A 288,358-nucleotide genomic window follows, 5' to 3' on the forward strand; every position below is an offset into this window, starting at 1 on the left:
AGTCCCGTGCAAAGAAAACTTGCTGAGTTAATGAACTGTGGCTGAGCAGCAAAGAAAATGAGGATAGCATAATGAATGCAGCTAAGGATCTTTGTTCCTCTTTAAGTCACCTCTTTACCCTGAGACCACTCAGACTCATCTAGGTCAAGACCCAGAGAGAGCATACTGCTTCTGTTTAATTAGTATAGGTCAAGCTCATAGTATTTTCTTTTGAACCCGTGGCTCCTCAGGAAAAGATGAGCTGACCACAGTGTAGCCCTCTGGATATGAAATAGAGCATAATTATTTCTGATATTCCAAACATGTGCAACTTCTGCTTTGATTTTACACTTACTTTGTCCTTTTTTTCCACTTAATTTTCTAGTACACTGCACAGCTATGCTAATTTGGCACGGATGCTAAATATAAGGTCAGAGCATCTCACTTTGGTCTTTACTTGATTGCTTATCACCTTTCCTGAATGCCATTTCTATTTACTCTATGCATCTGATCTCATGTCGGCACTGCATCCCCTTGGCAGGCTGGTGTTCTTGTTTTTCTCTCTTTCCAAGCAGCTGTTCAATAATTTCACATGACATAATGTAAATGTATTTTCTATTCATGAGGGAAGAAAGTGAGTCCCTATAATCTCAGACCATCTTCCATCACAGATTTCTTTTATCCGATGATCAGAACAGGTTCTTTGCTTTTTGCTTTTATAATCTCTGTTGTATAAAAGCATTTTGAGGAGAATTATATAAATGTTTACATTTCCCTTTTTTCATCACATGGCTCTTTCCCAATACATTTTACAAGTCATTTCAATATTTATTATAAATCAATGGATCTGTTCCCTGGTTTCTCATTCACTGACACCTGCAAATAATCAGTGAAGATAATTAGACACATGAATAGACATAGTACTACATAAATTAGTTTGGGAGCATTCTTGTATGGGGTAGATTTGTAAAAATTATGTTTGTATGAGTAATGTTTATGTGAGGAAAAAACCCTCCAGGCTCTTAATGTAACTCTTGGTTTGTACAATTGATTTAAAAAAAAAATAGAGTAAAAGTCAAATATTAAGATGCTTTGGCTTCAGCTTTTGGCACACAAAGAAATCTCCCTGGTCCCAAATGGAGAACAGCATTAACCAGCATGCTCTGATTCTGTCTGTACAATTTCTAACATTACTTTGACTTGAGGTTTTAAATACCATATGGCAAATTCATAAACACTCTGAGTGAGCAGGTTTTTCTGAGAAATAATATGAGATTACCACCTACCTGAGACTTAGGGAAATCAAAAAAGACGTGCATTTTCTGGATGTGTGGCTTCTGTTAGTGATTTTTAGAAACTCTGCCAGGAGCTATTTAAGAATTCTTGTGTTGATGCCTGGCAAGTGAGAACCATGCAGAATGTAGGCAATGTACATTTCCTAAAGAAGTAATACATAGTTATAAGGGTAGATTTGATTATTTATTTATCCTTTTCTTTAAGTTAAAAATATACAAACCCATTGAAATAATCATGAGTTGATTGCACTATCTTTAGAGTTATATTTCTGAAAGATAAATATGATATTCTAATATCCCTAATTTAAACCAAATTCCCTACAGTGAAAATTCTAGTCTTTGTTTTGCCATCCAATTTTCTACATTTTGTATTTTTCTTTGTCATAGGCCTTATACTACAAATTAGTAGCTAGTCCCTAATGTGACCATTTATACTGTGGTATCTTTCCTCTTTTCTCAATATGGATCTCTTATTATAATTAAAATCCAGTTAAAAGTGATTACAGCCATGAAATTAGAAGATGCTTGCTTTTTGGAAGAAAAGCTGTGACAAACCTAGACAGTGTATTAAAAAGCAAAGACATCACTTTGCCGACAAACGTCCATATAGTCAAAGCTATTTTTTTTTCCAGTAGTCATATATGGATGTGAGAATTGAACTTTAAAAAAGGCTGAATGCTGAAGAATTGATGCCTTTGAAATGTAATGTTGGAGAAGACTCTTGAGAGTCCCTTGGACAGCAAAGAGATCAAACCAGTCAGTCCTAAAGGAAATCAACCCTGAATATTCATTGGAAGGACTGAAGCTGACGCATCAATACTTTGGCCATCTGATGTGAAGGGCTGACTCATTGGAAAAACTCTGATGCTGGGAAGGATTGAAGGCAAAAGGAGAAGAAGATGGTAGAGGATGAGATGATTAGATAGCATCACCGATTCAATGGACATTAACTTGAGCAAACTCCAGAGATAGCGGAAAACAAGGAAGCCTGGCATGCTGTGGTCCATGCAGTCACAGAGTCAGACATGACTAGGCGACCGAACAACAACAAAAAGAAAACAACTGTTGACATGCCTGTCTCTTATCTACCTCCTCAATGAGTTGTGCAATCAAAGATAGTTAACATCCCATCTCTAAATGCATCTACCAGTGCTTTCAAAAGTTTTGGGCACATAGTAGAATGTCAGTATATGTATGCTTAAGAAAGAGAATACAAGGATGAATTAACAGTATCTATTCTATATTTCATGTGTAAACATTTTATTTCCAGAGTATAGTTTGAAAACACTAAATCTCTTAAATACAATAACTTCTGAGGTCTAAGGTTTTAAGTAAACCCCCAGAAACAGCTAACATTTTTAGACTGCCCTTGCATTGGCAATATCTTTTATGACCTAAAGACAAACCCTTAGATTTTTAACCCAGAGCTAAATTTATTTTAATACACATGACACAAAAGTGAGATATAGTTTTCATATTACAGTGTATATATAAAGCCAAAAAAACTTGAAAGACACAGAGAAGGGTACACATAAAGAGGGATTAAAAAATGTTGGCTAGCTGAGAATGCTAAAACAAAGTATGCTTTATTATACATTTTAAAGCAGTCATTAAAGTTCACAGTGGATGCTCTGAGCCATCAAGTAAAACTTGGTGCACATCCTCCATTTAAGGAGAAAGGAGACAAATACATTATAAAACTGTATCATAATAATGGTTAAGGTAAGCAAAGTCTGCCTGCCTGAATTTTAAATGCATTTCTAGACAATTTGTGTGAAATACTTCATTGTTCTTAAGTTGCCAGAGATGCTGGGAAAATACAAACTGGGAGTTGCAGAAATTACTAACCAGGTATTGCTGGAATATCCTGAAGCACAGATGCTTCTGAACTTTTAGTGGATTCAGGAAGCCACAGGAACTTGGAACTTTTAGTGGATCCAGGAGCAGAATCAAGGCAGAGAGTTTTCTGCTCAGATCTAGTTTTAACTACTGCATGAGCTAATAATGCTCAGTATGGAAAAATCTGAGCTCTGGCCATGATGTGACAGGAAACAAACAAGTGCATGCAGATGGCTCCATCCACAGGGCCTGCAATAAGCCCCATTAACAGTGAGGCAATAGAAATATCTTTATGAATAACTAATGAATAAGCTGAATAACTTGAAATGTGCATTTTTAAATTTCTGGCTGGCTCAGAAGCATTTTGAGGGCAGGATTTATGTATGACTTGTTCAGCATGATATATACCTAATGCCAAGCACAAGACCTTGCACATAGCAGGTTATAAATAATACCTGTTGAGTGAATGGATGAATGTCACACATTGTTTCTAATGTGTAACAATGTGGTTACACATTGTTTTTACCATAAACTTTTATCCTGATTTTGTGTGTGTGTGTGTGTGTGGTGGTTTTTGATGTTGTGAATTGGAAACATGTTGTTCAAAGATAGACATCTTTATTCCTTTTGGACTAATGCAGGGCAAGTATACAGATGAGAAGACATAAGTTTTTAACTTAATTGGAGCTAACATTTGTTTATTTCCATAAGTGATCTTTTCTTTTTTCCTAATAAGGTATTTTTTTTTAAGAAAGTGCCATGTATGTCTTTTTTCACATTTGTATAATAAGACAAATAGCAAAAGGCATATTTAGAGATGTTTACAGGGTTATAGAAGCCAAAATGGCAACGACTGGAGGTAGTAATTTACTCAACTGATGAAGAAGTAATTTATTCCTGGCTTACTATGAAAACAATTACAGAACTTTTGATACATTAGCACTATATTTCCCTAATAAAGAACTTTTTTTTACAGAACCTAACATTTAAAAATCTTTGTTCAGTTTAGTTCAGTTCAGTCGCTCAGTTGTGTCCAACTCTTTGCGACCTCATGAATCGCAGCATATTTATCTTTTGTATTTATGAATTGATTTATTTGTAAGTTTTCTAAGGATGAGGGTTTTGTTGTGCTCATCATTATCTCCAAAGGCTACAGAAGTGCCTGGCACATCAGTTCAGTTCAGTTCAGTTGCTCAGTCGTGTCCGACTCTTTGCAACCCCATGAATAGCAGCACACCAGGCCTCCCTGTCCATCACCAACTCCCGGAGTTCACTCAGACTCACGTCCATTGAGTCAGTGATGCCATCCAGACATCTCTGTCGTCCCCTTCTCCTCCTGCCCCCAATCCCTCCCAGCATCAGAGTCTTTTCGAATGAGTCAACTCTTCCCATGAGGTGGCCAAAGTGCTGGAGTTTCAGCTTTAGCATCATTCCTTCCAAAGAAATCCCAGGGCTGATCTCTTTCAGAATGGACTGGTTGGCTCTCCTTGCAGTCCAAGGGACTCTCAAGAGTCTTCTCCAACACCACAGTTCAAAAGCATCAATTCTTCGGCGCTCAGCCTTCTTCACAGTCCAACTCTCACATCCATACATGACCACAGGAAAAACCATAGCCTTGACTAGACGAACCTTTGTTGGCAAAGTAATGTCTCTGCTTTTGAATATGCTATCTGCTGCTGCTGCTGCTGCTAAGTTGCTTCAGTCGTGTCCGACTCTGTGCGACCCCATAGACAGCAGCCCACCAGGCTCTGCCGTCCCTGGGATTCTCCAGGCAAGAACACTGGAGTGGGTTGCCGTTTACTTCTCCATTGCGTGAAAGTGAAAAGTGAAAGTGAAGTCGCTCAGTCGCGACTGACTCGTGGCGACCCCATGGACTGTAGCCCACCAGGCTCCTCCATCCATGGGATTCTCCAGGCAAGAGTACTGGAGTGGCTTGCCATTGCCTTCTCCAGAATACGCTATCTAGGTTGGTCATAAATTTTCTTCCAAAGAGCAAGCTGTAGCTAGCAAAACTTAGGAAGTAAAAGAAGTGAAAGGAGTCTGGATTGGAAAGAAGGAAGCAAAACTCTTTCTAATCACAGACAACATGATCTTTTAGACTGAAGATCCTAAATCATGCCAAAAACCTGTTAGAGCTAATAAACAAATTCAGGTAGACTGTGGGATATAAGATGGATATAGAAAAAATCAACTGAATTTGCATATGTGTGCAACAAATGAACCAAAAATGAAATTAGGAGAACCATTACAATTGACAGAACATTTCTAACATCATCAAAAAGAATAAAATAAATAAAAATTAATTTAACCAGGTAAATACAAGACTTAGACATTGCAAAATATTGTTGCATGAAATAAAAAGGATATAAATGCATAGACAGACATGCTATATTCTTGGGTAAGGAAAAATATTGTTAAGACGGCAATACTACCCAAAGCAATCTAAAGATGCAATGCAGTCTCTATCAAAATTCCAGTTGTCCTTTATTTTTTGAGAAGTGAACAAGCCAACTTTAAAATTCATTAAAAATTACAAGACAGCATGAATAGTTAAAACAACCTTAGAAAGAACAAAGTTGAAATATTACAACTTCCCAAATTTATTAATTTATAAATTTATATTTTATGTTCGATAGGATAGTATAGTGTCCAATATAACATGCTGCTGCTGCTAAGTCACTTCAGTGGTGTCTGACTCTGTGCAACCCCATAGATGGCAGCCCACCAGGCCCCACCGTCCCTGGGATTCTACAGGCAAGAACACTGGAGTGGGTTGCCATTTCCTTCTCCAATGCATGAAAGTGAAAAGTCAAAGTGAAGTCACCCAGTCGTGTCCGACTCTTAGTGACGCCATGGACTGCAGCCTACCAGGCTCCTCCATCCATGGGATTTTCCAGGCAAGAGTACTGGAGTGGGTTGCCATTGCCTTCTCTGCCAATTAACATAGTTGATTAATAATGTGCTGTAATAAAAAAAAAAAAAAAAAACAGTGTTAGTTTCAGGTTACAGCAAAATGATTCAGCCTGCAATGCAGGAGATGATCCCTGGGTTGGGAAGATCCCCTGGAGAAGGGAAAGGCTACCCACTCCAGTATTCTGGCCTGGAGAATTCCATGGACTGTATAGTCCATGGGGTCACAAAAAGTCAGACAGGTCTGAGCGACTTTCACTTCACTTCATTCTTTTTCAAACTCTTTTTCCCATGTAAATTATTACAGAATATTGAGCAGAGTTCCCTGTGCTATGCAATATGTCCTTGGTTATCTATTTTAAAAATAGTAGTGTGTGCATGTTAATCCCAAATTTCCAATCTATCCCTTCCCCTTCCCTTCCCCCTGGTAACCATAAATTCATTTTCTAAGTCTGTGAGACTTGTTTTTGTTTTATAAATAAGTTCATTTGTGTCTTTTTTGAAGATTCTGCACATAAGGGATATTATATGATATTTGTCTTTCTTTCTCTGACTCACTTCATTTAGTATGATAATCTAAGTGTAAATACAAACATATATATATACACCTCTCTAATTAACCATCAACACACTCATCTTTTTCAGTGACATACCTTGTATAGATAATTGGAAAGAGATTAGTAATTGTATTTATCTTTTAATATAAAATTGATTATATATTAATACTTTAAGAAATTCAAAATTGCATATGGATTTATTCCATATTAGATAATACTTATAAGAACATAATCACTCATGTACCTTTCTGAGAAGTACTGCTCATCTTTTAGATATGGATAAAGATTCCATCTTTATTGTTATAGTATATCAATAATATTTTATTATTAACAATCGTGTGCATAATCTGCATTGAAAATCCTTGTTTTAGAATCATTGTTCATGCAATAATTTGAAAAACATTTATTTAGCATGTAACATGTACAAGCAACTCTGGTGTATAATAGAAATATAAGAAAATTATATGTTTTGAGTGAAGATAAATGACATATTTTTGAAATCTAAATAGCACTGCAGAATGAATTAAAATTTAAATTCTTCCCAGCTCTAATTGTAACATAAAGTCTCCGTAATTAAAATTGTGCTGCTTATACAATGTAAATGTATGCTTCCCCAACATAATACAAAGTGGGTGGTTTTACTACTGCAGACATATTCTCAACAATTTAATACAAACATCTTCACTGAGGGCAAGTGTTGTTTGAAATCCACCTGATAAACATGATATACTTTTTAAAATTATCTAAAAATTCCATACCATTTTCAGCTAAGTCTGAATGGAAAGACAAATAACATATGATATCTCTTATTGATATATGTGGAGAAGGCAATGGCAACCCACTCCAGTACTCTTGCCTGGGAAGTCTCATGGACGGAAGAGCCTGATAGGCTGCAGTCCATGGGGTCGCAAAGAGTAGGACATGACTGAGTGACTTCACTTTCACTTTTCACTTCCATGCATTGGAGAAGGAAATGGCAACCCACTCCAGTGTTCTTGCCTGGAGAATCCCAGGGACGGCAGAGCCTGGTCGGCTGCCGTCTATGAGGTCACACAGAGTCGGACATGACTGAAGCAACTTAGCAGCAGCAGCAGCACTGATATATGACGAATTTAAAATATAACACAAATGTTATTATCTATGAAACAGAAACAGACACAGATATAGAAAGCAGATTTGTGGTTGTCAAGAAAAGGGGAGGGTGCAGGGGAAAGCTGGATTGGGAATTTGGGGTTAGCAGATGCAAACTAGTAAATGCTAAGTTGCTTCAGTCATGTCTGACTCTTTGCAACCCTATGGACAGTAGCCTGCCAGGCTCCTCTGTCCATGGGATTCTCCAAGCAAGAATACTGGAGTGGGTTGTCATTTCCTTCTCCAAACTAGTATATGTAGGATGCATAGACAGTAATGGGCTTCCCTGGTAGCTCGGATGGTAGAGAATCTGCCTGCAATGCAGGAGAACCAGGTTCAATCCCTGGGTCTGGAAGATCCCCTGGAGAAGGACATGGCAACCCACTCCAGTATTCTTGCCTGGAGAATTTCATGGACAGAGAAGCCTGTTAGGCTACAGTCCATGGGGTCACAAAGAGTTGGACATGACTGAGCAACTAACATGCTACAAGCAATAATGGGTAAGTGTGTGTGTGTATGCACCCACACGTCTCAATAACTTTGCTCTATGCCAGAAACTCATATAATATTGTAAATCAAATTTACTTAGATTTTTAAAATTCTACATTCAAAGCATAAAAACCCACCAATAAAATCAGTAGCTATTAAACCATAGTGCACCTTGTATCTGTATATTCTTAAATTTCTAGTACTGATTTAGTTACGTTTAGCATCAAGGAATCAGTTTTGAGTTGTGCTCAATATTTAGACTTCACCCCCACCAAATCATTTTTGAAAGTGAATGGAGAAATCATTTACAAAACGTGGAGTCCTGTAGGACTTCAAAGGTATTTGAAAGTGAAAAGGACTTTGAGAACAGCAGTACAGCAAGTACATGATATGCTGTTCCCTGTGGCTCAGTCATGTACTGGAGAAAGCCTTAAAAGCTGAGGTAAAATGTTTACTGTCTAGAATAGAACACTCTAATATTAAGCCCAATTATCAGCCTCCTTTTGTATTTTCAACCTTGTTGCAAAACTTGTGCAGTGCCAGTCAATATTAATCCTTGGTGGAAACCATGGAATTTGCTGAAAAGTCCCAAGGAATATAAATTTCTTTGAATAGATTGACAAGGCCATATTACATTATGATTTAGAGCCAAATGATTTAAGGCTTTGCATTTTCATGAACTTCTAGTGGTTGACAATGACACACTGAACTGATTGAAGTGCTGTGAGGGAAATAAAAATCATACAGTGCTAGGGGAGGAGTGTTGTCTGTATTAACTATTTCTTGGCTCTTACACTATACTGAAGATTCTGGTCAGCTTTAAAAAAATCAAATGAAAGCTACTGATTTTCTTTTTTTAATTTTAAGCAGCAGCTCTCTTGACAGTGCTGCTACTATAGAAGTTGAAAAAATAGTTTTTCTAGGCTCTTAAAAAAAGTTATGAATATTGCCTAGGGTGGAAACACACCTTTTACATATTTCATATAAATCTTTAAGCAATAAATGAAGAAGATCTACATAATCTCATCTAGTCATTTCCTGTGATAGGTAAGGATTTTTGTGTTATCCCTTCTATGGTTCAATACCAAAATGGGTGACTAGATTTCTTGCTGAGAATGAAAAGATAGATTTTGTACCTTGTCACCCTGTGGCTATCAGTTGACCAAGTATAAAGTAAATTTGGTAGGCATCAAGATGGTAGAGCAGGAAGACTCTCAGCTCATTCCTTCTATAGGTAATCCCAAATTACAATTGCTTACAGAGCAGCTATATCTGAGCACAACCTGAAGAGTAGCAGAAGATTTTCTACAGTTAAAAATAATGAAGGAGATACAATACTATGGCTAGAAGCAACAGAAATGCAGTTTAGTTCTCAGTGTAGGGACTGAGAACTCACAACTGGGAGGGAAATCACAATTGCAGAGATCCTCCCCAAGGACTGAGGGATCCCAGTCACACATCAGAGTCCCCAAGCAGGAGGGGGCCCTGCACTAGGAAGAGTAACCTCCCAAACATGAGCTTTGAGAGTCATCAAGGGTTATGTTGGGATGGACAGGGGGGTGCGGAAAACTGAGATCCTCCCTTTGTTGTTAGGTTGTGTATCTGAATATTCAGTGCCACCTCAACCAATTTTATAGTAATTTTAACTCCAATTAATAAAACTTACCTGAGTGAATTATCTTATTAGAGCTGTACATTAATCATGTTCTAGTTTGATCATTTCTTGGACATTTATTGTTGCTATTCAATTGCTAAGTTGCATTCGACTCTGAGACTCCATGGACTGCAGCACGCCAGACTTCCCTGTTTTTCACTGTCTCCTGGAGTTTGCTCCAACTCACATCCATTGAGTCAGTGATGCCATCTAACCATCTCATAGACTGTCACCCCTTCTCCTCCTGCCCTCAATCTTCCCCAGCATCACGGTCTTTTCCAATGAGTCGTCATGTTTATTAACTATTTATTTTTCTATATAAACCTATTTTTTTCCCCTTAGCAGCTTGGAATATTTGGTTACCATGAAATAAGTCCTACTAGAAGGTCAGTCAGTTCAGTTGCTCAGTCGTGTCCTACTCTTTGCGATCCCATGAATCACAGCACGCCAGGCCTCCCTGTCCATCACCAACTCCTGGAGTTCACTCAAACTCATGTCCATCAAGTCGGTGATGTCATCCAGCCATCTCATCCTCTGTCGTCCCCTTCTCCTCCTGCCCCCAATCCCTCCCAGCATCAGAGTCTTTTCCAATGAGTCAACTCTTCGCATGAGGTGGCCAAAGTACTGGAGTTTCAGCTTTAGCATCATTCCTTCCAAAGAAATCCCAGGACTGATCTCCTTCAGAATGGACAGGTTGGATCTCCTTGCAGTCCAAGGGACTCTCAAGAGTCTTCTCCAACACCACACTTCAAAAGCATCAATTCTTCAGTGCTCAGCCTTCTTCACAGTCCAACTCTCACATCCATACATGACCACTGGAAAAACCATATCCTTGACTAGACGGCCCTTTGTTGGCAAAGCAATGTCTCTGCTTTTGAATATGCTATCTAGGTTGGTCATAACTTTCCTTCCAAGGAGTAAGCGTCTTTTAATTTCATGGCTGCAGTCACCATCTGCAGTGATTTCTACTAGAAGGTAGACTATGTAAAATTTTTCTTTTTTTTTCTTTTTCAAAGTAGAACTTTGGTTATAAGTCATCTTAGATGACAGAAAGGTACTTTGTTGGGCAATCTCTTTTTGGAACATCCTTTTATACTTGCAAATATTCAGAGATTTAAAGCATTTCGGTCAATTCCATTCCTTGTTCTTCTGATTCTCAAATTATCAGTTTTTTCACTCTGGATCCCTTAAAGTTGGCACAAGGATTCTTCTAGTATGACCCAATTAATCTCTAACAGCTTATTTGTTTTCTGTCACAATAAACTATCCCAAGCTCTTGTTCTTTTTCTTATCAAAACCTAGCCATTTTTAGCTGTAAACGGTTTTGCAGTCCACAATGTGACTTTAGAGCCATTAATTAAAAGAAAATATAGTGTTAAAGCAATTGAAATGTTCAGAGCAAGAAATGTGAATTTAGAAGTCATGTTTTTAATATTTCTTGTTCAGTTTTGGCATATAACATAATTACTTTGATTTTACATTTTATTTTTTTCTTTTACTGAAATTACTGATTGTCAGTATCAAAGTATTTATTCTCTCTCACAATGTACAAAATATGACAATTCCTACAAACCTAAAAATTAGAATTTAAAAATGCAGAATGACATTAAAAATTATTGAAGTTTTTTTGTGTGTCTTTATAATGCAGCCTACTAAATATATAATATAGTTTTCTCTCATTTGCAAATTGCACCCTGGTTCAGTTTCTAATTCAATACATAGTTACCTTCATTCATTTTGGGAAATTCTTTTCTGTATAAAGGATTTCTTTATACTTGTATTTTTATCAATTGAATAGTTGTGAAATATTATTTTACTATTTTTAGTTTGTAGTTCTCATAGAATAACTGAGTTTGAACAACTTTTCATGTTTAATATTATTTGTATTTCTTTCAATGAATTTCTACAAATGTCAAATATCTCTTTTTGTATTGGGCTATTATCTCCTGTATTTCTAGCTCTTTTTATTTGGGGATGATTACTTTTTATCTGTGAAATGAATGTAAATATTATTTCCAAGATAGTCATATATTTTTTGATATATCAATATTTCCTGCTTTTGACAATGTAGAAATTTGGATTAAGCTAATCAAGTTAATTTATTTCCTAATGGATTCTGGACTTTGAGACCTAGTTAGAGAGACCATATGCAGTCCAGAGTTTAAAGGAATTAATTTATATTTCGTTTTACTATTTGCACAAATTTATTTATTTTCATTGTGTTGGATATGTGTGGAATTTATCTTGGTTTACAGTATATAGACCAAATTCATATTTTCCCAAATGGTTATCTAGTAATTTCAAAGTTTTTCATGAAGAAGTTCTTTAACTAGTATTAGAGGAGAAGGCGATGGCACCCCACTCCAGTCCTCTTGCCTGGAAAATCCCATGGATGGCGGAGCCTGGTGGGCTGCAGTCTATGGGGTCTTGAAGAGTCAGACACGACTGAACGACTTCATTTTCACTTTTCACTTTCATGAATTGGAGAGGGAAATGGCAACCCACTCCAGTGTTCATGCCTGGAGAATCCCAGGGCCAGCAGAGCCTGGTGGCTGCCATCTATGGGGTCGCACAGAGTCGGACACGACTGAAGCGACGCAGCAGCTGCAGCAGCAGCAGAGGTATATTAACCATGACCTCGATCGGACTCCACACTGCCTATCCAAGTGAGGATGATATACTAGCTGTGGCTTTTGATAGTTGCAATTAAAAATAATTGCCATTTTAGACTCAAATTTCAGAATTACACAAATGAACAGATTTTCAACCATAGCAAATTTTTGACCTACTTCTCTTAGTCCTTAGAAATTGTAGTACATATACACACACATTTAAAATACGTGAATATTTGTAAATGCAAAAATCATTTTCTGAAGATAAAGAAGAAGTAGAATATTTGGCTCATTTTTCCTCCATTTAATACATTTGGGTACGATTTTATTCCTGTAGAAACAGATATATATTTATATTACAATAAACACAAAATAAAACTATTTAAATATAATATATGCACATAAAGAATTTCTAATTTTAAATTATTTTTTGCCTAAAATTCTGGATCTATAAAATGTTTGCTTCATGTGAGAATGACTAAGAATGTTAATATTAGATCAGAATCTCTATCATACATTGGTAAGCCAAAAGTAAATAAGTTTCATTTCCAGAGAAGTATTAATTGAAAATACATTTAAGAAATACATATAGATTAAAAATAAAATGCATACTGGCCACACTTCATTAATTTGGAATTGTATTAAGTTAAACTAACCTTCCTGAAGGACTTTCTGAAAGTCATTTAATTCTTAGTTGTTGTTTAGTGACTAAGTTGTGTCTGACTTTTGCTGCCCCATGGACTGAAGCATGCCAACTCCTCTGTCCTCCACTACTTCCTAGAGTTTGCTCAAATTCACGTTCAAGTTCTTAGGTACCAGTTGCTAAAAATAGAAAGGTAAATCATTTAAAAAGGGTACTTGCATTTTTCAAAATCTTATTGGTGAAGGACTAAGTGGCCTTGATGTCAAGTTATCTTGTTTTAAATTGGTCAATATTATATCTGGTTTTATGGGATAATTATTTTAAAGTTGGTTTTTCAACTTTATTAATTATGGTCTTAGTGAAATAGATCTCAATTGGAATGTAATCAATGGGCATTTTATTGTTAAGGAATTAGCTGAGAGTTATATATATTTTTTTCTTGAGATTTAAGAGAACATGGACAACTTTCCAAAAGAATTAAGAGGAAAGACCAGGCTGGCATGTTACAAGAATTCTATGCTCATTTGTGTACTGGGATTAAAAGCATAAAGTAACATCTGTTTGCAAAATGATGTGTTGGAACGATGCCTCTCTGAATTTTGCAGTCAAGTTCATAGGAAAGTTATTAGTACTAATTCTAAGTTGAGGAACTGATTAAAGGGAAAATTAAAATCTACTTCTAGCATTTGAATAAGTATTCTGATTAAAAATCTAATATCCATAAGAAATTGTGGGATTCATAGTGCATACTTATACAAAAGACCTGATATTTTGTTTTCCCTTATTGTGTAGCTTTAAAAAGTAAATGGAACTCTTTGTTTCCAAATATTAAATAAATAAATGATTTGTATTTTCAGGTGAAGTATAGACCTGTAGGTTCATGAGAGATACAGTTTATCATTTCAAATTTTAGGAAGCAAAATAAAGTCATAGTGCTTCTTTAAAAATCTTGTTTATTATGGTGAATCAAAACACAAATTACTATAAACATTTGCAGAGATTTCTGACTTCAAGGCAATTTGAGGAAATGAGATAAATATGTTCATAACTATTTAATCCATTGCAGAATAAGAGAAAAACAATGGAAATGTGACTGCAAAAATGGAATATTTAATAATTACAGTTGAACATAAAGGATATACTTTTTATTAGGGTTTTTGATGCATAAGTGGGATTTCAAAAGCTGGGTGTGGGTTTGTGAAGAGGGGAAAAGCCTGGGTTCCTACATCAGGCATAAAAAGGACATGTCAGAAAAGGAAGAACATTAGATCCAGCAAAGACATGAATATAGGAAGATTGAGGATATAATTCCAGAGAATTATGCTGCACTTGTTATGACCACAAAACAGAATAAAGAAGAATCTTTTAACCATAAAAATGAGAATTCAGTGGTCTCAAAAGTTGACTTTATTGTTATTATTTTAAATATATAGATCTCAGAGTGCTGTAGTTGGAGTTCTCCTGAGACACACAACTAGGATGTGTATAAATTATAGGCATCCGAACCACACACAGCGTTGGGCAAAAAGTTCGTTCAAGTATATATATGAAGGGAGAGAGATATTTATTTTGTTAAAACATACACAGCATAAAATCTACATTTTTAAGTGTACAATTGAGTGGCATTAGGTACATTCACAATATTGTGTTAACATTACACTATTAAGTTAAATAATAACACTGTTACATATTTTAGATATTATCAACATTTTTTTGAAACCTTTTGGCTATGCTTCCAAGTCTGTTTTTACTTATAAAATTTACTTAGTTATGAGACGTCTTCACATATATTTTAAGAAAAAGCAACACAAAATTTATTTTGAAGTTTGGAATCTAGGATGTCCCATCTCCAAATCTTCTGTGATCTTTGGTGAACCATTTAGACTTTCTGGGTTTGTATTTCCTCATTTGTAAATTGAGAGTAGTAAAATACACAATCCAAAGTACACAATAACAAAATATAATTTTGTTAATATACAACAGGGTGTGTGATCTGTGAGTCCACATAAGGTTCTACAGTTAGAAGGACCCTGCAATTAAATTAATTCCATTTTGAAATTCTTAATAATTTGAATAAGGAATCTTGCATTTTAATTTTGCACTTCCTTCTGCAAATTGTGTAGTTACTTCTTTATGAAAATAGCTATGTTTTTAGGATTAAATGATGTGGGTGAAATCCTTAAGTATATCTTCCTTATTTTATTTACCATATTAAAGTAAATTTTCTAAAGGAAGACATGTAACGATAGAAAAAATCAGAAAAATTCAGTTCCCATATCTCTACTTCTATATACACAGCACTATATTCAGGACTGAAATTGTATCACCTTGATTGGCTACTGAGAAAAGTCAAGCGTTTTGATTTACCAGCTCAAGAGTTTTCCAGGTGTTCTTTTCAGGCAATATCTTTAAACAGCAATATGGTTGTGACAGGTTGGATTATAGCATTTAGCAATTTTCCAGAAGTTCTTAGATTTTACGTGCTTTCTATCTTTAAGAAAGATCTGTACCAAACATCTCAGATATGAAATAAATGTATTTTTATTGCATATTCTGGAGTATGTAATGTCACCCTAACATTGACAGGAAATATATTTTTTCCTAGCAGAAAGCTTGAATAGTCAAGTGATCTCAAACATTGAATACTCTCTCTAGTCATAAACACAGCAAAAGAGACACAAATGGATAGAACAGTCTTTTGGACTCTGTGGGAGAGGGAGTGGGGGATGATTTGGGAGAATGGCATTGAAACATGTATAATATCATATAAGAAATGAATCGCCAGTCCAGGTTTGATGCAGGATACAGGAAGCTTGGGGCTGGTGCACTGGGATGACCCAGAGGGATGGTATGGTGAGGGAGGTGGGAGGGGGGTTCAGGATTGGGAACATGTGTACACCCGTGGCAGATTCATGTTGATGTATGGCAAAACCAATACAATATTGTAAAGTAAAAAAAAAAAAATTAAATCAGGCTGGGAATATATACTTATTGGAAACATATAAAACAAATACATATTCTATATTTTGAAAGTTAGATGAAGGAAAGCTTTTGATAATTTATATCTTAGAATTGGTAATAAAAGAAACAGTACTAAGCTAATGAACTAATGAGTAAAAAATAGATTTTGCATGCCTTACTGAACAGAGAATTATCATGAGTTTCTCCTTATGATATGAAAGCTGCAGATAGTTAATTTCTATTAATACAGAAGGACTTGCCATAATAAACCTATTGTTATAAATTTCACAAACTTCTCCACATTGCTATAGTCACAATGTTTTGAAATAAGTTAGATCTAAGAACATTCAAAAACATGTTTCTACCAACTTACTTTGTCTTCTGATATTTCCACCATTTTGAGCATCTGAAATACAGAATAATCTAATATTATTTATAACAACTCCTCAAATTACCTCCTTCTCCTTAGAAAGCATGTCCTCAAATCACCTTAACCACGATTTTCCAGGTGACAACAGTACTCTTTCATTATATCTATAAAAGTTTATTGCGCACTGCCTATATGCATTATTTCATACTAAATATTAGAAAATAATGCTGTACAATGTAATTATAATCTCTCAGGCAGTTCAAGTCTGTTTTAAGCACAGACAAAATATTTCAAATAATGTCCACAATGTATATCTAACCCCTTGAAGACACTGTACAAAAGCCCATGGTAGATACTATACTTGATCTGAGCCAAATATCAATAATTACTTTAAATGTAAATGGATTAAATTCTCTAACCAAATGACACAGACTGGTTGAGTGGATACAAAAACAAGACCCATATATACGCTGTCCACAAGAAACCCACTTCAGACCTAAAGACACATATAGACTGAAAGTGAGAGGATGGAAAAATATATTCCATGCAAATGGGAAGCAAAAGAAAGCTGGAGTAGCAATCCTCATATCAGACAAAATAGACCTTAAAATAAAGAATGCTACAAGACGTAAGGAAGGACACTATCTAATCATCAAGGGATCAATCCAACAGGAAGACATAACAATTGTAAATATCTATGCATCCAACAACGGAGAAGGCAATGGCACCCCACTCCAGTACTCTTGCCTGGAAAATCCCATGGATAGAGGAGCCTGGTAGGCTGCAGTCCATGGGGTCGCTAAGAGTCTGACACGACTGGGTGACTTCACTTTCACTTCTCACTTTCATGCACTGGAGGAGGAAATGGCAACCCACTCCAGTGTTCTTGCCTGGAGAATCCCAGGGATGGTGGGGCCTGGTGGGCTGCCGTCTATGGGGTTGCACAGAGTCGGACACGACTGAAGCGACTTAGCAGCAGCAGCAGCAGCATGCATCCAACAAAAGAGCACTTCAGTACATAAGACAAACACTAACAGACATAAAAGGAGAAACTGATAGTAACACAACAATAATAGGAGACTTTAACACCCCACTCACACAAATGGGCAGATCATCAAAACAGAAAATTAATAAGGAAACACAAGTCTTAAATGATATATCAGATGAGGTGGATCTCATTGATATTGCCAGACATTCCATCCAAATGCAGAAGAATACACCTTCTTTTCAAGTGCACATGAAACATACTCCAGGATGGACCACATCTTGGGTCACAAGTCAAACCTCAGTAAATTTTAGAAAATTGAAATTGTATTAAGCATCTTTCCTGACCACAATGCTATGAGACTAGATATCCATTACAAAAAAAAAAAAAAAAACAACTGTAAAAAACGCAAACACATGGAGATTAAACAATACATTTCTAAATAACCAATAGGTTACTGAAGAAATTAAAAGAGAAATAAAAAAAATTCTAGACATAAATGACAGTGAAAACACAACTCAAAACCTATGGGATGCAGCAAAAGCAGTTCTAAGAGGGAAGTTTATCACAATACAATCCTATCTCAAGAAACAAGAAAAACATTGAATAGAAAGCCTAACTTTACACCTAAAACAACTGGAAAAAGAAGAAAAAAAAATCCCAAAATTAGCAGAATGAAAGACCTCATAAAGATTAGAGCAGAAATAAATGAAAAAGAAATGAAAGAAAAAATAGTAAAGATTAATAAAACTAAAAGGTGGTTATTTGAGAAGATAAACAAAATTGACAAATCTTCAGCCAGACTTATCAAGAAAAAATAGAGAATGAAATCAACAAAATGAGAAATGAAAAAGGAGAGATTACAACAGATAATGCAGAAATACAAAGGACTATAAGAGACTATTATGAACAACTATATGGCAATAAAATGTATAACCTGGAAGAAATGGACAGATACTTAGAAAAGTTCAATCTTCCAAGACTGAACCAGGAAGAAATAGAAATTATGAACAACCCAATTACAAGCACTGAAATTGAAGCTGTGATCAAAAATCTCCCAAAAACCAAACACCCAGGACCAGAGGGCTTCACAGGAGAATTCTATCAAACATTTACAGAATAGCTAATGCCTATCCTTCTAAAACTCTTTCAAAAAATTGCAGAGGAAAGAACACTTCCAAACTCATTCTATGAGGCCATCATCATCCTGATAGCAAAACCAGACAAAGCCAACACAGAAAAAGAAAACTACAGGTCAATATCACTGATGAACATAGATGCAAAACTCCTCAACAAAATTTTAGCAAACAGAATTCAGCAACACATCAAAAAGCACATACACCATGATCAAATTGGGCTTATTCCAGGGATACAAGGGTTCGTCAATATCCACAAATCAATCAATGTGATACACCATATTAACAAATTGAAGATAAAAATCATATGATCATCTCAATAGATGCAGAAAAAGTCTTTGACAAAATTCAGCACCCATTTATGATTAAAACTCTTTAAAAAATGGGGATAGAAGGAACCTACCTCAACATACTAAAGGCCATATATGATAAGTCTACAGCAAACATTATTCTCAATGGCAAAAAACTGAAAGCATTCCCCCTAAAATAAGGAACAAGACAAGGGTGTCCACTTTCACCACTAGTATTCAACATAGTTTAGAAAGTCTTAGCTACAGCAATCAGAGAAGAATAAGAAATAAAAGGAGTCCAGATTGGAAAAGAAGAAGTAAAGCTCTCAATATTTGCAGATGACATGATACTGTACATAGAAAATCCTAAAGATAGTATCAGACAATTACTAGAACTAATCAGTGAATTTAGCAAAGTTACAGGATACAAAATCAATACACAGAAATCACTTGCATTTCCATACATTAATAATGAAAAATCAGAAAGAGAAATTAAGGAATCAATGCCATTCACCATTGTAACAAAAAGAATAAAATACCTAGGAATAAACTTACCTAAGGAGATAAATACAGATAAATCACAATGGTGTGATCACTGATCTAGAGCCAGACATCCTGGAATGTGAAGTCAAGTGGGCCTTAGAAAGGATCACTACGAACAAAGCTAGTGGAGGTGATGGAATTCCAGTGGAGCTATTTCAAATCCTGAAAGAAGATGCTGTGAAAGTGCTGCACTCAATATGCCAGCAAATTTGGAAAACTCAGCAGTGGCCACAGGACTGGAAAAGACCAGTTTTCATTCCAATTCCAAAGAAAGGCAATGCCAAAGAATGCTCAAACTACCGCACACTTGCACTCATCTCACACGCTAGTAAAGTAATGCTCAAAATTATCCAAGCCAGGCTTCAGCAATATGTGAACCACGAACTTCCTGATGTTCAAGCTGGTTTTAGAAAAGGCAGAGGAACCAGAGATCAAATTGCCAATATCCCCTGGATCATGGAAAAAGCAAGAGAGTTCCAGAAAAACATCTATTTCTGCTTTATTGACTATGCCAAAGCCTTTGACTGTGTGGATCACAATAAACTGGAAAATTCTGAAAGAGATGGGAATACTAGACCACCTGATCTGCCTCTTGAGAAATTTGTATGCAGGTCAGGAAGCAACAGTTAGAACTGGACATGGAACAACAGACTGGTTCCAAATAGGAAAAGGAGTTCGTCAAGGCTGTATATTGTCACCCTGCTTATTTAACTTCTATGCAGGGTACATCATGAGAAACACTGGACTGGAAGAAACACAAGCTGGAATCAAGATTGCCGGGAGAAATATCAATAACCTCATATATGCAGATGATACCACCCTTATGGCAGAAAGTGAAGAGGACTTAGAAAGCCTCTTGATGAAAGTGAAAGTGGAGAGTGAATAAGTTGGCTTAAAGCTCAACATTCAGAAAACAAAGATCATGGCATCTGGTCCCACCACTTTATGGGAAATAGATGGGGAAACAGTGGAAACAGTGTCAGACTTTATTTTTCTGGGCTCCAAAATCACTGCAGATGGTGACTGCAGCCATGAAATGAAAAGACGCTTACTCCTTGGAAGGAAAGTTATGACCAACCTAGATAGCATATTCAAAAGCAGAGACATTACTTTGCTAACCAAGGGTCGTCTAGTCAAGGCTATGGTTTTTCCTGTGGTCATGTATGATGTGAGAGTTGGACTGTGAAGAAGGCTGAGGACCGAAGTATTGATGCCTTTGAACTGTGGTGTTGGAGAAGACTCTTGAGAGTCCCTTGGACTGCAAGGAGATCCAACCAGTCCATTCTGAAGGAGATCAGCCCTGGGATTTCTTTGGAAGGACTGATGCTAAAGCTAAAACTCCAGTACTTTGGCCACCTCATGTGAAGAGTTGACTCATTGGAAAAGACTCTGATGCTGGTAGGGATTTGGGGCAGGAGGAGAAGGAGACGACAGAGGATGAGATGGCTGGATGGCATCACTGACTCGATGGACGTGAGTCTGGGTGAACTCTGGGAGTTGTTGATGGACAGGGAGGCCTGGCATGCTGCGATTCATGGGGTTGCAGAGAGTTGGACACGACTGAGTGACTGAACTAACTGAACTGAAGGAGATAAAAGAACTATACACAGAAAATTATAAGATCCTAATAAAATAAATCAAAGATGACATAAACAGATGAAGAGATATTCCATGTTTCTGGGTAGGAAGAATCAATATTGTGAAAATGACTACACTACCAAGTGCAATCTACAGATTCAATGTGGTCCCTATCAAATTACCAATGGCATTTTTCACAGAACTAGAACAAAAAATTTCACAATTCATATGGAAACAGAAAAGACCCTGAATAGCCAAAGCAGTCTTGAGAAAGAAGAATGGAGTTGGAAGAATCAACCTTCCTGACTTCAGATTATCCTACAAAGCTACAATCATCAAGACAGTATGGTACTGGCACAAAAACAGAAATATAGACCAATGGAACAAGATAGAAAGCCCCCAAATAAACCCATGCACCTATGAGTACCTTATTTTTGACAAAGGAGCCAAGAATAAACAGTGGGGCAAAGACAGCCTCTTCAATAAATGGTGCTGGGAAAACTGGACAGCTACATGTAAAAGAGTGAAATTAGAACACTTCCTAACACATTACACAAAGATAAACTCAAAACAGATTAAAGATCTAAATGTAAGACCAGAAATTATAAAACCCTTGGAGGAAAACATAGGCAGAATGCTCAACGACTTAAATCAAAGCAAGATCCTCTATGACCCACCTCCTAGAGTAATGGAAATAAAGATAAAAGTAAACAAGTGGGACCTGATTGAACTTAAAAACTTTTGCACAGCAAAGGAAACTATAAACAAGGTGAAAAGAGAACCCTCAGAATGGGAGAAAATAATAGCAAATGAAACAACTGACAAAGGATTAATTTCCAAAATATACAAGCAGCTCATACAACTCAATACCAGAAAAACAAACAAGCCAATCAAAAAGTGGGGAAAGGACCTAAACAGACACTTCTCCAAAGAAGACATACAGATGGCTAACAAACACAGGAAAAGATGCACGACATGGCTCATTATTAGAGTAATGCACATCAAAACTACAGTGAGATATCACCTCACATCAGTCAGAATGGCCATCATCAAAAATCTACAAACAATAAATGCTGGAGAGGGTGTGGAGAAAAGGGAACACTCTTGCACTGTTGGTGGGAATGTAAATAGAAACAGCCACTATGGAACACGGTATGGAGATTCCTTAAAAAACTAGGAATAAAATCTCCATATGACCCAGCAATCCCTCTCCTAGGCCTATACCCTGCTGCTGCTGCTGCTTAGTCACTTCAGTCATGTCCGTCTCTGTGCAACCCTATGGACTGTAGCCCTCCAGTCTCCTATGTCCATGGGATTCTCCAGGGAAGAATACTGGAGTGTTGCCATTTCCTTCTCTGGCTTGTACCCTAAGGAAACCAAAATTGAAAGAGACACATGTATCCCATTTTTCATTGCAGCACTATTTACAATAGCTAGAACATGTAAGCAACCTAGATGTCCATTGACAGTTGAATGGATAAAAAAGTTGTGGTACATATATACAATATTATTCAACAATAAAATGGAACGCATTTGAGTCAGTTCTAATGAGGTGGATGAACCTAAAGCATATATACAGAGTGAAGTAAGTCAGAAAGAGAAAGATAAATATCGTATAATAATGCATATGTATGGAATCTAGAAAAATGGTACTAAAGAATTTATTTGCAGGGCAGCAATGGAGAAAGAGACATAAAGAGTAGAGTTATGGACATAGTGCTGATTCATGTTGAGGTTTGACAGAAAACAACAAAATTCTGTAAAGCAGTTATCATTCAATTAAAAAATAAATAAATTAAAAAAAAAAGCCCACGGTAAAATTCCATGTATTCCAAAAACTTTTTGTATCAAATATTAATGCTTTTCCTAATTATTTTGTACATAAATAAGAATATGGATTCACTGGATTTAAGGTTTGATTCAGTCAATAAATATACTTTTTGGTGACTGCTTAAAAATAGAACAGGGTACTGTGAAAAGAAACAAGTACATTATGATACTCTTGGGTCAGTCTCATTTTAAATAGCTTCCCACTGTGATAAAGTCAGTTTATGATAACTACAGTATGACCTAGGCATGTCGTAACTTCTCAAGGTATCTTCATTTCTAAAAGAGTTTAATGGTTGTTGTTAGTCATGTGATCAAAGGAAAATTTCATTGCTTTCCCACAAATTTTACTGATAATACATTCTCCAAGGATATCATTAAGTAGAACTATTCTTTCATTAACCCTGGAACTAATTCTAATCTGTTTCTAGTTCATTATTTTCTCTTGACCTTATTTTCATCATAGACTTGTATTAAAGGAACATACCCTATTTCATTTGTTCAGATATGTTAAAATAGTTTGTTAATAATATATATTGTCTAATATAATCACTATAAATTATAATTATTATACATAGATGTATTAAATTAACTCAATATGCTGCTGCTGCTAAGTCGCTTCAGTCGTGTCTGACTCTGCGACCTCAGAGATGGCAGCCCACCAGGCTCCCCCATCCCTGGGATTCTCCAGCCAAGAACACTGGAGTGGGTTGCCATTTCCTTCTCCAATGCATGTAAATGAAAAGTGAAAGTGAAATCGCTCAGTCTGTCTGACTCCTAGTGACCCCATGGACTGCAGCCTACCAGGCTCCTCTGTCCATGGGACTTCCAGGCAAGAGTACTAGAGTGGGTTGCCATTGTAAACAAACTTAAATTATATATACATTTAAACATAATATATATGTACAAAATTATATGTGTGGGTATATCATACTATTTTCTCAATAAATCATTTTAATAAACTGCCTCCTAAAAATGGTAGATCACACATATTTGAAGTTTTTCTCCAGAAACCTCACTCAAATGTAGAAAAAAAATAAGAATATTACCAACAAAGTAAAACAAAACGAAACAAGAGTGGATAGAAGAATTCAATATTTTAGAACAGGGAAACATTTTAGGTGAATCAGATCAGATCAGTCGCTCAGTAGTGTCCGACTCTTTGCAACCCCATGAATCGCAGCACGCCAGGCCTCCCTGTCCATCAACAACTCCCAGAGTTCACTCAGATTCACGTCCATCGAGTCAGTGATGCCATCCAGCCATCTCATCCTCTGTCGTCCCCTTCTCCTCTTGCCCCCAATCCCTCCCAGCATCAGAGTCTTTTCCAATGAGTCAACTCTTCGCATGAGGTGGCCAAAGTACTGGAGTTTTAGCTTTAGCATCATTCCCTCCAAAGAAATCCCAGGGCTGATCTCCTTCAGAATGGACTGGTTGGATCTCCTTGCAGTCCAAGGGACTCTCAAGAGTCTTCTCCAACACCACAGTTCAAAAGCATCAATTCTTCAGCGCTCAGCCTTCTTCACAGTCCAACTCTCACATCCATACATGACCACAGGAAAAACCATAGCCTTGACTAGACGAACCTTTGTTGGCAAAGTAATGTCTCTGCTTTTGAATATGCTATCTAGGTTGGTCATAACTTTCCTTCCAAGGAGTAAGCGTCTTTTAATTTCATGGATGCTGTGTAGGTGAATAGCAACTAACAAAACAGAGCAGAGCAAAGTGCAGAGTAAGTGACTGGCAAGAGGATTCAAAAGAAAAATCAGGTAATTCACCTTGATGAAACCCCTAGAAACTTTATAGAATATGCCAAGAGTATGGAAGGGCATGATACAAAGGCTGAAAACAGAATAGGTAAAATCTCACTATCCAGAATATGTTCCTATATTTAAATCTTCTACCTCACAAAGGAATAAAGGACAATTTATTTATTGCTTATTCATGAGAAATTTACCCTATTCAGATACATCAGCCATATGGTAATGAAAGAGCAAATATGCAGACTGAGAAAAAAGTCATTAAGTGAAAGTTTATATATTGAATTATGTGAAACCTCAGCTCTATTCTTTCTGCCTGATCCCATAACACTCTTTGCCAAACATATATCCTGTTTTCCTCCTTGCTCCAGCAGAGGTATTGCATGATTCTCTTGTGAAGAAGTAGAATGGCCTCAAAGAATAGTCATCTCTCTAAGAGTTCTACAGTTTTTGGTCTTACATTTAGGCCTTTAATCCATTTTGAGTCTATCTTTGTGTGTAGTGTTAAGAAGTGTTCTAATGTCATTCTCTTGCATGAAGCTGTTCAATTTTCCCAGCACCATTTACTGGATTAGGAAGATCCCCTGGAGAAGGGAATGGCTACCCCCTCCAGTATTCTGGCCTGGAGAATTCCATGGACTGTATAGTCCATGGGGTCACAAAGCATTGGACAAGACTGAGTGACTTTCACTTTCAAACCTACTGAGCTATATATCTGCCAAGATGTATGGGGACAGGAAGGAATGAGGGTCGTAGGCTACTTGCATTACCTATACTTATGATATTTTATGCACCTGTATGTAATCTTTAGGAATTTGGCCTATTAGCATGACAACCTTCTAATTACTGTTTGAGCATAGCCTGCTATTTGATGATTTTAATTGTTGAGGTTCGTGATCTGAAAGGTATATGACTTATCGGGATCCTATGGATTGCCTTTTCTACTGCTGTCACTACCTATTTCTCTATCTCCACAAAGGTCCTCATCCTCAAGGTTATAGGGGAAAATAAATGTGGTACCCCTGTGGCTCAGAAAAGGAGGTTCATTGAAATCCTATTTTGGCCCTACAGCCCTAAACACTGATAATGGGGGAGGCACCTAATCTTGACAATACCGATTTTAAGTCTCTAGAAAAGCAACTTATAAACACAGCAGAAAAGACCACTTTCACTACAAAGCATATCTAGTGTAGACTAAAAAGGAGGGGCAGGAGGAAAGAGAAAGAAACCTGGATAGTGGAGGAGAAAACAAACCACTGAAACTGAAGTGATAATTGAAATCCAAAATTTATTAATATAATTTATATGACAAAAATGGAAGGATGCTTATTGGCTTTTACATCTCTACAATATGACAACAGGTTGTGAATTAACTTTAATGTCTGCTAAAATATACCAACTGGCAAATATCTTGGTCTTAATTAAGATTGTGAATAAATTAATTTTATCTGGGGGTCTCATTTAATTTACAAAAGGGTACCCCTTATACCCTTAGGGGAATTACCAAATATAAAATAGAGAAGAAATAGATTTGCCTTATGTTAACCATAAGAAGTATTATTTTGTCTAAATTTTCAATGATCATAGCATCCATTGTGCTAAAATATCACATAGTGCACATGAATACTCTGACCCAATAAATAATACATTAAAATTAAATAGAGTCTTTACCAATTAAAAATTGGTTTGGTAAAATGGGACCCCATGAATATACCCTCTCTGCTTCAATTAGAATAACTAATGTGACACAATGTAATTAAACCAAGGCACATGAGGACTGAACTGATACAAAACTTGTAGAGAAAGTGTGATTATCCTCACTGCATCTCCATCTGATAGCTCAGTTTAGTCTACTCTTTAACCTACAAAGAAAGAGTACCATCTCCTAGTGGATTATCACCATTTTAATGATGTGGGTCCTGTTGAGGCCTCCTTACCCAATGTTTTTGAAATTTGAAATTACTGATTCCATTCAATCAGGCTTTAGTAATTGCTTTGCTCTTATAGATTTGGCTAATATGCTCTGCTCAGTGTCTGTTTCAGCAGTCTTTCAGTCATAATTTGCCTTAGCTTTTTTGCCAGCTTTACTGAGATCATTTATTGACATGACAAAAAAATCATTTATTGACATGATTTGATACAAGTTTCTGTTGCAAAATTCTTTAACTTCTGGAAGTTCCTAAATATACCTTCGCACACAAATGTTAACTGCATGTAAATTTCTCCAAGATCACAGATATGACACTGCATTGATAAGTTCCTCCTCTGAGGAGTTTCAAGGCTCACACAGAACATAAAAATACAAAGGCGCTCACACACAAAAAAAGTTGTATCATTAACTCACACACGGTGTGAACCTCTGCCATCTCTGTTAAGCTTCTGAAAATCATTTGGTCAGCTGAGGGCCTCTTCATCTCCGACACTGTCCAGAAATTTCTATGACTCTCATAGCACCCACAACATCTTTCAGGTTTTTCTGGGTTCTAGAGGCAGTGTATTCCACCATTATGTTTTCTGGAAGCCATCTATGCTGTTATTTGTAAATGAACCCACCTTGAATGAGACCCTCCAACAAAATGTTCTAGCATCTGTCCAAACTGAAATACAACAGGCACTCCTGATAGTGCTTGAAGGAGTTCCAGATACCCCTTCATTGTAGAGGCATGACCTCTCATGCCTTCTCTAGTCTCTGGACTTTCCATAATGGTCATGATTAGCAAATGGTCTTTGATGCAAGAAACTGTCCACCTTTGTTTCATATTATATGCTGTGCTATTAGGGAGAGCGTTGCTGTCCATAAAGTGGGTTCTCCTGGAAATGGAAGCTCTCATAGACCCTAGGCCTATAACTGCCCGTATCTAGTTGCCTATTATGCCTTGGGTCAGGGAAACAGCACACTGTGATCTCAGCATGGCTATCAAAACCTTCTTGCTACATAATGGAGCCAAACCTGGGCTCCTAGCTGCAGGAGAGGATGGTTTCCCTTATGTTTAGTCCTCTGCCAAATACTGTATTACTGGAGGACTCCTTGGCTAACTCCATGACTCCTTGGGATTTACTGAGTGAGTAGCAAGGGGAACTTATGGATAGTATAGCGCCATCACACGTGATGGAGCTCAGTAGAAAGTTGCTGCTTTTTACTCCTAAGATATCCCTGATAAAGAATGGGACTCCATTCAGCACAAATGGCCAAATGTCAGGCAGTCATCTTAGCAGTGAATGCTCTGGACAACAATAGGCCCCATACGCACAGTTTTACACCTGTGGGGCATTTCAAATAGTCTGGCTGTTGCCTGTAGCCAAATGTAGCAAAATAAATCCTTATCTAAGGTTCTCTGTTTTAGGGCAAAGACACTGGAAATCTCTTGCCTCTCAGACACCCCAAAGATAAATCAAGTCCACACGTGCCTCTGCATATCATAAAGCCATAATACAAGGACAGAGTAAGACACTCCTTATTGTCTTTGGAGTTCCAGACATTACTGATCACGACAAAGCCACTCATTTCACTGCTAAGAAAACACAACGTAGGGCTCAAACACAGAGTTCAGTAGAACGTTCTCCTCCTTTATAGGCTTCAGGTTATAGGTCTCCTACAGCATCATAATGGCTTACACAAGTTCAGATTTAATCATGAAACTAGGCCTATCTAGTCATCAGTTAACACCAGGAGCAAATTGTACTAAGGAATTTCTGACTCCATAATTTAAAGTTTGACTACCTACAGCTTTTCTCTTTCCTCTTCCTATTCTGCCTCACATCTAGGCAAAATGATTAAGTTTAATGTGCCTACTTTTTTGGCACAGCAGGATATTAAAGCCATCAAGCTTCTGCCCATGTGTGGTAACACACCTTGGTTTTGCCCCTTACCTCAATAAAAACCCCAAGCAAGTCTCATCTCCTTAGTCTTTCAAGCCATAAAGGACCTACTTGGGAAGACTTCTCTGATCACCTCAGAAAGCGTCATTATATAAATAATAAACTTTTTCACATACTCTTGGTCTTTGTGTGGCATTCTATGTGTCTCATGCAAACCACATTTGGGTGTTGGCCCATTCTGCCGCTGCAGAGTGGCCCAAATATCTACCAACTATAAACGCATAGTAGTTAAGTCTATGGCATTGATATATGACTTCCCTGGTGGCTCAGAGGGTAAAGCGTCTGCCTACAATGTGGGAGACCCGGGTTCTATCCCTGGGTCAGGAAGATCCTCTGGAGAAGGAAATGGCAACCCACTTCAGTGTTCTTGCCTGGAGAACCCCATGGATGGAGGAGTATGGTGGGCTACAGTCCATGGGATTGCAAAGAGTTGGACACGACTGAGCGACTTCACTTTCTTTTTCACTTTCACCATGTGTCTCATGCAAACCAAATTTGGGTGTTGGTCCATTCTGCTGCTGCGGAGTGGCCCAAATATCTACCAACTATAAACGCATAGTAGTTAAGTCTATGGCATTGATACATAGATAAACACTTAGAGCAAGTGAATAACAGAAGACCTATAAACAGACCCACACATATATGAATACCTAGCAGCTCTGGCACCCCACTCCAGTACTCTTGCCTGGAGAATCCCATGGATGGAGGAGCATGGTGGGCTACAGTCCATGGGGTCTCGAAGAGTTGGACACGACTGAACGACTTCACTTTCACTTTTCACTTTCATGCATTGGAGAAGGAAATGGCAACCCACTCCAGTGTTCTTGCCTGGAGAATCCCAGAGATGGGGGAGCTTGGTGGGCTGCTGTTTATGGGGTCGCACAGAGTCGGACACAACTGAAGCGACTTAGCAGCAGCAGCAGCAGCTTTGAGAGATAGTGGTGCAGAAAAAGATAAGATAAATTTGCAATAAATAGGGTAAATGTATGGAAAAAAGTAAAACTTGCCTCAAACTTCCTATCATAAGTAAAAAGTAAATTCCAAGTAAATTAAAAACCTTAATCGTGAATAGAAAAACTAGAAAGCATTTAGAATATAATGTGGTTGAATAAACATATGAGAAGATGCTTAACTCATTGTAATTAGGTGAATGCAAATTAAAATACAATGAGATGGCATTATAAACCTACCAGTTTGGCAAAGACATAAAAATCTAAGAAAATTAAGTGTTGGCAAAGTTGTGGAACACTGGGTACTTGCATAAACTATTGATTTTACCACATTATTAAATAAGAGCTTGGCAGTAGCTGAAACAATTGAAGATTCACATATTTTATGACCCAGCAATTTTACTCCAAAGTCCTCATATATGCAAAAAGTTATAAAAAGATTATGTATAAAACTTTGTATATCTAAATATATGTATATTTACATAAAATTGTATGTGTATGTTAATATAAGAATGCTCCTATCACTATTTTTATATGGAAAATCTGGAAAAACTGAAATTCTATAAACTAAATGGATAAAGAAATTGTAATATGTTAAAATGTATAGATAACAATTGAAAAGAACAGACTGTAAGTATATCTTTCAGCATGAATAAATCTCTAAACCCTAATTTTGAGCAAAAGAATAAAATATTCAAGTCACAAAAGACAGATACTTTATGATTCCCCTCTGAAAATCTGATAAAATTGAACTATAATCAGTAGCCATACATATATGGGCTTCCCTTTTGGCTTAGATAGTAAAGTATCTGCCTGCAATGCAGGAGACTTGGGTTTGATCCCTGGGTTGGGAAGATCCCCTGGAAAAGGAAATGGCAACCCTCTCCAGTATTCTTGCCTAGACAATTCCACGGACAGAGGAGCCTGACCGGCTACAGTCCATGGGGTTGCAACGAGTGGAACACGACTGAGCGACTAACACACACATACACATATGGATTATAGAACTCAAGAAAATCAAGAAAGTGATCATCACAAAATTTGATGGAATGCTTACCTCAGGGAAGGGGACATCAACGTTTCTGGGGTTCCTGGTGTTGAAAAGAGTATATACAACATGGCTCAGAGTAGGAATTCAATGCACTTTAAGTGAATAAAGTGAACATTTTAAGTGAACTTTCAGACTAGAAAGTTCAAGTGAGAGATGAGTTAAAAAGTGAGAAAAACCATAAAGTAGTGTGTGTGTGTGTGTGTGCGTGTGTGCGTGTGCGTGCACAGTCTCTTCAGTTGTGTCTGACTCTTTTCAACCCACAGACTGTAGTCCACCAGGCTTCTCTGTCCATGGGATTCTCCAGGCAAGAATACTGGAGTGGGTTGTCATGCCCTTCTCCAGGGGATCTTCCTGGCCCAGGGATGGAACCTGCATCTCTTATGTCTCCTGTATTGGCAGGTGGGTTCTTTACCACTAGCGCCACCTGGGAAGCCCAAAGTAATATATGTATTTTAAAAATATTTTTATTTGACTGCATGGTGTGTTAGTTGTGGCATGCGGGGATCTTCGATCTTCACTGAGACATGAGAACTCTTAGTTGCATCCTATGGGATCCCTGACCAGGGATCAAACCTGGGTCCCTTGCACTGGGAGAGTGCAGTCTTAGCCACTGGACTATCAGGGAAGTCCCTAAAGTAATATATAAATATATAAAGTCAGGAAAACAAATTGTGAAAAGATGTTGCAAACCTTGATTTACATTTGTAAAATGATAGCTGTCTTAATATCATAGAGTTCTATGGATTGTATTTACCTGTTAACTATGCTGAACTAAAACTAGGCTAGATAATGTTGCATGGACTGTTGTTAACTGTAGATAAGAGATGATATGATGAAAAAGGATATCCTAAATAATACCAAATTAAAGTTAAAATTAACTGAGTTCATATGAGCTTATTAACCATGGCTAGAGCAAAGATGGCTCAAGGATACAGTCATATTTTAGCAAAGTACATTAATTATGTAAAAGATAATTACTACTTAATTCTTGTCATCCTACCTAGAGGAGAAAAGTAATCTTTGAGTAGGGCAACAAGGAGATTGTCAGGCAAATATTCGCCAATTTATTTCCATAACATCATTTCCTATCAAAACCAGAAAACTCATTTTTTACTGTTTCTTTTGATTGACTAATCAAGACACATGTGTAAATTTGACTTAGTGATTTCAAAATAAAATGTGTATAGAGTCACATTTTAAGCTAGAGAAATACAAATTGTGCTTCAAGTCTGATTGCAAACCTCATTCAAATTATATAGATTATGGCATGTCTTGGCCTTGGTAACTCTTTTCAGGTAGTTTAACATGTTTGTCCCTAACATTTTTATTCTATAATAGGACATCCCTATTGTGGTTTAGACATGATAAATCAACTTTTTTTTTTTCCTTTTCAGTGGTTGGGAAATATACAACTTATTATGCATGATTGGTTCATTTATGGAATGAACCAATTAAAGGAAACACCTTGAATTTGATTGAAAATATAATAAATACATGTAGGAAGTATGTTCTTTGCAAAAAGGTAGAAAAGCATTTTATGGTGGGATGAATACAACATGCTGGCATGCCCTTCTGTGGCATGCTTTTCCTATGCTGGGCTCTTATTCAAATGCCATTTATTCAGAATATATATATATCACATGGTAAATCTAGGATTATATTATAAAACCTCAGCATGTGACCTAGGTGGTGGTGGTTTAGTCGCTAAGTTGTGTCCAACTCTTGTGACCCTTGAACTGTAGCCCTCCAGGCTCCTCTGTCCATCGGATTATTCCCTTTTTATAAGCATATATCTTTAACTGTTTCTTCTTATTTTAATGTCAGTATTTGAAGTGGTAAAGTTCAATTCCAGTTATATGACAACTTTTACATATATTTAAGGAACTAAGTTACATAGACCTGAATTTTCATGCAGAAGTTGAGGCTATATTTTGAATAAAACTCAGCCAAATCAATGGTACAAGTTTGCAGTATAAATCATCCATTATCTTGTCTTTTTCTTCTCCCATAAGTCTCCCTATCAACTCTAATTCTTGGAAGCCCATACTTGGAAACTAAGTACAATCTTAGGCACTAAAAGCTATTAAGGGGAAAAAATGTCTTGTAAGAGTGACAAGGTGATTGGCTACCTTAGGTTCAGATTTGTGTCCATTAGAACCCTATCTCACTCTGCTAGACCCTGTAATCTTGTTTCTAAAATAAACCTAAATATACTCTCAATATATTCAGAATCTTGAAATTTGTATTATCAGATCTACTCTCTGTGGCAGCTTGCAATTTACCCCAGGACAAGAAGTGTTGGAAATCTATTTCATAAAGCATTATTGTAACAAAATATAAAAAGTAACCAATAAATATATAACAAACTGAACACATTCTAGCTATTCCACAAAAAACAAATTTATTAGTAAATGTAAAAAACTTGATGAATAAATCTTTCTCATGCTGCAAATCAGAAATAGACCTGTTTTACATTGGGTTTGCCTTTCCCTTTTATGAACTCTTGGGTTGCATCTACTATAAAATTTGATGGGTTTCAACCTATTCTATATTCATACAACTGATTTGATATAGTTCATAGTTAATTAAATTAGAAAATTTAACTTGAATTTCATAACTAGAAAGACTTGTTTCATGCTTTGATTAATTTTATGCACCCCCAATATTCTTTTAATTATCTATTGCCTTGTTTTGCTTTCTGCTTTGACTTTTAAAAATTTCATTATTTTGGCTTGCTTTCCTAGCAACTGACATCTGGTACTGTCAGTATATCTGGAATCAGCCCAGAAAATGTAGCTGCTAGGAAAAAAAGAAAAAAAAGGAATATTCTCTTTCTTTTGTAAAGGTTAGGTTCTGATCCTTTCCAAAGCTAACAAACCTTTCCACAAGTTCTCTTTTAATGAAGTTCTTTATTGGTGAACATTTAATGAGTCCTCAGGTTCCTTTGAACCTTAAAAAACATTGGTAGAACATACATTTATTAATACTTGTTAAAAAGACATTTAAAATAGTATATATTGTTATACGAAATTTATCCATAGCTGCTAATTTATATTTAATGTTGTTAAACTATGCAAAACTACTATGTCTATCAATAGTATCTGATTTCAAATTCTGTGACTATTGTGATGATAGAAATAGAAAAATAAAAGTCAATTTCTTGTTATAATGACCCATCCATGACAGTTCACTTGCAAATCCAAAGTACTGAAGGAAATGTAGTTCCTTCAAGCCTTTGAGAATAATGCTAATATATATATATATAATTCAGGTATTTAGAATATAAGGGCATCCCTAGTGACACCAGTGGAAGATCCCACCTGCCAGTGCAGGAGGCATAAGAGACATGGGTTCAATAACTGGGTTGGGAAGAACCCCTGGAGGAGGGCATGACAACCCATTGTAGAATTATTGCCTGGAGAATCCCTTGGACAGAGGAGCCTTGTGGACTATGGTCCATAGGGTTGCAAAGAATTAGACATGACTGAAGCAACTTAGCACACACACACTTTAGAAAGCAGGTCTTTAGTTCTGCAAAATAAGCACAGACTCAAGAATTAAACTTGAGAAGCTCTGTAGCTGTCAGGAATTACTTCAGAAATCAGAAAGCATTGCTACAATTTTAAACAGAAAGTCTTTTGATATAAAGAATGATTATAAAATAAATGGAGGAGTGGAAGGAGGCTCTAGATTGGTCTTTCAAGAATACTCAGAAATTTGTGCTACATCTATCAGAGGAAAGTAGAACCAGTATTGGAACAGATTAGTTCAAGAACATCTCACTACAGCTACAATCCAGGTATTAGAAAACTACCACCACCAGGGCTATAGCCTCCTTTTGATACCCACATAGCCATTGACTGTTCTGTAGGAGGCCAAATCCTGCCGTGACCATGACTAAATGCTTTTCTTACCCGTGAAACTGAAGATTGGAACACTATGAAGAAATGAATGTGTCCACAAACCATTTTAGTAGCAGCAATAGATAAAGTTGGAGGAAGTTAACTCCCAATTTATTTTTGCCTTCCAAAGATTTTGTTCCACTATCTAATTAATGGGAACTAATTAGAATCCTGAAGCCTATCTGAAGAGGGTCCCAGAATTGTAGTTCTAAGCTATCTAATCTCAGAATTACCGAAATTCATACTGAAAGAAACTTGAGTAAAGAACTTGAAAAAGACTAAAATGTGTATCTGAGGTTCAAAGAAGACAAACAGTAGCTTCTCGGAGGATCTTGATGTTAAGCTAATTAATACAGATTGCTTGCAACTGCACCTTGCAATTAACCATGATTCATACAAAAACAATTTCCTGGTTATAAAGCTTGCCAATAGTTTAGAAGAGCTTTCCATGTTAGATAGACATTGTGAGGACAAAACAAAGATATGATGTTCAAGTAAACTGGATTAGCCAGCTATTTTAAACAGAACTTATTTTTTTCTGTACTAAAACCTGTGTGTTTTATGTGTGTGCACGCTTAGTCATTCAGTCGTGTCCGACTCTTTGCAACACAACGGGCTGTAGCCCTCCAGGCTTCTCTGTCCATGGGATTCTTCAGGCAAGAGTACTGGAATGGGTTGCCATTTCTTACTCCAGGAGATATTTCCAACCCAGAAATGGAACCCACATCTCCAGCATCTCCTGCTTTGGCAGGCAGATTTTTTACTGCTGAGCCACTGTGTGTGTTGTATACTTGGAATGAAAAAGAGTAAATTAGATTCATTAAACACCAAGTATGTATCAGGAAATGTGGTAGGTGCCTTTTCCTAAGTTATTTCTTAGTCCAGTGAAAAACAAACCAGATTTCTGAAATAACCAAAAGACTTGATTATATTTATTATATGGCAGTTTTTAAAGTTGAAATGTAAAATAGATATTTTAAGTCACAAGTGTGGAAACAAAAATAATTTAGTTAGATGTGGATTTTTTGGGAAATGCTTAGAGAATTAATACTTAACCTCCCTTTTCAATCATCTAGAATTTAGAACCAATTGACAGAAAGAGAAGTTAGGCAAATAGAAATCAAATGTACCTTTATTACCAAAACTGACTTTGTTTTGTTCTGAACACCATGGAGAATACCTGTTGGCCTGGCAGAGGCCTGGTCTGATCGGAGGAGTGTGGGGTTTTCTAGGGAAGCCAACAAGGTACAGGTAGAGGCTGCAGCGGGGTGCTCTGTGACTTTAGGTGTCTGTAGGTAGGATGTGTGGATCCTGATAGAGGAAGAGGATGGGCTGGGATGCCATGAGGGCCAGGACAACTCAGGGAACTGCCTGAGGTATTGCAGCTGCAACCTCTCTTCCCAGAGGAAGCCTGATCTCACGGGATTTCACGAGATTTACCAAGGCTGGCAGGGGAATCTTGGGATGGAGACACTTGGGTCCTGGGTGCCGGAGGTTGCTGTTCTGGACTTATCTCTAAAGAGTGGTGAGGAGGAATGAACTCTGGCTCAAAAGCTACACATAGGAGAGACCCACTGAGGTCAGGAATCATGTTCACCGGTGGGTTTGCTCTTCCTTCCTGATCCACAACTTTGGACCTTAAGGCAGCCATTGAAATGGAAAGATTGAGTGTGATAGCTTGTTGCTAGTGGAAGATGAATCAGCAAACAGAGAAGAACTCAGAGAGATCTCACCAACCAATCAGAAGACCACAGAGAAGTGAATTGAAGGTAAGTTCAGCTGAGAGTTGCTAAATTAAGTGGGATATGTACTGTATGAATAACTGCTTTCATCCATAAATGTGTTAATTAACCATGTAGGAATAGAAGGCTATAGTGCATAGGAAACAGCCAGTAGGACAATACAGGATATGGGTGGATTTTAAATTTTATAGTTTAAACTATCAAATATATGAAAGTTCAAGGATGGGAGAAATCAATGAAAAACAAAAATAATACTGGATTATAATGGAGATAGGTTAGTGACTGCCTACTATGTTAGATGATTTCTGTACCTTATTTCTGTCATTAAAACTAGAGCATTCTTTTTAATTCTCATGATAGCAAGGAAGCTGTTTTTCTATCCTCATTTTTTAGATGAAAAATAAGAACCTGAAATTGTAAATTAATTAGGAGACAACATAAAGTATCAATTAATATCTTGTGTGTAGATTCAGACTGCCCGGATTCACATCCCAGGTTTGTCATGTATATTGAGTCACACTGGAATAGTTAGTTCATCTCTTTAGGCTGTAGTTTCTTCATTTGTACAAGGGGGAATCTATGTGTTTTATAGCTGGAGTGAAAAAAATAAATTGTAACCCTTTATTATAAAGGAAATCATAATCGCAGTATCTATTTCATTAGTTATAAGGATTAAATGATATAACCCGTAGCCCAGTGTCTGGCAGTTAGTAACCTCTCAACACATATTATTATTATTAGTTGCAGAGCTTATTTAATGAATGCATCGAGGCATGGATAGAAGCCAAAATTTGAATCTGCACAACTAGTTACGCCACATTGCTGTTATACAAAGCTGCCTCAGTGTATGCTACATGGTAGATGAGCAGTATACATGTTTATTGAACGTTAAACTCAGGATTAAACTCAGGAGTCACTTGGAACATAAGCTGACCATTCCCTTGCAGTGCCTTTCCATAACGTTGTGAGTACAACTGAAGACAGCATCCACATTAGGGTCCCTTGCTCTGATAAGCTGCAGCCCTCTCTGAGTTGCTCTGTCTGTTGCCTCACATATGAGGACAAAGCAGGCAGAAAGGAATGATGTCTGATTCACAGTAAACCTGTGGACCGTTTTCTTCCATCTGTGTCAGTTTCCATGGAAAAGTGTCTTTTAGAAAACTTAGTTTTATCCAATGGTACATTTTGCACACTTTTGGGGACTTTTTCTAAAATATAAAGCCTTGTTAAGCATGCTTCTCCTTTATCCCTAAGTTTTGCCCCCAGGGCAGGTTTAAATTGCAGCTGTCACATTTACTTCCTTAAGTGCTACAGCTCTATTAATATATCTAGCATACTCATTGCCATACTGCCACAGGCTCAGAGAATTTTGAAGAAAAATGCCAAAGAGATGCCTTCTGCTTAGACAGTGGCCCTTAGACACTGTCACTCTCTGACTTCAACCGTATGTTCTGCCTCTAGCTATTGGTCCTTCTTCAAGACTGATGTCTCAGTGCCTCAAGGTCAATAGCTCTGTTGTATTGAATGAAACCACTGATTTATATTAGAGAAATTATTAATTACTCTAATTATTTTACATTAATGTCTAGTGGAATTAGCTTTCATTCCTCTTTTAATCCCCAAATATGTTTTGAATACCTATCATGTAGAAAATACTGAGTTAGTCTTGGAGTAAGTCATAGATTAATTGAAGACCCTACTTTTGGTCCAATAAAATCACAGTATACCAGTAAAGACTGAGAGAAATGATTTGATACCTTATTTTGCATCATAAGTAGCATGCATGAAATTTTCTCAAGTATTTATTTAGTGCTGGCTTTACTGTGCCTTACTATAAGGAAGGCATTTAATGTAAGAAAAGTATTGAATATTTTCAGCAAATGCCAAGAAGTATTTTTTAAATGTCACAAAGGATAATACTAGAAAGACAAGTTGGTGCCAAGTTATAAAGGACTATTCTAAAGAGATTGCTATAGGAAAAAGAGAATCACCATGAGTTGTTTCAGAAAATTCAAGAAGATAAGATTTTAAAAAATTTCAACAGCAGCAACACTTATCTATCTCTTCATGCATTTACTATTCCATAAATATTGGATGAGTACCTACTAGGTGATGGATATATAACAGTGGATTTAATAGACTTGGCTCTGCTCTTGTAGAATTTAAAATCTGCTGGCAGAGAAGGAAAAAAGTCAAGAAGAAGCAGAAAAATTATATCTTTTCTGAAAGTTGAATATAGTTTTTTTTAGCCCTTTTCAGTCTAATCAAATATTTAGGGGTAATGTTTTAATTTTGAGACCTTGAAATATTATGAGAGTATTTCTTAGTGAAATTCTTCCTGATAGAGGCTAAGAGGTAAGCTTTAAGGGAGTCCAAAGGTTATAAGAAGCTGTTAGTTCTGGTCCTGGTACCTGCTCGTTGGTGTCAGACAGGAGGACATTGACATTTTAGAGTGCTCTGGAAACTGTGACAACTGTCTATTCACCTAGGCTTGGTCAGTTGTAGGTATTAATGAATGACTTACATTATGAAACTTGAGCCCTCCCACCCAGTTGTCTGAGTTAAAATAAAACAATTTTATACTGTGGCTCAGAGGGTAAAGAATCTGCCTGCAATGCAGGAGAACCAGGTTCAATTCCTGGGTCTGGAAGATCCCCTGGAGAAGGAAGTGGCAACCCACTCCAGTATTCCTACCTGGAGAATTTCATGGACAGAGGAGCCTGGTAGGCTAAAGTCCATGGGGTCACAAAGAGTCAGATACAACTAACACTTTCACTTTTTTTCACTTGTTTGCTAGCTCTGGATTTGCATCCTGTTCACTGCTAAGATGGAAGCTGTAGCATGAACTTCAGCACATCTTTAAGATACTGACCCCAAGAAACCAATTCCTTACCAGTTAACTTCTGGGACTTGTTAATAATTATTTTTCCTAAATGATGGTTTGAGTGTGCATTTCCTTCAGTTTGGAAGAATTCCTTAAATGAAATCAATCTCAGCTACCTGAGTCCTCAATTCTACAGAAATTCTCTTTATGTCCCCATCTCACAGATTAGATCCTCTGTATATGAATTCTGCCCTTGGTTATATATACTCATGTGGACTTTGTAATGTGAATTTCTGATCTTGTCCTTGAGGATACACTATTTGTGATTAGGGATCTTTGCAATCTCCATGGGATAATGCTTTCTCCATGTTCCCCTTGATTGCCATTTGAGTTGTAAAGGAATCTGATCACTGAAAAAGTTAAGGATTTGCACTGAGAAGACCAGTAGTTCAGGAAATTTGTAGATTTTTATATCAATCTTTGAGCCTCCTCAAAAATCTGGAGAAAATAATGAACATTTATGGAATAGCATAAGTGCACCATTTACCATATGATTGGCTTGCATTACATGTTTTAATATACCTTAGATTTTTTTGAAAGGCACATAAACAAACATAAAAAAAATAAAATCATCATAGGCATTTGAAGCAACTTCTGAAGGTCATGTATTTCTTTTTGCTTTACCTTTAAATAGTGCATTATTGAAGCCATTAAAAAATATATTTCTTTGAACCACTGCAAGGTCTGATATTTGAATACCAAGTTTAGTAAACTACTTTAAATCAGTGAACATGGGATGTTTTGACCACGATTCTTCTTTGAAATAACTGTACTTGGTTCATTACCAATGGATTTCAATTGACACTGTTTAAAAATTCAATTTTATATAAGAATATATATAATTCATGGAGATTTAATTTTGAAGCGGTTATTTTCTCTGCTCAAGCCTCAAGGTTAAAGCTGCTGTTCCCAAGCAGTCTGATTCAATGAATACTGCTGTGTATAGTGTATGGTACGCAGTAGACCAATAAAAACAATCTGATTGATCTATCTCGTTATGGACTTGATGGCTTCCAAAGCACTAGCTATAAAATAAGCTAACTGGAAAATCAAAGCTTTAGTGACCTCAGAGGACTCTTCATCACACAGTGCAGTTTAAATCATGTTACTTTAAATTTAGATATCACATGCACAACACATTTTATATAACAAACCAGAGAAAACTTGTAAACAGCATTTTATTTTTTACCTTTCCAGGCTAGAACACTTGCACTGGTGAATAGCTTTCCAAGTACCAATCTTCTCTAAATGTTTAAACTTTAGTTTTGGCTGGATTTTCAGACTCTTGAGCCCTCTTTACTAACACCTCTACTCTTCTTTAAATGCCTGTCTCCAAAGAGAACAACTTGCCCACTGCATAGAGGTCTCCCTAGTCAATATATGTGAATGCAAAAATCTCACATTTAATTCCAAAATTCTAACTTGGCAAAATGATTAACAGATTTTTTTTTTTCTATTTGTAACTAAACATCTATAGGCTGGCAGAACAAAGAAAACAGTTTGGTGTGTGAGAGGACTGTAACTAATTGGTTTAATTTCTCAAGAAAGAAATTATTATTGCAACAACAAAAGATAGTTATTAAGGTCTTAGAAAGCTGAGTCCATTTAATCCTACCAAATGAAACTGTTAAATTTGCATTTGCATCATTTCTTAGCATCCCATTTTTAATGTATTCTTTTTCTTCTTCATAACATTCTAACCTTCATTCCCTTCCTCTTATATCCAGTGTCCTAATCGTAGCCTCTAGATATCTAAGAATTGCCTTTGCATCAACAACTAGATTCCCTATGCTCAGTGACTTTTTTCCTTTCTCTTTTTCAATATTCCTCTATTGTGGATCTCATTTTTAAGGATCGCTTTCTCTACAAGATAACCCTGAAACTGGGTTGTAATGAGATAGCAATAAATGATGGTGGTATTCATTAATTATAAAATGGTGGTGGCATTTATTTCATTAATTGATTATTTTAAAATGATGTACAAAGCATCCATTGTTACACACTACACCAGGATATAGACCTGAAAGATTTCCTCCTGTCAAGGAATTCTCGGTGTTAAGGGGAATATAAAACAAGGAAACATGTAAATATATAGCGGTATGGAGAGATCACTGTAATAGAGGGAGAACAGACTGATAAGCCACTAGTGGACACCAACATCAACAAGAGATTTCCTAGAGGTAGACAAAGTGGATTTTGTCAAGTCTTAAGGGATAAATAAGCTCTAGTGAAGTGAAGTCTCTCAGTCATGTCGGACTCTTTGTGACCCCATGGACACCAGGCTCCTCTGTCCATGGGATTTTCTAGGCAAGAGTACTGGAGTGGGTTGCCATTTCCTTCTTCAGGGAACTTCCTGACTCAGGGATCAAACCCAGGTCTCCCACATTGTAGACAGACACTTTACCATCTGAGCCACCAGGGAAGTCTTAAATAAGTTCTAAGTGGGTGACAAAGGCAAGAGAGGTATCACAGTCAAAGGTACCTCATGTAAATGTCATGGAAGATGAGCGTGTGATGCTGGCAAGGGACCTGCAATATATTTAACATAATCTGAGAGTATAGTATGAGAAAGATGTTTGAGAAAAGAGAGCTGAGAAGTTTTCAAAGGATAAGCCATGCAGAGACTTGTATGTTGTAGTAATAAGTTTGAATTTAGTCAGCACTGACTCAGGAGAAGACTCTTGAGAGTCCCTTGGACTGCAAGGAGATCCAACCAGTCCATTCTAAAGGAGATCAGTCCTGGGATTTCTTTGGAAGGAATGATGCTAAAGCTGAAACTCCAGTATTTTGGCCACCTCATGCGAAGAGTTGACTCATTGGAAAAGACTCTGATGCTGGGAGGGATTGGGGGCAGGAGGAGAAGGGGACGGCAGAGGATGAGATGTCTGGATGGCATCACTGACTCGATGGACGTGAGTCTGAGTGAACTCCGGGAGTTCGTGATGGACAGGGAGGCCTGGCGTGCTGCGATTCATGGGGTCGCAAAGAGTTGGCCATGACTGAGTGACTGAACTGAACTGAACTGAACTGACTCTAGAGTCAGATTAAGTTTAAATCCTAGCTTTGCCACTTGCTGGGGTGCTTCCCAGGTGGTGCTGATCATAAAGAATCAGGCTGTCAGTACCGAAGATGCAAAAGATGCAGGTTCAATCCCTAGGTTGGGAAGGTCCCCTGAGAAGAAAAGGGTAACCCACTCTAGCTTTCTTGCCTCAATCCATGGGTCACAAAGAGTCAGACATTACTGAGTACACACATACACACACACATATCACCACTCACTCCGGTGGTGTTACTCAAGTAACACTCAAGTAACTCACTCGGGGCAAGTTACTCAAGCTGTCTGTGCATCAGTTATCATATCTGTGAAGTGGAAGTAGTAATAGAACCTACCTCATAGTCAATATGCTATGCTATGCTTTGCTAAGTCACTTCAGTCGTGTCCAACTCTGTGCGACCCCATAGATGGCAGCCCACCAGGCTCCCCCATCCCTGGGATTCTCCAGGCAAGAACACTGGAGTGGGTTGCCATTTCCTTCAACAATGCATGAAAGTGAAAAGTGAAAGTGAAGTCGCTCAGTCGTGTCCGACTCTTAGCAACCCCATGGATTGCAGCCTAACAGGCTCCTCCTTCCATGGGATTTTCCAAGCAAGAGTACTGGAGTGGGGTGCCATTGCCTTCTCCAATAGTCAATATGAGAAATGGGTTAATATGTATATAGTTCTTATACCCAAAGGGTCCTATATCAATCACTCAATAAATCATCATAACAATTTTTATTACTATTATTAACCATCTTGGCAAAGGAGACATATTGGTGGAACTCCTGCATAGTCAAATATGTCTGAACATGAGTCACTTTTGATCAAATGAGTTTGAAAGTTTATTCTGGCATCTTTAAGCAAAATGGGCTGTATGGGGCAGAGCCAAAACTAGAAATAGGAAAATCACTGGTATTTTCAGTTGAGAGATTATGCAAAGAATGCTTGACCTAATGGTATTATAGTGTGGTGACAGGAAAGAGATGAATAAAAGAGATTTTAATGAGAAAATCTGACACAATATAGTCATTAATTAAATATTTAGAGTAACCATAGCTATCTACAAAGATTCTGACTGGAATGGTGTGATCTATCATTCACTAAAGCAGGGAATGTAGGAAGGGGTGCTGGTCTGAAGGAGAAGATGATGAGCTGAGTCTCTGCAGATATAAAGTGACTGTGAGACTGAGTTTGGAGCTGAGAATAGATCACGGAGAGTCACCAGGAAATACAAGTGTTAGATGAAACCATAGGTATATATGATCAAAGGAATACATGTAGTGCAGGAAGAGTAGAGGGTCTGTGATGCAATGCTTAGAAGGTATCAAAAGATTAGGAAAGTGAAAGTGATGTCGCTCAGTCATGTCCGACTCTTTGTGACCCCATGGACTGTAGCCTGCTGGGCTCCTCTGTCCATGGGATTTTCCAGACAAGAATGCCAGAATGGGTGGCCATTTCCTTCTCCAGGGGATCTTGTTTTTACCATGTTACTCTTTGGGCTTCCCAGGTAACTCAGTGGTGAAGAATTTACCTGCCAACCAGGAGACATGGGTTCAATCCCTGGCTTAGGAAGATCCCCTGGAGAAGGGGATCTTGTTTACCTTGTTTCCACTGGTAAACAAGACAGAGCATGTTCCCACTGGTAAACTGGTAAACTACAGCTGCTAGGAAGTATCTGATGCACAAAATAAGTTAATTGGATATTTTACAAATAAATGAATACATGAAGTAGTGAGAAGGGCAGGCAGTGGTGAGAGGAAAGCCCAGGGAAAAGTTATACTACAGCATTTAGAAGTCTGAAAACAATTGTTTTTATTGAATTTAACAGAAGAGTCACCAATGGCACTGGTAAGAGTAGTTTGAGTAGAATATTAGAAGCAGAATTCAAACACCTAGGCCTGAGAAATGAAAGAAAACAAATGAGTGAAGAAAACAAATTTATTCTTTCCTTTCAAGAAGCAGGACTGCACAGAAAGAAGATAAAGAAATATTTAGAAGAGTAGCTCTTTAAAAGTAAATACAAACAAGCATACAACCCAGAAACAACTTAGAGTGTTAGAGACACCTTCTGAAAGCTATAAGGTCAATGTTTTTGTTTTGCTTTCTTTTTAGTTTGAAACATTTTTGAACTTAAAAGGTTGCAAGAATGTTTCTAAGAACTCCCTTTTCTTGTAAAGACCTCATTCAAGTTTCAGTAATTATACTATTTAGTTTTAAGCAAAAAGATCCAGTCCAGGATCCTGTGTTGTACACAGCTGTCTAGTAATACTAAAATTTTTCACTTTGAAAGAGTTCCTAAGTCTCACATTGACTTTTATGACTTTGATATTTCTAAACATTGCAGTGCAGTCATTTTGTAGGATGTCCTTTAAATTGGTCAATCTGTTTCTTCATGACTAGACCCAGGCAATGTTATTCGGCTGGAATATCACAGAAGTGATGCTGGTTTCTTTCTCATTGTCTTCTACTGAGTGATATGTGACATTCACCGATCTCGTTACTGGAGATTTTAACTTTCATCATTTGATTTTGTAACTGTAAAATCACATTTTATCCAATGTAATCTCATATTTCATTAGTAAATATTTTATGGAGAGGTACTTTGAAATTATACAAAATTCTGTTTCTTATCCAACTTTCACCCACTATTTTGAGTATGTATTGGAATATATTTTTTCAATTATCATTACTGCAGTGGTGGCCAAATGGTGATTTTTCCAATTCCAGCTTTCTTTCTTCATTTGTTAGCTATCATTCTATTGTAAGGAAGAGCTAACTCTGCCTTCCATTTCTTTCTTTCTTTACATCTTGAATTGCTACTTTATTCATTTGATATAAACATCACTGTCATTATTTAACTTGATGCTTAAATTGTCACAGATTTGGACATTGCAGTGTTTTGTTTTTAATATAAAATAATTTTGAACGCTCTTGCGTTTTTGGAAAATAAACCGGTAGAACAGTGATGTTCAATCTTGGCTGTGATCAAATTCACCCAAGGAGCTTTAAAATATCTTAATGTCCAGGCCAAACACCGCACCAACTAAACAAGCATTTTTGGAATTGAAACCCAGCTATAAATATTTTTCAAGCTCTCCAGTGATTCTGATCTGGAATCCAGTTTAAGAACTTGATTAAGATCTGCAACCAAGTTTAAGAACCACTGAAGAGAGAGGGGAAGGGTATGAAATGCAGCAGAGATAAGAGATAAGTGATAAATGACATGTATATGAAGATTAGGGAAAGGAGGCTCTCTAAGGGCATAAGTATAAGAGCAGGATCCAATTTGTTTTCTGTAGGTGAGGAACTAAGAGGCTGAAGAATTTCCTATGTAATAATTCTTTTTGTTTCTGTGAAGAATCAGGTGAATTTGTATGTTGAGATTTAGAGTCAATGGTGATGGAGACCAGAAAGGATTAAAATAGCTGTTGTGAGGAGTTGAAAATATAATGTAACCATGCAACAGGTAGATTCTATTGAGATATTGAAGGTCTTTTCTTGAGGTGGGGAGGGGGGGTGGGTAACTCAAAATTAATGATAATTTCCCTTGAATTTGCATTTAGTCAAGTAGATGCAAAAAGATAAGAGTTTCAAAAACTGAAGGGCTGGGTTGAAATACAGGGGCTAGAATTGACAGAGAAGTTGACTATGCTGCTGCTGCTGCTGTGTTGCCTCAGTCGTGTCCAACTCTGTGCAACCCCATAGATGGCAGCCCACCAGGCTCCCCCGTCCCTGGGATTCTCCAAGCAAGGACACTGGAGTGGGTTGCCATTTCCTTCTCCAATGCATGAAAGTGGAAAGTGAAAGGGAAGTTGCTCAGTCGTGTTTGACTCTTCGCGACCCCATGGACTGCAGCCTACCAGGCTCCTCCACCCATGGGATTTTCCAGGCAAGAGTACTGGAGTGGGGTGCCATTGCCTTGGTCAAAGTGTGGGAATATGAGTAGTATCAGAGACACGAACATCTTCTAAACATCTTTAACAGCAGTGGTTGGATTTTCAGGCTCTGTGGCAGGAATTGTATTTGGGGGCACAAGAGTTATTTTTGGCAATGTTACATCATCTTTCCCTTCAATATATCAAAAGTGGAAAATCGGTGCCTGTTATTCTATTTTGCATATGTTGTGCTCAGGGGCTTGCCATGTTTAGGACACCTGACCATTCTACCTGAGCTTCTACCTGTATAACTTGTGATTTCTTGTTTTTGACACATAAGATTTCTTAGCTTTATCCTTTTATGGTTGCAGCTTGCCCCGACCCTGATTCTTCAGCTTTTGTGCTTCAGTGCCTCTTTGTTTTGTTTCCATCATTATTAGGTAGACCATTCCTGGTAGGTAGACCTCATGAGTAGGCTATTTTAGAGAAACTGTCATACAACAAGTTCTAATTACAATCCATTTGAAAAAAATATTCTGTTCAATTTTCTTTTTTTAAAACAAGCTTTTCAAAAGAAGACTGATTTTTATTTTCTTTGGTAGAAAATAGGCATTTCAGTAAAGCTCTGGGTCACAGTCTGTTATTCATAACCGGGATAAGATTCCAAGTATGAGTACAGCCATCACACTAGAGTTTTAAAATATTTCCTCATGAGTTTTCATTATTTGTGACTGTCATAAAATGATAGCAGTTTCATTGTGGTAAAATAGACTAGTTTTACGGCAAAACCAAGGCCACTTTAAAAAAATTTTTTAACTTGATAAATAGGAATAGACAGTGAATAATTATATATGTAACTAAATAAAGGAAAACAAAATTATTAAGATAAATATTGGGAAAAAAAACTTAAATTCAGCATTGAAGCATGTGATGAAAAAGTAATGCAGTAGTGAAGCCACAATACTGCAGGTTTAATAGAGCTGAAGCAGCAGGTTGCCCCATGTCAAGAATCTAGAGAACACAGCACGCTTAGGCATGATTCAAGTAGGAAGTTCAATGTGATAACCAAGGTACATCAGGGAAGAGTTATAATCAGGGAAACAATTCACAATCAGCAGGAAGACGGTGACCCAAGGAAATTCTGCCAATTTTCCCACAATTATCTGTCAATTCTCCCATCAGTGGGCAGGCAACAATAGCTTTGGGGAAAGAAAAAGGGTTAGATCCTTGTGTGGGGTTACCAAGGCCCTGGACTTAATTTTTTCCTTTAGAGCCTGGAGTACTTGGCAGTTCCAACTGAAAACCATGAAGCTTAGTTAAGATGTGAGCATCAAAGATCTCAAGCATTTCTCAGGAAAGGTGAGACTGAGAGAATTAATTACAAGAGCAGCTATATCTCCCTTGTTAATGCTGTCAGGATTGGTAGTGGTCTTGCATTCATGTGGAGACAAAGTGAAATCAAACTGGCAACTGTTGAGCTGATTTCAGAATTTTAAAAGAAGACTACAGAAAGTAATGAAGCTTTCAAAACAAATCTCTTCTGAGTACATGTTAAGACTTTGCTACCTTCCATGGGACTTCCCTGGTGGTCCAGTGGTTAAGAATCCACCTTCCAATGCACGGGATGTGGGTTCAGTCCCTGACTGGGGCACTCAGGGAACTGAGATCCTACATGCTGGAGGGCAGCTACTGAGCCCAAAAACCACAACCAGAAAGAAGGCCACATATGCAAATAAGACCCAATGCACCAATAAATAAATATATAAAATTTTGCTACCTGCACAAAATCTAAATTATAGATGCCTGACACAACTTACATTTGTATTTCACTAGTATTAATAATTCATGATTGCTGCTTGGAGTTGGTGCTTTGGAGGCACATTTTTAATACAGCAAAGTAAAGAACCCCGTAAGTTTCACTGTTGTATGGGACTGTGTAGTGTGGGAAATGATTAATTGCTCTAGCCTGGAATCAAAGACCCACTTTGCCTCTAATCTTGTCCATATTTTTCACACCTCCTTACCATTACCCTTCTAAACATACATCTACAAACACAGAGCTTTGAAACTAACAAAGGCAAAATATGATGTATTCTAAGTTACTCAGTTTTTAAGTACTTGACTTTCCTATTTTCTACCAATATTTTTAATTATTTAATACTGGGTTTAGTTTTAAAACTTGTTAATAAGATTGACATTTTTTTAGAGATTTTTCTTTCAGTCTTAGCATTTATTTTAGATTAGGAATCCATTTCAAAGAAAACAAGGAAATAGCATCTTCATATTATTTGCCTTGATTGATGTATTATCTTCCAGATTCTGCCTGAAAGTCACAGGATATTTTTTTTTTTTTGAGATTTATGTATTTGTGAGTTTTAGATTTAGATTAAGAAAATCCTATTTTTAATGAAAGCATAACTTACTGAAACACATCTTTTTATCTGAACACACTTCATTGATAAATTGAAATTCTAACTATTGATCTTTATATGTAAATCTTCTGGAGTGAAGTTTTTTTTAAAAAATGCCATTTTTCCATTTTATTTCTATTAGACTCCTTTCTTTGATATTTCATTTGTCAAATATCAGAATCATCTCAGGAAAATTATAATCATCGTTGGTGAATAACCAACTTCAACAGGTTTAGCAATTTTGTTTTCTGGGCCTATCTAGAGTGGTAATTGCAGAGGTTACAGTGTCAGTTAATCTGTAAACAACTTTGTTTTGGAAGTAGGCCATTGAATAGTCAAATATAATCTTATTTTTTATATTGTACTCCAAATACTAAAATCATAACAAGTAACAGTAGGAAATTTTCCCTTACTGGGGGTTTCAGCCACATATAAAAAAAGACTTTGAGGAAATACTTTGCTATGTTGTCTGACTTTTCTGTTTTATAACCCATTAGTTTAGTGAAGTTCAGAGAGATAACTTTATTTCTTTAGACTTTAATCAAGTACATCAACAATTGGCAGGGTAAATTTTTACCTCTTTTCCTGGTGGCTAAGTCAGTAAGAATCTGCCTGCAATGCAAGAGATCCAGGTTTGATCCCTGGGGGTAGGGGGTGGGGGGGACGTGGGGGAATTTCCTGGAGAAGGAAATGGCAACCCACTCCAGTATTCTTGTCTGGAAAATCCCATGAACAGAAGTTCCTCATGGGCTAAGGTCCATGGGGTCACAAGAGTCGGACATGACTTAGTGACTAAACCACCACCACAATGTATCAGATCTTTGAATAACATTCAGTAGCTAACACTAATATCATTTATTATGTGTGAGGTGGTGCTCTAAATGTTTGCTGAATATTAATTCACTTAATCTTCACTAGGTCCCAGTGAAGTATATGTTATTATCTTCATCTTACAATGAAGAAACTAAAGAATAGAGAGGTTAAATAACTTTCCCCTGGTCACAGAACCCAGGCTATTTTACATGAGATTCTATCCATGGGCTACAAATTGAATAGGTTTAACCATCAATGAAAAGCATCAGGCCATATATTGATTCTTTGATGTAAGAGATGCACTTGATTTTGGTTAACTGGCATTAAATTATATGTAACTTGAACACATAACTTTAAAGTGGTGCTTAAATTATTAACTGATATAATCACTCATAGTAGTGCAATATGCACGACTTTCCTCAAGACCTTTTTCTTCTTCTCCCGCTTTCAATTCAGCTAGTGCTGTAAACTGTGCTCCTCATCCCAACTAAAAGCAGATAATAGTGGATTTAAACTCAGCACACAGAGAGAAGGTCTTTATCACGTACCCAAGATTGGTTCCCACAAAGAATAAAATGAACTAACCAGCTTCACAATGATAGGAGTCTTTTGAATAAAGGAAGCAGCATGTACAGCTGTAGCTAATTACAAATTTGGGCTTCACTTTTGTTAACAGCAGACTAATGTTTGCATACAAAGCATTTGTGGTAAATAAATAGCTTTAATAAGTGGGGAAAAAAGACAGTAAGCAATACAATGCCAGGGGTAATTACAGCTATGTTTGCAAAAGCCACAAATGCAGTATATAATTATCTTAATATGAAAAATGGAGATTATCTCATATTTGGAGCTCTTTATTAGGAATAATTCTAACATTTGCATATTCTAGTATTTGAACAGTTGTCTGATTCTGACTTAATTTTCTTGATGTTCTACTTTATATAACACATAGAAATACCAAATAATGCAGCCTCAATGAATAAATCTCTGTTTATGAATAAGATATTTAAAACACACTTGATCAAAGATATATAGCTTTCAGCTTGGTATGATTTACTGATCCAATTAGGCATGGTATAGAAAGGGTAACAAGAGCTCACATAGCTCATCTAAAGTAAGGACACTCACAAACCGTTCCTTCCACTTCTCTCCCCTCCCAAATAAAGATATCAACCCTTTTTATTCTCCATGAAAACAGCAGTGTAGAACTACTGCATCACATTACAAGACTGATAGAAAAGCCAAAACAACAGATACAGGTTCTATGTCACCTGAATTAGACTTTGTCCTGAGAGGCAAATAAGGTTAATACAGAAGATAATTATACATTGACCTTCATGTAACAGTGATTGTAACTGAATTTGACATTCTGGTAAAAGATGGAAAGAAGAAATCATTCATAAAAAGCTTATATTTATCCACACAAAAACCTACACACAAATGTTTAAAGTAGCTTTATTCATAACTGCCAAATTTGGAAGCAAGCAAACTATCTCTCAAGAGGTGAATGAAGAAAGAAATTCTGGTACATCCTTACACTGGAAAGTTGTTCAACAATAAAAAGAAATAAGCTATCTTGTGATGAAAAGATCTGGAGGAACCTTAAATGCATACTACCAGGTCAAAGAAGCCAATCTGAAAAGACTATACATGCTATATGATTCCAACTTAGATAACATTTTGGAAAAGGCAAAGCTACAGTGACCGAGAAAGATCAATGTTTGCCAGAGGTTCAGGGAGGTGGGGAGAAGAATGAATAGGTGAAGCACAGGGGATTTTTAGTACGGTGAAACTATTTTGTATGATATTATAATGCTGGATACATGTCATTCTGTATTTGTCAGAACCTTGTAGAATGTTCAACACAAAGAGTGAAACCTGGTATAAATTACAGACTTTTGTTAATCATAGTGCATTAATATTGGTTCATCAATTATAACAAGTATCCCAAACTAATAATCCAAGATGTTAATAATGGAATCCTGTGTGTTTGCAGGGGTAAAGAGGGTAGAGTATATGTGAACTCTGTATTTCCAGTCAGTTTTCCTGTAAAGCTAAAACTGCTCTAAAAAATTGACTACCAATTAAAAATATATATATATGATATTAATGACAAATGGAAAGGAAGATTATTTAAAATTCAAGAACAGGAAATCTGAAGTTATCTTACTTTTAGCAAGGTAAGATCAATCAAAGATTTTTCTGGTGAGTAGGGCCGAAAATTTTCTCCTAAACTCATGTTAGAATGCCTCTTTTTTTAATTACAGAAAAATATTAACATTTAAAACACTGAAAGTATTGATTTGTCAGTATTCTATGATTCTGTTAACATTCTTCTATTACCAGAAGCTGTTATTCCTTTGTTAGGTAAAAACTCAGTGAAACTAAAATAAGAAAAAAGTCATATACATACTATATTTGCCTGGAAGTAAGGAAGCAAAGGAAAAGAGGCACTTAACTGATAAAAATAACAGGTATATTTTAAATTAGACACAAAAATCAAATAATATTTTTAAAGGGCCTTTAAATTATGATTATGTAAAAACACTGGATAATAAAGAGGGAAAAAATCTATACTCAGGGAAATAAAAGTGCCATTAAGCCAAACTAAAGTCTTGCCTCATTTTTTTTTTAATTAATTAATTTTATTTTATTTTTAAACTTTACATAATTGTATTAGTTTTGCCAAATATCAAAATGAATCCACCACAGGTATACATGTGTTCCCCATCCTGAACCCTCCTCCCTCCTCCCTCCCCATACCATCCCTCTGGGTCGTCCCAGTGCACTAGCCCCAAGCATCCAGTATCGTGCATTGAACCTGGACTGGCATCTCGTTTCATACATGATATTTTACATGTTTCAATGCCATTCTCCCAAATCTTCCCACCCTCTCCCTCTCCCACAAAGTCCATAAGACTGTTCTATACATCAGTGTCTCTTTTGCTGTCTCGTATACAGGGTTATCGTTACCATCTTTCTAAATTCCATATATATGCGTTAGTATACTGTATTGGTGTTTTTCCTTCTGGCTTACTTCACTCTGTATAATAGGCTCCAGTTTCATCCACCTCATTAGAACTGATTCAAATGTATTCTTTTTAATGGCTGAGTAATACTCCATTGTGTATATGTACCACAGCTTTCTTATCCATTCATCTGCTGATGGACATCTAGGTTGCTTCCATGTCCTGGCTATTATAAACAGTGCTGCGATGAACATTGGGGTACACGTGTCTCTTTCCCTTCTGGTTTCCTCAGTGTGTATGCCCAGCAGTGGGATTGCTGGATCATAAGGCAGTTCTATTTCCAGTTTTTTAAGGAATCTCCACACTGTTCTCCATAGTGGCTGTACTAGTTTGCATTCCCACATGGAACCTTCTCCAGGATAGATCACATCCTGGGCCATAAAGCTAGCCTTGGTAAATTCAAAAAAATAGAAATCATTCCAAGCGTCTTTTCTGACCATAATGCAGTAAGATTAGATCTCAATTACAGGAGAAAAACTATTAGAAATTCCAACATATGGAGGCTGAACAACACGCTGCTGAATAACCAACAAATCACAGAAGAAATCAAAAAAGAAATCAAAATTTGCATAGAAACGAATGAAAATGAAAACACAACAACCCAAAACCTGTAGGACACGGTAAAAGCAGTCCTAAGGGGAAAGTTCATAGCAATACAGGCACACCTCAAGAAACAAGAAAAAAGTCAAATAAATAACCTAACTCTACACCTAAAGCAACTAGAAAAAGGAAGAAATGAAGAACCCCAGGGTTAGTAGAAGGAAAGAAATCTTAAAAATTAGAGCAGAAATAAATGCAAAAGAAACAAAAGAGACCATAGCAAAAATCAACAAAGCCAAAAGCTGGTTCTTTGAAAGGATAAATAAAATTGACAAACCATTAGCCAGACTCATCAAGAAACAAAGGGAGAAAAATCAAATCAATAAAATTAGAAACGAAAATGGAGAGATCACAACAGACAACACAGAAATACAAAGGATCATAAGAGACTATTATCAACAATTATATGCCAATAAAATGGACAACGAGGAAGAAATGGACAAATTCTTAGAAAAGTACAACTTGCCTCATTTTTTTAAAGAGAAATATGGTAAAGAAAAGTTTCTTCTCAAAATAGCTTTTTAAACAAATAGGGTCACAGTATTAGTTTATAAGTTAGTATATGGACAGGCTGTTCTAGAGCTGCTTAATAAACTAAATAAAAGCAGTTTACCTGGGCTATATAATACCTTTCTTAAAGTTTTAAAGAAAATCTTTTTGCTTGATAATAAGAAATTCTTTAAAATAGGAAGAAGCATATTGGGCTACAGAATATCCACTTGTAGGACTGTTAGATAAAATTCAGGATGCAAAGTGAGATCTAGTTTCAGATAAACACCATGTTTTTATTTTTAATATAAATATGTTCCATAAAATATTTGGTACTTATTTGTATTAAAATTTATTTTTTAATTAAAATTTATCTGGATTTATTTTTGTTTTTAAATCTGGCAACCTGACATTTTGCCAGTCTTGCATTTTTATAAGCTTTGAAGAATGTAGAATTTAACTAGTTAACCTCATTTTCGCCCATATTTCTGGAATTATCAGAAATACAATCCCAAAACGACAATGGAATACGTAAATGAGCACTCATGTTTTAAATGCTTGCTTCTTGTAAGATTCTGGGCTAAGCTTGCTGCTGCTGCTGCTGCTTGCTAAGTCGCTTCAGTCGTGTCCAACTCTGTGCAACCCCATAGACGGCAGCCCACTAGGCCCCGCCGTCCCTGGGATTCTCCAGGCAAGAACACTGGAGTGGGTTGCCATTTCCTTCTCCAACGCATGAAAGTGAAAAGTGAAAGTGAAGTCGCTCAGTCGTGTCCGACTCTTAGCGACCCCATGGACTGCAGCCTACCAGGCTCCTCCGTCCGTGGGATTTTCCAGGCTAGAGTACTGGAGCGGGGTGCCATTTCTGCCTTTATAGAGGATATACCAGTGAAGCATAGGCAGATGATTATAACAGACCTAATGGACTATTATTTTAATTTGATGTAAATTTGCACATAAAGACATAACTATTGCATGTGATTGATACAGATGTTCAGGAAATCTTTTGATAAATATCCACAGCAAAAGCTATTTAAATAAATATAGCTGTCAGAAGCTAGAGGGATATCTTACAAAGAGCAATCAAATAGGATAAATAGACACTTCTGGCAGGAGCAGCATAAGTATCAACAGAGAAATTCACCAGAGATAAGAATTTGGCTAGTTTTATTTAGTATTTATATGCACTATCTGTTAGAAGAAGTGTACAATAAAATTCCCAACTTTGATTGAAATGCCAAGCTTATGAGGATAAACAGGGTATTTTCAGGAAACTGTGAATGTAGCCAAAACATGTGGTAAATGAATTCTAGTGTTGGCTATTTCAATGCAATGCCTTGCAGGAACACAGACCAACTGTATTTTTAAGTTGGTGGCCTCCAAATTAGTTGTTTTGCAAGGTTACTAGGGCTAGTTATTGCAATTCCCTAAAAAATTATCAGATAAGTATGCTACTGTGACCAGAAACATCCAATACAATTCTTAATAACATAAGGCAAATTACAAAGAAAATTAAAGCTATTATTGTATACCTTGGTTAATCCATAGTACATTTATGTCTGGATTTTTATGCAAACAAATGCATCTAGATAATAATTTAAAACTGGAATTTGTTTAGGAAACTGGTAATGATCAAAGAGTAGAACATTGTTGTTGCAAATAACTGGATTTTTCCCCTTTTAAAGGCTAACATTCCATTCCATTTTCTTTATTCATTCATCCCTCTATAGACATTTAGGATGCGTCCATGTATTGGCTATTGTGAATAATGATTTCATGAATATGGAAATTCAGATATCCATTCAAGATCTTGATTTCAATTATTTTGGATATATACCTAAAGGAGGGATCATCAGTTCAGTTCAGTTCAGTTCAGTTGCTCAGTCGTGTCTGACTCTTTGTGACCCCATGAATCGCAGCACGCCAGGGCTCCCTGTCCATCACCAACTCCCAGAGTTAGTACTATTTCCTGGATCATATGTGACAGTACTATTTTTCTGGATCATATGATAGTACTATTTTCTGGATCATATGATAGTACTATTTTCTGGATCATATGATAGTACTATTTTCTGGATCATATGATAGTACTATTTTTTTTGAGGAACTTCCATCCTGCTTCCCATAGTGGCTGTACCAATTTGCCTTCCCACTTTTATGTTCCCTTTTGTCCACATCCTTGGGAATGCACGTCATCTTTTGGTTTTTGATAATAGTCATCCTAAAACCACTGTCTCCTTTGCTTTGGATTTGCATTTCCCTGATGATTAATGATATTTGGCACTTTTTCAAATACCTGTTGGCTTTTTGAAGGTGGTCCATTGGTAAAGAATTCTTCTGCCGATGCAGAAGACACAATTCGATCCCTGGGTTGAGAAGATCCCCCCAAATAGAAAAATGGCAACCCATTCCATGGATTGTGAAGTCAGACATGACTAAGCATGCACAGATGCGCAGTTGACCTTTTGTGTGTCTTCTTTGGAGAAAGATCTATTCAAATCCTTTGCCCATTTTTTTAAATTGAGCTTTTTGTTTTTTCTATTGAGTTTTAGGAATTCCTTATATATTTTGGATATTAACCCTTTATCACATATATGGTTTGCAAATACTTTCTTCAGTTTCTTAGCTTGCCTTTTCATTTTGTTGATTATATCCTTTGCCGTACAAATGCTTTTTAGTTGATGTAATCCCATTCTTTTATTTTTGTTGCTGATGCTTTTGGCATTATATCCGAGAAATCATTGCCAAAGTCAATCTCAGGAAGCTTTTTCCCTGTGTTTTCTTCATGGAGTTTCACTGTTTCAGGTCTTACATTTAAGGCTTACTTTATTTGAGTTGATTTTTGTGTGTGGTATAAGGGTCCAAATTAATTATTTTGCAAGTCGATATCCATTTTTCCCAACACTTTTTTGAAGAGATTGTTATTTCACCATATGTATGTAGTCTTGGCACCACTGTCAAAATTCATTTTACCATATAGGTGAAATTTTAGTTGTGTGTGCTAAGTCCCTTCAGTCATGTTCAACTTTGCAACCCCATGGACTATAGCCTGCCAGGCTCCTCTGCCCATCATATTCTCCAGGCAAAAATACTGGAGTGGGTTGCCACTTCCTGCTCTAGGGGATCTTATTGACCCAGCGATCAAACTCAGGTCTCTTATGTCTTCTGCATTGGCAGGTGGGTTCTTTACCATGAGTGCTACCTGGGAAGCCTGAAGATTTATTTATAAGTTCCCGATTTTGCTTCATTAGTCTGTATGTCTATTTTTATGCCATAGTCATTCTATATTGATTACTGTGGCTTTGTAATATGTTTTGAAATCAGGGATTATGGTGCCTCCAGCTTTGTTCTTTCTCAAGATTGTTTTGGCTATTCAGGATTCTTTCTTGCTCCATACAAATTTTAGTATTGTTCTTATTTCTGAGAAAAATAACCATTGGAATTTTTATCAAGATTGTATTGAATCTACAGACCTCTATGGGTGGTGTGGACATTTTAATAATATTCAGTGGTCAATGCAAAATGTCTTTTAATTTATTTGTTGTAAAATTTCTTTGATGAATGTTCTGTACTTTTCAGGTATGTCTTTCACCACCTTGGTTAAGTTTATTCCTAAGTGTTTTATTTATGATCCTGTTGTAAGTGAGATTATTTTAATTTTCTTTTTAGAGTTCTTTTAGTTAGTACATCAAAATACAACTGATTTTTGTATGTTTATTTGTATACTACAACTTTACTGAGTTTGTTAGTTTTAATAGGCTTTTTTGGTATAATCTTTAGAAATTTTATGCATGTAACATCATGTTATCTGCAAACAGACAATTTGAATTCTTCCTTTAAATTTGGATGCATTTACATCTTTTTCTTGCTTAATTTCTCTGGCTAGGACTTCCAGTACTATATGAATAAAAGCAGCAAGAGACATCCTTGTCTTGTTCCTGATCATGGAGGAAAAGCTTGCAGATTTTCACTGGTAGTATACCTGTGGGCATGCTGTGTACGGCCTTTACTAGGTTGAGGTAATTTCCTTCTATTCCTAGTTTGTTAAGTGTTTTTATTCACATGATATTTAACTTTTTTCATTTGCTTTTTCTGCATCTATCGATATAATCATATAATTTTTACTTCTATTCTGTTAATGTGGTGTTTTACATTGCTCAATTTTATATGTTGGATCACCTTAGAGCCCAGGGGTACAACCCAGAGACTTGTTCATGGTGTTTGATCCTTTTAATGTGCAGTTGAATACAGTTTGCTAATATTTTGTTGAAGATTTTTGTGTTTATGTTTATCAGAAATATTTGCCTCTAGTTTTCTTGTAGTGTCCATATCTGGCTTTAGTATTAGGGTAATACTAGTCTTATAAAGTGAGTTTGGCAGTCTTCCCTGCCTTCAGTGTTTTTTCAACAGTTTGAGAAGTATTGGCATTAATTCATCTTTAAATGCTTGATGAAATTTACCTGCAAAGCCATCTTATCCTAGGATTTTCTTTTTTGGAAGGTTTTTATGTACTGATTAAGGTGATCAAATCACCTTACTAGTAATTAGTATGTTCGGACTTTTTAATTTTTTCCTGATGCTTGTCTTGATTGATTTTGGTTTTTGAAATTTATATATTTCTTCTATCTTGTCCAATTGTTGGTGTATAATTGCTTATAATAAGTTCATATGATCTTTTTATTAATTTAATGTCTCCTATTTAATTTATAATTTTATTCTTCTCTTTTTCTTAGTCTAAAGTTTCATCAATACTGCAGATAGTTTCAGAAAAAATTTCTAGTTTTGTTTATTTTTTTATTCTCTAATCTATTTCTGCTCTAGTATTTATCATTTCCTCTGTTCTGCAAGTTTGGGCTTAGTTCTTTTTGTTTTTTTTTTCAAGGCCTAAAGTTAAACTTTTATTTGAGGGAGTTCTTTTTTAATAATCCATTTACTGCTATAAAGAGCACTCAGTACTGCTTTTGCTACACCCAATAAATTTTGGTATGTTATGTTTTCATTTTTGTCTTGAGATATTTAAAATTTTTCTTTTTAAAGATGTCTTCTTTAATCCAATGTTTGACCAATAGAATGTTGCTTAATTTCCACATAAATGTGAATTTCCTAGTTTTCCTTATAGTATTGATTTGTGTTAATAATTTAATTCCATTAATGAATGAAATGATAATTGAGATATTTCAACTTTATTAAATTTATTAATACTTCTTTTGTGACATAATATGTGATCTGTCCTGTATAATTTTCTTTGTGTGCTTTAAAAGAATGTGCGTTCTGTGACTCTGGTGTGGAATGTATTATATACGTCTGTTAGGTCCAGTAGGTCTATAGTGTTGGACAAATTGTTCTGTCATTAATTTTCTATGTGGAAATCTCCCATGCTTATTGTGTTGCTGTGCACTTCTTTCAGATCTGTATACTTAGAAACTTTGATGCTGGTTTAGTCATTCAGTCATGACTGACTCTTGTGACCCCATGGACTGTAGCCCACCAGGTTCTTCTGTCCATGGGATTTCCCAGGCAAGAATACTGAAGTGGGTTGCCATCTATGATACTTATGTTCTATTGGTCTGACATGAGTATAGCCACTTCTCCCTTTTGATTATCATTTGCATAGCTGTCCTTAAATCTAAATTCTCTTGTAGACAACGTGTAGCTGGAGCTTGTCGTTGTCTCTTAGGTGCTCAGTGGTGTCTGACTCTTTATGACCCCATGGACTGTAGCCTGCCAGGTTCCTCTGTCCACGAGATTTCCCAGTGGGTTGCCGTATCCTTCTTCAAGACGGAACTCATTGTTCTATCTATTTAGCAACTCTGTGTTTTTGATTGTGAAATTCAATACATTTACATTTTAAATTATTGACAGGTAAGAACTTATTATTGACATTTTCTTAATTATTTTTTGTGAGTTCTGTAGTTCTTTTTACTTTTTTCATTTGGTGATTTTTTTATATTGATATGCTTTGATTTCTTTCTAGTTTTCTATTGCATGCACATATTCTTTGAGTATTTTGTCTATAGTTATCTGGAGGCATATATAAAAGATCTTATAACTTTTTTTTTAAGATGATAATAGCAACTTTCATTATAAACTAAACTCTACAATTTTACTTCTTCCTTCTTATAGCACTTTGTTAATAATATAACAATTTACATCTTTATTTTATACAATTATTATATTATATTCCAGTTTGTGTAGTTATAGTTACCATAAGTCTTACACTAAAATTAAAAGTACCTTCAGTTCAGTTCAGTCACTCAGTCGTGTCCGACTCTTTGTGACCCCATGAATTGCAGCACGCCAGGCCTCCCTGTCCATCACAAACTCCCGGAATTCACCGAAACCCACGTCCATCGAGTCGGTGATGCCATCCAGCCATCTCATCCTCTGTCGTTCCCTTTTCCTCCTGCCCACAATCCCTCCCAGCATCAGAGTCTTTTCCAATGAGTCAACTCTTCGCATGAGGTGGCCAAAGTACTGGAGTTTCAGCTTTAGCATCATTCCTTCCAAAGAAATCCCAGGGCTGATCTCCTTTAGAATGGACTGGTTGGATCCCCTTGCAGTCTAAGGGACTCTCAAGAGTCTTCTCCAACACCACAGTTCAAAAGCATCAGTTCTTCAGCGCTCAGCTTTCTTCACAGTCCAACTCTCACATCCATACATGACTACTGGAAAGACCATAGCCTTGACTAGAAGGGCCTTTATTGGCAAAGTAATGTCTCTGCTTTTTAATATGCTAAAAGTACCTTAAGATCCACCTTTACAATTTTACTTTATTCTATATTTGTGTGTATATTTGCCTTTAATTGTGAAATTTATACTTTCATATCTTATTTTGTTGCTTTCAGGATTATTTTCTTTCCACTTGAAGAACTTTTTTTTTTTTTTTTTTTTGATTCTTATAAAGCTGGTCTCATGGTTATCAACTCCCTAAGTTGTTGTTTCTCTGGAAAAGTGTATTTCATTTCATTTTTAAAGAATAATTTTTACTGAAAATAGTATTTTTGACTGTCTGCTCTTATTTCTTCAGGCATTTTGAATATATCCTCCTATTCTGTCCTGACTTGCAAGGTTTCTGCTGAGATACTCACTAATAGCCTTCTAAGGGTTTCTTCATATCTGCTGTCTCTTTTCTCTTGTTCATTTCAATTTTTTTCTTTGACTTTTGATTATTATGTATCTCAGTGTAGAGTTCTTTAGATTCAATTCAAAGTTTCTTGGAATGTTTTGCATTTCATGAATGTGAATGCCTATTTTGCTCTCTAGATTTGAGAAGTTTTCAGCTATTTTTAGAATTTTTTATTTTATATTGATGTATAGTTGATTAAGAATGCTGTATTAGTTTCAGGTGTATAGCAAAGTTCTCTGAGCTATTTAGTAGGTCCTTGTTTGTTATATATTTATATAATGTATTATTATTATTATATATTTATATATGTTATATATAAATTATATATGGAACCCCTTTCTTTTTCTCTTCTCCATCTGGGATTCATATAAAGCATATATTAGTTTGTTTATGATGTGCCATATGTTCTGTAGGCTTTCTCACTTTTTAAAATTATTTTTCTTTTTACTTTGATTGGGTTATTCCTAATGACCTATCTTCGAGTTGAATGATACTTTCTTCTGACTGATCAAGTCTACATTTAAACCTGTCTTGAATTTTTCAACTCAGTCATTGTGTTTTTCAGTACCAGAAATTCTGGTTCTCTTTTATTGTTCCTATATCTTTTTTGAAATTCTCATTTTGTTTTAGTATGGTTTTCTTGATTTCATTACTTGCCTATCTATTCTCTTGCAGCACACTGAACTTTTTAAAGATCATTCTTTTAACTTTTAGTTAATTTGTAGATCTCTATTTCTTTGGGTCTAGTTACTGAAGTTTATTTTACTGTTTTGATGAAGTTATGCTTCACTATTCTTTTTCTATAGCTTTGCATTGCTATGTGCATTTGAAGTAGTCACCTCTTAAAGTCTTTATGGACTGATTTCAGGAGGAAAAGACTTTCACAGGACAACCAAGCTAGAGATTATATGTATATATCTATATTATTTTTTCTATTATAGTTTATTATAAGATATTGAATATGCTCATTCACTTCAGTTTGTCGCTCAGTCGTGTCTGACTCTTTGCGACCCCATGAATCACAGCACGCCAGACCTCCCTGTCCATCACAAACTCCCGGAGTTCACCCAGACCCACATCCATTGAGTCAGTGATGCCATCCAGCCATCTCATCCTCTGTCGTCCCCTTCTCCTCCTGTCCCCAATCCCTCCCAGCATCAGAGTCTTTTCCAATGAGTCAACTCTTCGCATGAGGTGGCCAAAGTACTGGAGTTTCAGCTTTAGCATCATTCCTTCCAAAGAAATCCCAGGGCTGATCTCCTTCAGAATGGACTGGTTGGATCTCCTTGCAGTCCAAGGGACTCTCAAGAGTCTTCTCCAACACCACAGTTCAAAGGAATCAATTCTTCGGCGCTCAGCCTTCTTCACGGTCCAACTCTCACATCCATACATGACCACAGGAAAAACCATAGCCTTGACTAGACCAACTTTTGTTGGCAAAGTAATGTCTCTGCTTTTGAATATGCTATCTAGGTTGGTCATAACTTTCCTTCCAAGGAGTAAGCGTCTTTTAATTTCATGGCTGCAGTCACCATCTGTAGTGATTTTGGAGCCCCCCAAAATAAAGTCTGACACTGTTTCCACTGTTTCCCCATCTATTTCCCATGAAGTGATGGGACCGGATGCCATGATCTTCGTTTTCTGAATGTTGAGCTTTAAGCCAACTTTTTCACTCTCCACTTTCAGTTTCATCAAGAGGCTTTTGAGTTCCTCTTCACTTTCTGCCATAAGGGTGGTGTCATCTGCATGTCTGAGGTTATTGATATTTCTCCCGGCAATCTTGATTCCAGCTTGTGCTTCTTCCAGCCCAGCATTTCTCTTGATGTATTCTGCATAGAAGTTAAATAAGCAGGGTGACAATATACAGCCTTGACGTACTCCTTTTCCTATTTGGAACCAGTCTGTTGCTCCATGTCCAGTTCTAACTATTGCTTCCTGACCTGCATACAAATTTCTCAAGAGGCAGGTCAGGTGGTCTGGTATTCCCATCTCTTGAAGAATTTTCCACAGTTTATTGTGATCCATGCAGTCAAAGGCTTTGGCATATTCATTAAAGCAGAAATAGAGATTTTCTGGAACTCTCTTGCTTTTTCCATGATCCAGCAGATGTTGGCAATTTGATCTCTGGTTCCTCTGCCTTTTCTAAAACCAGCTTGAACATCAGGAAGTTCATGGTTCACATATTGCTGAAACCTGGCTTGGAGAATTTTGAGCATTACTTTACTAGCATGTGAGATGAGTGTAATTGTGTGGTAGTTTGAGCATTTTTTGGCATTGTCTTTCTTTTGGATTGGAATGAACACTGACCTTTTCCAGTCCTGTGGCCTCTGCTGAGTTTTCACAATTTTCTGGCATTTTGAATTCAACACTTTCACAGAATCATCTTTCAGGATTTGAAATAGTTCAACTGGAATTCCATCACGTCCACTAGCTTTGTTCATAGTGATGCTTTCTAAGGCCCACTTGACTTCACATTCCAGGATGTCTGGCTCTAGGTTAGTGATCACACCATCATGATTATCTGGGTCGTGAAGATCTTTTATGTACAGTTCTTCTGTGTATTCTTGCCATCTCTTCTTAATATCTTCTGCTTCTGTTAGGTTCGTACCATTTCTGTCCTTTATCGAGCCCATCTTTGCATGAAATGTTCCTTTGGTATCTCTGATTTTCTTGAACAGATCTCTAGTCTTTCCCATTCTGTTGTTTTCCTCTATTTCTATGCATTGATCGCTGAAGAAGGCTTTCTTATCTCTTCTTGCTATTCTTTGGAACTCTGCATTCAGATGCTTATATCTTTCCTTTTCTCCTTTGCTTTTCGCTTTTCTTCTTTTCGCAGCTATTTGTAAGGCTTCCCCAGACAGCCATTTTGGTTTTTTGCATTTCTTTTCCATGGGGATGGTCTTGATCCCTGTCTCCTGTACAATGTCACAAACCTCAGTCCATAGTTCATCAGGCACTCTATCTATCAGACCTATGCCCTTAAATCTATTTCTCACTTCCACTGTATAATCATAAGGGATTTGATTTAAGTCATATCTGAATGGTCTAGTGGTTTTCCCTACTTTCTTCAATTTAAATCTGAATTTGGCAATAAGGAGTTCATGATCTGAGCCACAGTCAGCTTCTGGTCTTGTTTTTGCTGATTGTATAGAGCTTCTCCATCTTTGGCTGCAAAGAATATAATCAATCTGATTTCGGTGTTGACCATCTGGTGATGTCCATGTATAGATTCTTCTCTTGTGTTGTTGCATGGGGGTGTTTGTTATGACCAGTGCATTTTCTCGGCAAAACTCTATTAGTCTTTGCTCTGCTTTATTCCGTATTCCAAGGCCAAATTTGCCTGTTACTCCAGGTGTTTCTTGACTTCCTACTTTTGCATTCCAGTCCCCTATAATGAAAAGGACATCATTTTGGAGGTATTAGTTCTAAAAGGTCTTGTAGGTCTTCATAGAACCGTTCAACTTCAGCTTCTTCAGCGTCTGGTTGGGCCATAGACTTGGATTACTGTGATATTGAATGGTTTGCCTTGGAAATGAACAGAGATCATTCTGTCATTTTTGAGATTGCAACCAAGTACTGCATTTTGCACTCTTTTTGTTGACCATGATGGTTATGAATATGTTGACCATGATGAATATGCACATTATCATATATGAAATAGATAAACAAGGATTTACTGTTTACCTTTATTTTCAACTCTGGGTGGTTGTTAAATTGGATTTCTGAGAGTGGATGTGTGCTGAGACCGCTTTTTCCATTATTTTTCTGATTTCACTGCTTACTCCTTTTCAATTGGGTTGCATTGATGCTTAATACATGTTATTAAGGCAAATGTTAATCACTTGCCTAGTATATATATTCTCTTAAATCTACCATTTTTGTTAATGAGTCATTTATAATTTATGTTGTTGTAATAAAGTTTTGGATTTATTAAAATCAAATTTATCAAACTAATATCAATTTTTTTGCTCCTTGTGCCCTACTGAGATCTTTTACTCTCCTGAGATATTAGTCTATAGGGCTGAATTTCTTTAATAAATCTAAAAATTTAGGTTTTCATTCACTTAGATTTTATTTTTGTGAACTGTGTGTCATAGAATATGCTGCATAATATAGACGTAACATAGACACCTTGTTAAATCTTCCTAGCAATTTATGTCATTTATTACTATCAGTTTTTAATCCTAAAACTGCTTTTGTATCTTGTCTGCATTAGCAACTGTGAATATACTTGCCACCATTTGTTTATAATTTTAACTTAAACTTGACTGAAAATAAGTTGATAATCTTGTCTCCCAAATAATATAAACATGTTAGAATTTTTAATTCCAATCTCCTCTCATACCGTCATCATAATCTTATCTGTTATTGTTTTGCAATATTTTATTTTCAATTTGTTTTCAAAACTGTTCAAGACATTATTATAATTTTATACAACTGACTTTTAGTTGGATCAACTCACATATTTACTGATCTACTTCTTCAAAATTTTTTTTTTATCTTATTTGTTCCTTCTGAGTTGAGATTCCTTCTTATTGGAGTTTATCCATTAGTAGTTACTCTAGAGAGGTTCTGTTAGTGGCAAATTATCTCTCCTTTTTGTTGTCTAATTATGTCTTTCATTTGCTCTCTACATTGAATTACTCTTCATCCGAACTCAGAATTTAGGTCAACAATCATTTTCTTTCATTACTTTGCTGTTATTATCCCATTATCTTCTGGTTTCTGCTTTTGTGGCAGTTATTTTTGTGAGGGGAGTGTGATTTTACTTTTAAAGAATTTTACTTTTAAAGATGCAATGGTTTAGCTTCAGTTCCCATAAAATACTCCTTTTTTGGTTTATATTTTAAAGTTTCAGTGTGATCATCTAATCATGGAGTTATTCTATGTATTCTGTTCAAGATGCTTTATAAATCCTAAATATGAAAACTCTCTGCTTTTTAAATATTAAATTTTTATATCTTTTCTTTGTTTTCTCCTTTGCAATATACTTTAGACAAAGGTTGAGTTCATCTTTGTCTACTCATCATGCCTCCTACTCTCCTCTCCTTAGCATGTTCTGCTTTATATAGTTGTGTTGCATTTGGGACAATTTTCTCCCATCTTTCTTTTAGTTTATGAACTTTCTCTTTAAACATCTAATTTATCATATAATGCACTTATTTGATTTTTAATTTCTGTGATTATATTTTCCTTGAAAGTCTGAATTAATTATATGTCTATACATGCCTCCTTTTAACTACTTATTGTCTTTGCTAATGTTTTCAGTGTTTTTCTGGAATGCTTTTGCTTTTTTGATGATCTGACGGATGTTGCCAATTTGATCTCTGGTTCTCTGCCTTTTCTAAATCCAGCTTGAACATCTGGAAGTTGACGGTTCATGTGCTGTTGAAGCCTGGCTTGGAGAATTTTCAGCATTACTTTGCTATCGTGCGAGATGGCAGTAGTTTGAGCATTCTTTGGCATTGCCTTTCTTTGGGATTGGAACGAAAACTGACCTTTTCCAATCCTGTGACCACTGCTGAGTTTTCCAAATTTGCTGGCGTGTTGAGTGCAACACTTTCACAGCATCATCTTTTAGGATTTGAAATAGCTCAACTGGAATTCCGTCACCTCCACTAACATTGTAATGATGCTTCCTAAGGTCCACTTGACTGCACATTCCAGGATGTCTGGTTCTAGGTGAGTCATCATACCATTGTGATTATCTGGGTCATGAAGATCTTTTTGGTGTAGTTCTTCTGTGCATTTTTGCCACCTCTTCTTAATATCTTCTGTTTCTGTTAGGTCCATACCATTTCTGTCCTTTAATGAGCCCATCTTTGCATGAAATATTCCCTTGGTATCTCTAATGTTCTTGAAGTGATCTATGTTCTTGAAGTGATCTCTAGTCTTTCCCATTCTGTTGTTTTCCTCTATTTCTTTGGATTGATCACTGAGGAAGGCTTTCTTATATCACCTTGCTATTCTTTGGAACTCTACATTCCTTTTCTCCTTTGCTTTTTGATTCTCTTATTTTCATGGCTGTTTGTAAGGCCTCCTCAGACAGCCATTTTGCTTTTTTGCATTTCTTTTTTTGGGGATGGTCCTGATCCCTGTCTCCTGTACAATGTCATGAGCCTCCATCCATAGTTTTTCAGGCACTCTGTCTATCAGATCTAATATCTTGAAACTATTTCTCACTTCCACTGTATAATCATAAGGGATTTGATTTAGGTCATACCCAAATGGTCTAGTGGTTTTCCCTACTTTCTTCAATTTAAGTCTGAATTTGGTAATAATGAGTTCATGATCTGAGCCACAGTCAACTTCAAGTCTTGTTTTTGCTGACTGTATAGAACTTCTCCATCTTTGGCTGCAAAGAATATAATCATCTGATTTCAGTATTGTCCATGTAGAGTCATCTCATGTGTTTTTGGAAGAGGGTCTTTGCTATGACCAGTGTGTTCTCTTAGCAAAACTCTATTAGCCTTTGCCCTGCCTCATTCTGTACTCCAAAGCCAAATCTGCCTGTTGCTCCAGGTGTTTCTTGACTTCCTATTTTTTTCATTCCAGTCCCCTATAATGAAAAGGACATCTATTTTGAGTGTTAGTTCTATAAGGTCTTGTATAGGTCTTCATAGAACCATTCAACTTCAGCTTCTTCAGCATTACTGGCTGGGGCATAGACTTGGATTACCATGATATTGAATAGTTTGCCTTGGAAATGAACAGAGATCATTCCGTCATTTTTGAGACTGCAAACAAGTACTGCATATCAGACTCTTTTGTTGACTATGATGGCTACTCCATTTCTTCTAAGGGATTCTTGCCGCAGTAGTAGATATAATGGTCATTTGAGTTAAATTCACCCATGCCTGTCCAGTTTAGTTTGCTGATTCCTAAAATGTTGACATTCACACTTGCCATCTCCTCTTTGACCACTTCCAATTTGCCTTGATTCAAGGCATGGACTTGAATGCACTTAACATTCAAGGTTCGTATAGAATATTGCTCTTTACAGCATTGGACTTTGCTTCTATCACCAGTCCCATCCACAACTGGGTGCTATTTTTGCTTTGGCTCTGTCTCTTCATTCTTTCTGGAGTTATTTCTCCACTGATCTCCAGTAGCATATTGGGCACCTACTGACCTGGGAGTTCATCTTCCAGTGTCCTATCTTGTTGCCTTTTCATACTGTTCATTGGGTTCTCAAGGCAAGAATACTGAAGTGGTTTGCAATTCCCTTCTCTAGTAGACCACCTATTGTCAGAACTCTCCACCATGACTCATGTAAAAAAGCAAGAGAGTTCCATAAAAACATCTATTTCTGCTTCATTGACTATGCCAAAGCCTTTGACTGTGTGGATCACAATAAACTGTGGAAATAACTTAAAGATATGGAAATACTAGACCACTTGACTTGCCTCTTGAGAAATCTGTATGCAGGTCAGGAAGCAACAGTTAGAACTGGACATGGAACAACAGACTGGTTCCAAATAGGAAAAGGAGTATCAAGGCTGTGTATATAAATAAGCCTGCTTATTTAACTTACATGTAGAGTACATCATGAGAAACACTGGGCTGAATGAAGCACAAGCTGGAATCAAGATTGCCAGGAGAATTATCAGTAACCTTAGGTATGCAGATGACACCACCCTTATGGCCGAAGGTGAAGAAAACCTAAAGAGCTTCTTAGTGAAAGTGAAAGTTGTGAGTGAAAAAGTTGGCTTAAAACTCAACATTCAGAAAATTAAGATCATGGCATCTGGTCCCATCATTTCATGGCAAATAGATGGGGAAACAGTTGAAACAGTGAGACACTTTATTTTTATAGGCTCCAAAATCACTGCAGATGGTGACTGCAGCCATGAAATTAAAAGACACTTACTCCATGGAAGAAAAGTTATGACCAAACTAGAGAGCATATTAAAAAGCAGAGATATTAATTTGCCAACAAAGGTCCATCTAGCCAAAGCTATGGTTTTTCCAGTAGTCATGTATGGATGAGAGAGTTGGACTATAAAGAAAGCTGAATGCTGAAGAATTGATGCTTTTGAACTGTGGTGTTGGAGAAGACTCTTGAGAGTCTCTTGGACTGCAAGAAGATCCAACCAGTCCATCCTAAAGGAAATCAGTCCTGAATATCCATTGGAAGGACTGATGCTGAAGCTGAAACTCTAATACTTTGACCACCTGATACGAAGGGCTGACTCATTTGAAAAGCCCCTGATGCTGGGAAAGATTGAAAGTGGGAGGAGAAGGAGACGACAGAGGATAAGATGGTTGGATGGCATTACCGACTCATGGACATGAGTTTGGGTACTCTCGGTCAGTTGGTGATGGACAGCGAGGCCTGGCCTGCTATAGTCCATGGGGTCACAGAGTGGAACACGACTGAGAGACTGAACTGAACTGACTGAATGTTTTCAGTTCTTCTCTTACATATTTAATCATTTCATGGTATACATGGTGGTTTAATGTTGATGTTACTTTTATCTTAGAATTCTCAATGCTAACAATTTCATTGTGTGTTTTTAGATTTTAAGTGGCATTATCTTCAATGGGGATTGAAGTAAGAATACAGGGCAACCAGTGCGGAGAGGGATTTTCCTTCCATAATAGTTATGCATTTACTTTTAAAAAATACTTAAAAATTTCCAGTAGTTTCTGCCTGAAATTTAGGTTTATTTCTTTTCTGGCCAGGCAGTGTTGAAAAATGTATCCCCAGATCTGTTGTGGTCAGGCATGTGGTTTCAGAACCTCAGGGCAAATATATCAGAGCATAGCCAAAGAGACCACCTTGTTTGTTATTCCATTTTACCAGAGTACAGTTATTTTTCTTTTTCAGCCTTTCATTAGAGTTCCACCCCCTTGAGTGGAACTTTATATGAGAATCTCAGTCCCAATTTTTTTGTTTTAACTTGCCTCATGTCTTCATCTCCTAAACACATCTTGACATTAGAAAGCTGCAGTGTTTCTTGGTCTGGTGATTCTCAAACACATTTGGTTGCACCTTGTAAGCAAGTTTTGGTTGACACAGTGTTGGAGACCATGTCAGGTACTTTGAAACTGTGAGCCAGGGATATTGACCATCCTAAATTCCTATGATATAGAGCCACAAAATGAATAGTTGGCCTGCCCTAAATACCACCAACTTCTCATGAAGAAATACTGACATCAGCTGGGATAATCACTATGTCAGCTCATGCACTTTTACCATCTTCACTTTTAGTTCTGTGTTCATTTTTGATCTCTAGTAATATCCAGTAATATTCCTTACTTTACTTACTTTACTTTACTTACTAATATTCCAAGCTCACCTAGTCTACAGAAGAAAATTTATGGTGTAATACTTATCATTATACAACTTAAGGTTTTTTTTTCCAACTTGTGTAATCTGTTATATTCCTAAAACCAGATTTCTGAATTTCTGTGTGCATTCATATTTATAGTGTGCATTTATATCTGTTAATCTACATATCTCACTATTTATATGTCATATTATTTTTCTATTTGTCTTTATTTAAATATGAATTGAAAATACATATACTTATATTGACCTTGCTGCTAAGTCACCTCAGTCGTGTCCGACTCTGTGTGACCCCATAGATGACAGCCCACCAGGCTTCCCCGTCCCTGGGATTCTCCAGGCAAGAACACTGGAGTGGGTTGCCATTTCCTTTTTCAATGCATGAAAAGGAAAAGTGAAAGTGAAGTCCACTCAGTTGTGTCCGACTCTTCACGACCCCATGGAATGCAGCCTACCAGGCTCCTCCGTCCATGGGATTTTCCAGGCAAGAGTACTGGAGTGGGGTGCCATTGCCTTCTCTGCCTTATGCTAATAATTATTATTTATGAGTTATAACTCTTGATGTGATTTCTTTGCGAATTTTGAAATTTTTTACAGTGCTTAAATTCTGTATAATATCATGCTTGCTTTCTTTTAAGACAACACTAGCTGAATGAATATATTTATTATACATGCATGCATGCTAAGTTGCTTCGGTGGTATTTGACTGTTTATGACCCTGTTAACTCTATCCTGCCAGGCTACTCCGTCCATGGTACTCGCTAGGCAAGAACACTTGAGTCGGTTGCCATTCCCTCCTCCAGGGAATCTTCCCCACCCAGGGATAGAACCCACATCTCTTTTACCTCCTGCATTGGCAGACTTGTTTTTTTTTTACCACTAGAGCCACTTGGAAAGCCCATACTGATTATAATTGAAGACAATAAAATCAGGAAAAGTTATGGTGAAATATGACTGTTTCTCAAATCTCAGAAGCCTAGTATTAAAGATGGAAGTGTAGCCTTTCCTTTAGAAACAGATGACAAAAGCAGAGTAGCTCTGTCTGTAGCCCAAAAGGCAGTCATCAAATTTGCCTCCCAAACACTATTCACATTAATTTTTTTCCTTGCCTTCCTCTCTAGGTAGGCTTGGAAACTGAAATTTCAACCTTCTATCATAGTTCAAAGCCAGGGGTCCTCATCTGATCTGCTTCTGGCCACTGAGATTTATGTGGAAGGCTGCCTGTTGGGATTGAGGGTAGTAGACAGATGTCTGTATTTAGAAGCTCAAAATTACCAGGTTTCAGGCTATGCCTTGATGATCAGTTTGGTTTTATTTACATGTTAAATGAGGGCCAGAAACATAAGAAATACAAGTTGACTGTATTTTTGACAGGAGAATTAAAAAAAAAAAACTCTGGCCCTGGCCAGCTACAGTTTGTTTTTTCAATCCCTAATACAGACACTGTATCTCTTCAGATGGATGAAAAATACTGTATCTCTTAAAATGAATGGAGGTGAAAAAAAAGTTGCTATAGCCATGCAGATTGCAGGAAGAATATCTCTATCCACTTTGTCCAATGTGCTGCCTTGATGGATAATGAAAAAAGATTTTTGCACTGAGGAGAGGTGAGAATTTCCAGCATATCTGATCAGGAAAATTATTCCATTGTAGGGCGGTGAGTCTCACTAATCCTATCAGCTAGTTCTGATATATATTGATTTAGATATGAGATATAGATTGAATGCAGCTGAATGATTTTCAAGCTTGCTTTTTCCAAATGGGATTTTTTATTGCAGTTCCTTTCTTCTCAACCATTGTATATTTTGGATGCTGGGGGGCAAATGAGTTATCTGTTAGGCATGCAATCTGAATTCAGTGACTGCATATACTTTGGAACTTTCTCTCCTGAGTAGTGAGTGAGAATGTTGTGTGTAATGGGGAAAAGGATATATATGAATTTTGAGTAGACAGGGGTAAATAATTGATCAACCTCCTTTGAAGTTAGAATTGGGCAGACATGTTTCAATTTAGTTGAAGTGAAAGTATCCTGAATGTAGTTTCTGTGAGAACTTGATATAAAAGGACAGTCTTAAGGGGTAGAGCCTTTGACTCTTCTGTCTTTTGCCTTCCTGTAATTAAGATATGATTTCTGGATAGACAGTAGTCCTGTTGTGAATTTTGGGTACTTCATGCAAAAATGGCATTATGATCTCTGATGTCACCACTGAGCCAACTCTGGCATCTCTATTTTTGGGTTGTTGTTCAAGTTTTCTACTACATGCAAAATGGAGAGTTTTATTATCTTAACCCCTTTAGGAGCTTACGGCATGAAGACAGAAAGTGTTTTCGGATTTCTAAGACCTGTCTTCATTATTCATATAATGTTTGACTGGGACAATTCCTGAATAGTGATCGAATCCACTTTTGTCTCCTTTGTCCTTTCCCTTCTTTCTTCTTTGTACAGTTCTTTTTTAATCAGTTGAAATATTTGTTCATTTAATGGTCACCTGTTACCATCCATTATGGTAAAATGGTATTCTATAAAGGCATTTTGCTGCACTGTAGCTCAGATTTGCTATGAGGCTCTTCATTTATAAAGTAATGTATCCAGTTACTTTGCATTCAGTTTGTGTTCAAATTTTAGTCATAATTTATTTTTGTTGTTAGACTTTCAAGATTACCGTATTATAATACCCTTCTTTAGTGTATGCCTAAAAATTTTATAGATGAATGATACTCTGAAAATATCACATATTCCAACTTTATTATTTACTTGTTGAATGCTACTTAATATGATAGAGATTTTGTTCACGTGACATCTTATTTAATGTATATAATAATCTGAAGGCTGATGTCATTGTTCTTGTATATATTAGGACAATAAAATTCAGGAAAATGTAACTTAATCAATATTCTATTCAGTATTATTGCAGTGTGCTAATCACTATGAGTATCTAAAGACTGATTTGGTCCATACCAAGTCAGGACTAATACTGATTAGTGTCTAATCAGTCTTGAGATACTCTGTTACAACTGGCTCAGACAGTCTATTATAGTAGGGAATATGAGGAAAAGAAAGAAAGGCAAAAAAAAAAAAGACAAAGGAAAAGGCAGAAGCCTTCGCCATGGCTATGAAAAAGTTCTTAAACAGCCTGAGAAAAATGCCCAGAGGGGCCCAGGTGAAAAGGGATGGGCTTGCTATTACTGTGGAAAGGAGGGGCACCTCAAGCGGGATTGCCCTCAGGCATCTAAGCCACCCCCAGCTCCATGTTGGGTCTGCAAAGGACCACACTGGAAGAGAGACTGCCCCCAGAGGCGTAGGTCTCCCGGGTCGGACTCTCAAGACAATCAGGACTGAAGGTGCCCTGGGGTCCCCACACAAGCTCCCGTCCTAATTACACCTGAGGAACCCCGGGTATTAATAATTGTGGGGGGCCAAGCCATCGATTTCCTTTTACATACTGGGGCAACTTATTCTGTGCTTACTGAAGCCCCTGGCCCACTTTCTTCCCGATCCACTTCCGTAATGGGACTGTCTGGATGAGCCAAAAGGTATTATTTCAGTTACTCTTTATCTTGCAACTGGGATTCTGTGCTGTTTTCACAGGAGTTTCTGATCATGCCAGAATCTCCCTCACCCCTTTTGGGAAGGGATATACTGAGCAAGGTCCATGCCTCTGTTTTCATGAATATGGAGCCCTCCCTTTCTCTCCCTTTAGTTGAACAAAACGTAAATTCTAGAGTATGGGCTGATGGAAAATCTGTGGGTTGAGCACAAAATGCTATTCCTGTAGTTGTTAAGCTCAAAGACCCACACGTATTTCCACATAAGAAGCAGTATCCACTGAAACCTGAAGTTAAGGAAGGGTTAAAACCCATCATCGAAAATTTAAAGGAGCAGGGACTATTAATTCTCAGTAACAGTCCTTGCAACACTCCTATTTTGAGTATAAAGAAATCAAATGGTAAATGGAGACTAGTTCAAGATTTACGAATTATAAATGAGGCTGTAGTTCCTTTACACCCCTTTGCCTAATCTTTATACTCTATTGTCTGAAATTCCTGAACAGGCCAAATATTTCTCAGTAATTGATTTAAAGGATGCTTTCTATTCAGTGCCTTTGGTGGAAGAAAGTCAATTTCTATTTGCCTTTGAAGACCCTACACAGTCAGCTTCTCAGTTAACCTGGACAGTTTTGCCCCAGGGATTTCGTGACAGTCCTCACTTTTGTGGACAAAGTTTGTCATGGGATCTACAAAACTTTAATAGCTCTGAAGCGGTGGTGTTACAATATGTAGATGATATTTTGCTCTGTGCTGAGACAGAGGAAGCTTGTTCGTGAGCCTCAGAAGATTTCTTAAACTTTCTGGCAGGCTGTGGTTACAAGGCATCAAGAGAAAAGGCTCAGCTTTGTCAACAATCAGTTAGATATCTGGGCCTAATCATATCAGAAGGGACTAGGGCCATAGGCCCTGAGAGAATTAAACCTATATTAAATCATCCCCTACCTATGACTTTAAGGCAATTGAGAGGATTTTGGGGAATCACAGGTTACTGTTGCATTTAGATTCCGGGTTATGGGGAACTTGCCTGGCCTTTATATAAACTTATAGTTGAAACTCACCAGGGCTTCCCTGGTGGTTCAGAGGGTAAAGCGTCAGACTGCAATGCGGGAGACCTGGTTTCGATCCCAGGGTCAGGAAGACCCCCTGGAGAAGGAAATGGCAACCCACTCCAGTACTCTTGCCTGGAAAATCCCATTGACAGAGATGCCTGGTGGGCTAAGTCCATGGGATCGCAAAGAGTTGGACACGACTGAGCAACTTCATTCAATCACTATGAGGACAAAAAAGATTTGTTCTCTGCTCCATGGCCTCATAGTTCAAAAGGGAAATTCATAGTCAATATGAGAGGTGTAGTGGAATCCCAGGGAAGGAGGACATGATAGGAAAGGATTTACAATGGAGGTGATATTAGAGTTGAGTTTTATTTTAGTTTTTTCATTTTATCATCTGTTTTTTTTATTTCAAATTTATTTATTTAAATTGGAGGACAATTTCTTTATAATACTGTGGTGGTTTTTGCCAGACACTGACATGAATCACCCACGGGTGCACGTGTCCCCTATATCTCAAACCCCTCACATGACCCTCCCCAGCCCATATTGTGTTACAGTTTTATTAGGTAGAGCAAGGACGGTTGCTCTCTACAGGAAGAAAGTCATTCACATGCATGACATATTCAATGAATTGTTAGTTTTTCTATGTAAATTAGAGCCATCTTTACAACCACTTGTTCTGCCTTTAATTACCCTGATGACTATTGTCAGATAATTCACCTACTACCTATTATTGGAATTTCCTCTCTGGACTTCTGAAAGTGGATAGAGGAAAAATTTGAATATTTGTATGGACTTCATTGAACATTCCCAGTAGAGTTTTAAACAGAAATAGGATTATTTTCTCAGGAAAATAATAAGTACAAAATTCAGCATTCATAAAATTTGAGTTGCTTGACCAGTTTTTCACACTATCTCAGTATAAGTTAATCAAGTTTAATCTTGTGGATCAATTCTTGAGTAAGAATTTAAACTAAGAACAGTTTCATACGAATTTCCCTTTTTGTTATCCTAAACGACATTTCCAAGGTATGAAACATGTGTTGTAAAGAATCAGTATTATTATTATTTTTTAAAATTTTACTTGTTTTAGTCTGCCTTGGGTCTTCATTGCTTTTTGTGTGCACTTCCATTTACTCTCGTTGCTGTGAGTGAGGGCTACTCTCCTTGCTTGCTTCTCTTGTTGTGGAGCACGGGCTCTAGGTACACGGTCTTCAACAGTTGCAGCATGTGGGTTCAATAGTCGTGGGGTGCAGGTTCTAGGCACACGGTAGTTTTGGCACACAGGCTCAGCACTTGCGGGTTGCGGGCCCCGAGCGCAGGTTTAGTTGTTGTGACACACTGGATTAGTTGCTCCACAGCACGTGGGATCTTCCTAGACCAGGAATCGAACCTGTGTCCCCTGCATTGGCAAGTGGATTCCGATCCACTGTACCCCAAGGGAAATCCAAGGAATGATTACTGATACATTTTAAACCTAAAATTGTGTTCAGTCTTTGATCTTCAAGTTTGAGATACTGAATATATCTTTAAAATGATATATTTAAAAATAAATATTAAGGATGTTGAGGGAATAGCATTAAAGATTCATATGGCCTTCTTTAATTTCCTTTTTGTTTAACATAACGGTATGAGTTGACATAAAAATCAATGTTTTCTCAAAAAGTCATGGCTTTAGCTGTATTTCTTCTGTCCACACCATATTATAAAGTACCTATGTTATGAAAAGCAAAGTTTTACCTATAAGTTGAGTTCAGTTCAGTCACTCAGTCGTGTCCGACTCTTTGCAACCCCATGAATCGCAGCACGCCAAGCCTCCCTGTCCATCACCAACTCCTGGAGTTCATTCAGATTCACGTCCATCGAGTCAGTGATGCCATCCAGCCATCTCATCCTCTGTCGTCCCCTTCTCCTCCTGCCCCCAGTCCTTCCCAGCATCAGAGTCTTTTCCAATGAGTCAACTCTTCACATGAAATGGCCAAAGTACTGGAGTTTCAGCTTTAGCATCATGCCTTCCAAAGAAATCCCAGGGCTGATCTCCTTCAGAATGGACTGGTTGGATTCCCTTGCAGTCCAGGGGACTCTCAAGAGTCTTCTCCAACACCACAGTTCAAAGGCATCAATTCTTCAGCGCTCAGCCTTCTTCACAGTCCAACTCTCACATCCATACATGACCACAGGAAAAACCATAGCCTTGACTAGGTGGACCTTTGTTGGCAAAGTAATGTCTCTGCTTTTAATTTCATGGCTGCAGTCACCATCTGCAGTGATTTTGCAGCCCCCCAAAATAAAGTCTGACACTGTTTCCACTGTTTCCCCATCTATTTCCCATGAAGTGATGGGACCGGATGCCATGATCTTCATTTTCTAAATGTTGAGCTTTAAGCCAACTTTTTCACTCTCCACTTGCACTTTCATCAAGAGGCTTTTGAGTTCCTCTTCACTTTCTGCCATAAGGGTAGTGTCATCTCCATATCTGAGGTTATTGATATTTCTCCCAGCAATCTTGATTCCAGCTTGTGTTTCTTCCAGTCCAGCGTTTCTCATGATGTACTCTGCATAGAAGTTAAATAAGCAGGGTGACAGTACTACTCCTTTTCCTATTTGGAACCAGTCTGTTGTTCTATGTCCAGTTCTAACTGTTGCTTCCTGACCTGCATACAGATTTCTCAAGAGGCAGGTCAGGTGGTCTGGTATTCCTATCTCTTTCAGAATTTTCCACAGTTTATTGTGATCCACACAGTCAAAGGCTTTGGCATAGTCAATAAAGTAGAAATAGATGTTTTTCTGGAACTCTCTTGCTTTTTCCATGATCCAGCGGATGTTGGCAATTTGATCTCTGGTTCCTCTGCCTTTTCTAAAACCAGCTTGAACATCAAGAAGTTCACGGTTCACATATTGCTGAAGCCTGGCTTGGAGAATTTTGAGCATTACTTTACTAGCATGTGAGATGAGTGCAATTGTGTGGTAGTTTGAGCATTCTTTGGCATTGCCTTTCTTTGGGATTCAAATGAAAACTGACCTTTTCCAGTCCTGTGGCCACTGCTGAGTTTTCCAAATTTGTTGGCATATTGAGTGCAGCACTTTCACAGAATCATCTTTCAGGATTTGAAATAGCTCAACTGAAATTCCATCACCTCCACTAGCTTTTACCTATAAGCTAATGCAAATTGAAGCAAGGTTCTCTTTAGATCTCACCTGGGATGAGGCGAAAAAAAAAAGTAATATTAGTCTGAATCCAAAATGCTAGGCAGAAATGTGAAGTCAAGTAATTAGGAATGAAATTTGAATAGTTACTCTGCTTAGGCTTAGAGCAAGTGTCTATTTCTATAATTTTCATTTTGGAATCAAGTTATTATCAGGTTAATTCTTTATAGGCAATTTTTAAATGTAAATAATTTCTTAAATAATAAAATAAATTCAACTATAATAGGTAGTAAAATTTTACTAATACCAGATTTGGCCTCACATTGGAAGCAAGCTATAGGATAAGATGATCTTTATATTTAAAAAAATATATTACCTCCTCTAAAGCTAGTAGGTTATGGGGAAAGTGTGCTGATGTGAATGAAAGGGAGAGAGAAGGGAAACTAAGAACAAACTATAAGAAATTAAAGCATAAGAATAATTTAATATATAATTTTCACTGAAATACAAATATGACTTTATAAAAGCCAGCAAACTCAGAAGTTAGGTGTAATTTAAAATTCCTCTTTTTATTTCTTCAAGGTGTTGAGACTTAATTGATCTACATCTTAGTCATTTCTATTGGATTTTGAATGCCACTAATATTTTAAGGAAGAATGCATCATAGAATTAGGGTAATAAAGACTTGTCTTAATGAACTTCTGTGTCCTTTCTAAATGCAATTTCATTTTGTCATTGATGACAATAGCATTTAAATGCAATACAATGATTGATTCAAAGCCTCTGGGACAAAGTCTTGGTATATATTGGAAAGTAAATAAAGGTTATTTGTATTATTTTTATTCTTCTCAAAAGGATGGATGGCAACAGGCAGTACTAATATATTGTCAGGTATAAGCTGAGGTGTGCGGTTCACTATCAATAAAAGTTCATGTATTTATAACAAATAAAATCAGAAGCCTTATATCCTGATTTATTCCAACTGCCTCATCTCACAAGATGAGTTAAATATATCCAGTGAGATTTCATTCTAGGAGATCAATTATGATATATAGCTGCTCATAATTTGTAGGGATTAGCTCTTCATAATAAGGTCAACAGGATATATTCACTAGAAAATTAATAGAATATGGGCAGCCATTTATCTTCTTATTCACAAATTCAAGAATGAATAGCAATTTCACAAAAAAAGGAATATTTTCTATTTTTGATTAGGAAGCCTAGGACATGAAACATCCACTTAGCCCCCGGGCCAGTGAATCTCTACCATCTTGTTTGGTTGTCAGTGAGCTTCTCCAAGGTCAGCTGGTAGAAAAAGAATTTAAAAAGTGCCCTATGATTCATTTATTCTCCATTTGTTGGGTGGGATTTTAAGTGAGGGTGCATTTCCAGGGAAAAACAAAGAAGGCAGGTGGCTAGGTCTATTCTTGTGAATATGATGCTGGGCCTCTGGGAAAACAGACTAATGAAATATGTGAGGAGAGGAGTCCTTATCTATACAGTGTTTTGTGCAGAATGTCCTAGATTTGGGATTGCTTGTGATAAACAATCTGTTGATTTATGAGACATGGCTCCCATACAATTCTCTGGGGGTATAAAAGAGTGACATTTCATGACTTTAATACTATCTGCTATCTGAGGGGACTCAAGTACTTCTTAAAAAACTTCTCTATTATTTTGGGCAAGGGAGTGCATTCCTGTAACCAGAAGAAAGGATGTGGGAGCCACAGGAGAGGAAGTCCTTGTCCTCTCCTTGCTTCACCCAGGCTTCTTGAATGTCTATATTCTTTAACATAGTCATTAGTAATAAGTAAATCTTGATACTAGGTAAGTTCTTTGATCTATGAGAGTCTGATTTGACAAGTGCATCTTTTGAGTTAGCTCAAATGTCAAAAGCAAAATGATTAGGAGCCACTCTTGAAGCGTAACTTATATTTATATGTTTACTGATGGAACAGTAGGTCTTTTAATAACAGTAGAACTTGTTTGGAACCAAAAAGTTAGCATCAGATTCACAACTAATGATACAGCACAGTTAATATTTAAAGACCCAGTGATAAAACATAAAAAAGCCTTGAAAAATCTGTATCCCCTTGCTGATTAAAATTTAGAGAGAAGTATATTATGGTCACTGGATATATGGTACTTCAAATTTAGCATTTTAATTTTAATGCATTTAAATTTAATTCTTGATGTTGGATGGTGCAGTACTTTCGAGAAGGAGGTAGAGTTCAGACCTTCTTACAGGGAGGAGGGTTGTTGCTCTTCCTCACTCCTGCCTCCCACCCCCTCCAATAATAATCCCAATCTTTCTTTGTAATATCTTGTTCTTTTTTATTTTTTTCCTTTACTCTCAAATTTTGCAACTATCAAGAGTAATTCTTTGAGTAAGATGTTCTGAAATCTGTCTGCACTCCGACAGTACAAGGTGAGGCAGGAGTCAATAGTGCAGGCGCCGTGCCTTAAGCAGGGACTCATTTATAATGTTTGCCAATCCTTGATTTAAGCCGATCGACACATGACAAGGTCAGCTGGAATTAGATAAGACTGTTTCTAAAAAATGTAATGTTACCTTCAAAGATAATCTATAAGCAGTTAAGGAATTCTTATTCTGATTTTCAAAGGCATAGTCCTCTCAAAGAATGAGAAAGGAGAGTAAAATAACCACTCTGACAGTGGAATTTTCAAAATAATTTATACAAAATGATTTGAAACAGCAAAAGATTTTTTTTTTTCCCTTTTCTCAAAGGCCAGATGTTTATACAGCAAATCAAAAGAAACATCTTGGGAAAGGAATAGTGCATATTATCGAAAAGGCCTTTCACTCAGCCTCAAGAGTCTGCTCAGATGAGGCCTGTGTTAGAAATTCCTTAAGAGGAGAGGCCTTTTGATGTTGGTCTCATCTTCTTAATTCATTGAGAGCAATCACTTCGTAATTAATTTAGAGCAAACCTCTTGGAACTGTAGCAAGGCACAGGATGGGGAACTTTATACATAGTTCTTGAAATTGTCTACAGCCTGCTGAATATGTACTTTAAGTGCTTTCTTCAGAAATTTATTTCCTTGGACTATTCTGAGGTACTTATCCAGAGATCTTTGATTTTTTTTTTTTTTTTTTTCCTTTCTGACTAAGTAGAAAAGTAACATCGTGTTCCTAATTGAATATTCTTTTCTAAATTTTTGTTTCAGGAGTTTTCTATTTATGAATTCTATTTAATATCAGAATAAGACAGACTTTGGTTTGAATCCCAATTTGACTGTTTGACTCAGAGTAAGCTACTTTATCTCCCCAAGACTAATTTTTCTCTTCTGAAAATATAGGCAGTTGAAATACTACATCATAAGTTTGTTTGAGGACTAAATGAGATAAATTAATAAAAGTAATATATCAAATACTTTAGCACATGGTAAGAACTCAGTGAACTCTAGCAGTTATTATTGCTACAAAAAATGCCTCTTAGATTTAGCACATTCAACAGAGAGTAGAAATACTGCAGAGAAGGCAATGGCACCCCACTCCAGTACTCTTGCCTGGAAAATCCCATGGATGGAGGAGCCTGGTGGGCTACAGTCCATGGGGTCGCTAAGAGTCAGACATGACTAAGCAACTTCACTTTCACTTTTCACTTTCATGCATTGGAGAAGGAAATGGCAACCCACTCCAGTGTTCTTGCCTGGAGAATCCCAGGGATGGGGGAGCCTGGTGGGCTGCCGTCTATGGGGTCGCACAGAGTCGGATACGACTGAAGCGACTTAGCAGCTTAGCAGCCCCAGAAATACTGTATTAATTCAGAGTATACTCAGATCTTGGAAAAGTAGCTTGTGCTAATCCCTTTGATTTCAGGGAGATGGTTTAATACAGCATAGCTCTCATCTATTATATTTTCATTTTTATGACAGTGCTAACAATCCATTGATTATCCCAGGTAAACAATGCTATAATTATGTATGTGTATAAATGTGCTGATGTGTCCCATACAAAGCAAAAGCAATCCTCTATAAGTATGAGCCTGATTTTTCCTACTCTGGGCTAAAGGATCTTGACCTGATATGAGTACAGACCATATCTAAAGGAATTTTTAAAGCAGGGAATTTATCTCAACAACTGCATTATTCATTTCTTTTTTTTTCCAGTTGACTATATATACCCTGCTTCTATTGTCAGTTTTATCAGAATTAGTGATTAACAAAACATACAAATAATTTGTTAAGGGTAAGTAAAACCCAAAACACCCTGACCGTTTTATTATATGTATGCAGGTATGCTCAGTTGTGCCCAACTCTTTGTGACCATATGGACTGTAGCCCGCCAGGCTCCTCTGTCCATGGGATTCTCCAGGCAAGAATACTGCAGTGAGTTGCCTGCGGGACAATCCTCCTCTAGGGGAATCTTCCCCAGCCAGTGATTGAATGCATGTCCTCTATGTCTCCTTGCATTGGCAGGCAGTTCTTTACCTAGGAAGCTACTTATTACATGCATATAGTATATATTGAATATACCTACATATACAATACACACACACACACACACATATATATATATATATATAAACACAAAGATTTTTTAATCAGTTTTTGTATATCCTTATAAGAATTTAATAATGATCTTCATCAGTGTGTTAGGAAATGGTGTTATGGGAGTCCCATTTTGACTCACTTTTGGGTTTGTTTTCCTGTGGCTTGAAGTAGTCCATTCTCAATTTGTGTAAAGCTTACCAACATTATCACCTTTTTTTCTGATCTCAAAGAGTTTTAGTTTTGTTTGCCATGAAAAATGCTGCATAAATGGGTAACTCTGACTAACCTATGAATGCTGTATCTGGAAATTGTGTATTCTAACTTGTGGGAATGTTTTGTGGTCAGAAAACTGCAGTATATGATTACAGTAATGTTGATTGTGGTCTTAAAGTCATGTTTATTGGGAAGGAATTATTTATTCTTAGGGTCTGAGCAAAAAATTTATTTCACCTTTATGAACTATGTAAGGTGACCAACAGTCCTGATTTTCCCAGAATTAAGGAATTTTCTGTGATATAGGATCTTCAGCTTTAAAACTGGGAGAATTTGGGGCAATGGAAATGATTTTGTTACAGAATCTTTGTGACACTTTTCAGCCAGTTCAGTTCAGTCGCTCAGCTGTGTCCAACTCTTTGCAACCCCATGGACTGCAGCATGCCAGGCCTCCGTGTCCATCACCAACTCCTGAAGTTTACTCAAGCTCACTTTTCTGTTACATTAAAAATCCTTCTGGATATGACAGATGTACAAAAATATAAATGTGTTATGCACTATATAATAAGAACTTTTCTGCTGTATCTCATAAAAACTTGAAATGACCCTGTGAGGTGGGTGTTAGCATATTTTTTAAATGAGGAAACTAAAGCTTTGAGAGATTAAGCAACTATCTAACATCTATCTATTATCAGCTAATACTATATATATATATATATATATATATATACATACACACACATACTATATATATCATATATAATATTTATAATAGTTATATATCACAGGCAATGTCTATCCATAGAATCATGATTTTATTATATTGTTACCATTTTCTTATGCCATTAGAAATTTTTGGAATATGTTTTCTTCTTAATGATTGAGTAAAATTTGACAAATCATGTTCTAAATTAGCTATCTTCTTCCCTTAATAAGCACAGTTTGCCTACAGAAAAGGAACTAGGGAGCCCCAGTTTTGTTGGGAAATTATTGGTCATAGAAAACCCTCTACCTCTTATTTTGATCAATCCTTCCTTTTTTAATCCCTGGTGGCTCAGATGGTAAAGCATCTGCCTGCAATGCAGGAGACCCAGGGTTTATCCCTGGGTTGGGAAGATCCCCTGGAGAAGGAAATAGCAACCCACTCCAGTACTCTTGCCTGGAAAATCCCATGGATGGAGGAGCCTGGTAGACTGCAGTCCATAGTGTCACAAAGAGTCAGACATGACTGAGTGACTTCATTTTCCTTTCCTTTCCTTTTTAAAATTGCCCCCAGACCACTTGATTGTCCCATTGCAACCAATTAAAGATCAACCATGTACCTGAAAACCAATTAGCAAGTCTCCGCCACTTCCAAAAATACAAATCCCCCTTGATAGAATGCTTGCCAGAGATTCAGTTTTCCTTTTTTTTAAACTTTATAAAACTTGCTGTGCTGTGCTAAGGGGCTTCAGTCATGTCTGACTCTTTCGACCTCATGGACTGGAGCCCACCAGGCTCCTCTGTTCATGGAATTCTCCAGGCAAGAATACAGGGATGGGCTGCCATTTCCTTTTCCAGGGGATCTCCCTGACCTAGGGATCGAACCTGCATCTCTTGAGTCTTCTGCATTGGCCAGTAGGATCTTTACACTAAAGCTTACTCTCCTTTATAACATCTTTGACGCCTTGCTGAAATGAAAGTGATGGCTGAAAGATTTCCTTGATGCAAATTTATAAATGCTGCTGCTGCTGTGTAGTCGATAAGTTGTGTCTGACTCTTTGCGACCCTATGGCCTGTAGCCCTCCAGGCTCCTCTGTCCATGAATAGTCTTTGTTAATTTTGTCTTGGACTTATCTTTGTCTTTAAGAAGTAAAATAAAAATGCATTAGCATTACACCGTTACACAGTTCTAACATCTACAGATTTCCATGATTTTCTGACATGGACGCAATGAGTTACATTAAAACAAACAAACCCCACCCTCACAGTTCTTTCTCTTCTCTCTACCAAGGTTCTTCCTGTCTCTGACCTTATGTTTCAGTTGATAAAACCTGTTTGATTCTTTGGGAGCACACATCTGCTAATGGTCATAGTAAGTGTGTTGTGGAGGAGAGTGATGAAAGAGTAGTCTAATGTTCTCAAAGGTGGTATTGACTCCAAGCAGGAAGAGTTCCGCAGTTTTTTATTGTTATGGGCTCCATTGACTATGTTAAAGCCTTTAAATGTGTGGATTACAGCAAACTGGGAAATCCTTAAAGAGATGGAAATACCAGGCCACCTTACCTGCCTCCTGAGAAACCTGTATGCAGATCAAGAAAGAACAGTTAGAACCAGAAATGGAACAATGGACTGGTTTCAAATTGGGAAAAGAATAATTCAAGGCTGTATATTGTCATCCTGATTATTTAACTTATATGCAGAGTACATCATACAAAGTGCCAGGCTGAATGAATCACAAGCTGGAATCAAGATTGCCAGGAGAAATATCAGTAACCTCAGATATGCAAATGACACCATCCTTATGGCAGGAAGCAAAGTGGAAGCAAACTGAAGAGCCTCTTGATGAAAGTGAAACAGGAGAGTGAAAAACCTGGCTTAAAACTCAACATTCAAAAAACAAAGATTATGGCATTTTGTCCCATCAGATTAGTCGCTCAGTCGTGTCCGACTCTTTGCGACCCCAGGAATCGCAGCACACCAGGCCTCCCTGTCCATCACAAACTCCCAGAGTTCACTCAGACTCACGTCCATTGAGTCAGTGATGCCATCCAGCCATCTCATCCTCTGTCATCCCCTTCTCCTCCTGCCCCCAATCCCTCCCAGCATCAGAGTCTTTTCCAATGAGTCAACTCTTCGCATGAGGTGGCCAAAGTACTGGAGTTTCAGCTTTAGCATCATTCCTTCCAAAGAAATCCCAGGCCTGATCTCCTTCAGAATGGACTGGTTGGATCTCCTTGCAGTCCAAGGGACTCTCAAGAGTCTTCTCCAACACCACAGTTCAAAAGCATCAATTCTTCAGCTCTCAGCCTTCTTCACAGTCCAACTCTCACATCCATACATGACCACAGAAAAAACCATAGCCTTGACTAGGTGGACCTTTGTTGGCAAAGTAATGTCTCTGCTTTTGAATATGCTATCTAGGTTTGACATAACTTTCCTGCCAAGGAGTAAGCATCTTTTAATTTCATGGCTGCAGTCACCATCTGTAGTGATTTTGGAGCCCAGAAAAATAAAGTCTGACACTGTTTCCACTGTTTCCCCATCTATTTCCCATGAAGTGATGGGACCGGATGCCATTATCTTTGTTTTCTGAATGTTGAGCTTTAAGCCAACTTTTTCACTCTCCACTTTCACTTTCATCAAGAGGCTTTTTAGTTCCTCTTCACTTTCTGCCATAAGGGTGGTGTCATCTGCATATCTGAGGTTATTGATATTTCTCCCAGCAATCTTGATTCCAGCTTGTGTTTCTTCCAGTCCAGCATTTCTCATGATGTACTCTGCATATAAGTTAAATAAACAGGGTGACAATATACAGCCTTGACGAACTTCTTTTCTTATTTGGAACCAGTCTGTTGTTCCATGTCCAGTTCTAACTGTTGCTTCCTGTCCTGCATAAAAATTTCTCAAGAGGCAAATCAGGTGGTCTGATATTCCCATCTCTTTCAGAATTTTCCACAGTTTATTGTGATCCACGCAGTCAAAGGCTTTGGCATAGTCAATAAAGCAGAAATAGATGTTTTTCTGGAACTCTCTTGCTTTTTCCATGATCCAGCGGATGTTGGCAATTTGATCTCTGGTTCCTCTGCCTTTTCTAAAACCAGCTTGAACATCACTTCATGGCAAATAGATGAAGAACAGTGGAAATAGTGAGATACTTTATTTTGGGGGGCTCCAAAATCACTGAAGATGGTGACTGCAGCCATGAAATTAAAAGACACTTATTCCTTGGAAGAAAAGTTATGACCAACATAGATAGCGTATTGAAAAGCAGAGACATTATTTTGCCAACAAAAGTCCATATGGTCAAATCTATGGTTTTTCACATAGTCATGTATGGATGTGAGAGTTAGATCTTCGTAAAGATGGCTGAAAGCTGAAGAATGATGCTTTTGAACTGTGGTGTTGGAGAAGACTCTCAAGAGTCCCTTGGACTGCAAGGAGATCAAACCATCCAATCCCAAAGGCAGTCAATCTTAAATATTCATTGAATATTCAATCAATCTTGAAAGACTGATGCTGAAGCTGAAGCTCTAACACTTTGGCCACCTAATATGAAGAGACAACTCATTAGAAAAGACCCTGATGCTGGGGAAGATTGAAGGCAGGAGGAGAACGGGATAACAGAGGATGAGATTGTTGGATGGCATCACTGATTCAATGGACATTGCTTTGAGCAAGCTCCAGGAAATGGTGAAGGACGGGGAAGCCTGGCATGCTATAGTCCATGGGGTCGCAAAGAGTCAGACACAGCTGAGTCAGTGAACAACAAATGGGCTCCAGGGAGCAGATACAATATATGTGTACAATTGGTAAATTTAATATAATCTACACTTTTTTTTTCTAAACCAAAAACATTTTTTTTATTAGGTATGGACGAGCCATTTACTTCCTTATGTAGAAACGAAATGAAAACAACAAAACGAAAACAAAAATTAAAAGTTGATAAGCAGCAAAGTATGAAGATATACCTTTCATTTCTTAAAGTTTTTTTTTTCTTCCTGAAATTGCATATTTTTAAGTTGGGTTAATGCTTTCTCATAAAGTCCTGGCTTTAGAGTTTTAAAGGCTTTAGATTTTTAAAGGAGAGGATTGGGGAGAAAGAGTTAAAGGGTGGAAAGCCACACAACATTTCGTACTCATTTGGTCACTGCTGCAAGTGACTGATTCTTTTTTTCTCTTAAAGTAGTTTTATTTTATTTATTTATTTTTGGCTATACTGGGTCTTTGTTCCTGCACAGGTTTTTCTCCAGTTGAGATGAGCTGCAGCTACTCTCTAGCTCCAGTGCATGGGCTTCTCATTGTGATGGCTTCTCTTGTTGTGGAGCACAGGCTCAGCAGTTATGGAGCATGGCTTAGATGCTCTGAGGCACATGGGATCTTCCTATCTTCCTGGATCAGGGATTGAACCCATGTCTCCTGCATGGCAGGTGGATACTTTACCACTGATCCACCAGGGGAGCCCAAGACTGATGATGGAGCCTGATGAATTGTCCACTCTGGGGGGAAATGGGGCAATATTTATTTCCCTTTATACATGAATGGTGTATAAAGATCAATGGCAGTCCTACAAATTTAGCTCCCTCAAATTTCTGTAATATATGAGTGTAAAATATTTCCCCACTAATGTATCATGCCTGTGAATCAGAGATTCCTGAGAAGAAAGGGACATATATGAGGCTCTGGCAAAGGTGAAACATAGACTTGATTTACCTGTCAGAAACTGGTTAAAACCTGTGTATAACTGGTGATTATAAGCCAGAGCTTTGAGTAAGAGGTAAAGCTGAGAAGATTCTAAGTGCTATATAAGATATATCTGATCATTGTCATGGATCAGGCAGTTCAATTACTCAGTCATGTCCTACTCTTTTTGACCCCAAGGACAACAGCATGCCAGGCTTCCCTGTCCATAACCAAATCCTGGAGCTTACTCAAACTCAAGTCAGTGATGCCACCCAACCATCTCATCCTCTGTCATCCCCTTCTCTTCCTATCTTCAATCTTTCCCAGCATCAGGGTCTTTTCCAATGAGTTAGTTTTTCGCATCAGGTGGCCAAAGTATTGGAGTTTCATATTCAGCATAAGTCCTTCTAATGAATATTCAGGACTGATTTCCTTTAGGATGGACTGGCTGGATGTCCTTGCAGTCCACGAGACTCTCAAGTCTTCTCCAACACCACAGTTCAAAAGCATCAATTCTACCATGCTCAGCTTTCTTTATGGTCCAATTCTCACAACCATACATGACTACTGGAAAAACCATAGCTTTGACTAGATGGACCTTTGTTGGCATATATGTCTCTGCTTTTTAATATGCTGTCTGGGTTGGTCATAGCTTTTCTTCCAAAGAGCAAGTGTCTTTTAATTTCATGGCTGCAGTCACTATCTGCAGTGATTTTGGAACCTAAAAAAATAAACTCTGTCACTGTATTCATTGTTTCCCTATCCATTAGCATGAAGTGATGGGACCAGATGCCATGATCTATGTTTTCTGAATGTTGAGCTTTAAGCCAACTTTTTCCCTCTCCTCTTTCACTTTTATCAAGAGGCTCTTTAGTTCTTCTTCACTTTCTTCCATAAGGGTGGTATTATCTGCATATATGAGGTTATTGGTATTTCTCCCAGCAATCTTGATTCTAGCTTGTGCTTCATCCAGCCTGGCATTCCACAAAATGTACTCTGCATATAAGTTAAATAAGCAGGGTGACAATATACAGCCTTGATGTACTCCTTATCATATTTGGATCCAGTCTGTTGTTCCATGTCCGCTTCTAACTGTTGCTTCTTGACCTGTATACAGATTTCTCAGGAGGCAGGTCAGGTGGTCTGGTATTCCCATCTCTTTGTTTCACAGTTTGTTGTGATCCACACAGTCAAAGGCTTTGGCATAGTCAATAAAACAGAAGTAGATATTTTTCTGGAACTCTCTTGCTTTCTTGATTATCCAATGGATGTTGGCACTTTGATCTCCGGTTCTTCTGTCTTTTCTAAATCCAGCTTGAATGTTTGGAAGTTCATGGTTCATGTACTGTTGATGCCTGGCTTGGAGAATTTTGAGCATTACTTTGCTAGGATGTGAGATGAGTGCAATTGTGCAGTAGTTTGAGCATTCTTTGGCTTTGCCCTTCTTTGGGATTGGAATGAAAACTGACCTTTTCCAGTCCTGTGGCCACTGCTGAGTTTTCCAAATTTGCTGGCATATTGAGTTCAGCACTTTCACAGCATCATCTTTTAGGATTTGAGAGAGCTCAACTGGAATTCCATCACCTCCACTAGCTTTGTTTGTAGTGATGCTTCCTAAGGCCCACTTGACTTCTCATTCCAGATGTCTGGCTCTAGGTGAGTGATCACATCATCGTGGTTATCTGGGTCATGAAGATCTTTTTGTGTAGTTTTTCTACATATTCTTCCCACCTCTTCTTAATATCTTATGCTTCTGTTAGGTCCATACCATTTCTGTCCTTTATTTTGCCCATTTTGCATGAAATATTCTCTTGGTATCTCTAATTTTGCTGGGAGAAATATTAATAACCTCAGATATGCAGATGACACTACCCTTATGGCAGAAAGTGAAGAGGAACTAAAAAGCCTCTTGATGAGAGTGAAAGTGGAGAGTGAAAAAGTTGGCTTAAAGCTCAACATTCAGAAAATGAAGATCATGGCATCCGGTCCCATCACTTTATGGGAAATAGATGGGGAAACAGTGGAAACAGTGTCAGACTTTATTTTTTGGGGCTCCAAAATCACTGCAGATGGTGATTGCAGCCATGGAATTAAAAGACACTTACTCCTTGGAAGGAAAGTTATGACCAAACTAGATAGCATATTCAAAAGCAGAGACATTACTTTGCCAACAAAGGTCCATCTAGTCAAGGCTCTGGTTTTTCCTGTGGTCATGTATGGATGTGAGAGTTGGACTGCGAAGAAGGCTGAGCGCAAAAGAATTGATGCTTTTGAACTGTGGTGTTGGAGAAGACTCTTGAGAGTCCCTTGGACTGCAAGGAGATCCAACCAGTCCATTCTGAAGGAGATCAGCCCTGGGATTTCTGTGGAGGGAATGATGCTGAAGCTGAAACTCCAGTACTTTGGCCACCTCATGTGAAGAGTTGACTCATTGGAAAAGACTCTGATGCTGGGAGGGATTGGGGGCAGGAGGAGAAGGGGACGACAGAGGATGAGATGGCTGGATGGCATCACTGAGTTGATGGACGTGAGCCTGAGTGAACTCCGGGAGTTTGTGATGGACAGGGAGGCCTGGCATGCTGCAATTCCTGGGGTCGCAAAGAGTCGGATACGACTGAGCGACTGAACTGAAGTGAACTGAACTGATCTCTAATTTTCTTGAAGAGACCTCTAGTCTTTCCCATTCTATTGTTTTCCTCTATTTCTTTGCATTGATCACTTAGGAAGGCTTTCTTATCTCTCCTTGCTATTCTTTGGAACTCTGCATTCAAATGGGTATATCTTTCCTTTTCTACTTTGCCTTTTGCTTTTCTTCTTTTTTCAGTTCTTTGTAAGGCCTCCTCAGACATTCATTTTGTCTTTTTGCATTTCTTTTTTTGGGGGGATGGTCTTGATTACTGCCTCCTGTACAATGGCATGAACCTCTGTCCATAGTTCTTCTGGTACTCTGTCAGATCTAATCCCTTGAATCTATTTCTCAATTCCACTGTATAATCATAAGGGATTTGGTTTAGGTTATACCTGAATGGTCTAGTGGTTTTCCCTACTTTCTTCAATTTAAGTCTGAATTTGGTAATAAGGAGTTCATGATCTGAGCCACAGTCAGTGCCTGTCTTGTTTTTGCTGACTGTATAGAGCTTCTCTATCTTTGGCTGCAAAGAATATAATCAATCTGATTTTGGTGTTAACCATCTGGTGATGTCCATGTATACAGTCTTCTCCTGTGTTGTTGGAAGAGGGTGTTTACTATGACCAGTGCATTCTCTTGACAAAACTCTATTAGTTTTTGCCCTGCTTCATTCTGTACTCCAAGGCCAAATTTGCCTGTTACTTCAGGTGTTTTTTCACTTCCTACTTTTGCATTCCAGTCCCCTATAATGAAAAGGATATCATTTTGGAGGTGTTAGTTCTAAAAGGTCTTGTAGGTCTTCATAGAACTGTTCAACTTCAGCTTCTTCAGCATTCCTGGTTGGGACATAGACTTGGATTTCTGTGATACTGAAAATTTTGCCTTGGAAACTAACAGAGATCATCCTCTCATTTTTGAGATTACATCAAAGTACTGAATTTTGAACTCTTTTGTTGACCATGATGGCTACTCCATTTCTTCTAAGGGATTCAAGCCCACAGTAGCAGATATAATGGTCGTCTGAGTTAAATTCACCCTTTCCAGCCCATTTTAGTTTGCTGATTCCTGAAATTTCGATGTTCACTCTTGCCATCTCCTCTTTGAACACTTTCAATTTGCCTTGTTTTATGGACCTAACATTCCAGATTCCTATGCAATATTGCTCTTTACAGCATTATACTTTACTTCCATCACGAGTTACATCTGCAACTCTATGTTGTTTTTGCTTTGGCTCTATCTCTTCATTCTTTCTGGAGTTACAGATGAAGTGAAGTGAAGTGAAGTCGCTCAGTTGTGTCTGACTCTTTGCGACCCCATGGACTGTTGCCTACCAAGCTCCTCTGTCCATGGGATTTTCCAGGCAATAGTACTGGAGTGGATTGCCATTTCCTTCTCCAGAGGATCTTCCCGACCCAGGGATCAAACCTGGGTCTCCCGCATTCTAGACAGACGCTTTACCATCTGAGCTACCAGGGAGTTATGGATAATTATATGTAAATACAATGCAGGAGACCCGAGTCGTGTGTTCAGTCCTTGGGTTGGGAAGATCCTCTCGAGAAGGAAATGGCAATCCACTCCAGTATTCTTGCCTGGATAATCCCATGAACAGAAGAGCTTGGTGGGCTACAGTCCATCGGGTAGCAATGGTCCAACATGACTGAGTGACTGAACAACAACAAATGTCATGCTATATCTACTAGGTTCCCCAAATCATTTTCATTTCACATGTTGGCAACTCAGCCCATTCTCATTTTGAAATTTGCAGTAGAAATCACAATAGTTTTCATGGAAATTCTTAACTCAAGAAATCATAATATTTGGCATTTTCATTGTGTGATTTTTCTAAATTTCAAAATTTATATCAAACATGGCTGTGCAAACTTTGATATCTCCAGTGAATTTGCTTGTTGATTTTAACTTACACTAAACTTATTTTGTCAGTCATCTGAAACATTCTACATTTCTTTGTTTCTCACTGACTTCTGCATATGCTTTTACTTTGCACAGGAGAGACAATGCTAAATTAGTATAGTGCTGCTAAGTATCAGAAAGTGAAGTCCTTCATCAATTTCAATTATAAATGTTTTATCTGACTAGAGATTCAAATTGTTAAAATCAGACAAAGAAAATTATCAGATCAAATTCTATATGCAAGAGGTAACCAAAAGCTTTATGTTCTATTAGTAATGCAGGTGCTTGACACTATTTAATGGAACACAGTGGTGTACCATAATGTCTTGACAACCTGAAGTGCACCTCCTGAATAGACTTGTGAAAGTTTAATTGGATAGGAGACTACTCCACGAGGGACCACTAGCACTTTAATAGCTAGTTGCAGACCCCCAGTGAGGTTGAATAATTACAATCAAGGAGCTATAGCCGTTTCCATGACTGCACTTATACTTCTGCAGAAAGGCCCATTTTCCTCTACATGACAGTTCACTTTGTATTAATTATAGATTACATGCTTCAGCCCTCTATCATTATGCTAGCATATTCTCATAAAGGATGGTACATTAACCATGAAACACTGTATTCATTGCATGTATGACTGTTCAGCTCCCTGCCCTGGGGGTGTGTGTGTGTGTGGAAGAAAGGGGGAAAAAGGGTCATTTTATAAATATCAGTGGCACCAGATGTGCAAATAACAAATCAAAAGGCAGCAAAGCAGAGGCTGGCACACTCTCAACCTAAAATGGAGCTATCACATGTACTTTCCCCTCTATTTCTATTTTCTAGCACATGTTGGTTAAAAATGGAGCAGGCTTGAAATATAGTTAACATTAAATAATTGAACTATTCATTTCACTAGAAGAATCACCTGCAAAACTACTTCTAACTATCACCCATCACTATTGCTCTCTTTCTGTGAATGGCAACCATAGGTCTTGGTCTGGAGAAGGGAACTCATAGCAGATAATCTGTGTGCCCATCACTGGGATAAAGCTTAAATCAACATAATTTCATTATGAAGAACTCTCTAAACTGGGACTTATACAGCAAAAGTAAACAGAAGCACTTTTAAGATAAACTAGGTAGGATTCAATTTCCAGACCATCTAATGGCAACACCTGTGCCCATTTAACCATCGGTCCTGTTTCCAGGGATAATAAAATTGAGGGAAGTGGGGCAATACTGACAAATTTTCCCTTAAGGCAGTAAAATACCTCTATTCATGATAAAATTGCATCATGATTTCTAAAAATAGAATTCAGTAGGTCAGTTGTGTTTTAACGCTGTGTCATATGTGTTTCAACTGTATCTTAGCTCTTTCAGTATAAAATGTATTCATATACAAATCTCAAACTTCTAAAAAATATTACCCTAATATTGCTTCCTTCTAATAACATATCATGGTGAGGAATAGGCAGGTTGCTAGATATTTTCTATCAAGCTTTCTATAACTGTCTTTGTCTTTCATGTTTCTGAATACTCATTTTCCAGAGAGATGTCAGAATCAGATATTTTAACTTTTAAGCAAAATGTTTGGTGGATCATTCGTTATAATGTTGTAGCAGATTTGTTTCTTACCTCTAGAAATTGCTGTAACTTTTTAGTATTTGCATAGTTGCTCAGTCATGTCCAACTCTTTGCGCCCCCATGGACTGTAGCCCTTCAGGCTCCTCTGTGCATAGGGATTCTCCAGGCAAGAATGCCGGAGTGGGTTGCCATGCTCTCCTCCAGGGGACATTTTAGTATAAAAAATTTCAAAAGCAGAGAGAGCATTTTAGTGTTGGTTTTCCCACTTAACACTTTTACCATTTTAAAAATGATGAAGTGATTCATTACTATATGAAATATAGTAATAAACTCATAGTGGTGGTGGTTTATCCCTAAGTCATGTCCGACTCTTGCGACCCCTCAGACTGTAGCCTGCCAAGCTCCTCTGCCCAGGGGATTCTCCAGGCAAGAATATTGGAGTGGGTTGCCATTTTCTTCTCCAGGGGATCTTCCCAGCCCCAGAATTGAACCCACGTCTTCTGCATTACAGGCAAATTCTTTACTGACTGGGCTATGAGGGAAGCCCCAAAGTGAAAGTGAAGTGGAAGTGAAAGTCACTCAGTTGTGTCCGATTCTTTGCAACCCCATGGCTTATACCGTCCATGGAATTATCCAGGCCAGAATACTGGAGTGGGTAGCTTTCCCTTTCTCTGGGGAATCTTCCCAACCCAGGAATCGAACCAGGGTCTCCTGCATTGCAGGTGGATTTTTTACCAACTGAGCTATCAGGGAAGCCCAATAAACTCATGGATTTATTCATATAGATAGATATATTTCTGTCCATTATAGCTACCTTTAATGTTGCTCAAAATGTTCTAACTTGAACCTGTGAAATCTTCCCAAATTCCATTAAAAGGCATTTGTCCTTAGAAACAATAGTCTTTCATAACTTCCTTGGTTTAAAATGGGGTCCAAGTTCATATTGTAGATTCTTGCCATAAACCTGGTTATCAGTCACTTCTTCTAAGAATCCCTGGTTCTTTTGAACAGAAAATGGTATGTAGAGACCACAAACCTCACAACAGAGATGATTTTTGATGACTGACTTATCAGTATTTCTTAAACCTTTCAATTGGACAATGATAGGAAATCTATAATTTTTTAAAGAAAAATGTGCCATGGGTTCCTACTTTTTTAAGTTCAAACTTAATTTACAGAGATTTTGCTTAATTCTTTTATTTTTCTAATTGCATTACTCTTCCTGTATCTGAAAAATTTTGTTTCTAATTGAATTGACATAATTTGTTAATATAATAAATATAATTTTCAGTACTAATGATATAACTGAAAAAACAAAGAATTTGACTCTTATTAACTTAAAAATCTCACTGTCTTACCACAACTTCTCTCTGTATGACTTGTCTACCAATTTTTAATTGGCTTATTTCATTTTTTTATAATTTTTAATGTATTTTATGTAGAGATGTATATGTGTGTGTATTTCATACATGGTTATATTTCACAAATATGTAGACTTTTGTAGGTTCCAAATTTAAATTCACAATGTTCGTTAAAAATTTAAAAGAAGTCTCACTTTTTACACCTGTTTCATACACCTATACCTTCCCATCTCTATAGGTAACTTTTTTTCAGTGTTCATGTATATTCACACTTTCTTAGATAAATGGTGGCTTACTTTAGCATACACTCATTCCCTCCACTCTGATGTGTTTCCTTGTTATATCCTAGAGGATCTGCATAGCACTAATTAGAGATATTTCTTATTTGTTTTACAGCTGCAGAATATTTTATTACATGGATGTTTCAGCATTAACTCAGTTTCTTATTGATGACCTTTTGGGTTGCTTTTAGTCCTTTTTTATAATGATTAGTTATCATAGCATATTTTAGTCATCAGTTTCTTGATGAATTTCTCAAAATTCATCCAATTGTCTTTATTAAGGCAATGTTATCTCTGTTGGCTTTATCTAGATGGTGTATATCATCATGGGTTAATTATGTATGATTAAGCAAAGAATGTTTCTGTAATCCTTGTTTGTTTTTACATTTGTATATTCAGCACATTTGGTAAGTAATATAGAAATAAAAGGGCTTACTTGGTGGCTCAATGATAAAGAACCCACCTGCCAATGCAGGAGATGTGGATTTGATCCCTGGGTGGGGAAGATCCCCTGTAGAAGGAAATGGCAACACACTCCAGTACTCTTGCCTGTCAAATCCCATGGACAGAGGAATATGGTGGCTATATCCATGGGCGTCACAATGAATCGGACCTGATTTAGTGACTAAACAACAACATAGAAATGAAAGCTTCAGAATTTATTGGGCATTCTTTCTTTATCATGATCAGAATTGCATAGATGATTGCTAAAAGAGTATGTCTCCATTTTTAATTACCTAAAGCACAGGAATACGAATGTCAGGGAGGAAGGCAATATGTCTCCTTGATACTGACAATGTTTTATTTCCTGAGAGAAGAGAAAAAGGATATTTCAAACATAAATGCACTTCTTCTTCAAGAAATTTTAGGTTAGGTATTTCCTCCAACAATAGATAGCTGAATACTAGGGAAGCTCTTCCTTTGTAAGATGATGTTTTGCACCAATGGGTTTTCAAACTGATGATCTGATGGTCTACAATGTAATTTGTGTAGCCAAATCCCATTGTCTTTGGCAGAGACATCCTCTTCATTAAGTCACAGCCCTTGTTCTTCCCTATTCCTTGCCTGTAAGGAATAGGCATTGTAAGTATCAGGCCTGTAAAGACATTTGAGTTTATAAAATATGCCTGATAGAGTTTTTGCTCAGAAAGTGTAAAGGTAAGAGATTATAAATTTAGATTCTACCCTTTAAAACTTGACCCAACTTGTTACATAAGACTTATCGTGGCACTTAAGGTATAATTGACCTTGTCTTTCACACAGTTACATCCTGAGGGTGGTTTTCCTTAAGTATAATGTACCACAACTAGAACATTCTCTGGTTATTTGTTTATTAGAATGACCAGGGCACTTACTTTCTAGTCAAATGTTATTTGTGAAATTGATTTTTTATAATACTGTCTGATATTATGTAAATGTGTATGTCAGTATGTCAGCCACTTTTCTAAGAGCTTTACCTAGCAACCCTATGAGGTATGTGCATGTGTGCTTAGTTGCTTAGTCTGGTTGCTCAGCTGTATCTGACTCTGCAACCCTATGGATTATAGTCCACCAGGCTCTTCTGTCCATAGGATTTTCCAGGTAAGAATATTGGAGTGGGTTGCCATTTCCTACTCCAAGTGTTCTTCCAGACCCAGGGATCAAACCCATTTCTCCTGTGCCTCTTGCATTAGCAGGTGGAGCCATTATCACTGAGCCACCTGGTAAGCCACCCTATAAGGTATTACTCTTTCCTTAAACAGGAGGATAATAAAGTATAAAGATCTTAATAAACTAGCTATTAGTTGACACTGCTAAATATTAATAGATTTTGAAGTCATCTAAACTTGGAAGTGAGAAATAGATTTAAGGGACTAGATCATGAGAAACACTGGGCTGGATGAAGCACAAGCTGGAATCAAGATTGCTGGGAGAAATATCAATAACCTCAGATATTCAGATGACAACACCCTTATGGCAGAAAGTGAATAAGAACTAAAGAGCCTCTTGATGACAGTGAAAGAGGAGATGAAAAAGTTGGGTTAAAGCTCAACATTCAGAAAACAAAGATCATGGCATCCGGTCCCATCACTTCATGGCAAATAGACGGGAAAACAGTGGAAACAGTGGCAGATTTGAATTTTTGGGCTCCAAAATCACTACAGATGGTGACTGCAGCCATGAAATTAAAAGACACTTACTCCATGGAAGGAAAGTTATGACCAACCTAGATAGCATATTAAAAAGCAGAGACATTAGTTTGCCAACAAAGGTCCATTTAGTCAAGGCTATGGTTTTTCCAGTAGTCATGTATGGGTCTGAGAGTTGGACTGTGAAGGAAGCTGAGCACTGAAGAATTGATGCTTTTGAACTGTGGTGTTGGAGAAGACTCTTGAGAGTCCCTTGAACTAACGGAGATCCAACCTCAAAGGAGATCAGTCCTCAGTGTTCATTGGAAGGACTAATGTTGAAGCTGAAACTCTGATATTTTGGCTACTTGATGCAAAGAGCTGACTCATTTGAAAAGACTCTGATGCTGGGAAAGATCGAAGGTGTGTGGAGAAGGGGACGACAGAGGATCAGATGGTTGGATGGCATTACCAATCAATGGACATGAGTTTGAGTAAAGTCTGGGAGTTGGTGATGGACAGGGAGGCCTGGCGTGCTGCAGTTCATGGGGTCACAAAGAGTTGGACACAAATGAGCGACTGAACTGAACTGAGACATGATCCAGAATCCATGCTCTTAGCACGTTCTACTTCTTCACTTATTTCATAGTCTCACTTGGGATAATTCTAGTCAATTCTGCAAACGTGCCAGTTTTCTCTTTATGACTCTGTTTTTGAAAACATTTCTATAGCAACTGTGAGGCATTTGATTGGAGAAGCCTCACAGATCTGACCCTGTTAATTCTTTCCTTATATTCATGGTGTTAAAATTTTAAAAATATTACCATTTAGAAAATATAAGTTTAGGGAAAATCAAAGAATGAATTTAGTTGCTTCACTTTCAGAAATTTGATTCTTTACAAAAGTTTCTTAGAAGAAACAAATTTTATTATGGGGTCTCCTGAGAAATCTCTTTAATCCATGGTACTTGCCATTGTGCTGAAACTTCAGCCTTCTCTCCAGGAAGCCCTGGCTCCTGATTTCCCTTTGAACTCACCTTTCTCATGTCTCTCCATGCCATCCACCAGACACTGCCTCAACCTTCCATGTCCTTTCCCTCATTTTTGTTTGCTCAGTCACTCAGTCATATTTTATTCTTTGTGACCTCATGGACTGTAGCCTGCCAGACTCCTCTGTCCATAGGATTTTCCTGGCAAGAATACAGGAGTGGGTTGCCATTTCCTCCTCTAGGGAATCTTCCTGACCCATGGATTGAACCTGTGTCTCTGGCGTGTCTCCTGCAACGCAGGCAGGTTCTTTATTTCTGAGCTATCAGGAAAGCTCATTTATATGTTTACTAATGTCTAAAACCATTTTTAAATTTTTAGTTTTATTTTTTAGCAGCCAATGAACAATGTTGTGATAGTTTTAGGTGAACAGCAAAGCAACTTAGCCATATATATATGTTTATCCATTCATCCCCAAACATCCCTCTTATCCAGGCTCACACATAACATTGGACAGAGTTCCATGTGCTATACAGTAGATTTTTGCTGGTTATACATTTTAAATATAAGAGTTTGTATATTGTCTTCCCAAAGTCCTAACCATCCCTTCCCCTGGCAATCATGAGTTTGTTTTCTAAGTCTGTGAATCTCTTTCTGTTTTGTAGGTATGTTCACTTGTATCACATCTTTTTAGATTCTACATATAAGGGATGTCATGTGATATTTCCCCTTCTCTAACTTAGTTCACTCAATGCAGTATTCTCTAGGTCTATCTGTGTTGCTGCAAATGACTTTATTTCATTTGTTTTGGCTGAGTAATATTCCGTTGTATATATGTACCATGTCTTCTTTATCCATGCCTCTGTCGATGGACATTTAGGTTGTTTTCATGTCTTGGCTATTGTAAACAGTGCTTCAGTGAGCATTGGGATACATGTTTCTTTTTGGGCCATGTTTTTCTCTGGATATATGCCCAAGAGTGGGATTGCAGGTTCATATGGTAGCTTTATTTTTAGTTTTTTAAGGAACCTCCATACTGTTCTCCATGGTGGCTGTACCAATTTACATTCCCGCCAAAAGTGTGGAAAGGTTCCTTTCTCTCCACACCCTCTCTAGCATTTGTTGTTAGTAGATTTTTTGATGATAGCCTTTCTGACTGGTGTGAGGTTTTAATTTTAATCTCATTGTAGTTTTAATTTGCGTTTCTCTAATAACTAGTGATGTTGAACATCTTTTCATGTGCCTATTGGCCATCGATATGTCTGCTTTAGGGAAATGTCTATTCTAGTCTTCTGCCCATTTTTTGAGTGGGCTGTTTGTTATGATGCTATTAAGTGTCATAGCTGTTTGTAAATTTTGGAGACTAATCCTTATTTGTCATATCATTTGCAAATATTTTCACCCAATCTGTGTGTTGTCTTTACATTTTGTTTATTGTTTGCTTTGCAAAAGCTTTTGAGTTTAAGTAGGTCCCATTTGTTTATTTTTGATTTTATTTCCATTATTCTGGGAGATGGATTGAAAAAAAAAATGTTTATGTGATTTATGTCAGAGAGTGTTCTGCCTATGTTTTCCTCTAAGAGTTGTATAGTGTCTGGTCTAACATGTAGGTCTTTAACCCAGTTTGAGCTTATTTTTGTGTATGAAGTTAAGGAATGATCTAATTTTATTCTTTCACATGTGACTGTCCAGTTTTCCCAGCACCTTTTGTTGAAGAGACTGTTTTTCCAACATTGTGTAATATCACCACCTTTGTCATAGATTAATTGATTATAGTTGCATGGGATTATTTCTGAGTTTTCTAATCTGTTCCACTAATCTTTATTTCTATTTTCATGCCATTACTATACTGTTTTGATGATTAGAGTTTTGTAATATAGTCTGAAGTTAAGGACCCTGATTTCTTCAGCTCTGTTTTTCTTTTTCAAGATTGTTTTGGCTATTCAGGGTCTTTTGTGTGTGCATACAAATTTTGAGATTTTTTTGTTCTAGTTCTGTGAAAAATGCCATCGGTAATTTGATAGGGATTGCACTGAATCTGTAGATTGCCTTGGGTAGTATTGTCATTTTGACAATATTGATTCTTCCAATCCACAAACATGGTATATCTTTCCATCTGTTTATGTCTTATTCGATTTCTTTTATCAGCATCTTATACTTTTTGAAGTATGGGTCCTTTGTCTTCTTAGGTAGGTTTATTCCTAGGTATTTTATTCTTTTTAATGCAGTGGTAAATGGAATGGCTTCTTGAATTTCTCTTTCTGATCTTTCATTGTTAATGTACAGAAATGTAGCAGATTTCTGTGTATTAATTTTATAACCTACAATTTTACCAAATTCATTGATAAATTCTAGAAGTTTTCTGGTATCATCTTTAGGATATTCTATGCATAGTATCATGGCATCCGCAAACAGTGACAGTTTAGCTTCTTTTCCAATTTAGATTCCATTTACTTCTTTTTCTTCTCTGATTGCTAAGCTAGAACTTACAAAGCTTTGTTGAATAAAAGTGGTGAGAGTGGGCATCCTCATCTTGTTCCTGATCTTAGAGGGAATGCTTTCAGCTTTTCACCATTGAATATGAAGCTAGCTGTAGGTTTGTTATATATGGCTTTATGTTGAGATATGTACCATCAGATAGTGACTGCAGCCATGAAATTAAAAGACGCTTACTCCTTGGAAGACAAGTTATGACCAACCTAGATAGCGTATTCAAAAGCAGAGACATTACTTTGCCAACAAAGGTCCATCTAGTCAAGGCTATGGTTTTTCCAGTGGTCATGTATGGATGTGAGAGTTGGACTGTGAAGAAAGCTGAGCGCTGAAGAATTGATGCTTTTGAACTGTGGTGTGGGATAAGACTCTTTAGAGTCCCTTGGACTGCAAGGAGATCCAACCAGTCCATTCTAAAGGAGATCAGCCCTGGGATTTCTTTGGAGGGAATGATGCTAAAGCTGAAGCTCCAGTGCTTTGGCCACCTCATGCGAAGAGGTGACTCATTGGAAAAGACTCTGATGCTGGGAGGGTTTAGGGGCAGGAGGAAAAGGGGATGACAGAGGATGAGATGGCTGGATACCATCACTGACTCAATGGACATGAGTTTGAGTGAACTCTGGGAGTTTGTGATGGACAGGGAGGCCTGGCGTGCTGCAATTCATGGGGTAGCAAAGAGTTGGACACGACTGAGCGACTGAACTGAACTGATGTACCATCTATGCCCACTTTCTGGAGAGTTTTTGTTATAAATGAGTGCTGAACTTTGTCAAAAGCCTTTTCTACATTTATTGAAATGATCATATGGTTTTTATTCTTCAATTTGTTGATATGGTATATCACATTGATTGATTTGCAGATGTTGAAAAATCCTTACATCCCTGGGATGAATCTCATGTAATCATGGTATATCATCTTTTAAATGAATTGTTGGATGCAGATTGCTAGCATTTTGTTGCAGATTGTTGTATCAATGTTCATCAGTGATATTGGCCTCTATTTTTCTTTTTTTTTGTGGTATCTCTGTCTGGTTTTGATATCAGGGTGATTGTGGCCTCATAAAATGAGTTGGGAAGTCTTCCTTCCTCTGAGACCTTTTGGAAAAGTTTCAGAAGGATAGGTGTTAACTCTTCTCTAATTGGTTGATAAAATTCACATACAAAGCTGTCAGGTCCTTGACACTTGTTCTTCGGGAGGATTTTAGTCACAGTTTCAAAATTAGTGCTTGTGAATGGTGTGTTCCATATTTTCTATTTTTTCCTGGTTCTATCTAGGGAGACTGTACCTTTCTAAGAAATTTTCCATTTCTTCCAGGTTGTCCATTTTATTAGCATACCATTGTTCAGTCTCTTATGATTCTTGGCCTTTCGGTGAAATCAGTTGTAACTTTTCCTTTTTTATTTCTAATTTTGTGATTTGAGTCCTCTCCCTTTTTTTTCTTGATGAGTCTGGCTAAAGGTTTACCAATCTTGTTCATCTTTTCATAGAACCAGCTTTTAGCTTCATTGATCTTTGTGATTGTTTTCTTTGTCTCTTTTATTTATTTCTCCTTCGATCTTCATGATTTCCTTCCTTCTAGTAACTTCAGATTTTGTTTATTCATCTTTTTCTAGTTGTTTTATGTGTAAGGTTAGGTTGTTTATTTGAGATTTTCCTTGTTTCTTGAGGTAAGATTGTATTGCTATAAAATTCACTCTTAGAACTACTTTTGTTGCATCCCTTAAGTTTTGGTCTGTTATGCTTTCATTTTCACTTGTCTCTTGGTATTTATTTCTTCTTTAATTTCTTCAGTGATCCAATGGTTGCTTAGCAGCATGTAGTTTAGCTGCCACATATGTATGTTTCTTAGAGCTTATTTCTTATAGTTTATTTCTAATCTCATAGAACTGTGTTCAGATATGATTCTTGATATGATTTCAATTTTCTTAAATTTACCAAGGCTTGGTTTGTGGCCTAGCATGTGGGAAATCCTGGAGAATGTTCAGTGTGCCCTTGAGAAAAATGTGTAGTCTGCTGCTTTAGGATGGAATGGTCTATAAATATCAGTTAAGTTCAAGTCATCTAAAGTGACATTTAAGGATTGCATTTCTTTATTGACTTTCTGTCTGGATGATCTGTCCATTGATGAAAGTTGGGTATTAAAGTCCCCCACAATTATTGTTACTGTCAATTTCTCCCTTTATATTTGTTAGTATTTGCCTTACATATTCAGGTGATCCTACATTGAGGGCCTATACAACAATTATAAAAATTTATAACTGTTGTGTCTTTTTCTTGGATTGAATCCTTGATCATTAATGTCGTTGTCTCTTATAGCAATCTTTGTTTTAAAGTCTACTTTAAATACTCATACTCTGTTATGAGTATTGCTACTCCAGCTTTCTTATGATTTCAATTTGTCTGAAATACATTCTACCATACCCTTAATTTCAGTCTGTAAGTGTCCATTGATAAGATGTGGATCTCTTGTAGACAGCATGTATATGGGTCTTCTTTTATTATCCACTCAGGTAGTTTGTGTCTTTTGGTTGGTATATTTAACCCATTGAAATTTAAGGTAATTGTTGATATCTATGTTCCTATTCAATTCAGTAGCTTAGTCGTGTCTGACTCTTTGCGACCCCATAAACTGCAGCATGCAAGGCTTCCCTGTCCCTCACCAACTCCCAGAGTTTACTCAAACTCAAGTCCATTGAGTCAGTGATGTCATCCCCTTCTCCCCCCACCTTCAATCTTTCCCAGCATCAGGGTCTTTTCCAATAAGTCAGCTTTTCGCGTCAAGTAGCAAATATACCGGACTTTCAGCTTCAACATCAGTCCTTCCAATGAACACCCAGGAGTGATCTCCTTTAGGATGGACTGGTTGGATCTCCTTGCAGTCCAAGGGACTCTCAAGAGTCTTCTCCAACACCACAGTTCAAAAGCATCAATTCTTCAGCGCTCAGCTTTCTTTATAGTCCAACTCTCACACCCATACACACCTACTGGGAAAGCCATAGCCTTGACTAGATGGACCTTTGTTGGCAAAGTAGTACCTCTGCTTTTTAATATGCTGTCTATGTTGGTCATAACTTTCCTTCCAAGGAGTAAGTGTCTTTTTATTTCATGGCTGCAGTCACCATCTGTAGTGATTTTGGAGCCCAGAAAAATAAAGTCTGCCACTGCTTCCACTGTTTCCCCATCTATTTGCCATGAAATGATGGGACCAGATGCCATGATCTTGGTTTTCTGAATGTTGAGTTTTAAGGTAACTTTTCACTTTCCTCTTTCACTTTTATCAAGAGGCTTTTTAGTTCTTCTTCACTTTCTGCCATAAGGGTGGTGTCATCTGCATATCTGAGGTTATTGATATTTCTCCCAGCAATCTTGATTCCAGCTTGTGCTTCATCAAGCCCAGCATTTCTCATGATGTACTTTGCATATAAGTTAAATAAGTAGGATGACAATATAAAGCCTTGATACCCCTTTGCCGATTTGGAACCAGTCTGTTGTTCCATGTCCAATTCTAATTGTTTCTTCCTGATCTGCATACAGATTTCACAAGAGGCTGGTCAGGTGGTCTGGTATTCCCATCTCTTTCAGAATTTTCCACAGTTTGTTGTGATCTACACAGTCAGAGGCTTTGGCATAGTCAATAAAGCAGAAATAGATGTTTTTCTAGATCTCTTGTTTTTTTGATGATCCAACAGATTTTGGCAATTTGATCTCTGGTTCCTCTGCCTTTTCCAAAACCAGCTTGAATATCTGGAAGTTCACAGTTCATGTACTGTTGAAGCCTGGCTTGGAGAATTTTGAGCACTAATTTGCTAGAATGGGAGATGAGTGCAATTGTGCGATAGTTTGAGCATTCTTTGGCATTGCCTTTCTTTGCATTAGAATAAAAACTGACCTTTTCCAGTCCTGTGGCCACTGCTGAGTTGTCCAAATTTGCTGGCATATTGAGTGCAGCACTTTCACAACATCATCTTTCAGAATTTGAAATAGCTCAACTGGAACTCCATCACCTCCTCTACCTTTGTTCATAGTGATGCTTCCTAAGGCCCACTTGACTCCACATACCAGGATGTCTGGCTCTAGGTGAGTGATCACACCATCGTGAATATCTTGTTCGTGAAGATCTTTTTTGTGTAGTTCTTCTGTGTATTCTTGCCACCTCTTCTTAATATCTTCTGCTTCTGTTAAGTCCATTCCATTTCTGTCCTTTTGAGCACATCTTTGCATGAAATATTTCCTTGGTATCTCTAATTTTCTTGAAGAGATCTCTAGTCTTTCCCATTCTATTGTTTTCCTCTATTTCTTTGCACTGATCACTGAGAAAGGCTTTCTTATCTCTCCTTGCTATTCTTTGGAACTCTGCATTCAAATTGGTATATCTTTCCTTTTTTCCTTTGCTTTTCGCTTCTCTTCTTTTCACAGCTATTTGTAAGGCCTCCTCAGACAGCCATTTTGCTTTTTAGCATTGCTTTTTTTGGGGGGTGGTCTTGATTCCTGTCTCCTGTACAATGTCATGAATCTCTGTCCATAGTTCATCAGGCACTTTATCTATCAGATATAGTCCCTTAAATCTATTTCTCACTTTCACTGTATCAGATCAGATCAGATCAGATCAGTCACTCAGTCGTGTCCGACTCTTTGCGACCCCATGAATTGCAGCACACCAGGCCTCCTTGTCCATCACCAACTCCCAGAGTTTGTCATACCTGAATGGTCTGGTGGTTTTCCCTACTTTCTTCAATTTAAGTCTGAATTTTTTAATAAGGAATTCATGATCTGTGTCACAGTCAGTGTCTGGTATAGTTTTTGCTGACTGTATAGAGCTTCTCCATTTTTGGCTGCAATGAATATAATCAATCTGATATCGGTGTTGACTATATGGTGATGTCCATGTGTAGAGTCTTCTCTTGTGTTGTTGGAAAAGGGTGTTTGCTATGACCAGTGTATTCTATTGTAAGAACTTTAGCCTTTGCCCTGCTTCATTCCGTACTCCAAGGCCAAATTTGCTTGTTATTCCAGGTGTATCTTGACTTCTTACTTTTGCATTCCAGTCCCCTATAATGAAAAGGACATTTTTTAAGGTGTTAATTCTAGAAGGTCTTGTAGGTCTTCATAGAACCATTAATCTTCAGCTTCTTCAGCATTACTGGCCGGGCATAGACTTGTATTACCATGATATAGAATGGTTTGCCTTGGAAACGAACAGAGATCATTCTGTCATTTTTGAGACTGCATTCAAGTACTGCATTTTGGACTCTCTTGTTGACTATGATGGCTACTCCATTTCTTCTCAGTGTTCTTGCCACAGTAGTAGATATAATGGTCATCTTAGTTAAATTCACCCATTCCAGTCCATTTTATATTCTTATTACCATTTTGTTAATTGTTTTGGGTATACTTTTTTGTAGATCTTTTCCTTCCCTTGCATTTCCTGCCTAGAGAAGTTTTTTTTAGCTTTGGTTTGGTGGTGCTGAATTCTCTTTTGCTTTTCTGGAAAGCTTTGGATTTCTCCATCAAATCTGAATGACAGTCTTACTGAGTAGAGTATTCTTGGTTGTACGTTCTTCTTTTGGAATATATTGTGCCATCCACTCTGGCTAGTAAAGTTTCTGTTGAGAAATTTTTGATAACCTTATGGTAGTCCCCTTGTATTTTTTTTTTCCCCTGTTGCTGTTAATAATTTATCTCTGTCTTTAGTTTTTGTCAGTTTGGTTACAATGTGTCTCAGTGTATTCCTCCTTGGATTTATCCTGCCTAGTACTCTGTGCTTTCTGTACATGGTTGACTATTTCCTTTCCCATGTTGAGGAAGTTTTCAGCTATTGTCTCTTCAAATATTTTCTCAGGTCCTTTCTCTTTTCCTTCTGGGACCTCTATGCAAATATTCATGCATTTTATGCTGTCCCACAGGTCTGTTTTGCTGGCTTCATTTCTTTTCATTCTTTTTTCTGTATTCTGTTTTGCAGCATTGATTTTCACCATTCTCTATTCCAGGTCATTTGTTGTTCTTTTGCTTTAGGGATTCTACTATTGATTCCTTCTGGTGTATTGTTCATCCTTTTTATTTGTTCTTTAGTTCTTCTAGGTCATTGGTAAACATTTCTTGCATCTTCTCAATCTTTGCCTCCATTCTTTTTCAGAAATCCTGAATCATCTTCACTGTCATTATTCTGAATTCTATTTCTGGGAGATTTCCTACCTCCACTTCATTTAGTTGTTTTCCTGGGCATTTATCTTGTTCCTTTATCTGGGTCATAATCCTATCTCTTCATTTGGAGTAGCTTTCTGTGATTGTTATATTAGTTCTGGAGGCTGATAGGATTGTAGTTCTTAATTTCTTCTGTCTGCCCTCTAGTAAATGAAGATAAGAGGCTTGTGCAAGCTTCCTGATGGGAGGGACTGGCTGTAGGGAGAACTGGGTCTTGCTCTGGTGGGCAGGGCCATGCTCAGTAAAACTTTAATCCAATTGTCTGCTGATGGGTAGGGCTTTGCTCCCTCCCTGTTAGTTGTTTGGCTTGAGACCACCCAGGCCTGGTGACTGTATACTGGGGCTATAATGACCTCCAAGAGTACTTATGCCAACACTTGAATCTCCTAGGACTCCTGTTGCCAGTGCCCCTGTCCCCATGGCAGGCTACTGCCAACCCACACCTCTGCAGGAGACCCTCAAATACTCACAGGTAGTTCTGGCTCCATCTCCTGTGGGGTCACTGCTTCTTTCCCCTGGGTCCTGGTGCACATAAGATTTTGTTTGTGTCCTCCAAGAGTCTCTGTTTCCCCCAGTACCATGGAAGCTCTGTAATCAATTCCCACTGGCTTTCAAAGTCAGATTCCCTGGCAATTCCCTGTCCCTTGGCCAGATCCTGAGCTGGGAAGCCTGATATGGGGCCCAGATCCTTCACAACACTGCGAGAACTTCTTTGGTATTATTGTTTTCCAGTTTGTGAGTCACCCACACAGTGGGTATAGGATTTGATTTAATTATAATTGTGCCCCCTGGTGGCTCAGAGGTTAAAGTGTCTCCTTCCAATGTGGGAGACCTGGGTTTGATCCCTGGGTTGGGAAGACCCCCTGGAGAAGGAAATAGCAACCCACTCCAGTATTCTTGCCTGGAGAATCCCATGGACAGAGGAGCCTGGTAAGCTACAGTCCACCGGGTCGCAAAGAGTCAGACACAACTGAGTGACTTCACTTTACAGTTTTGTTGTGGCTTCTCCTTTGTCCTTGGATGGAGGGTATCTTTTTTGGTGGGTTCCAGTGTCTTGCTCTCAATGGTTGGTCAACAGCTAGTTGTGATTTTGGTGCTCTGATATGAAAAGATGAGCACACATCCCTCTACTCTGCCTAAAACCATTGTTTGAAGTTTAGGGACAGTCTAAATGTCAATCTTTTCAAGTGTACATTATTTTTCCCCTTAAAAAAATTTGAATACATGCTGTTTACTTTATTAAATTATAAAATATATATACATTATTTATTTTATTCAATTATTTTTTATCTTGCAAATATCTTTCTTGCATTTTTATTCTGTATATGGATGTCTCATCTCCTCAAATACATTGCAGGCATCTTCAGATGATTAAATCAATTTTATGCTTGTACTTTATTTTCCCCTTACCCAGGACTAGTATTCTTACTGTAAGGAGGATGCATTCTCTAAAACATTAACTTTAATTGAAAGGAAGATTGTTTCTCAGTGAGTTGAATTAATTCTATTTTCAAATCATATGTGGGACAGATATAAACTTACAGTTATAATAAATAGAAGATTTGCTTTCCCAAAAGTGTATGTGTGTGTATGGACTTATTTGGTTATCATATATATGTGTATGTATGCATACACAGAAACATATATAAACATAATACTACATAAACATACATTCCTTCAGAAAAGATATATCTGTATATATACCTTTACCTACCAAACACTGTGTGTGTGTTTATACACACACACACATTCAAAGAGCAGTAAAGCAGAATAGGGATTATGCCAGAAAAAGTCCTGGCAATGGAAAAAAAAGAGTTTTTATAACCTCTTGTGTTGGCTATCAGAAATAACCCATCTCTTTCCACTCACAGCTGCATTGCTAATTAAATTGAATTGGTTCAATTTTAGCTGAACATTAATGGTATAATTGCATTGCTGTAAGTAATTAAAACCTTATCCTACTTACCCTGACAGATGGTTTGGTTGAAAGTTTCAACTGCAAAGGATAAAATTTATACAAGTGGATTCTAGAGAATAGACTCCTTCACTCATATTTTGTTTGCCTGAGAAATAATTCCATAAACATTTATCCCACTGAACTTTGCTATAGGAGATAGTAGATGAAAACTTGTTGATCAGTGAGACTCTATTGGTATTCATTTCTTTACCTGAATTGTTTTTACCTATTTTGATGATATTACTTACTATGATGGTTCAAAAATTAATGTATCATAACACTAAACTTGAATCTTAGAACTTAGTCTAAGGAAAATTTGTATTTAAAGGAACGGTCATTTTGTTTCACATTATAAACACTTCTTTGACTCAGCTGTTCTTTCAAACTTATTTTAAACATGCGGTAGCTCAGCTGATAAAGAATCTCACTCCAGTATTCTTGGGCTTTCCTGGTGGCTCTGATGGTAAAGAGTCTACCGGCCATGTAGGAGACCTGAGTTCAATCTCTGGGTTGGGAAGATCCCCTGGAGGATAGCATGGCAACCTACTTGGCCTGGAGAATCCTCATAAACAGAGAAGCCTGGTGGTCTACCATCCATGGGGTCGTGAACAGTCAGACATGACTGAGCGACTAAGCACACAAAGGAAGAGTAGGCCGGTATTGCATTAATAAAACTTTCCAGTCTCTTTGGAATTTATTCCTCAATTGTACATTGTAGCAAATTTGCAATACATTATTAACAATGTTGTTCTACTCCATAACACAGTTCTTTTACATAAGTCCTAGAATATTTTTAATAGGAGACATCTTCAATGAGGGCATGATTATATCAAATTGTATGAAACCTCAGAATTACTTCAATCAGTGTATTGTGAGGGGCTGCCATGTAACGGCAACTTCTCTCCTTTGCTCATTCTTTTGTCTTTTTTCTTGTTTTGTTTTTCCTCTGCCTTTCTTCCCTTCCTTCCTTCTTTCCTTGCTTCTTGATTTTCATTAATGTACTGCATCAGAATAAATACTGAGAAGAAAAATTCATGTTTTCTCCCAGAGGTTTCTAACTATGTCATAGAATTTGAAGTTTGTGTGAAAAGGTCTGCAAAGCAAAGACCATTGCAGGAATCTGGCCAAGCTGGATAAGCAGGAAGACTATAGAATTCTTTTCCAGATCATTTTACATTTTTTGTCCACTGAAATCTCCTCTATACCTGGATTCAGTTCTTGGAAAATGTTATACAATTTTCTTTTTCTTGTTTGTGCTATGCTAAGTTGTTTATCATGTGAATCCCCTCTTTCTTGTTTAGACAACTCTTAAGACTATCTGTTAGAAAAATGAATAACATTTTAGTTTCAGTTATCACCAGGAATATTAAGTTCAAATGACCTACAAAGAGTGGAGTGATTTTTAAAAAATATATAATGTTTCTCTTTTAGTGTCTTAAAATCTTACAATGTTATTATAAATGAGTCTCTTATAATTAACTATCTCAATTTCTGTATAGATAAAAAATGCAGCATTTTATACTATTTTGCTAAAATTATAGGATATTTCTGGGATATAATTTCATGTGATTGTCATCTGAAACATTTGAGAAAATACTGGTAGATATAACACAACATTTTGGGAAAACGAGTACATTTTCCCCAAAGTATTTGAAAATTTGGAATGCCTTCAGTTCTGTTGTGCTGTGCTGTGTTTAATTGCTGTCATGTCTAACTCTTGTCTGGCTTCTCTGTCTGTGGGGATTCTCTAGGCAAGAATACTGGAGTGGGTTGCCATGTCCTCCTCCAAGGGATCTTCCCAACCCAGGAATCAAACGGGGGTCTCCTGATTGCAGGCAGATTCTTTACCAGCTGAGCTACCAGAGAAGCCCTTAGTACTGCTAAGAATATATAATTTAATCTACTTCAATTGTGAATGATTGAACTTAAGCTTTTTTGTTTTGTTTTGTTTCCTATTGTGTTACTAAAGAATGAAGAATGAAATTCTGCCATTGGCAGAAATATGGTTGAACCTGAAGAATATTATGCTTACTGAAGTAAGTCAAACAGAGAAAGACAAATACTGTATGTTATTGCTGCTGCTAAGTCACTTCAGTCGTGTCCGACTCTGTGTGACCCCATAGACGGCAGCCCACCAGGCTCCCCCGTCCCTGGGATTCTCCAGGCAAGAACACTGGAGTGGGTTGCCATTTCCTTCTCCAATGCATGAAAGTTAAAAGTGAAAGTGAAGTGGCTCAGTCGTGTCCGACCCTCAGCGACCCCATGGATTGCAGCCTACCAGGCTCCTCCGTCCATGGGATTTTCCAGGCGGGAGTACTGGAGTGGGATGCCATTGCCTTCTTCGTATGTTATTACTTATGTATAAATATAAAACAAATAAAAGTACATAACAAAACAGAAACAAACTCACAGAGAAGATGAACTTTTACCTACCAAAGTTGGGGAGGGGTGCATATTAGGGGAATGGAATTATCAAATATAAGCTATTATATGTAAAATAGATAAGCAACAAAGATATATTGTATGGCACAGGGTATTATAGCCATTATCTTTTAATAACTTACAATGGAGTATATTCTGCAAAAATACTTATTCACTATGTAGTACTCCTGAAAATAACACAATATTTTATAAACCAAGTTTACTTCAATAAGAAAATTGCACCAGCATCTGAAAGATCTCCAACCACCTATTTATTATTTCAGTTATGCATGAACTGTTAAAATAGTCTTTCTTATAAGCACAAATATCATGCATACATGTGTTATGTTCCTGGAAATTTCAATTTTTTTGACTGCCTATCATGAATTAGAGTCTTCTTTCCATACTATTTTAACTATATGTGTTTACTTAAATGTTAGACTTTCAAACATGGTAGTCAAATTGCATTTGTCTTTGTTCTGAATGATTGTGCTACCATTTTTAAGGCAAATAGGAAGTGCTTTTTGACTTATTTTTCCTTGAGTTGAATTAACAATGACTATCCTCCTTTTCTCTAAACATGACTTGTAAAAAAAATTGAGTTTAATGAAATATTATGTACAGTCTTATGATTATTTTTCATCAATCAAAACAAGTATCTTTTTAATACTTAGTATGTGAAAACCCCTATCATTGTACTGGGTAATATGAAAATCAAGGCTTGAGCTGTTGCTTTTAAATTAATTAGATACTTCATTTGAAACCACTTCATTGAAATTCTTTTGCCACATGAATTTCACACATACAAAAATGACTATGATTATTTGGAGTTTAAAATTTATCATTTGAAATCTATAGTGCACCCACAGCATATGATGAATTATAAAAGAAGAGTGTTATTTCATTGCTGCCTGCATTCATTAATCCATTTAACAGATATTTGCCAAATACCTACTATCTGCCATAATCAGATGCTAAGAATAAAATTAAAAGATGCTTACTCCTTGGAAGGAAAGTTATGACCAACCTAGATAGCATATTCAAAAGCAGAGACATTACATAGCCAACAAAGTTCCATCTAGCCAAGGCTATGGTTTTTCCAGTGGTCATGTATGGATGTGAGAATAGGACTATAAAGAAAGCTGAGTGCCGAAGAATTGATGCTTTTGAACTGTGGCGTTGGAGAAGACTCTTGAGAGTCCCTTGGACTGCAAGGAGATCCAACCAGTCCATTCTGAAGGAGATCGGTCCTGGGTGTTTTTTGGAAGGAATGATGCTAAAGCTGAAACTCCAGTACTTTGGCCACCTCATGTGAAGAGTTGACTCATTGGAAAAGACCCTGATGCTGGGAGGGATTGGGGGCAGGAGGAGAAGGGGACGACAGAGTTTGAGATGGTTGGATGGCATCATCCACACAATGGACATGAGTTTGAGCAAACTCCAGGAAACAGTGAAGAACAGGGAGGCCTGGCATGCTGCAGTCCTTTGGGTCACAAAGAGTCAGACACAAAATAGCTACTGAAAAACAAGAATATTTCATTAGTTTTTTTTTTTTTTTTTCTTGTTTTCTATTCTCTGTCTTCTCATTTTGCTTAACTTTGTCTCTGTGAAATTAGGTGAAGCTTTTACCTATTCCAGTCTTGAAGGGATGTCTTTGTACAGGTGAGTCCCTGGATAGTCTGTCTGTGTCCAGTGGCTTTGGTGGGAGAGCTGGAGCTGAAGTGAACAGGAGGTACATCTTCCCTGAGGGTGTGCTGACAGCTACCACCTTCGTGGGTTGTGGGGTTGGAGAAAGAGGGGTTAAGTCAGGAGTCTGGTGTGCATCAGGGCTGTTTCTTTGCTCAATGGCTGACAACCTCTAATAGGGTTAGGGGTGGGTCCTAAGGTACTGAAGCAGAAGCCCTGTGTTTCAAGTTCAAGCCGATCCTGTTTTTTTAAATCTGTGCTTTACCCCTTCCCAGCATCAGTGACTTCACCCCAGAAGGGAGCAGTGATGGATCAAGAAGGGCTGGAGTGGGCACCTGCTGTTGCTCAGGCATGTGCTTGGGGCAGTCCTGGCATACCAGTCATAATTTGAGACCACTTCCAGTCTGCCTCCTCCAGGAGTGCCAGTAATGGCTGCCCTACCCTGTTCAGATGCTGTGCCAGGTCTGAGCCAGCTCAGTCCCCCACAGATGAGCACTCTTCTCAGCAATGGCAGCTTTCTCCCTTCCAGGGAGCTGTCCTGAAGAGCCAGAGGTGCAAGACTGGGTACTGATTTGGGCCAGTGCATATGCTGGGGCAGTCATGCAAAACTGGCCGGAGTCCTGTGCCATCTCAGTCTGCTTCTTCTGCCTTGTTTGGGGAGCAAGAAAGATTATGTGCACTATTCACAAGCAGAGTCCAAGTTCCACACAGTCCTACTGCTAATCCCACTGGTCTTCAAACCAGCCTAGGGGTTCATCTTCCTTGTGTTGAATTCCAGGACTGGGGTGCCCAATATGTGGTTCAAACCATTTACTCCCTAGGCCTGTGTGATCTGCCCCTGTCCCAATTCTGTGTCATCTTCTAGGGGATGGCTTCTGTTCCTTTCCTGTCTGAACCTGTGTGAATGTTTCTTTACAGCATTGGTTATAGAAAAGTCTTTCTGCCAGTTTCCACTTTTTCACTAAGAATTACTCCACATGCAGATGTATTTTTGATATGTTTGTGTGTTTGGTGAGCTCGGTATCCCCCTACTCTGCCATCTTGATCAAGCCCCATGAACTATGAGGATCTGTGCTTTAACTTGATTCACTTTGTGCATACATTAGCAAGAAATGTCCTAAGGTAACTATTTCTTCACTTTATGCCATTTCACCTTATGAAATGTTTCATAGAAACCCTCTACTTTCAAATAGTGGGGGGAAATCTGTATATTGCTTTGCACACAGTTGGAGTTCTGTAAAATTTCTACTAACTGTAGTTGTTATATCCTTTGATTTCCTAGCAAATATACATCTATGTGCTTAATAGTTCCTAGGTAATTTCATAGCATTTATGCAGCCTTAAATAGTGAGGAGGAAAATCAAAGGAAATAGTCCTCAGGATAAGTTCCTCTAAAGAAAAATATTATTTCTCCTTGAAATATAGATGCTTTCTTTCTCTTGGACCAGGACTGACTCATGTTTTATTGTAAGGAAAAAAATGAATACTGGGATTAATGATTTTTCTGCCAGTAAGATTTTTTTAAAATGCAAGGTAATGCTATCACTTTTTTTGACATCTCTGATTCCTCAATAAACAGAGTGCATTTGTTTTCAGAAAAAAAAAAAAAAAAAGTTAGTTCCCATTAAGTGCAGGATGTAAACAAGTACAGTCTTACAAATATGTCCCAAAGATAGAGTGAAAGATAAACTTACTTAATATATAGATAATAAATAAGCAACCAAGGAAGTAAATTTGTCCCCCTCACCCCACCTCTAATGCAGGAAAAGGGGAAAAAAATGCTTTACACATATCATTTAACTCTGCTTAAGCTCTAGTTGTACAGGTTTGCCTGGGACTGCAGTGATGAAGAGTGTTTTTGTGAAAACTGCAGCTGGACCAACTTGCTACTGTTGCATAATATCAACAAAGCATGAGTGGCATTCCACATTATATCCTTAATCTTTAATGGCGAGTATGCAGGTCAGCTTGGGTGACTCTACCTCAAGCTGTGAGTTTCTGGGTTTGGCTTACCTGTTTCAATCCAGAGTTTAGGCTAAAGAGGCAACAGCTACCTGGGGCATATTCATTTCATAGAAGAATTTGACTCTACCAGCAGACTAAGCAAAAATGTTATTCAGTTGCTCAGTTGTTGCAACCCCATGAACTGCAGCATGCCAGGCTTCTTTGTCCTTCACTATCTTCTAGAGTTTCCTCAAATTCATGTCCATTGAGTCGATAATAGCATTCAACCATTTCATCCTCTGTCATCCCCTTCTCCTCCTGCCCTCAGTCTTTCCCAGCATCAGGGTCGTTTCCAATGAGTTGGCTCTTTACATCAGGTGGTCAAAGTATTGGAGCTTCAGTGTCAGTCCTTCCAATGAATGGTGGTGGTTTAGTTACTAAGTCATGTCTGACTCTTATGACCCCATGGACTGTAGCCCGCCAGGCTCCTCAGTCCATGGGATTCTCTAGGCAAGAATATTGGGGTGGGCTGTCATTTCCTTCTCCAGGGTATCTTCCTTACCCAGGGATCGAATCCGAGTCTCCTGCCACTGCAGGCAGATTCTTTACCATCTGAGCCACCATGGAAGCTCTTCGAATGAATATTCAGGCCTGATTTCCTATAGGGTTGACTGGTTTGATCTTGCAGTCCAAGGGACTCTCAAGAGTCTTCTCCAGCACTACAATTTAAAAACATCTATTCTTCAGCAGTCAGCCTTCTTTATGGCCTGACTCTTACATCCATACAGTTCAGTTCAGTTCAGTTGCTCAGTCATGTCCAACTCTTTGTGACCCCATGGACTGCAGCACGCCAGGCTTCCCTGACCATCACCAACTTCCGGAGCTTACTCAAACTCATGTCCATCGAGTTGGTGATGCCATCCAACAATCTCATCCTCTGTGGTCCCCTTCTCCTCCTACCTTCAATCTTTCCCAACATCAGGGTCTTTTCCAATGAGTCAGTTCTTTGCATCAGGTGGCCAAAATATTGGAATTTCAGCTTTAGCATTAGTCCTTCCAATGAGTATTCAAGACTGATTTCCTTTTGGGTAGACTGGTTGGATCTCCTTGCAGTCCAAGAGACTCTCAAGAGTCTTCTCCAACACCACAGTTCAAAAGCATCAATTCTTCAGTGCTCAGCTTTCTTTATTGTCCAACTCTCACATCTATACCATGTGAAAAACCATAGCTTTGACCATACAGACATCAAAGTGATGTCTCTGCTCTTTAATAAGCTGTCTAGGTTTGTCATAGCTTCTCTTCCAAGGACTAAGCGTCTTTTAATTTCAAGTCTGCAGTCACCATCCAGAATGATTTTGAAGCCCAAGAAAATAAAGCCTGTCACTTTTCCCATTTTTTCCCCATCTAGTTGCCATGAAGTGATGGGATCAGATGCCATGATCTTAATTTTTGAATGTTGAATTTTAAGCCAGCTTTTTTACTCTCCTCTTTCACCTTCATCAAGAGGCTCTTTATTTCCTCTTTATTTCTTCTGCCTTTAGGGTGGTGTCACATGCATATGAGATGGTGATATTTCTCCCAACAATCTTGATTCCAACTTGTGATTCATGTAGCCCAGCATTTTGCATGATGTACTCTGCATATGATTTAAATAAACAGGGTGAAAATATAGAGCCCTGATGTACTCTTTCCCCAGTTTTGAACCAGTCCATTGTACCATGTTCAGTTCTAACTGTTTCTTTTTAAGACCTAGACTTGAAATTGACACACTATCACTTCCACACTTATAGAATAGAGCTAAGCAAGTTAACTGCTTAAGTCCAACTTCAAAGAAATGGAGACGTGAATATATGCTACACAATAATGGCAAAATTTATCTTTAATTTGAAGGTATATATCTTTTATAAGTGTTTCAATTTATTTTTTAATATGCTAATAAGTATACTAAAAAGGTTAGTATAAGAGAAATTGTTGTGCTTCTTTGAGCAGTAAATTCATGTTTTTAACTTGAGCGATTTTGTTCTTCCTTCAGTCCAGTTCAGTTTAGTTTAGTTCAGTCGCTCAGTAGTGTCTGATTCTTTGAGACCCCATGAATCGCAGAGGGCATTCCAGGCCTCCCTGTCCATCACCAACTCCCGGAATTCACTCAAACTTACGTTCATCGAGTCGGTGATGCCATCCAGCCATCTCATCCTCTGTTGTCCCCTTTTTCTCCTGCCCCCAATCCCTCCCAGCATCAGAGTCTTTTCCAATGAGTCAACTCTTCACATGAGGTGGCCAAAGTACTGGAGTTTCAGCTTTAGCATCATTTCTTCCAAAGAACACCCAGGGCTGATCTCCTTTAGAATGGACTTGTTGGATTTCCTTGCAGTCCAAGGGACTCTCAAGAGTCTTCTCCAACACCACTGTTCTTCCTTACATGCATTATTTCTAACTTAGAGTTGAATTTAAATGATTTCTGTGATGTAGTTATCCGAATTCAATTGCCTCAAAGCCATCTAAAATTTTTTCTTTTTCATTTAACAACAACACCAAATAAAATATAGAACACCTAATAAAATTTGAAATTAAGATAAACAGTACATTTTTCATATAAGTAGGACTTCCCTGGTGGCTTAGATGGTAAGGTGTCTGTCTACAATGTGGGAGACCTGAGTTTGATCCCTGGGTTGGGAAGATTCCCTGGAGAAGGAAATGGCAACCCACTCCAGTACTGTTGCCTAGAAAATCCTATGGATGAAGGAGCCTGGTGTCCATGGGATTGCAAAGAGTCAGACATGACTGAGTGCCTTCACTTTTCATATAAGTAAGTTCTACTTTTCATATAAGTAAGTTCTAAATTTGTGTTGAATATCTGAAATTCAAATGCAATTGGACATCCTGTATTTTTGTTTGCTAAATCAGGCAACATACACCTACTTAAACAATGTGTTTGATCAACATCCTTTGGATTGCTTAATAAGTTCTTACTGAGTCAGATACTTCCAATAATACAGAGCATACAAGCTCCTGACTCCAAGAAGCTTAGCATGGACTGAGAAATCCATGATTTATACTACTATGGTAAAGTCTGTGAGAAGGGAAAGGCTACCCACCGTATTCTGGCCTGGAGAATTTCATGGATTCTATAGTCCATGGGGTTGCAAAGAGTTGGACACGACAGACTAACTTTCACACACACACACACACACACACTTGGTAAAGTCTGTGAATGGCTTATGTATATTATGCTACTGGAACACATGAAGGGCTACTTGATCAGGAGTGGGAAAGTCAGATAAGAGGGATTTGGGGTATAAATATTTAGTGAAAATAATAGGTCAAATTAAAAATCAGTTATAGCAGGTACATGAGCCGAATAGGCAATTCAACTCTTCATGAAAATAAAACAGAATATGGTTTCTACTCTAGATGGTGTCCGGAGAAGGCAATGGCACCCCACTCCAGTAGTCTTGCCTGGAAAATCCCATGGATGGAAGAGCCTGGTGGGCTGCAGTCCATGGGGTCGCTAAGAGTTGGACACGACTGAGTAACTTCACTTTCCCTTTTCACTTTCATGCACTGGAGAAGGAAATGGCAACCCACTCCAGTGTTCTTGCCTGGAGAATCCCAGGGACAGGGGAGCCTGGTGGGCTGCCGTCTATGGGGTCGCACAGAGTCGGACACGACTGAAGCGACTTAGCAGCAGCAGCAGCAGATACTGTCACTAGGTGTCTATACAGCAAGGATATTTTATCACTAATTGTTATGGAGTGTGTTGAAGAATTTGACTGAGTTCCAGAAATCTCAATTTCTCCTTCTGTTTCTTCAACCATGTCATCTTCTTTAAACTATAGTTTTTATTACCATTAAAATTAGTCCACATTTTACAGAAGTCTAATATTTTAAAAATAATTTTTGTTTACATTTGTTGTTCAGTCACTAAGTTAGTATTATATTTTATGTTAAATGAATCAGAAGATCAGGGAATCTAAAATAATATATTTTTAGTCAGAAAACTAATCTGTGTTTAGTCTTGATTTTAACTCAAAGCATTTGACTCCATTTACTTTATACACTATCTTGCATTGTAATGTCTCAATTCTTGTTTATCTCATAGTGTGATAGACCTACAGATATGTTATACAGATATGGAAATATTAGGCAGTAAAGGGGCTTCCCTGGTGGCTTAGATGGTAAAGAATCTGCCTGCAATGTGGGAGGACCTGGGTTCTATCCCTGGGTTGGGAAGATCCCCTGGAAAAGGGATAGGCTACCCACTCCAGCCAGTAAGGAGAATGGACCAGAATTTATTTTCCTGAATTTGGTTCCACATACCAAACATAGTATGCAGCACTCATCAAAATAACTGAACTTTTATTTCCAGCTTTCAATCTCAAAGCAGCTTAGTTGGAACAAGTGTAAAAAAGGAGGGAAAAGAGTTTGTGATCTCATCAAATTTAATTCTTTACTGGGCCAGGATTATTACATTTCACCATCCCTACTGCCTTTCTTCCCCCTCCTGGATTTTTGCCTAATGTGTTTTATGACATTACTGGAGAAGCAATATCTAAAGAAATTATCAGAAGGCTACCTGTGAAAACCAATTTTGAATGGATTATGGTACTTTATCTTAAATTTTCATTTTAATTGCTATCTGCTTTTAAATGAAATTGAGTTCCTCAATTTACAGTAGTAAAAATCTAGAAATATCATCTAATGTGTTTAATATTCAGGATGCATATCCTGATTTAATCAGTTGTGAGTGCTAGACATTCAAATGAATAAACTGCACATACATAATCAACAATATATTATTTCTAATTGAGTTAAATGCCAAAATGAATTTAGTTTATTCTGCGGTGTTGAAAATGTTTGTAGTTAACATTGAAATGAATTATTCTTTACTACTGACAGAGATAAGAGAAACTAGATTTTGTTTAACCATATGGCACTTCTATTTTTTAGAGTGATTTAGTTAAGTAAGAAGAGCTAAATGGTGTAGAACACTTGTGTGGTACTTCTATCCATTAAACTGGTTACCTAACCAATAGCACACATTTTTATTAAGATTGTGATTAGTTCAAGAGAAATTGGGCCTCACAGAATTTTTTTCCTCCTTCTTTCTATTTCTCCTCTTCTATTTCCTTATCCTTCTCACCTCCCACCCCTCTTTTTTGTTTTCAAGATGTAGGATTTTTAAATGTGAAGTGACTCACCACAAATTGTGAGTTGGTTAAAGTTTATTATTCCATTGTTTGTTAACTTTTAAGATTACAGTATGTCCCTATAAAAGCACAAAAATTAGATGATTGAGTAGGTCTCCCTCTTGAGAAAAGTATAAATGTCTGTTAATACTTACCTTTTTATCATGTGCAATCATCCTAGAATGATTAAATTCATTTCTTAAGTTGTTTACAAAATAGTTATTATTGTTATATTGTGAAAGAATGATTCATTCATGTACAAAACGTTTTGAGCTTCACCAGTATACAAAGCACAGTGGGACACATTGTTATAAGGAACTTGAAAGTGAAGAGAACATAGTCTTAAATTCATAAAAATTCACATTCAGTATTCCAGTGTCTCTGCAGTTTGGAAAAGAAATGCAAGCATGGAAAAAGACCTAGTGTGCCAAGGGAAATGATTATTGACTTGGAAAAGGGGCTTAATGTAAAGGAGGTACCATATATAAGTAGCCTAGTGAATAAAATACACAGCATTTTTAAATTTACTGAGAATATTTCACAAAGTAATGGGTAATTATAATCAGAAAAAAAATTACAGTGATTTTTGAGATATTGGACTCCATTTTCAAGAAACATTGACATTTCCTTTCAGGAATTTTTGAAAGTTGATGTATGGCAAAACCAATACAATATTGTAAAGTAAAAAAATAATAATAATAAAAAACAGATAAGAGAAAAAAATAAAATAATAATTATATATGATATTTATAAATTATTTATTTTTAAAACATTTTTGAGTAGCATCAATTAGACACTTTGGGAGGTATAAGAGATTTACAAAAATGTCTCTTTTTGACCTTAAGGGGTTATGATATCATTTAACAAAAAAGAAAATTAAGAAAAATACAAAGTAATTTACAGTTGGGTTCCAGTACAGTGTGGGCTTCACAGGTGGCAACAGTGGTAAAGAGTCTACCTGCATGCAAATATAGGAAATGTAAGAGATATAGGTTCAACCCCTGGGTCAGGAAGATCCCCTGGTGTCCACGGCAACCACTCCAGGATTTGCTGCCTGGAGAATCCCATGGACAGAGGAGCCTGGCAGGCTATAATCCATATCGTTGCAAAGAACTGGGCAAGACTACTTAGCATGCATGCACAGTGTAGGAAATGCTACAGGAGATTACAGTATAGAAAAAAATGGAATATTATTCACAGTATACTTATTAAGGATATACTATGTGCAATCACTGAGATGGATGACAGAAAGCATTGTTAAGTTTTTCTAATGCACTGTTCTATAGATAATGGACTCAAAGATCTTATTCACAGGTTCTGTATGACAAAATACAACTTTTGCCTTTTGATATTAATGATTATATTCAGTCATATTCAGACTATCAAAATCTGTACTGGACCTAAAATCCTTGGATTAATTATTCTACCAGTCTTTCTTTCACGTAATGTGATGTGACAGGAGAAGGTTTCTATCAAAAATCTTTCCTATAGTTGTTTTCACAAAAAATATATAACTTTCTTGGTACAGCAAAAGCACTGAGACTATACCAGTAATGTGGTCAAACAGGATATACAACGGTAGTTCAACTTTGGCCTTGCGATTTGAGGGTTGGACGGAAACAGATCTCTTTTTAGAAATTTCAGGGAAAGGTAACATCAACAATCTGAAATCAAAATCAGTCACCTTCAGATCTCTAAATTTTTCAGATCTCTAAATTTTCTCTGACCAGATACTTACATACACTTACTTTTTCCACTGAGGTACTTTGAAGGCCTTGCAAGTTCTGTCTGGTATTCTGGCCTGAAGAATGAATCAAGTGAAGTGACATGTTTTAAGGATGGCGAGGTGAAGTAGTGATGTCGAATTGACCAAAAGGTAAACAGTGAGACTTATATTTGGTTTCCCTCTTTCCAGTGTCACCTTCATTCTTTGAAATAATGACACTTTAATGTTACTGTTACTATTTAACAGAATTAAAGCAAAAATGTGAAATGTCATCATAGTGCTCTTCCAGATGTAACACAGCTGTTTCTGAGATTCTCTCGTGTTCAGACAGCTTACCTGGGCATACTCTAGTTACTTCTGCAGTTTTTGTTACACTAAATTACCATTTTATGCAATTTACTGAAAGCTTGTCATATGACCATAGTGAAATAGAACTTAAAATAATGTTCTGCACCTGCACTTAATCAAAGGGGTATCCCTGGAATAGAATAACTGACATAACAAAGTAATTTCATCTGCCGTAATTTCATCTCACTCAAAGTTAGTGAGATTCAAAGGTAAGTATAGATCACTAGAGTCATAACTGGACTGGCTTCCAGCTCTTGCTAAATTTATATTGAAAAATTCCCTTAAGCTTCCACTTTCAACAAAAGTATTACCTGCATACCTCAAGGAATTCTGAATACCAAATAACAAATGTTTTAATGAATCTTGAATTTGTTTGTCAAGAGAAATTACTGAAATCTAAAATGTATGAACTCTTTATATTACAAATTCATCATCTGTATGCTAAAGTTGTCATCATTTTATTTTCCTGAAAATATTAGCTTCCTATCCATTGATAAAGGAAGACTATAGCTGAGTTCTGGGAAACAGATGCAGTGGAGAGGAACTTTCTTGGACTTTGTTTCTCTTGTTTTTAACACTATATAGTGTATTGAAAAAGACAGTGATTTACCCAGTATTGCACAGGAATAATTAGTAATGTTAGATAAGCTCTAAACCAATTACATTTCATTTTCTTTCTTGTATCTGGAGCCATATCCAAATTATACCACAAGCTTCATTATTGTCAGTTATAAACTGGGGTGCTTTTATGATTGAGTGGCTACACATAAACACACAAACACACACATGCCTTCATACATTCACATATCAAATATAAGTTTAAAATTTTAGAAAACATAAACATATAAACATAGCATCATATAAAGTAACAGTAAATGCACTGTTGTTGTTCAGTCTCTCAGTTGTGTCTGACTCTTGTGACCCCATGGACTGCAGTATGTCAGGTTTCCCTATCCTTCCCATCTCCTGGAGCTTGCTCAAACTCAAGTCCATTGAGTCAGTGATGCCATCAAACCATCTCATCCTCTGTGGTCCTTTTCCTGCCTTCAATCTTTCCCAGCATCAGGGTCTTTTCCAATGAGTCAGCTCTTTGCATTAGGTGACCGAAGTATTGGAGCTTCAGCTTCAGAATCAGTCTTTCCAATGAACATTCAGGGTTGATTTCCTTTAGGACTGACTGGTTTGACATCCTTGCTGTCCAAGGGTAAGTGAATTAAACAATACTAAAATCTCTATTAGATCAAAATTTTGGAGAAATTAGATAATTCACAACAATATTGTTTAATTTCCAAAGTCTGGTAGTGGTTCTTGAAATTCCCAACTTTGATGCCCAGATATCTTTCTTCCTATATGTACCTCTATCCTTGATCATTCCCTAACTTATCATGGTCCAAGGACACGAGCCCCCCTCCCCCCCCTTTTTTTTTTACTGTTTACTCTAGTGTATACTATGTCTTTAGATATTTAAAACTCTATCTTCACCAGTGAGTTATCTGCTGTCTTTCAGACCAATATGCTTCAAGTCCTTAGTATCTCTTTTATAGCACATTAACGTTTTGAGAATAAATGGACTAAATATCATTCTTTCTCTCCAAATTGTTTTTTCTTTCTGTATTCATATCTTCATAGATTAATCCAATGTAATAGTCTAGTATTTTGGATAGATTCATGGAACTCATGAAATAGTATGAATCCCTTTTCATCGTAGGGCAGGGGTTAATCAGATTCTTTAAAAAGTCTGTGACCCCAAAATGTTAACAGCTGGGTTATATAATAAACTAGAAACATTGAGATATTGTACCCTACTTCATATTAATAAATACCTATTCTATCAGATATTAATATGCACAGTTTAATATCCTAATGCTGTGCTTTATTCCTATTATCACGGCCTTAATTAAAACTGTTCTTTTTAAAAGTTTTAAAATTTATTTATTTTAATTGGAGGCTAATTACTTTACAATATTGTAGTGGTTTTGCCATACACTTACATGAATCAGCCATGGGTGTACATGTATTCCCCATCCTGAGCTTCCCTCCCCATCCCATCCCTCTGGGTCATCCCAGTGCACCAGCCCTGAGCACCCTGTCTATGCATTGAACCTGGAAAAAACAAAACAAAACTATTCTTAGTTCTCATTTGAACTTTTGCAAGTGTTTTCTGATCAATCTCTTTACTTTCTTCCCCCCAGTCCTTTATGCTGCATCTGAAACGCACTTTCTAAATTTGTATTTGTGTCATATCCCTGCTCATAATGCATCAATAGGCCACATTTATCTTTCTGAGAGTGTTCTAAGAACCAGAAGCTCTGCAGTGTCTGAGATTTCATCCTTTCTCTCACATTGTCAATTTTTAATCTTTGCTTTAATAGATGCAGGTACTAATAAGCACATATTTTTCAGGTCAGGTATACTGGGCAAAAACTAAAAGATAAAGTCATGTATTCAATGTATTATTGGCCTCTGCTTCTCTAGCTTTATTTCTCACTAGTCATTCTTATACATTCAGCACATTGAAATTAGTGAAGTTATTCAAATATTGACCATATTTTTCCATTGCCTTTCAATATGTTTTTTCCTCTGGCATGTCCTTCCCAAAATTACTTATCTACCAGGCTTCTAGTAGTTCTTTAAATGTCAGCTTGTGTTTTACTTTCTTCTCCAGTCCTCAGTATTATTTAGGGTACCAGTTTATGTGCTCCAAGAGTATTCTCTGCATACTTGTACCACTGCATTTATTGCTATGTTGTGATGATGAATTAATAATCTTTGTCCTTCAGTAGAATGCAAACTGAACAGAACAGAGACCTTTTTATCAACAGTAATGTCAACACTCAATAAATTTTTGCTGAATGAATGAATGAATTTATGTTCTATCATTTATCAGCTATGTGACCTTGAGTAAAAAATGACCTACATTCACTCAGTGTTTTATTATCTTTCTCAATGCTACTTTTCTTATCAATTGTATAGTAATAATAATAATGTGTACTTTAAAGAGTGGTTTTAAAACATATAAGATGATAACATCCTATTATGAGTTATGTCATGCTTTCTAATAATGTTCTAGAATTTCCAACTGATTTTTATTACAAATTAGAGAAAATGAAAGGTAGTCATTTGATATTATCACTCATGCTTATTCATGTTATTGTTATTTGAATATAGTGAAATGCTAGGTGTCCCTGAAATATACTCCAGAATGAGCCACATAGAAATTTCACCCCTCCCAAGCATTATGGCAGGAGAAAAATGGTAAGTGCTTATCTGCTCTGTTATTGTGCTCCTTAGAATATTGCATCCTCTCCTTTTTAGCCTTACTTCATTGTAAACATCAGTTTCTGGTTGTTTGTCATACATAACCTTCTCCACCCTCATAAATGCTACTGTTATCTTAATAATTGTTTGAAATAATTTCCTGTGCAGTGTTACAAACCTCCATCCACAGTTCTTCAGGCACTCTATCAGATGTAATCCTTTAAATCTTATTTGTCACTTCTACTGTATATCATAAGGGATTTGATTTAGGTCATACCTGTGTGGTCTAGTGGTTTTCTCTACTTTTTTCGACTTAAGTCTGAATTTTGTGATAAGAAGTTCATGATCTGAGCCACAGTCAGCTCCTGGTCTTGTCTTTGCTGGCTATATAGAGCTTCTCCATTTCTGGCTTTGAAGAATATAATCAGTCGGATTTCAGTATTGACCATCTGGTGATGTTCATGTTTAGAGTCATCTCTTGTGTTGTTGAAAAAACAGTGTTTGCTATGACCAGTGCATTCTTTTGGCAAAACTCTGTTAGCCTTTCCTCTGCTTCATTTGGTACTCGAAGGCCAAATTTTCTTGTTACTACAGGTGTCTCTTGATTTCCTACTTTTGCATTCCAGTCCCCTATGATGAAAAGGATATCTTTTTTTTTTTTGGTTTTAGTTCTAGATGATCTTGTAGGTCTTCATAGAACCATTCAACTTCAGCATTAGTGGTTGGGGCATAGACTTGGATTAATGTGACACTGAATGGTTTGCCTTGGAAACAAACCAAGTTCATTCTGTCATTTTTGAGCTTAAACCCAAGTACTGCATTTCAGACTCTTTTGTTGACTATGATGGCTAATCCAATTCTTCTTAGGGATTCTTGCCCACAGTAGTAGATTTAATGGCCATCTGAATTAAGTTCACCCATTCCAGTCCATTTTAGTTCACTGATTGCTAAAATGTTGATGTTCACTCTTGCCATCTCCTGTTTGACCACTTCTAATTTACCTTGATCCATGGAGCTAACATTCCAGGTTCTTATGCAATACTGTTCTTTACAACATCAGACTTTACTTTCACCTCCAGACACATCCACAACTGGGCATTGTTTCCGCTTTGGCTCAGGCTCTTAATTCCTTCCAGATCTACTTCTCTGCTCTTCTCCAGATGTGTATAACTCTTCAGTTACATACTTTAAATTCCAACACTTTGACCAAGTAAGGAGGAGCCTGAAAACTGTCCCAATGAGTTCTAAATATTTGAATTTTCTTATAGTTTTCAAAATCACCTTCAGAAACAATGAGCAACTTTCTTTCATCTTAAGTATAGAGACATAAAGAGAAGACAGGTAAAATGAAGGACCTGAGTGAAGTAAGATAAGAATAGGAAGAGAAAAATTGTGAGTCAACTGTGAAGCACTAATTCCTTGCATAGGCAATGGTGGATGTATTTATATTAAGAAAACTGAAAAATTCTAAAATAAAGGATTCCCTTTGTCTCTCCACGGAGAAGGCAATGGCACCCCACTCCAGTACTCTTGCCTGGAAAATCCCATGGATGGAGGACCCTGGTGGGCTGCAGTCCATGGGGTTGCTAAGAGTCGGGCACGACTGAGCGACTTCACTTTCACTTTTCACTTTTATGCACTGGAGAAGGAAATGGCAACCCACTCTGGTGTTCTTGTCTGGAGAATCCCAGGGACAGGGGAGCCTGGTGGGCTGCTATCTATGGGGTCGCACAGAGTCAGACACGTCTGAAGCGACGCAGCAGCAGCAGTTTCTCTCTCCAAGAGCCAGTTTACTAGCACTACCTTTGGCAACTGGGAGAAGTGGATGGGACGTTCTGAAGAGACAACCATGGCTAAATGCTAAAGAATCGGAATTCTAGCAAACTTTGTAATGCCAAAGAAATACTCATGGCTCTTCCTACCTAAAGATTTTTTGTAGAAGCTATATGAACTTTAAAATCAGCTGTTTGTCTAATAAAAATCCTAACTCAGTTAAAAATGCCTTTATGCATATGCATGGCAAATGCAAGTTATCATTTTCTGAAGAGTTATCTAAAAGGAAAGGGAAAAAAGCAATTACTTACCCTGATCTATGATGTTAGTAATTACATTTTCTTGTAAACTTAAGTTTTAGAGCAGTCTTAGGTTCTCAGTAAATTTGAGCTGAGAATATCTAAGTATTCCCTACCTCCACACAAACATAGCCTCCCCCATTATCCAAATCCCATACCAGAACAATACTTTGTTTCAGTTCAGTTGAGCGTATGTGTCATCATCACCAAAAGTTCATAGTTTTAAATTAGGGTAAAATAATGGTGTTTATTCTTGGTGGTGTATATTCTATAGATTTTATGCCTCATTATAATATTATACAGAATATTTTCACTGTCCTCCAAATGCTCTCTGTTGCATTTATTCATCCTTCTTTCCCCTACTAGGCCCCTGGAAATCACTGACCTTTTTTTTTTTCTTTTAACCATTTCTATAGCTTACCTTTTTCAGAATGTCACATAATTGAAATAATACACCATGAGTTCTCTTTTTAAGAATGCCTTCTTTCTCTTAATGCTGTACATTTAACTTTCCTCCATATGTTTCCATGGACTGATAGCTCATTTCTTTTTAGTGTAGAACAATATTTCATTGTTTGTACCACCATTTATTTATCCACTCACCTACTCAAGGACACCTTGGTTGCTTCCAAATTTTGGTAGTTGTAAATAAAGTTGTCATAAACATCTATGTTCCAGTTTTCGTGTGGACATATTTATGAGTTTCAGCTCATTTTGGTAAATACCAAGGAGGGCAAATGCAGGATTGTATGGTGAGACTATGTTTAATTTTCTGAGAAACAGTCGAACTGTCTTCCAAAGTGTCTGTACAATTTTGCATTCCTATCAGGAATGAATGAGAATTTCTATGGCCCCACATTCTTGTCAACATTTGGTGTTGTCACCGTTCTAGACTTTTACGGCATTCTAAGAAGTATGTAATAGTAGCTCATTGAGGAAAAAAAATTGTGGTACCCTAATTACCAGTGACTTCCCTGGTAGCTCAGCTGGTAAAAAATCTGCCTGCAATGGGAGACCCTGGTTCAATTCCTGTGTTGGGAAGATCCCCTGGAGAAGGGATAAGCTACCCACCCCAGTATTCTTGGGCTTCCCTGGTGGCTCAAATGGTAAAGAATCTGCCTGCAATGCAGGAGACCTGGGTTTGATCCCTGGGTTGGGAAGATCCACTAGAGAATGGCATGGCAACCCACTCCAGTATTCCTGCCTGGAGAATTCCCATGGACAGCGGAGCCTGGTGGGCTACAGTTCATGGGTTGCAAGGAGTCAGACATGACTGAGAGAGTAAGCACAGCACAGTGACCTGTGTGTGACATTAAACATTTTTTTCATAGACTTATTTGCCATCCATATATATTCTTTGGTGAGCTATCTGATCAGATATTTTGCCTTTGTTAAATCAAGTCTTTTTGTTGTGAGTTTTAAGAGTTTTTACATATTTTGGTTAATGATACTTTATCAAATATTGTATATGCTTCTGCTAATTTTTTCCCCAGTCTGTAGCTTATTATTTTAATCCCTAACACATTTTACACTGATTTCGAGAATTACATGTTTCTTCTTGTTACAAATAAAAAATGTCCAGAGGAAAATTTTTAAAGAATATTCAGTATTAGAGTTTTGAGCAAGTATTAATTTGAACCATAGGGAATTGTTCTTTGCACAGGTCAAAAAGTGACAGGAAATCTTGCTGTTCATGAATTTAACATTCTAAGGTTTATATTTTTGAATTTCTTAAATAGAGTCAATTTTAGGTTTAGGTCTAAGTGTTAAAGATAATAATATTCTAAGTCCAGAGGATCTCTCCCTGTTGGCACTATTTATCTTTGGACTGGACAATTCATTTTTATGCAGGGCTTCCCATGCATTGTAGGTTGAGCCACATCTCTGGCCTCTAGACACTGGAAACGTTCCATCCAAAGTTATGATAACCAAAAAATTTCTCCAGAAATTTCCAAATGTCTTTTGAGGGTTTAAAGCATCCCCAGTTGAAAACCATTGTTCTAACGATACTCTACCTTGATAATGGCTTACTTTTTAGAAAAATATACCTTCTATCATATACTCACAAGAGCATATACAGTTTGTTTGATCTCTTTCAGATCTTAAACAAGAACTCTCAATTTCTAGGAATAAACTGATTAAAACATTATCTCATCATTGTCTATAAATCAGAAAGAGACTAAAGCAGTTGCTAAAACTGGACAGTTATTTTTCTCATAAACATATTTTTACAACTTTATTGAGATGAAATTGACAAATAACATTGTAATGTGTTTAAAGTGTACAATGTGATGATTTTGATATATTTATGTATACATTTTGACAGACTCCCAAACATCAAGTTAATTAATATATCCATCAAAGTATTATCAACCATAGTAGCCATGTTATACATTAGATCCTTAGATCTTATCTTATAATGTGAAGTTTGTACACTTTTACTAGCTTCTCCCTATTTTTTTCACCCTGAAGACTGTGGTAGCTACCATTCTTATGCTCTGTTTCTATGTTTATATTTTTTAAAAAGATTCCACATATAAGTGATTCTTTATACTGTCTTTCCATGTCTGGCTTATTTCTCTCAGCATAATGCCCTACAGTTTTATCCATCTTGTCACGAATGACAGGATTTCCTTCCTTTTTTAAGCTGAATAATACTCCATAGTGTGTGTGTGTGTATGTGTAAATATACATACATATATATACCATATTTTCCATATATACCATATATATATATATATATATATATATATATACACACACATACACACACACACACACCATATTTTCTTTATTCATTCACTTATCACAGACTCGGAGTTTATTTCTATACCTTGGCTGTTGTGAATGATGCTGCAATGAATATAAGAGTATGTATCTCTTTGAAATAGTGGTTTTGTTTCTTTTGGATATAAACACAAAGGTGGGAATGCTATATCATATTATAGTTGTACTTTTAATTTCTTGAGTAACCTCGATACAGTTTTCCATAGTGGCTTTACTGTTTTATATTCCCATAAATTGGATACAAAATTTCCTCTTCTCCACATCCTCATCAGCATTTGTTATCTTGTTTGGTTGATGACAGCCATTCTAACAGGTGATCGGTAATATCTCTTTGTGGTTTTGATTTGTATCTCCCTGATGATTAGTGAGTGTGGGTGCCTTTCCATATACCTTTTGGCCATTTGTATGTCTTGTCTGGAAAACTGTCTCTTCAGGTCCCTTGCCCATTTTTCAATTGGGTTATGTATTTCTTTGCTATTGAATTGTGTGTTTCTTGTATATTTTTGACTGTGGCTTGTAAATGTTTTCTCCCATTCCATAGGATGCCTCTTTATTATGTTGATGGTTTCTTTTGATGGACAAGAGCTTTTTAGTTTGATATATTCCCACTTGTTTATTCTCACTTTTGTTGCCAAATCCAAGAAATCATCACCAGCTCCAAGGTTAAGGAGCTTCTTCCCTATGTTTCTTCTAAAATTATTATGATTTTGGATCATATATTTAAGTAATACATTTTGAGTTATTTTTGTACATGGTCTAAATAGGGATCTAATTTCATTTTTTTGAATGTCAATATGCAGTTTTTGCAACACCATTTATTGAAGAAATTACACTTTCCCCATTTTTATTCTTGTTGTAAATTAATTGAACATAGATAAGGAGCAACCCCACGCCAGAGGCCAGGGGCAGTGGCCGGGAGGACCAACCCCAAGTCCAGGGAGCTGTGGCTGCGCAGGCACAGGAGGGCCTAGAGGAGCTATCCCATGTTGAAGGTCAGGAAGGGCAGCAGTGAGGAGATACCTCTCGTCCAAGGTAAGGAGCAATGGCTGCACTTTGCTGGAGAAGCTGTGAAGAGATACCCCATGCCCAAGGTAAGAGAAACCCAAGTAAGATGGTAGGTGTTGCAAGAGGGCTTCAGAGGGCAGACACACTGAAACCATACTCACAGAAAACTAGTCAGTCTAATCACAGTAGGACCACAGCCTTGTCTAACTCAATGAAACTAAGCCATGCCCATGGGGCAACCCAAGATGTGAGGGTCATGGTGAAAAGAGCTGACAGAATGTGGTCCACTGGAGAAGGGAATGGCAAACCACTTCAGTATTCTTGCCTTGAGAACCCCATGAACAGTATGAAAAGGCAAAATGATAGAATACTGAAAGAGAAACTCCCCAGGTCAGTAGGTGCCCAATATGCTACTGGAGATCAGTGGAGAAATAACTCCAGAAAGAATGAAGGGATGGAGCCAAAACAAAAAGAATACTCAGCTGTGGATGTGACTGGTGATAGAAGCAAGGTCCAATGCTGTAAAGAGCAATATTGCATAGGAACCTGGAATGTCAGGTCCATGAATCAAGGCAAATTGGAAGTGGTCAAACAGGAGATGGCAAGAGTGAATGTCGACATTCTAGGAATCAGCGAACTGAAATGGACTGGCATGGGTGAATTTAACTCAGATGACCATTATATCTACTACTGTGGGCAGGAATCCCTCAGAAGAAATGGAGTAGCAATCATGGTCAACAAAAGAGGCTGAAATGCAGTACTTGGATGTAATCTCAAAAACAACAGAATGATCTCTGTTCGTTTCCAAGGCAAACCATTCAATATCACAGTAATCCAAGTCTATGCCCCAACCAGTAACGCTGAAGAAGCTGAAGTTGAACGGTTCTATGAAGACCTACAAGACCTTTAAGAACTAACAGCCAAAAAAGATGTCCATTTCATTATAGGGGACTGGAATGCAAAAGTAGAAAGTCAAGAAACACCTGGAGTAACAGGGAAATGTGGCCTTGGAATACGGAATGAAGCAGGGCAAAGACTAATAGAGTTTTGCCAAGAAAATGCACTGGTCATAACAAACACCCTCTTCCAATAACATAAGAGAAGACTCTATACATGGACATCACCAGATGGTCAACACCAAAAACAGATTGATTATGTTCTTTGCAGCCAAAGATGGAGAAGCTCTATACAGTCAGCAAAAAACAAGACCAGGAGCTGACTGTGGCTCAGACCATGAACTCCTTATTGCCAAATTCAGACTTAAATTGAAGAAAGTAGGGGAAATCACTAGACTATTCGGGTATGACCTAAATCAAAACCCTTATGATTATACAGTGGAAGTGAGAAATAGATTTAAGGGCCTAGATCTGATAGATAGAGTGCCTGATGAACTATTGAATGAGGTTCGTGACATTGTACAGGAGACAGGAATCAAGACCATCCCCATGGAAAAGAAATGCAAAAAACCAAAATGGCTGTCTGAGGAGGCCTTACAAATAGCTGTGAAAAGAAGAAAAGCAAAAAGCAAAGGAGAAAAGGAAAGATATAAACATCTGAATGCAGAGTTCCAAAGAATAGCAAGAAGAGATAAGAAAGCCTTCTTCAGTGATCAATGCAAAGAAATAGAGGGAAACAGCAGAATGGGAAAGACTAGAGATCTCTTCAAGAAAATCAGAGATACAAAGGAACATTTCATGCAAAGATGGGCTCGATAAAGGACAGAAATGGTATGGACCTAACAGAAGCAGAAGATATTAAGAAGAGATGGCAAGAATACACAGAAGAACTGTACAAAAAAGATCTTCATGACCCAGATAATCACGATGGTGTGATCACTGGCCTAGAGCCAGACATCCTGGAATGTGAAGTCAAGTGGGCCTTAGAAAGCATCACTACAAACAAAGCTAGTGGAGGTGATAGAATTCCAGTTGAGCTATTCCAAATCCTGAAAGATGATGCTGTCAATGTGTTGCACTCAATATGCCAGCAAATTTGGAAAACTCAGCAGTGGCCACAGGACTGGAAATGGTCAGTTTTCATTCCAATCCCAAAGAAAGGCAATGCCAAAAAATGCTCAAACTAACACACAATTGCACTCATCTCACACGCTAGTAAAGTAATGCTCAAAATTCTCCAAGCCAGGCTTCAGCAATACAATGACTCGATGGACATGAGTCTCAGTGAACTCCGGGAGTTGGTGATGGACAGGGTGGCCTGGCATGCTTCGATTCATGGGGTCGCAAAGAGTCTGACACGACTGAGCGACTGATTTGATCTGATCCTGATTTGATCTGATGCTGCTGCTGCTAAGGCACTTCAGTTGTGTCTGATTCTGTGTGACCCCATAGATGGCAGTCCACCAGGCTCCTCAGTCCCTGGGATTCTCCAGGCAAGAATACTGGAGTGGGTTGCCATTTCCTTCTCCAATGTATGCATGCATGCAAAGTCGCTTGAGTCATGGCCAACTCTGTGCGACCCCATGGACAGCAGCTCCCCAGGCTCCTTTGTCCACGGGATTCTCCAGGCCAGAATACTGAGTGGGTCGCCATGTCCTTTTCCCCATAGATATGCATGCATTTTTTATTCCATTCATCTATGTTTTTATTTTTATGCAAATATGCTATTTTGATTACTCTAGCTTTGTAATATAGTTTGAAATTAAGAAGTGTGATGCCTTCCATTTCACTTTTCTAACTCAAAATTTCTTTGGCTATTTGGAGTCTTTTTTTGGTTCCAAACATATAGTAAGTTTTTTTTATCATTTCTATGAAAAATGCCATTGGAATTGAATTCTCATAGACATTGTGTTGAATTTGTAGACTTTTGGGGGGGTAGTATGCACATTTCAACAATGTTAATTCTTCCTATGACCCTGATGCTGTGAAAGATTGAAGGCAGGAGGAGAAGGGGATGACAGAGGGTGAGATGGTTGGATGGCATCATTGACTCGATGGACATGAGTTTGTGTAAACTCTGGGAGATAATGAAGGACAGGGAAGCCTGGCATGCTACAGTCCATATGGTCTCAAAGAGTTGGACATGACTGAACGACTGAAATGAACTGAACTGAATATATCAACATGGAATATCTCTTCTTTTTTGTGTCTTCAATTTCATCAATGAAATTGAAGTCCCACTTTCATCAATGTTTTATAGTTTATAACATATAGATCTTTTACTTTCTAGGTTAAATTTTTCCTAGGTATTTTGTTTTTGGTGCTATTATAAATGAAACTCTCTTCTTAATTTCTCTTTCCATCTCTTCACCATTGAGTGTGATATTTGCTATGGCTTTGTCATACATGGCATTATTGAAATAATTTCTTCTATTCATAGTTTGTTGAGAGATTTTTTTTTTAATTTTCAATTATGAAAAGGTGTTTGTCAGATGCTTTTTCTGCATCTGTTGAGATGATCATATGATTTTTATCATTAATTTTTTTAATGTGTTATATCACTTTTATTGAATTGCATCTGTTAAGCCATCTTTGAATCCCAGGAATAAATGCCACTTGATCATGATGTATGACCATTTTAGTGTTCTGCTGAATTTGATTTGCTAGTATTTTGTTGAGAAATTTTCATAAATGGTCATAAGCAATATTGGCCTATAACTTTCTTTTTGTAGTGTCCTTATCAGGCTTTGATAGCAAGATAATGCTGTCCTTGTAAAATGACTTTGGAAGTGTTCCCTCCTCTTCTACTTTTTGAAGGAGTTTAAGTAGAGTCTTTTAATTCTTTAAATGTTTGGTAAATGTCATCCATGAAACTGTCCCATATGCTGGACTTTGCTTTGTTGGGGGGTTGGTTTTTTATAGCTGATTCAAAATCTTATTAGTAATTGTTCTGTTCAGATTTTTCTCTGTACTGGACCATATGTATAGCCTGGGGTGGTGGTGCTCCAATGCCCATTTAAAAACTGCCTCTTTATTTTCCATAATCTGGAGCAACTTGGAATGATCCTCCTGTTGCCTGTCAGAGCTAGGTGACTTTGGGTCCCATACCTGGAGTGGCAGTCATAAATGCTGGGGCTTAAGATGTGTGGGCAGAATCCTACAAAGGAGATACTGGCAACCTGTCTTTATTGTTGGAGTGAACCAGAGAAAGGCAGCAAAAGAAACCGTGAACTCGTTTGGATTCTGTGGAGCATGGCAGTCAGCACATAGATGGCATGCAAACTAGAATATGGGCCCTTAGACTACACTTGTAAAGTACTCATCAAATCCCCTCTGGAGATGAGTGCTTTTGCTTGCTTTATCTGTGCTGAGCCCTGCATGGATAGCCTTGGTAAGTGTACATGTCTCCATTTACAAGTGTTTGTTTACTATATAGTTGGATCTCAGATATACTGCAAGTTCAGTTCCAGAACACAGAAATTAAGTGAGTATCAAAATAAAGCAAGTAACACAATTTTTTTGTTTCTCAGTGCATATAAAAGCTATGTTTATGCTATAGTCTATGAAGAGCAATAACATTGTCTAAAACAACAATGTAAAAATATTTTATTGCTAAAATATGCCAACCATTATTTGATAATGCAAGATTGCCGTGAATCTTCAATTTATAAAAACTGCATTATCTGTGAAGCACAATTAAGTGAAGTGCAGTAAACCAGGTATGCCAGTGGTCCTGTGGGACCATGAATAAAAGGCCCAGTGGCTTTCAGATTTAGGTGTTTTGAGGGCTCATAGCCTTAAAAACTGGAGCACTAGATGTGTGGTCCAAACCATTTACTTCTCAGGTAAAGCTGGGAGTTGGAGGTTCCCTTCTGATTCTATGGTGGTGTGTTAGGGGTGGGGCCTACAGAGAGTGTGTATCACAGCCTTCTCTACCCATTTTCATGTGGATACTTTCTCATTTTATTTCTGTATAGGAGTTACTCAGCTAGTTTTTGGATTTCTTTCAGAGGAAATTGCTCTATGTATAGCTGTAACTCTGTCTCTATGGGAGGAGAAAATTCAGGAGCCTCCTATGTCGCCATCTTGGTCCAGAGTCCCACGGCTTTGGTAATGAGAGCTTGAAGTTTCTTGACGGAGAATATTCCTTACCTGGCCTGTTCCTTACTAATATTTCTGTAGACAATTTTCCATGAGTCTAAAGGAAGACATCAATACAACTAAACTGAAATAAAAACCTCTCACCTTTTAAAACTCCAACACTATAAGAATTTATTCTCGTCTTAATAGCAATCTAAATTTTCTCTCTCTTTTTTCTTCCTGTTTGATACATATAAGGAAAATGTGTGGTTTTTTCCCCCCTCATGGTTAGCAGTCCCGTATACTGCCATAGTTATTTCAACCTGTGTATTCCAGTTGAGCTATTCCAAATCCTGAAAGATGATGCTGTGAAAGTGTTGCACTCAATATGCCAGCACATTTGGAAAACTCAGCAGTGGCCACAGGACTGGAAATGGTCAGTTTTCATTCCAATCCCAAAGAAAGGCAATGCCAAAGAATGCTCAAACTACCGCACAATTGCACTCATCTCACACGCTAGTAAAGTAATGCTCAAAATTCTCAAGGGAGGCTTCAGCAATATGTGAACTGTGAACTTCCTGATGTTCAAGCTGGTTTTAGAAAAGGCAGAGGAACCAGAGATCCAATTGCCAACATCCGCTGGATCATAGAAAAAGCAAGAGAGTTCCAGAAAAACATCTATTTCTGCTTTATTGACTATGCCAACGCCTTTGACTGTGGATTACAATAAACTGTGGAAAATTCTGAGAGAGATGGGAATACCAGACCACCTGATCTGCCTCTTGAGAAATTTGTATGCAGGTCAGGAAGCAACAGTTACAATTGGACATGGAACAACAGACTGGTTCCGAATAGGAAAAGGAGTTCATCAAGGCTGTATATTATCACCCTGTTTATTTAACTTATATGCAGAGTACATCATGAGAAATGCTGGACTGGAAGAAATACAAGCTGGAATCAAGATTGCCGGGAGAAATATCAATAACCTCAGATATGCAGATGACACCACCCTTATGGCAGAAAGTGAAGAGGAACTCAAAAGCCTCTTGATGAAAGTGAAAGTGGAGAGTGAAAAAGTTGGCTTAAGGCTCAACATTCAGAAAACGAAGATCATAGCATCTGGTCCCATCACTTCATGGGAAATAGATGGGGAAACAGTGGAAAGTGTCAGATTTTATTTTTCTGGGCTCCAAAATGACTGCAGATGGTGATTGCAGCCATGAAATTAAAAGATGCTTACTCCTTGGAAGGAAAGCTATGACCAACCTAGATAGCATATTCAAAAGCAGAGACATTACTTTGCCAACAAAGGTCTGTCTAGTCAAGGCTATGGCTTTTCCTGTGGTCATGTATGGATGTGAGAGTTGGACTGTGAAGAAGGCTGAGTGCTGAAGAATTGATGCTTTTGAACTGTGGTGTTGGAGAGGACTCTTGAGAGTCCCTTGGACTGCAAGGAGATCCAACCAGTCCATTCTGAAGGAGATCAGCCCTGGGATTTCTTTGGAAGGAATGATGCTAAAGCTGAAACTCCAGTACTTTGGCCACCTCATGCGAAGAGTTGACTCATTGGAAAAGACTCTGATGCTGGAAGGGATTGGGGGCAGGAGGAGAAGGGGACGACAGAGGATGAGATGGCTGGATGGCATCACTGACTCAATGGACGTGAGTTTGAGTGAACTCCGGGAGTTGATGATGGACAGGGAGGCCTGGCGTGCTGTGATTCATGGGGTGGCAAAGAGTCGGACATGACTGAATTACTGATCTGATCTGATCTGATGAGACTTGGGGGTTTTAACTATTTTTTAAAACCATGTAATCTGCAAAATCTTTCAGAAATAAGGATACTGCTTTTTGGTCATTACTTTCAGTCCAAACTAGGCATTAATTTCCTTAAATTCCCTTTACCAAACACAAAAAGAAAATGAGAGAAAGGAGAATAATTTAAATGTTCCTGCGGTGCTTGTAGAACGGCAGTGCTGTGCATCCTTATTTCACTGCAGACAACGATTCTATATACCAAGAGGATAATTTTTTTTCTCAGTGGACTCCAGCAGATAAATTTTTATTGGTGTAAATAATTCAGCAGCTTGTTATAATGAAACCACTTCACATTAAGCATTTCCGTGCTCTGTCTTAAATGCACACAGAGATATTCCACTGGATACTACTAATATCTGATGCAAACTCAAGGTTTCCCAGTTTATGATACATTGTAGCTCTTTAAGGACCTGAGCCCATTGCTAAGGGACGTGGTTCAACATTTGCAAGAAAAAGAAAAGCTAAGCAGAGTGCAAAGTAAAGGAACAAAGAAAATAATACAGCTTTGCTGGTCATTATGTTGATCTGAGAGCTTTCATAGTCACAGCACATCTGGAGGTTAGTTTTCAAGCTGGTCCTTCAGAGACCATGAAGAAGATTAAAATTTATATAGAGCAGATATAATTCTCAATAAAATTTAAGGGGCAGTGACAAGTTTCCATATTTGGAAGTTCTCTTTTTTAATCCCCCGTAAGAATAGAAAATAAGATTATACACAATCTAAACTTTTTCTTTTTGAGATATAAAGGACAGTTCATTTAAAAGCTGAAAAAAACATTGGTTATGGGATTCTACAGAGTTCTTCCTGTCTTTGCAGCTTCAGTCTGTAAATCTTTTCTGATAAATTTTTCTTTTGAGGAAGAAATCCACTTGCCTGTTGGTGAGTTGTCCTAGGCTTGGGTTGCTCTCTTTGTGGTAGTGTTCAGGCACCACTCTGGAGGATCTACTGCCAAACTTTTCGCCACAAGCCTGCCTTCTCCCCACTTCACCACCAGTTTGGACTTATAACAGGCTTCATACTGATTTTTGGTATACAGCAATTTGGGTCTTGTTTAATATTTTTGTACTTGACTAGTATCAAAGGGATGAATTCCTAAGGGGGATATTTTAACAAATTCAAATGTAGCTTATAAATATTTTATTCAGCTTGTGATTTAATGTAATATCTGGCTTGCAGCTCTTGATGCCAGCTTCCTCAGCTTCCCATTAGAGTGTGTAAGAGAAAAGAGATCAATTTTCCCAGTCCTAAGGTTGACAGTTTACTTATGGCTAAAATCTGAGAGAAATATAAACTATATAGAATGAAACCAGATTGAGAAAAGCATGTTTAGACCACCTGAGAAAAGACAGACATCAGAATCCTCCTTTATTCCTTAAACCCTGATTCAGTGTCTTTATCAGCCATTGGGCAACTGTATCCAGGCCCCTCAGGAACCAGTTCCTGAAACGATCTGATTAATACGGCCTCCCTTCTGGCCATTATTTTTAATTGCATTAGCAAAAGACAAAATATATTTTCATTATAAATGCACACTGTACTGTAAGGGGAAAGACTCACTTGTACTCTATTCCATCACACTCTTCTACCTGAGAGAACCATTGATGCTAATTTGGTATGCCGTTTCAGATCATTTTAATATGCATTTGCATATATGTGAATATATGTACATGTATGCTATAAACATGAGAAGGTATGTTTTCATTATTTGTATACACACATATACACATTCTTTGTTGTTATAAATAAAACTGTACATTATGTATTACTTAGTATCTTTCTCTTTGCTGTTTTTTTTAAATTAATAACCTGTGTGTTGTGTCTTACACAATTGTTTTGCCTATAGAAAAGAACTTCTGCATAGCAGTCCATAATATTGATGGCCCATGGTTTCATTAACCACTTCCTTGTATACAGTGTTTCTATTTTTTTTTTTTTTGATTAATTATAAAGTGCCTAAGTCGTGTTTGCTCATATACCTGATTATTTCTCTAGGAAAAATATCTGTAAGCTGCTTTATCAGTCTACCTTCACATAAGAAATGGATGAAAATATCCATTTTTTAATATACTTGCCAAAATGAAATCCTATAGTTTCTCAATTTTGCCAGTCTAAAAGCAATAATGTCCTGTATTAATTTTCTGTCAATTTCTAACGAAGTTCAGCATCTGGTTTTGTATATTTGTTTTGTGATAGCCTGTGGTGTTCTTTGCCCATTCATTTTTTGAATTATCTTTTTTTTTTTTTTAGCATTTTTATTTGGATGGTTTTTTATATTCTGCTAGTTATTTTTTGTGCCAATCAGAAATAGTAAGTTTCAGAAAACAACAGGAAATGAGAATGAGAATTAACAGTGGCACATTATGCTCTGGAAATTTTAGCTTCACAAATAAGTCATCAGAAGTGGGGGCTCAGAAGAACCACAGTACTAATTGGAGCTAGGGGAAGAAATGTTTTATGACCTTAGTTTATTTAATATATGAGAAAGTCAAACAGGAATGAAGGGGAAGTTACAGCAGGTAAACCATATTCATACATGAGAATTGAATGAGGGAGGTGCTATATACATACAAATATATACACACACATACATACATACATATATATATATATGTTTTCCCTCTGGCCATTAATCTGAGTGGGAAGGTCAGCTTTCTTTACAAGTTGATGAGAGTAAAGCAAAGGACAATCCCTCTTATTTATAGATAGATAAAGAGAGAAAGATTGTGTGGGCGGAGAGTAAAAAAAACACAACATTCCAACAGGAATACGAAGAAGGACTTGTTTTCAAAGATAAAATTGCATTTAATGCAATTAATATATTTAAGGACTATATATATTATTGGCTATCATAATAAAATTAATGTCATCCATATGGAGGGAAAGCAGCATTTTTAAAAGTCATTTTTCATTTTTAAATGACAATGTGGAGAACTGTGATAAAGATGATAATGTCTAAGGAGAACTGCACTAATGATTGTGGTAATGATAAGAGGAAACAAAAGCTATACCTTAAATACATATGCTCAAAAGAACTAGTTTCCCTCTTGAGTCTGTTAGCAAGAAAAGAGATTCTCTAGCATTAGTGTGTATCAGAGTCACCTTAGAGTTAATAAACAACACAGAGACCCAGGCTCATTGAAACAGGATGGAGGCTGGATCTTTGCACTTTCAGTAAGTTCCCCAGGTGATCCCAACACTCACTTAAGGTTTAAGAACCACTGAACTAAGGGACTGTAGTTCTTCAACAATTATTCAAAAATGTTAAAGGAATGTGGCTGAGACTCCTGCTTTCTAAATTTCTCACGCATATCATTTAACCCATGAATTTTATATAGAGGCAGATATTTTGAAGTCCAGAGAAGCCCCACTGTATACATTTGGGGAGCTTTGAGTTTCTGTAAAAATAGCATAAGTTGGTAAAAAATAGCAAAAACAAAAAAAGATAAAGCCATACCCTTGTTTATGGTTAACCACATGCTTAGTGAAAGAACTTTTTGCTGTATGTTCATTTTCTGACTTTCGTGAAAGATGCTATTTCCACTTATACATTATGTGGATGACATCACAGGTGCTAAAACAGGCATAACTTAAAATAGTGAAAGCTGTAAATTACAGACTTGTAAATACTTTTTGCATAAGAATCACTGGAAAGATTATTAAAAATGCAGATTTCAGGATTCCCTTATCAAAATTTCCATTTAGTATTTCCAGAATATTCATGTAAAAGACAAAATAATCTGCAGATGATTTTCTACAGAAGCTGTTATAAGTGAGGAGCACCCAGAAACCAGAGTTTCAAGAAACACTGTAATAGCAATTCATCAATAAAAATGAACACTCCAAGATGATAACAGCAAAGTAATGTCAGTGACTTGCTATAAAGTTTTTTTAAAAACTGAGTTAGGAATTCTAAGCACCAGTTCAAGGAAGATGTGTTTTTTCTTTTCTTTTATTTTTGACATATGTAATAAAACACTGAGAAAGAAAAGACAATATTAAGACCCAGCTTCAGACTATTATCTTTTAATATAGAAGCTCTAGATCTAAACTGCCCAGTATGATATCCAATAACCACATGTGAGTATTTCAATTTAAATTCGTTAACATTGAATAAAATTTAGAAAGTAGTAACTAGTAGATTTCAGTTCAGTTCAGTAGCTCAGCTGTGTCCAACTCTTTGCAGCCCCATGAATTGCAGCACGCCAGGCCTCCCTGTCCATCACCAACTCCCAGACTTCACCCAGACTCACGTCCATGGAGTCAGTGATGCCATCCAGCCATCTCATCCTCTGTCGTCCCCTTCTCCTCCTGCCCCTAATCCCTCCCAGCATCAGAGTCTTTTCCAATGAGTCAACTCTTCGCATGAGGTGGCCAAAGTACTGGAGTTTCAGCTTTAGCATCATTCCTTCCAAAGAAATCCCAGGGCTGATCTCCTTCAGAACTAGTAGCTTTAGTCACATTTTAACTGCCATAAGTGATCAGTAACAATATTATGGGTACATTTCATTGTCACACACACTTCTGTTGGAAAGCACTGCAGAAAGAGAAAGAGAAAATAAATTTGAAAAAAATTCATTTTTTTTACCTTAAAAATTTTTTTTTTATTTAACACCAAAACGTTTTGTATTGGGGTACAGCCAATTAACAATGTTGTGATAGTCTCAGGTGAACAGTGAATGGACTCAGCCATACCTATACATGTATCCATTCTCCCCCAAATACCCCTCCCATTCAGGCTGGAACATAACATTGAGAAGAGTTCCACGTACTCTACAATAGGTTTTTGTTGTTCATCCATTTTAAATATAGCAGTGTGTGCATGACCTTCCCAAAGTCCTTAACTATTCCTTCCCCTTGGCAACCATGAGTTTGTTTTCTAAGTCTGTGAGTTTCTTTCTTTTTTGTAAGTTCATTTGTACCATTTCTTTTTAGATCCCAGATATAAAGGATGTCATACAATCCCTTATATCTGTCATACTTCACTTAGTATGGTACTTTCTAGATCCATCCATGTTGCTGCAAATTACTTATTTCATTTTTAATGGCTAAGTAATACTCCATTGTACATCTATATACCACATCTTCTTTATCCATTCCTCTGTCAATGGACATTTAGGCTGTTTACATGTTTTAGCTATTATAAACAGTTTCTGCAATGAACTCTGGGGTGCATTAATGGAAGAAAATTTGAGAGTTTCAAATCAAAGAAGTCTTACTGTTAGATATGATTAGGAAGATCTACTCTAAGTCAAAGCAGGATTTCTTTAATTAGCATTGTTTCTTTTGAAAAATGAATGTTCAGAACATAAAAAGACTCATTTACCATTAATATAAGAGATTAACTTTGTAACTGTGCATTATTTATCTTATAAAGTAAGATAATTTTTTAATTATTTCATTTTTTTCATTATTTGATTATGAAGTTGCATTATGAAGTAATGAAATCAAAGGCAACAAGCCACAGTAGAATTTGTCCTATTGCATTGTTTTATTGTTTTATATATATATCATAAATTTGTTTTTTGCATCATAGCAGACTCTGGTCAATTTTTTAGGAAACCTTTATTCTATATATGTCATAGAGAAAAGTGTACAAATCAAAGTATCAAAGCTACGAATTTTCATAAAAAGAACATATTCATGCATTAGCGCTTTGGTCAAGAAACAGAAGCATATCAGCAACAAGGAACTAATTCTCATCCACTTTTTCAGTCACTACCACAGGAAAAAGGGTCACCAATAATATCACTTTTAATGCCATTAGTTTTGGCTTTTTTATAATTTTCTGTAAATGTAGTCATTGTTTCCTTTTGTTTAATATAATGGAAGAAAAGCTATGATAGACCTAGACAGCATATTAAAAAGCAGATACATTACTTGGCCAACAAAGGTCCATCTAGTCAAGCTTATGGTTTTTCCAGTAGTCACGTATGGATGTGAGCATTGGACTATAAAGAAAGCTAAGCGCTGAAGAGTTGAACTGTAGCAATTGAATTGCTTTTGAACTGCAGTGTTGGACAAGACTCTTGAGAGTCTCTTGGACTGCAAGGAGATCGAACCGTCCATCCTAAAGGAGATCAGTCTGAATATTCATTGGAAGGACTGATGCTGAAGTTGAAACTCCAATACTTTGGCCACCTGCTGCGAAGATCTGACTCATTTGAAAAGACCTTAATGCTGCAGAAGATTGAAGGCAGGGGGAAAAGGGGATGACAGAGGATGAGATGGTTGGATGGCATCACCAACTTGAAGGACATGAGTTTGGACTAAGCTCCGGGAGTTGCTGATGGACAGGGAAGCCTGGTGTGCTGCAGTCCATGGGGTTGCAAAGAAATGGACATGACTGAGCAACTGAACTGAACAGAATCTTTTGAGCTTCCTCCATGGCATTGCTTATAGTAGTGGTTTGCGTATTCTCATTGCTGTATAACATTCGGTTGTATAAATATATCACAGTTTATCCATTCTGCTATTGATGACCATGAATGTTTGGGTAATCTTTCATCCTTAGCTCATATACATGGTCCTGGTATGAATATTCTGGGTCATGTCTTACAGCTATGAGTGGACTATCTGGGTCATAAATCATGAAGTTTAATTTAAGGTAGATATAATTACCAGTTTTCTGATGTTTACTCTCCCACTAACAGATAATTGGAATTCTTCCACATTCTTCCAATTATTTGATATTGTCTTTGCTATTCTCCATTAGTCTTGCTAGGGGATAAAAATTGTATCAATTTTGTTAAAGAACCAACTTTTTGCATTGTTAATTTTCTCTTTTTAAAATATTTTATTAATCTGTTGTTTATCTTTTTTCCTCCCCTCTACTTAACCTTATATGTAAACTACTCTATTTTCTAATAAAAGCATTTAAAATTATGAATTTATCCATAAATCCTTTTCTAAAGCCTACAACAATTGATATGATATCTGCTTTTTTCTTCAACTGATAATTTTCTAATTACCTAAAGGAATTTTTTATCCATAGATTGTCAGAAGACTACTATTCTATTTTAAAATATTTTTGGATTTAATTAATATCTTGCTAATATTGATTTTTTTCAATTAACTCTTGTGATCAAATAATGTTATCTGTATAATATCAATGTTTTGATTATACTGAGACGTGTTTCACAGCTTAGCATTTATTCTGTTTTCATGAAAATTAGATGTATACTTGAAAAGAAAATGTATTTTGCAGACATTGATTTTAGTGTACTAAAGTATCACCTGGCCCATTTTTTGATTGGGTCATTTATTTTTCTGGAGTTGAGCTGTAGGAGTTGCTTGTATATTTTTGAGATTAGTTGTTTGTCAGTTGCTTCATTTGCTATTATTTTCTCCCATTCTGAAGGCCGTCTTTTCACCTTGCTAATAGTTTCCTTTGATGTGCAGAAGCTTTTAAGGTTAATTAGGTCCCATTTGTTTATTTTTGCTTTTATTTCCAATATTCTGGGAGGTGGGTCATAGAGGATCCTGCTGTGATGTTTGTCAGAGAGTGTTTTGCCTATGTTCTCCTCTAGGAGTTTTATAGTTTCTGGTCTTACGTTTAGATCTTTAATCCATTTTGAGTTTATTTTTGTGCATGGTGTTAGAAAGTGTTCTAGTTTCATTCTTTTACAAGTGGTTGGCCAGATTTCCCAGCACCACTTGTTAAAGAGATTGTCTTTAATCCATTGTATATTCTTGCCGCCTTTGTCAAAGATAAGGTGTCCATATGTGCGTGGATTTATCTCTGGGCTTTCTATTTTGTTCCATTGATCTATATTTCTGTCTTTGTGCCAGTACCATACTGTCTTGATAACTGTGGCTTTGTAGTGGAGCCTGAAGTCAGGTAGGTTGATTCCTCCAGTTCCATTCTTCTTTCTCAAGATCGCTTTGGCTATTCGAGGTTTTTTGTATTTCCGTACAAATTGTGAAATTATTTGTTCTAGCTCTGTGAAGAATACTGTTGGTAGCTTGATAGGGATTGCGTTGAATCTATAAATTGCTTTGGGTAGTATACTCATTTTCACTATATTGATTCTTCCAATCCATGAACATGGTATATTTCTCCATCTATTAGTGTCCTCTTTGATTTCTTTCACCAGTGTTTTATAGTTTTCTATATATAGGTCTTTAGTTTCTTTAGGTAGATATATTCCTAAGTTTTTTATTCTTTCCGTTGCAATGGTGAATGGAATTGTTTCCTTAATTTCTCTTTCTGTTTTCTCATTATTAGTGTATAGGAATGCAAGGGATTTCTGTGTGTTGATTTTATATCCTGCAACTCTACTATATTCATTGATTAGCTCTAGTAATTTTCTGGTGGAGTCTTTAGTGTTTTCTGTGTAGAGGATCATGTCATCTGCAAATAGTGAGAGTTTTACTTCTTCTCCAATTTGGATTCCTTTTATTTCTTTTTCTGCTCTGATTGCTGTGGCCAAAACTTCCAAAACTATGTTGAATAGTAATGGTGAAAGTGGGCACCCTTGTCTTGTTCCTGACTTTAGAGGAAATGCTTTCAATTTTTCACCATTGAGGATAATGTTTGCTGTGGGTTTGTCATATATAGCTTTTATTATGTTAAGGTATGTTCCTTCTATTCCTGCTTTCTGGAGAGTTTTCATCATAAATGGATGTTGAATTTTGTCAAAGGCTTTCTCTGCATCTATTGAGATAATCATATGGTTTTTATTTTTCAATTTGTTAATGTGGTGTATTACATTGATTTGCAGATATTGAAGAATCCTTGCATCCCTGGGATAAAGCCCACTTGGTCATGGTGTATGATCTTTTTAATATGTTGTTGGATTCTGATTGCTAGAATTTTGTTAAGGATTTTTGCATCTATGTTCATCAGTGATATTGGCCTGTAGTTTTCTTTTTTTGTGGCATCTTTGTCAGGTTTTGGTATTAGGGTGATGGTGGCCTCATAGAATGAGTTTGGAAGTTTACCTTCCTCTGCAATTTTCTGGAAGAGTTTGAGCAGGATAGGTGTTAGCTCTTCTCTAAATTTTTGGTAGAATTCAGCTGTGAAGCCGTCTGGACCGGGGCTTTTGTTTGCTGGAAGATTTTTCATTACAGTGCTTGTGATTTTTCATTTCTGTGCTTGTGATGGGTCTGTTAAGATTTTCTATTTCTTCCTGGTCGAGTTTTGGAAAGTTGTACTTTTCTAAGAAATTGTCCATTTCTTCCACATTGTCCATTTTATTGGCATATAATTGTTGATAGTAGTCTCTTATGATCCTTTGTATTTCTGTGTTGTCTGTTGTGATCTCTCCATTTTTGTTTCTAATTTTATTGATTTGATTTTTCTCCCTTTGTTTCTTTATGAGTCTGGCTAATGGTTTGTCAATTTTATTTATCCTTTCAAAGAACCAGCTTTTGGTTTTGTTGATTTTTGCTATGGTCTCTTTTGTTTCTTTTGCATTTATTTCTGCTCTAATTTTTAAGATTTCTTTCCTTCTACTAACCCTGGGATTCTTCATTTCTTCCTTTTCTAGTTGCTTTAGGTGTAGAGTTAGGTTATTTATTTGACTTTTTTCTTGTTTCTTGACGTGTGCCTGTATTGCTATGAACTTTCCCCTTAGGACTGCTTTTACAGTGTCCCACAGGTTTTGGGTTGTTGTGTTTTCATTTTCATTCGTTTCTATGCAAATTTTGATTTCTTTTTTGATTTCTTCTGTGATTTGTTGGTTATTCAGCAGCGTGTTGTTCAGCCTCCATATGTTGGAATTTTTAATAGTTTTTCTCCTGTAATTGAGATCTAATCTTACTGCATTGTGGTCAGAAAGGATGCTTGGAATGATTTCTATTTTTTTGAATTTACCAAGGCTAGCTTTATGGCCCAGGATGTGATCTATCCTGGAGAAGGTTCCATGTGCACTTGAGAAAAAGTTGGAATTCATTGTTTTGGGATGAAATGTCCTATAGATATCAATTTTTCTCCAAAGAAGACATACAGATGGCTAACAAACACATGAAAAGATGTTCAACATCACTCATTATCAGATCAATGCAAATCAAAACCACTATGAGGTACCATTTCATGCCAATCAGAATGGCTGTGATCCAAAAGTCTACAAATAATAAATGCTGGAGAGGGTGTGGAGAAAAGGGAACCCTCTTACACTGTTGGTGGGAATGCAAACTAGTGCAGCCACTATGGAGAACAGTGTGGAGATTCCTTAAAAAACTGGAAATAGAACTGCCTTATGATCCAGCAATCCCACTGCTGGGCATACACACTGAGGAAACCAGAAGGGGAAGAGACACGTGTACCCCAATGTTCATTGCAGCACTGTTTATAATAGCCAGGACATGGAAGCAACCTAGATGTCCATCAGCAGATGAATGGATAAGAAAGCAATGGTACATATACACAATGGAATATTACTCAGCCATTAAAAAGAATACATTTGAATCAGTTCTAATGAGGTGGATGAAACTGGAGCCTATTATACAGAGTGAAGTAAGCCAGAAGGAAAAACACCAATACAGTATACTAATGCATATATATGGAATTTAGAAAGATGGTAACAATAACCCAGTGTACGAGACAGCAAAAGAGACACTGATATATAGAACAGTCTTATGGACTCTGTGGGAGAGGGAGAGGGTGGGAAGATTTGGGAGAATGACATTGAAACATGTAAAATATCATGTAAGAAACGAGTTGCCAGTCCAGGTTTGATGTGCGATACTGGATGCCTGGGGCTAGTGCACTGGGACGACCCAGAGGGATGGTATGGGGAGGGAGGATGGAGGAGGGTTCAGGATGGGGAACACATGTATACCTGTGATGGATTCATTTTGATATTTGGCAAAACTAATACAATTATGTAAAGTTAAAAAAAAAAAAAGAAATCGAATGGTAAATGGAAAAAAAAATAATAAAGTATCACCTGCGTCTAATTGGTTGTCGTACTGTTTACATTTTGTACATCCTTATTTGTTTTGCATATTTCTTCTATCAAAGTATGACCAAAACCTCCAACTATGTTTATGAATTTTCTATTCCTTCTTTTCTTTCCCTCAGTTTTTGTCTCATGTATTTTGAAAATCTTTTATTTATGTCTGTATATAATCAATCTCTGTATCTTCATGATTAACTGTTTAATCACTAGAAAAGTTCCCTTGTTATTTTTGGTAATGCTCTTTGGTTGACTTGTAATCAACTTTTTTTGGACAATAACAGATAGTCATGTCAGTTCTGTTCAGTCTCTCAGTCATGTCCGATTCTGTGACCTCATGGACTGTAGCACATGAGAATTCCCTGTCCATCACCAACTCCTGGAGCTTACTCATCTCATGTCCATTGAGTTGGTGATGCCATCCAACCATCTCATCATCTGTGGTCCCCTTCTCTTCCAGCCTTCAATCTTTCCCAGCATCAGGGTCTTTTCCAATGAGTCAGTTCTTTGCATCAGGTGCCCAAAGTATTGGAGTTTCAACTTCAGCATCAGTCCTTCCAATGAATATTCAGGACTGATTTCCTTTAGGATGGACTGGTTGGATCTCCTTGTAGTTCTAAAGACTCTCAAGAGTCTTCTCCAATGCCACAGTTCAAAAGTATCAATTCTTCAGCGCTCAGCTTTCTTTAATCCAACTCTCATATCCATACATGACTACTGGAAAAAAAACTTAGCTTTGACTAGACGGACCTTTGTCAGCAAAGTAATGTCTCTGCTTTTAGTATGCTATCTAGGTTGGTCATAGTTTTTCTTCCAAGGACCAAGCATCTTTTAATTTCATGGCTGCAGTAACCATCTGCAGTGATTTTGGAGCCCAAGAAAATAGTGTCTCTCACTGTTTTCATTGTTTCCCCATCTATTTGCCACTAAATGATAGGATGAGATGCCATGATCTCAGTTTTTTGAATGAGTTTTAAGCCAGCTTTTTCACTCTCCTCTTTCAGTTTCATCAAGAGGCTCTTAAGTTCCTCTTCACTTTCTGCCATAAGTGTGGTTTGATCTGCATATCTGAGGTTATTGATATTTCTCCCAGCAATCTTAATCCCAGCTTTTGCTTCATCCAGCCTAGCATTTCACATTATGTACTATGCATGTAAGTTAAATAAGCAGGATGATAATATACAGCCTTGAAGTGCTCCTTTCCCAATTTGGAACCAGTCTGTTGTTCCATGTCCTGCTCTAACTGTTGCTTCTTGACCTGCATACAGATGTCTGAGGAGGCAGGTTAGGTGGTCTATTCTCATCTCTTGAAGAATTTTCCACAGTTTGTTGTCATCTACACAGTCAAAGACTTTGGCATAATCAATAAGGCAGAATAGAATGTTTTTTGGAACTCTCTTGCTTTTTCGATTATCAAGCAGATGTCAGCAATTTGATCTCTGCCTTTTCTAAAACCACTTTGAAGATCTGGAAATGTGCAATTCATGTACTGCTGAAGCTTGGCTTTGAGAATTTTCAGCATTACATTGCTAGTGTATGAGATGAGTACAATTGTGCAGTAGCGTGTATATTCTTTGGCATTGCCCTTCTTTGGGATTGGAATGAAAATTGACCTTTCTCAGTCCTGTGACCACTGTTGCAATTTTGAAATTTGCTAGCATATATATTCAGAGAAGGCAATGGCACCCCACTCCAGTACTCTTGCCTGGAAAATCCCATGGATGGAGGAGCCTGGTAGGCTGCAGTCTATGGGGTCGCAAAGAGTCGGACACGACTGAGCGACTTCACTTTCACTTTTCACTTTCGTGCATTGGAGAAGGAAATGGCAACCCACTCCAGTGTTCTTGCTGGAGAATCCCAGGGACGGGGGAGCCTGGTGGGCTGCCATCTCTGTGGTCGCACAGAGTCGGACACGACTGAAGTGACTTAGCAGCAGCAGCAGAATATATATTGAGTGCAGCACTTTCACAGCATCATCTTTCAGGATCTGAAATAGCTCAACTGGAATTCCATCACCTCCACTAGCTTTGTTTGTAGTGATGCTTCCTAAGGCCTACTTGACTTTGTATACCAGGATGTCTGGCTCTAGGTGAGTGATCACACCATCGTGGTTATCTGCATCATGAAGATCTTTTTTGTATAGTTCTTCTATGTATTCTTGCCAACTCTTCTTAATATCATCTGCTTGTTAGGTCCATGCCTTTTCTGTCCTTTATTGTGCCCATCTTTGCATGAAATATTCTCTTGGCATCTCTAATTGTCTTAAAGAGATCGCTAGTCTTTCCCATTCTATTGTTTCCTCTATTTCTCTGCATTGATCACTGCCAAAGGCTTTCTCATCTCTCCTTGCTATTCTTTGGAACTCTGCATTCTAATGGGTATATCTTTCTTTTTCTCCTTTTCCTTTCACTCTCTTCTTTTCTCAGCTATTTTTAAGGCCACCTCAGACAATCATTTTGCTTTTTTGCATTTCTTTTTCTTGGGGATGGTCTTAATCCCTGTCTCCTGTAAAATGTCATTAACCTCCGTGCATAGTTCTTTAGGCACTTTGTCTAGCAGATCTAATTCCTTGAATCTATTTGTCATTTCCACTGTATAATCATAAGTGATTTGATTTAGGTCATAAATGAATGGTCTAGTAGTTTTCCCTACTTTCTTCAATTTAAGTCTGAATTTGACAATAAGCAGTTCATGATCTGAGCCAGTCAGCTCCTGGTATTATTTTACTGACTGTATAGACCCTCTCCTTCTTTGGCTGAAAAGAATATAATCAATCTGATTTTGGTATTGACCATCTATCTGGTGATGTCCATGTATAGAGTCATCTCTTATGTTGTTGGAAGATGTTGTTTGCTATGACCCATGCATTCTCTTGGCAAAACTCTGTTAGCCTTTGCCTTGATTCATGCTGTATTCCAAGGCCAAATTTGCCTGTTACTCCAGGTAGTCATATCAGCTTTTGTTTATCTTTTTCTTACATTTTGCTTGGCTTATCCTTTTCTATCTTTTTACTTTCAAAATTAGTTTAGTTTAGTTCAGTTGCTCAGTCGTGTCCGACTCTTTGCAACCCCATGAACGCACCATGCCAGGCCTCTCTGTCCATCACCAACTCCCAGAGTTCCCTCCATTGATTCGGTGATGCCATCCAACCATCTCATCTTCTGTCTTTCCCTTCTCCTCCTGCCCTCAATCTTTCCCAGCATCAGGGTATTTGCAAATGAGTCAGCTTTTCGCATCAGGTGGCCAAAGTATTGGAGTTTCAGCTTCAACATCAGTCCTTCCAATGAACGCCCAGGACTGATCTCCTTTAGGATGGACTGGTTAATTTCCTTGCAGTCCAAGGGACTCTCAAGGGTCTTCTTTAACACCACACTTCAAAAGCATCAATTCTGCTGTGTTCAGCTTTCTTTATAGTCCAACTCTCACATCCATACATGACCATTGGAAAAACCATAGCCTTCACTAGATGGACCTTTGTTGACAAAGTAATGTCTCTGCTTTTTAATATATTGTCTAGGTTGGTCATAACTTTCCTTCCAAGAAGCAAGCATCTTTTAATTTCATGGCTGCAGTAACCATCTTCAGTGATTTTGGAGCCCAGAAAAATAAAATCAGGCACTGCTTCCACTGTTTCCCCATCTATTTGCCATGAAGTGATGGAACCAGATGCCATGATCTTTGCTTGCTGAATGTTGAGCTTTAAGCCAAGTTTTTCTCTCTCCTCTTTCACTTTCATCAAGAGGCTCTTTAGTTCTTCACTTTCTGCCACAAGGGTGGTATCATCTGCATATCTGAGGTTATTGATATTTCTCCCGGCAATCTTGATTCCAGCTTGTGCTTCGTCCAGCCCAGTGTTTCTCATAATGTATTCTGCATATAAGTTAAATAAGCATGATGGCCATATACATACTCCTTTGCCTATTTGGAACCAGTCTGTTGCTTCCTGACCTGCATACAGGTTTCTCAGGGGGCAGGTCAGGTGGTCTGGTATTCCCATCTCTTCCAGAATTTTCCACAGTTTATTGTGATCCACACAGTCAAAGGCTTTGGCATAGTCAATAAAGCAGAAATAGATGTTTTTCTGGAACTCTCTTGCTTTTCCGATGATCCAGCGGATGTTGGCAATTTGATCTCTGGTTCCTCTGCCTTTTCTAAAACCAGCTTGAACATCTGGAAGTTCATAGTTCACATATTGCTGAAGCCTGGCTTGGAGAATTTTAAGCATTACTTTACCAGCATGTGAGATGAGTGCAATTGTGTGGTTGTTTGAGCATTTTTTGGCATTGCCTTTCTTTGGGAAAACTGACCTTTTCCAGTCCTGTGGCCACTGCTGAGTTTTCCAAATTTGCTGGCATATTGAGTGCAGCACTTTCACAGCATCATCTTTCAGGATTTGGAATAGCTCAACTGGAATTCCATCACCTCCACTAGCTTTGTTCATAGTGATGCTTTCTTAGGCCCACTTGACTTCACATTCCAGGATGTCTGGCTCTAAGTCAGTGATCAAACCATCGTGATTATCTGGGTCATGAATATCTTTTTTGTACAGTTCTTCTGAGTATTCTTGCTGTCACTTCTTAATATCTTCTGCTTCTGTTAGGTCCATACCATTTCTGTCCTTTATGGAGCCCATTTTGCATGAAATGTGCCCTTGGTATCTCTAATTTTCCTGAAGAGACCTCTAGTCTTTCCCATTCTATTTTCCTCTATTTCTTTGCATTGATCACTGAAAAAGGCTTTCTTATCTCTCCTTGGTATTCTTTGGAACTCTGCATTCAAATGGGTATGTCTTTCCTTTTCTCCTTTGCTTTCACCTCTCTTCTTTTCACAGCTATTTGTAAGGCCTCCTCAGACAGCCATTTTGCTTTTTTGCATTTCTTTTTCTTGGGGATGGTCTTGATTCCTGTCTCCTGTACAATGTCACGAACCTCCATCCATAGTTCATCAGACACTGTCTATCAGATCTAGTCCCTTAAATCTATTTCTCACTTCCACTCTATAGTCATAAGGGATTTGATTTAGGTCAAACCTGAATGGTCTATTGGTTTTCTCCACTTTCTTCTATTTCAGTCTGAATTTAGCAATAAGGAGTTTATGATCTGAGCCACAGTCAGCTCCTGGTCTTGTTCTTTCTGACTGTATAGAGCTTCTCCATCTTTGGCTGCAAAGAATATAATCAATCTGATTTCCATGTTGCCCATCTGGTGATGTCCATGTGTAGAATCTTCTCTTGTATTGTTGGAAGAGGGTGTTTTTCATGACCAGTGTGTTCTCTTGGCAGAACTTTATTAGCCTTTGCCCTGCTTCATTCTGTACGCCAAGGCCAAATCTGCATGTTACCCCAGGGCTTTCTTGACTTCCTACTTTTGCATTCCAGTCCCCTATAATGAAAAGGACATCTTTTTGGGGTATTAGTTCTAGAAAGTCTTGTTGGTCTTCATAGTACTGTTCAGCTTCTTCTGCACTACTGGTCGGCACATAGACTTTCAAAATATGTCCCTTATATTTTATGTGCTTCTCTTTTGAGCAGTAGATTGTTGGGCATTGATTTGTTTTTTTTCCCCTCAAATTCCAGTCTGATAGTCTTTGAATTTAAAATGAAATGTTCAGTCCATTATATTAATATTGTTACTTGTGACTGAAAATAAGACCACCATCTTGTTACTGTTTTCATTTTTTTCAGTATATTTTATAATCTGCTTTTAATTTTTTGAATTGAAATATGTTTAATTGGAGGATAATTGCTTTACAATGTTGTGTTGGTTTCTGCCACATCGCAATGTGAATCAGCCATAAGTATACATTCATCCCCTTCCTCTTGAGCCTTCCTCCTACCCAGCCCACATCCCACTCCTCTAGGTCATCAGGGAGCACCAACCTGAGCTCCCTGTGTTTTACAGCATCTTTCTATTAGTTACTTTTTTAAAACATGGTAATGCATATAAGTCATGTATATATTTCAGTGCTGTTCTCTCGATTCATCCTAGCCTCTCCTTCCCCCTGTTGTGTTCTCAGCTCCATTCCCTATGGCTGCATCTCTATTCCTGCCCTGCAAATAGATTCATCAGTAGTGTTTTTCTAGATTCCGTATATGTGTGATAATATACAATATTTGTTTTTCTCTTTGTGACTTACCTCACTCTGAACAATAGACTCTAGGTTTCAACATTCAGAAAACGAAGATCATGGCATCTGTTCCCATCACTTCATGGGAAATAGATGGGGAAACAGTGGAAACAGTGTCAGACTTAATTTTTTTGGGCTCCAAAATCACTGCAGATGGTGACTGCAGCCATGAAATTAAAAGACGCTTACTCCTTGGAAGGAAAGTTATGACCAACCTAGACAGCATATTCAAAAGCAGAGACATTACTTTGTCAACAAGGGTCCATCTAGTCAAGGCTATGGTTTTTCCTGTGGTCATGTATGGATGCGAGAGTTGGACTGTGAAGAAGGCTGAGTGCCGAAGAATTGATGCTTTTGAACTGTGGTGTTGGAGAAGACTCTTGAGAGTCCCTTGAACTGCAAGGAGATCCAACCAGTCCATTCTGAAGGAGATCAGCCCTGGGATTTCTTTGGAAGGAATGATGCTAAAGTTGAAACTCCAGGACTTTGGCCACCTGATGCGAAGAGTTGACTCATTGGAAAAGACTCTGATGCTGGGAGGGATTGGGGGCAGGAGGAGAAGGGGACGACAGAGGATGAGATGGCTGGATGGCATCACTGACTCGATGGACGTGAGTCTGAGTGAACTCCGGGAGTTGGTGATGGACAGGGAGGCCTGGCGTGCTGTGATTCATGGGGTCGCAAAGAGTCGGACACGACTGAGCGACTGAACTGAACTGAACTGAACTGAACTTGTTCATCTCAGTTCACCTGACTCAAATTCATTCCTTTTTATGGGCAAGTAATATTACCCAATTGTTTTTAACATTATTTAGTATTGTGTTTTATTTCATCATTTGATTTTTCAGTAATACCTGTTTGTATGTAAGTGGTAACACTAGGAATTACCATATATTCTGTTATTTAGATTTAAGACCACTTCTTTTTTTTTTTTTTTTTGTCTTTTTGACTGTGCCACATGTCTTGTGGGATCTCACTTTCCAAACCAGGAATCCTAACCACTGTGCCACCACAGAACTCTCTACTTTGAGTTAATATTGGACCACTTCACATAAAATGGAGGAATATATGAACACACACTTCTATTTTAAACCCATTCTTTTTTGTTGTTGGCAAATGTTTTTACTTAAATAAATGTTATGATCCTCACAATGAGATATCTTTGCTTTAGACAGTCTATTGAAGAACTCGAGAGTGGGAAAAGCAAAAGCAAAGATAATCTTCCATAGTTATGTAGGATTTACTCTGTTTGGTATTCTTAATCTCTTTCTGTACATCTTATTTTGCTTCTGGCATCATTTCTCTTCAGTCTGAAAAGCTTCCTTTTGCACCTGTTACAGTGTACATCTGCTGACAATGGATTATGTTAGTTTTGCATATTTGAAAAGGTCTATATTTTGCCTTCATTTTTGAAAGATGTTTTTTGGCTATAGATTTCAGAGCAGAAAGATTTTGTTTTTCTTTCAGCACTATACCTGCTTGTCTTACTGTTGTTGGTGTTTAGTTGCTAAGTTGTGTCTGACTTGTTTGCAACCACATGGACCACCAAGGTCCTCTATCCACGGAATTTCCTGAGTAGGTTGCCGTTTCCTTCTCCAGGGGATCTTTCCAACCCAGGGAATGAACCCGTGTATTCTGCTTGGCAGGTGGATTCTTTACCACTGAGCCATCTGGGAAGCCCATGTTTGCCTTATAGGTTGCCTCATTTCTCAATAGAAGTTAGTCATTATATTTAGAGTTGTTTGCCTACATAGTATATGATGTATTCTTCTGATTGTTTTATAATTTTTCCTTTATCTTTTCTTTCCAATAGCTGAGTGGCATGTATGTAATTCTTTACTCTTAGGGTTTACTTCTTGGATCTACAAATTGTTTCTCCCAACTTTGGGAATTTTTCAGCAAATGTTTTTTCAGATACTTATTTTTTCTAATCCTCTCTCTTCTGAAACTCTGAGTAGCATTTGTTAAAACTTTTCACTCTATTTATTGCTCCTGTCCTTTATGCATTTTCTGAATGTTCTGATTTTGTATCCTTGCTCCAATTTACCTTTTTTAAAATCGATCTATCTTCTGTTAATATTCATATAATCCACTCATAAACACACCAAGTCATTTCTAATTTTATATATTATATTTTCTTGTTACATAATATCCATACTGTTCTTTTGTCTTTAGTATTTTAACTGAGGTATAATAATATACAGTGAAATACACAGATCTTAATATACAGTTAAATGAGTTTTGGCAAGTCCACATATTCATGTACAATCAAAATATAGATTATCATCTTAAAAAGTTCCCATCTGCCCTTTCCCATACATTTATGTCCATGTGGGTTAAGGCATGTAATTTTCTGTTTATTTTTATAATACAGCTCCCTTTTGAAAATTTCCCACTTTTCCTTTTTATTGTTAATTTTCATCTATTTTCTTTAATAATTCTATTAATATACTTTGCTTAGTCCTATATCTAGAACCACTGCAATCCATTTTTAATGTTTATTTCTTTTACTTTATATGATTCTGTCTCTTGACATCCATTAAACTTATTGATGTTAGATATATGTTGTATATAATAAAAAGTAGAGGCTTCAGATGATTTCCTAAATTTTACTACAGAGTATTCATCTTTTACTGTGCTAGGAAGATAGATAGAGACTCATTATTTTAATTCATTTAGAAGTGGAACTGATTTGATATTGCCTTGCAGGTTTGGTAAGACTCAAATTTATCTCTGATATAATCTTGTACTGAGGACATAGCCCCACAGGCCTTTCAACTGAAATCCTGGTGTGTTCACTGGAGCTCTTTATTCTGGCACATCCTAAATCTAAATCCTTATTTTAAATAGCACTACAAGATTGCCAGAAGTCTCTAGGAGGGAAAATGTTCATGGATTTGAGAACGTCATGTCTCCAATTTTATCTTTATCCTCATTAGAATGTCCATATCTCTTTTCTGTCCTTCACAAGTTACCCACTATTTGGTCAAAGCTTGGTTTCTCAGCCTGTTTTGCTCAGAATTTGCAAATACTCCCAGAAAATAATTACAGAATATGAGTTTACTTTTCACATTTCTTCACTATCCAGAATCTTGTTCTCTGTAGTTCTTATTATATTTCAGCCTTAAACAAAATATTTTGTCTTGTACCTTGGGGAATGTTGGTCTGCTACAAAGCATTCTGTCCTGTGTTCTTCAGTTGAAATATTAATACGCAGATTAAAAACTATTGTAAGTTATTACAGTATTATAAGTAATTAAAATTACTTACAAAAATTACATAGATGAATATGGCATTGGCAACAGAATTTTGCTCATTGACATAAATTCTTGAAAATAGCTTTCTGAGAGATATGAATTATGGGTATAGAACTGTAAATATATAGATTTTTTAACAACATATGAAAAAATATTTTAACATGCAGAGATCCAGAAAAATATGATTGAGAGTGTACTATCTCTAAGGAGAAAAAAATTAGGAGACACTCTAGTTGAATGAAAAGGAAAGAATGAAATACTAAAACAGCAGTATGCTAACAATATTAATGAACATAAAACTATCACAACATAGAATGTATGTAGTGGACTTTGTTATGATTTTATTTATTTTTTAACTTTTGGTTGTGCTGAGTTTTTGTTGCTGTGTGGGCTTTTCTCGAGTTGCAGTGAGCAGGGGCTACTTTGTAGTTGCAGTGAGTGGGCTTCTCGTTGCGGTGTCTTCTCTTGTTATAGAGCAAGGACTCTGGGGTGCCTAGGCTTCACTAGTTGCTCTCCCCCAGGCTTTGAAGCACAGATTCAACAGTAGTGGTGAATGGGCTTAGTTGCTCCATGGCATGGGATCTTCCCAGATCAGGAATTGAACCCATGTCTTCTGCATGGGCAGGAGAATTCTTTACCTATGAGCCACCAGGAAGGCCCTATGTAGTGTTTCAATGATATAAATGTAAAAGTAAAAGATGGTTGAGATCATTTTTAAAAGTAAAAGCATAATTAGAATATTTTTTATAGTATCAAAACACAATTTTATAATATAAAAGATGTAGAAGTCAAGAAAGAGTGTAAGTTCAGTTAAATTGTGTTTGAAGTATTGTTTGTTTTCCAAAAGAAAAAGAAAGGCTTCAAATGTAGTGACTATTCACAGTAATAAGAAATAAAGGCAGTTATTGTCATTAAAATTATAAACAGGACAAATATACTGTCTTCTACCTCCTCCTTCTCTATCTCCTCCACTGATTATTATGATTTATTATTATTATTTCTCTTGGAGATTTTTGTTTATCCTAACAGGGAAAAACCAATTGTCTCTAATTGTGGGAAAAAATAAAGCATTCAGTTTTTTGTTGATATATTATTTTCCTTAATAAGAGTCAACTGAAAACTTATTGGAAATGATAAAATAAGATCAGTACAAACAGATAAAAGATTGTTTAAACATGGGGAAAACATACAAATTAATGGCTTTGTAATATATAAGAAGTAAATCAGTAATATTAATTGGAAGAAATGCTAAGCATTATAGAAAGAAAAAACAATTAGAAATAAACTTTATAATAAATGTAACATAATTACTACATACTTTTATTATACAAATTTATTGAAGTATTTACAGTAAACATAGATAAATGGAGAGACCTACTATTTTGCTGAAAAACTGTATAAAGTCAATATTGTGGAGAGAAATCAGTTCATGACTGATTGATCCATATAGTCAGTTCAAGAATTTGTTATATAATTTGAGAAACTGATTTAAAGTTCATCTATAATTTATCGTCCAGCTGTTGAGTGTTTATGTGTTCAGTCATATCTGTTTTTTTGTGACCCCTTGGACTGTAGCCCTCCAGGCTACAGGGATTAACCTGGGTCTCCTGCATTGTGGTGTCTCCTGCCTGCCAATGCAGGAGACATAAGAAACATGGGTTCAGTCCCTGGGTTAGAAAGATCCCCTGGAGAAGGGCCTGGCAACCTACTCCAGTATCCTTGCCTGGAAAATCCCATGGACAGAGATGCATGCAGGCTGCAGTCCATAGCGTCACAGTCAGACATGACTGAATCAACTTATCACCATGCATGATTTATCAAGAATACCCAAGATATTGAAAAGAAAGTCTAATTAAGGAAATGAATGGAGTATCATTAAAACTTTAGTTAAAAATTTACTAAAAAAGCCCACTACATGCAATAAATTAAAAAAAAAAAAAGAGGATTTTAGTATGAAAATGCAGTGTGAAAATGAAAAAGACCAAAAACAGTTGAAAATTTGTTATGTGAAAAGGATGGCATTCTGAATCATGTGGAAAATGTTGGCATTCCCCAAAATGTGATTTATAGCAAAGGTAAACAACATTATTTCATATGGTTCAGTTCAGTTCAGTTCAGTTCAGTCGTTCAGTCATGTCTGACTCTGCGACCCGTGAATTGCAGCACGCCAGGCCTCCCTGTCCATCACCATCTCCCGGAGTTCACTCAGACTCACGTCCGTCCATCGACTCAGTGATGCCATCCAGCCATCTCATCCTCTGTCGTCCCCTTTTCCTCCTGCCCTCAATCCCTCCCAGCGTCAGATGGTTCAGAGGAGACCAATTTAAAATGATAAAACTACTTATTTTAGCTGATATATAAGAAATTTATAAAACAAGTCACATATCACACCTGTTCCCTCCAAAATTATGAACATATAATTTAGGGCAAGAGTATATTAAGAAGGGAGTTAAGACAAATTTAAAGAAAATATTAGACAAAATAATATTATCTTAGACAAAAATATATTAGACAAAAAATAATAATATTGTGCAGATGGCATACAGATACAATAAAGTGATGAAAATGTATGTAATAATGATTTTTAGAATACTTGCATTATTTATTAAAAGATGCTATGATAAATAGCTATTCATCTGGAGAAATATTGAGTTAGGTAAATAATTCATAGTCTATAAAAAATAAGTTCCAGAAGCAATAAATTTCAAAAAAATATTAATAATACACTATATTATCAGCTAACAAAAATTTTAGAAGACTTCATTATAGTCCTGGGAAAAGGCATTATTTAGAAACAAATCTGAAACTCATAAGCCATAGAGAAAAATATTGCCAGAATTTATTCCAAATCATTTAAGCACATTATCTGAGTAAAAAAAGTAAAAATAAACAAAGTACAATAAAAAAATATATAAAACATGGATACAATAATTGCCACACCACATGTAAACAGAAGAATAATTAACTGCTGCACTATATGCTATATGAAGTGTTCTACAAATGAAGAAATAGATAATTAAAAGAATGGAAATATGGACACACCCTATGAAGAGGGTGTTTTACCCCAAGAAATACAAATGACAATAAGCATACAAAAGATATTCTGCCATACAAATGGTAGAAAATGCAAACCAAACCAGGAAGATACTACTTTTACTAACAATATTAGGAAACCTTACATTCTTAACAAAACACAATGTGAGGAATGGTGTGGAAACAGGCATTCTAATGCAGTGTTGATAAGATAGATTGTAACATGCAGAGTAAAAATAAATGTATGAAATTGCATTTGGAAGCTGGAGTGGATGTATAAACACAGAGATTTAACTTTTTACTTAATATATTCTGTTTCAAGGTAGTTTTAAAAGAATTTGCTTTTTGTAATTAAAAATGTTAAATCTGACAAAAGTTTAGGAAAAAATGTACATGAATAGATTAGTACCAACAGTTAAACTTGGTAATGAATATGTGAAAAGGGGCTAAATCTCACTGAAGATCAATTGAAAGCAAATTAATACAATTGAATGTAACTCTCAAATACCAATCTCAAGGACCTATGAAATCAAGAATATGAAATATTGCTATCTTGGAGGAAAGAAAGTAATTTCGTTAAAATAAAAGAGTAAGCTGTGTCTTGATTTCAAAAAGGCAGTTGGCAGTATAGATAAAAAGGATTATTTTTACGTTGAGTTTTAGTCCAAACTGGCTCATATATAAGAGTGCTAGGAAAATACCAGGATGTCTAGTGTAGCATTTTTTTTTCTTTCTGGATTATTACATAATGACTTAAAAATTAAATGACATAAAGTCACATTTATCCATTTTATTCATTTTAAAGTATACAGTTCAATGAGTTTTAGCACATTCAAAGTATAAAATCACCATTATTTAATTCCAGAATATTGCTCTGTGTGTGTGTGTGTGTGTGTTAGTTGCTCAGTCGTGTCTGACTCTTTGTGACCCCATAGACTATAGCCCACCAGGCTACTCTGTCCTTGGAATTCTCCAAGGAACAGTACTGGAGGGGATTGCAATTCCCTTTTCCAGGGTATCTTCCCAACCCAGGGATTGAACCTGGGTGTCCTGCTTTGCAGGCAGATTCTTTACTGTCAGAGCTACCAGGAAAGCCCCCCAGAATATTGTGATAATCCCCCAGAAAAAAATCATTTCAGTTAGCATTCAATACTAGTTTCCTCTTCCCTTTGTTTCCTGGGAGCTACTAATCTACTTTCTGTCTATGGTTTTGTCTATTTTTTACATTCATAAAAATGGAATCATACAATATGGTATATCTGTGTCTAGCTTCATTTATTTAGCATAATGTTTTCAACTTCTTTTTGTAATGTGGATTGTTTCAAAGCTTCATTCCTTTTTATGGCTGAAGGCTTCAGCAATATGTGAACCATGAACTTCCAGATGTTCAAGCTGGTTTTAGAAAAGGCAGAGAAACCAGAGATCAAATTGCCAATGTCTGCTGGATGACCAAAAAAGCAAGAGAATTCCAGAAAAACATCTATTTCTGCTCTACTGACTATGCCAATGCCTTTGACTGTGTGGATCACTATAAACTGTGGAAAATTCTGAAAGAAATGGGAATACCAGACCACCTGACCTGCCTCTTGAGAAATCTGTATGCAGGTCAGGAAGCAACAGTTAGAACCAGACATGGAACAACAGACTGGTTCCAAATAGGAAAAGGAGTACGTCAAAGCTGTATACTGTCATCCTACTTATTTAACTCATATGCAGAGTACATCAGGAGAAATGCTGGGTTGGAGGAAGCACAAGCTGGAATCAAGATTGCCAGGAGAAGTATCAATAACCTTAGATATGCAGATGACACCACCCTTATGGCAGAAAACTAAAGAGCCTCCTCATGAAAGTGAAAGAGGAGAGTGAAAAAGTTGGCTTAAAGCTCAACATTCAGAAAACTAAGATCATGGAATCTGGTCCCATCACTTCATGGCAAATAGATGGAGAAACAGTGGAAAGAGTGGCTGATTTTATATTTTGGGGCTCCAAAATCGCTGCAGATGGTGATTGCAGCCATGAAATTAAAAGACATTTACTCCTTGTAAGAAAAGTTATGACCAACCTAGACAGCATGTTAAAAAGCAGAGACATTACTTTGTCAGCAAAAGTCCATCTAGTCAAGGCTATGGTTTTTCCAGTGGTCATGTATGGATGTGAGAATAGGAGTATAAAGAAAGCCGAGTGCAGAAGAATTGATGCTTTTGAACTGTGGTATTGGAGAAGACTCTTGAGAGTCCCTTGGACTGCAAGGAGACCCAACCAGTCCACCCTAAAGGAGATCAGTCCTAGGTGTTCATTGGAAGGACTGATGTTGAAGCTGAAACTCCAATACTTTGGCCACCTGATGCGAAGAGCTGACTCATTTGAAAAGTCCATGGTGCTGGGAAAGATTGAGGGCAAGAGGAGAAGGGGATGACAGAGGATGAGATGTTTGGATGGTATCACTGACCTGATGGACATGAGTTTGGGTAAACTCCGGGAGTTGGTGATGGACAGGGAGGCTGGCGTGCTGCTGTTCATGGGGTCACAAAGAGTTGGTCATGACTGAGTGACAGAACTGAACTGAACTGAATATTCTACCAATTGAAAATAGCACGTTCTGTTTATTCATTTTCAGTTGATGGACATTTGAGTTGTTTCTGCTTAGGATTATGAACAATGATGCTATGAACATTCAAGGAACTGTTTTCTATAGCAACTTCACCTTTTACATCTCCACCAGCAATGTATAACGGTTTCTATTTTATCATATCCTTGCCAACATTTTCTATATTGTTTCTTTATTATGATTATCATCCATTGAGTGTAACGTGTTATCTCACTGTGATTTTGATTTGCATTTCCCTAATGTAAAAAGATTTATATTTTTTCATGCTCTTATTGTCCATGCATATATCTTCTTTGAAGAGATGTTTATTCATAAACCTTTGCTCATCTTATAAGCTAGGTTGCTTGTCTTTTTATTGTTGTTGTAAGAGATCTTTATATAATCTAGATACTAGACCCTCATATGAATTATAAATATTTTATTCTATTCTGTTGGTTGTTTTTTTCACTTCCTTGACAGTATTTAGACACACAAAAGTTTTAATTTTGATGAAGTCCAAATAATAATTTTTTTTATTATGTTGGTTGCTTTGGTGTTATAATGAAACTTTTCTCTAAGGTAAAATTATAAAAATTTACATGTATGTTTCTGAGATTTTTACACTTTATCTCTTATATTTACCTATTTAATCCATTTGAGTTAATTTTGGTAGCAGATATGATGTAGTTATCCAATATTATTATTTTGTTATGTGAGGTCCATTTGGTCCCCCAACATTTTGGTTTGAAGTCAACAGTTTTAATTTATCCAGTTATGTTCTTCATTTCCAACATTGTTTTGACTATCTGGGGTCCCTTGGATTTGTGTTTCAATAATCAGTTTGTTATTTTTGCAAAAGGCAGTTGGAATTTTGATAGAGATTGGATTGAGTCTGCAAGAACAATTTGTTCTATTGCCATCTTAAAATTTTGAGTCTTTCAATCCATGGACATAGTCCGTCCTTGCATCGATTTCTTCCAATAGTACTTCATATTTTAGTGTACAGGTGTTTTACTGATTAAATTTATTTCTGTGTATTTTATTCATTTTGTGCCATTTTCAATGGAATTGATTTCCATACATTATTGGACTGTATGATGCTAAAGCTTAGAAATTGAACAATTTTTGTTTATTGTTCTTATGTTTTCAACTTTACTGAAATAATTTATTAGCTCTAAGCTTGTGTGTGAGTATGTGTTTTATGTGGTGTGTGTTTGGTTATTTACAATTTCTCTATAAAAGACATATCATTTGTGAAGAAATTTTAATTCTTTCCATCTGAATGACTTATTTTAGAGCCTAATTGCCCTGGTTAAATCTCTCAGTATAATGTTGAATGAAACTGACAAGAACAGATATCATACCATTTTCCTGATCTCAGCAGGAAATTTTTTCTCTTTTATCATTAATTCTCACGTTAGCTGTAGGTTTTTCATAGATGCTCTTTATCTGCTTTTTATTGGGATAAGGCAGCTTCCTTATATTCCTAATTTGTTCAGTGTTTTTTATCATGAAATTATGTTGGATTTTGTCAAATGCCTTTCTATATCTATTGAAATGATTGCTTTTTCTTCTTGTATCAGTATCCATAAGGAATATTTATCTGTCACAGTTGTTTTTCTAATATCTCTTGTGAGTTATTGACACATTCATTATTCAAGAATGAGTTATAGGATGAATAATACCATCACAAAGAAGGTATGCTGAAACTCTAATATGCACTTTTACAAAATGTGACCTTATTGGGAAATAGGGTTTTTGCAGAGGTAATTAGTTAAATTAAGATGAGGTCATGCAGGAATAGTTGTTGTTCAGTCACTAAATCAAGTCCTACTCTTTGCGACTTCAAGGAGCAAGCCAGGCTTCCCTGTCCTTTGCTATCTCCCGAAGTTTGCTCAAACTCATGTCCATTGAGTTGGTGATGCCATCCAACCATCTCAACCATTATTGCTCCTTCTCCTCCTGTTCTCAATTTTTCTCAGCATCAGAATCTTTTCCAATGAGTCAGCTCTCTACATCAGATTACCAAAGTATTGGAGCTTCAGCATAATGAAGTGCTTCCCTGGTGGTTCAGCTGATAAAGATTCTGCCTGCAATGCAGGAGCCCTGGGTTTGACCCCTGGGTTGAAAAGATCCCCTGGAGAAGAGTTCCTAATCCAAGGTGACCAGTGTCCTTAGAAGAAGACAGCCATATGAAGACAGACTCACAAAGAGAATGCTGTGTGACAATCAGACATTGACATTATGTAACTTCAATTAAAGAAACACCAAAGATTGCCAGGAAAGCACCAATCCCTACAAAGAGATGAGGAAAGATTCCCTTACTGGTTTCACAGGAAATATGGCCCTGCCAACACCTTGATTTCAGACTTCTAGCCTCTAGAACTAGACTAATTGTGAGATAATTATTTTTGTTGTTTAACAGGCTGTTACAGCAGCCCTAAAAAGAAAGCATTGACTATTTTTTGATTTTTATGTCTTTATTAAGGAATAATTAACAAATATAGTTGTATATACTTACAGTGTGTAATGTGATGATTTCATAGATGTATATGTTATAAAATAATTACCAAGATGAAGATAGTTAATACATTCATCACCTCACCTAGTCACCTTGTGTATTTGTGTGTGTAGAGAATGTGAAGTGTTAGTCCCTCAGTCATGTCTGACACTTTGCAGCCCTGTGGTCTGTAGCCCTCCAGGCTCCCTCTGTCCATGGCATTCTCCAGGCAAGAATACTGGAGAAGGTTGCCATTTCCTTCTCCAGGGGATCTTCCTGACCCAGGGATCAAACACAGGTCTTCTGCATTGCGGGCAGATTCTTTACTGTCTGAGCCATCAGGGAAGCCCATAATTAGGACTTATTCTCAACATCTTTCCAGTATAAAATACTGTGTTACTAACTATTGTCATCCTTCTCTATGTTACATCATCAGAACTTACTTTTCTTATAAACTGAAAGTTTGTACCCTTGACTAACACTTGCCCATTATACCCTCTTCCCAGCCCCTGGTAACCACCATTTTATTCTGTTTCTATAAAATGGGTTTGTTTGGGGGATTTTTTGTTTGTTTGCTTGTTTAGTTTTTGTTCAGTGGGTTGGGCCTAGAATCCACATATTGTAACACCATACTATATTTCTCTTTGTCTGTCTGACAATTCATTTTCCAGTGTTACAAATTTTGATGTATTCACCCTTTATAATTATATAATGCCATCTTTTGTTCTCATAACAATTTCTTTCCTAAAGTCATTTGTTTGATATTAGTATGACCACACCTTTTCTCTTTTAATTACTGTTCACATAGAATATCTTTTCCCATCATTTTACTTTCAGCCTCTTTGTGCCATTGAAAATATACTGAATCTTTTATAGATGGCATATAGTATGTTCATCTGATGGTTGCAGTGAATACAAATTACTCAAGAGCATTTTATATTCAATTTTATGTCTGCATATTTATCTTAATCAGCATTAGATACCTTTATAGTAGGAAAAATAAAGATATTTTTGTTAAAATCAATAACTTGTAAAACACAAGAGAAGATGAAAGCAAAATAACACAATACAGAAAGCAAATGTTTGGAAAAAGAGTAAAAGCATGGATGCAGGGTGAGAGCAGCAAAGTATATGACAGATGTTGGGACCAAGTGTTCACATAAAAGCAGGCATATTCTGCCTGCCAAGGGGAGCCCTTTGTGGGGGTCTTCAAAAGTAAAATTTTGGAATGTGAACAGACTTACCACCTGGCCAATGACAATGAAAACTTACTAGTTACAATGATTTAAATGATGGGCATATGCATTCTATATCTATAATATATTATTACTGATGTTAAAAACTCTGTTGTGCCTCTGTATAGTTTTGCCATTCCCTTTCATAATGACTAAAGATCTTAAGGATATAGGTAATCTTTAAAGCTTGTGAAAAATTTGGTATTCTACATGGGGAGAATTGAGTGGATATGCGTTTCTAACATTTCCTCATTAATCTCCAGAAAAAAATTGTAGTAAAGGAATATACCCAAAGGACAAAGGTAATGTTAATTATGGTGATAGCAGAGGACAAGCCAACAAACATGAGTTTGAAGCTGATAGATGCATGGTGACTAATCTAGCAAAATGGAGAAAGCCTAAACCTAAGCCTGTTGATGACAGATGAGGGGGAAAGTCAAAAGAAATGCATTTAATAAGACAAACTCCTAGTACTGTGTATCTCTGTAAGTAGGCATTCAAGTTGAAAATGAGAAAACAGCATTTCTAAAATTACATGTATACTAGGATTTAACAAATTAGTAAATAAATTGTAAGTGATGTAATTAGTAAATACATTGTAATTTCCTTGAAGGTTTCTCACCTTCAGGAAAAGGGAGAAAGGCTAGAATGAACCACAGACTAAGGTTGACTAAATCAAAGTTGGAGATTCCAATATGAACTCATGTTTATTTTAATATCTATACAAATATATAAATAATTACTGATATGTATTCATGGGTTAGTAAACATCATATATTTCCAAGGTCTTTCAACTGAGAAAATTGAGAATCAATTATTTCTTACAGAAATAGTTGAGTCTAGCACTGTAGAAGGTAAAATACAGATATTTTGAGATATCTTGTGCTGACAAAAAGGAAATGCTCTTTTAAAAAAAGGCACAGAACCAATCAAAAAGACTTCCCAATGATAAAACCTGGGACAATTTGGTCAATAAGCCAAATAAAGACAATATTATATCTCAAATTATAAAACAATATCCATGAATGAATACATAATATAAATGATTGAATAAATAAATGATAAAGATAGATATTCCTTACAGAAATCCAAATCATATACATAATACTCTTTACCTTTTCTTATAAGAAAACCACATCCATGACCTCAACCTAAGTATGAGGAAACTGTAGTCAAATCTAAGGGATAGTTTGCAAATACCTGATCAGTATTCTTCAAAAGTGTCAAGGTCACAGAAAATGTGGAAAAACTAAAAATAGTCATAGAGAAGAGGACATCAGGAGACCAATGCATGACTGCATGATGACTAAAGGCAGTGAGGTGTCCCAGATTAGATTCTGGAAGAGTAAAACAGAATCATGAAAAAACTGGTGACATCTGAATAAAGGCTGTGGTTACTTAATGGCACTGCATCAATGTAATGTAATGAATGGAGAAGGCAATGGCAACCCACTCCAGTACTCTTGCCTGGATAATCCCATGGATGGAGGAGCCTGGTGGGCTGCAGTCCATGGGGTCGCTAGGAGTCAGAAACGACTGAGAGACTTCACTTTCACTTTTTACTTTCATGCACTGGAGAAGGAAATGGCAACCCACTCCAGTGTTCTTGCCTGGAGAATCCCAGGGATGGGGGAGCCTGGTGGGCTGCCGTCTATGGGGTCGCACAGAGTTGGACACGACTGAAGCGACTTAGCAGCAGCAGCAATGTAATGAAAAATTTAGCACCAATGATAAGGGGACTTTCCTGGTGGCTCAGATGGTAAAGAATCTGCCTGCAATGTGGAGACCCAGGTTCAATCCCTGGGGCAGGAAGATACCCTGGAGGAGGAAATAGCAACCCACTCCACTGTTCTTGCCTAGGAAATCCCATAGATAGAGGAACCTGGCAGACTACAGTTCATGAGGCTGCAAAATCAGATACAACTGAGTAACTAACTAATACTTTTACTTTTTTATTTTACCAATGAAAATTTTCAATTTGGGGAAATATATTATGGTTATATGACATTAGTATTAGAGGAAACTGGATGAAGGGTAGACAAAATGTCTCTATACTACCTTTGTAATTTTATTGTAAGAACTCTAAAATTTATCAAAATTAACATGGGTGCAAATATCTAAAGTAGTGGGGAAAAAAGCAGTGCTGGGAAATTAGGTACTTACCATGAAGATGGTCAAGGCTGTATGTTGTCACCCTGCTTATTTAACTTATATGCAGAGTACATCATGCAAAATGCTGGGCTGGATGACGCACAGCTGGAATCAAGATTGCTGGGAGAAATATCTATAACCTCAGATACACAGATGACACCACCCTTATGGCAGAAAGTGAAGAACTAAAGAGCCTCCTGATGGAAGTGAAAGCGGAGAGTGAAAAAGCTGGCTTAAAACAACATTCAGAAAACTAAGATCATGGCATCTGGTCCCATCACTTCATGGCAAATATATGGGGAGACTGTGGAAACAGTGTCAGACTTTATTTTTGGGGGACTTCAAAATCACTGCAGATGGTGACTGCAGCCATGAAATTAAAAGACACTTGCTACCTGGAAGAAAAGCTATGGCCAACATAGACAGCATGTTAAAAAGCAGAGACATTACCTTGCCAACAAAGGTCCATCTAGCCAAAGCTATGGTTTTTCCAGTAGTCACGTATGGATGTGAGAGTTGGACTATAAAGAAAGCCGAGTGCTGAAGAATTGATGCTTTTGAACTGTGGTGTTGGAGAAGACTCTTGAGAGTCTCTTGGACTGCAAGGAGATCCAACCAGTCAATCTTAAAGGAAATCGGTCTTGAATATTCACTGGTCCTGAATATTCATTGCTAAAGCTGAATCTCCAATGCTTTGGCCACCTGATGGTAAGAACTCACTCATTGGAAAAGACCCTGATGCTGAGAAAGATTGAAAGCAGGAGAAGAAATGCATGACAGAGGGTGAGATGGTTGAATGGCATCACCAACTCAATGGACATGAATTTGAGTAAACTCCGGGAGTTGGTGATGGACAGGGAAGCGTGGTGTGCTGCAGCTCATCAGTTCACAATGAGTTGGACACAACTGAACAACTGAACTGAACTGAACCATGAAGATGAAATTTACATGAAGACCTGTTTGAGATAAAGGAATGAGTCATAAGAGAAGCCAGAGAAGATAAATGTCAGGAGAGTAGCAAGAAGATCTGTATGTCTGGAGTGAATTGAGAAGGGGAAGAGCGATATTAAATTGTATCTATGAATAAGAGTGGGCACAGTGACTGGGAGCAGATTATGTAAAGCTTTATAGGAGATAGTTATTTCTTGGGATTTTATCTTGAGAGATAGCAAGTAGTACAGGACTTTAATATGACTTGACTTTGTAAAGTACAGTTGACCCTGAACAAGAAGGGTTTGAATTGCTTGGGTTCATTTATATGTGGATTTCTTTCAATAGTAAATTTGACAGTACTACACGATACTCAGTTGGTGGAATCCAAATATATGGAACTGTGGATACAAAGGGCGCACTCTAAGTTATACACCCTCAATTTAGTGGAGGGTGAACACCAATAACTCCCATTTTCAAGGGTCTACTATATTCTTCTGACTTCTTTGGTGAGAATAGAGTATTCAGAGGCAAGAGTGGAGGAGAAAAATCAGTTAGGAGGCTATTGCAGTAACTCAGATGAGAGATGATATTGTTTGGGAAGTGGTTATAGTAATGTAGTTCATAAGAAGTGGTCAGATTTCATACATATTTTAAGGGTGGAACCAACAGAAGTAATTTTTGAATAGAGGTTGCAAAAAGAAATGAGAGGCAAAGGATGATGCCGATATTTTTAGCTTAAATAATAAAGAGTCTTTAAAGACTTGTTGTTCAGTAGCTCAGTCATGTCTGACTCTTTGTGATCCCATGGACTGCAGCACGTCAGGATTCCCTGTCCTTCACTACCTCCCAGAGTTTACTCAAACTCATGTCCATTGAGTCAATGATGCCATCCAACCATCTCATCCTCTGTTGTCCCCTTCTCTTCCTGCCCTCAGTCTTTCCCAGCATCAAGGTCTTTTCCAATGAGTTGGCTCTTTGCATCAGGTGGCCAAAGTACTGGAGTTTCAGCTGCAGCATCAGTCATGCAAATAAATATTCAGTGTTGATTTCCTTTAGGATTGACTGATTTGATCTCCTTGCTGTCCAAGGGGTTCTCAAGAGTTGTGTCTGACACCATAGTTCAAAAATATTAATTCTTTGATGCTCAGCTTTCTTCATGGTCCAACTATCACAACTGTGCATGACTGCTGGAAAAACCACAGCTTTGACTACACGGACCTTTGTCAGCAAAGTGATGTCTGCTTTTTAGTACACTGTCTAGGTTTATTATAGTATTTCTTCCAAGGAGCAAGTATCTTTTAATTTCATGGCTGCAGTCTCCATCTACAGTGATTTTAGAGACCAAAAAAGTAAAGCCTGCACTGTTTCCCTTTTCCCCTCATCTATATGCCACAAAGTGATGTGACCAGATGTTACAGTGTTAGTTTTGTGAATGCTAGAGTTTTAAGCCAGCTTTTTCCACTCTCCTCTTTCACCTTCATCAAGAAGCTCTTTAGTTTCTCTTCACATTCTTCCATAGGGTGGTGTCATCTGCATATCAGAGGTCATTGATATTCCTTCCAGCAATCTTGATTCCAGCTTGTGCTTTATCCAGTCAAGATTTTGCATGATGTACCCTGCATTTAAGTTAAATAAGCAGTGTGACAATATATAACCTTTATATACTCATTTCCCAATTTAAAAACAGTCTGATTTTTAATGTTCAGTTCTAACTATTGCTTCTTGATCTGCATATAGGTTTCTCAGGAGGTAGGTAAGGTGGTCTGGTATTCCATATCTCTTTTAGAATTTTCCCACAGTTTGTTATGATCCACACAGTGAAGGGCTTTAGCATAGCTGATGAAGCAGATGTTTTTTCTGGATTTCCCTTGCTTTTTCTATGATCCAATGGATGTTGGCAATTTGATCCCTGGTTTCTCTGCCTTTTCTAAATCCAGTTTGTACATCTGGAAGTTCTTGGGTCATCTATTGTTTAAGCCTAGCTTGAAGGATGTTGAACATTACCTTGCTAGCATGTGAAATGAGCACATTTGGGCAGTGGTTTGAACATCCTTTGGCATTGCCTTTCTTTGGGATTGGAATGAAAAGTGACCTTTTCTAGTCCTGTGGCCAGGCTGAGTTTTCCAAAGTTGGTGGCATACTGAGTGCAGCACTTTAACAGCATCATCTTTTAGGATTTGAAATAGCTCAGCTGAATTCCATCACCTCTACCAGCTTTGTTCCTTAAAATTTGCCATTCACCAAAACAGGAAAGTCTGGAGTGTACCAGGAATCTGAGGCAATATTTTAGATTACCTTTGAACATGGTACACTTGAAACAGTTATTATACTTGTTTTTTATTTTTAATTTCTTTCTTTCTTTTATTTATTTTGAGGCTAATTACTTTACAATATTGTAGTGGTTTTTGCCATACATTGACATGAATCAGCCATGGGTTTACACATGTTCTCCATTCTGAACCCCCCTCCCAACTCCCTCCCCATCCCATCCCTCTGGGTCATCCCAGTGCACCAGCCCTGAGTACCCTGTCTCATGCATCGAACCTGGACTGGCAATTCATTTCACATATGATAATATACATGTTTCAATGCTATTCTCTCAGATCATCCCACCCTCGCCTTCTCCCACAGAGTCCAAAGGACTGTTCTATACATCTGTGTCTCTTTTGCTGTCTCACATATAGGGTTATCCTTACCATCTTTCTAAATTCCATTTATATGTGTTAGTATACTGTATTGGTGTTTTTCTTTCTGGCTTACTTCACTCTGTATAATAGGCTCCAGTTTCATCCACCTCATTAGAACTGATTCAAAATGTTTTTTTTTTTTTTTTTAATGGCTGAGTAATATTCCATTGTGTATATGTACCACAGCTTTCTTATCCATTCGTCTGCTGATGGACATCTAGGTTGCTTCCATGTCCTGGCTATTATAAACAGTGCTGCGATGAACATGGGGGTACACGTGTCTCTTTCAATTCTGGTTTCCTTGGTGTGTATGCCCAGCAGTGGGATTGCTGGGTCATATGGCAGCTCTATTGCCAGTTTTTTAAGGAATCTCCACACTGTTCTTCATAGTGGCTATACTAGTTTGCATTCCCACCAACAGTGTAGGAGGGTTCCCTTTTCTCCACACCCTCTACAGCGTTTATTGTTTGTAGATTTTTGTATCGCAGCCATTCTGACTGGTGTGAGATAGTACCTCATTGTGGTTTTGATTTGCATTTCTCTGATAATGAGTGATGTTGAGTATCTTTTCATGTGTTTGTTAGCCATCTGTATGTCTTCTTTGGAGAAATGTCTGTTTAGTTCTTTGGCCCATTTTTTGATTGGGTCATTTACTTTTCTGGCATTGAGCTGTAGAGTTGCTTGTATATTTTTGAGATTAATTCTTTGTCAGTTGCTTTGTTTGCTATTATTTTCTCCCATTCTGAAGGCTGTCTTCTCACTTTGCTTTTAGTTTACTTCGTTGTGCAAAAGCTTTTAAGTTTAATTAGGTCCCATTTGTTTATTTTTGCTTTTATTTACATTACTCTGGGAGGTGGGTCATAGAGGATCTTGCTGTGACGTATATCGGAGAGTGTTTTGCGTATGTTTTCCTCTAGGCGTTTTATAGTTTCTGGTCTTATGGTTAGATCTTTAATCCATTTTGAGTTTATTTTTGTGTATGGTGTTAGAAAGTGTTCTAGTTTCATTCTTTTACAAGTGGTTAACCAATTTTCCCAGCATCACTTGTTAAGAGATTGTCTTTTCTCCATATGAGACTGAACTGACCTCACACTGCCCTCAAGAGCTCCAGAGAAATTCCTAGATATAGTTTTACTATTATCATTTTTTTAACTAAAAAAATTTTTTAAGTCCTCTATTACTCCTTTAATTTTCATTTTTATAACCTATTACCTTGCAAAAAAAAGACCTATTTTTAAAGCAAACTTCATATATATTTCTTATACTTTTTGTGATTTTTAAAATAATATTGTATTTCTGAGGGTCTAACCTCTACTCTAGATTTTTAATATTTGCTTTTTGGTATTTGTTATCAATTTTGTACCTTTAAGAATACAATCTTCAGTACCCATTTTTACTTAGGAGTGTTATTACTGGCTTGATTACTCTCTCCCCCTTTTGACTCTCCTTTTTCTCCCCCAGGTCACCTCTATCTCCTCCCTCCCCCCTCTCTTCTCTGTGAATCTCTGTGTGTTCTGGGCTGTGGAGAACACTTAGGGAACAGAGTACTGCCTAGATCTCTCTCTCTCCTTTTGATTACCCCCTTTTTCTTCCTGCTCACCTCTCTCCTTCCTACTTCTTCTCTTCTCTATGTAACTCCGTGAACCTCTCTGAGGGGTCCAGACTGTGGAGAGCACATAGGGAATTGTTTACTGGCTAGATTGCTCTCTCCCCTTTCGATTCCCCCTCTATATCAATAACCTCAGATATGCAGATGACACCATCCTTATGGCAGAAAGTGAAGAGGAAGTAAAAAGCCTCTTGATGAAAGTGAAAGTGGAGAGTGAAAAAGTTGTCTTAAAGCTCAACATTCAGAAAACGAAGATCATGGCATCTGGTCCCATCACTTCATGGGAAATAGATGGGGAAACAGTGGAAAGAGTGTCAGTCTTTATTTTTCTGGGCTCCAAAATCACTGCAGATAGTGACTGCAGCCATGAAATTAAAAGACACATACTCCTTGGAAGGAAAGTTATGACCAACCTAGATAGCATATTCAAAAGCAGAGACATTACTTTGCCAACAAAGGTCCGTCTAGTCAAGGCTATGGTTTTTCCTGTGGTCATGTATGGATGTGAGAGTTGGAATGTGAAGAAGGCTGAGTGCAGAAGAATTGATGCTTTTGAACTGTGGTGTTGGAGAAGACTCTTGAGAGTCCCTTGGACTGCAAGGGGATCCCTGGGATTTCTTTGGAGAGAATGATGCTGAAGCTGAAACTCCAGTACTTTGGCCACCTCATGCAAAGAGTTGACTCATTGGAAAAGACTCTGATGCTGGGAGGGGTTGGGGGCAGGAGGAGAAGGGGACGGCAGAGGATGAAATGGCTGGATGGCATCACCGACTTGACAGATGTTAGTCCGAGTGAACTCTGGGAGTTGGTGATGGACAGGGAGGCCAGGTGTGCTGCAATTCACGGGGTCACGAAGAGTTGGACACGACTGAGCGACTGAACTGAACTGAACTTCTTCTCCTGGACCTCTATCTCCCTTCTCCTCCTTCTTTTCTCCATGTAACTCTGTGAACCTCTCTGGGTGTCCCTCACTGTGGAGAATCTTTTCACCATTAACCTAGAAGTTTTATCATTGGTGCTGTATGGATGGAGAAGTCTTGAGGCTACTGTAAGAATAAGACTGAAAAGCAGAGGCAGGAGGCTTAAGCCCCAAACCTGAGAACACCAGAGCACTCTGGACTCCAGGGAACATTAATTGATAAGAGATCATCCAAAAACCTCCATATCTACACTGAAACCAAGCACCACCCAAGAGCCAGTAAGTTCCAGAGCAAGACATACCACACAAATTCTCTAGCAATGCAGGAACACCGCCCTGAGCTTCAATACACAGGCTGCCCAAAGTCATACCAGGCCCACAGACATCTCACAACTCACTACTGGACACTTCTTTGCACTCCAGAGAGAAGAAATCCAGCTCCACCCACCAGAACACTGACAAGCTTTCCTAACCAGGAAACCTTGACAAGCCACTCGTCCAACCCCACCCATAGGGAGGAACCTCCACAATAAAGAGGAACCACAAACTGCCAGAATATAGAAAGGCCACCCCAAATACAGCAATCTAAACAAGGTGAAAAGATAGAGAAATACTCAGCAGGTTATTATACTTGTAACTGGAGAAGTAGAGTAGCCTGCAATTGATATTTCAGGGGGAGTTCCAAACTTAAGACCTATATTCTCAAGTTTACAATATGTGTATGTTCATGTCTGTATAATTTTAAAGGCTTTTATTGAATGTGTTGACCAATACATTCAATTGGTGAGAATGAGTAAAGAAAAGAGGTTTTAATACTTAGTCCTTGTGTATACTGAATTTTTGATGATAAGGGTTTAAAGAAGAACCAGGAAAAGTGACTAAGAGGAAACAAGCACAGTAGGAGAGAAAGAAGAGGGAATGAAATATTTGAAACCAAGTGAAACATGTGATTCCAGGAAGGAAAGAGCTACTCTGTTCAGTAGTATCTGACAGGTTTGTGTACAATGACCACTGGATTGTGGGAGTCCCTGCTGACCTAGACAAAATTTATTTCAGTGGATTAGTGTGGGATAAATGTAATTAAATTGAGTTCAAGAGAAAATAGAAGAATTGCAAATAATGAGTATAGAAATCTCTATATCCACTATTTACATAATTATATTAACCGTAATGCCACATTAACACCATTATTTATCTCAAATAGCAGTAGAGAATGTCTAAAAGTACTTTAAGTGCTTTCTAAAAAATAATGGTACATATTTAATGAAAACATTGAAACCAGAAGTGATTCAAAATTCTCTAAATGAACTAGGAGGATTTGAAACAATCTTACGTTTGAGTTTATGGTTGATACTTAACTTTGAAACTGTTATTTAAGCAGAAGTTTCCCTCTTCAACCCCCCTGGACTAATGATAAAATTGACAAGAGATAGATTAAAAGGAAAAACATATAATTCTTGAACATGGAAGTCTCATAGAAACAGGACCTAGGAAGTGGCCAAAGCAGGCAACTTTTATACTTTTTAGGCAAAGAAACAATAAACATGAGAGGAACTGACAGGACAAAAACCTAGGTTTGAGTGCTTAATTAGTGAGGAATTTAAACAAATTTTGGGCTTGAGGTAGTAAATTCAAGAAGTAACAAGGTTTGTTTCTATAGGCTTCTTGACCCCAAATTGTCTCTCTCTCACTATAACAGTGTCCTATCTCCAAATGCAAGGAATGCAATTTTCACATGAGAGAATTATTTCCTGCTTTCAGGGAGACAAATTGTCCATGTTCCATCAGCTCTTTTTAAAGTAACATTAAAGTAAACAATATGCCATTGAGGCATACATGGGGCTGGCCTGCTCTGGGCCCCAACAAAGTTCAAGTTAAGAAGCATTTTTATTGAAGTAGATTGTTTTGGTCCAATTCACAAATTATATATTCCTTTGATAGCCTGGCCACTGTAGTAATGGAAGAAAAAGAGTAGAGTGAAAATAGATAAACTTGGAACAGTCAATAATTAAGTTTTGTAAATAAGATCAGACACTGATGCGAAGAGCTGACTCATTTGAAATGACCCTGATGCTGGGCAACATTAAGGGCAGGAAGAGAAGGGGATGGCAGAGGATGAGATGACTGGATGGCATCACTGACTCAATGGACATGAGTCTGGGTGAACTCCAGGAGATGGTGATGGACAGGGAGGCCTGGTGTGCTGCGGTTCATGGGGTCACAGAGTCGGACGTGACTGAGTGACTGAACTGAACTGAACTGACTGATTATATGCGACAGTTATGACGTTTAATTTCAGTCACATACCTATTTTATATACCTCTTACATCTTTATTTAAAAATAGTGACTCAAAAACAATTAAATATTTCAAAATCAATTCAAATGATAGCTTTACTTTTTTGGGGTGCTTTTTCCTCAATATTTAAAAATAAAACCAATCCTTCCATTTCTTCCACCCTTCACCCTCATCCTCTGGCAGCCATCAATCTGTTCTCTGTGTCTGTGACCTTGTTTTTTGTAATATATATATACATTTTTAGGTTCCACATATAAAAGATTTCAAATGGTATTTGTCTTTCTCTGACTTTTTTCACTTAGCATAATGCCCACAAGATTCACCAGTGGTATTATTGCAGTTAGCACAATTTCATTTTTTAATGGTTGAATAATATTCCACTATGTATGCATATATACACAGCAATAATTTATCTATTCATGCATCAATGGACACTTAGGTTGTTTTCATATCTTGGTTATTACAAATACTGCTGTAATGAATATGAGGGTGCTCATTCAATTTATTCTATTTTTAAACTTTCATTAGTTTAGAAATCATATAGTATATATAAGCCTCACAATATTGATCAAATCAAGGCTATCTCTTTTTCAGATGCAAAGTATGATATTATTCCCCAGTATCATGGTGTTAATGCATTCGGTATAAGTTGAAAGTGAAAACATTTCATGAAGCATTAAAATTAATAATATAACAATTTTAGGGCATTAACAGTATTCAATCTTTAACTTTTACATTGAAAATGTATATAAGATAAATATAGTAAGAGCTTTGAGTAAACACCTCTTGTTGCTAAAGCATTACAAGACACATTATAATTCTGATGTACTCATTTTTAGCAAGAAAAGCTGGCTTTTAAAGATTTATAAATGGCTAAACTACTTTACCAGCTAAGTCTAATTAATATACAGTTGTGCACATTTTAACTCTTCCATGTTCAACCTAATGACTCATTTACTTAACTAGAGTTTACTTACAAAGTGAGACAAGGAAAGTTTTTCATGCCTTGGCTATTCTGAGAAGACTAGCTTCAAATGCCACAATGAGCTAATCCTTCTACCAAATTCAGTAGATGTTCTGTATCCATAGGTGTAAAACCAACAGCTGGAGGGCTAAGTGTATTCATTGCGCTATGTCATTTTATATAAGGAACTTGAGCATTCTCAGTATTTGGTATTTTCAGGGAATGCTGGGATTAATTATCCCAGCATTAATTATCCCATGAGGATACCAAGAGATGACTGTTTAGAGGCACACCTCATTTAATAGCTCTTCCCTTTACTGAACTTCACAGATACCATGGTTTTGTTTTTACAAATTGAAGGTTTGTGACAACTCTGTTTTAAGTAGTCTATTAGTGCCATTTTTCAACAAAATTTGTGTCTGTATCACATTTTGGTAATTTTCACATTATTTAAAACTTTTCACTATTACTATATATGCTTGATAATCTCTGATGAGTGATTTTCAATGTTACCATTACAAAAAGATTATGACTCATGAAGGCTCAGATGATGGTTAACAATTTTTAGCAATAAACTTATTTTTAAATTAAGGAATATACATTGTTTTTTTTTTTTCAGACATAATGCTATTGCACACTCAATAGACCTGAACATATAAACGTAACATTTATATCCACTGGGAAACCAAAAAAGAATTCATGTGGCTTATTTTATTGTGATACCTGTTTTATTGTGGTGGTCTAGAATTTAGCCTACAGTATCTCCAAGCTATCCCTCTACATATACAACCATTCTCCAAAAGGCTGAATGCTGGACAATTCCTTTAATCTGGGTGTGAGTCAGGTTTGTGATTGCAATATGTTGGGAAAGGATAGGCAAGTCAGGAGAAGAAATGCTTTAACAACATATTGACCGACATATGAAATTACTATAGTGTTTTAGTAACCACAGAGAGATTCTTAATATTATGTATGCCTTATTACAAATGCTTTTGTAATTCCAAATGCACAAAACAAGTACTGGAGGCTTGTCAATGCTCAGCTGAATTTTAAAATTATTTTTGCAAAGCAAATTTAAATTTGTGGATTATTGAAAATTATCATTATAAATAGAAAAATGTACAGCTTTGTAATGAAGATCATACACACACACACACATTTTCCCCTCAGAAAATTCAAGAAATGATGGAATAAGAAAAGCTTCTTTCATGAAATACACATTATTTTGGCATCAATGCTTCAGTAATTCCTGATGTTTCTCCTGACAATAACTCAGATTGTTGCAATGAAGACTGTATGTTTGATTATTTGGATACCTGTCATGCATAACTGGAGGGTGGCTGTAAAAAACAGGATTAATCAAAGTAGGATTATAATTTTCTACAACACCTGTTTCGACCAGCTGCCTCTGATTGTAGATTCTATTCCTCTAGTCCTCCCAAATTACACAATAAAGCAATTTAGAAATCAGTGGAGAGTCCAGTGTCACTGTGCCAGAATGGAAGTCAAACATTAGAGCAGAAGAACCTCTGAGCTACCTGATTTAATTTGTTTAGACTATTCCAGAAAGAGAAGAGAAAGCAGATGAAATAATATATTGGAATATGGCCTTAAGAAGCTTTTGTTTAAAAAAATTTCTATCATCTGCTTATATTTTTTTGTTTGTCATTAAATTCAGTTTGATTTAAGTAACTTTGATCACTTGTGAAGTACTAGGAGGATATAAAAGTGAAATATATGACACAATTTCCATACTGAAGAACCTTACGGTAGTATTACTAGGGATACAGTAGTTTAACAGATGTATCAAATGTTTGAGTTCACATGTACCCAGAAATGTCAGAAGAAAACAATGAGCGATGAAGATAAGTAAGATTTCTTAGGTAAAGAGCACATTGTTGTGTTTGATGGGTCCACTGCAAAGGATGCAATGTCATAAGGAGCAACTCTTTGGTTCTTGATGTATGGCATAAAAGCAAGAGTTCACTGTCACAAAGGATTTAAACTATATCAAATTATAATTTCTGGAATATATATACGTGATCTATGATACATAATTCATATTTTATATATGTGTATGTAAAAAGAGAGATACATGTATGTACAAGAGGCAGAAGAAATGTTCATATGTTTTAATTTAAAAACATTTATCTATATTCATTTAAGAAGCTTTTAAATGTCATAATGTTAAAATGTCAAACTTCAATTTATCTTGTATTGAGTTTCATATCTCAATTTAATTTGGAAGTAAACAAATATTCTCAGGTGCCTAAACCTACTTTTCTTTTGTTTTGAAGTGAACTACATTCATATTCTTCCCTATACTTTGAAATATAGACTCATATAATTAAGACTCTTAATGTGATAAAAATGCTAATTATCCAGTTAACAAAAACAATGATTGGCAAAGAAATAAATATATTCAGCCACTGAGGTAAGAAGATTTACTTTAGCTTATTAGATTAGTATGCAGCATGGCTTCTACTATAAAACTATCTTTCTTTTTCTTAGCCTCAAAGGATGAAAATGAAGAATTGTCCTAAGCATAAACACATTGAGTATTCTTAGTTGCTTCTCATAGTCACAAGTACTGTGGACGGTGAATTTAGTTGTGGAATTGAAATCATAGGGTTTCCATTGAAAAGATAATTTAAATCAAATTCAGAAAACTCAATTTTCAGCTCTTTTAAAAATTAAATGAATGATATGATTTTAGTTATATACATTTTCTAGTTTGCTTTTAATATGAATAATTTGGACTCCATATAAACTGGGCTTCCCTGGTGGCTCAGATGGTAAAGCATCTGCCTGCAATGCAGGAGACCTGGGTTTGATCCCTGGGTCAGGAAGATCCCCTGGAGAAGGAAATGGCAACCCACTACAGCTTTCTTGCCTGGAAAATTTCATGGTCGGAGGAGCCTGATAGGTTACAGTCCTTGGGGTCGCAAAGAGTCGGACACGACTAAGTGACTTCACTTTCACTTTTCACTTCCATATAAACTAATATATTAAAAACTTTTATAAATTATTTAAAAATATCAGTACGAGTAAGAATATAACGGAGACTAACTTTCCTCAACTGGGAGTCAGTAACATAATAAGTTCGCACCTGTTTAGGCAGTGGATATACTGTCTGACAGATTCGCCCAGTCTTGCCTAACTCTTTGCGACCCCCAGACTGCAGCCTGCCAGACTCTTCAGTCCATGGAACTCTACAGGCAAGAATACTGGATTGGGTTGACATTCCCTTTGGCAGGAGATCTTCCCCATCCTGGGATTGAACCTGGGTCTCCCGCATTGCAGGCAGATTCTTTACCGTCTGAGTTACCAGGGAAGCCCAATTTATACTCTGGCTGTTAATTATATAATTGTTGTAGGGAAAATCCTTTATAATGAAAATGAAACTGCACCCAAAGTTGTAAAACCTCTATTCTTGGCTTTTACCTTGATATTCATTCAGCAGACATTCCACAGATATTTGAGATATTGGGTGAATGCCTTTCAAGTGCAATGCACTTTTAGGGCAATTTGCCCCTGTGTATGTGTGTGTGTATTAACTCCAGTTTCTACACATTTAAAAAAAAAAAAAAAGGATTGGATTTGAATTATTTTGAGGTTCCATTTATTGTATAATGGTGAACTCAATAAATAGTAATTTTTGAAATCTTGTTGACAAATTGAATCACAATAATGTACTATCTAGATATACCTTGCAAAAACACTTATCCTCTATTCAGGGATTCATGAAAAAAGTTAAATGAGTTTCCAGGGTGATATATAAAGGAAATGAAATGTAGAATATCATGTGTGTTTGTATGTATACATATGCATGTATAGTTTGAAACACATCATTTCACTGATATATATTTCTTCTTCCTATATATTTATCATATATTGCCTGTACCCATAGTGTTTGGTCTGCTAAATACAAATGAAAAAGCACCTCAGATTGGCTCAATATGTAGACTTCAAAACAGGAGGAACTCAACTGTGATGGACCCATCTATTAGATCTTTCCTATATTCTTAAAGAGAGTTACTCCAAAATTTCTCTGCTTGTAGGTTTCTTACCAACATACACTCTCACTTCTTCACACTCTCAGCAAATCACATTTTTTTCCAGTTTCAGTGAAAATTAAGATCTGTAAGGCAAGCTTCCTAATTTGAGAAATCCTAATTTGAGAAAATGATTAGGATTTTCAATGTTCTGTTGATGTAATAATATTTCTGTAAATGCCATGTTTTCAAATTATTCAAATTAATCTAGTATAGATTCCCCTTTTTAAAAAGTACCCTAATAATGGAAAAGATCAATCTTCTTCATTTCTTGAAAATATAAGATCCTGGTCATACTCTTTTCAATGCTTTCTATTTTATTGTTTACTTATATGTTTTAAATTTATGATAGTAAAATATACATGACAAAATCTGTCATTTTAACTATTTTAAGTGTAGAGCTTAGTGACATAAATTCATTCATGCTGTTGTTCAATCACCACCACCATCCTATCCATCTTCAGAACTATTTCATCTTCCCAGACTGAAATTCTGTACCCAGTAATTCCCCATTCTCTTCTCTCAGTCCCTGTGAATCACCATTCTACTTTCTGTTTCTTTGAATTTGATTACTCTAGGTACCTCTTTATGTGGAATCATGCAATATTTGTACTTTTGTATTTGGATGAATTTCACTTGGCACAATGTCTTCCATGTTCATCCATGTTGTAGCATGTGTTAAAAGTTCTTTACTTTTTAAGGCTGAATAAAATTCCAGTGTAAGTATATACCACATTTTGTTTATTCACCCATCAATGGATACTTGGGTTGATTCTACATTTTGACTATTGTAAATAATGCTACTACAAATATAGGCCTACAAATATCTGCTCAAGTCCCTGTTTCATTTTGGGGGAAATACACCTTGAAGTGGAATTGCTGGATTATATTAATATAGTAATTCTATCTAATTTTTTGAGGAAAAGTGAAAGTGAAGTCTCTAAAGTTGTGTTCGACTCTTTGCGACCCCATGGACTGTAACCTATCAGGCTACTCTGACCTTGGGATTTTCCAGGCAAGAATGCTAGAGTGGGTGGCCATTTCCTTCTCCAGGGGAATCCTCCTGACCCAGGAATCGAACCCAGGTCTCCTGCATTGCAGGCAGACGCTTTACCATCTAAGCCACCAGGGAAACCCAATACAGCTGAGAGAATTTGTTACACAAACCTGCCTTGCAGGAAATACAAAAGAAAATCCCTATTCCTCACATGTTCTTACCCCAGATATCCACACCACTTTCATTAAGTATTTTTTCAAATGTCACATTCACTGTGAGGCCTTGCCTGGAAAACCCAGTTAAAATGACAATATCCAATCTCTGACATTTCCTGTGCCCCTTTCTTCCAGCATTCAATCATGTGCCCTGGTCACCATCTTGCATACTGTATGTCTGAAGACTGTGTTCCCAATCAGAATATGCACACCATGCTGACAAGCATTTTGTCTTTTCTTTTTCACTTCTCTACTACATTCTCTTTCTTCCCAGGAAGGAGAGCTACAAAAGAATTTTTTTGTAAATTTGTGTATTTTGTCTATTCATGGGTAGGAGTCATGCACTAGAAGCAGATGTCATACTCAAAAAGGTTAAACTGAAGATGATTTGATAGGATAAACTATAGTGGATGGGGGCTTCCCAGGTGATGCTAGTGGTAAAGAACCCACCTGCCAGTGCAGGAGACGTAAGAGACAGAAGTTCTGTCCCTGAGTAGGGGAGATCCCCTGGAGCGAGGTATGGCAACCCAATCCAGTATTCTTGCCTGGAAAATCACGTGGGCAGAGGAGCCTAGCAGGCTACAGTCCATAGGGTCATAAAGAGTTAGACATGACTGAAGTGACTTAGCACATTGTGGGTGAATCACATTTAAGAGAAGAAAGGGATGATGATCCAGAGATTAGTAACATTAGGAAGCAGTTACCTCCCTTAGGGCTAAAGGACAAGGGAGAGAAGGATGTTACTGAAGCAGTGTGGGAATTTTAGGTATGGTATGCCAACAGCTTCCTTCTCTTTCATCCATCTCCAACTGGTGACTTTCACTGGCAGAGCCTAATTAGAAACTTAATATGGGTGAAACACCCCTCCTTGTCATGGAGAAGGCAAAGAAAGGTACATAATGAATTTGGGGGAACAAACCAAATATAATCAAACTATCACTTCATCATTCTAAGAGATAAATATGGTCTTATTGGCCAAGTACGGCATTAAAAAACTGGCATCTTGAACTTTTGATTTAAAACTATATTGTATAACTGGTTTCTCCTGTATTGGCAGGCAGGTTCTTCACAGTGAGACACCGGGGAAGCCCTATTTGCTATTTGTATAAAACATTACTTTGCTTAACTTTTTATTCCTACGGTTGCTAGTTGATTTACCATTTCCTCTATACCACTATTTGTATTTACCTTTTTATTATTCATTTGTACCCTTTGCTTAACTATCTGGGTATGTTGATAATTTTCCTCTTAATATGAACACTTAATAAATTACCACTTTCTCTTCAAAAAAAAAAAAAAAAAAAAAACTATATTGTAATAAATATATCAGATTTTTAAAATGAATATATCAGAAATTATACATCTGAATGAATATTAATGGCTTCAAAGTAACTGTCTTCCAAGACTATATTCTTTTTCATCTTTTCCCACAATTTTTGAAAATTTCCTTTCTTGTACAATATTTTTTAAACATAATTGTATTTATTGATTGATTTTTGGTTCTGCTGGATCTTCAGTGATGTGTGGGCTTTTCTGTAGTTGTAGTGAGTGGAGTCTCTCTCCTCTCTGGTTGTGGTGTGTGGGCTTCTCATTGCTGTGGCTTCTATTGTTGCTGAGCACAGGTTCTAGAGCTCTCTGCTTTCAGTATTTTGCAGCTCATGGGCTCTAGAGCACAGACTCAATAGCTGTGGTACACAGGCTTAGTTGCTCCATGACATGTGGGATCTTCCTGGACCAGGAATTTAACCCATGTCTCCTGCATTGACAGGCGGATTCTTAACCAGTGAGCTACCAGGGAAGCCCTCTTATACAGTAACTTTTAAAAATCAGTTTATTTCATTGAATGTTTTAAAAGCATTGATTTGAAGGATGCTACATATTTTCTAAACAAAGTCATAACAAAGCTAATTGATAAAATGGGTGCTCAATCTAGGAAATTTTATATGGAAAAAATCAGGGAAACTGTGATAATACTGATTCTTCAAACCCCATGTAAAAGAGGTCATTGTGTTTATAATTAAAGTACTCTATATTATATAGTCATACTACGTGAGACAGTATAGTATTCAGAAAAAAATAACTAAAATTATAATTTAATGTATATTGACATGGCAGAGAACTCTAAAGATATAAAGTATATTTATAGTAATGTAAATTTCCAGTTTCCATATTCATGAAATTTTGACCAGTATCCTGACTTGAAGTGTCTCTTGGTGGTAACAAGTAGAAGCACCTTATTAACCTTTTGGAATTCATTAATGAGATAACATAATTAAGCTGTTTTGATAATTAATTAAATATGTGTTCTCTTGGTGGTTTAAGAACCCTTATAAAAGGTGAAACATTATATCCCTATTATAAAAATACATTATTTTCTCTGTACTACTCTTAATAAGGTAAAAAGTAATATTTATCATATGATAAAAAATTAAAAAGACAATGAGTTTATGGTTGAATACCATTTCTGCCTTTTTTAAGCTATATGATTTTGGTTTTGTAACTTAACATGCTCTAAAATTCATTCTACTTATCTGTAAAATGAGAATAATGAGATTTTATGCCTTAGAGTAGTGTGGGGATTAAAGAATATACTAAATGTAAAACTCTCAGAGTATTGTCTGATTTTAATTTTGTCTTCATTTTGTGCAATGAAGGGCAGAATGGCAAATATATCCGACTCCAAAGATTTTGGATTATACAATGCAATCATAGAAATGCTTGGTGTGCTGCAGTCCACGGGGTGGCAAAGAGTCAGACATGACTTAGATTGAACAAAATCAATATAGCATTTTAAAAATAGCCATGGGGTGGGGGAACCACTTGATTTCTAATTTAAATTTTGTTCTCCTCTTACTTGACCTTTGATAAGTTAACTGTGTGGATCACAAAAAAATGTGGAAAATTCTTAAAGAGATGGGAATACCATAATACTTTACCTGCCTCCTGAGATATCTGTATTCAGGTCAACAAACAACAGTTAGAAACAGACATGGTACAACGAACCGGTTCCAAATTGGGAAAGGAGTACATCAAGGCTATATATTGTCACCCTGCTTATTTAACCTATATGCAAAGTACATCATGTGAAATGCTGGGCTGGATGAAGCACAAACTGGAATTAAGATTGCCAGGAGAAATATCAATAACCTCAGATATGAGCAACTGAACTGAACTGAACTGACTGAAAACATCCCAGGATTGTGTGAAATGGTAAGATGATTTCTAAAGCTTTTTTCACTGCTAACATGGAGAAATGGGTTTTAGCTGTCAAAATATTCTAGAACTGTTACTGATTTAAGTAATTTGTAACAAGTGACTTAACATACCTGTCTAAGCCCTGGGTTCTTCATTTGTGAAATGTGATCAGTAATATCTTCTATCACATAGGTTTGAGGATTCAGATGGATAATATATATGGAACATTTAAAATGGTTCATGAAACTTAACTGTTTTAAAATACCCATTATGATAATGTCAATTCTCTGGCAAAGGGAATGGCAACCCACTCCAGTGAATACTGGAGAATCCCATGGACAGAGGAACCTGGTGGGCTTCAGTCCATGGGATCACAAAGAGTTGGACGTGACTGAGCAACTAACACACACATGATAATGACAATATATTGATTCCACTAGCCATGACTTTTGCCTTCATTGTTTCTGTTCTCAAAAGAAGATAAATAAACACAGAAGTGTTCATTTTTTCAGATAGCCCAAGTGTAAATGAAGTTAGAGAGTTACCTTTACAATAGAGTAGATAGGACAATTATAAAGTGTAGTATTCAAAGTGAAGAGTGAAAGTGCAGTCGCTCAGTCGTGTCCGACTCTTTGCGACCCCATGGACCATAGCCTATGAGGCTCCCCCATCCATGGAATTTTCCAGGCAAGAGTACTGGAGTGGGTTGCCATTTTCTTCTCCAGGGGATCTTCCCAACCCAGGGATCGAACCTGGGTCTCCCTCACTGCAAGCAGACGCTTTTACTGTCTGAGCCACCAGGGAAGCTAAGTGTAGTATTAATGGCCCTCAAATCCTGGTTTCTTTGGATGGTAATGGTAATGTTGATCAAATGTATTTAACTTGATAGCTGCTTTTAATTTCTTATTTCTAATGACTATATTTTTAGAATTGCATGCTTTCATCAAATTCATTTAAAAAAGACATGAGGAAAGAGAAGTAATAGCAACCATTCTTTATGAAGCTGCATAGTTAGGGAGATACCTGCATTACCTCACCCTGACACCAAGATTAGTAACTCAGATGACTCTGTTGAACGTATGCTATAGTGTTCATGTCTCTGTTCATAGACAATAATAAAATTAGCCGAAATAATGCAGAAAATTTACTTATTCCCATGAAATGCATAACAATTTCACTCTAAATTTTCTATAAATTATGTCATGTCTTTTTATTCTAATGACATTATTATCACAAGTCTATAGCTACATAATAACCACACAGCTTTAAGACATGTATGTCATTTTCATTCATCATTCACAACACGCCTGAAAAATACAAATAGCAATAAGTTAGTTAAGAGATTTATCATCTAGAGACACACTGAATATATTCTGACATACATACATACATCATTGTTGTTATTCAGTCACTAAGTTATGTCTGACTCTCTGTGATTCCATGGACTGCAGCATGAAAGCTTCCCTGTCCTTTACTATCTCCTGGACTTTGCTTTGACTATACAGACTTTTGTTGGTCAAGTGATGTCTCTGCTTTTTAATATGCTGTCTAGGTTTGTCATAACTTTTCTTCCAAGGAGCAACCACCTTTTAATTTCATGGCTGCAGTCACCATCTACAGTGATTATAGAGCCCAAGAAAATAAAACCTATCCCTGTTTCCACTTTTCCCCCTTCTATTTGTCATGAAGTGCCACACTGAATACCATGATCCTAGTTTTGTGAAGGTTGAGTTTCAAACCAGCTTTTTCACTCTCTTTCACCTTCATCAAGAGGCTCTTTAGTTCCTCTTCACTTTCTGCCATAAGTGTGGTGTCATCTGCATATCTGAGGTTATTGATATTTCTCCCAGCAATCTTGACTCCAGCTTGTGAGTCATATAGCCTGGCATTTCACATGATGTATTACTCTGCATACTTGGACTTTCCTGGTGGCTCACAGGGTGAAGAATCTACCTGCAGTGGGGGAGATCTGGGTTCGATCCCTAGGTTAGGAAGATCACCAGGAGGCAAGCATGGCAATCCACTCTAGTATTCTTGCCTGGAGAATCCCCATGGGTAGAGGAGCCTGGTGGGCTACAGTCCATGGGGTCACGAAGGGCTGGACACAATTGAGTGACTAAGCACATCACATCATCACACTGCATATAAGTTCAATAAGCAGATTGACAATATATAGCCTAGATGTACTCATATCCCAATTTTGAAACAGTTATTGCATGTCCAGTTCAAACTGTTGCTTTTTGGCCTGCATACAGGTGTCTTAAGAGGCAGGTAAGATGGTCTGGTATTCCTATCGCTTTAAGAATTTTCCACAGTTTGTTGTGATCCACAAAGTCAGAGTCTTTCGGGCAGTCAATGAAGCAGAAGTAGATTTTTTTTTTAAGTCCCTTTCTTTTTCCCTGATCCAAAGGATGTTGGCAATTTGATCCCTGGTTCCTCAGCCTTTTCTAAATCCAGCTTGTACATCTGGAAATTCTAGGTTCACATACTGCTGAAGCATAGTTGGAAGGATTTTGATTATTACCTTGCTAGCATGTGAAATGAGTGTAATTGTGCAGTAGCTTGAACATTCATTGGCATTGCCTTCCTTTGGGATTGGAATGAAAATTGACCTATTCCAGTCTTATGACCAATGCTGAATTTTCCAAATTTGCTGGCATATTGAGTGCAGCACTTTAAGAGCATCATCTTTTAGGATTTGAAATAGCTTAGCTGGAATTCCATCACATTCTTTAGCTTTGTTTGTAGTAATGCTTCCTAAAGCACACTTGACTTCACACTCCAGGATGGCTCTAGGTGAGTGATCACACCATCATGGTTTTGCTTTTGTTAAGTCCATATAGTTTCTGTCCTTTATTGTGCTCATCTTTGCATGAAATATTCTCTTGGTATCTCCAGTTTTCATGAAGAGATCTCTAGTCTTCCCATTCTATTCTTTCCCTCTATTTCTTTGCATTGTTCATTTAAGAAGGCCTTCTTATTGTTCTTTGCTATTTCCTGGAACTCTGTATTCAGTTGGGTATATCTTCCCCTTTCTCTCTTGCTATTTCACTTCTCTTCTTCAGCTTTTTGTAAAACCTCCTCAGACAGCCACTTTGCCTTCTTGCACTACTCTTTGTTTGGGTTGGTTCTGGTCATCACCTACTGTTGTTGTTCAGTGGCTCAGTCATGTCCGACTCTTTGCAACCCCATGCACTGTAGTATGCCAGGCTTCCCTATCCTTCACAATCTACCAGAGTTTGCTCAAACTCATGTCCATTGAGTCAATGATGCCATCCAACCATCTCATCCTCTGTTGTCCCCTTCTCCTCCTGCCTTCAATCTTTCCCAGCATCAGGGTCTTTTCCAATGAGTCGGCTCTTTGCATCAGGTGGCCAAAGTATTAGAGTTTAAGCTTCAGCATCAGTCCTTCCAATGGATATTCAGGACTGATTTCCTTTATGATTGACTGGTTTGATCTCCTTGCTGTCCAGGGGACTCTCAAGAGTCTTCTCCAGTAATACAGTTCAAAGACATCAATTCTTTGGTGCTCAGCCTTTTTTATTGTCCAGTTCTCACATCTGTACGTGACTACAGGAAAAACTATACCTTTGACTAGACCAACCTTTGTAGGCCAAGTAATGTCTTTGCTTTTTAATATGCCATCTATGTCAGTCATAGCTTTTCTTCCAAGGAGCAAGCGTTTTTTAATTTCATGGCTGCCGTCACCAACCACAGTGATTCTGGAGCCCAAGAAATAAAGTCTGTCACTGTTTTCATTGCTCCCCATCTATTTGCCATGTACTGATGGGACCAGATGCCATGATCTTAGTTTTTTGAATGTTGAGTTTTAAGCCAGCTTTTTCACTCACCTCTTTCATCTTCATCAAGAGGCTCTTTAGTTCCTCTTCGCTTTCCACCATCAGATCAGATCAGATCAGTCGCTCAGTCATGTCTGACTCTTTGCGACCCCGTGAATCGCAGCATGCCAGGCCTCCCTGTCCATCACCAACTCCCAGAGTTCACTCAGACTCACGTCCATTGAGTCAGTGATGCCATCCAGCCATCTCATCCTCTGTCGTCCCATCTCCTGTACAGTGTTATGAACCTCCATCCATAGTTCTTCAGGGAACACACATATATGTATTACTTTCCTCCCCTCATATCTACTACTATTATAGCCAACAAAATCTGTTCATCTTACAAAGGAGAATTTTATGAGATATTTACTATTCTTTCTAAAAACAAAAATAATCAAATTTTAGAAGTTTGAGTCCAAGGAACTGTAAGCTTTCATTTGGTTATATATTAGATGAGCCTCACCTTTATTATGATTCCTATTTATTTTGTGCATCCTTCAGTGTAACTTCTGGGAATCAGGCTTTTTTATTTTCTATCCTCACTTTTCAAATTAATATAAGGTTAATAAAGATGTTCACAAAATCCCAGTTCTAATTATTTAGTTATCAGTACCACTGATTTCCTTAGAGGCTACCAAGCTATTTCCTTTATTTTTTCATTAAATATCATTACAGTTTTTTTAAACTCTAAACTGTAGTTTGAACAATTTCTAGCACTTCATCTATTCTTTTTCAAAAGGTTTGGAACTTACATGTAAAGTTTAATGATCTTATTTTAAACTAGTCTGAATATTTTAGTTAGAAGCGCACCACATGAACCTAAGAAATTTAACTAATTATAATATTAACTAATTATAGGGTATACAAATTAGAATAATTTTCTCTCCATGTAAAAATTTCAATTTGAATACCAAGTGTACAATGCATTTTATGTCAAAATATTAAACATCTTCATAAAACTATTATTCATATGTTATGCTTCTACCTAAAATATTCAGACTGGTTTAAAATAAGATCAGTAAACTTTACATGTAACTTCCAAATGACTAAGTGACTAAACACAGCATAGCACCTCTAAGAAGAATATATTTAGTACATACTTACTGATTATTTACCGATATTGATTAAATTGGATAATCCAAGCCCAAACATTCATGGTAAAGTCTTATATTGCTGTAATTATTCATATACACATACATTTGTCTGCCTGATAATCTCATCCTATTTTCAGTAGGTTGTGGATACCTGGTAAATTTCTTTCTTTGACATCTACTTAGGTATAAATTTTGGACTTCCCTGGTGGCTCAGACGTAAAGCGTCTGTCTATAATGTGGGAGACCTGGGTTCGAGCCCTGGGTTGGGAAGATCCCCTGGAGAAGGAAATGGCAGTCCACTCCAGTACTATTGCCTGGAAAATCCCATGGACAGAGGAGCCTGGTAGGCTACAGTCTATGGGGTCGAAAACAGTCGGACACGACTAAGCGACTAAACTTTCACTTTAGGTATAAATTTAGCGACTTCAGCTTTCTTTGATGAGGGTTTGCATACTTTTGCCAACAAATAGGGGAGAAGGCAATGGCACCCCACTCCAGTACTGTTGCCCGGAAAATCCCATGGATGGAGGAGCCTGGTAGGCTGCAGTCCATGGGGTCGCTAAGAGTCAGACACAACTGAGCGACTTCACTTTCACTTTCCACTTTCATGCATTGGAGAACGAAATGGCAACCTACTCCAGTGTTCTTGCCTGGAGAATCCCATGGACAGAGAAGCCTGGTAGGCTGCAGTCCATGGGGTCGCACAGAGCCGGACATGACTGAAGTGACTTAGTAGCAGCAGCAGCAGCAGCCAACAAATAGGGTGTCTCTTAGTCATCTCATTAGCACCAGTTGGAAGACCATTAACAAAAGCTCATAAATTTCACTTCCGGGCTCCTCAGGTTTCACAGCTGTCATGCTAGTCCATATTCTACTTCTTCTTTTTTTTTTCATTTGTCTCTCTACTAAAATTCAGTTTAATTAAAAAAAGTTAACATATTCCATAAAATATTTATTAAAAATCTTTTGTTTTTTTTTCACTTTTATTTTTTTTAATTTATTTATTTTAATTGGAGGCTAATTACTTTACAATATTGTATTGGTTTTGCCATACATCAACATGAATCTGCCACCTTTAAGGAGTTCCTAAATTTGAGTTGCTATTGTCTGGACTACTTTTATAGCTTCCACATTCTTCTCCCATGCTCTGACAGTGGTGAAATAGTTTTCAGTTCTATCACTCTTCAGAGGGTTTTATCACCCTTTAGAATCCTATTCATATGTCTGCCTCACCAGCTTATTTCTCTAATGGGCTAAAATTTTATAATTTGTAGATTATAGATGTTCCTTTTATCAGTAAAAGAATCGTTTTTGTGTGTATGTATTTTTACATCCATACTGGAAGCAAAGACACAAAAAAATTCTTTCAAAATAAAATTATACTATTATGTAGTAAATTTGAATCAAGCATGTTTGCTCAGTAATTTCCATTTTTCATATATTAAAAGGTTGAAGATACTGACAGTAAAACTTGTTCCTAAGAATTCACTCGTCAGCACCTTCAATCTATTTGTTAATAATAGTAACAACATTTCTGAAGTGCTCACTATTTTATGACACACTGTGCATGTTACATTAACTATGATATCTCATTTTATACCATTTAAAAAGTTCCTGTTATTATCCTTGCTTGATATATGAGACACTTAGAATTATCAAACATCTTGCCTATTCAGTCATTAAGTGGCAGAGCTGGAATTTTAATCTGAAGATCTCCAGATTCTAAATACAAAATAGATACTGAGAAGCATACAGAGGTAGAATTTGGAAAAGGAAGTTTTTGAATCAGGATAAAGTAGTGTGAAACGAAGATATATTTATATAGTTACTTGAGCACCATACTTCTCTAGCAGTGCAATATCTGAGCATCTAACTTCATGTCTGTTTTTCACAGATGCCCGAAGCAGTGGCATAAAAATACAATATTCTCATGGATAAAGGAAAAGAGTTGTAAGAAAGCTTACTCTTTATCTTATTTAATGTTGTGGGTATTTGGCTTATAATCCTTTGTTTTTGATTCATTAATAGAACTACTCAAGTTGTTTACCAAACATGGTCAAATAAGGGTTTGTTTGTTTTTGTTTTGGTCTATTTTCATTTTTTGTCTGCTACCTAAGATACATATTGATATTTTTTACTCATGATCCACTTCTCCTCTAAACCTGTAAAAACATGTACAATAAAGGCTTCTGGAAATAAGAGTTCACCTTTCATATACAATGCATCATTCTGCTCCATTGCAGTTTATTTTAAAAGTGCTTATTGCAACCCACTACATTTATTTATTTGACATAGAATTGACCAGTAACATTGTATACATTTAAGGTTTACAACATGTTGATTTAATGCATTTATATATGGCACCACAGCATTAGCTAAGGCCTCTATCCTCTTACATCATTATTTTTTGTGTGATTAGAACAATTTATACCAAGTCTTGTCGCAACTTTGACATTTATAATATTGTTCAATATGATAACTATGCAGTACATTAGATCTCTGGACTTGTTTATCTACCAGTTGAAAATTTGTAACTTTAATGAACATCTTCCCAATTCCCTCAGCCCAAGTCCCTACCAAACACTATTCTACTCTCTGATTTATGAACTCAACTTTTTTGATTCCACATATAAGTAATATCATACAGTATTTGTCTTTCTCAGTCTTAATTATCTCACTTAGCATTATGCCCTCAAGGTCCATCCCTGTGGTCACAAGTGGCAAGATCCCCTTTTTTCTCGAAACTGAATTAATATCCCATTGTATGTACAAAGCACGTCTTCTTTATCCACTCATCCATTGATGCACCCTTAGTTTGTTTCCATATCTTGGCTATTGGGAATAATAGTACAATGAACATGGGTTATATATATCTTTTCAAGTTAGTGGTTTTGTTTTCTTTGAGTAAGTACCCAGAAGTGGACTGCTGGTAGTTCATATGGTAGTTCTGTGTTAAAAGAATAAAAGGAAACTGTGTATTTTTCAATACTGACTGAAACAATTTACTTTCTCACCAACAGTATGCAGGAACTCCCTTTTCCCCACATCCTTGCCAGCAATTGTTATTTCTTGTCTTTTTTATAAGAGGCATCCTAATATGTGGGAGGTGATATCTCATTGTGGCTTTGATTTTTATTTCTCTAATGATTGGTGATGTTTACCATCTTTTCATGTACCTGCAGGCCATTCATATGTCTTTTCTGGAAAAATGTCTATTTAGTTCTTTGGCTCATTTTTTAAAACACAGTGTTTTTGTTTTTGTTATTGAGCTGTGTGAGATTTTGTTATATATTTTGATTATTAACCTTTTATAATATGATTTGCAACAATTATCTCCCATTCTGTTGGTTGCCTTTTCATTCTGTTGACTATTTCATATGCTGTGCAGAAGACTTTCACTTTGAGATAGTATAGCTTGTTTATTTTCTATTTTTGTTTCTTCTGTTTTTCAGGTTATATCCAAAAGAATCATTGCTAAGACCAGTGACAAAAATTTCGCCCCATACTTTCTTTAAGGACTTTTAGGGTGTCAAGTCTTAGGTTTAAAACTTTGAGTTAATTTTTGTGAGTGATGTAAGATTACAGATTCAATTTTATTTTTCTGCATGTGCCTGTCTAGTATTACCAACAATCTTTCTTGAAGAGACTATCCTGTCCCAATTGATTGTTCTTGGTTCCCTTGTCAATTATTCAGTTCAGTTCAGTTGCTCAGTTGTGTCCGACTCTTTGCGACCCCATGAACTGCAGCTCACCAGGCCTCTCTGTCCATCATGAACTCCCGGAGTTTACGCAAACTCATGTCCATTGAGTCGGTGATGCCATCCAACCATCTCATCCTCTGTCATCCCCTTCTTCTCCTGCCTTCAATCTTTCCCAACATCAGGGTCTTTTCAAATGAGTCAGCTCTTTGCATCAGGTTGCCAAAGTACTAGAGTTTCAGCTTCAACATCAGTCCTTCCAATGAATATTTAGGACTGATTTCCTTTAGGATGGACTGGTTGGATCTCCTTGCAGTCCAAGTAACTCTGAAGAGTCTTCTCCAACACCATGATTCAAAAACATCAATTGTTCTGCACTCAGCTTTCTTTATAGTCCAACTCTTACATCCTTACATGACCACTGGAAAAACCATAGCCTTGACTAGACAGACTTTGTAGGCAATGTAATGTCTCTGCTTTTTAATATGCTGTCTAGGTTGGTCATAACTTTTCTCCCAAGCAGTAAGCGTGTTTTAATTTCATGGCTGCAATCACCGTCTGCAGTGATTTTGGAGCCCCAAAAAATAAAGTCAGCCACTGTTTCCACTGTTTCCCCATCTATTTGCCATGTCAATTATTAGTGGACTGTAAATGTGGAGCTGTATTTTTGGGCTCTTTATTCTGTTCCATTTTATTTTAGTGTTATTTATGTCATATAACTACCCTTAAAAATGGCTCATATATAATAATTAACTTTCTTTCCTCCCTCCCTTCCTTCCTGCATTCATCTTTTCCTTTCTGTGCCTACTATATGTTGTTAATGCTATCCAGTTTACTAGCTTGGCTAATTTAGGTGGTATTACTAGAGAGGTGCTTTTGCTTATTAGAGAGAGATAGGTGATTTTTTGCTTTTTTTTTTCTTTCTATCTTTGTATCCTCTCCAACATTTTCCTTCTCTCAATTTTTGTTCATATTGTTAAAAACAGGAAAAAAAAAAAGACTGCTTTCTTTTTGTAAAGTGACCATTCTTTTGTCAACAACAGAATATAACAAATTTAGTTGCCAACCATGTTTTATTTTGTTCATATCACTGAAAAATATGCTCTATTTAAAATTTTTTAATCCCCAAAATATTGAATTTATATTTGTTGAGTTATTCTTAAAGATGAATGTCACAGAATATAGTTTGCTATAATTTTGTAAAATTTTGGTGAACCATACTTATGCGTGACCTTCAATAATATGGTAATTTATTTAAATGTGCTTTACTAATTAAGAATATTTAAAATAGGAGTACACTTAAATTACTCTTACCAATTATCTATATAAGAAATTATTGAGATGATCATTAACATAATCAACAATCATTACTGAAATAAGATAATAAGCATCTTCAAAACACGGCTGCTTAAATTTTTTGAATGTTCTTCTTTGGGGATTTAAATTCACTCTCTAAGCATTTCCCTTTAGAATATTTATGGACCATAATGTCTATACCATAACACAAACCTAATATCCTACTAATGTCACTATGCAAAATAATAAACATGTCAGGAAGGAGAATATACATTTTCTATGTCAAGTATGAGTTTTACCCTCATGCTTGGACAACAGAAATTGAGAAAGTATCAGGGAGTAAAGTCCCATAATCTCCTTCATGAAATCCTAGTAATTAAAGGCAGGTTATTGAGAGCTTTTTTCTGGCAGATCTTCAGGGACCCAAAGTTTATGACCTACATCATTAGCCACTTAGCTTTTTTCTATTCATCAATGACTTGAGGTCCTTTTCTAAATATTTAATAGAATTTCTCTCCCTCTCAATGCATTATGTTCCATTACTCAGTGACTATCATTACTATTAACAGAACAAGCAATCTTTCATGTATTTCAAAGCAGTTATCATATTGCCAACTAACCTTACCTAGTCTGAGCTAACCAATGTATCATGTATTTTCCTATCTCATGGCTGTTACATAAGCCATTTACCCATTTTTTTTTAAGCTTTAATGAGCATTAATAACTCAATAGTATATAATGCATGAACAGGGCAGAAAACAGGTATTATTGTAGATATTTGAAACAACACAACTCCAGTGATAGAAGACAGTAATCCACAACTCCAGTGATAAAAGCAATAATTGTTGCTTCCACAATTATTGGAAAGGAGCAGAAGCCATGGGTTATTACTGAAGAAAACAACTGAATACTGCAAACAAGAGCTCAAAAACATTCCAAAAATTGAAATCGTACAAGCTTCTTTTCCGACCACAGTGCTCTGAGACTAGAAATCAACTAGAATAAAAAGCCTACAGGAAACTTAAAAACCCGTGGAGGCTAAGCAATATAATTCTAAACAACAAATGGATAACTTAAGAAGTCAAAGAAGAAATCAAAATTTACCTGGAGATAAATGAAACTGAAAACATAACAATCCTACATCTATGGAACTTGGCCAAGGAAGTTCTGAGAGGGAAGTTTATAGTGACAGTAGTTTACCCCAGGAAACAAAAACATTCTCAAATAAACAATCTAGCCTTAGGAGTCTAAAGGAGCAGGAGAAGGAACAAGCAAAGCCTACATTTAGTAGGGAGAAAGAAATCATAAAAATCAGAGCAGAAATAAATGAAACAGAGACTAAAAAGCAAAATAAAAGGTTAATGAAACTAAGAGTTGATTCTTTGAGAAGGTAAACAAAATTGAAATGCCTTTGAGCTAAAATAGTCAAGAAAAAAGAGGGTGAAAATGAGTAAAACCAGAAATGAAAAAGAAGTTACAACTGACACTACAGAAAAACAAATTATTCTGAGACTACTACAAAAAACTATCTGCCAGTCAAAGGAACAATGTAGAAGACATTTAAAAATTACTAGAAATGTGCAATCTCCCAAAACTGAACTGGAAGAAATAGAAAATATGAGCAGACCAAATACAGTAATAAAATTGAATCAGTAATAAAAGAATTCCCAACAAACAAGTCCAGTACCAGGTGGTTTCACAGGTGAATTCTATCAAACATTTAGAGAAGAGCTGACCTATCCTTCTCATATTCTTCCAAAAAACTGCAGAGGAAGAAAATTTCCAAACTCACGCACTGTATGAGGCTGCCGTTTCCCTCATACAAAATTCACAGACTAGACAATTCACAAAGAAAATTACAGGGCAATATCACTGAGGAAGGTTATGGCACCTGACTCCAGTATTCTTGCCTGGAAAATCCCATGGACAGAGGAGCCTGGTAGGTCACAGTCCATGGGGCCGCGAAGAGTCTGACACGACTGAGCGACTTCACTTTCATGCATTGGAGAAGCAAATGGCAACCCACTCCAGTGTTCTTGCCTGGAGAATCCCAGGGATGGGGGAGCCTGGTGGGCTGCTGTCTATGGGGTCACAGAGAGTCGGACACGACTGAAGCGACTTAGCTTAGCTTATCACTGATGAACATAGATTCAAAAATCTTAAGAAAATATTAGCAAACAGAATCCAACAATACATTAAAAGGATCATCATCAGGATCAAATGGGATTTATTACAATGATGTAAGAATTTTTCAATACCTGAAAATCAATCAGTGTAATATATCACATTAACAAATTGAAAAATAAAATCATATGATCAGGTTAATAGATGCAGAAAATGCAAAAATGGGCACAATAAAAGACAGAAATGGTATAGACCTACCAGAAGCAGAAGATATTAAGAAAAGGTGGCAAGAATACACATAAGAACTATGCAAAAAATATCTTTATGACCCAGATAACCATGATGGTGTGATCACTCACCTAGAGCCAGACATCCTGGAATGCAAAGTCAAGTGGGCCTTAGGAAGCATCACTACGAACAAAGCTAGTGGAGGTGATGGAATTCCAGTTGAACTATTTCAAATCCTAAAAGATGATGCTGTTAAAGTGCCACACTCAATATATATGCCAGCAAATTTCAAAAAATGCAGCACTGATCACAGGACTGGGAAAGGTCAGTTCTCATTCCAATCCCAAAGAAAGGCAATGCCAAAGAATGCTCAAACTACCACACAATTGCACTCATCTCACACGCTAGCAAAGTAATGCTCAAAATTCTCCAAGCCAGGCTTCAACAGTATGTGAACTGTGCACTTCTAGATGTTCAAGCTGGATTTAGAAAAGGCAGATGGACCAGTGATCAAATTGCCAACTTCTGTTGGGTCATAGAAAAAGCAAAAGAGCTCCAAAAAACATCTAATTCTGCCTTATTGATTATGCCAAAATTTTTGACTTTGTAGATGACAACAAATTGTGGAAAATTCCTGAAGAAATGAGAATACCAGACCACCTAACCTGCCTCCTGAGAAATTTGAATACAGGTCACAAAGCAACAGTTAGAACTAGACATGGAACAACAGACTGGTTCCAAATCACGAAAGGAGTACATCAAGGCTGTATATTGTCACCCTGCTTATTTAACATATGCAGAGTACATCATGAGAAATGCCAGGCTGGATGAAGCACAAGCTGGAATCAAGATTGCTGGGAGAAATACTAATAACCTCAGATATGCAGATAACACCACCCTTATGGCAGAAAGCAAAGAACTAAAAAGCCTCTTGATGAAAGTGAAAGAGGAGAGTGAAAAAGTTGGCTTAAAACTCAATATTCAGATAACTAAGATCATGTCATCTAGTCCTGTCACTTCATGGAAAATAGATGGGGAAACAGTGGAAACAGTGACAGACTTTATTTTGGGGGGCTCCAAAATCACTGAAGATGGTGACTGCAGCCATGAAATTAAAATACGCTTACTCCTTGGAAGAAGAGTTATGACCAACCTAGACAGCATAGTAAAAAGCAGGGAGATTACTTTGCCAACAAAGGTTCACCTAGTCAAAGCTATGGTTTTTCCAGTAGTCATGTATGGATGTGAGAGTTCAACTATAAAGAAAGCTGAGCACTGCACAATTGATGCTTTTGAACTGTGGTGTTAGAGAAGACTCTTGAGAGTCCCTCGGACTACAAGGAGATCCAACCAGTCCATTTTAAAGGAAATCAGTCCTGAATATTCATTGGAAGGACTGATGCTGAAGCTGAAATTCCAATACTTTGGCTACCTGATGGGAAGAACTGACTCATTTGAAAAGACCCTGATGCTGGGAAAAATTGAAGGCAGGAGAAGTGGATGACAGAGGATGAGATGGTTGGATGGCATCACCGATTCAATGGAGATGAGTTTGAGTAAACTCCAGGAGTTAGTGATGGACAGGGAGGCCTGGCATACTGCAGTCAATGGGGTCCAAAGAGTCAGACATGACTGAGCGGCTGAACTGAACTGAACTGAATAAGTTAAATTGAAAGAAAACTATGACAAACCTAGACAGCATATTAAAAGGCGGAGCCATCACTTTGCCAATAAAGGTCTATATATTCAAAGCTATGGTTTTTCCAGTAGTCATGTGCGAGTTGGACCATAAAGAAACCTGAAGGCTGAAGAATTGATACTTTCGAACTGTGGTGCTGGAGAAGACTCTTGAGAGTCCATTGGACAGCAAAGAGCTCAAACCAGTCAATCCTACAGGAAGTCAATCCTGAATATTCGTTGGAAAGACTGATGCTGAAGCTGAAACTCCGATACTTTGGCCATGTGATGTGAAGCACCAACCCATTGGAAACTACCCTGATGCTGGGAAAGATTGAAGGGAGGAGGAGAAGGGAGCAACAAAGGATGAGATGGTTGAATGGCATCACTAACTCAACAGACATGAGTTTGAACAAACTCCAGAAACACTGAAGGACAAGGAAGCCTGGCATCCTGCATCCATGGGGTCTCAAAGAACAGACACAACTTAGTGACTGCACAGTACAATACAATGTTAAATTAAGCAACTGACTCAGAGTCCTTTAATTAAAACAGTTTGAATGTAGAAGAGGAAAAAGAGAAGCACTCTGGGAGATAACATAGACCTGGGTTGGAGAATACTTGGTTATATTCCACTGAATAAACCTGGACAAATCATACATCCTTTCCATGCTCAGTTATTTCAGTAGAAAATCAGAGTTACATTAGACTGTTGGTTTTACAATTGAGTTCTCAGAGTTCTGAGAGATACGTGATTCTAGATTAGAGTAAGAACAACTGCCTTGTTATGTGTGTGGGTGGGGTGAAGTTGGTATGAGAGAGTAACTGAGGTTTCCATTCCCACTTCAGCCAAGACAAGTTAACTTTTAGTAATTTTATATAACACATGTATATATTCAGTTCAGTTGCTCAGTCATGTCCGACTCTTTGGGACCCCATGAATCCCAGCATGCCAGGCCTCCCTGTCCATTACCAACTCCCGGAGTTTACTCAGACTCACATCCATTGAGTCGGTGTTGCCATCCAGCCATCTCATCCTCTGTCGTCCCCTTGTCCTCCTGCCCCCAATCCCTCCCAGCATCAGAGTCTTTTCCAATGAGTCAACTCTTAGCATGAGGTGGCCAAAGTATTGGAGTTTCAGCTTTAGCATCAGTCCTTCCAGTGAACACCCAGGACTGATCTCCTTTAGAATGGACTGGTTGGATCTCCTTGCAGTCCAAGGGACTCTCAAGTCTTCTCCAACACCACAGTTCAAAAGCATCAATTCTTCGGTGCTCAGCTTTCTTCACAGTCCCACTCTCACATCCATACATGACCACTGGAAAAACCATAACCTTATATATATTTATATATTTTATTACATATATATTAATATATATAGGGTGGTTTTTTTTGGATGGTCTGTCCTTCCTGAATATAATAGGCAGAAGTGCAATGATGAAGATACTAACTAGAGTTTTCACGAAGGAACAATTTTTATTAGCTTTTGAAAGTCATTATTATAGCCTATTTCACTTCCACTCTAACAACTTACCATAGCTTGCTGAGCCAAGCCTGCTGACACAGGACCACTTATATTTTTACAATTCTTTCTTATGTTTTCTTGAGTTCTCACCCCCTTTCCCTCCATTTCTATTGACTCTTTTTTTTTTTTTTTTAGCACAAGAGAAGATAACTGGACTTAGAGTTTTTCCTCATTTAATAACATAGTGAGATCTAAAGTTCAGATATATTACCTCTTTGAATCTATTTTAGTAGATTTTCCTTCATCCTTCATTCATTCTCTATCTCCTGTAATACTCTGGAGAAGGAAATGGCAACCCACTCCAGTATTCTTGCCTGGAGAATTCCATGGATGGAGAAGCCTGCTGGGCTGTGGTCCATGGGGTCACAGAGTCGGACATGACTGAGTGACTAACACACACGTAGTAATACTCAGGTTTTCCTGGGTGGCCCTAGTGGTTAAGAACCTGCCTGCCAACACAGGAGATGTAAGATATGTAGGTTTTATCCCTGGGTCAGGAAAATCTCCTGGAGGAAGGCAGGCAACCCACTGCAATATTCTAGCCTGGAGAATCCAATGGACAGAGAAACCTCGAAGGCTACAGTCCATAGGGTCACAAAGAGTCGGACACGACTGAAGTAACTTAGCGCACATGGTAATAAGAATCTAACTAGCTTAACCACTATCCAAAGTTCCTTCTTAACCTCCCTACCTTTATCCAATTAATTGTATCACAATTTTTAAAACAAATATATAGTGTTTTCCTTACACTGACTATAACTACCTTAAAACAATGATATGCTGTTTCCCTTCCCTTTGCTTCCAAAGATTAAAGTCTTTTTCTCTCTCTCTCTTTGCTTACTTTTCTATGTAATTTTTTTCTGAAACTTAGAAGATAATTGTAAAATCTCTAAATATTATCTTACACATAAACACATCAAGGACTCAGCAAGTTTTGCTTTTGTTTTACTTTTCTTGAAGAACTTTTTCAGTTCAGTTCTGTCACTAAGTCATATCCAACGCTTTGCAACCCCATGGACTACAGCATGCCAGGCTTTCCTGTCCTTCACCATCTTCCAGAGCTTGCTCAAACTCATGTTCATTGAGTCGGTGATGCTATCCAACCGTCTCATCCTCTGTTGCCCTCTTCTTCTCCTGCCTTCAGTATTTCCCAGCATCAGGGTCTTTTCCTCCTTCTAATTCTGTGATTTGGGCTAGTTATTTAACATTAAGTCCTTCTCTTTCTTGGTTTACATTAATACCTGTTTTGGGGAGAAGAACATACAGAATTTCTGAAGGTAGATTTATCATAATTCCCTTATCAAAAATCATGTTTACTAAACTCATACACTCAATTATTTGCCTGTTTTTGGAATCCTAAGTAAAATTTCCTCTCAAAATGAGAAGGCATTGATATATTGTCTTCCACCTTCCAATGTTGGTATTCTGAATTTTAATCCTTCTATGTAGTCTATTTTGTTCTCTCTGGCGGTTATTATGATCTTCTCCATGTCCCTATTACCTGAAATGTCATGATAAGATGTCATAGTGTAGGACTTCAGGGATAATTTACAAACCCCTTTAGTCTGAAAATTCATATCCTTAAATTCTATGAAATTTACTTAAACTCTTTTACTAATAATTGCCTCTCCTTTGTTTTTATATTTTCTTCAATTTTTGATATTTTTGGGCTGATGCTATAATTTCAATTTTCTTTCCATTGACTTAATTTTTATTCTAATTTTAAATAGTTTTCTCAAGTCCACCTTCCATTCCTCAGGGTGTATAACAAGGCTTCCGAATGGAAGTTTTTATCTCTGACCCTTTTCACTGGGAGTTCTAAGATTTCACTATCTTCTTCAGAATGAAATCTCCAGTTCCCACTTAAAAGATATAAGTTTGGCTTTCAGAATTATTAGAACATGGTGGGGTAAATGGCTGCTGCTGCTGCTGCTAAGTCGCTTCAGTCGTGTCCGACTCTGTGCGATCCCGTAGACGGCAGCCCACCAGCCTTCCCCAACCCTGGGATTCTCCAGGCAAGAACACTGGAGTGGGTTGCCATTTCCTTCTCCAATGCATGAAAGTGAAAAGTGAAAGTGAAGTCGCTCAGTTGTGTCTGACTCTAGCGACCCTATGGACTGCAGCCCACCAGGCTCCTCCATCCATGGGATTTTCCAAGCAAAAGTACTGGAGTGGGGTGCCATTGCCTTCTCGGTATTACTATTGGGGGAGATAGAAAATGGGTGAACTTTAAATTCCAGCATTCTTTGTCTCCAAATAGTAAAGCTAGGTGATGATGGAATGAAACTACTCATAGTAAATATGAAAATTAGAAATTAGCTACTTGCAAGCAAGAGCTATGCCATTTACTGTTGAATTTGATGTTGAGAAATCAAGTGTGAATATCAATCAGCTGGAAATAAGCATGGCTGTTACTTAAGTAGGACTAACTTTAAAGTTTAAAAGATGTTATGTTCATCATTAATTACTTAAGATTATCTCAAGCTGTATGACTAGTTTAACTTCTAATTGTGTTATTTTTCAGTGTACAGTGATGTCTTAAAATAACATGCCTAGCCTATTTCACCTCTTAAATACACACATACACACACACACACACACACATATATATTTTCTGAAGGTGACTAAGTGGATATTAACTTATAGTATTTTATCTTAATTATACCAAGACAATGAAAATAACAGAAACAAGTTTTAAGATAGAAATCCACTGGCAAATTAGTGCAAAGACTTATCCATTTAAGCTATTAATATAAAGACTATGAAGCCTTATTTTCACATGAAATGTTTAGTAGAATCAGAACATCAGGGCAGCAAGCACAGAGGGCATTCTTCCTCAGCAATGAGGATTATCCTCTGCTTTTGGCCACTGCTACAGTTTAGATGTTCGCTGTGATGCCATCTGTTAAGGTTGATTGTGCAGTGACCTTAGGCAGTCTGAAACCTGTTCAATTGAGCCCATATATAGAGTTCTGGTTGGGAACCAGGAGGACAGATGGTAGGGTTGGAGATGGGGAACTTGTTTGTTACAGCTGATGAAAATCATTTTTCTTGCCAAAGCCATTAAATGTGATATCCTTGGCACAGCATTTCTCAACAAATAGAGTGTCCCACTTGGTGGGTTAGCTGCAGGTGAATTGAAGCATTCAACAGTCTCTATTTAGGTTTACCTAGTTCTTTACTTTTACATCTCTGACAGCCTAAGTCAATGTTCCAGCAGCAGGGCACTCTGCTCAGTAAGTACAGAATTTCACACATGTAGTTTTCAAAATATACATATACAGTGGGCAGTGCAAAGTGGACTATAATTGTGAAGCCAGTTAAAAGAGTTTATAAATAGCTTTAATTGAATAGCACGTATAGAGAAGAAAAATTCTTGTAATACTGAATAACAGCTTCAAGTACATCTACTCATTTTTCATATCCATGGAAAGACTTCTCAGTTACCATTGTTTAAGAAACTGTATTAAAATCATTTTATGGGAAATAATTATGTCTACGATCAGACAAGATAATTATTGCAAAGTGGTTTTTGCAACTTGGAAAGCAGAAAATTTTGCCCACCCACAGAGACTTTCCCTCTCCATATTTGACAGCCCCCAAAATGCTACTCGTAGAATTCATATCTAAGCTATGTAAACAAAAGAGTAATTTTAAAGTCAAAATTCAATATAAAAAAAGTGAACAATATAGGCTCTATCAACTTTTAGAGTTAAAAAAGTAAAGTCTGAATGGAAGTGCAGTTTACTAATCAAATCTATTTCCTTAGAAGTTTCACCTAAAACATATCAGACACTTTATTTTAAATATGTTTATAGAGGTAGTATGACAGCAGTCTGTAGGTAATATATTTCAGTAGTTTGTATTTTAAAACATACATATAAAGAAATACATCATTTTATTATTGTTTATGTAAATACCTATGTGTACATTGTTAAGCAACCTATTTTCCCTTTGGTTAATATATCTTGTAGACCTTCCTGTTAGCACATTGAGTTCTTACTTCATTCTTTTGAAAGGCTGCATAAATAGCAGCCATATGATAGATATCATGTGATTTATTTAGTCAGGTCCACATGAATGGGCATGTTGGTTGGTTTTAGTAATTTACCTCTTTTTTTGGTTATTGACCATGTTGCAGGAATATTCTTATAAATGCTTATTGTGCCCATATTCAAATACTTTCTAGAGAAGATACATGGAAATGTCATTTCCTGTGAAGGAATAGGTGAACATTGAAAGTTAATATTTCCATATCTCCTGCCAGAGTGACTCTACCAGTTTAAACTCCTAGCAGCTATGTATGAGATTACCATTTTCCTGCAAAGTTGAAAACAACTAATCTCAAAATATGTTTTGATTTTTACTAACTAGAGGTTTAAGGAATATCTGTATCTCTCTCTATATATATACATACACACACATTGTTTTCATTTTTATTTCTCTAAGAATATGGTTATGTTTTTCCTTCTTTAGTTTATTAACATGAGGGACTACTCATTTATTCATTGTTATGTGTTTATGTTCAATAGATAACTACTGACTATTTTGTATTAGGCATTCATTATATAATGGTGAGTAGTGAACACAACTCCTGACTTCTCAGACCTTATAATACAATGAAAGTTTTAAAAATAAAACAATTTTATTGGTAATTATTATTTTATTTATAGTAATCTGCAAATCTATGGTTATTTAAATTTATTAACTTATAATTGTGATTTTTCCCTTGATTTTAAGGTATTATATGATTTTATGATGCTTTTGAAGGAACAACCTATTTTATATTTTATTAATATATTAATTATATGTGTATGTGCTGTTTTAATATTTCTTTACAATATAAGTTTATGCATTTTATGTTGTTCTTCTCTAGATTCCCTAATTGAATACTTGATTTCTTTCTTGATTTTGTTTTTCACTCTAAGTTTACTATTAAAAACTGTTTACTGTTAATGGGATTCCCAGGTAGCTCAGCTGGTAAAGAATCTGTCTGCAATGCAGGAGACCCCAGTTCAATTCTGGGGTCAGGAAGATCCGCTGGCGAAGGGATGGACTACCCACTCCAGCATGTTTGGGCCTCCCCAGCAATTCAGCAGGTGCTCAGCTCCTGTAATGTGGGAGACCTGGATTCGATCCCTGGTCTGGGAAGATCACCTGGAGAAAGGAACAGCTACCCACTCCAGTATTATGGCCTGAAGAATTACATGGGCTGTATAGTTGGGTACAACTGAGTAACATTCACTTCACTTAGTATTAAAAGTGATTTTTTCAATCATGAATTTCTCTTTGAAAATTTGATTATGTAGTCTGCTAGACTTTATTAAATTTTGTGCTCATGAGGTTTCTGGAGTTTGCTCTTTATTTTATTTTTTAACTTTACTCTTATTATATGTGCCTAGGCTGCAGTCTGAAGGGGCTGGAGGATCAGCTACTAGAAAAAAAGAAGAGAGAAGAACACATACCAGAGTTCTGCCTTATTCTAGTCCTCAGAAGCAAGTCACAAGATCCAGTTTACTAAATATCAAGAGGCAAGAATTACGAGACCCATCCTTGAAGCTACCTTCCAAAGTGTATATTGAAATTTTGGTTTTCTGAGTCTTATGAGAATTATTTCATGGGAAATAGATGGGGAAACAGTAGAAACAGTGGCTGACTTTATTTTTCTGGGCTCCAAAATCACTGCAGATGGTGACTGCAGCCATGAAATTAAAAGACACTTACTCCTTGGAAGGAAAGTTATGACCAACCTAAATAGCATATTGAAAAGCAGAGACATTACTTTGCCAACAAAGATTCGTCTAGTCAAGGCAAGGCTATGGTTTTTCCTGTGGTCATGTATGGATGTGAGAGTTGGACTGTGAAGAAGGCTGAGCACCGAAGAATTGATGCTTTTGAACTGTGGTGTTGGAGAAGACTCTTGAGAGTCCCTTGGACTGCAAGGAGATCCAACCAGTCCATTCTGAAGGACATCAGCCCTGGGATTTCTTTGGAAGGAATGATGCTAAAGCTGAAACTCCAGTACTTTGGCCACCTCATGTGAAGAGTTGACTCATTGGAAAAGACTCTGATGCTGGGAGGGATTGTGGGCAAGAGGAGAAGGGGACGACAGAGGATGAGATAGCTGGATGGCATCACTGACTCGATGGACATGAGTCTGAGTGAACTCTGGGAGTTGGTGATGGACAGGGAGGCTTGGCGTGCTGCGATTCATGGGGTCACAAAGAGTCGGACACGACTGAGCGACTGATCTGATCTGATCTGATGAGAATTACAGACACTGTGCTCCTTCAGCTCTAAGTATTTCAGCATGTAATTCCAAAGAACAAGGATATTCTCTTCCATAATAGTGGTGATACTTCAAATATAGAAAATTTGATGTTAATACACCAGTGTTAACTTATCTATGAAAGTGAAAGTGAAGTCGCTTAGTCATATCTGACTCTTTGTGACCCCATGCTCTGTAGCCTACCAGGCTTCTCCATCCATGGGATTTTCCAGGCAAGAGTACTGGAGTGGGTTGCCATTTCCTTCTCCATACTTATCTTCATCCAATATTCAGATTACATCAACTGTATCAGTCATTTCCTTTACAGTTTTTTGAAAAAAAAATCTAAAATCCCATAAAGTCTAAAGAAGCAAAACTCTAAGATGGAAATTCATTATATCTATGTGTCTTTTGTTGCTAAGTCACTTCAGTCATGTCTTACTCTATGTGACCCCAGAGCTGGCAGCCTACCAGGCTCCCCCGTCCCTGGGATTCTCCAGGCAAGAACACTGGAGTGGGTTGACATTTCCCTCTCCAATGCATGAAAGTGGAAAGTGAAAGGGAAGTCTCTCAGTCATGTCCGATTTGTCTCTCTTTATCTAAATACCCTTCAATTTGACCTTCTTGACATTGACATTTGGAGGAGTGCAGGCCAATTATATTGTATACTGTCCCTCAGTTTGGTATATATTTCTTTTTTTACTGAATTCAGGTTACTTATTTTGGCAAGAATATCAGAGAAATGGTGTTGTTTCCATTTGAAGACATGTGGTATGATTTGTCCCAGTAAAATAATGATATTAATTTTCTGCATATTCTTAAGGTGGATATTTTCAGGTTTTTCTTAAATTTTTTTTCTGTAATAAACAATTTGTGGGTAGATATTTGAGACTATGTAAGTATACTTTTGTCCATTAATTAAACTGTCACAGATTTGTTTTATTATCTTTTTAAAATATTTGTGTCATTATTTTTCATATTTTGCTCTATTATAGTTTAAGATTTTACATATTGTTCCCTGTGCTATATAGAACCTTGTTGCTTATCTATTTTATATATAGTAGTTTGTATATGGTAATCCCAAACTCCTAATTTAAAACTCCCCTATTATCTTTTAACGACTAACTTCATCTCCTATATTTTTAAACCAACATTCTACAGTACAGAAGAGTGTTCATTTCACCCACATTTAATTGATATTTTGTGCATTTATTTATATCAAGGTGGATTCATGCATCTCTATTTTGTACACTGGGTTATCATTCATTGGATGAATATTTATTTTGATCACATTTTCCCAAATTTAGCCACAGGGAGCCACTTTTAGTTACTTTTATGTCCTCTATATATTTCCAGATCATTTGGGGAATGTTTTCTAACTGTCACATGCAAAATTTTCCAGGCTTATCTTATATTTACCTTTTCTCCCAGCCCTAAAATCAGCTGGTTCTCAAAGAAATACTGATTCTTTTTAGTGAAATGTGGTATTTTTTTTAATTTAAAAAGCAATTAATCTAAACTAAAAAAAAAATCATGTTGAATTTTCTCCAAAGCTTTTTCTACATCTACTGATATTATCACATGATTTTTATCTTTCAGTTGGTTACTATGGTATATCACATTGATTGATTTGCCTACATTAAAGAATCCTTGAATCCCTGAGATAAATCTCACTTGATCATGGTGATGATTCTTTTATCATGTTGTTGGATTCTGTTTGCTAGTATCTTGTTGAGGTTTTTTGCATCTATGTTCATCAGTGATATTGGCCTGTAATTTTCTTTTTTGTGATATCTTTACCTGTTCTTTTGCCAGGGCAAAGGTGGCCTCATGGGATGAGTTCGGGAATGCTCCTCCCTTTCCAATATTTTGGAGGAGTTTGACAAGGATAGGTGTTAGCTCTTCTTTAAATATTTGATAGAATTTGTCTGTGAAGATATCTGACCCTGAGTTTTTGTTTGTTGGGAGATTTTTTATCACAATTTTGATTCTACTTCTTGTGATAGGTCTGTTCATAATTTCTATTTCTTCCTGGTTCAGTTTTGGAATGTTGTAATTTTCTAAGAATTTGTCCACTTCTTCCAGGTTGTCCATTTTAATGGCATATAGTAGCTTATAGTACTCTTTTATGATCCTTTGTATTTCTGCATTGTCTATTGTAACTTTTCCTTTTTGATTTCTAAATTTATTGATTTGAGTCTTCTCCCTTATTTTTTTCTTGATAAGTCTGGCTAAAAATGATTTGTCAATTTGCTTATCTTCTCAAAGAAACAGCTTTTAGTTTTACTGATCTTTACTACTGTTTTCTTCATTTTCCTTTTCATTTATTTATGCTCTGATCTTTATGATTTCTTTTCTTCTACTAACTTTGGGGTTTTGGTTCTTTTTTCTCTAGTAGCCTTAGATGTAAGGTTGCTGCTACTGCTGCTAAGTCACTTCAGTCATGTCCGACTCTATGCGACCCCATAGATGGCAGCCCACCAGGCTCCCCTGTCCCTGGGATTCTTCAGGCAAGAACACTGGAGTGGGTTGCCATTTCCTTCTCCAATGCATGAAAAGGAAAAGTGAAAGGAAAGTCGCTCAGTTGTATCCGACTCTTAGCGATCCCATGGACTGCAGCCTACCAGGCTCCTCCATCCATGGGATTTTCCAGGCAAGAGTACTGGAGTGGGGTGCCATTGCCTTCTCTGAGGTGTAAGGTTAGGTTGTTTATTTGAAATTTTTTCATTTCTTGAGGTAGGATTGTATTACTATAAACTCCACTCTTAGAATGACTTTTGCTGCATCCCACAGTTTTCAGCTTGTGTTTTCATTGTCATTATTTTCTAGATGATTTTCTTATTTCCTCTTTGATTTCTTCAGTGACCTCATCGTTATTTAGAAGTATATTGTTTAGTCTCCATGTGTTTGTGTTTTTTTTTTTTTAATAGTTTTTTCCTTGTAGTTGATACTAATCTTATAGTATTGTGGTCAGAAAAGATGCTTGATATGATTTCAGTTTTCTTAAATTTACCAAGGCTTGATTTGTGACCCAAGATGTGATGTATCCTGGAGAACGTTTTGTGTGCACCTGAGAAAAAAGTTTATTTTGCTACTTTTGGATGCATACAGATGGTTTACAAACACATAGAAAGATGCTTAACATTACTCATTATTAGACAAATACAAATCAAAATTACAATGAGTTATCACCTTACACTGGTCAAAAGGAACATCATCAAAAAATCTACAAACAATGAATTCTGGAGGGGATGTAGAGAAAAGGAAATCCTCTTGCAATGTTTGTAGGAATGTAAGTTGATACAGCCACTATGGAGAACAGTATGGAGACTTCTTAAAATCTAGGAATAAAACTACCTTATGATGCACCAATTCCACTGCTGGGCATATACCCTCAGAAAACCACAATTGAAAAGACACATGAATCCCTGTTTTCACTGCAGCATGATTTACAATAGCCAGGACATGGAAGCAGCCTGGATGTCTATCAACAGATGAATGGATAAAGAACATGTGGTACATGTATATAATGGAATATTACTCAGCCATAAAAAGGGACACCTTTGAGTCAGTTGAAGTGAGGTGGATGAACCTAGAGCCCATGATACAGAGTGAAGTATATCACAAAGAAAAAATAAAATATTGTATATTAATGCAAGCATATGGAATCCAGAAAAATGGAGCTAATGAACCTATTTGCAGGGCAGGAATAGAGACACAGACACAGAGAATGGACTTGTGGACACAGCAGGGGAAGGAAAGTGTGGGATGAGTTAAGGGAGTAGCACTGAAATATCTGCATTACTATGTGTAAAACAGATAGCTAGTGGGAAGTTGCTGTATAATAAAGGAAGCTTAGCCCAGTGGTCTATGATGACCTGGAAGGGTGGGATAAAAACTATAAAATTACTGTTAAAAAATAAAAAATAACAAAAAATAAATGCTTTTAAAGCTTTTCTATTTAACAGACAATGAAATTATTTCTTGTTAGTCTAAAACTATTTGAATATTTTTTTTTCTTTAGAGTCATTTATGTGTGTGCATGTGTGTGAGTGTGTATGCACACAGCCTAAGACAAATTAAGCTAAAACTTTAAAAACCCAACAGTGAAAATTTAAGGTAGTGTGAATGTGTATGTATGAATGACATATGATATCTTGAGTATACTCTCTGAAAGTTCTCCATCACTCAGTGATAAATGTGGTTAATAACTGAAAATTGTTAATGTTTCTGGGAAATAAACACAATTGAAGTTATAAGTGTTTTTTTTTTTTTTTAATGTGGTCCAAACACTTTATCACATATAAATGTATGGCCAATTAAATAGTCAGGATATGTGCTTTCTAACAGTTCTTTTCAGTTCAGTTCAGTCGCTCAGTCGTGTCCGACTCTTTGCGACCCCATGAATCGCAGCATGCCAGTTATGTCATTCCCTTTAACAATAAAAAATCTAGGTATGGTAGCAGAGGTTTTTTTTTTTTTTTTTCCCAACTTTTTTTTGGTAGCAGAGTTTACTTTAAAAAACCACCAGGCTTATGTCCATTACCTGGCTCAGCCATTAGCTGAAAGAACTTGGTCAAATTACCTAACTTGTTTTCCCCTGGAATCTAAAATAAAGAAAGTTAACTGAAATAACAGTATTGTTATTAGGATTAAATGTTAACACATGTCAAACTATTATGATGTCACTTAGTATACAATAGATTCAGACTAAACAATACTTGATATATTACAAAATAAGCCATTTCCTTACCCTATTATTTTTAACTTAATGTTTGTATAACATTGTAGTCTATGAGTTAAGCTTGATTTATTTCTATCTTTCTCAAACCTTTTTACTAGTGAATCACACAAGGTAGGGAAGAGTATAGTAATGTTTCTTGAGAGTCTCTGAAAAAGTTGGTTTAAAACTCAATGTTCAGAAAACTAAGATCATGGTATCTAGTCCCATCACTTCATGGCAAATAGATGGGGAAACAGTGGAAATAGTGGCTGACTTTATTTTTTTGGTCTCCAAAATCACTGCAGATGGTGATTGCAGCCATGAAATTAAAGGATGCTTACTCCTTGGAAGAAAAGTTATGACCAACCTAGACAGCATATTAAAAAGCAGAGACATTACTTTTCCAACAAAGGTCAGTCTAGTCAAAACTATGGTTTTTCCAGTAGTCATGTAAGGATGTGAGAGTTGGACTATAAAGAAAGCTGAGTGCTGAAGAACTGATGCTTTTGAACTGCAGTGTTGGAGAAGACTCTTGAGTCCCTTGGATTGCAAGGAGATCCAACCTAAAGGAAATCAGTCCTGAATATTCATTGGAAGGACTGATGTTGAAGCTGAAACTCCAATACTTTGGCCACCTGATGGAAACTTGTTACTTCAATTTGTTACCTCTAAAAATGTTCTCTTCATTTTTTAGTTAAAAGGACAGTTTATATTTTTCTCTTGCTAGGTAATTGAGGTCTCATGTTTTTATACACATTTAAACAACCTCTAACAAAAAGGAAAGAAAAATTCTCATTACTATGTAAGTAGCTGTATTTCTATCGTAGCAACTTTATTCAAATTTTGAAAGTCAATTGGTAAGCAAAAATGTAGTATCACGTGTGATTCTATTTGTTATTTCTCTCTTTGTACCTGTTTGCACTTTGCCTTTACTTCAGGCAGTCTCCTCTATTTCTGTATTGAGAAATAATTGGCCTAGAACTTTGTATTTGTTTCCATTTAGAAAACCTCATTTTATAGGGCTTCAGCATTATTGTGTTTTGCAGATTTAGTTTTTTTTATAAGTTGAAGGTGTGGCACTTTGTATCAAGCAAGCAAATCTATTTGTGCCATTTTTTCCAACAGCATTTACTTATTTCATGGTAATTCCTGTGCTATTTCAAACTTTTTAGTCATTATTATATTTGATATGGTGATACGTGATCAGTAACTTTGATGTTACTATTGCAAAAAGATTGCAATTTACTGAAGTTCTGATGATGGTTAGTCATGTATGGATGTGAGAATTGGACCATAAAGAAAGCTGAGGGGCAAAGAATTGATGCTTTTGAACTGTGGTGTTGGAGAAGACTCTTGAGAGTCCCTTGGGCTGCAAGGAGATCGAACCAGTCCATCCTAAAGGAAATCATCCCTGAATATTCACTGGAAGGACTAATGCTGAGGCTCCAATACTTTGGCCACCTGATGCAAAGAACTGACTCATTGGAAAAGACCCTGCTGCTGGAAAAGATTGAAGGCAGGAAAAGAAGGGGACAACAGAGGATGAGATGGTTAGATGACATCACCAACTCGATGGACATAAGTTTGAGCAAGCTCCAGATGTTGGTAATGGACAGCAAAGCCTGGCATGCTGCAGTCCATGGGGTCGCAAAGAGTCAGACATGACTGAGTGACTAAACTGAACTGATATACACTTTTTAGATGTAATGCTATTGCATACACAATGAACAATAATATATAAATAACTTTTGTATACAAAAACTTGTATGAATCACTTTATTATGATATTGCCTAATTGTGGTGGTCTAGAACCAACCCACCCTCAATATCTGCAATGATTCCACACTTGTATATTTTGTGAGATTATCACCACAGGTCTATTAACATTTGTCATAGTTACATAGTTACAAGTGTCATAGTTACACACAGTTTTCTTCTATTAAGAACTTTTAAGATTTACTCTCTTGCTGCTGCTGCTAAGTCGCTTCAGTCGTGTCCAACTGTGTGACCCCATAGACGGCAGCCCACCAGGCTCCCCCATCCCTGGGACTCTCTTGTTGCTGTTGTTTAATTGCTAAGTCAAGTCCAACTCTTTTGCCACCCTATGGACTGTAATCTCTTAGGCTCCTCTGTCCATGGGATTTCCCAGGCAAGAATACAGGAGTGAATTGCCACTTCTTTCTCCAGGAGATCTTCCTGACCCTGGGATGGAACCCACATCTCCTGCATTGACAGGCAGTTTCTTTACAACTGAGCCACCAGGGATGCCCCTTTATTCTCTTAGCAACTTTCTAATATGCAATACTGTATTATTAACTGGTCATTATGCAGGATGTTACATCCCCATGACTTATTTACTTTATAACTGGAAGTTGGTACTTTTTGCTCACACCCAGCAAACTCCAATCCCCAGACTCTGGTAACCACCAGCTCATCTTCTATATCTATGAACTCAGTTTTCTTTCGTGTGTTTTATTTTTCTTAGACTTCACATATAAGATTGTAAGGTACTTGTCATTCTCTGACTGATTTCAATTAATATAATGGCCATCCATGTTGCAAAAGGCAAGATTTCCTCCTTCTTTATACTTGAAAAATATTCCTGTCTGTGCTGTTGTTGTTTCTGTTGTTGTTGCTTAGTCACTAAGTCGTGCCTGACTCTTTGCGACCCTGTGCACTGTAGCCCTCTGGGCTCCTCTGTCCTTGGGATTTCCCAGGCAAGAATACTGAAGAGGGTTGCCATTTCCTTTTCCAGGGAATCTTCCCAATCCAGGGATCAGATTTGCAACTCCTGCATTGGCAGGTGGTTTCTTTACCACTGAGCCATGTGTATATGCCTACAAGCCATATTTTCTTTACCCATTCATCCATTGATGCACACAGGTTATTTCCATGTCTTAGCTATTGTAAATAATGATGCAGTGAACATAGGGGTGCACACAATTTTTGAGCTAGTGGTTTTGTTTTCTGATAAATACCTACAAGTGGCATTGCTGGAGGGTAGCTCTCTCTTTAATTTTTAAGTAACTACGAAGCCATTTCTGTAGGGGGTGCAACAATTTACATCCCACCAACAGTGCAGAAGGGTTTAATTTTTCTACATTATTTCCAATTCTGTTATTTCTTGTCTTTTTAACAATAGCCTTCCTAAAAGGTGTGAGATGATATATCATTGTGTTTTTGATTTGCATTTCCTTATTGGTGACATTCAGCACACTTTTTCTCATACTTCTTGGACATCTGTATGTCTTTCTTTGGATACATGTCTATTCAAATCATCTGTGCATTTTTTTTTCTTTTTATTATTTTTTTTAACACCAAAAACATTTTGTTTTGGAGTATAGCCAATTAAAAATGTTGTGATAGTTTTAGGTGAACAGTGAAGGGACTCAGCCATACATATACATGATACATTCTCCTCCAACCACTACCCCCCACCCCCACTTCCATCCAGGCTGGTACATAACATTGAACAGAGTTTGATCTCTGCATTTTGAATAAGACATTCTTCGGTATTAAGTTTTATAACTTCTTTATATTTGGATATTAATCTTATATTATGATTTGAAAATATATTTTCTCCCAATTGGTAGATTAGCATTTCATTTGGTAGATGGTTTCCTTTGCTTTTCAGAAGCTCTTTAGTTTGATGTATTCCCATTTGTTTATTTTGGCTTTTGTTGCCTATTCTTTTGATGTTGAATCTAAGGCATTATCACCAACACCAATGTCAAGGAGCTAATCACTTATGTTTACTTCTAGAATTTTTATGGTTTCATATCTTACATTCAATATTTAATATATTTTGAGGTAGTTTTTGTGTATGCTGTAAGATAATGGTTCAGTTTCATTCTTTTGCATGTGTCTGTCCACTTTACATGATTTATTGAAGATACTGTGTCTCCATTTTATATTTTCGGTCCATTTTTGTAGATTGTCTGTGTATGTGCAGTTTTATTTCTGGGCTCTCTACTCTGTTACAGTGACCTGTATTTCCATTTTTGAGACAATATCACATTGTTCTAATTACTACAGCTTTGTAATATGGTTTGAAATAAGGGACCACCATTTACCCCATTTCCCCACCCCCCTTAACATTGGCTTCACTGTCTGGAGTATTTTGGGAATCCATAAAAATATTAGGATTGCTTATTCAATTTCTGTGAAAAATCATTGGCAATTTGATATAAATTGCATTGAATTTTTTTAAATTTTATTTTTAAACTTTACATAATTGTATTAGTTTTGCCAAATATCAAAATGAATCCACCACAGGTGGATAGAATGGGCAGCAAGATCTCTTTGGATCCTAGAATAATGAATATAAAATCACAATAAACAAATAGGACCTAATTAAACTCAAAAGCTTTTTGCACAGCAAAATAAACCACAAATAAAATGAAGATACAATCCATAGAATGGGAGAAAATACCTGCAAATAAAGTGAGTGGCAAGGGATTAATCTCCAAAATATACAAACAGCTCATGCAGGTCTATGTCAAAAAAAAAAAAACAAAACACACAATGAAAAAATGTACAGATGATCTAAATAGACATTTCTCCAAAGAAGGTATACATATGTCCTAAAGGCACATGAAAAGATGCTCAACATCATTATGAGATGTAAATCAAAACAACAGTGAGGTAGCACTTCATGCTGGTCAGAATGGCCATCAAAAAATCTATAAACAGTAAATTCTAGAAAGGGTATGGAGAAAAGGGAACAATCCAATACTATTGGTGGTAATGGAAATTGGCACAACCACTATGGAGAATAGTATGATGTTTCCTTAAAAAAATCTAGAGGTAGAATTACCATATGAGCCAGTAACCCCACTCCTGGGCTTACAGTTATAGAACACCATAATTTAAAAAGATTCATGAACCCCAGTGTTCATTGTAGTGCTATTTACAGAAGCTAAGACATGTAAACAGCCTAAATGTCCATCTATGGAAGAATTGATGAAAAAGGTGCAGTTCACAATGGAATATTAGTCATAAAAACAATAAAATAATGCCATTTGCAGCAATATAGGTGGACCTAGAGAGTATTGTGAAATAAGTGAAATAAGTCAAATGTCATATGATATCACTTGTGGAATCTAAAATAATATATAAATGAATTTATTTACAGAATAGAAACAGATTCACAGACTTCAAAATCAAATTCATGGTTACCAAAGGGAAATGGGGTATATAAATTAGCATCTTGGGATTAACCCATACACACTGCTGCTGCTGCTGCTGCTAAGTCGCTTCAGTCGTGTCCGACTCTGTGTGACCTCATAGACAGCAGCCCATGAGGCTTCCCCGTCCCTGGGATTCTCCAGGCAAGAACACTGGAGTGGGTTGCCATTTCCTTCTCCAATGCAGTAAAGTGAAAAGTGAAAGTGAAGACGCTCAGTCATGTCCGACTCTTCACAAGCCCATGGACTGCAGCCTACCAGGCTCCTCCGTCCATGGGATTTTCCAGGCAAGAGTACTGGAGTGGAGTGCCATTGCCTTCTCCGACATATACACGCTAGCATACATCAAATAGATAAACAAAGACCTACAGTATAATGTGGAGAACTCTACTTAATATTCTGTAATAACCAATATGGGAAAAGAATGTGGAAAAGAATGGACATATGTATATGTGTAACTGAATCACTTAGATGTACACTTGAAACTTACTCAGCATTGTAAATCAATTATACTCCAATATAAAATAAAAATTAAGTTAAAAAAATTCACTTGCTATCAATTACTCTCATTATCACTAAAATTAAATTTGATCATTTGCTTAAGGTTGTACCTGCCAATTTTCTTCAATGATAATTCTCACTCTTTGACATCAATAAGCATATTTTGAGGAGATACTTTAAGACTATATAATATCCTGTTACTCTTCAACATTTACTCATAAAGATTGTATCCACTGGTGACTCTTACATAAATTATGATGATGATGTTTCAAAATGGTATTATGCTGTCTATATTTTTTAGTTGATTTTCTATGGTTAGGAGGAGCTTTCTTTTTGCTGTTATTTTTGACTAATACTTGTGTAGACTCATGGGTTCTAATTATTTTATATAAGGTAGAGTGTATTATTATATTTTATAATCTTGTTGCTCAAGCTATCTCACATTTGGCCAGTTATTACCTGTTTTAACTGGCCTTGTTTTCAAGTTTACATGTCCTTATTCATGTCCTTACTTTGTAGCACAGCAAAGCATTCCAGGATTATCTTATTCTTTCTGTTCCAGGCTCTGAAATCAGTCTTTGCTCCAAGAAGCTGTGATCATTTTAGTAGAGGTTGGCACATAGAAACCAAGGTATGTGAACACTTTATATACTCATTACTACTGGATGTCAGTGTTTCTAGACCCTCTCAGAGTACAGAGCATACACATACGTAACTTTTTCTTTTTGAGATTCATGCCAATATCTCTAATTTCCAGTTGAACACTGCTGTGTTCTTTCAATTCTTACTCATATGCAAATTTGTATTCTTTTCTTCAATAGTATAAAACTTGTACTCATTACACAATACAGTTTATTTATTTGCTTATCTTTAAAGTGTATAAAAAATGTTTTCTGAATTGCCACTGCATACTACTGGGGAAAAGAAAGGAAGAAAAAGAAGAAAACCTATGAATTAGAGTCACTATTTGTTCACAGTGTTTTTTGGCTTAGCCAGAGGACCTATTGTCCACATATTTCTTTATAGTTATTTGAATTATTCTTACTTATTTTTCTATACTTTCAATTTTGTTATGCTATTTATTGGAAATAGTTTTCACATATTCATGTTTATATTCATTTTTTTCTATTTTTGTCAAGTATGTGAATGGGTATACAAATATATGAATAATACTACACATGAGAATTGGTGATTGAGACTAAGTTTAACTTTTGTCCCCAACGTTTTTATCTTTTTTTCCTACTTTCAAGCTTTTCCCTATTCTACAACTAAAAAGAAGAGATACTGCTGTTATAGTAACAACAAAGAAAGATGAAAATTTGAAGACGACAATGGTTATCCGCAGAAGATCTAGGTAAAGTCATATAACCTTCCTGTACTTTAGTTTCAATAATGAGGGTTTTGAATTTCAATTTTTAAAATTGTAAAAAGCATATAGAATAGTTATGAAGAGGGCAGTTTATAGTACTAAATGGATTGGCTGTCATTGTTTCTTAGTTGTCTTAGATAAACTATTGAGCCTCTCATTGCTTCAGTTTTATTATCTATACAAGGGGTGAATATTAGAGCATATCTTACAAGGTTGATAAGCTAATCCTATTAACAGCAACCAACACAGAGACTAAAACAGGCCCACCTGTGCTTGTGCCCATGGAGACCCCTGATGACCAGGCAATGGCCATTGCTGCTGCTCCAAACAAGCAGCAGAATGAGCTGTGGGAGGCTCCACACATCCCAGGGAGGCCCAGTCCATCCTAATGAACTTGAGGAATGTCCTAAGCGAGCAAACATTAGAGGCATTGTTAAGTGATTACTGGAATGGCTCATGCACAGAATTTCAATGACAATCTCTGAGGGAAGCAGGCATTGAATTTCACTTTTAATGGGTGAGGCTGTCATATTATTAAAGTAATTTTCTGAAATTTCTTGGCCCAGAGTGCTATACTGGCAGCCAGAAAGCTTCTACAACCGAGAGGGGTAAAATCTGTAGGAGTCACAAACATTTTCTTAATAAGTCCACATGGCTTAGAGAAAAAAAGTGGATTCTTGCATTTCTTCACATCTATCAGTGTTAATTACCGAAATGCTTACACCAGGCTGGGTGACAAAATTGGTGCTGAGGCAGCTTGGAGGAGCTCTTTACCCAGACTAAGCTCGAGGCAGAGTGAAGACAGAGATGGGTCTAATCATGACCTACAGGAGCATTCTCTCTGGTGAATATTTTCATTGACGAATTGCTTTTGATCAGCTGGCTAGAACAGAGCTATTGTGAGGTCAAAAGTCATGGGGTCAACACCATTGTGATCATCTTACTATCACACAGTTACAGGTTGTAACCTAGCCTTGGCCAACTATTTTGAAAATAAGTTCTATGGTCATTGATTCAATACGAGGAAACCTATGTCAAAACAGGAGAAAAAAAAAAAAAACCCTTCTATTTTATAGTTAATAAAAAGCTCCCTGTTTACAGAAAAGTGTTTTACATTCTTCTTTCCAATAGTTGAAGATATCCTCTTTTCTTCAATTCCATACTGGCATGGTTCTTACCTAGATTTTATTCTAGTGGTAGATTTTTCATTTAATTTTTGGTCACACCATTAAGCATGTGGGATCTTAGTTCTCCAACCAGGGTTCAAACCTGTGCCTCCTCATTGGGTGCACAGTCTTAATTGCTGGATCATCAGGAAAGCCCTCTAGTTATAGATTTAACAATAATATTGTTCCACTGGAAGAGTTTGCTGGGAGGCAATGGCAGTAGTCTAGGGCAGAGACCATAAAGATAGGAACTAAAGCAGAGACGGCAAGGTGAGAGAGAAGGGACACACCTGGGAGATACTTAGGAGGTGAACTGCCAGACCCTGGCATCCAGGATCCATTAGCGTCATAACATGTTGATGGACGTGAGCTTGGACTAACCATACCATAATAATGGATGTCAGTTGTCAACTGGAACTCAGACTCTCTAATAAACAAAAGCCCTGATTTGCAGGGCTTGCTTATTTCCCTGGAATAACTATTCCTACCAGTTTCAAGCTGCTGCTGCTAAGTCACGTCAGTCGTGTCCAACTCTGTGCGACCCCATAGACAGCAGCCCACCAGGCTTCCGTCCCTGGGATTCTCCAGGCAAGAACACTGGAGTGGGTTGCCATTTCCTTCTCCAATGCACGAAAGTGGAAAGTGAAAGTGAAGTCGCTCAGTCGGGTCCGACTTTTAGCGATCCCATGGACTGCAGCCTACTAGGCTCCTCCATCCATGGGAATTTCCAGGCAAGAGTATTGGAGTGGGTCGCCAGGGCCTTCTCGGAATTTCAGGCTACAAAGGACTTAACAATCAGCTGTACAAATTCCTGAAGTTTTAAACGCTGCTTGTGTGGAGTGGAACAAGAGAACTGGCATACCACTGGCCTGCATTCAGTGTCAAGCTATCCAGTTTTCAGGTCACTGAAATTTTCTTCTATCTTTCTTTCTTTGAACCTATTGACTATTCATTCTTTGCCATTTTTTTTTAAGGATGACTATAACAGCCATTCATAGGATTTTATGGACATGGAGAAGATAAGCACAAAGACCCTCAACATACACTGGACTTTATACTGGACATGCATTTGACTGTAAACTAGACAAATACTGGTGTATATTGGGCTGCACACTGAACTGTATATTGGGCTGTACACTGGATTACAGGAGTGTATAGTGGACGGTATACTGAAATGTACACAGGGTTGTACCTGGGATATACACTTGACAGTACTCTCGACTGCACACAGGATGGGCAGTACACAGGATGTACACTGGAATGCACACTGCATTGTACACTGGGATGTACCCTTGGACAGCACACTAGGTGTGCATTAGACTGTATGCTAGGTGTGTCCAGATGTGTCCAACTGTGTTCCAGATGTTTTCAGATGTGTCCTGATGTACACTTGGAGTATACACCAGATGTGGTCCAGCTGTGTTCCATGTTCCAAATGTGCTGGAGCTGTGTACAAAGGTGCCCCAGATGTATCCGACTGTTCCCTAGATGTGCACTGGACTGCACACTATAGTGTACACTGGACTGTACACTATACTGTAAACTGGATTGTGAAGACATTGGAACAAGACCAGCATGGTGTTTCCTGGTATATCATGGACACATGTCCTTTGAAAAAAAAAAAAAAAAAAAATATATATATATATGCCAAGCTTTAAAGATTTCAGGATTTAGTTTCTTCTGACTTTTCCTTGAGGTCCAGGTAGACAACATCAGTCTGTTTTCAATTTCAAGATGCAAGGAAACTTTAAAGGTTAACTTGCTTTCATTTTGTTACAACCAAAAAGTGACTGATTCTAATTATATAATGTATACCTCAAAAACAAACAAACAAAAAAAAAACAAAAACTCAACAACTGAACATGGTATACAGATGCATGTATGTTTTTTACCCATAACTAATGTTTTACAAGGAGAAAGTTTAAATAGTTGTAAAGAAGTTTTCATAATGCAGTTCAAGGAACAATACTTCTGAATCCCTTGTGTTTCTATCAATTTTCTGACACAGGGCCCCAAAGTAAAGCCATTGGGAAGCAGATAATGTCAAAACTAATTAACAATAAAGATATGATTTCTATTCATCTACATGATCAACCAATGATTACCTTGTTAACAGCAATAAGAACAGTTTTTAATCTTACCATGAGAGGAACTGTTATTTAAGTGTTAATTTTATCTGGGTTGAGACAACAATTAGATATGTACAGGCTTGTCCACACAAAAACAAATATTCTTGTCTTTTAAACTGGTATTGGGAAGAACAGCGTTCCCAGCGGGAGGGAGATAATGCAAAGTGCTCTGTTCCTGGCTGTCCAGCACGAGTGCGGACCCATGGACAAAGGCACTGGCACCGGCCCCAAGAACGAGGAGAAGCGAGAGAAGATGAAGCGAACCCTATTAAAAGATTGGAAGAGCCGTTTGAGCTACTTCTTGCAAAATTCCTCCTCTCCTGGGAAGCCCAAAAAAATAAATAAATAAATAAATAAACTGGTATTGGACTTAAATCCTGTTTAACAATAATTAAAGTAAAAATAAAATTGAAGGACAAATGGTCTTTCCAAAATGATAGTAATAATGAGACTAGTTCAAGATGTAAAGTAGGAAGATCCTGAACTCACTTTCCCAAATGGACACACAAAAAAATATACAAATAATTTGAAATGATGTCCTTTGTAAAAATACAAAAATTAGGTAAGCAACACCTACACATTGGACAAACAAGAAAAAAAAATCAATAAAATGGGTGAGAGGGGCTGATATATAATCTTACCATAAACTCTACCTTCAACATGGCAACCAATAATCAGGAAATAATTCAAAATCCAGAGTTTCATCTTGATGGGTGAGGAATTAGAATCCCATATCAGACACTACAAATTTTAAAACTTGCACCTGAAAGACAAAGACTCCAACATTTAACCTTTAATGCCAACATGGTTTTCATCCACAATCCCCACAAGGCTAAACCAAACAAAAAAACAGTTGTGAAAGGAGTCTAGCATTGACTCAGCCATTCCCCTTAAAGATGGGAAAGTGGAACTTACCAAATCAGAATAGCAGAAAGAATTTTAAAAATCAAAAAGAGCTTAAGTGATTTAAGACATCAACTGAGGGAACATTTGCATTGTAGGGCTCCCAAAATTAGAAGATAGAAAGGGGCATAAACTTATTTCAAGAAACATTGGCTGACAACTTTCCTAACCTCAACAAAGTAATAGGCAACCAGCTTCAAGAACCCCAGAGAGTACAACAAACAAGATGACTCCAAAGACCCACAATAAAACATATCATATTAAAATGCAAAAATTAATAATAAGGAGAGAATCTTAAAAGCAGAAAGAGAAAAACATCTTGTTCTATACAAGGAAACTCCCAAAAAACTATCAGCAGATTTTTCAGCACAAACTTTACAGACCAGAAGGGCATGGCATTTTATTTTCAATGTACTGAAAGAGAAAAAGTTTTCCAACCAAGAATACTCTACCTAGCAAAGTTGCCATTCAGATGGAAGGAAAGACAAATAGTTTTCTGACAAACAGAAATTAAAGGAGTTCATCAAAACTAGACTGGCCTTAAAAGAAAAGATAAAAGGACTGCTTTAAGCTGGAACAAAATGGCACTAATGACTAACACAAAATGAATGAAAGTATGAATCTCCTGAAAAAGGTAAATAAATAGTAAGATTCAAAATAATTTATTGTAAAGTATTTGATAATCACTTATAATGCTACTTTTAAGGTTAAAAATAAAAGCAGTGAAAACAGCTATAAATACAATAATTGACTAAGTGAGAAAAAGAGATGTGGATTATGTTTCAAAAACATAAAATGTGGGAGAAAAAGTATAGAGTTTTAGAATGCTTTCATACTTAGTCTATCAACTTAAAATATCCTGTTATAAATGTATTGTTATAGGGGTTGGTCCTAAGATGGCAGAGGAATAGGACAGGGAGAACACTTTCTCCCCCACAAATACATCGAAAGAACATCTGAACACTGAGCAAATTCCACAAAACAACTTCTGAATGCTGGCAGAGGACATCAGGCACACAGAAAGGCAGCCCATTGTCTTTGGAAGGAGGTAGGACAAAATATAAAAGATAAAAATAGAGATAAAAGAGAGACAAAAGAGGTAGGGGCGGAGATCCGTCCCAGGAAAGGAGTCTTAAAAAAGAGAGAAGTTTCCAAACACCAGGAAACACTCTTACTGGTGGGTCTGTGGCGAGCCTTGGAATCTCAGAGGGCAACATAACTAGGAGGAAAAATGAATAAATAAATAAATAATTAAACCCCACAGATTATGTGCCTAATGGCAACTCCCAGCGGAGAAGCAGCTCAGATGCTCGCATCCGCCATTAGCAAGCGAGGACTGGACAGGGAGGCACCAGCTGCATTGCTTAGGGTAAGGACCGGGTCTGAATGCCCAGAGGGCAATCTGAGAGAACTAACTTGAGATAGCAACCCGGACTGTGGGATAGCTATCCCGCGAAAAGCTTCCCTCATAGCTCAGTTGGTAAAGAATCTGCCTACAATGCAGGAGACCCGGGTTCGATTTCTGGGTTGGGAAAATCCCCTGGAGAAGGAAATGACAACCCACTCCAGTATTCTTGCCTGGAAAGTCCCATGGACAGAGGAGCCTGGCAGGCTACAGTCCATGGGGTCACAAGAGTCCGACATGACTTAGCGACTAAACCACCACCAACACACTTCCAGGCCTGATCACAGAACAAAGGACTGAGCAGAGCTAGCTGGCTGCGGATTGGCCCATCCACCACTGGAGACAAGCAGGCAAGGGCAGCCAGAGCTGGAAGGGGGCAATTGCAGCCCCAGAGAGGCATCCTATACCAAACAGCAAGCAGGCTTCATTGCTAACCAAGACTTCCTGGGATTCTGGACAGTCAACATCTTCTGGGAGGGTCGCAGCCAGAGATCAGCTCCCTAGAAGAGACACACAGTACACCTGAGAAGGCACGCCTGTTGTACACCCAGAAAACTGAGTGGCTGGGACGGGGAGGTGATAAGACACAGCCTCCAACTGGGGGCTACTGCACTCACCAAGCACCTGGTCACCTGAGCTGCTCAGACCTGGAAAGGGCACAAAACACAGGCCCAACCAAGTCTGCACCATTGTGGAGTACCCAAGAATCTGAACCTGAGCAGCTTAGACCTGGGAAGTGCATGCCACCCAGGGCCCGCCTTAGACAGTTCCCAGCAGAGCAACCTAGAGCCTGAGCAGTGTAGACTGGGAAAGCACAGAGGTCAAGAGCGGGGGCAAACCCAGTGTGGCCGAGACCCTGTGAGCACTCCCCACACATGCCAGTGGTATTTGTTTGCAGTGTTCCTCCTTCCCCACAACACGACTGAACAAGTGAGCCTTAAAAAAGTGACCACCACTGCCCCCTTGCATTAGGGTGGAAATTAGACACTGAAGAGACCAGCAAACAGAAGAAGCTAAAATAAACAGAGGGAACTGCTTTGGAAATGACAGGTGCAATAGATTAAAACCCTGTAGTTAGCACCAACTACATAGGAAGGGGCCTATAGATCTTGAGAAGTATAAGCCGGATCAAGGAACTATCTGAAAATGAACTGACCCCACATTGTCCGCAACAGCTCCAGAGAAAGTCCTAGATGTAATTTTACTATTATAATATTTAAAATTCTTTTAATTTTTAAGTCCTCTATTACTCCTTTAATTTTCATTTTTATAACCTACTATTACCTTGTGAAAAAAAAGACCCTATTTTGAGAATCTAACCTCTACTCTAGATATTTAATCTTTGCTTTGTTGTTGTTGTTGTTATCAATTTTGTACCTTTAGGAACCCTATCTTCAGTACCCATTTTCACTTGGGAGTGAGATTACTGGCTTGTTTGCTCCCTCCCCCTTTTGACTCTCCTTTTTCTCCACCAGGTCGCCTATATCTCCTCCTTCCCCTTTCTCTTCTCTACCTAACTCTGTGAATCTCTTTGTGTGTTCTGGGCTTGGAGAACACTTAGGGACCTGATTATTGGCTGGATCTCTCTCTCTCCCTCCTTTTGATTCCCCCTTTTATCCTCCTGGCCACCTCTGTCTCCTTCCTCCCTCTTTTCTTCTCTGTGTAACTCCGTGAACATCTCTGCGGAATCCAGACTGTGGAGAGCACATAGAGAGGTAATTACTGGCTAGCTTGCTCTCTCCCCTTTTGATTCCCCCTCTTCTCCTCCTGGTCATCTCTATCTCCCTCCTCCCTCTTCCCTTCTCCATGTAACTCTGTGTACCTCTCCAGGTGTCCTTCACTGTGGAGAAACTTTTCATCATTAACCTAAATGTTTTATCATCAGTGCTGTATAGATGGAGAAGTCTTGAGGCTACTGTAAGAATAAGACTGAAAACCAGAGGCAGGAGGCTTAAGTCCAAATCCTGAGAACACTAGAGAACTCCTGACTCCAGGGAACATTAATCAATAGGAGCTCATCAAAAGCTTCCATACCTACACTGAAACCAAGCACCACCCAAGGGCCAACAAGTTCCAGAGCAATACATGCCACACAAATTCTCCAGCAACACGGGAACATAGCCCTGAGCTTCAATATACAGGCTTCCCAAAGTCACACCAAACGCACTGACATCTCAAAACTCACTACTGGACACTTCCTTGCACTCCAGAGAGAAGAAATCCAGCTCCACCCACCAGAACACTGACACAAGCTTCCCTAACCAGGAAACCTTGAAAAGCCACCCATCCAACCCCACCCACAGCAAACCTCCACAATAAAGAGAAACCACAAATTGCCAGAATACAGAAAGGCCACCTGAAACACAGCAATGTAAACAAGATGAAAAGGAGAGGAATACTCAGCAGGTAAAGGGACAGGATAATTGCCAGTAAAACCAAATGAAAGAGGAAGAGAGAGGGGATCTACCTAATAAAGAATGCTGAATAATGATAGTGAAAATGATCCAAAATCTTGAAAACAAAATGGAGTTACAGATAAATAGCCTGGAGACAAGGATTGAGAAGATGCAAGAAATGTTTAACAAGGACCTAGAAGAAATAAAAAAGAATCAATATATAATTAATAATGCAATAAATGAGATAAAAAACACTCTGGAGGGAACTAACAGTAGAATAACGGAGGCAGAATATAGGATAAGTGGGGTAGAAGATAGAATGGTAGAAATAAATGAAACAGAAAAGAAAAGAGAAAAAAAATTAAAAGAAATGAGGACAACCTCAGAGACCTCTGGGACAATGTTAAACACCCCAACATTCGAACCATAGGCATCCCAGAAGAAGATAGAAAGACCATGAGAAAATACTTGAGGAGATAATAGTTGAAAACTTCCCTAAAATGGGGAAGGAAATAGTCACCCAAGTTCAATAAACCCAGAGAGTCCCAAACAGAATAAACCCAAGGCAAAACACCTCAAGACACATATTAATCAAATTAACAAAGATCAAACACAAAGAACAAATATTAAAAGCAGCAAGGGAAAAACAACAAATAACATACAAGGGGATTCCCATAAGGATAACAGCTGATCTTTCAATAGAAACTCGTCAGGTCAGAAGGGAACAGCAGGACATACTTAAAGTGATGAAAGAAAATAACCTACAGCCCAGATTACTGTACCCAGCAAGGATCTCACTCAAATATGAAGGAGAAATCAAAAGCTTTACACACAAGCAAAAGCTGAGAGAATTCAGCAACACAAAACCAGCTCTCCAGCAAATGCTAAAGGATCTTCTCTAGACAGGAAACACAGAAAGGGTGTATAAACTCAAACCCAAAACAACAAAGTAAATGGCAATGGGATCATACTTATCAATAATTACCTTAAACTTAAATGGGTTGAATGCCCCAACCAAAGGACAAAAACTGGCTGCTGGCTGAATGGATACAAAAACAAGACCCCTATATTTCTTGTCTACAAGAGACCCACCTTGAAAGAGGGGACACATACAGACTGAAAGTGAAGGGCTGGAAAAAGATATTCCACGCAAATAGAGACCAAAAGAAAGCAGGAGTAGCAATACTCATATCAGATAAAATAGACTTTAAAAAAAAAGGCTGTGAAAATAGACAAAGAAGGACACTACATAATGATCAAAGGATCAATCCAAGAAGAAGATATAACAATTATAAATATATATGCACCCAACATAGCACCACAATATGTAAGACAAATGCTAACAAGTATGAAAGGGGAAATTAACAATAACACAATAATAGTGGGAGACTTTAATACTCCACTCACACCTATGGATAGATCAACTAAACAGAAAATTAACAAGGATATACAAACGTTAAATGCTACAATAGACCAATTAGACCTAATTGATATCTATAGGACATTTCACCCCAAAACAATTAATTTCACATTTTTCTCAAGTGCACATGGAACCTTCTCTAGGATAGATCACATCCTGGGCCATAAATCTAGCCTTGGTAAATTCAAAAAAACTGAAATCATTCCAAGCATCTTTTCTAACCACAATACAGTAAGATTAAATGTCAATTACAGGAGAAAAACTATTAAAAATGCCAACATATGGAGGCTGAACAACACCCTGCTGAATAACCAACAAATCACAGAAGAAATAAAAAAAGAAATCAAAATATGCATAGAAATGAATAAAATGAAAACATAACAACCCAAAACCTATGGGACACTGTAGAAGCAGTGCTAAGGGGGAGGTTCATAGCAATACAGGCTTACCTCAAGAAACAAGAAAAAAGTCAAATAAATAACCTAACTCTACACTTAAAGCAACTAGAAAAGGAAGAAATGAAGAACCCCAGGGTTAGTAGAAGGAAAGAAATCTTAAAAATCAGGGCAAAAATAAATGCAAAAGAAACAAAAGAGACCATAGCAAAAATCAACAAAGCCAAAAGCTGGTTCTTTGAGAAGATAAATAAAATTGGCAAACCATTAGCCAGACTCATCAAGAAACAAAGGGACAAAAATCAAATCAACAAATTTAGAAATGAAAGTGGAGATATCTCAACAGACAACACAGAAATACAAAGGATCATAACAGACTACTATCAGCAATTATATGCCAATAAAATGGACAACTTGGAAGAAATGGAAAAATTCTTAGAAAAGTACAACTTTCCAAAACTGAACCAGGAAGAAATAGAAAATCTTAACTGATCCATCACAAGCACAGAAATTGAAAAACTGTAATTAGAAAACTTCCAGAAAACAAAAGTCCAGGACATACGGTTTCACAGCTGAATTCTACCAAAAATTTAGAGAAGAGCGTACACCTATCCTACTCAAACTCTTCCAGAAAATTGCAGAGGAAGGTAAACTTTCAAAGTCATTCTATGAGGCCACCATCAACCTAATACCAAAACCAGACAAAGATGCCACACACACACCAGACAAAGATGTCACACACACACAAAAAGAAAACTACAAGCCAATATCACTGATGAACATAGATGCAAAAATCCTTAACAAAATTCTATCAATCAGAATCCAACAACACATTAAAAAGATCATACATCATGACCAAATGGGTTTTATCCCAGGGATGCAAGGATTCTTCAATATCCTCAAATCAATCAATGTAATACACCACAATAACAAATTGAAAGAGAAAAACCATATTATCTCAATAGATGCAGAGAAAGCCTTTGACAAAATTCAACATCCATTTATGATAAAAACCCTCCAGAAAGCAGAAATAGAAGGAACATACCTCAACATAATAAAGGCTATATATGACAAACCGACAGCAAACATTATCCTCAATGGTGAACAATTGGAAGCATTTTCCCTAAAGTTGGGAACAAGACAAGGGTGCCCACTCTCACCACTACTATTCAACATAGTTTTGGAAGTTTTACCCACAGCAATCAGAGCAGAAAAAAAATAAAAAGAATCCAGATTGGAAAAGAAGAAGTAAAACGCTCACTGTTTGCAGATGACATGATCCTTTACATAGAAAACCCTAAAGACTCCACCAGAAAATTACTAGAGCTAATCAATGAGTATAGTAAAGTTTCAGGATATAAAATTAACACACAGAAATCCATGGCATTCCTATACACTAACAATGAGAAAACAGAGAAATTAAGGAAACAATTCCCATTCACCATTGCAACAAAAAGAATAAAATACTTTGGTATATATCTACCTAAAGAAACAAAAGACCTATATATAGAAAACTATAAAACATTGGTGAAAGAACTCAAAGAGGACACAAATTGATGGAGAAATATACCATGTTCATGGATTGGAAGAATCAATATAGTGAAAATGAGTATACTACCCAAAGCAATCCATAGATTCAATGAAATCCCTATCAAGCTACCAATGGTATTCTTCACAGAACTAGAGCAAATAATTTCACAATTTGTATAGAAATACAAAAAACCTTGAATAGGCAAAGCAACCTTGAGAAAGAAGAATGGAACTGGAGGAATCAACCTGCCTGACTTCAGGCTCTACTACAAAGCCACAGTCATCAAGACAGTATGGTACTGGCACAAAGACAGAAATATAGATCAATGCAACAAAATCGAAAGCCCACAGATAAATCCATGCACCTATGGACAACTTATCTTTGACAAAGGAAGCAAGGATATACAATGGAGAAAAGACAATCTCTTTAACAAGTGGTGCTGGGAAAACTGGTCAACCACTTGTAAAAGAATGAAACTAGAACAGTTTCTAACATACATAAAAATAAACTCAAAATGGAATAAAGATCTAACCATAAGACCAGAAACTATAAAACTCCTAGAGGAAAACATAGGCAGAACACTCTCTGGCATAAATCACAGCAGGATCCTCTATGACCCACCTCCCAGAGTAGTGGAAATAAAAGCAAAAATAAACAAATGGGATCTAACTAAACTTAAATGCTTTTGCACAACAAAGGAAATTATAAGCAAGGTGAAAAGACAGCCTTCAGAATGGGAGAAAATAATAGCAAACAAAGCAACTGACAAAGAATTAATCTCAAAAATATACAAGCAATTCCTACAGCTCAATTCCAGAAAAATAAATGACCCAATCAAAAAATGGGCCAAAGAACTAAATAGACATTTTTCCAAAGAAGACATACAGATGGCTAACAAACACATGAAAAGATGCTCAACATCACTCATTATCAGAGAAATGCAAATCAAAACCACAATGAAGTACCGTTTCATGCCAGTCAAAATGGATGCTATCCAAAAGTCTACAAGCAATAAATGCTGGAGAGGGTGTGGAGAAAAGGGAACTGTCTTACACTGTTGGTGGGAATACAAACTAGAAGAGCCACTATGGAGAACAGTGTGGAGTTTCCTTACAAAACTGGATATAGAACTGCCATATGACCCAGCAATCCCACTAATGGGAATATACACTGAGGAAACCAGAATTGAAAGAAACACATGTACCCCAATGTTCATCACAGCACTGTTTATAATAGCCAGGACATGGAAGTAACCAAATGTTCATCAGCAGACGAGTGGATAAGAAAGCTGTGGTACATATACACAATGGAATATTACTCAGCCATTAGAAAGAATACATTTGAATCAGTTCTAATGAGGTAGATGAAACTGGAGCCTATTATACAGACTGAAGTAAGCCAGAAAGAAAAACATCAATACAGTATACTAACGCATATATATGGAATTTAGAAAGATGGTAAGGATAACCCTATATGCGAGACAGCAAAAGATACACAGATGTATAGAACAGTCTTTTGGACTCTGTGGGAGAGGGTGAGGGTGGGATGATTTGGGAGACTGGCATTGAAACATGTGTATTATCATATGTGAAATGAATCGCCAGTCCAGGTTCAGTGCATGAGACAGGGTGCTCGGTGCTGGGGCACTGCTGCTGCTGCTGCTAAGTCACTTCAGTCGTGTCCGACTTTGTGCGACCCCATAGACGGCAGCCCACCAGGCTCCCCCGTCCCTGGGATTCTCCAGACAAGAACACTGGAGTGGGTTGCCATTTCCTTCTCCAATGCATGAAAGGGAAAAGTGAAAGTGAATTCGTTCAGTCGTGTCCTACTCTAGCGACCCCATGGACTGCAGCCTACCAGGCTCCTCCATCCACGGGATTTTCTAGGCAAAAGTACTGGAGTGGGGTGCCATTGCACTGGGATGACCCAAAGGGATGGGATGGGAAGGGAGGTGGGAGGGGTGTTCAGGATGGGGAACACATCCTGATTCATGTCAATGTATTGCTGAACCACTACAGTATTTTAAAGTAATTAGCCTCAAATTAAAATAAATAAATTTATATTTTAAAAATGTATTATTATATAAAAGCTTCCTGGTATCAACAAAGTAAAAATATAAGGTAGACACAAAGAAATACAGAGAAAGAAATCTAAGTATACCAATACAGGAAATCATCAAACCACAAGAGAAAGCAGAAAAAAAGTATAAAACAATTAAAAATAGTAATATATACATATCTATCAACAATTACTTCAAATATAAATGGACTAAATTGTCTAATCAAAGGACATAGAATGGCTAAATGGATAAAAAGTGAAACCCATCTATACGCTTCCAGTGAAAGACTTATTTCAGCTGTAAGGACACACACACAGAACACACACAGAAGTCGCTCAGTCGTGTCCGACTCTTTTCGACTCCATGGATTGTAGCCCACCAGGCTCCTCGGTCTGTGGGATTTTCCAGGCATGAATACTGGAGTGGGTTGCCAGTTTCTTTTCCTGCTGTAAGGACACACAGAAACAAAGTGAATCTATAGGAAAAGATATTCCACTCAAATGAAACCCAAAGAAAGCTGGTGGCAATATTTATATCAGACGAAATAGACTATAAAACAAGTACTGTAATAAGACACAAATATGAGCATCACATAAGAATAAAGGGGTCAATAAAATGAGGATATTGCATAAAAATGTAAATTTTTACCCACCTAAAATAGGAGCACTTAAATATAGAAGGTGAAAATTCACACAAAGTGTGAAAGATAGATGGCAATACAATAATAGTATAGGATCTTAATGCCCACTTACATCAATACATAGATCATCCAGACAGAAAACAAGTAAGAAACATCAGCCTTAGCAGACATGATAGTCTTAATCAAATATGTACAGAGGGACAAGATGAGCCTAACAGATATATATATATACAGTTCATCCAAAAGCAAAGACTACACATTCTTCTAGAGAGAACATTCTTTGGGATAGCTCACACAGCTCTAAAACAAGTCATAATAAAGTTAAGAATACTGAAATCATATCAAGCATCTATTGCAACAGTAAAAGTGTAGAAACTACAAATCAACTGGCTTTAGAGTACAAAATGAAGCAGGGCAAAGGTTAACAGTTTTGCCAAGAGACTGTACTGGTCATAGAATACAGCCTCTTCCAACAACACAAATGATGACACTACACATGGATATCACCATATGGTCAACACAAAAATCAGATTGATTATATTCTTTGCAGATGAAGATAGAGAAACTCTATACAATCAGCAGAAACAAAACAAGGAGTTGACTATGGCTCAGATCATGAACTCCTTATTGAAAAATTCAGACTTAAACTGAAGACATTTGGAAATTTCCAAATTTGGAAACTTGGAAAACTCAGTAGGGACCACAGGACTGAAAAGGTGCTTACATTCCGATCCCAAAGAAGGGCAATGCCAAAGAATGTTCAAACTACTGGACAATTCACTCATTTCACATGCTAGCAAAGAAATGCTGAAAATTATCCAAGCTAAATCCCAACATCCAGATGCTCAAGCTGGATTTGGAAAAGGCAGGGGAACCACAGATCAAATTGCCAACATCCACTGGATCATAGAAGAAGCAAGAGGAGTCCAGAAAAACACCTACTTCTGCTTCATTGTCTATGCTAAAGCCTTTGACTGTGTGGATCACAACAAACTAGAAAATTCTTAAAGAGGCGGGAATACTAGACTGCCTTACCTGCCTCCTGCAAAACATGTATGCAGGTCAAGAAGCAACATTTAGAACTGGACATGGTAAACAGACTGGTTCAAAATTTGGAAAGGAGTACTTCAAGGCTGTATATTGTCACCCTGCTTATTTAACTTATATGCAGAGTACATCAGGTGAAATGCCAGGCTGGAAATCAGTCCTGAATATTCATTAGAAGGACTATGCTGAAGCGGAAACTCCAATACTTTGGCCACATGACACCAAGAACTGACTCATTAGAAAAGACCCTGATGCTGGGAAAGATTGAAGGCAGGAGGAGAAGGGGGTGATGGGGGATGAGATGGTTGGATGGCCTTACTGACTCAATGGTAATGAGGTTGAGCAAGTTCTGGGAGATGGTGAAGGCCAGGGAAGCCTGGCACGCTGCCATCCATGGTGTCACATCAGGTAGTCAAAAGAAGTACTTCAGGTTCATCCTCGGTCCTTCCTGATGCTGAATATTCCTGAATGAATATTCAGGACTGATTTCCTTTAGGATTGACTGGTTTTATCTCCTTGCGGTCAAAGGGATTCTCAAAAACCTTCACCAACGTCACAGTTCAAAAGTATCAGTTTTCAGCTCTCAGCCTTCTTTATAGTCCAACTCTCACATTCATACATGACCACTGGAAAAACCATAGCTTTGACTAGACGGACCTTTGTTGGCAAAGTAATGCCTCTGCTTTTTAATATGTGTCTAGGTTGGTCATAGGTTTTCTTCCAAGGAGTAAGGTGAGGTAAGGTGAAGTCGCTCAGTCGTGTACGACTCTTTGTGACCCCACGGACTGTAGCCTATCAGGCTCTCCCATCCATGAGATTTTCCAGGCAAGAGTACTGGAGTGGGTTGCCATTTCCTTCTCAAGAGGATCTTCCTGACCCAGGGATCGAAATCAGGTCTCCCTCATTGTAGGCAGATGCTTTACCATCTGAGCCACCAGGGAAGTCTTTCCAAGGAGTAAGCATCTTTTAATTTCATGGCTGCAGTCACCATCTGCAGTGATTTTGGAGCCCAAGATAGTAAAGTTTGTTGTTGTTTCCATTGTTTCCCCCATTTATTTGCTGTGAAGTGATGAGAGCAGATGCCATAATCTTCATTTTTTGAATGTTGTTTTAAGCCAGTCTTTTCACTCTCCTCTTTCACTTTCATAAAGAGGCTCTTTAATTCCTCTATGCTTTCTGGCATTAGGGGAGTGTCATCTGCATATCTGAGGTTATTGATATTTCTCCTGGCAATCGTGATTCCAGCTCGTGATTCATCCAGTCTGGCATTTTGCATGATGTACTCTCCATATCAGCTAAATAAGCAGGGTGACAATATACAGCCTTGATGTACTCCTTTCCAAATTTTGAATCAGTCTGTTGTTTCATTTCTGGTTGGTTGCTTCTTGACCTGCATACAAGTTTCTCAGGAGGCAGGTAAGGTGGTTTGATATTCCTACCCTTTAAGAATTTTCCACAATTTGTTGTGATCCACACACTCAAAAGCTTTAGCATAGTCAATGAAACAGCAGTAGATGTTTTACTGGAATTCTCTTGCTTTTTCTATGATCCAATGGATGTTGGCAAATTGATCTATGGTTCCTCTGCCTTTTCTAAATCCAACTTGAACATCTGGAAGTACTCATTTCACGTACTGTTGAAGTCTAGCTTGGAGAATTTTGAGCATTACTTTAAAAACTAGTATATGAAATGAATGGAATCATCTGGTAGTTTGTAGACATTGTTTGGCATTGCTCTTCTTTGGGATTGAAATGAAATTCAAAATTTTGCAATCCTGCGGTCATTGCTGAGTTTTCAAAATTTGCTTGCATATTGAGTGCAGCACTTCCATAGCTTCATCTTTTAGGATTTGAAATAGCTCAGCTGGAATTCCATCACTTCCACTAGTTTTGTTCGCCATGATGCTTCCTAAGGCCCACTTGACTTCACACTCCAGGATATATGGCTCTAGGTGAGTGATCCCACCATCATGGTTATCGAGGTCATTAAGATCTTTTTTGTATAGTTCTTCTGTGTATTCTTGCTACCTCTTCTTAATATCTTCTGCTTCTGTTATATCCATACCCTTTCTGTCCTTTATCGTGCCCATCTTTGCATGAAATATTCCCTTGGTATCTCTAATTTTCTTGAAGAGATCTCCAGTCTTTCCCATATTATACATAAAAAGATCATATATCATGACCCAGTGGGATTTATTCCAGAATGCAAGGATGGTTCAACATCTACCAATCAATATGATACATCACATTAAGAAAATTAAAAATAAAATACATATGGTAATTTCAATATAAAATTATCTGACAAATTTAAGCATCCTTTCATAATAAAATTCTAACACTAGGAATATAAGGAATTACTTCAACGTAATTAACACCATATTTCACTGATTTGATGGACGTGAGTCTCAGTGAACTCCGGGAATTGGTGATGGACAGGGAGGCCTGGCGTGCTGCAATTCATGGGGTCGCAAAGAGTTGGACACGACTGAGCGACTGATCTGATCTGATGACAAGAGCTCAGCTAACTCAATACTTAATGGTGATAAGACAGACGCTTTTCCTTTAAGATTCAGAACAAAATGAAAGTATTCATTATTACTACTATTCTACATAATACTAGGAATTTTACTCAGAGCAATTAGGCAGGAAAAAATAAATAAAAAGCATGAAACTCAGAAAAGAAGTACAACTGTCACTATTTTTAGATGGCATGACATGATATGTAGAAATCTTAAAGATCCTACAAAAAAAGTGTTAGAACTAATAAATGAATTCAGTGAAGTTTCAGGATACTAACACAATCCATATAAAAGTATTGCATTTCTCTACTCTAATAAACAGTCAGAAAGAGAAATTAAGAATAACATCCCATTTACAATTGTATCAAATAGTAAGATATCCAGGAATCAGTTTATCCAAAGTGGTAAAAGACCTGTACTCTGAAAATTATAAGACATCGATTAAGATGTTAAAGAAGACATAAACAAATGGAAAGTTATTCCACCCTCATGAACTGGGAGAGTTGATAAGGTGTTAAGGTGGATGCCCTTCAAATCAATCTACATATTTAATGCAATACCTGTTTAAATTTAAAGAGTGTTTTCCACAGATACAGAGCTAGGAATTTTTAAAATTTGCATGGAGCCACAGAAAAATCCAAATAGCTAAAGCAATCTTGAGAAAGAAGAACAAAGCTGAGGGTATTACACTTCTTGATTTCAAAGTGTATTGCAAAGCTTTAGTAATCAAAACAGTGGTATTGGCATAGAAACATACACAAAAATCAATGTAACACATTAGAAAGCCCAGAAATGAACCCACACATACAATCAATTAATTTATGACAAGCTAAGAATATACCATGGAGAAAGAATAGTCTCTTCAACAAATTGTACTGGGAAAGTGGACAGCTATATGGAAAAGAATTAATTTAGATGACTCTTACAAATACAAAAATTGACTCAAAATGGATTAAAGACTTCAATGTAAAACCTGATGTCATAAAACTCCAAGAGGAAAATAACTCCTTGACGTTAGTCTTGGTGATGATGTCTTGTATTCAACAATGAAAGCAAAGGCAATGAAAGCAAAAAGAAACATGTGGGACTACATCAAACTAAAATTCTTAAATTATTTAAAAATCATATGTCTGATAAACTGTTGATCTAAAATATAACAGAACTTCTACAACACAGTATTAAAAATAAACAAATCTGATTAAACAGTGGTCAGAGGATCTGAATGGGCTTCTTTTCCAAAAAAGAAATACAAATAGCCAAAAGATTAATGAAAAGGAATTTAACATCATTAATCACCAGGAAATGCAAATAAAAACCACAATGAGAAATCACATCACACCTGTTAGAACTGCTAATATCCAAAAGACAAAAAATAACAAATGTTGGTGAGGATGTAGAGAAAAGGGAATTCTTATGCACTGTGGGTGGAAATTTAATTTGGGGCATCTACTACAGAAAACAGTATGAATGCTCCTTAAACAATTTTTAAAAAAGAACTGCCATGTAATCCAGCATTCTACTTCTGGGTACTGAATTTGAAGAAAAGGAAAACTTGAAAAATTGTATGCATCCCCATGTAAATTGCAGCATTATTTACAATAGCCAAGACATGAAGAAATGTTTGTGTCATCTGTGGCTGAATGGATACATGTGTATACATACACAGACCAGAATATTGTTCAACCATAGGAAAGAAGGAAATCTTGCAACTGTGACCACATGGATGGGCCTGAGGGGATTATGCTAAGTGAAATAAATCAGAAAAGGAATGATAAGTACACTTGATCTCACTTATACATGGAATCTAAAAAACAGCCCCCGCCTCAAAAGCTCATAAATTCAAAGACCAGAATGGTGGTTTTCAGAGGCAGAGGTAGAAAGTAGGTGAAATGTGTGAAGGTGTTTAAAATGGTACCAAATTCTAGTTATAAAATAAGTAAGTCATGGGAATGTACTGTACCCAGAGACTATAGTTAATAGCACTATATTTCTTTTTGAAAGTTGCTAAGAGAATAGATCTTAGAAGTTTTTTTTTTTTTTTTCCCCACAAGAAAAAAATGGTAGCTATATTGTGATAGATGTTTATTAGACATTATGGTGATAATTTCACAATATATACAAATATAAAATCACTCATATAATAATATAAACTGAAACTACTAGGATGTCAATTGTACCTCAATTTATATTGAATAAATAAAAACAAAAGCCAGACATCTGATTCAAGATGGCAGAGTAGAAGGACGTGTGTTCATCTCCTACTGAGAGAACACCAAAATTGCAACTAGCTCTTGAACAACCATCAACAGGAGGGCACTGGGACCTACCAAAAGAGGATACCCCATGTTCAAAGACAAAGAAGAAGCCATAGTGAGATGGTAGGAAGGACACAATCATGATAAAATGAAATCCCATACCTGCTAGGTGGGTGACCCACAAACTGGAGAACAATAATAACAAAGAAGTTCTCCCAATGTTGTGGTGGTTCTGAGCTTCTCAGCCTGGAGATCAGACAAAGGAACTGGGAATCCCCAGAGACTCTGACCTTGAAGACCAGTGGGATTTGATTACAAGACTTCTACAGGACTGGGAGAAACAGATTCTAGTCCTGGAGGGCCAAACAAAATTGGTGCACCGAGACCCAGAGGAAAGGAGCAGTGACAGGAGATGGAACCCAAAACTCCTGTAATTTTGGAGGATCTCCTGTGGAGGCCTGGGTCAGCAGAGGCTAACCACATGGACGGGGACACTTACAGCAGCATTCCTGGAAGGCTCCCCTTGGCATAAGCCCTCTTGGAGGTCTCCATTAACTTTACTATAGAGCCCATAGATCCCAGGGCTAGGTCACTTCGGGCCAAGCAACTAACAGAGGAGCAAAACCGCACTCATTAGCAGATAATTGGATTAAAACTTTACTGAGCAATGTCTTGCCCACCAGAGCAAGGCCCAGTTTTTCCTACCTAGTCCCTTCAGTCAAGAAGCTTACACAAGTCTCTTAGCCTCAACCACCAGAGGGCAGACAGAGGAAGCAAGAAGAACCACAATCCCAGGATGGCTAGAACAAAAATCACATTACAGAAAGTTAATCAGGATGAAAAAGCAGAGAGTTATGTCCTAGATGAAGGGACAAGATAAAATCCCCAAAAACAACTACATGAAGTGCACACAGGCAAACTTCCAATAAAAGAATTCCAAATAATGATAGTGAAGAGGATCTCAGAAATGGAGATCTCAGAATGGAAAAGATGCAAGAAATGTTTATCAAAGACCTTGAAGAATTAAAGAACAAAGAATCAGAGATGCACAATACACTCGAAGGAATCAATAGCAGAATAACTGAGGCAGAAGAACAAATAACTGACCTGGAGGACAGAATGGTGGAAATCTCTGTGGCAGGACAGAATATAGGAAAAAGAATGGAGGGAAAAAAAAAAACAAAACAAAAAACAGCCTAAGAGACCTCTGGAACAACATTATACACACCAACATTTACATTATATGGGGTCTCAGAAGGAGAAAAAAGACAGAAAGAACCTGAAAAAATATTTGAAGAGATAATAGCTGAAAACTTCCCTAACATGGGATAGGAAATAGTCAACCAAGTCCAGGAAGCACAGAGTCCCAGGCAGGATAAACCCAAGGAGGCACACACCAAGATACATAATAATCAAACTGAAAAAAATTAAAGATAAAATATTAAAAGCAACAAGAGAAAAATGACAAATAACATACTAGGGAACTCCCACCAGGTTATCAGCTGATTTCTTAACAGAAACCCTACAAGCCAGAAGGGAATGGCACAATATATGTAAAGGGATGAAAGGGAAGAACCTACAACAGGAGTACTTTACCCAGCAAGATTCTCATTCAGATTTAATGAAGAAATCAAAAGCTTTCCAGATAAGCAAAAATTAAGAGAATTCAGCACCACCAAACCAGTTTTACGACAAATAAAAAAGGAACTTCTCTAGGTAGAAAACACAAAAAGAGGATAATACCTACAGAAAATAACCCCCAAGACAATTAAGGAAATGGTAATAGGATCATATATATTGATAATTACTTTAAATGCAAATGGATTAAATGCACCAACCAAAAGACATAGACTGGTTGGGCAGATGAAAATATGTGCATGCATGCACTTCCACTTACCACATCACTTTGCTTGACCCTTCAAATTGTATGTAATTACTTTATATGGATTTTCCAGGATTCATGTATGGATGTGAGAGCTGGACAATAAAAAAGGCTGAAGGCCAAAGAACTGATGCCCTCAAACTGGTGCTGGAGAAGACTCTTGAGAGTTCCTTGGACAGCAAGGCTATCAGACCATCAATCCTAAAGGAAATCAGTCCTGAATATTCATTGGAAGGACTGATGATGAAGCTGAAGCTTCAATACTTTGTCCACCTAATGTAAAGAGCTGACTTATTGGAAAAGACTCTGCTGCTGGGAAAGATTGAAGGTAGGAGGAGAAGGGGATGACAGAGGATGACATGGTTGGATGGCATCACTGACTCAATGGACATGAGTTTGAGCAAACTCCAGGGAATGGTGAGAGACCGGGAGGCCTGGCATGCTGCAGTCCATGGGTTGCAAAGAGTCCAGCACGACTGAGCGACTGAACAACAAACAACTTTATATTGTTAGGTTAATCACGTTCCCATTATGGTTTGCAACTATATCTTGTATTTTTTGTCTGGCTATTGTCTGTGAAAACTCATAAACAAATTTTACTATTGTGATTATATAACTATTACTCAGTACTTTTGTATCATGATTGGTCAACAGAAAAATAATAGAATTCTATATCACCGAGACTACAATTTAATAGAAAAACCTGAGATCAGTTTTTAAAATCCAGATGCATATCAGAATTTATCTTGGAATTTTTTGAAGAATACAAATGCTCAAGTATTGCCTTTTTTCTCTAAAGCTCCAGATGTGTTTCTAATGAGCAGCCATATTTAGAAACAACTGGACTCTATGATGATCTTTTAACCTAGTTCATTTCACTTTTTCTATTTCATATTCAGTACTCCCATTTCATTTATGTTTTCCAATTTCTCCATTTCTTTTTTTTTTTTTGATGTTCTTTCTCAAGCCTTTATCAAGTATTTGTAAACTTTTATTTACAAATATATAAATAGTATACATATACACAAATTCCATACATATAGACTAATATTAGTTAGTTAGTTAGTTCAGTCGCTCAGTCGTGTCTGACTCTTTGCCACCCCATGAACCGCAGCACGCCAGGCCTCCCTGTCCATCACCAACTCCGGGGGTCTACCCAAACAGACTAGTATGCATATGCATAAATAGTGAGAAGCACTACATGGTGCTAGTGGCAAAGAATCCACTTGCCAATGCAGGAGAGGTTAAGAGAGAGATTTGGGTTCAATCTCTGGGTCTTGAAGATAACCTGGAGTAGGAAATGGCAACCCACTGCAGTATTCTTGCCTGGAGAATCCCAAGGACACAGGAGTCTGGTAGGCCACAGTCCACAGGCTGGCAAAGAGTTGGACACAACTGAAGCGACTAAGCACAGTTGCATATAAATGGCACGTATAACATACATATTTTAGAAAACTTATGAATTTTTCCTAAGTAAAAAGTTTATGATAGTTTGAGTCCACTTGTTTGACTTCATATGAATAGAATGCTATTTTTCTAATAAAAAAAATAGACATAAAATAAGCAACAAAGATATACTGTCTAGCACAGGGAACTATAGTCAGTACCTTGTAATGACCTATAATGGAAAGTAATCTGAAAAACAATATATGTGTATATATAACTGAATCACCTTGCTGTGCACCTGAAACACTTAAGTCAACTATACTTCAATAAAATATATATATTAAGAAAAAAAAGCCAGTGAAAAAACCATATAGATAATATTATTGTTCTCTAAATTTTCTAATTATTCTGACAATAATTAGACTCTAACATCTTTATAGACCCTAATTTACTATGTTTCTATATTCTGATAAAATAAATCTTTCATAAGCATTAATGAATAACATATCAGCATACCAAATATGGAAACATAAATAAAGCAAAATAAAAATGAAAGGAAAAGATAGTTATGTGTTTAACACCAAAATTATGTGCCTGTATATTTTTCTAGAGGAAATTAGAAGATTTATATGGAATTGATTTAATAAAAGCTGCACATGGAAGAATTTTGTATGGCATTTTGAAGGGAAGGTAGAGATATGAATTTGCAGAAGAGGGAGACCAAAATGTGTTTTATTGGGCTTGTGGGCAAGGAAAATACATTTTGTTGGGTAGATAAACAACTTGAGCTGGAACTTATAATTATACACCAGAGTACTGTAAGTGTATATATTTGTTTAACATGTAACATATGATTGAAATGCTATGTGCATTTTATGTGTTCATAATTTTTTAAAATTATTTTTATCCCTACTGATGGATTCTTTCCTAGTTAACACAATCTTTTTAAGAGCTAATTTTCTGTTTCTAGGAAACAAACCAAGAAATTCCAACTGTAAATAAAATGTAGAATTATAATTGACTATGTTTAAATTTGAAGCTGAAATTAGCTTTTCAGCCCTTCTGATTTTCATTTGCTTTTCACTATGCTTTTGGGGGGCATCCATGCATTCAAATTACAAAAGTTATCAACAATTTGAGGAGAGTTTATTTGCCAATTTTAGGCCTTCATTCCCTGAACTACCTGCTTCTCTGAGCATTTTCCTCCTAAATTTCCATCCTTCTAGCAGCCCCAAATTCTTTCCTCTAAAGCATCAAGTCAAAAAGTCTAGAGTTTTCTGCTTGATTTTGGCTGACCCACTCCACGGGGACAGAGGACTGTGCCCTCAAAACCATTTAAATATACCGGTTGCCTCTTTTGCTTCCTTATCTCAAAGTTCAAATTAATTCCCATTTCTCCAAGGCTTTTCCTTCAAGTAGTTGAGTTTTAAAGTACTTTATTTGAAGTTTACAATTGTTATCAGAGAGCAGTTTAGTCTGATATAAGCTATTCTTTTACCAGTACTTGAAATGACTTTTAATGCTGAAGATACAGAGTTGCCTTCAGGATTCTATTTTTGATAATGAGCAATATACTTCAGTATATCATTTTTATAGGTAAGTTCTGACTGATTTTAGTTGCTCTCCTTTTCATTGGTTTTCTTCAACTTCCCTAAAATGTGTGTAGCTTTAAGGTGTATGTGTGTGTGTGTGTGTGTGTGTGTGTGTGTGTGTATGTGTGTGTGTGCTGTCAGAGGAGGCCAAGAGGAGAGACAGGTGACTTGGTTTGCTGCTTCAGTTTCAGGACTCATTACTTAATTTTGCAATGTTCTTAATTTATCTGCTCTGAATATTACCTCTCCTAATTTTCACTATTAATTATTTTTGGATTGAATTTCTGAAAATAGCCTTATTAACGAGTTTTGAAACTTCTACCTTCCTTCTCTCAGTGGTCTATTTCCATTATACCAGGCTAGAATTATCCTATAACATAAATCAGTTCTCAGATTTCAGCCCTTTGATTATCAAGAACCACAATGTCTCCATAAATGACTGAATCCCTTTATAATTCTTACAGTTCCCTACAATATATGGTATCTAACCCCATCTCTCTCTCTTTTTTTGGGGGGGAGGGTGTTAGTTCTAAAAGGTCTTGTAGGTCTTCATAGAACTGTTCAACTTCAGCTTCTTCAGCATTACTGGTTGGGGATAGGTTTGGATTACCATGATATTGAATGGTTTGCCTTGGAAATGAACAGAGATCATTCTGTCATTTTTGAGATTGCATCCGAGTGCTGCATTTCAAACTCTTTTGTTGACAATGATGGCTATTCCATTTCTTCTAAGGGACTCCTGCCCACAGTAGTAGATATAATGGTCATCTGAGTTAAATTCACCCATTCCAGTCCATTTTAGTTCACTGAACATTTCATGCAAAGATGGGCTCAAAAAGGACAGAAATGGTATGGACCTAACAGAAGCAGAAGATATTAAGAAGAGGTGGCAAGAATACACAGAAGAATTGTACAAAAAAGATCTTCATGACCCCGATAATCATGATGGTGTGATCACTGACCTAGAGCCAGTCATCCTGGAATGTGAAGTCAAGTGGGCCTTAGAAAGCATCACTACAAACAAAGCTAGTGGAGGTGATGGAATTCCAGTTGAGCTCTTTCAAATCCTCAAAGGTGATGCTGTGAAAGTGCTACACTCCATATGCCAGCAAATTTGGAAAACTCAGCAGTGGCCACAGGCCTGGAAAAGGTCAGTTTTCACTCCAATCCCAAAGAAAGGCAATGCCAAAGAATGCTCAAACTACTGCACAATTGCACTCATCTCACACACTAGCAAAGTAATGCTCAAAATTCTCCAAGCCAGGCTTCAGCAATACGTGAACCATGAACTTCCAGATGTTCAAGCTGGTTTTAGAAAAGGCAGAGGAACCAGAGGTCAAATTGCCAACATCTTCTGGATCATCAAAAAAGCAAGAGTTCAAGAAAAACATCCATTTCTGCTTTATTGACTATGCCAAAGCCTTTGACTGTGTGGATCACAGTAAACTGTGGAAAATTCTGAAAGAAATGGGAATACCAGACCATCTGACCTGCCTCTTGAGAAACCTATATGCAGGTCAGGAAGCAACATTTAGAACTGGACATGGAACAACAGACTGGTTCCAAATAGGAAAAAGAGTACATCAAGGCTATATATTGTCACCCTGCTTATTTAACTTGTATGCAGAGTACATCATGAGAAACGCTGGGCTGGAAGAAGCACAAGCTGGAATCAAGATTGCTGGGACAAATAACAATAACCTCAGATATGCAGATGACACCACCCTTATGGCAGAAAGTGAAGAGGAACTAAAAAGCCTCTTGATGAAAGTGAAAGAGGAGAGTGAAAAAGTTGGCTTTATTTTATTGGGGCTCCAAAATCACTGCAGATGGTGACTGCAGACATGAAATTAAAAGACGCTTACTCCGTGGAAGGAAAGTTATGACCAACCTAGATAGCATATTCAAAAGCAGAGACATTACTTTGCCAACAAAGGTCCGTCTAGTCAAGTCTATAGTTTTTCCAGTGGTCATGTATGGATGTGAGAGTTGGACTGTGAAGAAAGCTGAACTCCAAAGAATTGATGCTTTTGAACTGTGGTGTTGGAGAAGACTCTTGAGAGTCCCTTGGACTGCAAGGAGATCCAACCAGTCCATTCTAAAGGAGATCATTCCTGGGTGTTCTTTGGAAGGACTGATGCTAAAGCTGAAACTCCAGTACTTTGGCCACCTCATGCAAAGAGTTGACTCATTGGAAAAGACTCTGATGCTGGGAGGGATTGGGGGCAAGAGGAGAAGGGGATGACAGAGGATGAGATGGCTGGATGGCATCACTGACTCGATGGACGTGAGTCTGAGTGAACTCCGGGGGTTGATGATGGACAAGGAGGCCTTGCATGCTGCAATTCATGGGGTCACACAGAGTTGGACACGACTGAAGTGACTTAGCAGCAGCAGCACCCTCAAATATAGAGACATGGTAAATAGATAACTAGCATCAAGTAATAGGAAAATCAAGCTCTTTTCATTTTAAATACAAAGATACTGGTTACCTTCTCCAGTGATAAATTTGTCTCATGGGGAAATTTAACTTCACCTTAAATGGATCTCTTGCTCTAGATGAATAATGAAATACTGTGTCTAGGTACAACATGTTTCACGAAGTATTCCTAGGCAACCAATGTAAGTATACATTTCATTTCACATAGTAAACTCAGAGTTAAAAGGGAAAACTTTTGATTAGGTTAGACATATCTCAATGCATAATATCATACACATAATAAAGACTGACATGTAGGCTAATGAATGATGAAAAAGGGTTATATCTACTGTGCACCCAAGCATTTCCATAGAGTAGCATCAACTTAAATATCTATACGAGGGCATTTTGTCAGTTTATGAAAAATTACTAGTAGTGAATTTCTTATCAATTAAAAGCCATTTTAGTCAAATATCTCTATATTACACTTATCATATATTGTTAAATTGCTATATATATGTGTATGCTTGTGTGTGTGTATATATATATATATATATATATATATATATATATATATATATATATATAAATTATGCACACATACATACACAGAGTAAAATCATTAACTCAGTTTCAGGAAGGAGGAGAAGCAAAGGTGGCTATCTCCTCCCCACTTCCAAACAGATCTCAGGCTTATAAGCAGTGAGACACTGAGATGTTAGACTGTCTTTAAGACCATCTTGGAGCATTTGCACGGGGCTTTCTCCTGAGAAAATACATATTATTCTCAGGCACATATGGAATATTTTCCAGGAAAAACTGTGTGTTAGGTCATAAGTCTTAATTAAGATTAAAATCATATCAAGCATCTTTTCTAACAAAATGGCATGAAACTAGAAATCAATCTTTATCAAACTCTTGCAAATAACAGAAGAGGAATAAATACTTCCAAATGTATTTTACAATGTTAAAACAAAATCAGACATGTATACCATAAGAAAATTACAAGCCAATATCCATGATGATGATGATGAACAGAGATGCAAAAATTCTCAGCAAACATTATCAAACTTAATTCAGCAATACATTGAAAGGATCATACACAATGATCCAGTGGGATTTCCTCCAGAGATACAAGGATGGTTTGACACCCACCAATCAATCAATGTGATATACCACATTAACAAATTAAAGATAAAAATCCTATGATCATCTCAATAGATGCAGAAAATGCATTTGACAAAATTAAACATCCTTTTATCATAAAAATTCTCAACAAACTAGGAGTAAAAGAAATTACTTCAATGCAATTAATGTCACATTATGACAAGCACACAGATAACTTAGTGATAACAAGCTAAAAGCTTTTCCTCTAAGATCAGGAACTAGATAAGGGTGCCCACTATCCCCACTTATATTATGCATAGTATTGGAAATCTTACTTAGGACAATTAATCAAGAAAAATAATAAAAAGCATGAAAATCAGAAAGGAAGAGTAACAACTGTCACTATTTGCAGATGGCACAATATGATATATAGAAAACCCTATAAAGACTATGAAAAAACTGTTTAATAAATGAATTCAGTAGTTGCTAGATACAAAAGCAATATAAGAATGTATTGCATTCTACACATTAATATCTAATTATCAGAAAGAGAAATTAAGGAAACTATCCCATTTATAATTATGTCCAGAAGAGTAATACATTTAGTAATGAATTTCACCAAGATGGTGAAAGACCTGTACTCTGAAAACTGTAATACACTGATGAAAAAAATTGAAGAAGTCTTAAATAAATTGAAAGCTACCCCAAGCACATGCACTGACAGAAATACTATGATACAAATTTGTATAATATCCAAATCAATCTACAGCTTCAATGTAGTTCCTGTAAAAATGTAAATGGTATTTTTAAAATACCGAACAATTTTAAAATTTGTATGGAACCACAAACCCCTCAAATATACAAACCAGTCTTGAGATACAAGAACGAGCCTGGAGGTATCATACTCCCTGATTTCAAAGAATATTATAAAGTTTTGTGAAGTGAAAGTGAAAGTCACTCAGTCGTGTCCGACTCTTTGCGGCCCCCAAAACTGTATAGTCCATGGACTTCTCCAGAATACTGGAGTGGGTAGCCATTCCCTTCTCCAGGGGATCTTCCCAACCCAGGAATCAAATCCAGGTTTCCCAACATTGCAGATGGGTTCTTAACCCATTGAGCCACCAGGGAAGCCCAAGAATACTGGAGTGGGTAGCCTATCCCTTCTCCAGTGGATCTTCCCAACCCAGGAATTTAGTAATCAAAAAAACAGTATGGTGTCACATTAAAACAGACACATAAGTCAAAGTAAATGAGTAGAGAGAGTCCAGAAATAAAAACACATGCTTACGATCAATTAATGTATGAAAAACTGCCAATAACACACCAGAAAGAACAATTGCTTCAATAAATTATGCCTGAAAAACTAGATAGCCACATGCAAGAGAATGAAACTAGATCACCTATTACACAGTGTCAGATAAAAATAAACTTAAACTGGATTAAAAACTTGATATAAGACTTGAAGCCATAAAAATCTTAGTAGAAAAAATAGATGGTAAACTCCTTGACATTGGTCTTGGCCAAAGAAAGCCATGAACAAAATGAAAGGCTATCTATGGTAGGGAGAAAATCATATATCTGACAATTGGTTAATGTCTAACATTTATAAGGGACTCATAAAACTCATCAGTAAAAGTAAATGTGATTACAAATGTGCAAAGCATCTGAATAGACATTTTTCCAAAGACGATATACAGATGGCAAACAGATACATAAAAAGGAGGCTCAGCATCATTAATCATCAGGTAGATGTAAATCAAAGTGACAATGGAGTAGCACCTCTCACCTGTTAGGATGGCTATTATCAAAAAGACAAGGAATGACCAGTGTCAGCAAGGATGTGGATAAAGGGGGATTCTTATGCACTGTCAGTTGGAATATAAATTATGCAACTATTATGAAAATAGCATGAAAGCTCCTCAAAAATTAGAGAACTACCACATGACTCAGCAAATCTACTTCTGGGTATTTATTCTAAGAATATAAAACACTAACTTAGAAGATGCTCTCCTCCATGCTCAATGCAAAATTATTTATAATAGCCAAGATATGGAAGCAATCTAGATGTCCATCCATGAATGAAGGGATAACAAGAATGAACATGTATGCAAAGGAATGTTATTCTGCCATAAAAATTTAATGAAATCTTTCCATTTCTGACCAAATGGATATATTTTGAGTGCATTACGCTAAGTGAAGTAAGGAAGACAGAGATATCTGCCTTATATGTGGAATCTAAAAATAAATAAATGATAAGCACAAAGATACAGAGAACAAATTGGTAGTTGCCTGAGGTAGGAGGATTGGGGTGTGTTGGGACAAAGTGGGTTAAGAAGGTAAAAGGTATGAACTTCCAGTTCAATTGCTCATCATGTCCAACTCTTTGTGACCCCAGGGACTGCAGAACACCAGGCTTCCCTGTCCATCACCAACTGCTGGAGCTTACTCAAACTCATGTCCATCAAGTTGGTAATGCCATCCAACCATGTCATCCTCTATTGTCCCCTTCTATTAGCCACCTTCTATCATTCCCAGCATCAGGGTCTTTTCCAGTGAGTCAGTTCTTCCCATCAGGTGGCCAAAGTATTTAAGTTTCAGTATCAGTCCTTCCAATGAATATTCAGGGTTAAATTCCTATAGGATTAATTGGTTGGATCTCCTTGCAGTCCAAGGGACTCTCAAGAGTCTTCTCCAACACCACAGTTTAAAAGCATCAATTCTTTGGCGCTCAGCTTTCTTTGGACTTCTTTGGTGGCTCAGATGGTAAAGCATCTGCCTGCAAGGCAGGAGACCTGGGTTTGATCACTGGCAAGGGAGGATCCCTTGGAGAAGGAAATGGCAACCCACTCCAGTATTCTTGCCTACAAAATTCCATAGATGGAGGAGCATGGTAGGCTACAGCCCATGGGGTTGCAAAGATTCGGACACGACTGAGCAACTTCACTTTCACTTTCAGCTTTCTTTATATTCCAAATCTCACATCCATACATGAATACTGGGAAACCACAGCTTTGACTAGAGGACCTTTGTTGTCAGAGCAATGTCTCTGCTTTTTAATAGGCTGTCTAGGTTGGTCATAGCTTTTCTTTCAAGGAGCAAGTGTCTTTTAATTTCATGGCTGCATTCACTATCTGCAGTGATTTTGGAGCCCCCCAAAATAAAGTCTCTCACTCTTTCCACTGTTTCCCCATCTATTTTCGATGAAGTGATGGGACCTGATGCCATGATCTTAGTTCTCTAAATGTTGAGTTTTAAGCCAACTTTCTCACTCTCTTCTATCACTTATATCAAGAGGCTGAACAACACGCTGCTGAATAACCAACAAATGACAGAAGAAATCAAAAAAGAAATCAAAATTTGCATAGAAACGAATGAAAATGAAAACAAAACAACCCAAAACCTATGGGACACCGTAAAAGCAGTGCTAAGGGGAAAGTTCATAGCAATACAGGCATACCTCAAGACAAGAAAAAAAGTTAAATAAATAACCTAACTCTACACCTAAAGCAATTAGAAAAGGAAGAAATGAAGAACCCCAGGCTTAGTAGAAGGAAAGAAATCTTAAAAAATTAGGGCAGAAATAAATGCAAAAGAAACAAAAGAGACCATAGCAAAAATCAACAAAGCCAAAAGCTGGTTCTTTGACAGGATAAATAAAATTGACAAACCATTAGCCAGACTCACCAAGAAACAAAGGGACAAAAATCAAATCAATAAAATTAGAAATGAAAATGGAGAGATCACAACAGACAACACACAAAGACAAAGGACCATAAGAGACTACTATCAGCAATTATATGCTAATAAAATGGACATCTTGGAAGAAATGGACAAATTCTTAGAAAAGTACAACTTTCCAAAACTGGACCAGGAAGAAATAGAAAATCTAAACAGACCCATCACAAGCATGGAAATTAAACTGTAATCAGAAATCTTCCAGCAAATAAAAGCCCAGGTCCAGATGGCTTCACAGCTGAATTATACCAAAAATTTAGAGAAGAGCTGACACCTATCTTACTCAAACTCTTCCAGAAAATTGCAGAGGAAGGTAAACTTCCAAACTCATTCTATGAGGCCACCATCACCTAATACCAAAACCAGACAAAGATGCTACACACACACAAAAAGAAAACTACAGGCCAATATCACTGATGAATATAGATGCAAAAATCCTTAATAAAATTCTAGCAATCAGAATCCAACAACACATTAAAAAGATCATACACCATGACCAAGTAGGCTTTATCCCAGGGATGCAAGAATTCTTCAATATCCACAAATCAATCAATGTAATAAACCACATAAACAAATTGAAAAATAAAAGCCATATGATTATCTCAATAGATGCAGAGAAAGCCTTTGACAAAATTCAACATCCATTTATGATAAAAACTCTCCAGAAAGCAGGAATAGAAGGAGCATACCTTAACATAATGAAAGCTATATATGACAAACCCACAGCAAACATTATCTTCAACAGTGAAAAATTGAAAGCATTTCCCCTAAAGTCATGAACAAGACAAGGGTGCCCACTCTCACCACTACTATTCAACATATTTTTTGAAGTTTTGGCCACAGCAATGAGAGCAGAAAAACAAATAAAAGGAATCCAAGTTGGAAAAGAAGAAGCAAAACTCTCACTGTTTGCAGATGACATGATCCTCTACATAGAAAACCCTAAAGACTCCACCAGAAAATTACTAGAGCTAATCAATGAATATAGTAAAGTTGCAGGATATAAAATCAACACACAGAAATCCCTTGCATTCCTATACACCAATAATGAGAAAATAGAAACAGAAATTAAGGAAACAATTCCATTCACCATTGCAACAAAAAGAATAAAATACTTAGGGCTATATCTACCTAAAGAAACTGAAGACCTATATATAGAAAACTATAAAACACTGATGAAAGAAATCAAAGAGGACACTAATAGATGGAGAAATATATCATGTTCATGGATTGGAAGAATCAATATAGTGAAAATGAGTATACTACCCAAAGCAATCTATAGATTCAGTGCAAACCCTATCAAGCTACCAATGGTATTTTTCACAGAGCTAGAACAAATAATTTCACAATTTGTATGGAAATACAAAAAACCTCGAATAGCCAAAGCAACATTGAGAAAGAAGAATGGAACTGGAGGAATCAACCTGCCTGACTTCAGGCTCTACTACAAAGCCACAGTCATCAAGACAGTATGATACTGGCACAAAGACAGAAATATAGATCAATGGAACAAAATAGAAAGCCCAGATATAAACCCACGCACCTATGGACACCTTATCTTTGACAAAGGAGGCAAGAATATACAGTGGAGAAAAGACAATCTCTTTAACAAGTGGTGCTGGGAAAACTGGTCAACCACTTGTACTACTCAACCAATGAAACTAGAACACTTTCTAATGCCATACAAAAAAATAAACTCAAAATTGCTTAAAGATCTAAACATAAGACCAGAAACTATAAAAATCTTAGAGGAGAACATAGGCAAAACACTCTCCGACATACATCACAGCAGGATCCTCTATGATCCACCTCCCAGAATATTGGAAATAAAAGCAAAAATAAACAAATGGGATCTAATTAAAATTAAAAGCTTCTGCAAAACGAAAGAAACTATAAGCAAGGTGAAAAGACAGCCTTCAGAATGAGAGAAAATAATAGCAAATGAAGCAACTGACAAACAACTAATCTCAAAAATATACAAGCAACTCCTTCAGCTCAATTCCAGAAAAATAAATAACCCAATCAAAAAATGGGCCAAAGAACTAAATAGACGTTTCTCCAAAGAAGACATACAGATGGCTAACAAACACATGAAAAGATGCTCAACATCACTCATTATCAGAGAAATGCAAATCAAAACCACAATGAGGTACCATTTCACGCCAGTCAGAATGGCTGTGATCCAAAAGTCTACAAGCAATAAATGCTGGAGAGGATGTGGAGAAAAGGGAACCCTCTTACACTGTTGGTGGGAATGTAAACTAGTACAGCCACTGTGGAGAACAGTGTGGAGATTCCTTAAAAAACTGGAAATAGAACTGTTATGACCCAGCGATCCCACTAATGGGAATACACACTGAGGAAACCAGAATTGAAAGAGACACATGTACCCCAATGTTCATCGCAGCACTGTTTATAATAGCCAGGACATGGAAACAACCTAGATGTCCATCAGCAGATGAATGGATAAGAAAGCTGTGGTACGTATACACAATAGAGTATTACTCAGCCATTAAAAAAATATATTTGAATCAGTTCTAATGAGGTGGATGAAACTGGAGCCTGTTATACAGAGTGAAGTAAGCCAGAAAGAAAAACACCAATACAGTATACTAATGCATATATATAGAATTTAGAAAGATGGTAATGACAATCCTGTATGCGAGACAGCAAAAGAGACACAGATGTATAGAACAGTCTTTTGGACTCTGTGGGAGAGGGAGGGGGAGGATGATTTGGGAGAATGGCATTAAAACATGTGTAATATCATATAAGAAACAAATCGCCAGTCCAGGTTCGATACAGGATACAGGAAGCTTGGGGCTGGTGCACTGAGATGACCCAGAGGGATGGTATGGGGAGGGAGGTAGGAGGGGGGTTCAGGATGGGGAGGGAGGTAGGAGGGGGGTTCAGGATGGGGAACACGTGTACACCCGTGACTGATGCATGTTGATGTATGGCAAAACCAATACAATATTATAAAGTTAAAAAAAAATTAAATAAAATGATCAAGTCTAATTGCAAAAAAAAAAAAAGTGGCTCTTCAACTCTTCTTCGCTTTTTGCCATAAAGGTGGTGTCATCTGTGAATCTGAAGTTATTGATAATTCTCCCTGTAAACTTGATTCCAGTTTGTGCTTCATCCAGCCCAGTGTTTCTCATGATGTCCTCTGCATATAAGTTAAATAAGCAGTGTGACAATATACAGCCTTGAAATACTCCTTTCCCGATTTGGAACCAGTCTGTTGTTCCATGTCCAGTTCTAACTGTTGCTTCTTGATGTGCATACAAATTTCTCAGGAGGCAGGTCAGGTAGTCTGGTATTCCCATCTCTTTCAGAATTTTCCAAAGTTCGTTGTGATCCACACAATCAAAGGCTTTGGCATAGTCAATAATGCAGAAGTAGATATTTTTCTGAAACTCTCTTGCTTTTTCAACCATCCAATGGATGTTGGCAATTTGATCTCTGGTTCCTCTGCCTTTTCTAAATCCAGCTTGAACGTCTGGAAGTTCATGGTTCACATACTGTTGAAGCCTGGCCTGGAGAACTTTGAGCATGTGAGATGAGTGTAATTGTGTGGTAGTTTGAACATTCTTTGGCATTGCCTTTCTTTAGGATTGGAATGAAAACTGACCTTTTCCAGTCCTGTGGCCACTGTTGAGATTTCCAAACTTGCTGGCTTATTTAGTGCAGCACTTTCCCAGCGTTATCTTTTAGGATTTGAAATAGTTCAACTGGAATTCCATCACCTCCACTAGCTTTGTTCATAGTGATTCTTCCTAAGGCCCACTTGATTTTGCATTTCAGGATGTCTGGCTCTAGCTGAGTGATCACATCATCGTGGTTACCTGGGTCATGAATATCTTTTTTGTATAGTTCTTTTGTGTATTCTTGCCACCTCTTCTTTATATCTTCTGCTTCTGTTAGGTCCATACTATTCTGCCCTTTATTGTGCCCATCTTTGCATGAAAGTTTCCCTTGGTATCTCTAATTTTCTTGAAGAGATCTCTAGTCTTTCCTATTCTGTTGTTTTCCTATATTTCTTGCACTGATCACTGAGGAAGGCTTTCTTATCTCTCCTTGCTATTCTTCAGAACTCTGCCTTCAAATGGGTATATCTTTTCTCTTTTGCCTTTAGCTTCTCTTCTTTTCTCAGGTATTTGTTTGCCTCCTACAACAACCATTTTGCCTTTTTGCATTTCTTTTTCTTGGAGATAGTCTTGATCACTGTCTCTTGTACAATGTCACAAACCTCCGTCCGTAGTTCTTCAGCCATTCTGTCTATCAGATCTAATCCCTTGAATCTATTTGTCACTTCCACTGTATAACTGCAAGGAATCTGATTTAGGTCATGCCTGAATGGTCTAGTGGTTTTCCCTACTTTCTTCAATTTAAGTCTGAATTTGGCAATAAGGAGTTCATGATCTACACTACAGTCAGCTCCCAGTCTTGTTTTTGCTGACTGTATAGAGGTTCTCCATCTTTGGCTGCAAAGAATATAATAACTCTGATTTCAATATTGACCATCTGGTGATGTCCATGTATAGAGTTGTTTCTTGTGTGTTGGAAGAGGGTGTTTGCTATGACCAGTGCATTCTCTTGGCAAAACTGTTAGGCTTTGACCTGCTTCATTTTGTACTCCAGGCCAAATTTGCCTGTTACTCCAGGTATCTCTTGACTTCCTACTTTTACACTCCAGTCCCCTTATAGTGAAAAGGACATATCTTTTGGGTGTTAGTTCTCAAAGGTCTTGTAGATCTTCATATACACACACACACATACACACACACACACACACACACATACTGAATCATGTTATACTAGTATACATCAATTATATCTCAATGAAAATGAAAATAATTAATATTTAACGTATCTATGACTCTGGATGGATTTAGTTTTAATTGTTGCTTGTTTTCTATTTGACCCCTTTTTTTGGTCATCCTTTATTTTGATGTTTTAAAAAAATCTAGCTTGCTAATTATGTCTATTTGTTTTCTATTGCATTGATTTCTACTCTTTATTGTTTTCTTCCTCCTAATCACTTTGGGCTTGCTTTAATATTTTTCTACGGGCTTAAAATAACTTTCATATTTGAATAACTTATTTTTTAATATAAATGAAAAATATATATGGTTATTGAGCATAGTCATGATAGTTCCTTCAAAGTACTTGTCTGGGTCATCTCAGATCTGGCCCTTATTGACTACTGTTTTCCTTGAAAATCAGTCTTATAATTCTGGTTTTATATACAAAGTATTTTTGAACTGTACTGTTTATATCTTGAATGTCTTCTTTGGATACTCTGGCTTCCTACTCCTTCAAAGAGTTTAGACATTTTAGTTTTAGTAGGTGATTAACTTTCTTTTTTGGAACAAGCACTTTTTAAGATTGACATTTAATTTATAATATATTAGTTTCAGGTGTACATCTTGTGATTCAGTATTTTTATAGGTTATATTCCATTAAAAGTTATTACAAGATAAAGGCTATAATTCCCTGGGATATACATTAGATCCTTGTTACTTATCTATTTGATACATAGTAGTTGTACCTCTTAATCCTATTCCCTTATTTTGCCCCTCCCCTCTTCCCTCTGTAACCTCTAGTTTGTTTTCTACCTCCATGAGTCTGTTTCTGTTTTGCTGTATACAGTGATTAACTTTCTTAAATTAACTTTGCAGCCTCTGTCTTTTCTGTGATAGGTAGCAGTTCAAAGATCAATTTTGTCATTTTTGCCTTGGGTCAAGCCAGCTTGAGACTGCTTCAACACTGCATGATTTTCAGCTCAGTTAGAGTTGAAGAAGAATTTATACACAGAATTTGGTGCTCTTCTTCCCTCAATCTCTTTTTTCAGGTCACTCCTTTTTTTTTGTCTTTCCAGCTATTCTGGTTGCCCTGATCTCTGTGCTCTAGGTTTGTAGCTCCAAAGCATATGTCATTTATTAGCTGAATCTTAGTACCCTGCACCATGCTACAATAGTTATTCACCCTCAGGAAAAAGGCCAGACTTGGGAAACACCATGTAATAGGCTCTTTTCCAAAATTTTGACTGCTCTCCAAATCTACCAGATTTTTCTAAGACACTATGAAATTTTGTTTTGTATTGTTTTCACAGTTTTAACTTTTTGTCTTCTAGATAATTTCACTGGTAAGAGTTTACTACACAATACTAGAAGCCATAATCTGGGAGCATTTGCTCAAAACTCTTTTTTTTTTTTTTAAAGGAATGTGACATTTTCCCACATAAATTACATAGGACATAGTAATATGTACGCATCTAATACAAATTTAACTTTTCATATCTATTGTAAGGTTATCTGTATACTGATTTTTTTTCCAAAGTGGCAATAAGAAATATTAAAGCAGTGCAACCTGGAAAGATGAAGGGTTTGCTAATTCATTTGCTATTGGAATGAATATAATTATCATCTCTGTGCTCTCTGTATTTCTTTGGAGCAATGTTGAAATTCTCATTTTTCCACAGTAGCTTAAATAGCAATCTTTAAGATGAAGATCACAAACATACTGCATTTTGGATAGTCTATTATTTACACTACTATAAATTACATATGGAGCTGGTGTCAATATATGCAATAAAATATATAGTAAGGAAATATGCAATGTGATATAAGAAAGGGTATCTGGTGTATTAACATGTTCTTTCATATTTAGACCCTGTAAATATAATTTGATGATATATTCTAAAGTATCTAAAAGATAGATATAATTTTCAATAGTCATATAAAAGTGCATAATTATTAATAAATATTATTTGAGAACTGTTTTATTTTAGTGAAAATTTTATCTAATAATGACTTTTACATTTATATACCATGGACTGAGCTTAAATTTTACATAGCTAAGAATTTTCAGTTTTATGGCAAATTATTCCTTATAATAACTTCATCACAATTTAATAAAATGAATCAAGATAAAAAAAGAAGAAATGATAGCTGTATTGGGGCACAAGGGATTAAACTGAATTATAAAGTTAAGCTATTTTAATGCAAACATTTTCAATAAGCATTTGAAGTACAAAATGGTATCTAGGAAGTATCAGATGGCTTAGAACCATTAAGTGGGAAAAATAGTCTGTTTACTTTTACTTTAGATCGGGATTTTTAAATCTTTATTTAAAATGAAAATTTTATTTAAATATGATTTCTAATATTATGAGCATGGGAATAATTTAGACAAGATCTCCACAGAAACCATGAGGTTGGGTGAAACACTATTACTTTTAATAAGAGCTTTCTAAAGAATAGGAGCCTGCAAAAAGAAGGGTGGACTAACTGAGCTAATTGTGTTATTATCCGTTCAGATATTGACTGGGCTTCTCTGATGGCTCAGATGGTTAGGAATCCACCTGCAATGCAGGAGACCCAGGGTTTAATACCTGAGTGGGGAAGATCCGCAGGCATCTCAGGTAGTGCTAGTGGAAAGAAACTGCTTCCCAGTGCAGGAGACATAAGAAGTGTATGTGTTCAATCCCTGGGTTGGGAAGATCCCCTGAAGGACAGCATGGCAACCCACTCCAGTACTCTTGCCTGGAGAATCCTATGGACAGAGGAATCTGGAGGACTTAAGTCCACAGGGTCGCAAAGAGTAGGACACAATTGAAGAGACAGCACAACACACAGCTGATACATTGACACATGGCTACAGGGCCACTGAGTGTTAAGACCAAGGGTTAAATACTCCATATATAAAATGGCAATGTATTGTTTTAAGACATAATTGGAATGAACTGTACAATTTAATAATTTTCAGGGTTTCCCTGGTGGCTCAGGAATAAAGAATTCTCCTGCCAATGCAGGAGATATAGGAGATGTGGATTTAATCCCTGGGTTGGGAGCATGGGTAATCCCATGGACAGAGGAGCCTGGCAGGCTGCAGTCCATGGGGTCACAAAGAGTCAGACATGACTGAGGGACTGAGCAGGTATCCCTGTATTGTAAGGTAGAGGAGGCATACAATTTATGCCATCTTTCTTCAAGTGGTGGTTTTAGTTATTTCCCAAATGTGGCTGTTGAATTTAAAACTTTTTTTTTAATTGCATAAATAAGCCCTTTATTCCACCTTGCCATTTCCCTGCTAGTAATGTGAAGAATTTTTCAGTTCCATAGGAATAGAAATAGAAGTCTCAAAATAGGCCTTTTTGTTGTAGTTTCTTGCAGATGAAAAAAATTAAACAACTCAGCAATGAAAATAAATTGGTAGGGTTGGCCACATGGTAACATCAGCACAGAGGGGAATAGAGAATACAAATGTCTGGTCAAATTGATATAATAGGAAAGGCTTAATAGGCAGATAAACTTCATCTCCACTATAAGCATGCTTGCTAATTGGAAATGGAGTTTAAGTTGCCTGGAATAAGGTCAGGTTATGTGATCCAAACATTATGGTGTCTAACACTTGGTTTAAAAAAAAAATCTGCTTTCTAACATGACAAGAATGATTTGCAGTTAATAATAGAGGGGAAAAGGCCAGTCTTTTCAGATACCCTTGACTTCATCGAGGACAAAAAAGAAATCTCTTCTGCTGCTGTGAGCTACTTACTTTCTTCCTGGTCATTATTGTTTAGTTATATTTTAGTGATGAAATCTATCATTACTGACTTTATTGACATTAAAGTTGATTTATTTGTGTCCCTGGTGAATAAAAAGAGCATTATGTCTGCATTCATATTGCTGAGTACTTGAGAAAGCAAGTGTAGCTTCGACTTAATTGTCTTTTGCTGGTTCACTTACCCTCTAATCTCAGTTTGAAAACAAAAAGTACCAAATCAAGTGATAATGAAGAACTGCTGGCCCTAAAGTGTGTGTTTGCTCATTGTGGTGGTGGTGGTTTGATGCAGATCAAGGAATTTAAGTTCACTTATAATTTTCAAACATTACCACCAGATAGTCATATTTATTTAAAACAGAATTCTATATTTTAACATTTTACCAATTGTTCCTTGGATATCAGGGCTTCAGAAACTGGTAGAAGATAAATACCAAATGGTGAGCAAACATTCAAATTTATAGTCAATGTTTTTTTCCTTCCATATGCCAAAAAAAAAAAAATTTGAGGTTTCAATTTCTATTCTTTGTATAAATAAATAAATACATTAACAAGAAGTTGGTGAATTTTTCACTGTTTAGAATGGAATTGTTAAAATGTCGGTATTTGGTTTATTGGGTAACTGGATATTTTATTTCCTTCTATGACTTTTTTTTTTGTGGGATCAAAGAAAAGACACTGGGATGACTGATAGCTATCCTAGTCATCCCAGCTCCCTCCCAATTTATTATACAAGCAACTCCTCTATTAAAATATATTCAAATGTAATTTTGTCTTGGCATCTGCTTTTTGATGGACTAGGACCAGCTCATCTACCATCCAATATTGATTTCAAAATTCCTAAGGGAAATCATAAGACTAGAAATGATATTTAAAAAAAAAAATTTAACAACTAGTGCAGTACAGGGATCAGTGAGTTAAAGTGGATGCCAACCAATCAAAATAAACAGTAGCTGTAAAAGATTCTGAAGGCTGAATTGTAAAGAGTGCCTTAAAAAGGAATGCATATAACTGTGAGTTTTTAGAGTAAAAAGGAGCAGGAAATACTGAACTAGATGATTTCTAGTATTCAAGTCATAGAATTTTATGAGCAATACCAATGTTAGTTTCACATAATATTAATAAATTTCAAGGAAACACTCCTTGACTGTAACTTGACTTTCCATACCTTCATTTTATACTGTGCTTTAAAGGATTTCATATTTGGTGACTTATCAGCAACTTCCCCATGCACTCAAATCTTTAATATTATATGGGGGAAAACAGAGAAAGAAAGAGAGCAAGAATTAATTAGAGAACTAAATCAACTGCTTAACTGACATTAAAATTCCATTCTCTTAAATCTTTATTTAGTTCTCAGAACAAAACTGCCTGAATTATATACATTCTTAATATAATTTCAATTTCTTGATGAAATTTCATTTCTCAGGTCATGAAACCTGAGAATCAAGTATTCACAGTATTCTATAATAATACAAAGACCATGTTGTGAAATTAGACAACACCCAGTGGCTAGTCTTATTTGGTAAATATGTAGCCCATGGCAAATTATGTAGCATTGCTATGCCTCAGTCTCCTGTCTATAAAATGGGGAAATACTATTACACATTTAGATCTGTTTCAAAGACTAAATGCAGTATTGTATGCAAAGTGTAGAATACAAAGACACATGTGTTTAATGCTAGCTGTCATCATCATCAACATTATCATCAATCATTGCATTAAGCCATCTACCTGAAATATGACAAAGAGTATGAGTCATAGTTATCAGAAATCTAAAAGTATGAACAAGAAGCAACATTCTTGCCTGTATCTGAGAAGAATAAGGAGAATAGCTACTTTCAGTCTATAACAGGAAATAAAAGTTTCATTTATTTTTTCATTATTAAATGAACACTTTTTTTTTAAAGTATTCTCCATTTCCAGATAAATGGTATAACAAACTTCTATTAATGATGGTTTAAGCTTAAAAGTTTTCCAAGTGACCTATGTCTAATGAGACACTGTACTTTTATAATGAACTTTTTTAGGTAATTCAAAAAAACTTTGGCAAATGTATTAGTTCACAGTAGCCAGAATACTGGAAAATACAATCTTTCTCAAGAAAAGGGTTCATAGAAAATTATTTTTATGAAGCTGGTGCTTTGTAGTGCTATCATCTATAAATGGTAATTATTATTGAATGTCTAGGAGGCATGGGTTTTTAAGGAACAACATAGAAAAAAGACAAATTTGAATATGGAATATGGGTTTTTTCTGTACTTGTAAAGGTTTGATCTATTGTCTTTTACAATACTGTTTCTGCTTTTGTGTAATTAGTAGTCTTCATTACTTGACAAGTGCTAACCTATGATCAAAACCCTGTTTAATCTTGAGCCAAACCTAAAAGGCATAATCATCTTCTAGATCTTACCTTTAAATTTAAGGGAAGTTATAGACTGTTTTATTATAGAAGGGTATGGTCTTATAAATCCTAAGCTAAACAGAACCAGTATTAGCCCACGAGGAGACTGCAAAATCCAGAGTGACAACTAGTTTACTAGATCTTTTCACTACTGTAACATAACTAAACCACTCCAAATCCCCAAAAGTTGACTTAATACTGCCTTAACCTTTATGGAACAAATTATCATTTTCCCTGAAGTAGTTTCATACTTGGAAAATGAGAAGCTAGGCATGTCAGTGAATAAGGCACTTGAAACATGCATAACAAAACAATCGATATTAACATTTTTATTAATGTATTATTTAATTCAAATAATTATGGATCTTTTATATGTGAAAGGCATTGTGTTGGGCATTGATGTATCTTGGTGATGAAACTGATCTATTTTGTGTTGCTAAACAAATATGAAAACATAATATGTATGAATTAAACAATACTATGCATTCAATAAATATTTATCAAGCATCTTTCACATTAGGTCCTGGAGTTGGTAAAAAATTTTAATATAAATTAGATATAGATTCTGCCCTCCAGAATTTAAAGACAAGTGAATGATGACGTAAGACAAATATACTGCAAACAACACAAAATAGGCAGTTATATGTACTGTAAACAGGGTACTACAATGATTAAGAAGCAGAATACATATCAAGAAGATTTATAGGAGATACATAAGAAAGATAAAAAGGTAAATATGGAAGAAAGTGTAGTCTAGGTTGTGAAATATTGATGATATGGATGCTCGTTCACATGTATACACAAGAAATGTTATTTGATTGAAGTATAGAATGCATGACACTATTACTGATCTTTAAGGATTTCATTCAAACTTCACCATCCTGAAATATCACAAAAAGTATATTAAAAGCCATGAAAGAATTCTGTATTATATATACTGGCAGTGAGACACAATTTTTTTTTTTTTTTTTTTTTTTTATTAATTACAGCTTGACCCTTCAAAGGATGGAGATACTCTAAAAGGCAGGCTGCTTCAAAGCACACTGTTGTGGAAGATGGTGGGCTCGCAGACGGACACCCTCGCCTGACCGAACCTCGCCACCTCAGACTTGCCGCGCAAACCCGCGACGCATGCGCAACGCGGTCTGCGCGTGTGCACTCAGACACAAAAATTTTTACAGGCAGTATTAACTTATGCTCAGTAAGATATACTTTGGAAAGATTAAACTGGTAGCAGCAGGTTGGAGGAAACTGGAAAGCACAGAAATTAGAGGGAAGAAACACAAGAAAGTAATTATTGTCAAAACAAGGTTTACACTTGGTGGCAATAGTTCAATGTTTCATGAATTTACATTGTAACATTTCTGAAGTAATAATGAAGCTGTTTTTCAAAGCTATAAAAAACAGCTATCATCATATAAGAATAGGCATTTAGAGTAATGGTATACATGTCTGTATCTCCTAGAAGCAAGAGTCTCTAAACACTGGCCCATTCTCAGCCATTTCACCTTGGTTACAGGAGGAAGTATTAGTTGCCCAGTCATGTCTGACTCTGTGACCTCCATGGACTGTAGCCCTCCAGGCTCCTCTGTCCATGGAATTCTTCAGGCATGAATATTACAGTGGGTAACCATTCCCTTAAACCCAGGTCTCCTGCACTGCAAGCAGATTCTTTATCATCTGAGCTAACAGAGAAGCCCAAAAGGTCCATAAGATCCTTCTATTTCTTTCTAAGCAACAGTAAATGGATAAAGCTGGAGGAACAATATTGACATGCAACTAACTACAAGACTTAGATTAAAATGCATTGGAGAAACAATAGAGATTGTTATTCTGAGGGGCTAATATACATATTTGTTGTTTTCAGCTGTTCAGTTGTGTCCAACCTTTTGCCACTTCATGGATGGCAGCCCTCCAGGCTTCTCTGTCCTTCACTATCTCCCAGAGTTTGCTCAAACTCAGATCCATTGAGTTGAGGATGCCATCTAACCATCTCATCCTCTGTCTTCCATAGACCAACTTTAAACATCTCGTAAGTGATTCAAATTATGGTCTCATCTTGTCTGTGTGACTTAAAATGCACCTACCAAATCCTTTTAGATTTCCCATACCCCAGGTTCCCTTCTAGGCAAATCTTGACTGTTGCCTGATTTTCATCATTCCACATATTGTTCTCATTGTTATATCATAATTATGTAAGGATAGAAAAGGTAATAAGCTATGCCTGTTCAGTCTTGGCGCAATTCTGCTTCATTGTGTCAAAATCCAATTCTGTTTTTGTTTTATGCAATGATTGAAGCAGGAATAATATACACATTCCCCTCATTTTTCTCTATCTACACATGGTCTTAGTGACTTGTGTAACTCCCTGCAATTCATGGATGTCAAAAAGACTAATCCATTCCCCCACTTTAATATGACATGTTCAAGTGTGTACCTGACATTCTCCTATTTTAATATATATTTAAGAAAGGAGCCAGTTTTTACTTTCATTTATTTTTCCTCATTTTATTGTCATATCTGATTACTAGCACAAAAGTGATGTTAATACCCTAGTTTAGAATTATTCAAAATAAATTATAGAAAATATATTCCAAAAAATTCCCTTGATACCTCTGGAAACAATATCTTTTGATTACCCTAAATAATTTTGATCTACATTTTTTCTCTCATTGTTGTCAGAGTGTCAGTCACATTCGCTCCAAATTTCCTCTAAATTTATACTTTCTTGCCACTCTGCTTTAGTGGATATATTGTATCACTTACTCATTGTTTTTGGTTACTCTGAAATGCCAGAAAAAATGGTTTTAACAAGGACAATTAAAATGTCCTATCTTTGGATAGGAATAAAAACAATTTTCAGGTTGAACACTTTGCAATTTATCACATTATATACTTCAATTACCTCTTCCTAAGAGTACCTAAGTAAATTTCAATTAAACCAATAGAAAGTATACTGGTGCTGGAAAGCACCATTTGGGAACCCTCCTTCTAGTTCATTAGTGCAAGGACCTAATCCCCCTCACCAGTCTCTCACCCCTAGTACTTGGGTATCTCACGTCAAACCAAGCAGCTATCCAGATAGGGACATAGCCCCACTCATCAGCAGATCTGTTGCCTTAAGACCCCCTGAGACCAGTAGAATTAAGTCCCACCTATGCCCACTAATATACCAGTACTATCCTCCTATCCTCAGGACCCAGATCCACCCAAGAGAGGCCAGCACTGGGCCTGGAATTAGCCTCACCAACCAGTGGGCAGGCACTAGAACAAGGACATTCTCAGCCCCAGCCTGACCACCACAAGCCTAACACAGTTCTGGGGTCCCCAGCACACTATAATTAGATACCTTAAAAGACAACCCTCAGAATGGGAGAAAGGCAATGGCACCCCACTCCAGTACTCTTGCCTGGAAAATCCCACGTATGGAGGAGCCTGGAAGGCTGCAGTCCATGGGGTCGCTGAGGGTCGGACATGACTGAGCAACTTCACTTTCATTTTTCACTTTCATGCGTTGGAGAAGGAAATGGCACCCCACTCCAGTGTTCTTGCCTGGAGAATCCCAGGGACGGGGGAGCCTGGTGAGCTGCCATCCACTGGGTCACATAGAGTCGGACACGACTGAAGCGACTTAGCAGCAGTAGCAGCAGCAGCAAATGAAACAATTAACAAAAGATTAATTTCCAAAATATATAAGCAGCTTATGCAACTCAATACAGGGAAACAAACAACCCACACAAAAAGTGGGCAAAGGCCTAAACAGACATTTCTCCAAAGAAGACATACAGATGGCTAATAAATACATGAAAAGGTGCTCAACATTGCTCATTATTAGAGAAATGCAAATCAAAACTACAATAAGCTATCACCTCATACTGGTCAGACTGGTCATCATCAAAAAATCTACAAACAATAAATGCTGGAGAGAGTGTGGAAAAAAGGGAACCCTCTTACACTGTTGGTTGTAATATAAATTGATACAGCCACTATGGAAGACATTATAGAGATTCCTTAAAAAACTAGGAATAACACTACCATATGATCCAACAATCCCACTACTGGGCATATACCCAGAGAAAATCATAATTGAAAAAGACACATGTACCCCAATGTTCATTGCAGCACTATTGACATTAGTTAGGACATGGAAGCAAGATAGGTGTCCATTGACAGATGAATGAATACAGAAGCTGTATTCTGTACAGAAGCTGTACATATATACAATGGAATATTACTCAGCCATAAAAAGGAGCACATGTGAGTCAGTGCTAATGAGGTGGATGAACCTAGAGCCTCTTGTGTAGAGTTTAAATAAGTCAGAAAGAGAAAAACAAATATCGTATATTAATACATATATAAGAAATCTAGAAAGACGGTACTGATGAACCTATTTGCAGGGCAGCATCAGAGACACAGACACAGAAAACAGGCTTATGGACATCGGCAGGAGGAGAGGAAGGAGAGAGTAACATGGAAACGTATACACTACCATATGTAAAACAGAGAGCCAATGGGAATTTACTGCATGAATTAGGAAACTCAAACAGGGACTCTGTAACAACCTAGAGGGTTGGGATGGGTTGGGAGGTGGGAGAGAGGTACAAGAGGGAGGGTAGATAGGTATACCTATGGCTGATCCATGTTGACATATGGCAGAAACCAATACAATATTGTAAAGTAATTATCCTTCAACTAAAAATAAATAAATTTAATTAAAAAAGAAAACTAGCTCTGCCAATCAGTGAGAGAGTATTAGCCACAGAATCCCCTAGGCCTTGACCCTGTCCACCCACCAGTGGAACAACACAAGTCTAGGGACACCCTAGTCCCTGAAACCGGCTGTGTAAATCAGTCCCAACCACTAGCACTAGCAGACCAACACTAGTTCCCCTGTGCCCTATAGCCAGAGACGCTAAGACCCAGTTCTGATGATCAGAAGACATAATGATCAAGTAATAAATCCAAGAAGATACAATACTTGTAAATATCTATGTGCCCAACATAGAAGCATCAAAATACATAAAACATTAACAGACAAAAAGGACAATTACAGTAACAAAATAATAGTAAAGGACTGTAAAATCCCACCTACATCAATAGACAGATCATCCAGACAGAAAATCAACAGGGAAATGCTGGTTTTAAACACCACATTAGTCCAAATGTACTTAATAAATACATATAGATCATTCCATCCAAAAGCAGCAGGATACCACACTCTTTTCAAGAGTACAGGGAGTGTTCTCGAAGATGGATCACATGTTGGCCATGAAGCAAATCTTACTAAATTTAAGAAGACAAATTACATCAAGCATATTTTCTAACCACAACACTATGAGATTAGAAGTCAACTACAACAAAAATCTCCCAAAAAAAACCCCACAGAAGTGTGGTGGCTGAACAATATGCTACTAAACAACAAATGGGTTATTGAAGAAATTTAAAAAAGAATACTTGGGAACGTGTAAAAACAAAAACAAAACAATCTAAAATCTATGGGATGCTGCAAAAGTAGTTCTAAGAGAAAAAAATTTCTCAAGACTAAACAGGAAGAAATATAAAATATGAACAGCTACCTGTAAAATAATCATATTCAAATACTGTCCCATGCCACACACAAAAATAAATTCAAAATAGGTTAAAGAATACATTTGAATCAGTTCTAATGAGGTGGATGAAACTGGAGCCTTTTATACAGAGTGAAGTAAGCCAGAAAGAAAAACACCAATACAGTATACTAATGCATATAATATGGAATTTAGAAAGATGGTAATGATAACCGTGTAAGTGAGATAGCAAAAGAGACAGATGTATAGAACAGTCTTTTGGACTCTGTGGGAGAGGGAGAGGGTGGGATGATTTGAGAGAATGGCATCGAAACATGTATAATATCATATATGAAACGAATCGCCAGTTCAGGTTCAATGCATGATACTGGATGCTTGGGGTTTATGCACTGAGACGACCCAGAGGCATGGTACGGGGAGGAAGGTGGGAGGGGGGTTCGGGATGGGGAACACATGTACACCTGTGGTGGATTCATGTTGATGTATGGCAAAACCAATATTGTAAAGTAATTAACCTCCAATTAAAATAAATAAATTTATATTAAAAAAACAAAAACAAAAAAACCCAAAATGGGTTAAAGAATGTAAGACCTGAAAACTTAAAATATCTAGAAGAAACCCTAGGCAGTAGACTTTCCGACATTGTTCTTAGCACTATTTTTTTTGGATATGTCTCCCAGACGAGAATATCCACACATATTCCACACATAGTGGAATATTACTCGACCACTGAAAAGAATGAAATGTTCCAATTTATGACAACATGGGTGGACCTAGATGGTATTATGCGAAGTGAAAAAGTCAGGGAAAGACAAATAGTGTATGATTTCACTTAGATGTGGAATCTAATGAACAAACAAAACGCAACAGAAGCAGAGCTATATATACAGAGTACAATAGATGGTTACCAGGGAAAACGGGGTCGGGGTAGAAAGAAGTTGGTAAGGAAGATTAAGATGTAAAAGCTTTCATTTAGTAGTAATAAATGAACCAGTATAAAACGTACAGCGAGGGAACAGAGTCAATGACTAGGTAATATCTTTGTGGTGACATAACTAGGCTTATCACAGTGATTATTTTCAAATATACAGAAATGAGTATTTGAAATCAAACAAAGTGTATAGAAAATAATCATTGTGTTGTATAATACAATTAAACTTACATAAAAACCATACAAAAAAAAACCAAACTGTACAAAAATACATACAAACAAACTCATAGAAAAATAGAATAGAGTTAATTAAATTTCAAAACCAAACATACATACAAACAAATTCATAGAAAAGTAGTACAAATTTGTGATTATCAGAGGCAGTGTGTCTGGGACGGGGAACTGGATGAAGGCAGTCAAAAGATACAAGCTTCCAGTTATAAGTACTACAGATGTAACGTACCTGATAAATATAATTAATACTTTTTTCTGTTATGTATGAAAGTTGTTAAGACAGTAAATCCTAAGAGTTCTCATTACAAAGAAATTTTAAAATTTTGTATCTAGATGAGATGATGGATATATACTGAACTTGTAATCATCATTTCATTGTGTATATATCTTAAATCATTACACTCTACATCCTAACTTTATACAGTGTTGCATGCCAATTATTTCTCAATAAAACTGGAAGAAAGAAAGTTTATGTCTGGAAGATCAATAAGTAGTTAAAACCACAAAACAAAAATACAATTATATTTAAATCACAATGGAAAACATAAGACTCAGATACAGATTCAGGAGATTTACCACGTGAAAAAGAAAGAACAAGAAGCAGATTATAGTGGAAGCCATATATAACAAAATGTAATTTTTCTGTGCAAAACTTTCTTAAAACTGAGTTTATAAATCAAAATGGCTCATGGAAATTCAGGAAATGTTGATTGATAGACATGTATGCCTCAGGATTTTCTGGTATAATTCTGGTATATGTTTGCGTATCTATTATATGTATATGTATGTGTATACCTAACTAGCACACATTTCCTACAAATTAAGAGTAGATAGTCTCAGGCTTTGGAGAAGGCAATGGCACCCCACTCCAGTTCTCTTGCCTGGAAACTCCTATGGAAGGAGGAGCCTGGTGGGCAGCAGTCCATGGGGTCGCTGGGGGTCAGACACAGCTGAGCGACTTCACTTTCACTTTTCACTTTCATGCATTGGAGAAGGAAATGGCACCCCACTCCAGTGTTCTTGCCTGGAGAATCCCAGGGACGGGGGAGCCTGGTGGGCTGCCGTCTATGGGGTCGCACGGAGTCAGACACGACTGAAGCGACTTAGCAGCAGCAGTCTCAGGCTTCTTATCTTCAAATCCAGAAGACAGTTTGAAGCAATAATGGACTACTGAAGGAATACCATATACAGTCCATGTATCATTCATTCATATCGCCAAAAGAAAAGGTGTTCACAGACATGTGAGGGTCCACAGATTATCTCATCTATTTCATACAGGAAAATTCTTAATAAAGAATTCTAACCTAACTACACATGAATTTGACCAGACAGTTTGAAGTAGGAAAGAAGGAGATAAACACTGGTGAATAATATGTTGTTTGTTTAGTTGCTAAGTCATATCTGACTCTTTTGGGACCCCATGGCCTGTAGCCTGCCAGGAAATCCTCTATAGGATTTCCCAAGCAAGAATATCAGAGTGTGTTGCCACTTCCTCCTCCAGGGGATCTTTGCAACTCAAGGATTGAACCTGTGTCTCCTGTATTGGCAGTTGGGTTCTTTACCACTGACCACCAGGGAAGCTGGTGGACAATATAGGTATATCTAAATCTGTAAGAGTATGCCCTTTTAATTCAAGATTCTTAAAAGGAAAGAAACATATTTTAAGAAAAATTCTAATAGTAATAAATAACACACGAAATTGTCTCATGATCATAGGGAAAATAACATTCTTCAAACATCTCATTTACAAAGTCTTAGAGTAAAGTAGGAATAAGAATGTATTTTAGAAGGCTTATCTTATTTGAGGGGAGGGAAGCAAGAAAAATAAAAATTTAGAACACCTGTATGGGGGAAATAGTATCTTCTCACTAGGAAATGAGAGAGATATATGTAACTTTATAACAAGCATCATATAGTTCTCCTCATTAACAAGGGAAAAATTCAAGGGAATGGCAACTTGATCATATAAGTAAAGAAAAGAATAAAGGAGTAAAAAAAAAATCCTAATAATAATAATAAAGAAATACTAAAAGCAATAAGAAACAGTAAGAAGAAAAAAGTTTTCTTAAAGTAAATAAGAGCTGAAATCTCCAATTGAAATATGTAACATATTGAGTTAAGTTTAAAAACAACTCAGCTATAATTAACAGACTTAAACAGATAGAGAAAAGTTGAATATGAAGATGTGGATACAGAGGTACCAGTTAAATGCAAACAGAAAAAGCAGCAGCAGTGATATTAGTGTTAAATGAAATCACACAGAAAGATAAATGTCATTTTAAAGATATATAAATCTTTTAAATTAGCAATAAACATTATAATTATTTATTCAATATTTACTAAGCATATATTTTGTCTTAAGTTATTTTCTTGGCACTGTATAGACCTTTATGAGAAAGATTAAAAAAAAAAATCCATGTCCTCCTAGAGTTCACATCATAATGAGTATCACCTGAAATTGGACTAAAGACTGCATAGAGTTTTGTCTGGTTTTATAACAAAATCTGGAGAAAGGTGGAGCTGGCATTGTGTTTTAGTAGCTCATGTTAAAAAATCACATTATCATAATAGATACAGAAAAGCATTTGACAAAATTAAATAGCCTTTTGTAATAAAAACTCTTAACAAAATAGCATTAGTAAAGACTACCTCAACAACATAAATAATATATCTGCAAACCCACACTCAATGATAAAAGTCTGAAAGTTTTCATCTAGAATGAGGAACAAGATAAAGTTGCCCACTCTCACCACTTTTATTCTACCTAATACTAGAGATCCTAGACAGAGTAATTAGGAAAAAAGATTAATGGAATCACATTTGGAATGAAGGAAATAAAGCTGTCATTGCAAATGACATGACCATTTCTATAGAAATTCCTAACGACTCCTCCAAAAATTTCTGAAAACTAACAACTGAACTAAATAAAGTTGCAGGATATGAAGTCAACATACAAAATAGTCAGCTAAGCTTATATACACTAACAAAGCACTGTCAGAAAAAGAAATAAAGAAACTCCCATTTTCTTTATTTAGAATTGAATCAAAAAGTAAAATACCTAGGAGAGGCTGACTTAAAACTCAACATTCAAAAAATGAAGATCATGGCACCTGGTCCCATCACTTCATGGCAAATAGATGGGGAAACAAATGAAACAGTGACAGACTTTATTTTTCTGGGCTCCAAAATCACTGCAGGTGGTGACTGCAGCCATGAAATTAAAAGACTCTTGCTCCTTGGAAGAAAAGGTATGGCTAACCTAGACAGCATATTAAAAAGCAGAGACATCACTTTGCCAACAAAAGTCAAAGCTTTGGTTTTTCCAGTAGTCATGTATGGATGTAAGAGTTGGACTCTACAGAAAGCTGAGTGCTGAAGAATCGATGCTTTTGAACTGTGGTGTTGGACAAGACTCTTGAGAGTCCTTTGGACTGTAAGGAGATCCAACTAGTCCATCCTAAAGGAAATCAGTCCTGAATATTCATTGGAAGGACTGATGCTGAAACTGAAACTCCAATACTTTGGCCATCTAATGCAAAGAGCTGACTCATTTGAAAAGACCCTGATGCTGGGAATGGTTGAAGGTGGGAGGAGAAAGGGATAACAGAGGATAGAATGACATCACGGACTCAATGGACATGAGTTTGAGTATACTCCAGGAGTTGGTGATGGACAAGGAGGCCTGGAGTGCAGCAGTCCATGGGGTCACAAAGAGTTGGACAAGACTGAGTGACTGAACTGAAATGAAATTTAACCAAGGAGGTAAAAAGTACTGTTCTCTGAAAACTATAAAATTATGGAAGAAATTGAAGACATAAATAAATGAAAATATATCCTATGTTCTTTTGGGAAGAAATGACATTATTACAATGTTCTTATTACCCAAAGTCTTCTATAGCTTCACTGCAATACCTATTAAAATTCCAATGACCTTTTTTCACAGAAATAAAATTCACATGGGACCGTAGAAGACTCTTGTTACCTAGGGTGATCTTGAGAAAGAAGAACTAAGCTAGAGGTACCACATACTGTGATATCAGACCAGATTAAAAAACTATAGTAATCAAAGATTGTGATATTGGCATAAAAATAATCACATAGATAAATGAAACAGAACAAATAGCCCAGATATAAACCCACACTCATATATTAGCTAATTTTTGACGGGGCTTCCCTCAAAGCTTAGTTGGTAAAGAATCTGCCTGCAGTGCAGGAGACCCAGGTTCGATTTCTGGGTCAGGAAGATCCCCCAGAGAAGGAAATGGCAACCCACTCCAGTATTCTTTTTTTTTTTTTATTTATTATTTTATTTTATTTTTTTTTTATGAGTTTGTTTTTAAAGTATAATTGTGTTTTTTTTTTTTTTTTTTTAATTTCAGGTATACACGTGCTCCCCATCCTGAACCCTCCTCCCTCCCCCCTCCCCATTCCATCCCCCTAGGCCGTCCCAGCACACCAGCCCCAAGCATCCAGCATCGTGCACTGAACCTGGACTGGCATCTCATTTCATACATGACATTTCACATGTTTCAATGCCATTCTCCCAAATCTTCCCACCCTCTCCCTCTCCCATAGAGTCCATAAGACTGTTCTATACGTCAGTGTCTCTTTTGCTGTCTCGTATACAGGGTTATCGTTACCATCTTTCTAAATTCCATATATATGCGTTAGTATACTGTATTTATGTTTTTCCTTCTGGCTTACTTCACTATGTATAATAGGCTCCAGTTTCATCCACCTCATTAGAACTGATTCAAATGTGTTCTTTTTAATGGCTGAGTAATACTCCATTGTGTATATGTACCACAGCTTTCTTATCCATTCATCTGCTGATGGACATCTAGGTTGCTTCCATGTCCTGGCTATTATAAACAGTGCTGCGATGAACATTGGGGTACACGTGTCTCTTTCCCTTCTGGTTTCCTCAGTGTGTATGCCCAGCAGTGGGATTGCTGGATCATAAGACCAAGTGGGCTTTATCCCAGGGATGCAAGGATTCTTCAATATCCGCAAATCAATCAATGTAATACACCACATTAACAAATTGAAAAACAAAAACCATATGATTATCTCAATAGATGCAGAGAAAGCCTTTGACAAAATTCAACACCCATTTATGATAAAAACTCTCCAGAAAGCAGGAATAGAAGGAACATACCTCAACATAATAAAAGCTATATATGACAAACCCACTCCAGTATTCTTGCCTAGAGAATCCCATGGACAGAGGAGCCTGGCAGGCTACTGTCAAAGGGGTCACAAGAGTTGGACACGACTTAGCAACTAAACCACCACCACTGATTTTTGATCAATGAAGCTAAGAATACAGAACAATGGAGAAAGAAGAGTCTTTTTGATAAACGGTGTTAGAAAAACTGGAGAACTACATGTAAAAGAATGACACTGGAACACTATCTCACAGCACTCACAAATGTTAACTTGAAGTGGATTAAAGACTTAAATTTCAGCATAAAACTAAAATTTTCAGCATAAAATTCCAGTATAGAATTCAGTATAAAATTCCTAGAAGAAAAATGTCTTTGCCATTGGTCTTGGCAAAGATTTTTGTGTACATTGAAAACACATGCTAACAAAATAAAAAAAAAAAATAAGTGGGACTACATCAAATTAAAAACCTTCTGCATAGTAATGGAAACAGTGAACTAAATTAGAAGATTCCTATGGAATGCACACCATATTTCTAATAAGGGTTTGTTGTTCAGTCACTAAATCATGTCTGACTTTTGTGACCCCATGGACTGTACCACTCTAGGCTTCCCTGTCCTTCACTATCTCCTGGAGTTTGCTCAAACTCATGTCTATTGAGTCAGTGATGCCATCCAACCATCTCATCCTCTGTTGTTCTCCTCCTGCCTTCAATCTTTCCAAGCATCAGTGTCTTTTCCAATGAGTCAGTTCTTCCCATCAGGTGGCCAAAATATTAGAGCTTCAGCTTCAGTTCTTCCAGTGAATATTCAGGGTTAATTTCCTTTAGTTCCCTTAAGACTGGTTGAATCTCTTTGCTGTCCAAGGGACTCTCAAGAGTCTTCTCCAACACAATTCTAAAGCAAAAATTCTTCAGTGCTCAGCCTTCTTTATTGTTCAACTGTCACATCCATACATGACTACTGTTAAAACCATAGCATTGACTGTGCATACATTTGTCAGCAAAATGCTTCTGCTTTTTAATACACTGTCTAGGTTTGTCATAGCTTTTCTTCCAAGGTGCAAGTGTCTTTTAATTTCATGGCTGCAGTCACTGTCTACAGTGATTTTGGAGCTCTAGAAGATAAGTGGTTAATATCCAAAATGTATAAAGAACTCATAAAACTCAATAGCAAATGGCTAACAGATATTTGAAAAGGTTCTTGTTATATCACTAATCATAAGGGAAATGCAAATCAAAGCCACAATGAGATAGTACCTCATATCCGATAAGATGGCTATAAAAAAAGTAGCAAAAATTGTCAAGGGTGTGGTGAAAAGGATACCTTCTACACTGCTGGTTGGAGTATAAGTTGGCAAAGCTATTGTAGAATATAGTCTGAAGTTTCCTCAAAAATTAAAAATAGAACTATCACATATGATTCAGAAATCTCACTTTTGGGAATATATCCAAAGGAAATAAAAATCAATACCTTTAAGAGATACCTGCATTCCTATGTCATTGCAACATTATTCACAATAATCAATACATGGAAACAACCTAAGTGTCCATTAATGGATGAATGGATAAAGAAAATATAATAGATAGGTTGAATGATGGATGGATGAATGGACAGACAGATAAGGAATGTAGATCCATGTATTATAGAACATTATCTTGTCATGAAGAAGAAGAAAGTCCAGTCATTTGCAATAGCACTGATGCAGCTGGAAGACATTATGATAGATGAAATAGGCCAGGACAAAAAGACAAACACTGTATGATTTCACTTTCATGTGGACTCTAAAAAAAGTTGAACTCATAAAACAAACTAGAACTGTAGTTGTAAGGGACTAGGGGGAGAGGAAATGGGGACTTGCTGTTCAGTGGGTACAAACTCAGTTGTAAGATGAGTAAGATCTGGGGAGTTAATACACAGGATAGCAAATGACAAAGCACTCCAGTATTCTTGCCTGGGAAATCCCATGGACAGAAGAGAATGGTGGGCTATACAGTCCATGGAGTCACAGAGGTTTGGACACGACTTAGTGACTAAACGACAACAACATGGTGGTTATAGTTAATGATATTGCATTCTATACTGGAAAGTAGTAGCTAAGGAAGTAAATTTGAAGTGGTCTCATCACACACAAAAAATGTGGTAACTACATGAGGTAATGGATGTGTTAATTAAATTGATTGTGCTAATCATTTCCAATGTATATGTATAATAAAACATCACATTGTACACTTTCTAAAAATCACATTGTAAAACCTAAATATATACAGGTTTTATTTGTGTATCATACTTCAAAAAAGCTAAAAAATAGAGTATCTTTCTTGTTACATATTTTAAAAAACATATATTTAGAACTATGAACAAAGAACACATTTTTTGTTGAAGTACAGGTGATTTATAATATTGTGTTGGTTTCAGGTGTGCAGTGAAGTGATTCAGTTACACATATATTCTTTTACAGATTATTCTCCATTATGTGCTATTATAAGACATTGAATATAGTTCCTGTACTATATAGTAAATCCTTGTTGTTTATTTTATATATAGTAGTGTGCATCTGTTAATCCCATATAAAACAAATTTATAGTTGCCAGTGGGAAAGGAGAGGATGCATTAGGAGTATGGGATTAACAGATACACTCGTTTTTAAAGTAAAGATTTCATAGCCCCATTCTCTGAACACAGCTGCATGCAATTAGTAATACATAATAAAGATAGACACAAAACTCTTTACTGATTGGAAATTAAAAGCAATCTCATATAATACTTGGTTCAAAGCAAAAATCAAATGAGAAAATGGCATATCTCTAGAAAGCCCTGAAACAAAAATTTATAAAACAAAGAAAAGCCTATTAGTCAACTGATAATGTTTCATTTCAATGCCTTCATTATTAATAATGGGGAAATCTCAACATAAAGAATACTGATATTTGTCTTAAAATTACAGCAAACAAGCAAAGAACAGTGATTTAATACCTTTAGAAAAAATAAGCTGAAAACAGTAAAACAGGTAGGTAAAAGTATTACATATAAGAGAGTAACTGGAGAAGAGAAAATGAGGACTGCAAATATTTTAGAAATTGGAAGTAAAGGAAAAGTCTGAGCAGTATCATAGAAATAAGAGAGAAATAAGAGCAAAAATCAGAAAGTCAAAGCCAAAAAAAGGTGAGGGTGAGGAGGAGGAGAGGACAAAAGAAAGGCAAGGATGCAGAAGAACTGAGTTTCCTGGGGGAGGTGGATAAGAGAATTTAGGGATATTTTCCAGAGAAAATTATAGCTTATTGGAAAGAATCCATAGCGTAAAGCTTATGGTAATTTATTAAATACATTTATACTAGTAGTTACTTTATGATGGGTTAGAAATATATTTTTAATAAAAGTATTAACACCATTTTTACAACTTTCCAACTTAAACGTTTAGTACCATTTTTATAACTTTCCAACTTAAACAGTTGGAGAAGGCAATGGCACCCCACTCCAGTACTCTTGCCTGGAAAATCCCATGGATGGAGGAGCCTGGTGGGCTACAGTCCATGAGGTCACTAAGAGTCGGACATGGCTGAGCAACTTACTTTCACTTTTCACTTTCATGCATTGGAGAAGGAAATGGCAACCCACTCCAGTGTTCTTGCCTGGAGAATCCCAGAGCCGGGGGAGCCTGGTGGGCTGCCATCTATGGGGTTGCACAGAGTCGGACACGACTGAAGCGACTTAGCAGCAGCAGCAGCAGATAACCTTAGATCCTCTTTCCACTCCAAAGTATATTTTGTTTTGTGTATTGACAAGAATTAGTGTGATAGTTATAGTGCCTTTACTTTGGGATACAGGATATTATATTAGAAAATTCACTGAAGAAAGATTTAGAACATAGTGATAATGCAAGGCAATTACACAAAATAGGTATATTTCATAAAACTAGCATTCCCTTATCAACTCATCTATTATGAATATTTTCCAGTGTTTCAGAAAAATCAGCACATTCCTGATTCTCTAACTACAACCAGAGTAGTCAAGGGAGGAAATGAAATTATCATTAAACATTCACTGAGCAAAATCAATTAGTCCACCTACCACATTAATTAAATGACTGGCCTTGTGCAGTCAGCAGTTCTTGGTACCTACAATGTCAGAAGAGTGAGATATAGTGAAAAAATATGGACTTTGATGTCCAGATAAACTGCTGAAAATGCTAGCTTAGCCTCTGAAAAATTGAACTTGAACAACATGTATAATTTATGAGTCCTGTTTTCCTTCTCTTAAAAGAAGGATAATGACCACATCATAGAGCAACTGTAAAGATTCAAATAACTGACCTCTTTTCTCTAGCACATGAAAGTGAAAATGAAAGCCACTTAGTCGTGTCCGACTTTTTGTGACCCCATGGACTACAGAGTCCATGGAATTCTCCAGGCCAGAATACTGGAGTGGGTAGCCTTTCCCTTCTCCAGGTGATCTTCCCAACCCAGGGATTGAATCCAGGTCTCCCACATTGCAAGCAGATTCTTTATCAGCTGAGCCACAAGGGAAGTCCAGGAATTCTGGAGTGGGTAGCCTATCCATTCTCCAGTGGGTTTTCCCAACCCTGGAATCCAATCAGGGTCTCCTGCATTGCAGGTGGATTCTTTACCAACTGAGCTATCAAGGAAGAAGGTGCCTAATAGAAGGTAATGGGCTTTTTCCCTCTGATGTCTTAGATAATGTAGATGAGTTCCTTCATACAGATTGGGTATTCATAGAAAAGGAATTTTACATTGAAGGAGAATCTACACCTTTTTCCTATGTAAATTTCTATAAGTAAATATTGTAAATATTAACAAAACACACAGTGTCTGAATTTTTGTGGTATCATGGGCTTAGAGTCCCTTGGACAGCAAGGAGATCAAACTCATAAATCCTAAAGGAAACCAACTCTGAATATTCATTGGAAGGACTGATGCTGAAGCTCCAATATTTTAGCTACCTGATGCAAAGAGCCAACTCATTGGAAAAGAACCTAATGCTGGGAAAACTTGAAGGCAGGGGGAGAATGGGATGACAGAGGATGAGATGGTTGGATGGCATCACTGATTCAATGGATGTGGGTCTGAGCATACTCTGGAAGATAGTGAAGGACAGTGAAGCCTGGACACCAGGAGACTCGAAGGACAGTGCTGTAGTCCATAGAGTCACAAAGAGTCAGACATGACTGAGTGACTGAACAACAACACTGGGCTTCCAGGGTGGCTCAGTCAGTAATGAATCTGTCTTCAGTGCTGGATACCCAGGTTCAATCTCTGAGTCAGGAAGGAAGGAATGGCTATGGCTATGTACTCCAGTATTCTTGCCTGGAGAATTCCATGGACAGAGGAGCTTGGTGGGCTACAGTCCATGGATCGCAAAGAGTCGGACAGGACTGAGTGATTAACACTAAGGGAAAAAGCGATTTGGTTTTCCATTGCCCTTATCAGTTCTAAGTTTTCTGAGTTCCTCTCTTTGCTTATTTTAATACTTCATTGTCAGTCAACAAAACCGACTTCCAACCTTTTTGTCTTTGAAAGCATTGCCCAAGAATGCTCGAAACCCCTGCCTGCCCTAACTTCATTTAGTGTGAGAGTTATCTTAGCATCAACTGTGCTGTGATTCTTCCTCCTAGCCTGACCATACAAAAATCCTTTAACTGCACTTATTAGACATTTGCTAATTAAATACTCTGTGGGAAAGGATCTTGCCTGACATTTTGTTCTCTGGCTTGGTGCCTTCTTTAAGCAATTATTCACCCAATCTCCTTTATCTTTCAAGAGTTGAGTGGGGACTCTGAATAAAAGAAAGTCTATATAAAAAAAAACTTGACATTGTAATTCAACTGCGTATCTTCTGTTAGTCTTTCTAATCTGATCTTAAAGGGAGGGTTTACTTTCTAATTCATGTGGACCTTTCAAACAATATTGTAAAGAGACTTGATCAAAACTGGTTTAAATTAAAAGAATGAAGCAGTTTCTTACAATAACTTTTCCAGAAAGTTAATTTCTGTAGGAATTCAAAATCACTCACGAAGATGCTAGGGAGGGAAAAGAATTCTTTGCCAGTAGCACAGAGATATTAACAGATAACTGTTTCCAGGGTCAAATATAAGAGTCTTACAAGATTGTCATTGTATTTATATATTGGCAATGGTCCTATAACAGAGGCTATCAACCGCATAGACCACTTCATAATCTCAGGTCTGTGATACTCACCAGGCATTATTCATCGGCAAGTTAGGATGTTGGGTGAAGTGCTGATGAAAATCCACAGTAATAAAAATCTCACAGATGTGAAGTCAATTACGGTATCAAGTGAAGTTTGTTATGAAGAGATACTTGTTATTAAAGTATCCACGCCTCAACAAGGCTGACCTTCTCAAATGCTAGTATGTCACAAGGCATGCGATTTAAAAAAAATCCAATAACAAGTTTCCCCACTGTGGTTTCAATTGCCTTTTCAGATCTCCCACAGTGTACTGTTTCAGGCTGAGATAATGCAGACAGTTCTGGACTTCAGAGGGTCAAAGTAGCTTGTAGTTACACTAGAGTAATCATGGAAAGAATTTCTACCTTGATCAAATTATCTTGATATATTTTTACTCAACTCTTCACTCCATTTGGCTTCCATAGACAAAGATTTAAACAAAAATCTTTATTTCTGTATTTTTCCTAATAAAATGCCTCATGTTTGCTACGGGATCAGAAAACAATGGTTGTGCCATTCTGTTGAAGAAGTTCACAAGAAGACTTGGGTCATTTGGTACTTCATAATATCGCATTAAAATAAACATATGTATACAGTAAAATGGTTGGTTGCATGATGTTGTTTCACCTGTTTGAAAATAGCTTTCTTACATAAGCAGTGCTAAACAAAGAAATCTGAAAGGGTATTCTTTGAAAACAGAAAGTTGGTAGGTATCACATAGAACACCATGACCTTTACCCATTAGCACTATCTACATGCTCTTTTTCAGTACCACCACTGGTGTGCTGCAGTCCATCGGGTCGCTAAGGGTCGGACACAACTGAGCGACTTCACTTTCACTTTTCACTTTCATGTATTGGAGAAGGAAATGGCAACCCACTCCAGTGTTCTTGCCTGGAGAATCCCAGGGACGGGGGAGCCTGGTGGGCTGCCGTCTATGGGGTCGCACAGAGTCAGACACGACTGAAGCGACTTGGCAGCAGCAGCGTAACAAACAAGTGCATCTCTTTACTATAATCTTTGTTCTTTACTGTAATCTTGACATACTTTATAGAACTCTTATGATCCCCAGCTATTTTCTAACAATTTGGAAGAGGGCAAATATTTGCTTTTCTTATATTTTCAAAGTATCATGCCTATCCCACAATAGTCACTTCAACTTTAAAAATTAAGCATCTTAATTCTTAAAACATAGAATACCATTTATCTTGGTGAATTTGGGCTGACACCACCCAAGATACCATATACTGGGAGGCTTAAACAATAGACATTTATTTCTCACAGTTCTGAAGGCTGAAAATTCCAAAGTCAGGGTGCTTGCAGAGTAAGTGATGAGAGATCTCTTCCTAGTTAATAGACAACAACTTCACAGCCTCCAAAACAAAAACCACAATCACAGAAAGCTAGCCAAAATGATGACACGGATCACATATCAATGAAACTATAAGCCATGCAGTGCAGGGCCACCCAAGATGGACGGGGCATGGTGGAGAGTCCTGACAAAACGTGGTGCACTGGAGAAGGGAATGGAAAACCACTTCAGTGTCCTTGCCTTGAGAACCCCATGAACAGTATGAAAAGGCAAAGAGGTATGACAGTGGAAGATGAGCTCCCCAGGTCAGTAGGTATCCAATATGCTACTGGGGAAGAGAGGAGAAACAGCTCCAGAAAAAATGAATAAGCTGGGCCAAAGTGGAAACAAAGCTAAGTTGTGGATGTGTCTGGTGGTGAAAGTGAATTCCAATGTTGTAAGAACAATATTGCATAGAAAATTTGAAATATTAGGTCCTTGAATCAAGGTAAATCAGATGTGGTTAAGCAGGAAATTGAAAGAGTGAATAATGACAATTTAGGATTCGGTGAGCAAAAATGGACCAGAATGGGAGAATTTAATTCAGATGACCATTATATCTACTACTGTGGGCAAGAATCCCATAGAAGAAAGGGAGTAGCCTTCGTAGACAGCAAGAGTATGAAATGTAGTACTTGGGCGCAGTCTCAAAATTGACAGAATGATCTCAGTTCACTTCCAAGGCAAACCATTCAAGCGTATGCCCCCAACCATTAATGGCAAAGAAGTTGAAGTCAAATGGTTCTATGAAGACCTACAAGACTGTCTAGAATGAACACCAAAATAATATGTCCTTTTCATCATAGGGATTGGAATGCAAAAGTAGGAAGTCAAGAAAAACCTGGAGTAACAGGCAACTTTGGCCTTGGAGTACAAAATGAAGCAGGGCAAAGGCTAACAGAGTTCTGCCAAGAGAATGCATTGGTCATAGAAAACACCCTCTTTCAACAATACAAGAGATGATTCTACATATGGACATCACAAGATGATCAATACCAAAATCAGATTGACTATATTCTTTTCAGTCAAAGATGGAAACACTCTATACAGTCAGCAAAAACAAGACTGGAGCTGACTGTGGCTAAGATCATGAATTTCTTATTGCAAAATTCAGGCTAAAATTGAAGAAAACAGGGAAAACCACTAGATCATTCAGGTTTGGCCTAAGTCAAATTCCTTATGATTATATATTGGAGGTGACAAATACGTTCAAGGGATCAGATCTGGTAGACAGAGTATGCGAAGAACTATGGATGGAGGTTTGTAACATTGTAAAGAGATGATGATCAAAACCATCCCCAAGAAAAAGAAATACAAAAAGGCAAAATGGTTGTCTGAGGAGGCCATATAAATAGCTGAGAAAAGAGGAGAAGTGAAAGGCAGACGACAAGGGAAAGATATAACCAACTGAATGCAGAGTTCCAGAGAATAGCAAGGCAAGATAAGAAAATCTTTTTAAGTGAACAATGCAAAGAAATAGAGGAGCACAACAGAATAGGAAAGACCAGATATCTCTTCAAGAAAATTGGACATACTAATGGTATATTTCACACAAACATGGGTACAATAAAGGACAGAAGAGGCAAGGACATAGCAGAAGCAGAAGAGATTAAGAAGAGGTGACAAAAATACACAGAAGAGCTACACAAAAAAGATCTTAATGACCTGGATAACCACGATGGTGTGGTCACTCACCTAGAGTCAGACATTCTGGAGTGTGAAGCCAAATGAGCCTTAGAAAGTATTACTATGAACAAAGTTAGTGGAGGTGATGAAATTCCAGATGAGCTAGTTCAAATCCTAAAAGATGATGCTGTTAAGGTGCTGCACTCAGTATGTGAGCAAATTTGGAAAACTCAGCAGTGGCCACAGGACTGGAAAGGGATTTTCATTCCAACCCCAAAGAAAGGAAATGTCAAAGAATGTTTAAGCTACCTTACATTTGTGCTCATTTCACATGCTAGCAAGGTAATGCTCAAAATCCTTCAAGCTAGGTTTCAACAGTATATGAACTGAGAACTTCCAGATGTACAAGCTGGATCCAGAAAAGGCAAAAAAAGCAGAGATCAAATTGCCAGCATCTGTTGGATCATAGAGAAAGCAAGGGAATTCCAGAAACACACACACACACACACAGATCTACTTCTGCTTCATTAACAATGTGAAAGCCTTTGACTGTGTGGATCACAGCAAACTGTGTAAAATTCTTAAAGAAATGAGACTAACAGACCACCTCATTTGCCTCCCGAGAAACCTGTATGTAGTTTAAGAAGCAATAGTCAGAACGGGACATGGAGCAACAACTAGTTCAAAATTGGCAAAGGAGTATATCAAGGCTGTATACTGTTACTCTGCTTATTTAACTTATATGCAGAGTACATCATATGAAATTCTGGGCTGGATTATTCTCAAGTTGGAGTCAAGATTGCTGGGGGAATTACAAACAACCTCAGATATGCTGATAATACCACTCTAAAGAAAGAAACTGAAGAGGAACTATAGAACCTCTTGAAGAGGGTGAAAGAGGAGAGTGAAAAAGCCAGCTTAAAACTCAACGTTCAAAAAACTAAGATCATGGCATCTGGTCCCAGCACTTGATGGCAAATAGATGGGGAAAAGGTAGAAATATGACATACTTTATTTTCTTGGGCTCTAATGTCACTGCAGATGGTGACTACAGCCACAAAATTAAAGGACACTTGCTCCTTGGAAGAAAAGCTGAGAAACATAGACAGCATATTAAAAAGCAGAGACATCACTTTGATGACAAAGGTCCATATAATTAAAGCTATGGGTTTTCCTGTAGTCATGTACGGATGTGAGTGTTGGATCATAGAGAAGGCTGAGAGACAAAGAATTGATGATTTCAAATTGTGGTGCTATAGAAGGTTCTTGAGAGTCTCTTGGACAGCAAGAAGATCAAAGCAGTCCATCCAAAAGGAAATCTACCCTGAATACTCACCAGAAAGACTGATGCTGAAGCTCCAATACTTTGGCCACCTGATGCAAAGAGCCAGTTCATTGGAAAAGACCCTGATTCTGGGAAAAATTGAAGGCAGGAGGAGGTGACAGAGGATGAGATTGTTGGATGGCATCATTTACTCAATGGACATGAGTTTGAGCAAACTCAGGGAGATACTGGACAGGGAAGCCTGGAGTGCTGCAGTCCCTGGGGTTGCAAAGAGTCGGACACAATTTAGCACCTGAGCAACAAATAACATATCCTTGTTGTATCCTAAATTGTAGGAGGTGAAGTGGGGAGACAGCACTAATCTCTTTCTTTTTAACAAGTGCATTGATCTCATCATGAGAGTTCTACTCATGAGACTTCATGAAAACCTGATTATTTCTCAAGGGCCCTAACTTCAAATATTATCATTGGGGTTAGGTTTCATCATATGAATTTGGTGTGGAGGGATACAGATGTGCAGTCCATAAGTTCAGTTCAGTTCAGTTCAGTCGCTCAGTCGTGTCCGACTCTTTGTGACCCCATGAATCGCAGCTCGCAAGGCCTCCCTGTCCATCACCAACTCCCGGAGTTCACTCAGACTCACGTCCATCAAGTCAGTGATGCCATCCAGCCATCTCATCCTCTGTCATCCCCTTCTCCTCCTGCCTCCAATCCGTCCCAGCATCAGAGTCTTTTCCAATGAGTCAACTCTTCACATGAGGTGGCCGAAGTATTGGAGTTTCAGCTTTAGCATCATTCCCTCCAAAGAAATCCCAGGGCTGATCTCCTTCAGAATGGACTGGTTGGATCTCCTTGCAGTCCAAGGGACTCTCAAGAGTCTTCTCCAACACCACACTTCAAAAGCATCAATTCTTCGGCGCTCAGCTTTCTTCAAGTCCAACTCTCACATCCATACATGATCACTGGAAAAACCATATCCTTGATTAGACGGACCTTTGTTGGCAAAGTAATGCCAAAGAATGCTCAAACTACCTCACAATTGCACTCATCTCACACGCTAGTAAAGTAGTGCAGTCCATAATACCACTAAATTAGTTAGAGTAGGTTACAGTGGGATTTGTGTATGTATGCATATGTTTCTGTGCTATTGTTAGTAAATTATATAACATGGAGTAGACACCCCCTCTATCTCGTAGTAGACAGTTAACATGTAGCCAGTTTGAACTCACAGGATAATGGGACTTGATTCTCTCCTCTAACTAAATCCAAATGACTTTTTAAATTCTGTCAGGGCAATAGATTCCAGAAAGCACTAACTAAGCCTGATAAAGTCTAACCTGCAATTGTTTAATATCACAACAGTGCTTTTCTCTAGGTTATAGTTTCATTGCTGCTACTGTGCACTTTCTTGTGCTCATTCTTCAATTTTTCTACAATGACATATTCTTTACGTTTAACCATAAAAATTGAAGGTAATATATTTAGTCATACAAAACTATCAGTAATTATCTTGTATTATATGATTATTATATCTATGAGTATAAAGATAAAATTCAATTTTTAAATGTCAGCGATTTTTTGAGTCTAAACTCTTTTTCTGATCAGAAATAAGGAACATATGCTTGC

General features: G+C 37.1%; 1 long non-coding RNA gene across 2 annotated transcripts; it reads left to right on the forward strand.

Annotated features, from left to right (window-relative positions):
* Positions 1-35,568: 35,568 nt before the first annotated feature.
* On the forward strand, positions 35,569-209,002 carry LOC147349336 (uncharacterized). Of its 2 annotated transcripts, none has more exons than XR_015150361.1 (3): positions 35,569-36,110; positions 57,107-57,239; positions 131,298-131,665. It is a non-coding gene; the product is annotated as an uncharacterized LOC147349336 (long non-coding RNA). The 2 variants fall into 2 exon arrangements; XR_015150360.1 differs by lacking the exon at positions 131,298-131,665 and adding an exon at positions 208,765-209,002 and having other exon boundaries at positions 35,572-36,110.
* The last annotated feature ends 79,356 nt before the right edge of the window (positions 209,003-288,358 follow it).

Source organism: Bos grunniens, chromosome 21, assembly GCF_055505025.1.
Source record: "Bos grunniens cultivar Pamir isolate PY7600 chromosome 21, Bosgru_T2T1.0, whole genome shotgun sequence".
In the NCBI taxonomy this organism is placed as follows: Eukaryota; Metazoa; Chordata; class Mammalia; order Artiodactyla; family Bovidae; genus Bos; species Bos grunniens.